At 43.6% G+C, this 288358-nt stretch overlaps 3 protein-coding genes across 5 annotated transcripts; 1 reads left to right on the plus strand and 2 right to left on the minus strand.

Moving 5' to 3' along the window:
* Window positions 1-9472: 9472 nt before the first annotated feature.
* FAM20B (FAM20B glycosaminoglycan xylosylkinase) lies at window positions 9473-29902 on the minus strand (the record flags this gene model as incomplete). The annotated part of the gene is made up of 7 exons (XM_080698250.1): window positions 9473-9704; window positions 11679-11738; window positions 12419-12610; window positions 15229-15400; window positions 17805-17914; window positions 22923-23009; window positions 29526-29902. 7 exons carry the CDS (start codon window positions 29900-29902, stop codon window positions 9473-9475), a joined length of 1230 nt encoding a protein of 409 aa, XP_080554376.1.
* A 92778-nt stretch (window positions 29903-122680) lies between these two features.
* On the minus strand, window positions 122681-237949 carry RALGPS2 (Ral GEF with PH domain and SH3 binding motif 2; the record flags this gene model as incomplete). Of its 3 annotated transcripts, XM_080699618.1 has the most annotated exons (19): window positions 122681-122710; window positions 127012-127103; window positions 129863-129968; window positions 134468-134560; window positions 135441-135546; window positions 137250-137327; window positions 139920-139974; window positions 143706-143857; window positions 145476-145611; window positions 147979-148046; window positions 152671-152761; window positions 154301-154438; window positions 199453-199579; window positions 207284-207376; window positions 210447-210536; window positions 214248-214331; window positions 230274-230324; window positions 232632-232736; window positions 237890-237949. In XM_080699618.1, 19 exons carry the CDS (start codon window positions 237947-237949, stop codon window positions 122681-122683), a joined length of 1755 nt encoding a protein of 584 aa, XP_080555744.1. The 3 variants fall into 3 exon arrangements, with proteins under 3 accessions (XP_080555744.1, XP_080555746.1, XP_080555745.1); XM_080699620.1 differs by lacking the exon at window positions 232632-232736; XM_080699619.1 differs by lacking the exon at window positions 137250-137327.
* On the plus strand, window positions 168899-189053 carry ANGPTL1 (angiopoietin like 1; the record flags this gene model as incomplete). Its single annotated transcript, XM_080698379.1, has 4 exons — window positions 168899-169730; window positions 184932-185125; window positions 186972-187242; window positions 188866-189053. Exons 1-4 carry the CDS (start codon window positions 168908-168910, stop codon window positions 189051-189053), a joined length of 1476 nt encoding a protein of 491 aa, XP_080554505.1. The 5' UTR covers window positions 168899-168907.
* Window positions 237950-288358: the final 50409 nt, after the last annotated feature.

Genomic DNA, 288358 nt, shown 5'->3' on the forward strand with positions numbered 1-288358 from the left:
ATAATGTCCAGTGTTCCTAAGCACGCGCGACAGTAGCATTCGACCTTTGGGGTACTTTCTTCTGAGATCAGGGTGGGTTAGATCAGATGTCTGCCTCTCCCAAATCCAAGTCTCCACCGCCATCTCGGCCACTGCTGCCGCCACCGCCTTCCTCCTAGGTCTCCGCTAGCCTCTCTCCTTACAGGTGATGTCCTGGATTCTTAACGATGTAGGGAATCGGCAGTCCTCCTTCGCGGGGAATTTTTCCAAAAGTTCCAATTCAGATGGAAATGTTTTGTCTGCATCTCCAATATTCTAGCTGCCGCTGTGGCCATCTTAACCCCTCTCAAATATTTTTCTTTTTTTGTTTCCCTTTTTTTTTTTTTTTTTTTTTGCCGGTCTGGGGATGGAACCCAGAGACATTTGACCTCCGAGCCATACCCCCTGCCCATTTTTTATTCTTTATTTTGAAACAGGGTCTCACTGAGTTGCAGAGGGCCTCACTAAGTACCTGAGGCTGTTCTAGAACCGCAATCCTCCAGTCTAGGCCTCCCAAATGCTGGGATTACAAGCGTGCCCACCACGCCCGGCTTTTTTTTTTTTTTTAGTAAGAGAAGAGGGTATGTGTGGTTTGGGGAGGATGTGGTATCAGGCACTCAGTAGCAATGAAAATTTTTTTTCTTTCCGGGTGGGAGGGGTGTCTCCTATGAGTGCCCCGCCCACGCCCACCCACCCTTCCGAGCGCCCGGACCTGCGAGGCCTTCCGGGTGTGTGTGTGGGTCGCCTAAGGGTGCCCCGCGCACGCCCGCCCACCGTCAACTTAGTTTTTTTTCAAAGCAAAATTTTTCAAAACAAAAATTTTGTATTGGACATGGTGGCACACATTTGTAATCCCAGCATTTGGAAGGCTAAGACAGGAGGATCCCAGTTCATGGACAGCCTCAGCTACTACTTAATGAGGCCCTGATTCAAAAATAAAGAGTAAGCCCGGAGTGGTGGCGCACCCTTGTAATCCTCGTGCTTGGGAGGCTGAAACAGGATGATTGCACGCGTTCGAAGCCAGCCTCAGCTACTTAGTGAGACCCTGTTTCTAAATAAAAATATAAAAAAGGTCTGGGAGAATAGCCTGGAGGTAGAAAGCCCCTGGGTTCCACCCCCAGTACCACACAAAAAAATAAATTAATAAATAAAAAATAAGACTGGGGGTGTAGCTTGGAGGTAGAATGCTCCTAGGTTCCATCCCCAGTACCACAAAATAAATAAATAAATAAATAAATACTGATGTTAACAGGTGATACAATTACCAGTAACAGCTGGGTGTATCTCAGTTGTAGAGTTACTGCTTGCCCATGGAGAATACTGGGTTCAATCCCTAGCACCCCCAAATTGCTAATAGTCATTTATAAAAAGCTATCTTGATTGAACCCAGGGGCATTCTACCTCCGAGATACAACCCCAGCCCATTTTTTTTTGGGGGGGGGCAGGGTCTCACTAAGTTGCAGAGAGCCTAAGTAGCTGAGGCTGGCCGTGAACCCTGATCCTCCTGTCTCAGCCTCCCAGGTACTGGGATTACAAGCATGCGCCACCATGCCCAGCTTTCTTTTTAATTTTTATTTACAAACAGGGTCTTGCTAAGTTGCTGAAACTGGCTTTGAATCTGTGATCCTCCTGTCTCAGCCTCCCAGGTACTGAGATTACAGGCATCCACCTGATATTTATTTATTTATTTATTTATTTATTTATTTATTTATTTGAGGTACTGGGGATGGAACCTAGGGGCATTCTATCTCCGAGCAACACCCCCAGCCCTATATTTTATTCCTTTTTTTTTTTGGAATTGATCCCAGGGGCATTAACCTCCGAGCTACACCCCTGTCCTATATTTTTATTATTTATTATTTTTTTATTTTTTGGTGGTACTAGGGGTGGAACCCAGAGGCTTTCTACCTCCGGGCTATACTCCCAGCCCTATTTTTATATTTTATTTGGAAACAGGGTCTCACTAAGTTGCTGAGAGCCTCACTAAGTAGCTGAGGCTGGCTTTGAACTTGTGCGATCCTCCTGTCTCAGCCTCCCAAGCGCGGGGATTACAAGCGTGCGCCACCACGCCCGGCCCTGCCCTATATTTTATTATTTTGAAACAGGGTCTCACTAAGTTGTGAAGGGCCTCACTAAGGAGCTGAGGTTGTCTGTGAACTGTGATCCTCCGGTCTCAGCCTACCAAATGCTGGGATTATAACCGTGCACCACCACGCAGGGTTTATTCCTTATTTTGAAACAGGGTCTCATTCAATTGCTAATGGCCTCCCTAAGTAACTGAGGCTGTCTGTGAACCAGGATCCTCCTGTCTCAGGCTCCCAGATGCTGGTATTACAAGTGTGCGCCCTCACACGGGCTCTTGAGTGTTTCAATAAAGCACTTACACTATTGTCAGCGTTTGGTGGGGACATCTAGCGGCCATAGTGAAGACTACAGGTAGCTGTGATCTCAGCATCACCCTCTGCTCCTGTGTCCAAGAACCCAGGCACAGCAGTGCCCAGGAGCTTGTCAGAAGCACAGTGCCCCAGGCCCTAGGCTTGCTGCATCAGAATATGCTTTGCTTTTTTTGTGGTGGTGGTGCTGGGGATAGAACTACACCCCCAGCCCTATTTTAGTTTTTGTTTTGAAAAAGGATCTTGCTAGGTTGCTGAGGCTGTCCTTGAACCTGTGATCCTCCTATATCAACCTCCCCAGTACTGGGATTGCAAGTGTGCGCCACCACACCTGGCTCAAAATGTGCATTTTAATAATCCCTTCTTTCCTTCCTTTTTTATGGTACTGGGAATTGAACCAGGGGCATTCTACCTCTGAGCTACACTCCATCCTGACTGTATTTTGAAATAGGATCTAAGTTTCAGAGGGCCTCGCTAAGTGGCTAAGTCTGGCCATGAACCTGCGGTCCTCCTGTCTCCGTCTCCCAAATAGTGGGATTACAAGTGTGTCTACCTCGCTTACTAAGATGGGCTCACAGTACTGTCGTCTGAACGGAGCCTTTACATAGGCTGTCTTCCAACCCTGCACTCTGCCTGCCTTGAAACCATCTTTGGGTGCAAACCAGCCTCAATCTCTCAAGAAAAGGGCCTCGCATATAAAAATACAAAAACGAACTCTATGAATAAATTATTCATTCAATAAATTGAATGTTTTCATTCAGTATTATTCATTCAATTATTCATTCAATAAATTGAATGTTTTCAGCTCCTCTACACGTCAGCGGTGGGTTAGCAAGGATGCACGGCGCATCACCCACCCCAGGACTCTGCTCTGCCCCTTGTCTCGGGGGCAGCCGAGCCTGCCTGGGGCTGGGCCTGTGTGCCCCGCCAGGATGAGGGTCTTCGAGGGCAGGACAGTCGCCGTCATCTCAAGTGTACTGGGACTTGGTGCCCCTGCTCGGAGGAAAACTGCAGCTCACCCTGCCAGACCCACGCGTGGCACCCAGTGGTTACGACCGTTCGTTTCTATTTTATGAAACGAGGCCGCTAGGAATCAGTTCCACAGGCACCACACGGGAAAACTGGCCGAATCCGAGCGCCGGCGCACTGCTCTACCTCCCGCAGCCCTGGCGCTGGGCTGCCATGGGAGGAGCGCGGGACCCCCAAGTCCCGCGCAACCGGGGCGGGGGCAGCCAGCGGGGATAGGCCTCCGCCTCCCCTGCATCACGGCGCAAATGACCAGAACTGGCACTAATATGGCGCAGAGAAAGTAAAACCTTCAAAACTGTCCGGCTGAGGTTTGCGATGCTGGGTTTTCATTTCAAAAGTTAAAAACCTTGCTGTCCAGCTGGGCGTGGTGGCGCACGCTTGTAATCCCAGCATTCGGGAGGCTGAGACCTGGAGGATCATGGTTCGCGGACAGCCTCAGCTTAGTGAGGCCCTCTGCAACTAGTGAGACCCGGTTTCAAAATAAAGAATAAAAAATAGGGCAGGGAGTGTAGCTCAGAGGTCGAATGCCCCTGGGTTCCATCCCAGACCCGCAAAACAACAACAACAACAACAAAAAAACAACAACAAAAACACCTTGGTGTCCTGGTTTTCTAGTCAGGGCAACTGGCCCCTCCCCTGCCTGTGTAGTACTGTTTCCAAGGTCTTCGGGGCTCATAACTGTTCACTTGTGGCACTGGAGATGGAACCCAGGGGGACTCTACCTCCGAACTGAACCCCAGCCTTTTTTATTACGTTCTGAAACAAGGTCTCGCTAGGTTGCTAAGTCTCAGGATGCTGAGGCTGTCCTCAAACCGAGGATCCTCCCGTACTCACAAGTACTGGGATTACAGGCATGCACCACCATCCCTGCTTTAGGAGTCATAATCCTTTACCTCTAAGAAGCTACATGAATAGTTAAGTACTAAATATAAAAAGCAATGAAGAAAGCCGGGTGTGGTGGTGCACACTTGTAATCCCAGCATTCGGGAGGGAGACCGGAGAATCACGGTTCGCAGACAGCCTCAGCTACTTAGTGAGGCCCTCTGCAACTCAGTGAGACCCGGTTTCAAAAATAGGGCAGGGAGTGGAGCTCGGAGGTCAAACGCCCCTGGGTTCCATCCTCAGACCCGCCAAAAAAAAAAAAAAAAAAAAAAGCAACGAAGAATGATGAAAACTCTTGTACAGTTAACCTGCTACAGGACCTTCTGAAAGGCCTCATCCATCAGGCACTGTGAAGCAATCCCTGTGGCAGGCAAGAGGGGGCAAAAGTTGAAATCTTCCTCTGTTTCCTACAAAACAAGTAGGAAGCTGGAATAGAAAACACTGGAACAAGAGCCAGACGTGGTGGCGCACACTTGTAATCCCAGCATTCGGGAGGCTGAGACAGGAGGATTCGGGTTCACGGACAGCCTCAGCTACTTAGCGAGGCTCTGTGCAACTTAGTGAGACCCTGTTTCAAAATAAGGAATAAAAAATAGGGCTGGGGGTGTTGCTTGGAGGTAGATGACCCTGGGTTCCATCCCCAGTACCGCAGAAACCAAAAACACACACTGGAACAATTTGTGAGGACAGAAAAAAAGGACAAATAGGACGTGATGATATATCAATATTTATTAAAATCTTTTTTTTTTTTCAGCATCGAAACCCATAGAACATTTTAAAAATTTGGGTGCGGTTCTGTTTGGTGTCTTACCAAGTACAATCTCCATTTGTGCAACAGCTCTGAGGAAATTGTTGGCAGATCAAACAAGAGGGTCGGGATGCCTATACCTCCCTTTAAGCAAATAAACTCGCTCCCGGCTCCCACACCGTGGCGCGCGGGGGACCTGCCAGGTGGGCTCCGGGCTGCTCGGCAGGTACGCGGAGCCGGTGCTAAGTGGTACTTAGGGTCCACATGTAGACCAAAAATTTTTTTTTTGGTGGTACTGGGGTGGAACCCAGGGGCTTTTTTACCTCCGGGATACACTCCCAGACCTCTTTTTTATGTTTTATTTGGAAACAGGGTCTCACTAAGTTTCCGAGGACCTAACTCAGCAGCTGAGGCTGGCTTCGAACCTGTGCGATCCTCCTGTCTCAGCCTCCCAAGCGCTGGGATTACAAGCGTGCGCCACCACGCCTGGTGACCCCAGAGAAACTTCTACTAGCTTCAGGTCCTTCTGCAAAGTCTGTTTCCCTGCGTCAAAATACGTTTTCCTTGCTAGCATCCACACCCAGCTCTACGATACTACAGCTGGCAGTGATCCCTGGAGTCCACGCTCACCCACAGCTGTGCTCACTTACTGCTCAAGGGCAGCAGGGAGGCTGGAGGCGGCGTGGGACAGGGAGGCCAGAGTTGTTGCCTTTAAAAAAAGGCAAGACAGATTTCCGTGGAGGACAGTGCTGCCTTCAGGTGACACTGAGCAAAACTGCCACGTTCCCCAAGTAATACACAAGTAAATGTTTTCTTTCCTTTGAGATATTAACTGAGTACCAACAGGGAGAAGAGCCTTGAAATATACTGGACGATACTCTGAGCAAATGAGGCCCTACTAGTTTGTTTTGCACAAAAAATTTTTTATACCCCTTCCTCTGAACCACAATTCAGCCTTAAAAGTTTTAAAAAGAAACTTATATACCTGAATTTCTGCCTTCAAACTTTGGAATAGACATTTTTACAAAGTGGGGGGAGAGAAGGGAGTGGCATTCGGCTTCTTAAGATGCAACGTACCCTCTCTCTGGAGGGCTTTGGCCTGCAGGCCAGACCCTCCTGTGGCCGCCTGCGGTGGCCTGTGATTCTGATAAACCACCCTAGGGCAGTGTTGCAGAACTGAAAAAGACAGCGATCTCTTTTTCTGAGTGGAATTTAGTGTTGGTGAACTCCAGGGCTACAGGCCCAGGGATGGTTCCTCCAGGAACCTCGACATCCTGTCCTACTTAAGCCACTCGTGCTTTGGACCATAAACCTACGTTCCCACAGCGCATGGCGCTCTGTTAGCTCAGCGCTAACTCTGACCCCTGTGGTCTGAATACCATGTGAGCTCAAGTTTGGAAATAGCTGGGAAAAGAATAAAATGGTGAGCCGGGCGTGGTGGCGCATGCTTATAATCCCAGCGCTTGGGAGGCTGAGACAGGAGGACCGCGCAGGTTCGAAACCAGCGTCAGCTACTTAGTGAGACCGTTTCCAAATAAAATATAAAATAGGTCTGGGATCATAGCCCGGAGGTAGAAAGCCTCTGGGTTCCTCCTCCAATACCACACACACAAAGAGTAAAATGGTAGTTTCTGCAAGTGTTCTGAAGAAGGAATGGGATGTTTCTTTTTCTTTTTTCCGGCACTAAGGATTGAACCCGAGGACTAATGGCCCCTGAGCTGCACCCCCAGTTCTTTTTAGTTTGAGAGAGTCTTGCTGAGTTGCACGGGCTAGCCTTGAACCTGTGTTCTTCCTGCCTTAGCCTCCCGAGTAGCTGGGATAACAGGTATGCGGCACCAGGCTGGCAGATGGGACACCTTTAAACATGGCTTCCTCTCCTGTCTTTCCCCTTAGGAGAACTGACAGTTGACATTCTGAGCTGCTGGTTTAAGCCATCTTACTCATGGCACAGGAAAGGCAACCCCCCCACAGCGTCGCCCAGGGACACACAGGAGGGCAGAGTCCCTGCCCTCGTCTCTTGCCACCTGGCTCCCCGCCGCTCCGGGGAAGATGGGCTGCGGCCTTCCCTGCACTCAGAGCCCGCGGTTGTAAAACTGGAAATGGTGCCTCCTTTTGTTCACACTATTTCATTGTTTTGCTAATGTTTGTCTTAATTCAAAATGTATATCAAAACTGTAAAAGTTGCCGGGCGTGGTGGCGCACACTTGACCCCAGCATATGGGAGGCTGCGACAGGAGGATCGCAGTTCGTGGCCGGCCTCAGCTACTTAGTGAGGCCCTTTGCGATGAAGTGAGCCCCTGTTTCAAAATAAAGAATAAAAAATAGGGCTGGGGGTGTCACTTGGAGGTAGAATGCTCCTGGGTTCCATCCCCAGTACCAAAAGACAAAACAAAACAAAAAACAAAAAACGTGTAAGTTTCTGCTAGGCGCGATGCAGGCTTGTAATCCCAGTACTTGGGAGGCTGAGACAGGATTGCAGGTTTGCAAGCCAGATTCAGCTACTGAGGTCTTCCGCAACTTAATGAAACCCTGTTTAAAAAAAAAGAATAAAAAATGAGACTGGGAGTGTAGCTCAGAAGTAGAATGCCCCTGGTCCATCCCCAGTTGTGAAAAAAAAAAAAACAAAACTATAAATTTCCTAATCTCGTGCCATTTTAAAGCAGTCACAAGTTACTTTGTTGTCTTTCAAGGCCAGAAAATTAGGGCACAAATTCAAAAATTGCTTATGAAAAGGTAGTTGCCTGGAACTAAGTCTCCAGTGACCAGTACTGAAATTTCTCGGCTCTACTATTTACATGTTAGTCTAGCCGGGCGTGGTGGCGCCCACTTGTAATCCCAGTACTTGGGAGGCTGAGACAGGAGGATCCGGGTTTGTGGCCAGCCTCAGCTACTTAGTGAGGCTCTCCACCAACTTAGTGAGACCCTTTTTCAAAATAAGGAATAAATCTTTTTTTTTTTTTTTTTTTTTGGTGGTACTGGGGGTGGAACCCAGAGGCTTTCTACCTCTGGGCTATACTCCAAGACCCATTTTATATTTTATTTGGAAACAGGGTCTAAGTTGCCGAGAGCCTCACTAAGTAGCTGAGGCTGGCTTCGAGCCTGTGCGATCCTCCTGTCTCAGCTTCCCAAGCGCGGGGATTACAAGTGTGCGCCACCACGCCCGGCTATAAGGAATAAATTTTTAAAATGGGGCTGGGGGTATAGCTCGGAGGTAGAATGCTCCTGGGTTCCATCCCCAGACCCGAAAAAAAAAAAAAAAAGTTAGTCTCTTCTTGTGGCAGTACCATGCAGGAGGGACGCGCATCCCCAGGGCGGGGCGAGAAGGCCCAGGCCTGCCCTTATGGCTCAGAAACTTACTGCAGCTGCTTGCACAGCAAACTGCTTAGCCAGAACACAGCGAAACCTATGCTTCAGCAACCCCAGGGAACTGCCACGTGGCGGACTCAGCACTCTGAAGGAGACTGGATGAAGTAAGGGCCTGCCGTGACTCAAACCTTGGGCGCTCTCTGCTGACCTCTGATTTCAGCCCAGTCCAGCCAGCAGCTCCTCGGCCTGGCTGCCTGGGGAGGCTCCTGGAAGAGCAGCTCCAGGCCGACGCCTAAGGCAATGGTGGGAGCTCATTTCGGAAGAGACTGAGGAGATCAGCCTCTGACGCTTACTCGGGTATCTGTTTGCTTTGTTCATTTGGAAAGGATTTGCCTGCTTTAGGCAAAAAGGGAAGAAAATTAGACTCCCTAAGGAATCATGCTTGGGTTGTAAAAGCATTTTCTCCAGAGACAATTTTCTGGTGAATTTGGACACGACTGTGAGAATGCAGACTGCACTTAAGTTTGAAGTCATGTTTGCTTTTTATATGCCCAAGAACCTAGCGCAGGGGGCCGCCTGGCAGAAGGGCGGCCATCCTCTGGGCTGGGCCCCCTCTCGGGCCTCCACCGCCCTCCGGGCATCAGAAGGCAGCACATGCGGCCTGAGGCCTCTGCCCTGCCCCCAGCTCTATTTTAAAGGCGCGTCCCCTCTGAGAGTGCACTATTCTGGCTCAAGGTGGTGCAAGGTTTATTTGCTGCCACTCCGTAGGAGGCAGTAAGCTTTCAAAAAAGACACGAGAGATTGTAAAGTGTGTCCACAAAATTCACAGGTGTTTTCAGAGAAAGGACCGCGCGGCCACCTTGATGCTCATTCTGGAACCAACGCAGCATTCGCCTTCGGTCCTTCGGTGAGGGAAAGACTGGCGCTGCGGCGGCCGCGGGCCGTCCTCAGCTCTGCGGCCATCACCAGCCACCGAGGCGCCCGCCCTCCCCACCACAGCTGGCTGCGACCACTCCGAGCTCTCTAGTGCCGCTGTGATTGATTGTGCTGCTCTCTAGCTTTGTAAAAATAAGTTTCACTTCTTCTGTGTTGAGGATTACAAGTGGGAAAGAGGCATCCTGTCTTCTACCAGCACAGTGTCCATCCCAAACTGGTCGGTGCACTGCTTCACGGTGGCCAGCACGCTCAGCAGCCGCTGGTCCAGCGCGTCCAGGTGGGGGCCAGACAGCACGGGCGCGATGGGGTCCTGGGCCATGGCCGACTGCAAGGCAGACTTCAGCACTCCGTTCTTCAGGTAGTTCAGTCTGTTCCAGGTGGAGACCCGAATGCTGGAAGGAAAAGTTCCAGGACAGGTTATAGAAAAACTCTCACCGACAGGCGGAGTTTAAGGCCTGCTTAGCAGACAAAAGAAAAAAAAACTGTGTAAAATATTTTAATTAAAAAAATAATTTCTGAGCCGGGCATGGTGGCGTACACTTGCAATCCCAGTACTTGGGAGGCTGAGACAGGATTATCGCAGGGTCACGGCTGGCCTCAGCAACTTAATGAGACCCTGTTTCAAAATAAAGAATAAAAAACAGGTCGGGGGGGGGGTATAGCTCGGAGGTCAAATGCCTCTGGATTCCATTTCCAGATTCAAGGGGGGGGGCTGGAGGAGTAGCTTGGAAGCAGAATGCCCCTGTGTTCAATCTCCAGTGCCATAAAAAAAGTGATAGTGATAATTTCTGTTTCAGAATGATCTCTACATGAGAGTCAGTCACATTAACACATTCTGCCATTCCCCTGGGTAACTGCAGGGACAGAGATTACGCGTTCCTAATAGGAAAAATAGGACCCATTCAAAATAAAGAGAATAAAAATAGGGCAGGGAATGTAGCTGGGAGGTCAAATGCCCCTGGGTTCCATACCTAGACCCACAAAATAGATAAATAAATAAATAAATAAATACATAAATAAATAAATATAAAGGGCAGTTGGGTGTGGTGGCGCACGCGTGTAATCCCAACACTCAGGAGGCTGAGACAGGAGGATCGCAGTTCGTAGACAGCCTCAGCTACTTAGTGAGGCACTCTGCAACTTAGTGAGACCTGTTTAAAAATAAATATAAAATAGGGCAGTGGTTGTGACTCAAAGGTGGAATGCCCCTGAGTTCCATCGTGAGGCCCGCAATAAATAAATAAATAAATAAATAAATAAATAAATAAATAAAATACAATGGCCTGGAGTGTAGCTCAGAAGGTAGAATACCTCTAGACTCCATCCCCAGTGCCACAGGGGAAAACAGAAGAGGAATAAGGAGGAGAGCGAGCAGCTGGGATCACCTTTAGGCCACACAGCACCGAAAAGCTGATCCAGGAGCGCTATTTAGCACTAACTCCCAGAGACTCCCAGAGCACAGAGACTGCTGCACGCACCACCATGCCCAACTATTTTATTTTATTGTGGTATTGGCATTCTACCTCTGAGCTACACCCCCAGCCTATTTTATGCTTTTTTAAAATTCTGAAACAGGGTCTCACTGAGTTGCAGAGGGGCTCACTAAGTAGCTGAGGCTGTCCGCAAACCGCCATCCTCTGGTCTCAGCCTCCCAAATGCTGGTATTACAAGCGTGTGCCACCACGCCCGGCTCTCTGATTTACTTTTTAAAAAATCAATTGTTAGAGCTGGGCATGGTGGCACACGCTTGTAATCCCCACGCTGGGAGGCTGAGACAGGAGGATGGCACAGGTTTGAAGTCAGCTTCAGCTACTTAGTGAGACCCTGTTTCCAAATAAAATAGAAAATAGTTCTGGGAGTATAGTCCGGAGGTAGAAAACCTCTAGGTTCCATCCCCAGTGCCACAAAAAAATAAAAATAAAAATCAATTGTTAAATAAATACTTGTGAAAAAAGTTACTTTGGGTTTAGACAATTTCAAACTGAGATATGCAAATCACAGGTGTGGCTATAATGGGTGAGAAGATCTGGAACCACAAGGTAGACCAGCCGCAGCAGCCAAGCAGGCAGGTTTCCCCGGATGCTTTCATTTGGCGGAGGGAGGGGGGGTGAGAAGGCTGATTATGTTCTGATATTAGATCAAACACCGATACATTTTGCTAAGTAGGCTGCACACTCCATTCAAAATGAGTTCTGAACTTGGGTTGCCTCCCTGCACCTCCACCTGTCCCTGCCCCCCATTCTCAGGATGTCAGGGCTCTGCACTGGACAAGCACGAGAGGCCCTGCTCAGGTATCAGCAACGCTTAAGCCAAGAAAACGACGTGCTGTTGCCTGAGCCCTTGCGGGAGGCAGTGTAGCAACTTACATGCAGCACTGATAGAGAGGGGCAAGGATGCTTCTCTCGTCCAGCGAGGGGTTCCCAAAGCTGAAAATCAAAGCGAAACTCAGTGAATGAGGCAGAAGTACCAGTTCCCTTCTTAGCATCAAAGAAACAGCAAATTCTACAAGAAACCCAAATGTGACACTAGGTAATTTCATGCTCCAGCAGCTCAAATCACTTAAATTAAAAACAAGCAGGGCATGACCAGTTAGACACAGCATCCCCAGCAGCCCGTACTGAAGGATCAAATAGCACATAAGCTCACAAGGATCTTTTCTCCTGCCCAAGATGCTGAGGGGCTGGAACGTTAACTATCCAGCACACTGAAGAGTCACAGACCAAAGGAGAATGTGGAAACCCTAAGTCTGAACGGTGTCTAAAGGGTGGGGAGACACAGGCCTACTCGTATTAGGTCCCCAAACAAGCTGACAGCTGTGAGGTTACACTGTCATGCGCCACCATCCCCAATCTTCTGCTCCCCACAGGCGGGCACACAGCCAGCCTCACGTGGGAGAAAGCACTCATGGAGGCTCAGAAAACGGATTTCAAGAGGCATAAAAATGGCATCTGCAGGAATTTAGGAAGGAAGGAGAGCCGACTGGAAACTGCCAACCTCCCACTCATTCCTACAAACTCACTTAAACAAATGGCGGGCCTAACATCGTACGCCAGAAAACATCCTTTCATGCATAGAAACTGACCAAAGGTGGCCCTGCTGGTCTTACCTTTTGGCATTATCAAGAAGGATGAGCATACTAGCGCCTTCGTCGTCTTGAAAGCTCTCGTAGTGATGGCGGTCGGCATTGCCGATCAGGTAGTCAAAGACAGCAGTGTCGATGATGTCCAGCAGGCGTGGGCCCGAGTCGTACGGGGGTGTCTTCTTGACAGCGTCGCAGTAGCTCTCGTCGTACTCCCACCTGGGCAGGCAGCGTCACAGGTTGCTGAGGGCCAGCAGTGCACTGGTTGCCATGGCCTGGAGCTCAGTGTGCCCCAAAGGCCGTGTGCTGAGGCCTGGGGCCAGCCTACGGCGACCTGGGAGGGGGACCAGGAGGCCACGGGGGCAGGGCTGTGGGGCTCTAGCTGGTCCCTCTCCTGCTTCCCAGCTACCCGAGGGGCAGCTCCACTCTGTGGCCCACTCTCCATGACGCACTGCTCAGCACAAGCCCAGAGCAATGGCGCCAGCCAGCCATCTTTACCCTCTAAGTTGTCTTGGGTATTCTGTCCCAGTGATGGAAAAGGAACTCACAGAAAATCAGGACTCAGTGGGGTAGCTGCTGGCTCCATCTGACGGTAAGGCTCACACGCCCGTGGAGCTGGTTTGTGGGAGGAATCTGGAGGAGCAGGCTTGGGAAAGGCTAGAAGGCCAGCAGCAGAGATGAGCGAGGGGTTCTGGTGGGAATTGGGGAGGCCAGAATGCTGGCAGGAACGTGGACAGTGAAGGCTGCGCTCCTGAGGTTTCAGAGCGTAAGGAGGACTACTGGGAACTGGACTAGAGACCACCGTGTTACACTGGCACAGAGCCTGGCGACATTTTGTCCATTTCCTGAGATTCGTGTGAGGCTGGGTTTAGAGGTGACAGACTGGCTTGTGTGGAGAGGAAACGTCAAGGCATCGCAGCAGCGGGGATGTACTACTGGATGCTTTTAGCCAAATTTACTGGAAAACCAGGAGCAAAGAGCAGAGCAGATTTGAAAAACTGGCCAGAAAAGAAACCTGTGCAAAGTGCAGGCAAACGATGGAACGGCTGCTGAAGAGTTTAGTGGCATTAAAAAGAAGACAAAGCCAGGCCCGTAATCCATGTACTTGGGAGACTGAGACAGGAGGATCGCAGGTTTAAGGCCAGCCCCAGCAATTTAATGAGCACCCTCAGCAATTCAGTGAGACCTGTTTCAAAATAATACATAAGAAAACAGAGCTGAGGGTGCAGCTCAGAGGTAGAATGCCCCTGGATTTAATAGCCAGTTAAAAAAAAAAAAAAAAAAAAAAACAAAACCTTGTACCTGGAAAATGGGAAAGATGTCTGAAGCATCTCAGGAAATCAGCAAGATCCCACTTACAGGGTCTGGGTACAAAATGTACCTTTCACGCAAGAAAGCCCTGGGGTTCCTGATCACAAAGGCCCTAAGGATCTGTTTCCCCAGGATCTGTTCCTGTCACTCAGCCATCAAGGAACCAGAGGAACCACTGCTGTCCAAGTGGGCTAGCTCCTGCCTGGCCGGGGACAGACTTGGAGTTACCTATATGATACGGTTTTGCAAGGATGCAGAATGTAAGAGACGCAGTCATGGAGGTTTCACCTGCAGGAACAGGCAGTGTGCAGTGGGCTAGGGCCCTGCGAGCAGCCTGGGGCAATGCATGAAGCCATGGGAGGGGAGCTGGAGCGCAGTGGAGACCCCAGGAAGCTAGAGATGCCAGGAATGTGGGATACTTGTTGAGGGAAGCCCCTCTATCCTGGTATGTTCCTTTTATTAAATTTTATTTTAAGCCAGGCGTGGTGGTGCACACTTGTAATCCCAGCATTTGGGAGGTTGAGACATGAAGATCATGGTTTGCAGACAGCCTCAGCTACTCAGTGAGGCCCTTTGAAACTCAGTGAGACTTTGTTTCAAAATAAAGAATAAACCAGGGGCAGGCTTGCAATCCCTGCGCTTGGGAGGCTGAGACAGGAAGATCATATAAGTTTGAAGCCAGCCTCAGCTACTTAGTGAGGCTCTCAGTAACTGTGAGACCCTGTTTCCAAATAAAATAGAAAATAGGCCTGGGAGTATAGCCCAGAGGTAGAAAAGCCCCTGGGTTCCATCCCTAGTACCACAAAAATAAATAAAAAGAATAAAAAATAGGGCTGGGGTGTAGCTTGGAGGTAGAATGTCCCTGGGTTCCTTTAAAATTTTTTTATTTTATTTTATGGGGATTCATAGCTAAGAGTTGCCTGGAGTCTCAGAGGAGACTTTAAACTTGAACTTCCTGGCAATGCTGAAGCTGTTAAGTCTTTGGGGGCTCCTGGAGACAGACTCAACACAATCTGCTTTGTCAGTGGACACAGCCTTTGAAGGCTAGAGGTAGTATGTTAGGGTCTGAATCTTGAATGGCCTCCACAGGCAGTGTTGAAAGTAGAGCTGCCAGGGTGTGGTAGATCCTCTAGGAAGTAGGCCCGGAGGAAGGAAGTCAGGTGATTGGGCGCATGCCTAGAAGAGCTCCTGGGACCCCGCTCCTCCCACCTTTGCTCCCTGTCTAACATGTGCGCAGCCTCCTCCGCCATGCACTTTTGCCCAGTGCCACCCCAGGCCCAAAGCCACGTGGCATGCAGCCATGGACCAAAGCTAAGTCTTCCCTCTTTTTAAGCTGACTTATCTCTGGTGCCTGTCACAGTGATAGGAAAGCAATGCACCAGAACTGCTATAAACAAGAAGACAGTCCCTGCCTAATGGGTTGGTCCTGACTTTTTTTTTGCTTTTGGACAGATGGCTGGCTCCTATATAGGATTGATACCTGTCCAAGCACAGGAAAGAATTCAGTGGCTCAGAAAAGCATATACCTGGCCAATTTGCCTTCTCGATAAGTCCTGCCCCAGGGGTGTCGGTGCTTTTGCAGAGGCCACACATCTGGAAGCCAAAGGGTGACAGATCCCTCCATTGTGTCTCCATCAGCACACGCTGGCTCTGTTTCTCGGCAGTAATAGCACTTCCCATAGAAGCAAGTATTGTTTCCTAAAAGACAGAAGGGAGCTACATACACTTACGGAAAAAACAAACTCTTAAGGGAAAAATGAAGGCTCCAAATCCTCCCCAAACCACGTGAGACTGCCGAGTAAACGGGCACCGAGGGGGCAAGGGTCCTGAACTGACTATTCACCACATTTATCCACTTTCCTGTGTATGTAACAAAAGCACACAGTGTCAAAAATCCACAAGAGCAGGTGTGGTGGCGCACGCTTGTTATCCTAGTACTTGGGAGGCTGAGACAGGAGGATCGCAGGTTCATGGCCAGCCTCAGCTACTTAGTGAGGCCCTCCACAACTTGGTGAGACCTTGTTTCAAAATAAAGAATAAAGAGCCGGGCGTGGGCGTGGTGGCGCACGCTTGTAATCCCAGCATTTGAGAGGCTGAGACTGGAGGATCACAGTTTGCTGCCAGCCTCAGATACTTAGTGAAGCCCTTTGCGACTCAGTGAGACCCTGTTTCAAAATAAAGAATGAAAAATAGGGCTGGGGGTGTAGCTCAGAGGTAGAATCCACCTGGGTTCCATCCCCAGTACCATAAAAAAAAAAAAAAAAAATAGGGCTAGGTCAGGTACTTTGGTCATAGTGACGAGAGCCCAACTAACACACACACACACACACATAGGAGATACATGTGTGTACATGTGCACATTACATACAGCTGTGCAAGCACATGCATACACACATTTGGTGCCTCTGTCCTTCAAGGGACCAAGAAACAGCGACACGAGACTTTCTGAAGGCTTTTTGTGTGTGTGTGTGTGTGTGTGTGTGTGTGTGTGTGTGGTACTGGGGGTGGAACCCAGGGCCAGGCTATACTCCCAGACCTATTTTATACTTTATTTGGAAATAGGGTCTCACTAAGTTGCTAAGAGCCTAAGTAGCTGAGGCTGGCTTTGAACCTGTGCAATCCTGTCTCAGCCTCCCAAGTGTTGGGATTACAAGTGTGCGCCACCACGCCCGGCACTTAACTTTTTTTGCAGGTCTGGAGATGGAACTCAGGGACATTCGACCTCCGAGCTACACCCCCAGCCCTATTTTTTATTCTTAATTTCGAAACAGGGCCTCACTGAGTTGTAGAGGGCCTAAGTAGCTGAGGTTGTCCACGAACCGTGATCCTCCGGTCTCAGCCTCCTGAATGCTGGGATTACAAGCGTGTGCCACCACGGCCGGCTACTTGCTGAAGTTTTAAGAAAACATTTTGAAGTAATTGGGCATTCATGCCACAGCCTATTCTTTAACTGTTAATGTGAGTGAGTTGAGCCTATTCTCTAATGTTAAGTGAGAGACCTGGGGGACTCTGTGACTATTTCTACAACTTTTATGCAAATGCAAAATTATTTCAAAAATAGAAAGCTTAAAGGATAAAAGGCAGCCGGGCATGGTGGCGCACGCTTGTAATCCCAGCATTCAGGAGGCTGAGACAGGAGGATTGTGGTTCGTGGACAGCCTCAGCTACTTAGTGAGGCCCTCCGTAACTTAATGAGACCTTGTTTCAAAATAGAGAATAAAAAATAGGGCAAAGGGTGTAGCATGGAGGTCAAATGCCCCTGGGCTCCATCCCCACCCACAATCAATCAATCAATCAATCAATAAATAAATAAATGGCAGTAGTGTTTCTTCTGGCCATCCCACATCCATGGAGTACAGCCATCAAATATGCCAAATTCTCTAAGCTCCAAAACCTCACATTCTCCTTTAATGACTGCTGACCTTCTCATAGGTGTGTATCCTTCAGGAGATCATTTTCAACCTCCAGCGCAGCACACTAAATAGAAACAAACCAACTACAAGCCCATCCATGAGCTGACTATATCAGATCCCTTTACCCTAAGAACTTTAGATAAAGAATATGTGAAATAATTGAAAATACAACATTTAGAATATTTGTAGTTATAAAACCACCAATCTATGAGTGTTATTTGGTGACATCAGAAACACCAGGAGATCTCGTTGGGTGCTGTGGCACATGTCTGTAACCCTAGCTGTTGGGAGGCTGAGGCAGAATACTTTCAAGGCCAGCCTGGGCTACTTAGGAATACCCTGCCTTGTTTTTTTTTTAATGGTGCTGGGTAGACTGAATCCAGGGGCATTCTACCTCTGAGCTATAGCCCCAGCCCTATTTTATTTTTTATTTGGAAATAGTGTCTTGCTAAGTTGCTGAGGCTGGCTTTGAACCTGCGATCCTCCTGTCTCAGCCTCCCAAGTACTGGAATTACAAGCGTGCGCCACCATGTCCAGCTGGAAAACCTTTCTCCCACTGACCTGAGGCCAGGATGCCTACTTGTTCCTGCACTCTCTTGGGTCCTAAAGGACACGAGCCACCTTGCTCAACGACGCCCCTTTAGCTTATTCACTATTTCTCCATTTAAAAGTCCTCTTAATCTTCTCACCTACAGTTAGGAAGGTGCTCAGCAGCTGCTCCGTAGCAACAGGCTTGATCTCTGTCCGCAGATTAACATGTCTGCCAACCACCAAGGGGGCTCGGCGGAAACCCAGAATCCTGGTTTGGAAAGTTGAAGAGAAAAATCGTTGGGAATGTATTTTAAAGATCAGCCTCAAAAATTATGGTTAATCACATTAGATGTGTAAAGGCACAGTAGGTAGGAAAATCTTGTTTTTTAGAGGTTATATACATTTAGGAGTTAAATTTTCTCCTTCCCTCCCCCCTTCCTCTTCTTCTCTGCATATCTATATATTTACATATACCTCTTATTATATATAATAATTTATATTACATATAAGTTAAATAGGTTTACTTATATTATAAAATATACAATTTATAAGCATGCATCACCACCCTCAACTAAAAGTAATTTTTCTTTTTCTTTTTGGTGGTACTGGGGGTGGAATCCAGAGGTTTTCTAACTCCAGGCTATACTCACAGACCTATTTTATACTTTTTTTGGAAACAGGGTCTAAGTTGCTGAGAGCCCTACTAAGTAGCTGAGGCTGGCTTCGAACCTGTGCGCTCCTCCTGTCTCAGCCTCCCAAGCGCGGGGATTGCAAGCGTGTGCCACCATGCCTGGCTAAAAGTAAATTTTAATAGAGCATTGGAAAAAACTGGGCCTAAGCTCGCTTATGATGGGTTAAAAACTCTGGAAAAAGCAGCAAATTGACAATACTATGCAGATTGATCCAAAAGCACAAATCCACAGAACTTAAATAAAGACATGATTGAAGCTTTCCTTCTGATGGTCTAAAAGCACTACTTTGTGTTTGAAAAAAAAATATATATATAGCGACACTGGGGACGGAACCCAGGGGTATTCTCCCTCCAGGGTACACTCCCAGTCCTATTTTTGATTCTTTATTCTGAAACAGGGGCCCATTGAGTTACAAAGGGCCTTACTAAGTAGTAGCTGAGGCTGGCTGCAAACCATTTTATAAATGAAATTTCTTGGCAAAAAAGTACATATTACATTCTCTGAAGTGAGAGATGCAGAATTTGGAACACACAGAAAATTGGTAATGAAGAAAAATAAAGATCATTCTACAATTCATAGAAACTGAAATTTTGTCATAGAGGCATTTTTTGCTCTATAAGTACATATAAACGCATGCACTTATGTATGCACATACATTGAGCTTATTCTGTATGCAGCTTTGCATCCTGCTTCTTACTCACCATTATGTCATGATTTTTTTTCTCAGGTCATAAAGACTTTAAAAATAACTATATAGCCGGGCGTGGTGGCGCACGCTTGTAATCCCCGCGCTTGGGAGGCTGAGACAGGAGGATCTTGCAGGTTCGAGGCCAGCCGCGCTGGCTTAAGAGACCCTGTTTCCAAATAAAAAAATATAAAATAGGTCTGGGAGTGTAGCTCTAAGCTAGAAGGGCTTCCAGGAACCCCAGTACCACAAACAAACAAACAAACAAACAAACAAACAAACTATATAGCCAGGTGTGGTGGCGCACGCTTGTAATCCCAGCATTTGGGGGACTGAGACCGGAGGATCGCAGTTCGCGGACAGCCTCAGCTCTTAGTGAGGCCCTCTGCGACTCAGTGAGACCCTGTTTCAAGATAAAGAATAAAAAATAAGGCTGGGGGTATAGCTTGGAGGTCAAATGCACCTGGGTTCCAATTTCAGTACTGAAAAAAAAAAAAAAAGAAAAAAGAAAAGAAAAAAAGTAAGCATTTCTGTAGGAAGAATACCTTATTCTACTGTACTTTCACTCTGTGAAAAGATAAACTTCCAGAAAGCGGGAAAATCTAAAATAAAATGAAAATAAGATACTAATCGGTACACACACACACACACACACACACACACACACACACTGGACAAAACTATATCAGGTCAGGTAACACAAAACATTGAGCCAGGTGTGGTGGTGCACACTTGTAATCCCAGTACTTGGGAGGCTGGACAGGAGAATCCCAGCTTCCCAGCCAGCCTCAGCCACTTGGTGAGGCCTCCACAACTTAGTGAGACCCACTTCAAAATAAAGAGTAAAAAGTCAGGCTGGGGGCGTGGCTTGGATGAAGAATGCCCTTGGGTTTAATCCCCTGCACCACACACACACACACACACACACGCACACGCACACGCACACGCACACGCACACACACACCCTAAGTGGGGAAATGATCGTCATGACCTGCTGGTGTCCACAATGGTCAAACAGGGAGGACCGGGAGTGGAGACAACAGGCAAAGGTCTCAGAGGGCTCGACTCTATGTGCCTTTAAGTGAGGAGTAGATTTACCCAACAGCCTCTGCCACTGGTCTTAAAAGAGGCAGCAAAATCATGGTTTTATAAATATTTATTTAATGTTTTCTATATCAGTTGATATCTAGTATACTTCCTACAAGTACCTTAGATATAGGTATTATCTATTAAGGTTATTATATATTAACATTATTATATATTATTATATATATTATATATTAACATTATTATTATATTAAGGTTATTATATATTAACATTAAGGTTTGGATATAAAATACCATAGTTCTTAATAGAAAAATTCAAACTAACAATTGCTATAAGCAGCATAAGGACCTCAGTCTATTCCTGCCAACAAAGTATTACCTTTTTAAAAGTTCTTTGCCATTTTCAGCAGGTAAAAATAGTAACTCATGGTTTCAACTGGGTTATTGAAAACTTCTAGTGAGGATGAAGTCCCATATTTATCAGCAATCAATACATCCAATTCATTTAACTTTTTTTCGTGACACTTTTTTTTTTTTTTTTTTTTTTTGGTGGTACTGGGGTTCCTGGAAACCCTTCTACCTCCGGGCTACACTCCCAGACCTATTTTTTTATATTTTTCTTAATTTGGGAACAGGGTCTCCTAAGCCAGCAAGGCTGGCTTCGAACCTGCATGATCCTCCTGTCTCCACCTCCCAAGTGCGGGGATTACAAGCGTGCGCCACCATGCCCAACTTTGTGACACTTTTTAAAATTTTAAATATATCTTATGCATGCATGGTGGGGTGCACACTTGTAATCCCCGCACTTGAGAAGCGGAGACAGGAGGATAGCACAGGTTTGAAACCAGCTGCACTTGCTTAAGAGACATTGTTTCCAAATAAAAAAGTATAAAAATAGGTCTGGGAGTGTAGCCCAGAGGTAGAAGGGTTTTCAGGAACCCCAGTACCACCCAAACCAAAATAAATCAAATAAATATATTTTTATGCTTGGCGCTATGGCACACATTTGTAATCCCAGCATTTGGTAGGCCGAGACAGGAGGATTGTGGTATGTGGACAGTGTTAGCTACTTAGTGAGATCCTTTTCCAACTTAATGAGACCGTTTGAAAATGAAGAATAAAAATTAGAGCCGGGTGTGGTAGCGCACACTTGTAATCCCAGAATTTGGGAGGCTGAGACTGGAGGATCACGGTTTGAGGTCAGCCTCAGCTACTCAGTGAGGCCCTCTGGAACTTAGTGAGACCCTGTCTCAAATAAAAAATAAAAAATAGGGGAGGGGATATAGTTCGGAGGTCAAATCCCTCTGGGTTCCACCCCTAGACCCACACACAAAAATAAATAAATAAAATAAAAAGAATAAAAAATAGGGCTTGGGGGTATAGCTCGGAGGTAGAATGCCCCTGGGTTCCATCCCTAGTACTGCAAAAAATGATAATAATAATAATAATAATAATAATAATAATAGATTTTTTTAATTTTTGCTTTTAGATACACTTCTCTTTTTAAATTTTTAATTGGTGCATCATGACACATTTTCTACTAGACTTTTAGTTACACATAGATTTATATAAACATGTAAAAAGTCCTTCCTAATAAAAAAAAGGGCAAAATTTACATTTTCTGGTTTTCTTATAATTTTTTAAATAAACATTGTAGGTAATTTCATTTAAAGCCTGTCAGTGAGCTGTGTCAGTACTTGGGAGACTGAGACAGGAGGATCGTTGAAGGTTTAAAGCCAGCCTCCAGTAACTTAGCAAGGCTCTCAGCAACCTGGTGAGACCTGTTTCCAAGTAAGAAATAAAAGTGGGGGTGTGACTTGGAGGCAGAATGTCCAGCATCTCTTGGAGGTTTAATCTCCAGGACCAAAAATAAAAGCGTATCTGTGAACATGCCACACTGAGAGCCGGCGAGAAGAGCAGGTGGGACTGTGGGCAACTGTGAGCCAGGATCCGAGCGGCTGGCTTGCTCCTGCTCAGAGATAAAGTAGAATTCCCATCTATTTTCCTTTGCGATTGTCCTGGTGTTTGAAGCTGTGCACGTTTGTATAAAGGCCAATGAAGCTCGTGTGTAGTTTTATGAGCGTATCTCGTGCTGCATCTCGCCGCGGGGTGAGTCGGCGTTACACCGGGACCAGAGCACAGCAACAGGGCCGCCAGGCCCATGCGGCCAACCCGCTTCAGGGCCTCACATTCCACTTGGTTTTCAGCCTGCCGTTGTGTTTACCGGAACAGATTCCCTGCTGAGAACGATGGTGGCACGCCAGGAATAGAGTGAAGCCAGAGTCCAGACTAAGAACCCACGAGCCATTCCTGGTCACCCCAACTCATTTTTTTTTTGGGTGGTACTGGGGGTGGAACCCAGGGGCTTTCCTACCTCCGGGCTGTACTCCCAGATCTATTTTATATTTTATTTGGAAACAGGGTCTCACTAAGTTGCTGAGAGCCTCACTAAGTAGCTGAGGCTGGCTTCCAACCTGTGCGATCCTCCTCTCAGCCTCCCAAGCGTGGGAATTACCACCACGCCCGGCCCAGGGCAACTCATTTGAATGTTCTGGAACCAGTCGATCAGGTATCCAAAAGAGCTGACAAGTCCAATGGGTTTGTGTGTGTCACTGAGCTACACCCCATTCCTTTTATTTTGAGAGAGTCTCATTAAGTCACCTAGGCTAGCCTCAAACTTGTGATCCTCCTCCTCTCAGCCTCCCTAGTCAACTGGGTTAACAGGCACATGTCACGTTGTCTGGCTAAACCCAAGTTAATACAGCGTGAAACACTTTTTAGAAAGAATGCGCAGTATTTCCAGGAGATTTTAAAAGGACACAGCGAGTATAAACTGCTGAGGCTGCACGCACCTGTCCAGGTGGAAGGCCGCCACCTCCGCGTTGTGCCTGTCGTAGCCGGCGTAGGGCTCCCCTTCCACCACGTAGTCCCGGCTATACCTGCAGAGGCAACGGGAGGCCAGGCGCCGTCAGCCCCGGTGGCGACAGTACAGACACAGAGTGCACACCTTAGCAAGCTCGTGTCACCAGACACTTTGCCAACCCTGAAAACAACTTTGGGTTAGCACCAACTGCTGGTAGATGGTATGAAGATCAGGTAGAAAAGAAATTGGAATTCTGCATCTGCTTCAGAATCCTTCCATGAACAAAACAGGCGAGATGTTATTTTTACTCCTCTAACAGGCTGTCACTGTACTTTTTGTGTGTGTGGTACTGGTGCCTATCCCAGGGACATTCTACCTCTGAGCTCTACCTCCAGCCCTATTTTTTATTCTTTATTTGAAACAGGGTCGCACTAAGTTGCAGAGGGCCTCACGAGTTGCGGCGGCTGACTGTGAACCTGAGATCCTCCTGCCTCAGCCTCCCAAGTACTAGGATTACAGGAGTGTGCCACCATGCCTGGCGGTCTCTTCCATCTTCAACTGCATTCTGTTGATTTTATACCACATACAGGACACAAAGGATAATTACAACTGGAAATTTCTTCCAACTAATCACCTAAAAAGATACAAGTTAACCTTATTTGGGGGAAGAAAAAAAGATTTAACTCACCTACTTACTACCTCTACTGCTCTCCTGCATTCCTGAATCAAAAGACCTTTACAAAGGAACCATGACACAGAAATAAACTGAGACTGAAGCGAAGAACAGCACTTCCACTAAGGACCCTGGGCTTCCAGTGCTGCAGCGGCTGCGGCACTGTGGGGCGCCCTCCTGCTTGCGTAATCACAGAACTCGACGGGAAACCACACACTCTCCAGGCCGCGACAAGCGAGGAGACAGCCACGCGTCGCCTTGCGGGGGGCACCAGGCTCTTAGCACAGTCCATATACCACGTACTTTTTATTTCTAGGACAAATGATCATTTGGGCAGTAAACAGACTACCCAGGTCCACATTGGCTGTCTCAGTTTTTAAATAGCACTGCAGCAAAAGCTGATACAAGAACTCTGCTCTCCTGCGCAGGCAGGCAGGTTGTCCATAAGCTGGGGACCAGCCCGTGAGCACTCTCCAGGACTTCCGTGGATACGGGGCGATGTGCAGAAGGTCCCACTTAGTGGGACAGCAGAGCTCTCCAAAGGCTGCGCAGAGTGAAGCCCAGCCTGGAAAGGAGTGGAGGAGCTCTGCTGGTGGACTGGAGGGAGGGGGAGGGAGGACCAGAATGGGGACTGCAGCCCAGTGTGGCGGCCCAAGACTGTGAGCCCGGTACCTGGGAGGCCGAGACAGGAAGATGACAGGTTCGAAGCCAGCCTCAGCAATGTATCAAGACTGTCTCAAAATAAAGATTAAAATTGGGCTGGGTGAAGCTCAAAGGTTGAATGCCCCTGTTCAATCCCCAGTACTATAAAATAATAAATACAAAATGAAATGAAAGAATTACATTGGAGTCAGAAAAGTCTGAATCCTTAGCTTACAATTTGACTGTGTGGAATATGGAAAGTCAGAATTATGAATCTCAGCTTTTTTTGATAGTGGGAGTTGAACCCATGGCCATTCTACCTTTGAGCCACATTCTCAGCCCTATTTTAGTTTTATTTTGAAACAAGGTCTTGCTAGGTTGATGAGTCTCACTACTTGCTGAGGCTGTCCTCGAACCTATAATCCTCCTGTCTCAGCCTCCCAAATACTGGGATTACAGGGATATATATATTACTGGGATATATACCACCATGCCTGAATCTTTTTTTTTTTTTTTTTTTTTTGCAGTACTAGAGATGGAAACCAGGGGCATTCTACCTCTGAGGTACACCCTTAGCCCCCCCCCTTTTTTTTTTTTTTTTGGTGGTACTGGGGATGAAACCCAGGGACCTTCTACCTCTGGGCTACATTCCCAGGCCTATTTTATATTTTATATGGAAACAGGGTCTCACTAAGTTGCTAAAAGCCTCACTGAGTAGCTAAGGCTGGCTTTGAACCTGCACAATCCTCCTGTCTCAGCCTCCCAAGTGTTGGGATTACAAGTGTGTGCCACCACGCCTGGCCCCCAGCCCTATTTTTTATTCTTTATTTTGAACAGGGTCTCACTGAGTTGCAAAGAGCCTCACAAATAGCTGAGGCTTGTCTGCGAACCATGATCCTCTGGTCTCAGACTCCCAAATGCTGGGATTACAAGCATGCTCCATCATACCCGGCTCTGAATCTCATTTTTTTAACCTGTAAAAGAGTTGGGATAGCTGATCTCTGAGGTCCCTTTTGGCATATTCCAAAGATCATTAATTTATCTACCTGGTCTTAGGCCTCTGCTGTCTGGTTCTTTTTCCATCATAAATGAAGCTTTTGCTTGTAAAAATCAATTTACTTCCAGAACGAGCAGGTCGTGGCTGAGCCGCAGGACATGAGCCTCCTCTCAGCAGTGACAGGACACAAGCCTCACAGAAGCTGCCATAAATCACTTCATCCATCTGCCGAAGGACAGCGGAGCCGGACCAAGAACACTAATTTGCACGTACAGCAGAATTAAATAGCTCATGAGGAGGCCCTGGGGGTCAGGAGAGTATTTTGGTGGGTGTTTAGGGACTGGAGTCAATTTCTACAAGAACTTAAAACTACACCCAGCTTCCCCGGCCCGTGATAGGGCCTGCATAAAGCAACAGTGGTCGCACCGCTTGGCTGGCTGGGCACGGAGACCGCCTGGGAGCTGGTAGTGGGCACGGTGGCTCAGGAGATGGTGGGGAGCGTGGGGGCCCCGTTGGACAGGAACAAAAAACAAAGGGAGGGTAAGGCTGAGTGTCGGAAAGGACCCGCCTGTGGGCTCTTGGTCATGGCTGTGGAGGCTGCATGCTATCTGGTGGGCAAAGGGAAGCCCTGGGCGTTTTAAAGCTGGGCAGCTGAGTGGTAACACGAGGTTTGGGGAAGAATGGAAGTGGTTTTCAGGATGATGTGGAAGAGGAAGGTGATGGGAAGGCACAGGAGTGCCAAGAGATGCGGCGTGTCGCAAGGAGTGACTGGAGCATGCCTTTCTCTGTTGCCGTCCCTACTCAGCAGCCTGGCCCCTCCTCCCACAGTCCACCCTGTCTGGACAGGCCAAGCCTGTCTGCAAGGCACCCACCCTGCATCACACACATTGGCTTGGAATCTCTCTTCTGACACCCCTTTCACACTTTATACTCCAGTGTACAAGCAGTAGGTGTGGAGAGGAACACCTTGTGTTTAAACACAAAATGCTCATAACTCATCTCTTTCTATACAAATCAAATTTTTGAAGCTGGGTGGGGTGACACATGCTTGAAATCCCAGGACTTGGGAGGCTGAGAAAGGAGGATGGCAGCTCAAGGACAGCCTTGGCAATTTAGCGAGGCTCTCAGCAACCTAGTGAGACCCTGTCTCCATATAATAAAACTGGGATGGCGGTACAGCTTGGAGGTAGAATGCCCTCAGGTTCAATTCCCAGTACCCCCAAAAAATAAGTTTAATTTTTATTCTGCCTTCTTTCCAACACTTCCTGTGATGATAGTTTTCAAGCTATAATCTAAGAGGTCAAGGACGGTCCTTCTAAACTCAGTGTGAGTCTTGGTGATGGCTGCGCCATATCATCACACTTACAGGAAGACACAAAGAAACTCAGAGCCTGCCACCTGTGTGGCAGAACACAGCAGCCTGCAATGCCAACAGACCCAGCTCCGTGGCGACAGTGAGCTGACCTGGTCGCTAGTTGCTTTCTCTCAGCCTAGGTTTCTTACCTAGAAATGAGGAACAAAGTGCGTGGAGGTTAAAACATTAAGAGATACAGTATGAAGTACTTGGTGCAGCGCCTGGCAGATAGTATTATTAAAGCTGGGTGCAGGCGGGCGTGTAATCCCAGTACTTGAGAGGCTGATAGGAAGATCACAGGTTCAAGAACAGTCTCAGCAACATAGTGAAACTCAGAAACCTAGTGAGACCCTGTTTCAAAACAAAAATGAAAAACGGGCTAGAAGCTGGGCGTGGTGGGCACGCTGTAATATCTGCATTCGGGAGGCTGAGACTGGAGGATCAGGGTTCACGGACAGCCTCAACTACTTAGTGAGGCTCTCTGCAACTCAGTGAGACCTGGTTTATTCAAAATAAAGAATAAAAAAAAAATAGGGCAGGGGGTGTAGCTCGGAGGTTCAATGCCCCTGGGTTCCATCCCCAGAACCACACACAAAATTAATTAATTAAAAAATGGGGTTGGAGCCGGGCGTGGTGGTGCACACTTATCATCCCCACGCTTTGGAGTCTGAGACAGGAAGATCACACAGGTTCGAAGCCAGCCTCAGCTACCTAGTGAGGCTCTTAGTAACTTAGTGAGACCCTGTTTCCAAATAAAATATAAAATAGGTTTGGGAGTATAGCCTGGAGGTAGAAAGCCTCTGGGTTCCATCCCCAGTACCACCCAAAACATAAAATAATAATAATAATAAATAAAATGGGGTTGGGGATGTAGATCGGAGGTAGAACGCCCCTGGATTCAATCCCCAATACTGGGGGGGGGGGGGTTGGGTGTAGCTCGGAGGCAAAATGCCCCTGGGTACAATCCCCAGTACCCCTCCCAAAGCTGAGCACAGTGACGCATCACTGTGAGCCCAGTGTTTCAGAGGGATAGTAAGAGTCCAAGTTCAAGGTCAGCCTGGACAACTTAGTGAGATTCTGTCTCAGAAAATAAAATAAAAAATGAAAAAATAAACAATGGATGCACTCTGATAATAATTTCAGTACTTGGAAGGCTGAGCCAGGAGGATCACAGGTTCATGGCCACCCTCAGCAACTTAGTGAGACCCTGTTTCAAAATAAAGAATAAAGCCGGGCATGGTGGCGCACGCTTGTAATCCCCACGCTTGGGAGGCAGAGACAGGAGGATCGCGCAGGTTTGAAGCCAGCTGTGCTGGCTTTAAGAGACCTTGTTTCCAAAAAGAAAAAAAAGTATAAAATAGGTCTGGGAGTGTAGCTCGGAGGTAGAAGGGCTTCCAGGAACCCCAGTACCACCAAAAAAACAAAAACAAAAACAAAAACAAAATAAAGAATAAAATAAGGGTATAGCTCAGAGGTAGATTGCTCCTGAGTTCAATCCTCAGTAACATACACACAGTGGTAGATTGCCTGTGAGTTCAATCCCCAGTACCCCTACCTTCACACATGGTGTATCTTCAACAGAAATTAGATTCCAAGGCCACATAATCATACTTTTTTTCATACTTTTTCCATATTCTAGTTATTTAGAACATTCTGCCTTTGAGCTACATCCTTATACCTATTTTATTTTACTTTATTTAAAAAAAAATTTTTTTTTGCAGTACTGGGGATGGAACCCAGGAGCATTCTACCTCCAAGCTACATGCCCCATCTCTTTTAATCTACACCCCCAGCTCTTTTAATCTTTATTTTATTTATTATTATTATTTTTTGTGGTTCTAAGGTGGAACCCAGGGGCTTTCTACCTCCGGGCTATACTCCCAGACCTATTTTATATTTTATTTGGAAACAGGGTCTCACTAAGTTGCTGAGAGCCTAAGTAGCTGAGGCTGGCTTTGAACCTGTGCAATCCTTCTTTCTCAGCCTCCCAAGCACCGGGATTACAGGATTACAAGCGTGTGCCACCACACCTGGCTTATTCTTTATTTTGAAACAGGGTCTCACTGAGTTGCAAAGGGCCTCACTATGTAGGAGCTGAAGCCAGGCGTGGTGGCACATGCTTGTAATCCCAGCATTTGGTAGGCTGAGACAGAAAGATCACGGTTCGTGGCCAACCTCAGCTACTTAGTGATGTCCTCTGCAACTGAGTGAGACCGTTTCAAGATAAAAAATAAAAAAATAGGACTGGGAGTATCTCTCGGAGGTAGAAGGAGGTATCCCCAATACCACAAAACAACAACAAAAACAAAAAAAAACCCTCCCCTTCCAAAAAAAAAAAAAACAACTTGGCAGAACATAAAGGATTTTTAGGACAGGGAAGTTATTCTACATGATACTATAATGGTGGACATTATCATTACACATCTGTGAAGCCCACAGACTGTATAACACAAAGAGTAAGCACTAACTCATACTACGAACTTCAGTTGATACCTAATGTACCATTATTGGCTCAACACTGTAACAAATAAATTATACTAATGGAAGATATGAATAATAGGAGAAAGTGGGTAGAGGGCTAATGAATGTGAATTCTCTGTGTTCTCCCCTCAATTTTTCTGTAAAGCTAAAACTACTAAGAAAACCAAAGCAAACTCTGTGAGAGCACCGTGCTTCTGCACTGAAGGAGTCTCTGGTCACCATCTAAGATCCGCTGCGACCTGGTGGCTGGCTTTCCAGTGGTCCGCTGAACAGTGTTTGGTGACAAGCTGCTTATTTCCACGCAGTTTATTGTGTAACTCTGAGACCTCCCTATGTACTTTCACTGTGCTGAGAATCCAGAGGACGGGAGAGGGAACACTCCTGTGTAAACCCCAGGCTAACCGAATCAACCTGCACAGGTGCGGCTTCTGAGGTGGAGACTCACCGCTTCGGTTTGAAGACAACTTTCTGTCCTCCGTCAAGGATCAGCAAGGCTTTCAGCTGCGTCCCTTTATAGCCCACGTCAGCTTTCATAATTCTCTTGGTGGCCATGGCATGCATGACTGCTCCCAGCTCTGGTGTCTCCTCGGGGTACACTTCCCGGGGAACCACCCACTGGGCCGCAATCTCCCAAGGAGACTGCAAGGTGTGGTCCAGCTTGGGTGCCAGCTCCACCCGCAAGCCAGTCATCATCCGGTGAAAAGCCCTCTGGTCCTCCCGGTTGGCAGCTGATGTGTCTAAATTGTCAATTAGGAAAACTTTGGTGAAGATGAAGATGACGAGGAGTATTGCTAAGAGCACAGCCCGCTGCTTTAGCTTCATGTTGGCCTCTCTCCCCTCTTCTGACCCACTCTCTCGCTCGTCAGGAGAGTAGGGCTGATGGTTAGCAAAGAGACTCCATGATTACGCACACTGGTCCATTTCTTCACTGAGGTGCCTCCACAGTTCCTGCAAGCCCAAGTACAAAACCAAATTCAATCAGGAATTCTGCTCTCCTCCTCCGAAACACTCCGCAAGCCTCTTACCCTTTTTCCCCCCGCATGTTACTTACCCTTTTAGCCTTACTAATCCTGAGCTTAAGAAGACACAATTTAAAATAAACTAGTCTGCAGAAGGATCTCATAAGCACTGGGTATGCTGAAAATTTTAAAGCAAATATTCCTGCTTAAATCAGGATACAGAGCCATCTAGGAGCCATTAGGCTGGCTATAGATGCCTAATAATTCCAAAAACAATTTAAAAACAATAAAAGCAAAACCAATATTCAAATAAGAATAAACTAAGGAAAAAAGTCTCCCTTTACTATCTGGCTATCAGTTGGATATGATCAGAAAACTAATGGAACCTGAAACTACAGCAACACTTATATTAAGTCTAGTACGGTCAGTCACAGAACAAAGAGATTAATGCCACAGGCCTAAACAAGTGCTGCTTCCGCGTGGGCCGACCACACCCTGGCCATTCTCAAGATAGAAGATTTCAAATACGAGGTTTCTGCAAGGATGTCAAGAACATACAACTCCATTTCACTGCATGCTGAGAGGTGGCGTTCCACTCCACAGGGCCATTTTAAAACAAGCTTGCTCTGCTAAATGCCTATAGACGGCCCAGCATTGGGGCGCGAAAGAGATGACAAGAAGGTAACAGCGTGCTGCTTCCTTCTCCAGTTCACTTAACGGAAACCATTAATCGAAGAAATAAAAACAATATAAGAGCTGGAGCACGGGACTGGGGCCGATACTCCTGTAACCTTGGAGCAGCTCCCTCCAGCAGCGGCTGCAGCTGAGCGCAGCAGGGTTCTAAGGCAGCACCTTTTCACCAGTGGCGTATGTGAAGCTTGTTCTGTGACCAACCACCCCTCCTATTCACTTTCATGAAGGAAGCAGGAAGTGGGAGTCAGTTCTAATGACCATGGCTACCTGTTTCGTCTAGTCTCCAGAAGTACATAACGCGATGAGCCGAAACAAAGGCAATCCAAGTGCACTGAAAACGAAATGTGGCTGGAACTCCATAAAGCAGTTCCTCTGCCTACTGCCAACAGCGGCGAGGACGGCAGGCTTCAGGTATTTTTGCTAGTATTTTTGCTAGTCATAACACAACCGAAGCCACACAGCTTTTTCAATGATCTGTTCAACCACACACATCCCAGGCTGCAAGGACACAAGGCAGCCTGGCTACCCAGCCGCACCAGCAATCGCCTCCTCGCCCCTCCAGATGCATGCACGAAGGGCTCAGCCAACAGGCTTCCTTCTCTACAGAACACCCCAGGACTAGCGTCAGGTCAGTGTGCGATCTCCTAATGCTGGTGTGCATTCCATGCAGAATAAAGAAAGCCCACCCTCAGGCGATAACATCATACCCAAACAGGAGCACACAGGGTAGGGCTGCTCTGTTTTGTTTGTGCTGCTGGGATTGAATTGAGGGCCTCATGCAGGCCAGTCACTCTACTGTGGAGCTATACTCTCAAGCCCTTTTTTTTTTTTTTTTTAAATCACCAATCCAATAGAAAGTTCTAGTAGCTTCAAAATTCATTAAAGACAAACGGTCCAATTCTTTAAGTTTGTTGCTTTTAAGCTTTGAAATCTCATTACCTTGTGAATCAGCCTCAACATACTCATCAATTCAAGGCTGCAAATAATTCATCCACTCAGCTAGGACAGAAATTTATATTGAGTTGAAGAATTCAACTATTAGAGTATAGCACTTTTACTCTAAAGACCCCTAAGAAGGCAGGTTAAGAAAGAAAAGGACTTCCGGGAAGATGGCGACCGAGAAAAGCGGGGCTTAAGAGCCCCGCTAACAACAAATCTCCATTACCACAAAATCAGCGCCTTTCATAGCCAGAAAACACCATTACCAGTGAAACAAAAAAATCACCAGGCTCCAGAGAGAAAGCGGACTGAGAACAGAGCCACAGACGCGGCAGCAGCGCTTTACTGCCGGCGGCAGCGGGGAGTTCACCGGGCGGCTACAGCAAGCCGAGGTGAGCCACTGCGGAACAGCTAGGCGGGATTTCTCTGCGCAGAGAGCATCTAAAGCTCCCAGTGGCCGAGCTCAGCACACGCTGCAGGGATTCAGAGTGGAAATCAAAATCAAGAAGAAAAACGCCAGCCCCGCAGCCGAGGGTGTAGCAACGGCGCCATATTGCTACCGGCGGCAGCAGCAGCGAATTCAGCGAGGCCAGTACAGCTACATCTGCGTATTCAAGAACAGTGAGTCAAACTGCGGGCCACAGAGGAGAAATCCCAGTACTGTCCTCCCTGGGACCTGACCCAGTGGGGGAGGGGCGGTGGCAGAGATATCACACCATAGGAGAATGTGCAACCTGGCACCCCCCACGGTCTAAAGCAGCCTCTATCGACTCTCTGGGTCGGAGACTCTGTGATAAAACCCAGTAAAGGAGTAGTGGGGTCTGAGATACTACTGACTCGAGATCCAGAACACCTTAAGGGAAGTCATAGTGACCCAAGGGAAGAACCCAGAGAAGGCACAAACATCCGAAATCATGGGAAAGAGGAATAATACTGGAGCAATAAATGCCCACAACACCACAACATCAGAACCCGATAAAACAGAAAATCAGAGATTTCTAGAAGATCAAATCAGGAAAATAACTGTAGAAATAATAGAGGTGCTTCGAAAAGAACTCAGAGAGAGCCAAAAAGAGATAAAGGATGCAATTAATGAAGTAAAGGCCTCAATTCAAAGCACAAACAACCGATTAGAACACATGGAGAACAGAATCTCGCTCTTAGAAGATGAGCAATCCAAAAATGAACTCATAGTTTCTAATCTAGAAAAAAATATCCGACAGCAGGAATCTGACATTGAAGAAATATGGGCCCATTTTAAGAGAGCTAACCTAAGAATAATTGGAATAGAGGAGGGAAAAGAAAGTGAAACCAAAGGGATCAACAATCTCTTCAAGGAAGTAATAGCAGAAAATTTTCCAAACATAGAGCAAGAGGTTGATACACAGGTCCAGGAAACTTATAGAACTCCCTTTAGACAGGATCGGAGAAGAGGATCCCCACGCCACATAATTGTCAAAATGACCAATGTGGAAGCCAAGCAGAGAATCTTAAAGGCAACAAAAGTAAAGGGCCAAGTGACATTCAAAGGCAAACCAATTAGAATCACTCCAGACTTCCCAAACCAAGTTATGAGAGCCAGAAGGGCTTGGAGTAACATATTCCCAATTCTGAAAGAAAACAACTTCCAGCCCAAAATTTCCTACCCAGCAAAACTTTCTATCAAATTAGATAGAGAAATAAGAAGCTTCCATGACAAACAGAAACTGAAGGAATTTATGTCCTCAAAACCAGCACTAGAGAAAATACTCAAAGAGATTAACTACAAAGAAGAAATAGGTAACACACTCCAGAACTAGAGAAACAAGATTTTCCATCCAACAGACAACTAAGATTGGTTATCTGTGGAGATTCATTATTTATGTTAGTCTTTTACCTATCTCTAAAGGGTATTGTTTGCCTTTATTGTTGTTAATTTTTAGGATTTCTAGTTGGAATATTAATATACCTTCAGATATAACAATTGGAAATATTTTATCCCATTCTATTAGTAACTGTTAACTCTGTTTACATTGTCTTTGGATATACAATATATTTTTTTTAATTTTTAGGGAGTTTTTTTTACCCTTCTGTTGCCTGTGCCATTGAAATCATATCCAAGAAATCACTGCCAATTTCAATGTTGTGAGGTTTTATGACCTAGATTTTCTCCTAAAAGTTTATAGTCTTAAGATTTATATTTAGGTCTTTTATCTATTTTGAGTTAATATTTGTATATGGGATTAGGTAAGGGTCCAATTTTATTCTTTTCCATGTAATTATTATTTTTTAACAATATTTAGTTAAAAGATTAATATTTCCATCACCAAATGTTTGTGGAAACCTTGTCAAAAATAACTTGACAATATATGGAAGAATTTAGCTCTAGGCTTTTATTTAACTCCAATGGTTTATATATCTGCCTTTAGAATAGTACTACACTGTTTCAATTATTGTAGCTTTATATGGTTTGAGGTCGGAAAATATATATCTTCTAGCTTTGTTCTTTTTCAAGATCGTTTTGGGTACCTAGAGTCCATATTCCATATTAGGATAGATTTTTTTCTGAAAAATAAATATATAAATATATGATAGTTTCACCTAAAAAATAGAAAAAAAATATTCTCTGTTAAGAAAGAAAGCAAAAAGAAATATTGAAATGTTATCTTTAAGTCATCAAAAGCTTGGTATCAGACAAATGAAACTGTTATGTGAGATTATCATTTTTAATTTTAGATAAATTGCCATAATACTAAATGTCAACTACTAAGCCAAGCATGGGAGGGAGGGATAGGGAGAGAATGGGGTGGGGATTGGGCGGGGGCTGACTGGGAAAAGTGTGCATGTATGTCTACAAAAGTATGTATCCTACTATGATGTATGAATACAGTGCACCAATAAAAAATATATATATATAAAAAAAAAAAAAAGAAAGAAAGAAAAGCAGCTGAGCGAGCTTTCACGCTTGGGACATCAGTCGGCGCGCCCTGGCAGGGCAGGCCGTGCGTTGGCAGTGTTCCTTAGCACTGCCTTCCACTCCCAGACACCGACTGTCGGCATCTGCCACCTCCTAGCAGGCCTCGGGCTCTGAGCCCAGCCTCACCGAGTGAGATGTGTCTAAGCACCCACCAGCGGTTCCACAGCCCTCCGCAAGGCCCCAGGGCCTGCCCTAAACCCTGGCCCCTGGCCAGGTGCCTTTCTCACTGGTCCTCTTCTCAGCTGGACCAAGTGACTGCGCTACGTGAACCTGTGTTTCACGGCTTTGCCCCTTGGCCTTGCCATTCCTCTCCCGAACATCCTCAAAAGCCCTCTTCCCCCAGGCGTGTGGTCCACGCCTGTAATCCCAGTATCTGGGGGCCAAGACAGGATGACTGCAGATTCAAGACCAGCCTAGCAAGACCCTGCTTCAAATTAAAAAGCAAAACATGCTTGCCCTCGCCTCCCCCCACTAATGCTTCTCACAGCACAGCACTGTCCAGTTCTACTGTGGTTATCTGCTTTAATGTTTCTGTTGTACGGACAAAGCACCTCAGAGAACAGGAGACTCAAGGTGATAACCTGAAAAATTACGTATAAAAAGGCAGGGGAAACGATCATTTGTAGGTCCTCTTCACACAGCAGCTGGCATACTCGTGGCCTGGAGTTCTGGAACGCAGACCTTATGAGGAGTTCTACTGAGCCCTGCTTTCGCTCAGCTCCGTCAGCTACAAGAGCTGGCAACGCAGGTTCGTTTACCTTCATTCTTCACGCACGTGCACCGCCGTCCTATGTGGGTGCAAATGTTTGATAAGGACACACTAAGACTAAAGCTGTTTCTGGAAAGGAGATAGATTCCACAGGAAAAAGTAAGAACTTGGTGTAAAGTCCTCAGTTCAAGAATCTGGCTGATGCTGAAGAAACGGATACAGAAAAATACATGTGTGTGGATATCTATTAATCGTGGTGAAATTCAATGGGTGTGGCTGCTAGGGACACAAGGACGCCTGGCAGGAACACTTACTGCCTCACCGGGGGTCCTAACAAGCCTCCTTGGTGGCACAGTCCTTTGAACTGCCTTCTGATACAGGTTGACAACTTTGCACTGATTTCTGAAGAAAAAGAAATCCAATCTTTGTTCAAAACAACTAAGAGTGACAGTTTCAGTAACAGTTTTACATTGTTTCCAATTCAATGGTCAAGTCAGATTACCACACAGTGGCATATACTTTGTGACCGTAAAGGACAAGACAAACAAACATTCAGTTAAACATTTCATACACAGAAGTAGGAGCAATGCCTTGTGGTGGCCCAGGCTCCTAACCCCAGTACTTGAGAGGCTGAGACAGGAGGATCCCAGGTTTGAGGCCAGGCCCAGCTACTTAGTGAGGCCCTCGGCAACTTAGTGAAATCCTGTTTCAAAATAAAGAACAGCCGGGCGTGGTGGCACATGCTCGTAATCCCCGCGCTTGGGAGGCTGAGACAGGAGGATCGCGCAGGTTCGAAGCCCACGTTAGCTGGCTTAAGAGACCCTGTTTCCAAATAAAAATATAAAATAGGTCTGGGAGTGTAGCCTGGAGGTAGAAGGGTTCCATCCCCAGTACCACACACACACACACACACACACAAACAAAACAAACCTAGGGCTAGGGTATATCTTAGACATAGAATGTCCCTGGCTCCAATCCCCAGTACCACACAACAAAATAAGTAAATAAATAAATGTTAATGCATTCTTTGTTTTTTTTATTGAGACCGGATCTGGGTTGCCCAAGCTGGCCTCAGACTCCCCAGTACCTGTGATTACAGGAACACACCTGGTACTGCCTTCTGGAGCAACATACTCCTTATGAAATACACATGCCATTTCAATTTCTCTTCTGCTATCATTGTAGATGCTTCAGAAGATAATTTTAAAAAGCTTTTAAAGGTAACATGAGAAGAAACTTGATTGTAAACTGGACTATTAAAATCCACAACCCTTTAGAACAGGAAAAAAGGGGCAAATTCACTTCCACCCTAGGACAAGTCTGATGTGCTGCCCTGCTGATTTAACTGGCAGCGACATCCAGGCACTGTGTACATCACTAGCAGCTGTTCTGAGTTCTCATCCCTTGCCTCTTAGAAGTAAACACAGCCTCTCCTGATGGTTAGCAGCAGTGATTATAAGTAAAATCAAGAGCATTCAGAAACCTCCCCACTTTATTGGGCACGGTGGCACAAGCCTCTAATCCCAATCATTGGGAGGCTGAGACAGGAGGATTGCAGGTTTGAGGCCACCTCAGCAACTTAGGAGACTCTGTTTCAAATTCCAATACTTAGAAGGCTGAGACAGGAGGAATGCGGGTTTGAGTCCAGTCTCAGCAATTTAGCAAGACCCTCAGCAACATCGTAAGACCATTTTTCAAACTACAAAGGGCTGGAGGTGTAGCTCAGAGACAGAAAGCCCTAAGGTTCAATCCCCAGTACACACAAAAATGTCATTAGGCCGGGCGTGGTGGCACACGCCTGTAATCCCAGTACTTGGGAGGCTGAGACAGGAGGATCGCAGGTTCAAAGCCAGCCTTGAAAACTCAGCGAGGCCCTCATAACTTAGAGAGATCATGAACCTGGTGAAGAAGCGATCCTCCTGTCTCAGCCTTCCAAGTGCTGGGATTACAGGCGTGCGCCACTACACCCGGCTTAATCTGTTTCTTTCAAAAACAGTAGAGCCTAAAATAACACTGCAAATGAGGGACGGTGGCTCCAGGCTTGACTGCATTATGCTAGGAATGCACACACACACATTTAGGCATACCTGTCTCCTATTTAGTGAATTCCTTGAGAATAGGGGGTGTTTTAGTCTCTCTGAACTTCTAAGAACATAACATATAGTTGGCATGGTAGTAGATGCCTGTAATCCCAGTAATTGGGAGGCTGAGACAAGAGGATCCTATTACATTCAAGGACAGCCTCGCCAACATAGTGAGGCTTTCAGCAACCTAGCAAGACCCTGTTTATAAACAAACAACAAAGAAAAAGCCAGGCGTGGTAGCACGCTTGTAATCTCAGCATTTGGGAGGCTGAGACGGGAGGATCGCAGTTCGTGGCCAGCCTCAGCTACTGAGTGAGGCTCTTAGCAACTCAGTGAGACCCTGTTTCAAAATAAAGAATAAAAAATAGGGTCCGGGGTGTAGCTGGGAGGCAGAATGCCCCTGAACTCAATCCCTAGTCACACACACACACACACACGAGCACAAAGTATACAAGATATACTTGCTAAGTGTCTATGATAACAAGTGAAATGCCAGAACGATGGATTTTCATGGAGATGGAATTTCAGAAGAAATTCAGAAGCATTTCTTCTGAATCGGCAATGCCATGCTTTGTTTTAAAGATGGCCTCTTGCCGGGCATGATGGAGCACGATTGTAATCCCTGCGCTTGGGAGGTGGAGACAGGAGGATCGTGCAGGTTTGAAGCCAGCCTCACTGGTTTAGGAGACCGTTTCCAAAAAAAAAAAAAAAGTGTAAAATAGGTCTGGGAGTGTAGCCCGGTGGTAGAAGGGTTTCCAGGAACCCCAGTATCACCAATAAATAAATAAATAAATAAATAAATAAATAAATATGACCTCTTTTACAGATATGGATAAATAAGGCTCATAATAAATTCAGATATACAGTCTAGTAAAAATACAGATATATCAGCTGAGCATGGTGGCACCTGCCTGTAATCCTAGTTCTTGGGAGACTTAAACAAAAGGATTGCAGGTCTGAGGCCAGCCTCAGCAACATAGCAGAACCCTCACAACTTAGGGAGATCCTATTTCAAAATAAATTAAAAAAATATTAAAAGGGCCAGGGATGTAGCTCAGAGGTAGACTGTTCCTTAGTTCTAAACCTAATACCACCTCCCCCAATACAGAAATACTGAACACATTTCCCAGATTTACACAGTCAATTAAAAATTGCTGTTAGCCGGGCGTGGTGGCGCACGCTTGTACTCCCAGCATTCAGGAGGCTGAGACTGGAGAATCGCGGTTCGTGGACAGCCTCAGCTACTTAGTGAGGCCCTCTGCGACTCAGTGAGACCCTGTTTCAAAATAAAGAATAAAAAATAGGGCAGAAGGTGTAGCTCAGAGGTCAAATGCCCCTGGGTTTCATCCCCAGACCCACCAAAAAAATAAATAAAATTGCTGGAGCTGTGCCTTCCTTACCCCTGTGCCCGCCTTCAGAGGCCGCTGCGGGTGCAGGCCTGGCTCCTGGAAGTGCCTAGAGGAAGGGCGGGTAAGCACAAGATGGAGGGCCAGCCCAGACCTTCCCTATTACCAACACTAGTACTGCCATATTATTTTCTTTCTTTCTTTTTTTTTTTTTTTTTTGTGGTACTGGGGTTCCTGGAAACCCTTCTACCTCCGGGCTACACTCCCAGACACACACACACACACACACACACACACACACTTTATTTGGAAACAGGGTCTCTTAAGCCAGCAAGGCTGGCTTACAACCTGTGCGAATCTCCTGTCTCTGCCTCCTAAGCACGGGGATTACAAGCATGTACCACCACCCCCAGCTTATTATTTTCTTTTTAATGCAGAAAGAACTAGACAAATTGTCTATACAGGTGTGCAAGGTAACTAAGCCAAGGATATGAGACAAGACATGAACAAAGAAGTTTTTGTTGTTGTTTTGGGCTTTGTTTGTTTTGTACCGTGGACTAAAACTATACCCCTTGCCCTTTTTCTTTTCTTTTTTTGCGGTACTAGGGATGGAACCCAGGGGCACTGTACCTCCGAGCTACACCCCCAGCCGCATTTTTAGTCTTTTTAGTTTTTGAAAACAGGGTCTCACTGAGTTGCGTAGGGCCTCGCTAAGTAGCTGTCCGTGAACCCGCGATCCTCCTGTCTCAGCCTCCCAAGTCCTGGAATTATAAGTGTGCGCCACCACACCCGGCTTGTTTTTTTCTTTTCTTTTCCTGGTACTGTGGATAGAACTCAGGAGCAATTTACTTCTGTGCTACCTCCCTCAGCCCCATTTTATTTTTTATTTTGAAACAGTTTCCTTAAGTTGCTGAAGCTGGCCTCTAACTCACAAATCCTCCTATCTCAGTCTCCCAAGTATTAGGATTACAGCCATGTGCCAACAAACCTGGCTGAAAAAAGTTCTTTCTGCAGCCAAACTAGTGGTTACAAAGCTCACATACTATAGGCAGGAAAGAGTGAGCAGAGCTCAACCAAGCCCACTTAGCTGCTTTACTCCCCAGAAGACAGGAAGATGTGCAGCTTTTGGATCCTTGAAAGAACCAACAGGCTTTTAAAAGTAGATTCAGCCAGGCGTGGTGGCGTATGCTTTGTAATCCCAGCATTCGGGAGGCTGAGACAAGAGGATCACGGTTCACAGACAGCCTCAGCTAGTGAGGTCCTTTGCAACTCACTGAGACCCTGTTTCAAAATAAAGAATAAAAAAAAAAATAGTGCTGAGGGTATAGCTCAGAGGTAGAATGTCCCTGGGTTCCATCCCCAGTACTGCAAAAAAAAAGTAGATTCAATAATTCAAAAAGCAAAGGGGCACAACCCACATTTCTCAATCACCATTTATTTATATATATATATATATATATATATATATATATATATATTTTTTTTTTTTTTTTTTAATTGTGGTACTGGGGAAAGAAACCAGGGGCATTCTACTTCTGCGCCACACCCCCAGCCCTATTTTTTATTCTTTATTTTGAAAAAAGGTCTAAGTTGCAAAGGGCCTCACAAAGTAGCTGAGGCTGTCTGCAAACCAGGAGCCTCCTGTCTCAGCCTCCAGAATGCTGGGATTACAAGCGTGCGCCACCACGCCCAGCTCTCGATCACCTTAAAGCCTTGCTCTAATACTGTTAGCAATGGATGCTAGTAATTATAACCTTTGAAATAAAAGGTTAAACCGTGTTGCTTAAAAGTAAGCAAAGTACATAAGATATTGGAAGATTTTCCCACAAAAAGTACAGCTACAATGAGAATTTCTGCACTTACTGCCGTTTCCCCATCGCAGAGTGGAGGCATTGCTATACACACCGAACGTCAACGCTGGGAGGGAATGAGACCTCCCTGCCTCGCCCTCACTCGGCTCTGTCCTCTTTACACATTTATAACTTCATATTCCTTGACTTCCTTTTATAATGTACCCAAATTAACACCTTCTCCTTGAAAGGGGTTGTTAGTGGCCCACAAAGCACACCCTCAAACACACGCCAAAGCGCACCGCCTCCCTCTGCACCAGCTTCCATTTCTTGTCCTATTGGGACAGCAGATGCACAGCAAGATGATTTAGGCCCACGGATGGGAACGTCTTCTGTTGGTTTTGGTAGAAAGACCAAATCGCAAGCGAGACGTTGGCATTACGATCTCTTCTAGGGAGCTCTAGCTGGCATGCTGATGTTTTAACTTGGTCAGAAGCTGCTTGCAGCAGCAAAGGCCTTCTGTCCTCCAGCCCAAACCCACACTAATTCATTAGGCTCGCAGACTGCAGAGGCAGCCTGGAGGAAGGAGAGGTGGGAGGGCCCAACAGCTGTGGGAGGAGGAGTGGCTGGAGAAGCACCCAGGGAGGGACAGCTCCCCTCTCCTGCTCCCAATACGGGGGGGTGAGAGGACAGTCAGCCCATGCTGCCGGCATAGCCACGACCAAATTCTGTGCGTGTGTGTTACTGGGGATCCAACCAGGGACATTCTACCTTTATGCTACACCCCCAGCTTTATTTTAATTTTGAAACAGGGTCTCATTAGGTTGATGAGAGTCTCATTACATGGTTGTAATCCTGAACTTGTAATCCTTCCTGTCTCAGCCTCCCAAGCACTGGGATTACAGGCATGGGCCACCATGCCAGGCTCTGAGTTCTTTAACACCATAACACTGACTATCAATCTGCCTGCTCAGTTACCCTAGTCAGAGCAGTCTGCGAAGCTGCACCTGCTGGGCCCTGGACAGGCCGCACGTGGCTAGAACACCACAGCCACAGGATTGGTTCTCAAGGCTGCTCCAGTAAATAGCATCCTCTATGGATATCCATCTCACAGCAGACTTTCCAAAAGTCTGACACACATCTTTTTTTTCTTTTAATAATAAAAAAAAAACCTGAATGGCTGAGGTGCAGCTCAGAGGCAGATGCTCCTGGGTTCAACCCCTGTACCAAAAAAAAAGGACATACAGAAGATTCAATCAAGCTGGGCATGGTGGTGCATGCTCGTAATCTCAGCACTGGAAGGCTGAGACAGGAGGATCATGGTTTGAGGTCAGCCTCAGCTACTTAGTGAGGTCCTTGGCAACTCAGTGAGATCCTGTTTCAAAAATAAAGAATAAACAATAGGGCTGGAGGTACAGCTCAGATATAATTCCCCTGGGTTCCAGCCCCAGTACTGCAAAAGAAAAAACAAAAAAAGATTCAATAAGTTTGCAACTGTGGGCACAATACAACAGAGCCTCCTGCTTCTATTATGAGAGTATAGCAATTACCAAGAGACAATCACTATGGTTAGCTATTTTAAAAAGTTATCAATTTAGCTGGGCGTGGTGGCACAGGCCTGTAATCCCAGTGCTTGGGAGGCTGAGATAGGTTTACAGGTTCAAGGACAGTCTCAGCAAGTAGTGAGACTCTCAGCACCTTAGCAAGACCCTGTTTCAAAAATAAAAGTAAAATAAGGCTGGGGGTGGTGGTGGTGTGTGGCGGTGCACGCTTGTAATCCCAGCATTCAGGAGGCCGAAACAGGAGGATCTGGGTTCGCAGACAGCCTCAGCTAGTACTTAGTGAGACCCTGTTTCAAAATAAAGAAAAATAAAGAATAAAAAATAGGGCAGGGGGTGTAGCTCGGTGGTTGAATGCCCCTGGGTTCCAGCCCCAGCCCCGCAAAAAAAAAAAAAAGGGGGCTGGGGTTGTAGCTCAGATGTAGAACACCCCTGGGTTCAATCCCCAGGGACGGACACACACACACGTTATCAATTTAAGAAATGAAGTATCTGACTTCAGGGTTTACACCACGAAAACAATGGTCACACAAAGTATAGGAAGCTGGCCCAGCTTGGAAGAGACTTTTTTTTTTAAAGCAGAAGTTTTAAGGCTGTGTTAAAGAGTATTTACAAACGGAAACCAGGAGAAGTGACTGAAAGTGAGGAATTACCCATTTAGCATAAAATTCTATGACATAAAGGATCATTAAAAGATGAAACAGTGCTTTATTCTCTAATTCAAAGTACCTAGAAGGAAAAGCTAGGCCTATGTTTTCATTCTTTCAACAAACATACTTATTTTATTACTAGTTCTAAAGAACCAAAGTAAATAAACCTCACATTTTCACAAGGAATGCTATAAACTCCCAGTTTTTTGTTTGTTTTCTGGTACTGGGGATTGAATCCAGGGGCATTCTACCTCTGAGCTACACTCCCAGCCCCATTTTTTAATTCTTTAATTTGAAACAGGGTCTCAATGAGTTACAAAGGGCCTCACATGGAGGGTGTCTGCAAACCCACGATCCTCCTGTCTCAACCTCCCAAGTGCTGGAATAAGCGTGCGCCACCACGCCCACCTTCCAGATTTCTCGAACAACTTTTACCTCCATCCTTTTTGTGTGTGTGGTGCTGAGTATTGAATGCAGAAGCATTTACCTCTGAACTCCACTCCCGGCCCTATTTTATTTATTTAGAAACAGGATCTAAGTTGTTGAGAGCCTTGCTAAGTTACTGAGGCCAGTCTTGAACCTGTGAGACAGGATCCTCCCAGCTCAGCCTTCCAAGTACAGGAACTACAGGCACCACACCCCATTTACCTAACTCATTTTTATCACTGTTCTTCACGAGTGAGACTGGAAGTCTGAATTACTTGCATATTTATCAATCTGATAAGCAACTTCAGATGTAGAAGGGCCTTGTGACTGACTCTGCTCTTTGGCTCTGGGGGCCAAAGTCCAACATGGGCACAAACTTTAAAGAAGTTATTAATTACATATATTAATTTTTTGTGTGGTGCTGGAGATTGAACCCAGGGCCTTGAACATGTTGGGTAAGCACTCTACCACTGACCTATACTTCCCTAGCCCCCAAATTTAGCTTTAAGTCTACTTTAGATTGGTTCTGATAATGATAATTTATCTTTCACACCTACACCATTTGCTCAAACATGTGTCTGGATAACTAATTTATGTGGAAGCGTCTAAGCTAAGTTCAAAGGTCCTGCATAAACTCAAGAAATGTAATACAGAAACACACTGAGGTCTCTAGCACAATTAGAAAAAGTCCAGCCGGGTGTGGCGGCGCCCGCTTGGGATCCCAGCATTCTGGAGGCGGAGACAGAGCGATCGCGGTTCGTGGACAGCTTCAGTTACTTGGCGAGGTCCCTTGCAACTCAGTGAGGCCGTCTCAAAATAAAGAATAAAAAATAGGGCTGAGGGTGTAGCTTGGAGGTGGAATGTCCCTGCGTTCTTTCCCCGTACCGTACCGCAAAAAAAAAAAGGTCCAAACGCAGTGAAATTTATGCACGAATTTACAAGTATAACAGGCACGGCCCATACACGGCATCCTGAACTTTACCTGATTATGGATTTTTTAAGCCCAGCCCTGAACACCTAAAAGGCCCCTCTCTCCTGCCACCCTCCAAGGTGAGAGGCCGGCCTCCAGGGGAGGCTGGGTGGCCCGCCTGGCGCCTCCTCCACCGGGTGAACTCCCCACGCGGCCCGCGGCGGCGCGGCCTCCAGCAGGACCCGCCGCGCGGCGCCTCCTCCTCCGCGGCCGCGGGGCCAGGCAGCTCGGCGCGGCGGTCAAGGACGGCGGCCGCTCGGCCGCACCGCGCCCCGGCTCGCCCGGCGCCGCCCGCCCCGGCCTGCAGGTCCCTCGCCCGGCCCCAGGCCCGGCGCCCGGGAGCCGCCCGCCGCCCGCGCTCACCTGCCGGCCTAGGCGCGCTCCAGGGCCGGCCGCCCCGCCGCCTCGGGCACGGGAGCCCGGCCGCCCTCACCGCGCCCAGCCGCCGCCGCGGCTCCCGCCCACCCGCCGCCGGCCATTCCGGGCCACCTCGCCCCGCGCGCCGGCGTCCCCGCGCGCCCGCCCCCCGGCGCGGCCGTTGGTACGCCCCGCGTCACGCCTCCCCGCGGCCAATCCCGGCGCGCCCTCGCCGACGCCCCGCCCCGTGGGCGGGCCCCGCCCCGGACCGCCCCCTTAACCCCTGCGGGCCCGGCCCGGCTGCTGTCACTCCCGGTCCCGCCCGTCCGGGTAGACCGGCCTCGCCCTCTCGGCGGCCTCCGTTTTTACTTTGGCGCTTTTCTGAGGCAGGCGGGCCGGGTCTGGGGAGTGGCGGGCCCCCATCTAAAGGCCTGCCGCTGAGCGCAGTCGCCCTTCCTTCGGGCCCCAGCAGAGCGCTCTCCTACACTTCCAGTGGCATTTGACAAAATCGTGAGCCGTTTACTGTCATTTTCGTTGTTTTCCACCTGTGCCCTGCAGTGGACTGGAACCTCCAGGAGGGCAAGCCAGGCGTGTCTGGGTCTCATGCCCGGCATCCAGGCTCTCGATAGAGTTTAAATGAATGATCCTTCCTCCCCTTAAGCTGCTCGCTTTCCACCGGCTTCATACAGTGAATCCACTGTCTGTCTGTCTTTGTTTTTCTCTGTTTTCTTCTCTCGCTATATGTTGATCTCGCCACTGTGCCTGACCCTGAAGCGTGTCATGCACATGGCTCCACAGGTACGGTTGTGTGTGTGGAGGGGAGGTACTGAGCTAGTACTTCTTGATGGGTGAGGGGTAAGCTAAATTTTTTTGCAGGTTGCATAGTTTTTTAACAAGCAAATTGAGCCAGGCAGGGTGGTTGCACACCTGTAATCCCAGCATGTGGGAGACTTAGGTGAGGGAGCCCAGGTTTTAGGACAGCCCTAACACCGTAGTAAGACTCTTACCAAGCAAGCGAGACACTCTTCCAAAATAAATAAATGAATCAATCAATAAATAAAGGGCTGGGGTAGCAGGGAGGTAGAAGCCCCTGGGTTCAATCCCCAGCACACACACACACACACACACACACACACACACACACACACGCAAATTGTATTGGAAAGAACTCTCCCTTATTGGCCAGATGATGTGGGTGTGCTGCTTACTGTGACTGAGCATTGGTTTTCTTTTCTGGAAAACAATGGGTACCTACTTCACAGGATGTTGTGAGGATTAAATCAGAAAACGCGCACAGAGAGTACGTACAATCTGTTGAATAAAGTTCGTTATTTATGTATTAAACAGTTTCTCTCATGAAATTCTAGACAGGTAATGGGTGGTCAACCGCCCCAGACCATCCAGGTGGGAAGCCGCATTACGTGCTGCCAGGAGTGGGCAGCCCCAGGCAGTGAGCACTGCATCAGCCCAGCCCTATTTTTTTTTTTTCTTTATTAGGAAACAGGGTCTCACTGAGTTGCTGGGAGCCTCAGTAAGTAGCCCAGCCTGGCTTCGAACCTACTCAGTCCTCCTGTCTCAGCCTCCCAAGTACTGGGATTAGGAGTGAATGCCGTCAGGCCCAGCTCTGCATCAGGCTTTTACTAGATGTAGGGGAAGAGGTCTGAGGGTCGTTATCTGACCGTGGAATCCATTCTTGGGGAAACGAGCTGGATGGTAATGAGAATCTACCTTACTTACTTAACACAGGAACAGGCTTGCCTGCAGCTGCTAATCCTGAACCTTGCTCACTGCACCAGAGCTCATAAAACAGAGGGGTACCCTGACATTCCCCAAATATCCCCAACCCAGCATTCCCCCAACCCAGCATTCCCCCAACCCAGCATTCCCCCAACCCAGCATTCCCTCAACCCAGCATCCCCCCACCCAGCATTCCCCTCACCCAGCATTCCCCCCACCCAGCATTCCCCTCACCCAGCATTCCCCCCACCCAGCATTCCCCTCACCCAGCATTCCCCCCACCCAGCATTCCCCCCAACCCAGCATTCCCCCCACCCAGCATTCCCTCAACCCAGCATTCCCCCCACCCAGCATTCCCTCAACCCAGCATTCCCCCCACCCAGCATTCCCCCCACCCAGCATTCCCCCCACCCAGCATTCCCCCCAACCCAGCATTCCCCCCACCCAGCATTCCCTCAACCCAGCATTCCCCCCACCCAGCATTCCCCCCACCCAGCATTCCCCCCACCCAGCATTCCCTCAACCCAGCATTCCCCCCACCCAGCATTCCCCCCACCCAGCATTCCCCCCAACCCAGCATTCCCCCCACCCAGCATTCCCTCAACCCAGCATTCCCCCCACCCAGCATTCCCTCAACCCAGCATTCCCCCCACCCAGTATTCCCTCAACCCAGCATTCCCCCCACCCAGCATTCCCCCCACCCAGCATTCCCCCCACCCAGCATTCCCTCAACCCAGCATTCCCCCCACCCAGCATTCCCCCCACCCAGCATTCCCCCCAACCCAGCATTCCCCCCACCCAGCATTCCCTCAACCCAGCATTCCCCCCACCCAGCATTCCCTCAACCCAGCATTCCCCCCACCCAGCATTCCCTCAACCCAGCATTCCCCCCACCCAGCATTCCCCCCAACCCAGCATTCCCCCCACCCAGCATTCCCTCAACCCAGCATTCCCCCCACCCAGCATTCCCTCAACCCAGCATTCCCCCCACCCAGCATTCCCCCCACCCAGCATTCCCCCCACCCAGCATTCCCCTAAGACACTTGGCTCCGGAGCCTCCTTTCTTCCATGTGTCTCTGAGAGGACGGTGGGTGGACTCTCCACCCGTCCCTGCTCAGGACAAGGCCAGCCAACCCTGCGGCCTCCGTTCCTGCATAGATGCTCCCTCTGACCTTAGGGGTTTCCAGGGAGGGGGACTCAAGGCCTCTGGTGTCAATCCAGACCAGGGCTTAAATCCACACCCCCCCCCCCAGGTGCTGCAGGACAGACACACAGGCTTCTTCCTCTGCTGTCCTTAGAGATGGAGGGAGAGCCATGGGTTCCGGGCCACCTCTGTGTGTCAGAGACTTTCAGACAGCAAACTTGTTCCATCTTCCGGTGTTCCCTTAAATAGGCTACATTCTCCAGGATCTTTGTGACTGTGTAGGGAACCAGCACCGCGCCTGAAGCTCCGTGGGGTCAGTTTCTGTCCCCTACTTGGGCAATGGCAGATAGTCATTCGTGTGTGTGTGTGTGTGTGTGTGTGTGTGTGTGTGTGTGTGGTACTGGGGATGGAACCCAGGGGTAATCTACCTCTGAGCTACACTGCCAGCCCTATTTTTTTTATTCTTTATTTTGAAACAGCATCTCACTAAATTGCAGAAGGCCTTACTAAGTAGCTGAGGCTGGCCACGAACTGCGATCCTCCTGTCTCAGCCTCCCGAGTACTGGAATTACAAGCGTGCGCCACCACGTTCAGCCAGTCATTACATTCTAAGTGCTGCACGAGATACACTCAAGGGATTGTTGAAGAGGAAAGTTGCGTGGCTGGCACACAGGAAGCAGCTGCAGGGAACAGAGGACACTTAAAATGTGCAGCACAGATCGTCACCACTGCGAGCTCAGAGTCCTGGGAGACCGTGGGCTGTACTGCAAGGGAGGGAGGACCAAGGGGAGCACAACAGGTGGAGGAGAGAGGAACAGTGGGAACCCAAGTTAGGCAATGCGATGTGAATAACGCCTGGCAGAGGTGTTGGTTCACTCACTCATTCATTCATTCATTCAATGAATGCAAAGTGCCAGGCACTGAGCTAGACTCAGGCCAGGCCTGGTCCCTATTTTTTTTTTCTCTTGGAGCTGGGGTTTGAATTCAGGGTCATTCCATCTGAAGCTGTTTTCAGCCCTTTCCTTGTTTTGTTTTGTTTTGAGTCTCGCTAAATTGCTGAGGCTGGTATTGAACCTGTCATCCTCCTGTCTCAGCCTCCCAAGTACTGGGATTACAGGTGTGCGCCACCACTCCCAGCTGGTCCCCCTCGAGAACCTTACAGGCCAGGAAGAGCCCCCATGAGGAGGACTGGAGCACTTTGGCAAGGTGCCTGTCCCTCCTCCTCCTCTTCCTCCTCCTCCTCCTCTTCCCCTCCTTCTCCTCCTCCTCCTCCTCCTCCTCCTCCTCCTCCTCCTCCTCCTCCTCCTCCTTCTTCTTCTTCTTCTTCTTCTTCTTCTTCTTCTTCTTCTTCTTTTGTGACATTGGGGATTGAACCCACCCCCAGCCCTATTTTATTGCGGTACTGGGGATGGAACCCAGGGGCATTCTACCTCTGAGTTACACACCCAGCCCTATTTTTTATTATTTATTTATTTATTTATTTATTGCGGGTTTGGGGATGGAACCCAGGGGCATTTGACCTCTGAGCTACACCCCCTGCCCTATTTTTTATTTTGAAACAGGGTCTCCCTAAGTTGCAGAGGGCCTCACTAAGTAGCTGAGGCTGTCCGTGAACCGCGATCCTCCTGTCTCAGCCTCCCACATGCTGGGATTACAAGCGTGCGCCACCACGTCTGGCTCCTATTTTATTTCTGATACAGGGTCCACTAGGTTGCAGAGGACCTTGCTAAGTTGCTGAGGCTGACACAGTTCTCCCGTCTCAGACTCCCGAGCCTGGGATTCCAGGTGTGTGCGCGCTGCCACGCCCAGCGTGTCGCTTTCAACACTCATCATGTGAGGGCCTGTGCCTCTCGATGCCCTCATCTAGCCCCTTTGCCTCTCTGTCTCTCCTGTCCCCAAACTGCAAGGCTCTTAAAGACACAGTCGGTGGCTTTTTTCATTTTGTTTTTCTGGCTAGCAGAGTACCTTCTCTGCCCGCTGTATCACAGGGCACTGGGTTGAAACCAGAGCAGGAGTTCAGCTGTGCCCCCGAGCTGATTTTTGGACAGCCTCAGCAGAGGAGCCTTGGCTCCCAGCCCTAGACCCGCGCCAGAGGCTTGTCACAGCCTGCGGAAGTCAAGGGGAGCTCCGCTCCTTGGTGTTTATTCCCAGCACCTTGCCAGTTCTACTTCCTGTGAATTCCTCATCCCCCATCCTAGAGGGCTCACAGGTGTGTCACACCGATTCTTCCTCCAGGACCCCCACTTCCTTCACCTGTAGAACCGTCACTATCTCTCGGTGCCCCTGGTTCATGAACCTTCCGTGGCCTTTCCAACAATGCTTTCCCCAACTTCTGACAGCCAGCCCCTCCTTAGTGCCCCGCTGGCGGTATGACTGGCGTGGAAGCCTTTGGGATCTGATGCTGTTCCCAGGAGGTATAAAGCCTTCGATGCAGCCAGGTGTGAAGGTGCACGCTGGTAATCCAGCATTCGGGAGGCTGAGACCGGAGGATCGCAGTTCGCGGACAGCATCAGCTACTTAGTGAGGCCCTCTGCAACTCAGTGAGATCCGGTTTCAAAATAAAGAATAAAAAATAGGGCTGGGGGTGTAAGCTCGGAGGTAGAATGCCCCTGGGTTCCATCCCAGAATCGTAAAAATAATAGATAAATAAATAAACAAATAAATATTTAAAAAAATAAAAATAAAGCCTTCGCTGCCAAGGGCAGCCCTGTGGTGACACCTGTCTTTGCAGAGTCAACGCTGCGTGTGGTGTGGCCATGGTAGCCGGCCACCGTGGAGAGAAGTTTGCAGAGAGCAGGTCTCACAGCTGCAGGCAACGGAGCCCTGAGGCTCATGGCTCGTTCCCATCATTCTGGTAAGAATTTTCTAAAAGTGGTTTCAGCATCAATTTGTCAAGCCCCCGCACGCCAGTAACAGCCCGGCAACCCCAAGGCAGAGGGGTGCCTGGACCAAGGTGCCGGGCATACGAGCACAGCACCCACGTTTCCTGCACTCGGGTGGAAGCCACAGTAACTGATTAAAAGTGTGTTAGGTCAAGGCAGCTGAAGGGAGGCGCGGGGCAGGCGGCAGGGTCCGGGGAGAGGCTCGGCCCTCTGTCCCTTGCCTGGAGCAGGGCTGCTCAGCCGCGCCCCAGCTCTGCACGGAGCTGTCTGCGGACTGAGGCGTCTGCAGTTGGTTCACAGAGAAGCAATGGCTTTCTTTCCTTCTGCCACCAGCTCCCAGCCTCCCCTTGCTTATGACAGTGGATGTTCCACTTAACCTCCGCGGCACCGCTGGGGTTGGGAAGTGAATCCAGGGCCCCTCTGCGGAACTCAGAGGGGCCCCGCTCCTCGGTGTTGAGTCCCAGCGCCTCGCCAGGCCTATTTCCTGTGAATTCTTCATCCCCCATCCTAGAGGGCTCGCGGGTGTGTCGCGCCGATTCTTCCACCCTCAGCCCTATTTTATTATTTCGTATTCTAGCGGTGTCTGGTTAAATTGCTGCAGCTGGCGTTGAACCTGCGATCCTCCTGCCTTGGCCTCCCAAGTCCTGGGATTACCGTGCTGCACCTCCACGCCCTGCTCACGAGCACACACAGTTCATGCCGTCTGACCAGCCACTCACGGCGCAGGGACAGACCACACACGTGCGTGAGCAGGCCCACAGCCAGCTCCTCAGCCAAGGCTCCCGCCAGTATTTCCAAAGTGGTGGGGTCCTTCATTCTCTCCACTCTAGTAATATCTTTTAAAGAGTGGCTCTGCTGGGCGTGGTGGCGCACACTTGTAATCCCAGCATTCAGGAGGCTGAGACCGGAGGATCGGTTAGTGGCCAGCCTCAGCAGCTTAGAGAGGCCTCTGGGACTCAGTGAGACCTTGTTCCAAAATCAAGAATAAAAAATAGGATGGGGGTGTAGCTCAGAGGTACAATGCCCCTGGGTTCCATCCCCAGTACCACCAAAAATAAATACATAAATAAATAAAAGAGAGGCTTTATTAAAATATGACTTATATACTGTTGCCGACTAATCTCAGTTGGGTCGTTATTGTCCGCTCCCGGTCAAATCCTCAGAAAGATGGGGCAAAAGGCAGGTGGAGTTCTGCAGAAACTTATCTGCAGCGATTCTTTCCCCTCTATGAATTCCTTAAGTTTTTAGGTACGACGCTTTGGAAAGAACCTGAGATGGACAAAGGCTTCTTGAGCCAATGACACTTTATTACAAAAAACCCAGAAATTTATACCCTTTACCAGTAAAGTTAATGATAAAGGGAAGAGGGGGTGAATGCAATCACTGTGAAATAATAATGAATGACATGTAAACAATGGTAATAAAACTAGTCCTTCAGCTGGCTGTTGATCTTTGAGAGATTAACTCCCAATCCTCTCCAAGGTCTTGCAGATAAGCAGTTTCAGGGGCCGATCTCCCAGGAAAAACAGGCATGCCCAAGGCTTGGGGGCTTCTCGGGGGATCTTCTTTTTTTTTTTTTTGTGGTACTGGGGTTCCTGGAAGCCCTTCTACCTCCGGGCTACACTCCCAGACCTATTTTTTACATTTTTATTTGGAAACAGGGTCTCCTAAGCCAGCGCGCATGGCTGGCTTCGAACCTGCGCGATCCTCCTGTCTCTGCCTCCCAAGCGCGGGGATTACAAGCGTGCGCCACCACGCCCGGCTCGGGGGATCTTCTTTAACTTTCTTGGAACTTTCCATCTTTTGGGCTCAGTTCATATAGCAAGTGTGGGGAGATGTGGTGATTCAGATGGATGCGATAGAGTTTCTTTAGGTGTTGGCATCTTATCTTCTAAATCTGAAAGCTTAAGCATACTCACAACACAGTTTGGCAGACAAAATACCACAAACAACACCACAAAGTTCTTGGTTTTAATTGTCAGATGTATTTCCTTAACTGCTGAACACTCTTCTTTAGACAACAAGCCTATTAAAAGCCTACTCATCTTTAATAATCCATTTCCCTGTCACAAACCCTCTGCAACCTGCTTCTAACTTTCTAATTCCTTTCTTTCCCAGTTGGGACTTTCTTATGATAAGCTCTTCTTCATGCAAAAATGCTTTTCTTACTCTTACACGGTATTTCCTTTTCTTCATACATATATATTTAGAACATCTGTCCTTTATTTTGTCATATCCATTTCTAACTATGCGGCCAGTCTCTCTGTCTCCAGGAATGCTCATACTGAGGTAAAAGTCAACAGTCTTTTTCCTTGGGTCTATTGTATTTGAGCAACTAAGTTGTTCATCAACTAAATTGCTTCGAAGTCACACACAAGGTTTTGTCTTCTCTGTCTCTAGGCAGGATCTCCAGGGTAAACAGTTACCTTGAACTGAGCTACCTTACCGGAGTTAATGGCTAAACCTAAGTTAGTAATTGGAGTGAGGGTCGGAGACTCTTTGTAATTGCTGCAGCTGGAATGCTTATCACAGTACCTGAATTCTGGCCAGTTTTTCATTATTGTTGAGCAGAGCCAAGGACGTTTAGACAAATTATTAGAGAGTTTATTTCCACGGACTCAGTTTCTTTTTATAGTCCTGATTTCACATCACTGGAGCAATTCGTGTAGAAAGTTAAAAGGAATAATAGTGAAGGGTATCTAAAAGTGTGGGGGGGTACTTTGGCCAGAGACGATACCTCCTTCTCGGGGCTTTTTTTTTTTTGCCGATTAACTATGTGGAGTGGGGTCTCAACACATAGATGCCGAGGCAGCAGGATGTCTTGGCAATATACCATAAAACTCACTTGTTTAAAGTATACAATTCAGCCTGGTGTAGTGGCGCAGGCTTGTAATCCCAGCGCTTGGGAGGCTGAGACAAGAGGATCACACAGGTCCGAAGCCAGCCTCAGCTACTTAGTGAGGCTCTCAGCAACTTATCGAGACCCTGTTTCCAAATAAAATATAAAATAGGTCGGGGGCATAGCCCAGAGGTAGAGGCCTCTGGGTTCCATCCCCAAGACAACACACACACACACACACAAAAGAAAAACTAAAAATAAAATTATACAATTCAAGCTGGTCATGGCGGCACCTTTAATTTTAGTAGTTGGGAGGCTGAGACAGGAGGATGGTAGGTTCAAGGCCAGCCCCAGCAACTGAGGACAATTTTCAGAACCTAGCAAGACTGCTTCAAAACAAAATAAATAAATAAATAAATAAATAAATAAATAAATAAATGGGGCTGGGGTAAGCCAGGTGTGGTGGTGTGTGCTTGTAATCCCAGCATTTGGGAGGCTGAGACAGGAGTATCACAGTTCGAGGACAGTTTCAGCTACTACTTAGTGAGTACCTTTGCAACTCACTGAGACCCTGTTTCAAAATAAAGAATAAAAATAGGGCTGGGGATGTAGCTTGGAGGTAGAATGCCCCTGGGTTCCATCCCCAGTACCGCAAAATAAATAAATAAAAATAAAAGGGGCTGGGGGTGTAGCCTGGTGAGCTACTCTGGGTTCAATTCTCAGTATGAATGAATGAATGAGTTCATTCATTCATTAGTAGTAAGCAAGCAAACAAGCATACAATTCAGTCTGGCGTGGTGGTGTACTTCTGCAATCCCAGTACTTGGGAGGCTGAGACAGGAGGATGGCAGGTTCAAGGCCAGCCTCAGCAACTTAGTAAGATCCTCTTTCAAAATAAAAAAAATAAAAAGGGCTGGAGGTAGCATGCCCCTGGGTTCTATTCCCAGTACAAAAAAAAAAAAAGATAAAAAATAAAGAGAAAGATTTAATACCCATCAGCCTGTTTACAGAACGGAGCAGCCATATCCAGAATCTACTTTAGGACATTTTGGCACCACCAAAAGTAACATAGGCTATTTTTTTCCCTTGTTCTGGAAAGAGATCTGTTTCATTCTGTTTTTAAAATCTGCTCATTAAAAGCAAAAAGAAAAATACAGCGAGGGGCGAGTTAGAGGCCTAGGATGAGTGAGAATTCAGGGCAGCTCTATCTCTGAACCCGGCTTCACTTACCTGCCATGTTCAGCCAAGTCCTTTTATCAACCACTGGACCGCACACGTTGTCGTAGTGTTGGGGTTTGTGCTTTTTTTTTATCCACTTGGTTTAGTGCTTGAAGTTACTGTGCCAGTTTCTGTAGGAAGTAACTGCAGTCCCATGGAAGTTCTGGGATCCTCAGACTTTACCTTAAGAACCTGTTCAGAAGACCAGCCGCGCAGGTGGTGCTTATAATCCCAGGAGGCTGAGACAGGAGGATCACAGGTTCAAGGACAGCCTCAGGAATTTAGTGAGGCCCTCTGCAACTTAGTGAGACCCTGTTTCAAAATAAAATAAAAAAGACTCTGGGAGTATAGCTTAGAGGTAGAATGCCCCTGAGTTCATCCCTTACTACAAAGGAGGGAGGGGGAAAGGAAGGAAGAAAGGAGGGAGGGAAGGGTGTTACCAGGCACAGGTGATGTGGCCTGGAGCCTGTCCCAGCGATGCGCTGGAACTTGGCTGCGGCTCTTAAGTTGGCTACAGAGGAGAAGTGTTTACGTATGCTTATGCTTGCCACTGTCTTCAGAGATTTAAATTTAGTTGCTGTGGTCTGGGGTTCTAGCAAGGGTAATTTTATTTTATTTGGGGCGTAGATACTGCAGATTGAACCCAGGGACATTCTGCTTTTCAGCTACGCCCCTAGCCCTATTTTGTTTTTGATATTGAAATCAGTCTAAATTGCAGAGGGCCTTGCTGGGCTGCTAAGGCTGCCCGCCAAGCGGCCATCCTCCTGTCTCAGCTCCCAAGTCCCGGGATTCCAGGCGGCACCACCACGCGCCGCTCGGGGATTTTTCATTTATCATTTTGTTTTTGAGATTTATCTATGTTGCATACCTTTACAGACCATTTTTATTGCTGAATACGATTCCATGAGAATATGTTATAATTTACCCACTTTACTTTTTTTGTGTGTGAGTGGTACTGGGGATGGAACCCAGGGGCACTGAACTTCTGAGCTACACCCCTAGCCCTATTTTTTAGTTTATTTATTTATTTATTTAGTGGTACTAGGGGGTGGAACTTAGGAGATTTCTACCTCCGGGCTACGCCCCCAGCCCTATTTTATAATTTATTTGGAAAAAGTTTTCATTAAATTGCTGAGAGCCTCACTCAGTAGCTGAGACTGGCTTGGAACCTGTGCGATCCTCCTGTCTCAGCCTCCCAAGCGCTGGGATTACAAGAGTGTGCCACCACGCCCGGCTTAGTCTTTTTATTTTTTTGAAACACAGTCTCACTGAGTTGGGAAGGGCCTCGCTAAGTAGCTGAGGCTGTCGGCGAACCACGATCATCCAGTCTTGGCCTCCTGAATGCTGGGATTACAAGCATGGCCCACCACGCCCGGCACTTGCGCTCAGGGCTAAGCAGCTGCTACTCAGGCTGTTATGTGCGGCCCAAAGCTTCCAAAGTAAGAACTCTGAGGGCAGATCAGATCAGATCAGGGAGCTTTGTTCTGCGAGACTGCTTCCTTTAAAGGCCGGCTCCTTCCTGCCCTGGGGAGTCGCCCCGTCATGGCCTCAGCGACCAAGGCTGGTGGTACAATCCCGAGTGTTTTCTTTGCGAGTGGCACGTAGGTTTGCTCATTTTCATGACCACACCAATTTCTCAATTCTCTCCTAGATATTGCAATCCTCTGCTAATGGGTATTCTCGCCCACCTCTCTCCTTCAGACCACCCACACTATGAACTACCATGTAGGTATCATAACCGAACTCCTGTAAGCCGGGTGTGGTGGTGTATGCTTGTAATTCCAGCATTCGGGAGGCTGAGACCGGAGGATCACGGTTCGCGGACAGCCTCAGTTACCCAGTGAGGCCCTCCGCAACTTAGTGAGACCCTATTTCTTTTCTTCTTCTTCTTCTTCTTCTTCTTCTTCTTCTTCTTCTTCTTCTTCTTCTTCTTCTTCTTCTTCTTCTTTTGTGGTACTGGGTTCCTGGAAAACCTTCTACCTCCAGGCTATACTCTCAGACCTATTTTTTATATTTTTTATTTGGAAACAGGGTCTCCTAAGCCAACACAGCTGGCTTCGAACCTGTGCGATCCTCCTGTCTCCACCTCCCAAGCGCAGGGATTACAAGCGTGCGCCACCACGCCCGGCTTGAGACCCTGTTTCTAAATAAAGAATAAAAAATAGGGCAGGGGGTGTAGCTCGGAAGTAGAATGCCCCTGGGTTCCATCCCCAGAGCTGCAAAATAAATAAGTAAATGAAAAATAACTGAACTCCTGAGATCTTTCAGACAATCTAAAATCAACTGAAACTGTCTTCTTTGATAACCCATTTAGCTGCCCAAGAAGACATCAAAAGACCTTTGTTCACAACTGGTTAACTCAGAGTCTGCCAGTGAGGGCTCATTTGGGGGCCAAGTACATCAGATATGCATAATATCTCATTTTATGTCCTAAAAGATCTTTGCACCAGCCATCAATTTATAGCCTCCCAGCTCCAAACCTACCTTTGTTACCTGCTCTATAAAAATGACTTTGGAGCTGGGCGTGGTGGCACACACCAGTAACCCCAGTACTTGAAAGGCTGAGATAGGAGGATGCAGGTTCAAGGACAGTCTCAGCAAGTAGTGCGACTCTCAGGAACCTAGTGAGACCCTGTTTCAAAAGAGAAATAAAAAATAGGGCCGGGATATGGCTCGGAGGTAGAGTACCCCTGGGTTCAATCCTTAGTCTCACACACACACACACACACACACACACACACACACACACACACTGGACCATGGAAATACAGTCATCGCTGGGTGCCCCAGAGAATTACTCCAGGACCCCTGACCCCCACTTTGCCCCGTTTCAGCCCAGGGTACCAAAATCTGCAGTCGCTCAAGTCTCTCCTGTAAAGGATGCTGCGTTTGCATACCATCGACGCTATCCTCCACGTCACCCCTGATGACATCCGTAATTCTCTGCAGTGCCGAGCGATGGCTATGTAGATAGCCTGTGTTGTACAGGGAATAATGACAAGGATGTCTGTCCTGCTCCGCGCTCTCACGATCGTTTCCTGAAAGTCTCTGCTCCATGGCTGGCTGAATCTGCCAAGGTGAAGCCGGGAGGCAGGGGGCGGTTTTTCCTCTTAGGCAGCGCCATGTTACGCTTCGGCAGTAGAGGGCGCTGGAGAGCCCCCAGGCCCCGGCTTCCCTCCTGGGTCCGCGCAGCCGACCGGCTCCCGCCCTGCGGGTTGGTCCACGGCTTTCCCCAGCATCCGAGAAAGTGGGTTGTGAGCACGTTGGAGACTGCCGCGAGCCCGGGCTTGACAGCACCTCCGCCTCCCGCCAGGCAGCGAGCCAGGACTGGATCCAGCCTTAAGAGCTGGAGGCTGCTCTCAAATTCTGTCGGGTTCTGTTTACTTTTTACTAGTTAATTTCTCCTCGCTCCAAACCAAGAAATTTTTTTTTTTCCTTTTTGCTGTACTGGGGATGAACCCAGGGGCATTCTACCTCTGAGCTAGACCACCAGCCCTATTTTTTTTTTTAATCCTTCCTCTCTTTTTTCTTTATTTTTTTCTTCTTTATTTTTGGTAGTACTAGGGGTGGAACTCAGAGGCTTTCTACCTCCGGGCTATACTCTCAGACCTATTTTATATTTTATTTAAAAACAGGGTCTCACTAAGTTGCTGAGAGCCTCACTAAGTAGCTGAGGCTGGCCTTGAACCTGTGCGATCCTCCTGTCTCAGCCTCCCAAGCGCTGAGATTACAAGTGGGCGCCACCAAGCCCGGCTGTCATTTTTTCTTTTCTATTCTTTCTTTCTTTCTTTCTTTCTTTCTTCTTTCTTTCTTTACTTTTTCTTTTTGTGGTACTGGGGATAAAACCCAAGGGCTTTCTACCTCTGGGTACACTCCAGACCTATTTTATATTTTATTTAGAAACAGGGTCTCACTAAGTTGCTGAGAGCCTCACTCAGTAGCTGAGGCTGACTTCGAACCTGTGCGATCCTCCTGTCTCAGCCTCCCAAGTGCTGGGATTACAAGCGTGCGCCACCACGCCTGGCTGTTACTATGTCATTTTCAAATTACTATATTTTTGTTGTTGTTGTTGTTTTGGGTGGGTTAATAATTATTTTTCTTTTTTCTGTGGTAATGGGGATGGAACCCAGGGGCATTCTATTTCCAAGGTACACTCCCAGCCCTCGTTTTTATCTTTATTTTGAAGTAGGGTCTGAGTTGCAGAGGGCCTAGGTAGCTGAAGCTGTCAGCGAACCGCAATCCATCTGTCTCATGCTCCCAAATGCTGGGATTACAAGCATGTGCCATCACAGCTGGGTCTTATTTTTCTATTTCATTTGGGTTATTTTCTGTTATTATTATTTCAAGCCAAAAATCTTTGCCATTTGACTCCAGTCCCCCCTATAACCCGAAGCTCGCGAGTGAGTCCTTGGGGGGGGGGACTTTGGCCTCGCCCACGCGGCTGCCCTTCCTTCTACCTTCAAGGTCATGCTGTTCTTGAGCTCTTTCCTGTGTGCTCACTCACTCGTGTGCACCACATGGTATGTGTGTGTGTGTGTGTGTGTGTGTGCACGTGTGCACGTGTGTGTGTACACATGTGTATGTGTGGTACTGGAGGTTGAACTCTGAGGCATTCCACCTCTAAGCTATACCCCCAATCCGTTTTTTTATTTCTTGTTTTAAAACAGAGTCTTGCTAGGTTGTTGAGGGTCTCATAAGTTGCCAGGGCTGATCTTGGAACCTGCCATCCTCCTGCCTCAGCCTCCCAAGTACTGTGAGCACAGGCGGGCGAGTCCACGCCGGCTCCTGTCCCCGCATCCCATCATTTTGTCTCTTCTTTGCTCCTGTCTTTGCAGGTAGCTGCCTTTGGCTGAGCTAGGATGATCGCAGGTCTGAGACCAGTGTATGGTGGTGTACTGAGACCCTGTCTCAAAGTAAAATTAAAAGAAGGCCCGGGGGGATAGAGCTCAGAAGTAGAATGCCCCTCACTTCAATCCCCAGGACCACCACCACAAATCAAAACCACCACCACCAAACCCTTTAGAGGTCCTAGTTACAGGCCCAGGTTTATGTTTTTTTTTATTCTTGATTTCAAGTGGGCTTTTATTTACTTGTTAGGCCTTATAGATAATCACCTTTTATTAATGTCACTGCTAACTTTCTCCTCCTCCTCCTCCTCCTCCTCCTCCTCCTCCTCCTTCTCCTTCTTCTCCTCCTCCTCCTTCTCCTTCTTCTCCTTCTTCTGCTTCTCCTTCTCCTTCTCCTTCTCCTTCTCCTTCTCCTTCTCCTTCTCCTTCTCCTTCTCCTTCTCCTTCTTCTTCTTCTTCTTCTTCTTCTTCTTCTTCTTCTTCTTCTTCTTTTCTCCTTTTTGTAGTACTGGGGATGGAACACAGGGGCATTCTACCTCCAAGCTACACCCCCAGCCCTATTTTTTATTCTTTACTTTGAAACAAGGTCTCAGTGAGTTGCAGAGGGCCTCACTAATAGCTGAGGCTGCCTGCAAACTGTGATCCTCTTGTCTCAGCCTCCCGAATATTGGGATTACAAGTGTGCGCCACCACGCCCGGCCACTGCTAACCTTCTAACAAAGAACTTACTGAGTTAAAGAATATGTTCATTAGTGTGGTAGTGCATGCTATAATTCCAGTACTTAGGAGGCTGAGACAGGAGGATCACGTTAGAGGACAGCCTCAGCAACTTAGCAAGACTCCTAGCAAACTAGTGAGACCCTATTTCAAAACAAAACATAAAATAGGGCTGGGGTCTAGTTCAGAGGTAGATTGCCTCTTGGGTTCAGTGTCTAATCCTGGAGGTATTTCTTTGGAGCTTAGAACCAAAAGTACACAGAGTGTTCATTCTGCCATCTTTTATTAGGGCTCCCTGTACATATTCTTTTGAAATCTTTTTTACTTTTATTTTTTTTCTTTTGCAGTGCTGGGAATCGAACCCAGGGCCTCACACCTGGTGGGCAGTTACTTTACCCCTGAGCCGTCTCCCCAGCCCTAAAACCTACTTTAGATTTTAAGCTAACCGTATGCTGGGAACCACGCGCCACATTATCACATATTCTTCTACGGCAGCCTCTTCTTAAAGTGCGACAAGCCCTCAAAGGTCTTCGGTCTTCTCCGCTGGGGTCGGGCTGTGGTCCCTTTACCCGTGTCCTTCTGTTAGATGTCCAGGCTCTTTGGCGTGGGAGTTCTTATAAAGGTTACGGGGCAGGCGCTCCCGGCACCCGACAGCCAGGGCACAGGCGCAGCCTGCCACACCCGGCACAGACAGGCTCCCAGGGGTTTCTGAAAAATTCATCAACAACTGGAATTGTCTGCCTTGATCCATCCAGCTGCCGAGGGCAGAACAACCGGCCTCCTCAGCCAGGAAAGGCCACGAGCCTTACTTACAGCTAAGCCATTTTGTCCTTCTCTCTCATGTCTTTCTTGCATTGGACTTCTAATTTTTCTTTCTTTCTTCTTCTTTTTTTTTTTTTTTCTGGTACTGGGGATGGAATTCAGACATTCTACCTTTGAGCTACACCCCAGCCCTATTTTTTATTTTTTATTTTGAAACAGGGTCTCACTGAGTTGTAAAGGGCCTCACTAAGTAGCTGAGGCTGTCTGCGAACCATGATCCTCCTGTCTTAGCCTCCCGAAACCTGGGATCACAAGTGTGCACCACCACACCCGGCTCTACTTCTAATTTTTCTAATTTTTGCTTTTTTTTTTTTTTTTTTTTTTTTTTTTTTTTTTTTGCGGGTCTGGGGATGGAACCCAGGGGCATTCAACCTCCAAGCTACATTCCCTGCCCTATTTTTTATTCTTTATTTTGAAACCGGGTCTCACTGAGTTGCAGAGGGCCACACTAAGTAGCTGAGACTGTCCGCGAATCACGATCCTCCGGTCTCAGCCTCTCGAATGCTGAGATTACAAGCGTGTGTCACCACGCCTGACACTTTTTTTTTTTTTTTTAGTGGCACTGGATTGGTTATACCTCTGAGCTAAACCCCCATCCGTTTAAAAATGTTTTGTCTTGAAACAGGGTCTCACTAGGTTGCGGAGTGTCTCACTAAGTTGCGGAGGCTGGTCTGGAACTTACGATCTTCCTGTCTCAGCCTCTCAAGTGCTGGGATTATAGGTGTGCACCACCATACCTGGTTAAATTTTGCCTTTGATATGTGAAATAAACCTATTATGGGTTTCCCTGGCATTCAAGTCAGTTGTGCGCTAATGGTGAATTGCACGCCTTTGATCCACCTGGGACTGCACGGGAGGCGGTGTTGCGGTGCTCCTTGTCCTGGCTCAGCCAGCGCTCGCTCGCCCAGGAACCTGTGCTGCCGACCCACGGGGACCGTGTGGTGCCCGGGCCCATCTGGCTCCAGCACACACGTCACGCTATAGAACGACCAAAGAATGACGTCATGACGCAGGCATAGATACAGGATGCTCGGCGGAAAGCTGAGTCCTGGAGAAACTTACACAGAAAACGAAAACAGTTTGGACCCTTGGAGTATTTACCCTCCTCCACACAGCAGCACAGACGGGCGATTCACAAGTAAATGCAAGGTTTTCAACATCCAATCGTTTGTAGACATGGAAAAAAAGTCAAAAGTAGAACACTTCACACAGTGCTTTCCCTTGTCCTTTTTAAAACCTAAAAGAGGACCTGCAACAACACTCTCCTGTGGGGCTGAAACTGGGAGAGGCCACGGCCGCCCCGGGACAGTGCTCCTTTGTGAAGGCCCCAGAGGCCGGCCTTATTCAGCCGGGCCCTGCCTGTCGGCCCTCTGGCCTCGCCCGGATCGCTGACCTCCGAGGGCTAAGTTGCAGTGGGCCCTGCAGAGTTGCTGAGGCCGTCCGCGGCCCTGCGATCCTCCTGTCTCAGCTGCCCACATGCAGTGATTCCAAGTGTCCCCCCAGGCCTGGCTTGCCCTGTCGCCAACTTGCATTTCCTGAGCGACTGCCCCACCCCCGCGGGGCCTGGGGACAGGCAGGCTACCCTGCTGGCCCGCGGAGGAGCCCAGTCCAGCACGGAGATGGACATGGAGGGCCAGGACCACAGGGCAGTCTTTTCCTGCCGCTCCCACAAGGAGCACACCCTCCTGCCAGCTCTTTGTGGCAACTGCAGGATCCCAACACGGAGGGGTTTCGGAGCGCTCGCCTGGCTGGTTAGGAAGGGTTAGCCAGGGAAGCAGGGTTTTTTAGCATGTACACAACAGACTATAAATATGGCAGAGTTTTCCAAAGATGCTTTTATGTATGCACTGTACACAAGATTGAAAAAATGTCGGGGTTTCATATTATTATATATTTCACCACATTAATTTTTTTGCTATTTTGTTATTATTTGGGGTAAGGGCACTGATTGAGACTGTAGGAGACAGCTAAGCCCTCTCCAAGTCACCCCGCAGGCTGCCCATAGCTGGGCCCGGTGTTAGGCACAAAGGGTTGCTTCCAGCACAGTCCACACTACAGTCAGGTGTACCAAGCGCTGCTCACGGTCCGTGTGGCAGACTCTTCATTCAGTGTTTAGCGAGTAACTACTGCTGGCTGGCCGTGGAGCTGGACCCTGGGTACTTGTTCTCTGAGCGCACAGAAGTGAGGTCTTGGGAGTAGGTTTCTTGATAAAACACAAGATGTTCCCATTAACTTGAATTTCAAACAAAGAATTATTTAGAATAAGAACATCTCATGCAATCTATATATCGATATCTCTCTATTTATTTATTTGCAGTACTGAGGATGAAACCCAGGGTCATTCTACCTCCAAGGCACACCCCCCAGCCCTATTTTTTATTCTTTATTTTGAAACACGGTCTCGCCGAGTCGCCAAGGGCCTCACTAAGTAGCAGCTGAGGCTGTCTTTGACCTGCCATCCTCCTGTCTCAGCCTCCCAAGTGTTGAGATTACAAGCATGCAACACCATGCCCAGCTTCTTCTTGCTTTTGCCAGTTTCCAAATATCGGTCATTTTGAAGGGAAGTGTTGCTTTATTTTTGTGTTTATATTTTATTTTATTTGGGGTCCTGGGGCTTGAACCCAAGGGCATCCTACCTCCAAGCTACTACAGCCCCAGCCCTATTTTTTATTCTTTTGTTTTGAAACAGGGTCTCACTAAGTTGCAGAGGCCCCCGCTAAGTAATTGAGGCTGTCTGAGAACCTGTGATCCTCCTGCCTCAGCCTCCCGAGTACTGGGATTACAAATGGGTGCCACCACGCCTGGCTTTAAAATTTTTTCTGTTTTAAAACAGGGTCTTACGAGGTTGCTAAGACCTGCTACGTTGCTGAGGTTGTCCTTGAATCTGCAATCCTCCCGTTTCAGCCTCCCAAGTACCAGGATCAAAGCTGTGTACCACCAAGCCCCGCCGGCAGATTCTCTTGAACATTTTAAAAGTCAGATTGGCCTTTCCCCAAAGCAAAATATACAGTTCATATTTCAACAAGCCCAGCACAGTGACCAAGACACAGTAGATGCCCGGTTTCCTTTAGTGAAAACAACATTCTAGATCAGCCTAGACCTAGATTCTGAAGAGGGCGGCTTCACTGGCGCCGTCCTATGGCCGTGCCTGCCAGACAGTTAGCTTAGTACCCTTCTCCCTTCTCAACACCAGGAGCAAACACACACACACGGTTTAAGAAGAAGGGGAGTCAGTCCTCTGGCCCCTCCTCGTCCCCCACGGATCTCCCCTAAAAATCAGCTTGACATATTCTCTCTCTCTCTCTCTCCCTCCCTCCCTCTCTCTCTTTTATGGGACCCAGGGCATTTGAACTCTGAGCTACAGCCCCTGCCCTATTTTTTATTCTTATTTTGAAACAGGGTCTCACCAAGTTGCAGAGAGCCTCACTAAGTAGCTGAGGCTGTCCGTGAACCATGATCCTCCAGTCTCAGCCTCCCGAATGCTGGGATTACAAGCGCGCGCCACCACGCCACGCCCGGTGACATGTTATCTCTCGATGGGCTGGCTTCCCTTCTCTGTCCCTGGGATATGCAGCAGCAGAACCAAGTCCCCGGGGCCGTCCCCAGATGTGTGGGGGCCCATCCCAGCTCTGCAAAGCACAGCTGTGTGAGCCCGGCCACGTTATTAGGTGTCTTACCTGCCTCCTCGTCTGCAGAGTGGTCTCATGCTAGGGACTAGTCCACAGGGACCTGAGGACTCCGCGTGGTCGTGCCTGGACTGATGGGCAGCCCAGAAGCGCCCCCGATGTGTTAGGGTAGCTCACACGCTTAGGGCTTTGGCTGAGCAAAACTTTTGGAGAGTGAGGCAGGTCGAGTCGAGGATCCTCTCGTAGCTGTGGGTCCTCGGGAGGCACGTTCTGGAAGTTCTGGGCATGCTAATTTTTTTTAGCAATAACTTAGCATCCTTCCCCATTGCAGTCTAAGCCATGCGACAATGCTGTGTCCCTCGTGCCTAGACCGGTGCTAGATACATCCTGGGGTCTGAGAACTGTTTCTTGATTGATGACTGGCGTGGAGGGCCCCCGTGTATCACTGCTTATAAATTTGCAGCGGTTGGACCTGGGTGTGCAGGGGAAGGCAGGTGGCTGGGGGCGAGAGGAGCCAGAGCAGAGAGAGCCAGAGAGAAGGGGACTGGAGGGCCGGAGCCCTCGGGAGGCAGCAGGAAGGGAGGCTGGAGCGGCCGGCCAGGAGCTCCGCGCACATCTGACAGGCCCCGCGCCGGCCAGGTCGGTGGGCAAAGCTTACTAGCCACCGTTCTCCCCTCTAGCCGGGCTCCCCAGACAACGGGGCCTCTCACGGCTCTGCCTATTTTGCTAAGGTCCACCTTGCCCACCTAAAGCCAGGCCCTGCCAGCCGGCTTCTAGTGAGACTAAACGTCCTCTTACTGGGAAGATGGGAAGGCCTGCTTCTCTATGGTGTGGGTTCAACAGAAAGGAAACACACACACACACACACACACACACACACACACACACACACTCCTATTAGTGACAAGGAATTTCTGGAGGCCGCCAAATCGGGGCCGTGATTTACTTGTCATTGAAAACAAAGAGAAACCTCCCTCCATCACCGAAGAATCAATTTCCCCAAAGCCTGGGAGGACAAGGGAGTTCTTCGTGCTATGTGAGGTGTGTGGGCACACGCACGCGGAAAGTAATAACACCGTGTGCTACGGGGGCTCAGCTATCCGTTCTAGCTGGGAGGTACTGCAAAAATCAACACTGTTCCAAGCGCATTAGTCTCAGTCATCGATCCCCCGAATGGTGACTCAGCATCTACTAAGAATGAGACGCTGCTGGGGACTTGGCATATACAAATGGGCAAGACGTCTGACCCAGCCGCAAACATTTTTCTGGTTTAACGGAAGCCGGCCAGCCTCAGAACACAAAACTGTACATGTAGAAGTGTCGCCATGCTCGGGGTCAAGGATGTGCCGTCGGACATCTCCATCATCTTTTTTTTTTTTTTTGGCGGGGGGGAAATACTGGGGAGGAAACCCAGGGTCTTTCTACCTCTGAGCTACACCTCCAGTCCTAATTTTTAGTCTTTATTTTGAAACAAGGTCTCACTGAGGGCCTCACTAAGTAGCTGAGGCTGGCCGTGAGCTGAATGCTGGGATTGCAAGGGTGCGCCACCACCCCGGCCCTCCATCGTCTTTCTGAGTGTCACCCTCTGAAGCTGGGCAACCTGGTTCTCCATACCTCTGCCTCTCCTGACACTTAACCCCACCTTGGTTTTGTACATCTGTTTGTATTTCTTGCGTCTCGGGGAACAAGGTTAGAGAAGGCAGGTGAGCCCCTTCTGTGGTTTCCCCAAGCCTCTCCCCCGCATACTAAGGGGTCTCCATGGGTGAACTCACCACGCCGGCTTCCAGATCGTTCTCGTATTTCTCGTGCCTTTGACGCCCCATCGTTCAAGCCAGAAAACCCCAGCGACTGTCCTCTCCTGCTGCCCCCGCTGTTGTGGACTCTGGGGGACACCTCAGAGCCGGCGGGGGGGCACTGGAGGGGAGAGGTTTCATCCTCCAATCCTGGGCCCCTGCCTTCATTCCCACAGTCCCTGCTCCTCGAGGCGGCCTGGGAGCCTCCGGCAGTAGCCTCCCCTTTGGTCCAGCTGGGGTGGGGCCCAGATAGCAGACGTCTCTTCCACTGCCCGGTTTCCTCCTCTTTCTTTTTGAAGATCCCTGCAGAAAACAAAGCACCCACTTGGAAAAAAGAAAAAACCCACCTCTATCTATCCCTCCCTCCCTCCCCCTCTTTCTTTCTTTCTTTCTCTCTGTCTCTTTCTTTCTTTCACTTTCTTTCTTTCATGTTCCTGGAGATAAATCCAAGGGCATTCTACGTGGAAGCTATACTCCTAGTCCTATTTTACATTATATATATATATATATATATATATATATATATATATATATATATATATATATCTGGGGGTGGAACCCAGGGGCATTTGACCTCCTGCCCTATTTTTTTATATACTTTATTTTATACTTTATTTTGAAACCGGGTCTCACTGAGTTGGGGAGGGCCTCACTAAGTAGCTTAGGCTGGCCATGAACGGCGATCCTCCCATCTCACCCTCCCGAATGCTGGGATTACAAGCATGCACCACTGTGCCCGGCTTACTTGTTTTATTTATTTATTTATTTATTTATTTATTTATTTATTTATTTTTGTTTTGTTTTTGGTGGTACTGGGGTTCCTGGAAGCCCTTCTACCTCCGGGCTACACTCCCAGACCTATTTTTTTTTAACATTTTTATTTTGAAACAGGGTCTCCTAAGCCAGCGCGCGCGGCTGGCTTCGAACCTCCGCGATCCTCCTGTCTCTGCCTCCCAAGCGCGGGGATTACAAGCGTGCGCCACCACGCCCGGCCATTACTTGTTTTATTTTGAAACAGGACCTTGCTAACTTGCAGAGGGCCTCTCTAAATTACTGAGGCAGGCCGTGACCCTGCAATCCTCCTGACTCAGCCTCCCAAGTACAGGGATGACGGGCATGTGCCACCAACTGTGCCCACCTCCGCCTCTTTGGCCACCACGAGCTCCCATGACTATAACTCATGTGAATACCTGCCTTGGGGAAGAGGCGTCTCCAACATGGTAGACACATCTGAAGCTCAGACACGGAGCTGATACTGGGTGGTGGAGTGAATGGCTCTCTACTCTACCTTCCGACGGCTTTGAACCACACACCCATTCACTCTTTGCACGTGGAAGAGGCCCGGTGTCTCAATTTGCTTTCTTCTTAACCATTTACACAGATCCTGCCAAGTGACAGAAGTCTTTGCTGGGACACAGAGACCGCCCCAGAGGCTTCTGGGAGCTCACACAGCTTGGCTCTGCACAAGGCAGAACAATTCGCACTGTTTTGTTTCAGCGCGTGTGTGTGTGTGTGTGTGTGTGTGTGTGTGTGTGTGTGTGTGTGTTACTGGGGACTGAGCTCAGGGGTGTTCTACTTCTGAGCTACACCTGAGCCAGGTTTTATTTTTGTGGTACTGGACATTCTACTTCTGAGCCATCCCCCCCAAGCCCTATTTTTATTCTTTATTTTGAAACAGGGTCTCACTGAGTTCACAAAGGGCCTCACTAAGTAGTTGAGGCCCTTTGTTTCAGCCTCCCAAATGCTGGGATTACAAGTGTGTGCCACCATGCCTAGCTTTATTTTTTATTTTTATTTTTTGTGGTACCAAGGGTGGAACCCAGGGGCTTTTCTACCTTCGGGCTATCCTCCCAGACTTATTTTATACTTTATTTGGAAACAGGGTCTCACTAAGTTGCTGAGAGCCTCGCTAAGTAGCTGAGGCTGGCTTCGAACCTACGCGATCCTCCTGTCTCAGCCTCCCAAGTACCGGGATTACATGCATGCGCCACCACGCCGGGCTCTATTTTTTATTTTATTTTATTTTATTTTATTTTTTTTTTCTTTTTTTTTTTTTAATTTTATTTTATTGGTGCACTGTATTCATATATCATAGTGGGATACATACTTTTGTAGACATACATGCACACATCGCCCAGTCAGCCCCCACCTGATCCCCACCCCATTCTCTCCCCATCCCTCCTTCCCATGCTTGGCTTAGTGGTTGACATCTAGTATTATAGCAATTTATCCAAAATTAAAAATGATAATCTCACATAACAGTTTCATTTGTCTGATACCAAGCGTTTGATGATTTAAAGATAGCATTTCAATATTTCTTTTTGCTTTCTTTCTTACTAGAGCATATTTTTTTCTGTTTTTTTAGGTGAAACTATCATATATTTATATATTTATTTTTCAGAAAAAAATCTTTCCTAATATGGAATATGAATTCTAGATACCCAAAACGATCTTGAAAAAGAACAAAGCTAGCAGATATATATTTTCTGATTTCAAACCATATAAAGCTACAATAATTGAAACAGTGTAGTACTGTTCTAAAGGCAGATATATAGACCATTGGAGTTAAATACAAGCCTAGAGCTAAATTCTTCCCTATATTGTCAAGTTATTTTTGACAAGGTTTCCACGAATATTTGGTGGTGGAAATAATAATCTTTTAACTAAATATTGTTGAAAAATAATAATTACATGGAAAAGAATAAAATTGGACATTTACCTAATCCCATATACAAGTATTAACTCAAAATAGATAAAAGACCTAAATATAAATCTTAAGACTATAAACTTTTAGGAGAAAATCTGGGTCATAAAACCTCACAACATTGAAATTGGCAGTGATTTCTTGGATATGATTTCAATGGCACAGGCAACAGAAGAATATACAAACTCCCTAAAAAATAAAAGAAAATATTGTATATCCAAAGACAATGTAAACAGAGTTAAAAGTTACTAATAGAATTGGATAAAATATTTCCAAATGCTATATCTGAAGGTATATTAATATTCCAACTAGAAATCCTAAAAATTAACAACAATAAAGGCAAACAATACAACTTAGAGATAGGTAAAAGACTAACATAAATAATGAATCTCCACAGATAACCAATCTTAGTTGTCTGTTAGATGGAAACTCTTGTTTCTCTGGTTCTGGTGAGTGTTACCTATTTCTTCTTTGTAGTTAATCTCTTTGAGTATTTTCTCTAGCGCTGGTTTTGAAGACATAAATTCCTTCAGTTTCTGTTTGTCATGGAAGCTTCTTATTTCTCCATCTAATTTGATAGAAAGTTTTGCTGGATAGGAAATTTTTGGCTGGAAGTTGTTTTCTTTCAGAGTTTGGAATATGTTACTCCAAGCCCTTCTGGCTCTCATGACTTGGTTTGGGAAGTCTGGAGTGATTCTAATTGGTTTGCCTCTGAATGTCACTTGGCCCTTTGTTTTTGTTGCCTTTAAGATTCTCTGCTTGGCTTCCACATTGGTCATTTTGACAATTATATGGCGTGGGGATCCTCTTCTCCGATCCTGTCTAAAGGGAGTTCTATAAGTTTCCTGGATCTGTGTATCAACCTCTTGCTCTATATTTGGAAAATTTTCTGCTATTACTTCCTTGAAGAGATTGTTGATCCCTTTGGTATCACTTTCTTTTCCCTCCTCTATTCCAATTATTCTTAGGTTAGCTCTCTTAAGATGGGCCCATATTTCTTCAATGTCAGCTTCCTGCTGTTGGATATTTTTTTCTAGATTAGAAACTATGCATTCATTTTTGGATTGCTCATCTTCTAAGAGCGAGATTCTGTTCCCCATGTGGTCTAATCGGTTGTTTGTGCTTTGAATTGAGGCCTTTACTTCATTAATTGCATCCTTTATCTCTTTTTGGCTCTCTCTGAGTTCTTTTCGAAGCACCTCTATTATTTCTACAGTTATTTTCCTGATTTGATCTTCTAGAAATCTCTGATTTTCTGTTTTATCAGGTTCTGATGTTGTGGGGTTGTGCACATTCATTACTCCAGTGTTATTCCTCTTTCCCATGATTTCGGAGGTTTGTGCCTTCTCTGGGTTCTTCCCTTGGGTCACTATGGCTTCACTTAAGGTGCTCTGGATCTCGAGTCTGTATTATCTCAGACCTCACTACTCCTTTACTGGGTTGTATCACAGAGTCTCCGACCCAGGGAGTCGATAGAGGCTGCTTTAAACTATGGGGGGTGCCAGGTTGCACGTTCTCCTATGGTGTGATATCTCTGCCACCACCACTCCCTCACTGGGTCAAGTCCCAGGAGGCCCAATACTGCGATTTCTCCTCTGTGGCCCGCAATTTGACTCACTGTTCTTGAGTACGCAGATGTAGCTGTACTGGACTCGGTGAATTCACTCCTGCTGCCGCCGCCGGTGGCAATATGGCGCCTCTGCCACGCCCTCAGCCATGAGGCTGGCGTATTTTTTCTTCTCTGGTTTTGATTTCCACTCTGAATCCCTGCAGCGTGTGCTGAGCTCAGCCACTGGGAGCTTTAAATGCTGTCTGCGCCGAAAGATCCCGCCTGGCTGTTCCGCAGCGGCTCACCTCGGCTTGCTGTAGCCGTCCGTTGAGTTCGCCGCTGCCGCCGGCAGTATGGCGCTGCTGCCGCGTCCTCGGGCGCGTGTGTCTCCTCTGTGGCCCTGAGCTCTGTTCTCAGTCCGCTTTCTCTCTGGAGCCTGGTGGTTTTTTTTTTGTTTTTCTGGTGATGGTGCTTTCTGGCTATGAAAGGCGCTCTTTTTGTGGTAATGGATATTGGTTGTTAGCGGGACTCTTAAGCCCCGCTTTTCTCGGTCGCCATCTTCTGGAAACAGGCTCTATTTTTTATTTTTAAAACAGCCTCTCACTAAGCTACTGAGGGCCTCACAGTTGATAAGGCTGACCTTGAACCTGCGATCTTCCTGTCTCAGTCTCCCAAATCCTGGGGTTAGAAGCATGTGGCACTGTGCCTGGCTTCAGCATCTATTTCCCTAATTGGCTTCTTTTCTTTTGGTACTGGGGATTGAACCCAAGGGTGTTCTACCTCTGAGCTACACCTGTAGCCCTTTTAATTTTGAAACAGGTCTCCTAAGTTGTTGAGGCTGGCCTCCAACCTGTTGCTCCTCCTGTCTCAGTCTCCCGAGCACTGGGGTTGCAGGCTGCACCGCTGCCCTTGGCTTATTCCACAACGTCATGGAGGGGAGGCGGGAGGAGCAGTGAAGAACAGACCTGTCCGCCCCCAGCCTGTCCACGTCCATTGTGTCTCTGGTCTCTCACACTGTAGCCACTGCCGCCGCCTCCTCCCTGTCCTTGCCCCCTCCTCCTCCCTCTTCTTCCCCTCCTCCCTCCTGCAGCCTCCTCCTCCCCCACTCCTCCTCCCTCTCCTCTTTCCCTTCCTCCTCCCCTCCTCGCCCACTCCTCCCTCACTCCTCCCCTCCTCCCTACCTCCTCCCACTCCTCCTCCACTCCTCCTTCCTCTTCCTCCTCCTCCTCCTCCATCCTCCCTCCTGCAGCCACCTTCTTCTTCCTCCTCCCCTCCTCCCCTCCTCCCCCTCCTTTCCCCCCTCCTCCTTCTCTCCCTCTCCCCTCCTCCCTCCTCCTTCCTCCCTCCTCCCTCCTCCTCCGTGGCTCCCCTCCTGTGGACTCAAAAGGCCTGAGAAGCTGTAGCCCAACAGTAAGGCTGAGCTGAGCATGCCGGGTGGGGACCTCTGGTCGGAGGAGGGCGAGTCACCGGCCCTGATGGGGCCAGGCCCGGGCTCTGTGCGGCCATCAGGAAAGGCCTGGGGCCCTCTGGCCGGGTCGAAGGGCCTAAGGGCTTCCTCCCGGCTCCTTCCTCTCGCTGGTGCTGCACCTCCGCGGCCGCACGGGGTCAGTGTCCGCTCAGGCCTGATCCCGCGGGGAGGCTGGCGACCGCAGCTCTCTCGAGTTGGAGCAAAGGGGCCGGGCGGTGAGGGAGGAGAGCCCCCGGGGGCCAGATGTGCCGCTGGCGCCGCAGGGTGGGTTAGGAACCGCAAGCGTATGTGGACCTACTGGGCGCAGGACGGTCCACACAGGGAGTCTCCGCGGGGCGACTGCACGCGCCTCAGGACGCCCGGGACCCAGGCCCGCAGCCCAGCCTGCTCATGCTGGGCTTTGTTTATTTTGTTTCTGGTACTGGGGATTGAACCAGGGGCATTCTGCCTCTGAGCTACACTCCCAGGTGCCCCTTTTTCTTTTTTCTTTTGAGACAGGGCCTCACTAAGTTGCCGAAGTCTTACTAAGTTGCTAAGGCTGATATCAAACCTACAGGTAGTACTTGAGCCTCCCAAGTACTGGGATCACAGCCATGCACCAGCACACATGGCTGGGCCTGGTTTTTTTGTTTTGTTTTGTTTTTTGCAGTACTGAGATGGAACCCAGGGCATTCTACTTCTGAGCTACACCCCCAGCCCTGTCTCTTAGTCTTTATTTTGAAACAGGGTCTCACTGAGATGCGAAAGGCTTCACTAAGTACTTGAGGCTGTCCGTGAACCACGCTCCTCCTGTCTCAGCCTCCCAAATGCTGGTATTACAAATGTGCACCACCATGCCTGGCTCCCAGCCCTATTTTTTATCTTTATTTTGAAACAGGATCTCACTAAGTTGCAAAGGGCCTCACTAAGTAGGTGAGGCTGGCCTCAAACCTATAATCCTCCTGTCTCAGCCTCCCAAGTACTGGGATTACAAGTGTGCGCTACCACACCTGGCCTTGTCCTGGTGTGTGTGTGTGTGTGTGTGTGTGTGTGGTATTGGAGATTGAATTCAAGGGGCAGTCTTCTGAGCTAAACCCTCAGTCCTTTTTTTATATTTTGTTTTGAAACAGGGTCTCACTAGATTGCTGAGAGCCTCGCTATTTGCTGAGCTTAGTTTCCCAAATACTGGGATTCCAGCTATGCGCCATCACAGCCACTGGTCCTGTTTTTTTTCCCCCAGTACTAGGGATGGAAGCTACACCCCCAGCCCAATTTTTATTCTTTATTTTGAAACAGAGTCTCACTGAGTTGCAAAGGGCCTCACTAAGTATCTGAGGCTGTCTGGGAACTGCGGACTCCTGTCTCAGCCTCCCTAATGCTGGAGTTGCAAGCGTGCCCACCACACCTGGCTGGTCCTGGTTTTAATGGCTGCAGGAGACTGAGCTCCAGCACTAGGGGCGGCATAGCTACGGGGCAGGGTGACACTGCACCAGCAAGGTGGTGGGTGCTGACCCAGTGGCCAACCTCCCTGCCAGCGAGCGCTGACACTCTTGACTGGCTGCTGACGTAAGCCCATACCTGGGCCCAGCCGTAGATATAGATTTTGTGGGGTCTAAAGCTTATACAACTTGGAGATCTCTTTAAGAAAAATAATATAAAATTAAAAGTACAGCTGGCTGTGGTGGAGCAGTCTTGTAATCCCTGTACTTGGGAGGCTGAGACAGGAGGATTGTGGGGTCATGGACAGGCTCAGCTACTTAGTGAGGCCCTCCTCAACTTAGCAAGACCCTGTTTCAAAATAAAGAATAAAAAATAGGGCTGGGGTTGTAGCTCGGAGGTAGAATGCCCCTGGGTTCATTTCCCAACACCACACACATACACAAAAAATTACAAGTACAAAATTAGGTGTGAAAGTAAATACTTATTTAAAGGGAGAAAATAGATCACATCAAATTATAAACTTTTTTTTTTTTTGCGGTATTGGGGATGGAACCCAGGGGCATTCTACCTTCAAGCTACACCCTCAGCCCTCTTTTTTATTCTTTATTTTGAAACAGGGTGTTACTGAGTTCACAAAGGGCCTGTCTCAGCCTCTTGAATGCTGGGATTACAAGCGTGCGCCACCATGCCCGGCCAAATTATAAATTTTTAAGCCACACACGGTGGTGCATGCCTGTGGTCCCAGTACTTGAAAGGCTGAGACAGGAGGATTGCAGGTTCAAGAATCGTGGTAACTTAGTGAGAAACCTTTTCAAAATTAATATATAAGAAAAAAGGGCTGGAGGTATATAGCTCAGAGGTAGAATGCATGGGTTTCATCCCCGGTACTAAATACACACACAAAGGAAAAAGAATTTTTAAAGGCAGACAAACAGCACAAATATCATGCAGTCCTGTCTGACACACCCCTATTATATTTCCTCTGTTTCTGGCTGTATCCTCTTCGCTGACCATTTCATATGCCAGCAATTTTGCAAAATTTTGTAATATCACTTTTTATAGAAAGGTGAAAAAGATAATCCAGTCATTCCCCCAGTGTGGTTTATCAAAGTTTTAGGTAATACCATTGTAGGTTTATGCCTCCCCACTCTGACAGAGGAAAAGCATATGGTATACGTATACTTGTATATGCTGCTTGATTAGGTATATTCCTGACAAGAAAATAGGACATCTCAGGAGAAGAAAACTGACTAGTCATCGATAAAAACGAATCTTGCCTTTACTTCGGGGATGGCTGGTAGAACTGTCCACACGTTAGCTTCTGACTGCGCAAGAGCTACGTTTCTCTCACGAGTCCCACCTGCTCCCAGCACCAGGTGTCCCAGGTCACATTCACCGTGTTCACATCTCACTGCTGCGATCCAAGCACCTGACCTCAAAACTTAGAGGAAGAAGAGTTTTATTTCCTTACAGTGCTGAAGATTTCAGTCCACATTAGACCAGCTTCCAAGAGGAGCTGGGGCTGCAGGTCCTCAGGGAATCATGGCTGGGTAAAGAGGGAGAGAGAGAGAGAGAGAGAGAGAGAGAGAGAGAGAAAGAAGAAGAAGAAGAAGAAGAAGGAGGAGGAGGAGGAGGAGGAGGAGGAGGAGGAGGAGGAGGAGGAGGAGGAGCTGCTTGCATCAGTTAATGGTGACAGGGGACAGAAAGAGAAGGAACCTGTAGTGGCCAGCTGGGAAAATTGTCCCCAGCCACACCCCCAGAGACCGTTCCCCGGCCACCAAGACCCATCTCTGAACATGGCCGCTTTGCCTAACACACGAGGTGTTGGAGCTATTTTAAATCCAAAGCCTAACACACCACACATGACCCATGTCTCAAGTCAGTAGCGTGGCCAGCAGGGGTCATCCTAGCAGCCGTTTCTACGCTGAACTCTTAAACTATACCAGGAAGTGTCAAAAGACGAAATCACGACAAATTTAAAGCTCTTAACTGACCTTTGCTTGTGATTCTAACCTTGGGCAGACCTCAGAATCAGAATGGGGTCAAAGAATCCTGGGGCTACAACACTCTCAGATGACATTTGTGAGCAAAAAACCAAGGTGATGAGCAGAGACCTCTCGACTGATCACAGCTAGGTGTTTTGCCTAACTTGAATCCACTGGCCATTTATGGTTGTGCAAAGCTAGGTGTCTGTGAGCAGCCAGGACTCAGGCTCAGCTATTTGTGACAAGAATATACTCTTTTTGTGTGTGTGGTGCTGGGGATTGAATCTAGGGACACTCTACCTTCGAGCTACACACCCAGCCCTGTTTTTTATTCTTTTATTTTTTATTTTTATTTTTGGTGGTACTGGGGTTCCTGGAAGCCCTTCTCCCTCCAGGCTACACTCCCAGACCTATTTTTATTTTTGGAAACAGGGTCTCTTAAGCCAGCACGGCTGGCTTTGAACCTGCGCGATCCTCCTGTCTCCGCCTCCCAAGCGCGGGGATTCCAAGCTTGCGCCACCACGCCCGGCTTATTCTTTATTTTGAAACAGGGTCTAACTAAGTCGGGGAGGGCCTCGCTAAGTAGCTGAGGCTGGCTGCGAACCCACATCCTCCGTCTCAGCCTCCCAATACTGGGATTCCCAGCGTGCCCACCACGCCCGGCGTCCAGTGTGCTCTTCAGTGAGGCTTTCAGCTAGCCTGCGGACCAAGTCAGTGTTACATAGGGCTTTAAGTACCAAGTCATCCTCAGGCCTAATTTCAACTTAATTTAACAGAAGCGACTGCAAATTACTTAAATAAATGTACTCAACTCAATTTCCCCTTAACCAGGCGCCACAAATGCCCACAGCCACTCCAAACAGCATCTAACGGGAGGGAAGTGTGCCCGAAAGGGGCCAGAGTGGGCTGCAGCCTGAAGTTATTGTGGCGAATAAACCACACTTTCCCAAATGTCAAACCAGTTGCTAGCACCTTGGAAGGGTGCTTGCAAGAGAGGATCCTAAGTCTAAGCTTGATTAGCCCCCCCCCCCCCCCAGGAAATGGCTTTCTCCTCGCTGGGCGCCCGCTGCTTCTCGGGGGTGCGTTTCCTCCGCTTCCAGAAGGAAGGCAGAGCAGGTCCCCGGGAACTGAACGGCTCCCGCCTGCCCTTACCACCGTCTTCCTACTCGGGTGCCACGGAGTGACAGAGTTGCAGAGGTGCGTGCCCACCGTTAGCTGTGGCCACAGGTTAGGGTGAAGCCCCTCCTCAGAGTTCACAGGAAAACAGACTCTGGTCACAGGAGCTACCCCTGGTGGCCTCGTCACGGCCACCACCTCGCTGGCCCCACCGGGCCTGTCCTAGGTTGTTCCTGGATAGGACAAGGTCTCCAAGGGCAGCAGGTAGGGTGTGTGTGTGTGTGTGTGTGTGTGTGTGTGTGTGTGTGTGTGTGTGTTACTGGGGAATGAACCCAAGGGCATGCTGCCTCTGAGCTGTATCCTAGCCCAATTTATTTATTTGTTTTTATGCTACTGGGGATTGAATCCAAGGGCATTCTACCTCTGAGCTACACCCCCAGTCTCATTTGATTATTTATTTTTCATTTATTTTTGCAGTACAGGGGATGGAACCCAGGAGCATTCTACCTCCAATCTACACCCCCATCCCTATCTTTCTTCTTTCTTTCTTTCTTTTTTTCTTTCTTTCCGTCTTTCTTTTTTTGGTGGTACTTGGGTTCCTGGAAACTCTTCTACCTCTGGGCTACACTCCCAGTACCTATTTTTATACTTTTTTATTTGGAAACAGGGTCTCTTAAACCAGCGCAGCTGGCTTCGAACCTGCGTGATCCTCCTGTCTCCGCCTCCCAAGCGCGGGGATTACAAGCATGCACCGCCACACCTGGCTTATTCTTTATTTTGAAACAGAGTCTTACTGAGTTGCAAAAGCCCTAAGTAGCTGAGGCTGTCCAAGAATCCGGATCCTGCTGTCTTGTCTCAGCCTCCCAAATGCTGGGATTACAAGCGTGCGCCACCGCGCCCGGCCTCTTCTGGGCATTTTTAAGGAATGTTTTCCCAAATCTTAAGAAAGACCCATTGGGAAAACAGGAAGAATGTTGTACCCCCCCCCCCAGCATGGACGATTAACAATCCCCAGAGAAGCCCCGCTGGGTTGAAGGACTCTGGCCCTCACTGGGGGCTGGGGCACCCACTCCAAGCTGAAGGTAACGCTAAGGAACAGGGGCGGGGGCACATGGAAGGGACGGGGGCACATGGAAGAGATGGGCACCGCCGAGGCCCTGTTGGGTCCGCCCTTGCAGGATTACGAGCATCTGTCTGTGGTCCTGTCTACCGCTGTGAGTTATTGTTGCAAATAAAATAAGTAGTGGTGGGCTCAAGTGCAGAGCGCACACTTCTCACAGACCTAGAGTGGAGTCCAAGCAACTCGTCTGGAGGCCAAAGCCGGTCCCTGAATCCACCCACCATCCCAGCGTCCCAAACCACGATTCTGTGCGGTGCTGTGGCCTTTGCTGGACGTGACGTCATCCAAATACTTCCCGAGGGGTTTGCTAGCGTTTCCCAGTGTCCAGCTCTCTCTAAGCAGCTTTAAAAAAACAATAAAATAAATGCCACTCAACTTAATATCTCTTTATTTCGTAAACAAAATTAAGATGTGCATAAGGTGTGAAGAGTGTGAAGAATATTGGAAATATTTTAAGAATAACTTAGGATTGAGGGGGAATTTCTGAGAATTCCCAGGAATTTTTTCCTACCCCCTTCTACTTGCACATTTTGGACACTATTTTGTTTAACGGGGTCTTTCTTTTGTAGTTAGGCAAAGTTCAACTCCAGCCTAGCATTTCCCATGCAGGTGTGTGTGTGTGTGTGTGTGTGTGTGTGTGTGTGTGTGTACACCCAGGGGCATTCTACCTCTGAGCTACACCCCCAGCCCTGTTTGCAGAGGGCCTCCCTGAGTAACTGAGGCTGGCCTCAGAAATGACCCTGTGATCCTGTCTCAGCCTCTGGAGAACCAGGATTACAAGCGTGGCCTGGCTAGGAATGTGGCTTTTTAACTTGATTTTTTATCTTGGAAAGAGCTCTGGGCCAGATTAAAAGACTCAGCTTTGAGTCCCAGATCTGCCAGTGACAAGCCTTATCAGGCTGGACTCTAAGAGGAGTGTTTACAAGGGAGTCTACAGGCCTGGGAGGCCAGGGTGGGGCTCCAAAGAAATACCCACTAAACAAACAAACCCGAGGGGTGGGGATGGAGCTTAAGACTCAGGGAATCTCGCGCATCTTTGAAAAAAACAAACGAGAGCTTCTGGTCCATAGCGGATGGATTGAAAACATGTGTGTGCCTCTCCTCCCTCCCCCGACTCCATCTGAGGCGCTTTCTTGAGAAATAAGAAAGGTGGGAATATCTTGAGAAATAAGAAAGGGGTAAATTCTCAAGGACAAAACAAGAGACCTTGACAGCTGTTCGGAAGAGGAAGCAGAGTGGGCAAGAACTGGTGAGGGGGAGGAAGGCAGAGGAAGCCAGCTCGGGGAGAGGAGAGGGCGAAGTCTGGGTGCAAAGCCCCGGAGCCCCGCTCTCTCCCCACCCCTAGTAGGAGAGACAAGAAGTTCATTCTCCAAATAGGCCAGACAGAGCTGGCTTCAGGGGTACAGAGGAAGACTTGCGCTGAAATCAGAGCAGCTGAGTAGCCCCCCTGCCACCTTCCAGGGTGGAGACTGGAGCATTCTCCAGAAAAACTCGAGATCCAGAGAAAACATTTGCAACTGCTGAAATTTGGGTCCCCCCAGCAAAATATGCAGGTCTCAGGGCTGGTCACTCTTTAGAGACAGCTGGTGGCATCTGAGTGTGTTTCCAGAGCGGAGCTATTCCACCTCCCCGAGCACCCAGGACAGCGGGGTGCAGAAAATCAGCAAACACACAGTAAAAATAGGCACCACTTTGTATTCAGGCTTTAGAGAACATGTTCAGAAAATGCTTTCTGTGAAACAACTGCCAGCTAGGAGAGGCAGCATGTGCCTGCAATCCTAGTTAGTACTCAGGAGGCTGAGACAGGAGGATCGTAGGTTTGAGGCTAGCCTTAGCGATTTAGAGAGGCTCTCAGCAACTTGTGAGGCTCTGTTTTACAATATAAAATAAAAAAAAGGACCGAGGGTGTAGCTTGGAGGTAGACTGCCCCTGCGATCCATCCCCAGTAATACACACACACACACACCCACTCCGCTTCAGCCTGAGAGAACAAGAAGAACTATTCTCCTGCACTAGGGGTAGGCACTGGGTTTGGAAAACTATGCTTTTTATGAAAAAAAAGGCTTACATCAACTTTGAGTTATTAATATTAGTACATAGTTGTGGGTTTATGATGAATGTAATTATCCGAATAAGTTCAGGGGCATTTACTCTGTATTTGTTATGTTAAAATCAAGTTTTATTCTTTGGTGTCAGGAGTTTCTAGAATATAGTTCAGAAAATACAGGGCATAGCAAAGTGCAATCTGAGAGCTTTAGTTTTATGTTAATAAATTTACCTAGCAAAGCATTTTACTGACAACTCCCCTTACAAAATCCTGTTTTATTTTTAAATGAGAAGCTTATATACTTTTTATTTTTTCTAGGGAGAGTCCTTTTCTATTTTGTTGACTTTAAAATAAAAATTTAGCCCGGCGTGGTGGCGCACGCTTGTAATCCCCGTGCTTGGGAGGCGGAGACGGGAGGATTGTGCAGGTTCGAAACTGGCTCAAGAGACCCTGTTTCCAAATTTAAAAAAATGCAAAAATAGGTCTGGGAGAGTAGTCTGAGGTAGAAGGGTTTCCAGGAACCCCAGTACCACCAAAAAAAAAAAAAAATTTAGCTCATATATTTTTTATTCACACCGGACAACCCTTAATGTTAAAGACAGAGACAAAAATAAACAGACAAGCCGGGCATGGTGGCGCACGCTTGTAATCCCCACGCTTGGGAGGCGGAGACAGGAGGACGTGCGCTGGCTTAGGAGACCCTGCTTCAAATAAAAATGTAAATATAGGTCTGGGAGTGTAGCCCGGAGGTAGAAGGGCTTCCAGGAACCCCAGTACCACCAAAATAAATAAATAAATAAATAAATGACAAAAAAAAGCAGAAAAAAGGAATCAAAGATAATGTAAGATGCAGGAGAAAACTTTTGTGTGTGTTGTGTTTGTGGTACTAGTGATCGAATCCAGGTATGCTTTCCCTCTGATCTACACCCTCAGCCTTTTGTGTGTGTGTGCGGTACTAGGGCTGGAACCCAGGGGCATTCTACCTCCGAGCTACACCCCCAGCCCGATTTTTTATTCTTTATTTTGAAACAGGGCCTCACTAAGTAGCTGAGGCTGTCTGCGAATCGTGATCCTCCTATCAGCCTCCTGAACGCTGAGATTACAAGTGTGTGCCACCACATTCGGCTACCCTCAGCCCTTCTTATTTTTTATTTTGAAAGAGGGTCTTACTAAGTTACTATACACTGGCCTTGAACCTGCAATCCTCCTGTCTCAGTCTCCTAAATACTGGATTAGAGGCATGGGCCACCATGCTCAGCTTGAGGATTTATTTATTTATTTATTTATTTATTTATTTATTTATTTATTGGTACTGGGGATGGATTCCAGGGGCATCCTACCTCCAAGCTACACCCCCAGCCCTATTTTATTTTATTCTTTATTATAAAACAGGGTTTTATTAAGTTGCAAAGACTGTCCACGAACCATTATCCTCCTGTCTCAGCCTCCCAAATGCTGGGATTACAAGTGTGTGCCACCATGCCCGGCTGAGGATGCTCTGTTTTTAAAAGGGAGGAAAGCTGGGCATAGTGGTGCATGTTTGTAATCTCAGTGCTTGGGAGGCTGAGACAGGAGGATTGCTGGTCTGAAGACAGCCTCAGAAACTTAGGCCCTCTGCAGCTTAGTGAGACCTTGTTTCAAAATAAAGAATAAAAATCCAGGGATGGTGACACACGCATGTAATCCCCGCACTTGGGAGGCTGAGACAGGAGGATTGTGCAAGTTTAACGCCAGCCTCAGCTACTTAGTGAGGCCCTCAGCAACTTAGTGAGACCCTGTTACCAAAAAACAATAATAATAATAATAATAATAATAATAGTAATAATAAATAGGTCTGGGAAAGTAGCCTAGAGGTAGAAGGCCCCTGGGGTTCCACCCCCAGTTCCACAATAAATAAATAAATAAATAAATAAACAAACAAACAAATAAAAGAGCTGAGGGTGTAGCTCGGAGGTAGAATGCCCTGCGTCTCAATCCCCAGTATAAAACAGACAGATACACACACAGCCGCTGCTGAGTGGAGGGGACACTCCCCACAGCCCAGCGCTGTGGATGGACCCTGCTTCTCCCCAGTCAGGCAGGGAGCCAGAGGGCGGGGGAACAAGACCTTAAAGTCACAGGGCAAATGTCTGCGGGTCTTGAATTGGATTCCCAGCCAGCCCAGAGTTAGGAGAGGACAGAAGTCATTTTCAGGTGGAAGACTTAGAACCGTTTCCTCCACACACCCCTTTCTCAGGACTCTTACTGGACCAGAAGGCCACCGCCATGGGGAGGAAACCAAGACAGAGAACGATGGGCAGGTCAGGGGCACGGGGATCCCCAGAGTGAGGCGGAAGGGGAGCCCGGGAGGCTGAGGGCTGGGACCGAGGAGGTCAGGAGGGAAACCAGAAACCCCGCCCCGCCCGGTCAGTTCTTATCCACACAGAGAGAGTGAGGCAAACCAGAGACAAGTCTGCGTGTGTGTCTGGGGATGGAACCCAGGGGCAATCCATCTCTGAGCTACACCTCCAGCCCTATTTTTTATTTTTCATTTTGAAACAGGGTCTCACTAAGTTGTGGAGGGCCTCACTAAGAAGCTGAGGCTGTCCATGTACCTGCGATCTTCCTGTCTCAGCCTCCCAAGTACAGGGATTACAAGTGTGCACCACCATGCCTGGCTAAAAGAAGGCCTTTCTTTCCTTTTTTTTTTCTTGCGGGTTTGGGCATGGAACCCAGGGTCATTCTACCTCCAAGCTACACCTCCCCCCTATTTTTTTATCCTTTATTTTGAAACAAGGTCTCACTGAGTTGCACAGGGCCTCACAACGTAGCTGAGGCTGTCTGCGAACTGTGATCCTCCAGTCTCATCCTCCTGAATGCTGGGATTACAAGCGTGCGCCACCACGCCCGGCTTAGAAGGCCAGTTTTTTTTTTTTTTTTTTGGTGGCACTGGGGTTCCTGGAAACCTTTCTACCTCTGGGCTACACTCCCAGACACCTATATTTTATATTTTTATTTGAAAACAGGGTCTCTTAAGCCAGCATGGCTGGCTCTGAACGTGTGCGATCCTCCTATCTCCGCCTCCCAAGCGCGGGGATTACAAGCGTGCACCCCCAGGGTCCGGCAAGGCCATTCTTAAAGTGCAGAGGATCTTAATGTGGCTGAGGACTCTGCAGGAATAGAAAACGAATGTGGCATTGCAAGACTCAGCTGGGAAGAGCATTTCTATAATAAAGTAGTACAAAAAGTGAATATTGAATTTTATCGGTATCTTAATATATAATAATTGTACATAGTTATGAGGTTTAGTGTGATTTGTACCACAAAAAAATAGCAAAAGGAAATAAAGGGGACCGCCCCTCATTTGGGGGCTCAGAGGTGGACAGGAGCAGCAGAGGGCTGCTGTGTTTGTTCTAAGCCTCCTGAACTAATATTTGACTTTGGCAACTCTGCATACCTGTATGCTAATGCTAAAAAATTCATAAATGGTGATCATTCACGACTCGGCCCCCTCCGGTTTCAGAGGGCACTCCCGCCAGGCCCTCAGTTCATCAGGCAGCTAAGGAAGTCTCAAGTCCCCCAAGTCCCCACACCGGAGAGCAGAGGCCTGCCTGCCCCTGCCCGCGCCCGTCAGCCCCCACCTTGCCTCTAAGCAGCGGAGCTCCTGCTGGACTGAGTTGTTTAGCAAATGCAGGCGGCAAACCCTAAATCTCCCACTCCCGCTTTGCGCGCCACCCAGATCCAGCCAGACCGACTTTGAACTGGACTGCACCTCCAGATCATTAAACTGGAGAAAACCAGGGAGAGCGAGGACCCCCCCAGCCAGGAGGCACCCCCTGCGCGCTCCCCCGGACACAGCGTAATGGATGGGCTGCCCCAGGAGACCCAGCAGATGGGAAACTCATTACAGATGTGATTCGGACACCCGTGCCTTGCAGGACTTTGGGGGTATTCGAGTGTTGCCTGGAAACCAGAGACCAAATAGGAAACAGCAAACCTCAGGAGGGGAGAGAGACTGGAATATCTCAGCATCCCTTCCAGAGGTGAAGGCCGCCTGCCAAGGCCTCGGCCGCCTGCGCCTCCTTGCTCCTCCAGTCTCAGCTCAGCAGCCCCCGCGCCCCATCTCACTCTGCACCCCTGAGAGGTAGAGGCAGGATTCTGATGGGTGTGGGAGCCCAGGTCCACACAGGCAAGAGCGCACACACGCTCGCACACACACGCTCGCACACACACGCTCGCACACACACGCTCGCACACACGCACAGGTAAAGCCCTTTCCGGCGCTGATTCCTGATGGATCTGGCTGTTTGACAAGACGGTCACCTCCGGGCCATGCAGGCGCCCACTTGCCACCTCTGGTCCTGAGGCCCTGGGCGAGGCTGGGTCTGTCTGTGCCCGGCCCGGCATCTGTGGCTGGAGCTGAGCAGGCCAAGCTTAGAGAAGTCCTGGGGTACCAGAGAACCCCCCAACCCTGCTGACACGCCGGGTCCTTCTCTGCCGCAGACACAGGCCTGACCAAACGTGCCCCCTTCCATGTGCCGGCTGTGCCCGGCCCTCTTAAGTCTCATGTCACTCCAAACCCCGTGCAGATCCATCTCCCTTCCCACCTGAAGACCGCTGGGACTCCAGCGCGTGCGCGCACGTGTGTGTGTGTGTGTGTGTGTGTGCACGCGTGCGCTCACCCCCCTCTGCCACATCATGTAGCTCTTTTGTTGCTGTACTGGGGATTGAACTCAGGTTCACCCCGCCTCTTGAGTTTTGCACCCCGCCCCCCACGCTACTTTTTAAATTTTGGAACGGGGTCTCACTAAGCGCCTGAGCGCCTTGGTAAATTGCCGAGGCTGCTCTCAAAACTGCAATCTTCTTGCACTGGGATTCCAGGCGTGCACCACCACACCTGGCTCACATTCTGTAGCTCCTTGCAATTCTCATTTGGCTCTAGCATTGGAAGTGTGTGTGTGTGTGTGTGTGTGTGTGTGTGTGTGTGTGTGTGTGTGTGTATGCGTGTGTGTGTGTGTAGGGGGAATGAGCTTCAGTGCAGAAACTTGTTCCTTCTCATCCCCCGTCGGAGCTGGCAATTCCCGCGTCTCTCAGCCTCCGCTCCGTCAACTAGAAAGACACGACGAATGCTATTTTCTGTTTTTTTATTTTTTTGCAGTACTGGGGCTGGAACCCAGGGGCATTCTACCTCCTAGCTACACCCCCAGCCCTATTTTCTATTCTTTATTTTGAAACAAGTTTTCGCTGAGTTGCAAAGGGCCTCACTAAGTAGTAGCTGATGTTGTCCTCGAACCGCGACCCTCCTCTCTCAGCCTCCTGCAGGCTGGGATTTCAAGCGCGGCCACGCGCCGGCCGAATGTTATTTTCTCGTGGCATTTCTCCTTACGGCTCTCTCCGCTCCCCCCACCTTCCCCTCTTGCTGCTTCCTCCGTGTATTTCCCAAGCACAGATTCTCAGCTTTTCTTTTTCCTTAGGTTGAACGTTTATGGAATTGCTGATACTTGAAATGTTTGTAGGTCTAAAAGAAAGGCGATTTCTGTGGTTCCACCCAATGGCTGATGAGCAGCTGTGCCCCGCAGCCCTGGGCACCTGGCCCCGGGTTTTAGTCACATGCACTCTGCCTTTGGAGAGGATTCTGGAAAGTCCAGAGAAAGCCAACACGACCCGAGGGATGTGGAATGGAAATCTGACGTAAGAGAGACTGGAGGCTCTCGGACTCCTCCTTGACCCCAGAGAAGAGGTGAGGTGAGAGAGAAGAAATGCGATAGGTGGAGACGGGATGGGCTGGGAGGGAAAGAAATAGTTTTAAACTCTGGAAAGCGCATGAATCTCTAATTCCATCCTACAGGGTGGGTTCTGTCAAGCCCACAAGGTCAGATACCACCCAGCACCTCCATCCTGGGAGCAGAAAGTCCAGACTCCACCCCAGCATGCACCCCAAGTCACCCCGCGCTCTCGGACCCTATAAAGAAAGGCTCCCAACCCCCGGGGCGTCTCGTGCTCTCTCCCTTTTTTTACTAAACCTCTGCAGTGGTCTCTGACTGACATATGCTGAAATTTGTTTTGCAACAAAAGCCAAGGACCCCGCGCGGGCCCTGGGGCGAGCACCCCCCCCAACCCGCAGGACTATGCCGCCAGCCAGAGGGACAGGCGTGATGCTCGTTTGTAATCACCGCAAAAAACACCAGTGAGCCCTGGACCAGGGCAGAGGGACCAAGGGGACTCAGAAGGGCCACACCTTCAGGCAGTGTTGGGAAGCCAAGCCCGGCTTTGCAAACACAGGTGTTTGTTTGTTTATTTTTTTGCGGTACTGGGGATGGAACCCAGGGGCATTCTACCTCTGAACAACATCCCCAGCCCTATTTTTTATTCTTTATTTTGAAACAGGGTCTCACTGAGTTGCACAGGGCCTAAGTAGCTGAGGCTGTCCGCGAACCACAATCCTCCAGACTCAGCCTCCTGAATGCTGAGATTATAAGCGTGCGCCACCACCCCTGGCTAGTAGGAATCACAGTTTATTTGACTTTGTGTGTGTGTGGTACTGGGGATGGAACCCAGGGGCTTTCTACCTCTGAGTGACATCCCCAGCCCTATTTTTTTATTCTTTATTTGGAAACAGCATCTCACTGAGTTGCAAAGGGTCTCACTAAGTAGCTGAGGCTGGCTTCGAACCTGCGCGATCCTCCTGTCTCAGCCTCCCAAATGCTGGGATTACAAGCGTGTGCCACCACGCCCAGCTCCTTTTTATTTTTTATTTGAAACAAAGTCATGCTAAATTGCTGAGGCTGGCCTCTAACCTGTAACCCTCCTGACTCAGCCTCCCAAGTACTGGGATTATAGGCATGTGCCACCACGCCCGGCTCGACTGGCCTCATTTTGCAGATGAGGCCCACAGGGTTCCGGAGCTGGTGCAGGGGCTCCCAGAGCCACGCTATCATGGCTATGGCTGACATCTTTCTTGTCCAGGCCCAGAGTGGTCCCTTGAAGAGTCACTCGGTTTACATGCCACGTGTGAGGTGTGGAATTGTCGCTGAGCTGGGGCACCCCGGTGCCCATTCCCTGTCCCCAGGCGCCCGCAGCGTCTTCCACCTCCTCGGCTCAGCCTGGTCTTGGCTCAGATAGATATCTTTTTTCTTTTTCTTTTTTTGTCTCTGGGATTTGTGTCTTTTACTCTTCAGCTGCTACTAAAAATAGTTACAATCTCTCCAGCTAATGCTAGAAATAGCCAGCCAGGTGGGTGCTTCTCTTCTCCTGGCCTCCTGCACACAGCCAGGGGACACAGAGGGCCCCGGGCCAGGCCCAGCTCCGGCCCCCGGGGGCAGAACGCGCACAGCAGCGCACAGCAGCGGTCCCAGAAATCGCCCTGCCCCAGGAAGGGCGGGCCCTGCACCCCGGACCCAGCTCCGAGGCTCACACAGCGTGGGGAACCACTGGGGCCAAGTCGCAGGCGAGCACTGGAGACCGGCGAGTGTGGACCAACCTTTTAAAAATGGAAAAAGAGCGAGATTCCAAAAGCAGCTGACTCGCGCCTTGGCAACACCTTTTGACCAAATTATTAAACAAACAATTTGTAAGCTCTTAGCCGAGGAAATGGTCTCATTTCCTTTAATAACGGAGTCACCAGACTCGGGATCAAGGGCATGTGCTACTCAGAGAGACTGGATGGAAAGGAGACCTTGGCGGAGACTCTGGTCCATCGTCCGGGTCGCGGTGGTTTATTCTAGTTAGACGGCGAGTAGCGGGTCCGCAGAGGGTTCAGACACCGTCAAGGGAGCTGGGTTGCTGGGGCGGGCTGGGATCAGGCAGACTGTGGGGAAGGATTCAGGATGGATATGGCCTGGTCAGGCCACATTTCACATCTGAATTAATAACTTGCTTGATGACAGAGAGGTGGGCTTATAAAAGTGGAGGCCGTGCTGCTGAGGTGGGGGCGCCCGGGGTCTGCTGCTCCTGGCTACAGCCTGGCTCCGAGGGGCACAATGGACGGACCCTCCATCCTGCCCTGGGGTTTTCTGGTTTTTATGTCTTTGAACTCACTCTTTCCTCTCCCTGGAACAGTGGATGAAACTGACACGTGCTACTTCCTGAAGAGGAAGTATTCAGGAACCTGGGAGGCTGAGAAAGGAGGATTGAAGGTTTGAGGCCAGCCTCAGCAATTTGGCAAGGCTTAGTTTGAAAATCAATCAATCAATCAATCAATAATAGGGCTGGGGGTATAGTTCAGAGGTAGATTGCTCCTGGGTTTGATCCCCAGTAACACACACACACACACACACACACACACACACACACACACACACACAGACACACTTCCCAAAATGTGTTTTTTTTGAAAAACAACAAATCATTTTTAAAAAGCCACCTTTGCTCTAAACCATTAGATCCATGTGTATTCTTTGGGAAAATTCAATCCACATGTTCGTCAGCCTGTCGTGCCCTGGCAGGTTTCCTGGGGGGCCCCTGGCTTCCACAGATCTCGAGCCCTTCCCCTGCCCTCCTCGCTATCTCTGGGCCCCTCATCTCCCCCCACGTTCAGAAGTTCTCACAGCCGGGCGTGGTGGTGCAGGCTTGTAATCCCCGTGCTTGGGAGGCGGAGACAGGAGGATCGCGCAGGTTCGAAGCCAGCCGCGCTGGCGTAAGAGACCCTGTTTCCAAATAGAAAGTATAAAAAAAATAGGCCTGGGAGTGTAACCCAGAGGTAGAAGGGTTTGCAGGAACCCCAGTACTACCAAAAAAAAAAAAAAAAAGAAGTGGGGACTCATGGTGCCAAGGTCCAGCCTGGGGCTGTGCCCCGGGAAGCCTGACCGGCGGGAGCCACTGGGGGTCAAGGGCCGCCACCGCCAGCCTCCCAGCGGGTGACTGTGCACCCCGCTTTGGGAGCAGTAATGGCGGCTCAGGGACCCCATGGTCTCTTTACATGCTGGAGTCAGGACAGCCAGAGGGGGGACCGGAGCACACTCACAATTTGCTGGAGGCCCAGGAGGCCCAGGAGGGCAGGCCGAGGCAGGACGGCGCGCATCACCATCAGCAGCAGGTTGGAAGTCAGGCTGCGCCAGGGTGGGCCAGGCCCCGGCGGGGGAGTAGTAAGAATTCTGAATGCCCGACACCTGTGTATACGCAGAGTTTTAGAAATGCTGTCAGCAGCTGGATGGAGCCAGCGCTTTTCTGGAGCCAGAGAACGTGGATTCGGATTCTTTGAGCCCGACCTTTGACTTGGGCAAATGGTCTGGTGTCGCTGAGGCTCGGTCTGTGGGTGTGTGAAATGCGGGCAGGGAGGGCCTCCTGCCTCGCAGGCTCGTCCCGGGTCTCCTCAAGGCGAGGATGGACGGCCGGTGCGGGGCTAGGAGTCGCTGACCGGGCTGCGGTGGCCACGACGCTGCGTAACGATATATATATTTTTTATATTGTGGTCCTGGGGTTACGCCTAGGAGCACTCTAGCACTGAGCTGAGGGGTTGTAATTCACTTATCCTGCGGTGGGATCCTCTCCATTGGCTGGGTCTGTGGCCGGGCGGGCGCTCCATCCACTGAAACAAACGGCCTCTTAAAACTTTATTTGAAGCAGCTGGTGCACACGGCCTCTCTCGTCGCTCACCTCATGGGTGAGGTGTCATCTTGGCACATTTAATCAAGAGAGGTCGCAAAAGCACCCTTGTCCCTCCATCCCTCCTCCCCCTCTTTTTCTGGGCTCTTTCCTTGGCTCCGGGTCCCAGGGGTCGAAAGGCGGGTGAGGCAGTGCCAGCCCCTGCGGCCCCATCCTGAGCCGCAGACAGGCAGACCGGCTGCCTGGAGCCAGGCTGTGGTGAGCGTCACCGGCACTGGTCGGGACCGTGCAGCAGGGACCTCGTTCCACTCTGCCGACCCAAGGCTTTCTCCTCCCTTTGAGGTCTCCAGCCCAGGAGATGTCTCTCAGATCCAATTATACATGCTGGGAGACTAACTGCGGCCATGATATTCTCTGTGTGTGGCGCTGGGGATGGAGACCAGGGGCATTCTACCTCCACCCCTATTTTTAACTCTTTACTTTGAAACAGGGTCTCACTGAGTTGCAGAGGGCCTCACTAAGTAGCTGAGGCTGACCACAAACTGCGATCCTCCTGTCTCAGCCTCCCAAGTGATGGGATTACAAGTGTGCACCGCCAGGCCTGGCTGCCATGATACTTTTTTTTTTTTTTTTTGTGGTACTAGGGATGAAACCCAGGGCCTTTCTACCTCTCGGCTATACTCCCAACCTGTTTTATACATTATTTGGAAACAGGGTGTCACTGAATTGCTGAGAGCCTCACTCAGTAGCTGAGGCTGGCTTCGAACCTGTGCGATCCTCCTGTCTCAGCCTCCCAAACGCGGGGATTACAAGCGTGTGCCACCATGCCCGGCTTTGCCATGATACTTTATTTTTTTAATTTTTTAATTTTTTTGGTGGTACTGGAGTTCCTGGAAGCCCTTTTACCTCCGGGCTACACTCCCAGACCTATTTTTACATTTTTATTTGGAAACAGGGTCTCCTAAGCCAGTGTGCGTGGCTGGCTTCAAACCTGCGCGATCCTCCTGTCTCTGCCTCCCAAGCGCGGGGATTACAAGCGTGCGCCACCATGCCCGGCACCCGGGCCCTATTTCATTTTTAATTTTGGAACAGGGTCTCACTAAGTTGTTGAGGGCCTCGCTAAGTTGCTGAGGCTGGCTTCGAACCTGCGATCCTCCTGTCTCTGCCTCCCAAATCCTGGAATTAGAGGCGTGCACCACCACCCCTGGCTAGCCATGATCCCCTTGACAGGCACCCTCTTGGAATGGGGCGGTGGACTGGCGCTTTTAGTTTTATATGACATTTTTATTATTAACATAACTTCACAATAACAGTACATGGGTTTAAAGCAGAAGAAGCCAGCATGTAATCCTGGCTCCTTTTCCACGGTCCTCATCTTTAGAGTCCCTCTGTCATCTTTAGCCAGAGAAATACAGGTTTTTTAACTTAGTTCTAATCACAGTGTTTATAAGTAATTTTGTGTTCTGCTTATTTTACTTCAAACTAGCTTATAAACATATTTCCACACTCTTGTCTTCACGCTGAGCCTTCGGACATCTGGATTCTTTTTCTTTCCCACATCTTTTGCATCATAAATTGTTCCTAATAGTTGAAGATCGAGGTTTATCTTATAAATAATTGTGTGAGGAACGTCTCTGCACACTCTTCCTCCTTCCTTCCTTTTTCCTTCCTTTCTTCATTTTTTTTCTTTTTGGTGCTAGGGATTGAACCCAGGGGAATTCTACCGCTAAGCCACACCCCCAGCCCTATTTTTTTTTTTTTATTATGGAAACGGCCTAAGTTGCTGAGACTAGTCTCAAACCTGCGATCCTCCTGTCTCAGCCACAGGCGTGCGCCACCCACCCAACTCCTACAGACTTTTTGGGGGGAATTATTTCTTCGGGTACGTCTTAGAGGGGCGAGGGGCCAGGGCTGGGGACAGGCGGAGGGAGAGGGATGGGGAAAAGGAGGCGGAGGAGGACCAATGTTGGCCTTCCTCAGTTTACCTTCATGAGCTGGGCTCACACAGCCGGCTCCCAGCCGCCACCTGGTGGACCTGCAAGCCACCGGCAGCAGGAGGAAGTCCTGCAGTGGCTCTAGCTCCCCAAACACTGGCTTCTTTCTTTGCCCGAATCTATGGAAAGACCTCACTCCAGAGCCCCAGTTATTTGGAGCTCGTGGGTGCAGAACAGTGTACCTGTCTGCTCGGACTTGAAGAGGAGAGGAGCAGGCCGGGCGCGGGGCGCACGCTGCGATCCCAGTGCTCGGGAGGCTGACACGGGAGGATCGCTGGTTCGAAGCCGGCCTCGGCGACCGTGTGAGGCCCTCTGCATCTTAGTGAGACCCTGTTTCAAAATAAACAATAAAATAGGGCTGGGGTCTACCTTGCAACTATAATGCCTCTGAGTTTAATCCTCGGGACCACACCAGAAAAGAAAAAAAAAGGAGGGAGAAAGAAGAGAGAATGAATGGATATGGGACACGACTCACTTATTTCCCTATAAGAGTCGGGAGATGAATGGAATAAATACAGCAACGCCAGCCGAGCCCTATTCACTAAGGCCACGGGCCCCGCACTGGTTGAGTTGCGGAAACCCTCCCGCGCGGTGAGCCGTGTTCTGCAGACGAGGAGGCGGCTCGGGAAGGCTGTGCAGCTCTTGGGGTGCTAGCAGGCCGTGACCGCAAGCTTAGATCCCTGTAGGTCCGACTCCGCACACCTCCAAACCCAGGCCGGTGGACGCACGGCTGGGAGGCGGGCTGGTGGCAGAACCGAGGAAGGCGAAGTCCCCCTGAAGAGTTCCTCCATGTGCTCGTGGGCGATTCCATTCCCCTTCCACTTGAAGTTGCAGTTTTAGTTTTAACGGATACACAAAATTTGTACACACTTGCCGGGACCTGGGGGGCATGCCTATACTACCAATACCGGGGAGGCTAAGACAGGAGAACCGCGGTTTGGAGGCCAGCCTCAGCAACTTAGCGAAATTCTGTTTCAAGAGAAAAAGTAAAAAGGGCTGGGCACGTAGCTCAGAGGTAGAATGCCCTTGGGTTTGGTACCACAACAAAACACATGTGTGTACATTACATGGTGCTCTAATCAGGGCAAACCTGGGCATCTCAAACTAGTTGCCAGGTTTTTTTGTTTTGTTGTGGTACTGGGGATGGAACCCAGGGGCACTGTACCTCCGAGCTACACCTCCAGCTCTATTTTTTAGTCTTTTTATTTTGTTTTTTATTTTTTGGTGGTACTGGGGTTCCTGGAAGCCCTTCTTCCTCCGGGCTACACTCCCAGACCTATTTTTTATATTTTTATTTGGAAACAGGGTCTCCTAAGCCAGCGCGCGTGGCTGGCTTCGAACCTGCGCGATCCTCCTGTCTCTGCCTCCCAAGCGTGGGGATTACAAGTGTGCGCCACCACGCCCGGCTTAGTCTTTTTATTTTTTAAACAGAGTCTCATTGAGTTGCAGAGGGCCTCACTAAGTCGCTGAAGCTGTCTACGAACCGCGATCCTCTGGTCTCAGTCTCCCGAATGCTGGGATCACAAGCGTGCGCCACCACGCCTGGCCCAGCTGTGTGTTCTGCCTGCATGTGTGTGGGAAGCCTTCAGAAGGCAGGCCCAGAGCCCATTCTCGGACCCAGCACTCTGGGCTGAGCTTTGAGAGATGGGAGCCATCCCTGTCAGTACTGAAGAAATGGGGAGGGCGTCCCAGGCGGGGAGATGGTACCCACGGGGCTGGGAGGTGGGACTGAGCAGGGACTTGTTGGGCAGAGGAGACCAGACTCGGTCTGTGGGTCCCTGTGGGAGAAGGCGAACCCTGAGGCACCAGGCGGGGTCTAGCTTTGCCAGGACGAGTCGTTCCCTAGGTCCACGTTCTCTGGTCCAGAGCAGAGCTCGGCGGTGGGGCAGTGGGCGCTGATTACATTTGGCACTTTGCCTGCAATTAAGGAAGCAGAAAAAATGACCTCACGCTAAGCTGGGTTAGCAACCAAGATGTGAGATGCAGTGGCGGGCCAGAGTCTGAGTGCAAACTGGCGTCCCCTCCCTCTGTGTCCCCCTCCACGCTCCCCTGGGCTCCCAGGAGAGGGCGGCGCTGCTGCAGGGGCAGGTGACGCTCTGGCCTGGCTCCTCCTGCTGCACCGTCAGATGGCTGCGGGGACGTGGCAGAGGGTCTTTTTCTCTGCAAACCCCATCTTTTCCTCACCTCCATTGTCTGCCCAGAGGCTCCAGATCCCACCAGGAAAACCTGGGAGGAAGAGACCCCCTTCTGGAGCAGCAGGACTCACCCCCAAAGCCTCTGTGGGCTCGGTTCCTGGGTCTCCAGGCTTGGCCTCCTGGGCTGTTTGCTAATTTTGGTTGGAACTCTGGTGTTAAATAAAAACATCAGGGATCCCTGGCACCGACTTAGACAACACGAGAATCAGGAAAGCAGAAGAGTCTTCAAGTTTTCCCGAGCGGTGTAAGCCAACACCCGAGCCGAGCCGGCAAAGCCCCCGGGACCTTGCCTTGGCAGCTGACGGCCTGACCACCTGCCTCGGGCTGGGAGGAATCCTCTGCCTGTGGTTCGAGTTAGAAACGCTAAGGGATACATCTAACTGCCTGCCGGGTGTTTCCATCTGAAAGGAAACACCGCCAACTCCACAGGCAAAGCCCAGCTCATCCCAGGCTCCCCCGTGTCTGTCTCTCAGTACTGACGCGCACGACTCCAGAACCAGCCTCGGGGGAGGCCCCTCGGCCCCTCTACACCGTCGCCCAGGGCCCAGCGCCCTCCTCTCCGCCTCTGCTTCTTTCTAGGTTTGAAGTTCTTGTCCTGAACGGGAGGCACAACCGACCCCGAGGTCCTTCCGCCTGCCCTTCTCAAAAGCAGCCTTTGCATATGAACGTGTCACCAGCTCTCCTAACGGGCTGGGATGCTGAGTGAAATACGCGAGTGTCCCTCTGAACCTCACCAAGAGGCGTAAGTACAGTGCACCAGTGAACGTGCTTTGTACAAAGTGAGGCTCCGTGATACATTTGCAAGCACTTTTATCCAAGGTACTTTTTTTTTGGTGCTGGGAATTGAATCCAGAGGCATTCTACCTCCGAGCTACACCCCCAGCCCTATTTTATTTTTTATTTTGAGACCAGGTTTCACTAAGTTGCGGAGGGCCTCGCTAACTTGCTGAGGCTGGGCTCATACCTGTAATCTTTCTGTCTCAGCCTCCAAAGTATTGGGATTACAGGCATGCGTCCCTGTGCCTGGCTTAAAATTACTTTTATTGGTACATTGTAATTATATATCAATAGAGGTATATGTGTGTACATATATATCACATACACACATTCATACTTTCACACACACACTCACCCGTCACCCAGGGAATCACCCAAAGGCCACACTGCTCGTGACCTCCTCCACTCCCCGAGCGTGTACACGGAGAAAACATTGAAACGCTCAAGCCATGTTGGCGCGTGGGCTCCCGAGGCGCAGGTGGCGGCGCGGCCTGTGGGCGAGGGAGTCCCTGCCCGCCAGCTCCCTCCCCTAGAAGGAGCGGGCGGGGAGAATCTTCCAGAGCTGAGTCTATGGCTTATCGTTTAGGTCTGTGTAGAGAGGCTTAGGGGTCCAGGAAGGCTCACACCACAAGAAATGTGGTGGGACGTACAGCATGTTAAGCTGGAGAGGGAGCATGAGACAACCGCAGAGCAGCAGCTTCCGACTCCACCACCAGCCTCGCACCCCACCTCCCCGGGCTCGCACGCACCCCGATACCCGACTGGGCACTTCGCTATCCCTCTACGCTGAAGAAACGAGGGGCATCCCTTGAAGGACAGCTGGTCCGGTGTCTGGAGGGAGGGAAAGTTGAAGGCTCAGTACCCCCAAACAAAACAAACAAGATATTTCATATTTCTCTCTGTGTAAGCAGAAAAGAATACTCAGGGAACTTGGGGTCAACTGACTTGGGAAGAGGTTGGCGCTGTCCCAACACAGAGCTTCTCAGTCCTAGAGATTAAGCACGATGGCTGAGTAAGGAGGGTCCATGTGTCCCCACGTGTCCCTGTGACCTCAAGAGGAGCCCAGACCACAGACTCGACACCTCCTTCCCTAGGTCATAAAACTGCAGGCAGTCCTGCAAGTTGGAGGGCAAGACCCGGAAGGCACACTGTTCTGTGCTGCTGTGGGTGTTTGGTACTGGAGGTTGAGTCCAGGGGCATTCTACTTCTGAGCTACAATCACAGTCCTCTTTTCACTTAAAAACAGGGTCTCGCCAAGTTACCGCACAATGCTGACCTCAAACCTACAATCCTCCTATTGGTTTTCCCATTTGCCACAAGTCCTGAGAGTCCTGACACTCTCAAGTCCTGAGAGTACAGGCATGCACACCTCGCCTGATTCTCACAAGGGTTTAAAGATGCTAACAGCAGGTCAGCGCCTAACCAAGACCGGGCGGGCCAAGTAAGATAGGAATTCATCTCATCTCAGGGAGGAAATTCCGTGTTGCAAAGCCAAGGCCTTCCCCCAAAGTAACAGACACAGTCTGATCGTGTACAGGAAGTTCCCGGCTTTGAATCCCCTTGGACTTTGCAAACCAGCCTCCTGTTCTGACCCAGAACCCAGCGCTCAACCGCCCAGACTGTGCAGCTCCAGCGTCTTGAGTTGGCTTTTTTTTTTCTCCTTCCTGGGGTCTGGTAAGTTTGTTAAAAACCCTAGGAAAGCCGGGCGTGGTGGCACACGCTTGTAATCCCAGCATTCGGGAGGCTGAGACCTAGAGGATCGCGGTTCGCGGACAGCCTCAGCTACTTAGTGAGGCCCTCTGCAACTCAGTGAGACCCGGTTTCAAAATAAAGAATAAAAAATAGGGCAGGGGGTGTAGCTCGGAGGTAGGATGCCTCTGGGTTCCATCCCAGACCTGCAAAAAAAAAAAAAAAAAAACCAAAAAACCCTAGGAAAGTAAAAATAGTCTTTGGTAAAGTCACTGAAATCCTAGGAAGGTGTCAAAATTGGCACCTCAGGAAGGTGTGAAATTTAGAATAAGCAATGCACTGGAATCTGCCTTCTTAGCACCTCTAACAGGTTTTGCTGTGAGGGTTTTAAGTGGCTTAGGGTTCATGGTATTTTTTGCTTGTGTACTTAAAATGTTTGGAGTATTTAAGAGAGACTGCTATTTATGAATTTAATTAAATGGAAGTGTTTGTTCACGTTTGCAATCTGTGGCAAATGGGAAAACCCAATTTGCTGAATTCATGCATTTCTAAACATACTTTTACTGGTGCACGGCAGCCCCACATCATAGTGTTCAGAGTGATAGCGTCAGACCACATGCACACAAGACGCGCACGAGGACCCTGGTGGGGCCCCCGGCGGGCTTCCCGCTGCCCCGCCTTTTTTAAAATACTTTTTTTGAGCTGGGCGTGGTGGTGCACACTTGTAATCCCAGCATTTGGGAGGCTGAGACAGGAGGATCGCGGTCCACGGCCAGTTTCAGCTACTTAGGGAGGTCCTTTGCAACTTATTTATTTATTTACTTGTTTAAAAAATAAAGAACAAAAAATAGGGCTGGGGGTATAGCTCTGGGGTAGAATGGCCCTGAGTTCCATCCCCAGTACCACACACACACACACACACACACACACACACACACACACACACAAAAGTAAATAATTTTGAGTGTGTGGGCTTGAATTCAGGGGCATTTTACTTCTGAGCTATACCCTCAGCCTATTTTATTTTTTAATTTTTGAAACAAGGTTTCACTAGGTTGCAGAGGGCCTCACTAAGTTTCCGAGGCTGGCTGCAAACCTATGATCCTCTGGTCTCAGCCTTCCAACTACTGGGAATACAAATGTGCACCGCCATACCTGGCTTAATACTTTATGTTTTTATTTTTGCAGTACTGGGGATGGAACGCAGGGGCATTCTCCTTCCAAGCTATACCCCCAGTCCTATTTTTTATTCTTTATTTTGAAACAGGGTCTCACTAAATTGAGGAGGGCCTCACTAAGTAGCTGAGGCTGGCCATGAACCACAATCCTCCTGTCTTAGCCTCCCAAGTACTGGAATCACAATTGTGCACACTATACCTGGCTTAATACTTTATTATTTATTTACTTGTTTATTTATTTATTTATTGTGGTACTGGGGCTAGAACGCAGGGGCATTGTACCTCTGAGCTGCACCCCCAGCCCTATATTTTTTAGTGTTTTTTTGTTTTTGTTTTTGTCTTTTTTTGCGGGACCAGGGATGGAACCCACGGGTATTCTACCTCTGAACTATACTCCCAGCCCTATTATTATTATTATTATTATTATTATTATTATTATTATCGTTAGTCTTTTTATTTTTTGAAACAGGGTCTCAGTTGCGAAGGGCCTTACTAGGTAGCTGAAGCTGTTCGCGAACCATGATCCTCCAGTCTCCGCCTCCCAAATGCTGGGATCACAAGCATGCGCGCCACTACGCCCAGCTACTTTATTTATTTTATTTTTTAGAGGACTTTTAGGTTTACAGCAAAATTAAGCAGAAGTACAGAGAGTTCTTATGTACACCCTGCCCTCACACCCTCACGCTCTTCCACTCTCCGCTTCCCAAACCACAGCGAGACCTAGACTAAAACGCTCCTATCTCCCAGGGTCCAGAGTCTGCATTAGTTGTGCATCCTGTGGGCTTGGGAAAACATGTAAGGACGTCCATCCACCAGGGGAGTGTCATCCAGAAGGGTTTCTTGGTCCTAGAGAGCCTCTGCGCTCCACCTGCCCCCACCCCACGCCCGCTGCCAACCACTGACCATTTCCGTCTCAGGGCCTCGTTTATCCCAGGTCATCTAATTGGAAGGCAGATCATTGCCTTTTCAGATGGCTCCTTCCTTCCTTCCTTCCTTCCTTCCTTCCTTCCTTCCTTCCTTCCTTCCTTCCTTCCTCCTTCCTTCCTTCAGCACTGGTGATGGCACCCAGGGCCATTCTGCCTCCAAGCTACACCCCCAGCCCTATTTTTAACTATTTGGAAACAGGGTCTCACTGAGTTGCAAGGGCCTCACTAAGTAGCTGAGGCTGTCCACGCACCGCGATCCTCCTGCCTCAGCCTCCCAAATGCTGGGATTCCAAGCGTGCGCCACCACGCCTGGCTGACTGGCATCTTTCATTTAGGATCACGCGTTTAAGTTTCTTCCACGTCCTTTCATAGTGCAACTATATATATATTTTTTAGCACTGAATAACATTCTGTGTCCCCCCCAGCAAGGGACGTCTCGGTTGCTCCTTCATTTTGACAGTCAGTAACAATGCTGCTGTACACATCCGCGCGCACGCTCTGCACAGACACAAGTTCTCGATTGATTTGAGTAAACACCGAGCAGTGTGGTCACTGGCTCTTTTGCTAAGAGTGTGTTTAGTTTTGGGAGAGACTGCCAGGACGTGTTCCAGCTCGGTGGTGCCATTTTTCATTTCCATCAGCCATGAATGAAAGTTCCAGTTGCTCCGTGTCCTCGCCAGCACTTGGTGTTTTGGGTTTGGGCCATCTAAGTGTGCAGTGGTATCTGACTGCTATAAATGAACTGTGCGTGCACGGGTGGGTCCTGGGGATTGAACCCAGGGGCAGTTGCCTCAGTGAAGATACTTGAAGCTGCAGTGACCATGTTTAGGTCAAGCGGCACGAAACTGCTGATATTTGGCTCGTTTTGTAATACAGGACAAAATCGCTACAAAGGGTGTGAACTTGCAATCGGACTGAAGGGTCGGCCTCCAGGATCACAGGCAGGCAGGATCACACCTGAGTCAGGAAGGGTTGAGTTTAAGACTTGGTCGCTGTGTCCACCTGCTGCTTCAGAGCATCCCAGGCCTCACACCTCTGACTTGAAAAGTGGTCAAAATCAGGTGTGGGGGCGCACACCTGTGATCCCAGGCTGAGATAGGAGGGTCACAGGTTCGAGGACAGCCTCAGCAACGTAATGAGACTCTCAGCAATCTAGTGAGAACTTTAGGAATTTTGCTTCAAAACAGAACATTTTAAAAAAGGGCTGGGGGTGTGGCTTGGAGGTAGAAATGCCCTGGGGTTCAATCTCTAGTGCCCTCCACCAAGGGAAAAAACGTAGGATTAGGGTGATACTTTCTCCATACCTAGTCCGTAACTTCAACAACTTAGTGAGACTCAGTAGCCTACTGAGATGCAATTAAAAAAATACCCAGGAGCTATTTGCAGGGCTGTAACTCCGTCCACAGGCGTGACAAGGGCCCCGGAACGGCCACGTCCTCAAGTCATCAAGGGAGCCCACTTTTTGCCTTGGAGCGTGGCTTGCTTAGACAGAGGTGGCGGGATTGCGACCTAATATTTTAGGGCTTATTTAGTGATCAGTAGGAAGTGGGGAGAGACCCAGAAAATATGCCATGCTTAGGTTTCTTGGGCCAGGATGACCAGAGCCCCAGGCAGCCTGGTGGGTCCTTTAGGAAACCCTTTATCAACACAAACCTGCTAAGGTGTTTCCCACGCAGGCTCAGGCCTCTCCTGGCAGGTGCGCCCAGCTCCGGGCCGGATTCCTGTCTGCTAATGGGCTTCTGCTACCAAGCCAACCATCGTGGAGTGGTTCCCAGAAAAGCAGGAGTCACATCGGCCATGGACACCAGACTTCAGGAAGCCCAGGTGCTGGGCTTTCCAGGGAAAGAAATGTTGGCCATTCTGAGGAAAATTGGGAAACAGAGGTCAGGCCACCAAAGCCTCCATCCTCTCCATCCTGGCCTCGAGGCCCAACGGCAGGACAGGCAGGGGAAGGGCCTCTTCCAGCTCCCAGGGTGTGGGGGCTTAGCGCTTCCTCATCACTCTGCGGCAAGCTCCAGATGGGGACAGAGACCAAGTCCTACCACCTTCAGGAAGACAAATAATTGTCAGTAAGAATGTTTAAACCGCCAGGTGTGGTGGCCCATGTCATCCCAGCACTTGGGAAGCAGAGACAGGAGGATCGCAGGTTTCAGGATAGGTTCAGCAACTTAGTGACACTCTCAGCAACCTAGCAAGACCCCTTTTCTAAAACAAAATAAACAAGGTTCAGGAGTATAGCTTGCAGGTAGAATGCCCCTAGATTCTATATTCAATATCAAGTAACCCAGTAACACACACACACACACACACACACACACACACACACACACACACACCCCGTTTAAAAGACTCAAAATTCTCAAGTAAATGGGTTTGTAATGGGCACTGCTTTGAATAAGAAACAGCTTCCCTACGGCGTGGTGGCGCATGCTTGTAATCCCCATGTTTGGGAGGCTGAGACAGCAGGTTCGAAGCCAGCCTCAGCTACTTAGTGAGGTTCTCAGCAACTTAGTGAGACCCTGTTTCCAAATAAAGTATAAAATAGGCCTGGGAGTATAGCCCGGAGGTAGAAAAGCCCCTGGTTTCCACCCCCAGTACCACCAAACCAAACCAAACCAAAACCAGCTTCCAGAACCTTTCCCGGCAGCCCTACCCTACTCTTCTGCTGCCCAACCAGCAACCCCGTCCAAATCTTCCTCTTCCTTAGACTCATCTGACATACTGCCGGGTTGGCAACACTCTTTCCTGACCTCCCAGGGCACCCTGTTTTTACTCTTGCCGCCATCTCCCGACTTTGTGGGTACTGATGTGGTGCGCGGGCTTCTGTCTGACGAGAGCCAGCTCTTAGCCCGGCATCCTGCATGGCTTGGACGAGGAGGTATGCGCGGGACGTGACTCCCTGTGGCTGCCCAGGGCCTCCTGCCCCAGCTTGTAGGACAGTCTGGGAGGACAGGGTGAGGTGGCGCTCCCCCAGCCCCGCCTGCCCCTGCAGGCTCCGGGAGGGTGAGGACCACCTCTGGCCTGCTTGCGTGGCCAGGGGCCCTGGAGTCCTCTTCACCGAAGGCTGAGGCGAGGCTTGCCATGCAAGCGAGGAACCGGGCCCGCCTGACGGCGTCTGCCCCGGAGACCGTCTCTGCGTCTGGCCTGATCAGCAGAAGCAGGAGCCACGGGCTGGTCAGGTCCTGCTGGTGGCCCAGGGCAGCTGGCCTTGCTTCTCCCCACTGATTGCTTCTGGAAGGGACTCCACAGCCCTCCCCTCCCAGGCTTGATGAGAGCGAAGGGATTAGTGAATTTACATTTCCTGAGAGCAGGAATCCGCGCATGGGGTTGGCTTTCCCTGCAGAAGCAGCTGATTGCCTGGGACGGCAGCTTCCTCTGTAGGCAGCGATGTGGTTTCCACGGGTGCCTCCTGCTTTAAAAGCCTGTCTGCACAATGGGAGAAGACACCTCCGTTCCTCTGCGGGAAACTGCCTGGCCTGGGCTCTGATCTAGCTCAGTAGAGCTAGTGCGTGGAGAAACCAGGCCGGGGCTTAGAACTCAGGCAGAGACTGGGGCTGCTGGGTGTCTTCCTGCACTGTGAAGGGCCTTGGGCAGCAGGGTCCTCCTCCCCGAGCCCTCAATTCCCCAACCTTTCCTGCCCACCCCCAGCCCGTGTGTGTGTGTGTGTGTGTGTGTGTGTGTGTGTGTGTGTGTGTGTTTTACTGGGGACTGAATTACTGGGGATTGAATCCAGGAAATTCTACCTCCGAGCTACACCCCAGACCCAAAAAAGGGTCGAGGTTACTGAGAATCTCACCACGTAGCTGAGACTGCCCTTCAACCTGCGTGTGACCTTCCTGCCTCAGCCCCCCAAGTACTGAAATTACAGGCACCCGCCACCTCGCCTGCTGGTTTAGGTCTTTCCTTTTATGTGAGAAGTAGCTCCCCCTACCCCTAATACCAATAATTTGTTTGATTGCAAAGAAAAGTGTGTAAGTAAATAACAATTCCCATTATTTCTGTTACTTGGAGATAGTCAACTGACAGCTTGGGGAATGACCTTCCTGATCTTTTTCTAAGCGTATAGAACCTTGAAAACTACCAGTAGGAAACAAACTCCGACGTCCAGCCGTACCCCCGTCGCTCTAGCACAGGCAGGACTGAGAACCAGCACCCCAGAGACGAGACAGTGCCAGCGGGCAAGCGCAGGCAGCCTCTGGGGTAGCTCCGCGCCGGTCCTGAGATTCCAGGAGGAATCCCAGGTCTCAGTACTAACAGGACTCACTGACCAGCGGCGCTGCAGACTTGTACCCAGTCAGGACGCGAGGGCCGCCGAAGGGCAGCGTTTTCAGATGTCCCGCTGAGGCCGGGGCGCATCCTGACATGGCCGGCTGGGCTTTGTGGAGCACGTGGCTGGTCACTTAGCAAGAACAGGGATTATTAACTCGAAATCGCCTTTAACTTGTAAGAGAAGAGGGAAAAGAGACGAGAGCTTCGGGTCCAAGAACTGTAAACAGGTCGCGGCTGCCAAATCTCGCTCTAAATATATCCCAGTGAGCTCATGTTTTCATATGCACTGGAAGAGAAGAGGCACTTTTATTCTTCTTGGATGGCAGCGGCTTCGCCTTCATGGGAGTGCTGCAGGAGTCCGAGTTTGACCGAGAGCCACGGTGGGCGCCTCGGGGGTACCTGGACGGAGTACACGGAATGGCAGTTATCTTGTCCTGGCGACTGGAGCTCAGATGTGCTCCCGAATCTCGCGGCGGCCCCCAGCCCCTCGGGTGAAGGTCTCCAGTCAAAGGCCCTCGGAGGAGCAGAGCGAGGCGGGGGCGCCAAGCGGGCTTTGGAGGGAGCGGTGCATATTTCGTAGTGATTAACGTCCAGGATTTGGCCTCTGCAATGCTAGGGTTTCATCTGTTCCTCGTTTTCTCTTTGGCCAAAAAGACCACATCCAGCACCCTCCAGGAGAAGCTGGAATTTTTTGGAGGGAAGGCCTTTTAGGTGAAGGCCAGGGCAAGGGCAGACAGAGCTTCGTTCCTTTTATGGGCAGATCTTGCAATGAGAGAGGAGAGAGAGGAGAGGGGAGAGAGAGGAGAGAGAGGAGAGAGAGGAGAGAGAGAGAAAGAGAGAGAGAGGGAAGGAGGGAGGGAGGGGGAGAGAGAGATCTTCATCTATCCATTTGTCCATGGGCTGTGGTGAACACATGCTCCTGGTCCCTGAGCTGAATAAACATCTGACCTAAAACCAGGGCCTGGTCCTGTGATGCTCCTCTCCCCTGGGATCACCCTTCAGCCCCTCTCGAGCGTCGCCCGTGCTCTGTGTGTGCATAAATCAAGCCGGAGGGTAATTCAAAAATATGACGAGTACCTTGGCTGGCTTCTGGGAGAGGGAAGAGAGGATTCTGAAGTAACGCGGCCTTGTCTGGAAGCACACCCAGAATTTATTGTCCCTGGAGCGGGCCCAGCTGCTCTGCGAGCTGCGCGGGAGGCTTCCCTGGGGGCAGCCCGGCTCTCCACACTCAGGATGAGAGAACGCTTTGGTGTCTGTCAAAAGCATTATTCAAAAAATCTTGGACACTTCTAAGCCCTCGCTGCGACTTAGAGATGGGGGTTGGGTCTGCCTGGCCGAGCTGCCCCGGGCAAAGCCCCAGGTTTGAATGCTTTTGCCTTATTTATTTTTTAATTTTTCGGTGCTAGGGATGAAACCCCGGGCCGTTCTACCTTTGGGTTTCACTCACCAGCTCTTTTTATTTTTCATTTTTATTTTTTTGGCGGTATCAGGGATGGAACCCAGGGGCATTCTACCTCTGAGCCATACCCCCAGCTATTTTTTATTCTTTATTTTGAAACAGGGTCTCACTGAGTTGCAAAGGGCCTAAGTAGCTGAGGCTGTCTGCAAATAGTGATCCTCCTATCAGCCTCCTGAACGCTGGGATTACAAGTGTGTGCCACCACATTCGGCTACCCTCAGCCCTTTTTATTTTTTATTTTGAAAGAGGGTCTCACTAAGTTACTATACACTGGCCTTGAACCTGCAATCCTCCTGTCTCAGTCTCCTAAATACTGGATTAGAGGCATGGGCCACCATGCTCAGCTTGAGGATTTATTTATTTATTTATTTATTTATTTATTTATTTATTGGTACTGGGGATGGATCCCAGGGGCATCCTACCTCCAAGCTACACCCCCAGCCCTATTTTATTTTATTCTTTATTATAAACCAGGGTTTTACTAAGTTGCAAAGACTGTCCACGAACCATTATCCTCCTGTCTCAGCCTCCCAAATGCTGGGATTACAAGTGTGTGCCACCAAGCCTGGCTGACTGCTACTGTTTTCCAGGCAAGCTCTCCCGAGGTTTGGGGGCGATGGGCGTGTGCACGTGTCCGCGCATATGCCTGTACGAGAGCCCCTCTGAGGACAGCCTCGCATGGGCCTCCGGGTTGAGGCTCAGTGTTGGAGTCCAAGCTGCCTCCCTGTCTCCTGGTTTACTCCGTGTCTCGGGCCACACCGGCAGGACTGTCAAGGAGCCTCACGCAGTCGGCCCGCGCAACTTCAGTACATTTCTTCTTGTTTGGTTTTTGAGAACCCAGAGGAGATCACTACAATTGCGGCAGACGGGGTGTGTGTGTGTGTGTGGGTGGGGGGCAGGTACAGCAGAGCCGAGGGCAGAGCTCTGGGGATTGGGCCTCAGATCCAACAAGCCCCCCCCAACACACACACAGTGTGTATGTGTGTTCAAGGCCAGAAATCCTGTGTAACTCCGGGCATGGTAGCACACACTTTTTTTTTTTTTTTTTTTTTTTGGTGATACTGGGTGTGGAACCCAGAGGCTTTTTACCTCCGGGCTATACTCCCAGACCTTTTTAAAAATTTTATTTGGAAACAGGGTCTCACTAAGTTGCTGAGAGCCTCACTAAGTAGGTGAGGCTGGCTTCGAACCTGTGCGATTCTTCTGTCTCAGCCTCCCAAGCGCGGGGATTACAAGCATGCGCCACCACACCCAGCATTGGTAGCACACACTTTTAATCCCAGTACTTGTTTGGGAGGCTGAGGCAGGAGGATGGCAGATTTGAGGCCAGCCTCAGCAACTTAGGGAGATGCTCAGCTCCTTAGTGACACCCTGTTTTGTAATAACAATTTTTTAAAAAGGGCTGGAGGTGTAGCTCAGAGGTAGGATGCCTCTGGGTTCAATCCCTAGTACTATAACACACACACACACACACACACACACACACCAAACAAACAAACAAACAACACAAAAATCTCCCTGAAAAATGCTAATTGCTCAGTGTGGGATTGGCATGGTGGTGCATGCTGGTAATTCCAGTATTTGGGAGGCTGAGACAGGAGGATCACAGATTTGAGGACAGCCTCAGTAAGTAGTGATAGTACCAGTAACCCAGTGAGGCCTGTTTCAAAAATAAAAAATAAAATAGGGCTGGGGGTATAACTCAGAGATAGAATGCCCCCGGGTTCAATACTCAGTATCACACACACGTAAATAATGCTAATCATTGTTAGTGTTCTCTCCCCTGTCCAAGACGTCCCCCGGACTCAAGCATCGCTCCCGTACTTGTTTTCTATGGGCGGAGGCAGTGTGGGATTGTGGGATTGTCTTTGCAGACAGAGCGTCATCTCCCGGCCTCCGTCTCCGTGTCCCCTCCTGACCGCGGTGTCACTCCTCCAAGCTGGTCGGTAGGACAGTCAGCTTCCCTCTTCTGGGGAGGCCAGGTCACCAAGGCAGGCCTCTGCCCAGCGCCTTCCTGTCACCGAAGCCACACTGATGCAAATCCATTTTTCATTAGGAGAAAATAAAACTCACAAGTGCCATCAAGAGCAAAGCTCTTTTTGAGAGCAAGTTATTTCCATTTGCTGCGAAGCACATGACAGCTGGTGACTTCTAACGGAAAGTAACATTTGTTGGGCTGAGTTACTTGAGACCACTTGAGAATTTGTGTTTTTAATTTTCTCTTCTGGAGAAAGGCCGTGCTTCAGAGTCCAGCTGCGTCGAGGAGGAATGGAAAGGTCTGGTCCTGCCTCTCTTCGTGGCCTCAGAAGACCCTGGGAGATGATCAGGGAAGCCATTCCCTGGCGTCTAGGCCCGCTGATCTCATTTGCCCTTGAACTGAATGAACTGGGTACAAACTCTGCCCCACCATTTGATTGGGCTGGGTTTTTTGTTTGTTTGTTTTTTGGTATTAGGGATTGAACTCAGGGGTGTTTTATCTCTAAGTAATACAGCTTTCCATTTTTGTTTTGCAACAGGGGCTCGCTAAATTGAAGGGACAGACTTAGAACCTGCGATCTTGCTGTCTCAGCCTCCTAAGTACTGGGATTATAGGCATGCGCCACCACGCCCGGCTCACAGATGCCTTTGAGGCTCGGCTTGACCTGACAGTGGGCTGGCCGGGTAGCGTCGCAGCCGGCCGGGTAGCGTCAGAGACGGCCGGGTACCATCACAGCTGGGGGACCCCACACAACCACGTCAGGCTCCCCCCGCCCCACCCCGGGCTCATAAGTCACTTTGTATATACTTTTTCTTACACAACTGCTTTGCTCAGATCATGAGACTGGCTGCAGCGGGGCGCTCCCCCAACCCCCATGCATTAAATGTGTGAGATTGCAACACAGACACACTCAGTAAATCAAATGACTTTGTGAGAAAAAAAAAGATATTTGAAAGGGGAGAAGTAAACACAATTTATCTATCTTCTTTGGAATTCAGCTTTCCAAACGTAAAGCAGAAGCTAAACGTGCTGCTGCTTGACCTTGTTTCTGTCTGAATGGCTCTCCAACCCGTCCTGCTATCTTTAGAGACAAGTAAGAAAGTCCGTTTACCACACCTTTCTGCACTCAGCTCTGGCTCCGTGGCTTCTGTTTTCATCTAAGCGTCCTATACTTGTGATTAAATAAGAGGCTATTTGGGACTGATTAGAGCTTGTGGCGTTTAAATTTAATCCCAATTATATAGTTATAGGTAATTATTATAGCCAATCACCACTATGGAATTATACACCTCTCAATCTTATAGCAAAAAAAGGAAAAGAAATTGCCGACCTTGAGAGTCCTTGCAGCAGCGGCTGTGGGCTCCCAGGAGGCAAGGGGTTCTCAGGAAACATGCGTCTCAGTCAGATGTGCAGGAGGCAGATGTGCAGTTACAACACTGGCTGGATGCTTTAGCTGGGAAAAGATTTAGGCCAAGACTCTACCTTCTCACTATTTACTTATTTACTTATTTTGGTACTGGAAATGGAACCCAGGAGCATTCTGCCTCTGAGCTCCACCCCAGCCCTATTTCATTTATCTTGAAACGGGGTCTCACTAAGTTGCAGAGGGCCTCACGAAGCTGCTGAGGCTGGCTGTGAGCCCGAGTTCCTCTTGTCCCAGCCTCCCGAGTCCTGGGATTCCAGGTGTGCGCCGCTGCACCTGGTTCTTTTTTCTCACCTACGATGATATGGTGACCAGTCCAACCTCGTGGGACTGTGTGGACGTGGGTAACATGTCGTATGTCAAATGCGTGACGCGCTGGCAGACGGAGAAAGGGGTAAACGCTTTTTTCTCTTTCTATGCCCAGGGCACAGGAGGACGGAACAATGGACATCTTAGATGAAGGGCTTTTCTAGTATTTCCAGGATTTGAGCTCCACAAAGGGAATCCCAGCACATCCCCAATTCCCATCCAGGGGCCCTGTTACAGCAGGGCTGCAGGGCATTATAGCATAAGCTCAAAGCGGGCAGAAACCCTCCAGGTACTAGATTTAAAAAGTCTCAGGCTTCGCCGTCATATAACTTTGGGTCTTTTGGTGAGAAAGTTGTATTCCCAGCACGTGGGCGTTCTTCCAGGGGCATCACAGGTTTGAGGCCAGTGCACAGCGACTTAGTAAGGCCCTGCTTACAAATGAAAAAGTAAAAAGGACTGGGGTGTGTGGCTCAGTGGTAGAATGCCCCTGGGTCTAATCCCCAGTGCTACAAAACACATAGGAAGCAGAGGAGTGCAGGGCCCCGGGGGGCGCGGGGCTGGGGTCCGCTCCTCTCTAGACAGGGCAGCTCGGCAGGAGGAAGAGCGCACCCTGCCAACAGCTCGGCCCGCCCGCCCAGTGAGGGCCCGGCACAGGGCACGTTCCCCGGCCCGCCTCCCTCCCTGCCCCCTTGCCCTCGCTCCGCGCCCGGCCCCCGCCCGGTCTCCAGCTCCCTCATCCTGGCTGTGGGTGTTCTGGGCGCTCTGGCTTCCGTCCCTACCCAGCTTCATATCCTGCAGCATCGCAGGGTGAACTTTCCTCCTTGACTACATACTTCCCATTCTTTTTGTTTGTTCTTTTTCTTTTTTGGCACTGGGGATTAAACCCTGAGGCTTTCTACCTCTGAGCTACACCTCCAGTCCTTTCAATGTTTTGTTTTGAAACAGGGTCTCGCTAGATTACCCAGTCGGGCTATGTTGCTGACGTTGGCCTCAAACTTGGGATCCTCCTTTCTCAGCCTCTCAAGGACTGAGATTACAGGTGTGCACCGCCACGCCCGGCCTACGTCCCCGTTCTTGTCCTCCGGCTCTAAATCCTACCTTCCACGTGCAGGATCTCCCCACCCAGCCAGCCCTCCTGACTCGGTGGGCCAGGGCTCTCGAGGATACAGAGCGCTCCTGGTCCGGCGCGGGCAGACAGCTGGCTCAAGTCGTTTGCAATTGTTTGTGCTAGCCACTCGTGTTTGTATTTGGAGTGAGGATCTGACTCCAGGGACCAGATGGAGCTCAACCTGAGGCCCACTAGGGGCTCTGCCCCAGCGCAGACTCTAAAAAAGTCACATTTACATGTTGACAGCACACAGATTTTTTCAGTTAGAAAACATCATTAGCAAGAATCTGTAAAGCAGGACGTGGCTGAGTTGGTCTTTCTCTGAGTTACATAATTAGTCTCAAAAGCATTTGTGCTACTGGCTCTGGTCACCAAATGGCCAGGGATGGCCTCAAAGACCACAGGCGAGGGGTTGAGTCCTGCTGCTGGGTGACTCGGAACCCAGCAAACCTAAACCTGAGTTTTAGAGGACTATGTCTTCCAAAGTTACTACAGAAAACAATACTTACAGGGTTGTTGTAAGGAATAAAGGAGGCGCTGTGTGAAATGAGCAGGACTAGAGCCGCCCCAGAGCCATGTGTGGCATCAGCCTGGCTGTCTCACCAGATACATTAAGAACTTAGATGGCCCATGCCCGTAACCCCGGTTCTTGGGAGGCTGAGACAGGGAAACCACAGGTTCGAGGACAGCCTCAGCAACTAAGTAAGACCGTCTGCAACTGAGGGAGGATCCAAAGCAAAAAAGGGCTGGGAATGAGCTCCGAGACCGAATGCCAGTGGGTTCAATCCTCAGGACCAACAAACAAACAAACGCCACGCCTTAAGTGGTGTCTATGGGGACCCAGGAGACTCGTGGGGGGTGGAGGTGGGCAGGAGGCTGCTGCGGAGTCACCTGGACCCCAGGCCGCTCGAGCCCCAGGCGTAGGACTGGGCGATGAGCAGGTGGCAGCCACCAGACAGGGAAGGCGTCGTTCCTTTCCAGCCACCTCTGGGGTCCCCCGGCCACAGTCAGCACCAGGCGTGCGGCCACTGCTGCCTGCCTATGGCGGCCGCTCCTCCTTCCTCTCCTTGGACTGTGGGATGCTGAGTGGAACCTGGCTTTGAGCAGCAGCTGAGGGCATTTTTACTGGTTTTTACTGGCCATTCCCAAGTGCAAACTTTCCAAGAGTAAGAGAAGCGGGGCTTCTTTCTAGATGGCCTGGCTCACCACTGCACGGTAATGAAGCTGTGGTGAAGGCACACCAGGCACAGGCTCGGGGGCTGCTTTTCCTAAGCCCTCCAGGGAGGTGCGGGGGTCACATTTCTTTGACAGCACCCACAGAGCTCAGTGTGGATGGAAGAACAACAAGTGTGAACCCGAGCCCCAGCCGAGCAGGCCTCTTGGCCGTGTTTGGCCGCTGTTTACTGGATACCATAGTAGCACGCCTGGCCGGGTGTGCTGGGCCAGCGGCGGAGGCTGGAGATGCTTGAGGGGAAAAAGCCTAATTATTTTAAGACACATCAAAACAAATGCGGAGAGGGGAACAATCTGGCTTTAACTGTTTATAAGAAGCCGCATCTCTGAAGCAGCTGTGAGCATTGTTCACAAACAGGCTCCAGGGGAGGAGATGGGTGGCTGCTGCCCCGGGGCTCTGGCTGGGTAAGCGACTGCATGGCAGTGTGCCCCTTCCCGGCCCCCGGGGCACATGCAGGGCCCTGGGTCTGGCTTACCAGTCAACAAACAAAATGCTCCCTTCCTAGCAGTGCTGACATGGATGGGGCTGAGAGTGGCTCAGGGTGTCCTCAGGCTGGTGAAGGCCACGGCCTGGCTAGGGCCGCAGTGCTTTGCTGGTATTCTTGGATTTGGAGAATTTTATCTTTGTGGCCTGTGGGGGTCTAACTTCATTGTTGTTGTTGTTGTTGTTATTATTATTTACTGTATTGAATCCAGGGGCATTTGTGTGTGTGTGTGTGTGTGTGTTACTGAATTGAATTCAGGGGCATTCTACTTCTGAGTTATATCCCCAGCCCTTTTTATTTTTAAAATTTGAAGCAGGGTCTCACTAAGTTGCTGAGAATCTCACTAAACTTCTGAGGCTGACCTTGAACCTGCAATCCTTCTGTCTCAGGCTCCCAAGTGTTGGGATTACAAGTGCATGCCCACATACTCAGCCCAAAATGATTTTTCCCCTCCCTATTGCTGCAAAATGTTTTGTTATTCTTGGAGATGGCAAAGGAAGTCATGGATGTTCTCAGATAATAACTTTGTAACTATGCTGTTATAAGAAACTGAACACTGTTATTATTCCAAAGCTTGTGCTCCAGAGGGCCCAGCCACAAGGCGAGGCTGTCCTGGGGGCTGCCCAGCTGTGAGCTAGCCCTCTGCAGCACAGGCCCTGGCTTCTGAGAGTGCGATTCCCATTCCCTCTCACAGGGCACGGCGAGGATGGCCACTTACGGCTTGAGATGAACAAATGTCTAATTTCCAGCGGTTCTCAAAATGTGGCCCTCAGACCAGCAGCATCGGCGTCTCCTGGGTCACTGTAAGGAAAGTCAATTTTTATCCCCCCAGACCTCAGGGGTCAGCAACTGGGTAAATGATTAAGTGGAAACCCAAAAGTGAGACAGATACACACTGACAGAGAACGAAAAGGGCTAAAAAAATTACACTCTAAAGGTAGAGGTACAAGTGGCAACTTTTGGGTTGGGCACTACGGGAACTCTCTCATTCCTACACTTTCTTCAGGCTGGAATCTCATTCCCTCCTTGGGAACAGGTCTACACGGATGGCTTCTAAATTGCTGTGGGTTAGTGTTACTGGAAAAACTCTCTTTACCGCTTCAAAACACAGCTCACTAGGTAATGCCATGGTCTTCTCATTGCATATGTCCCCTCAACTGCCTCTTCCTTTTTCTTGAGTTCAGATAGAGGGAGTAGGTCCTGTGCGCATGGGCTGTAACAGGACCAGGGCCACCCTCGGACAGGAGGAGCCAAGGTCCCTGAAATGAGAAGGGTCCCCAGGGCCATTTTAAACAAGGTCAAAACAAAATACAAGCCTGTGTGTGTGTGTGTGTGTGGTACTGGGGATTGACCCCAAGGGCATTCTACTTCCAAGCTACAACCCCAGCCCCATTCTTTAAGTCTTTATTTTGAAACAGGGTCTCACTAAGTTGCAGAGGGCCTCAGCCTCCCAAATGCTGGGTTTACAAGTGTACGCCACCCACGCCTGGCTCAGCCTGCCTGCCTCCCTCTCTCCCTCCGCCCCCCCCTCCCTCTTTCTCAAGGAGTAACATGAAAACAGAGGGAAGCAGGAATCACAGAGGACGTGCACTGCCCGTTGGTGGAGCAGTGACACTAGAGCTGAGGAGACATCCATTAGCTGTACCCAGCAAGCAGGCTAGAATCCCAGGTCTCAACCCAAGCAGCAGTGGACAGCCTCTGGGCTCCCCTTAAGTTGTCTAACTCAAGTTTCAGGGATATATACACTTAAGAAGTACTGTCATCTCTCTTCCTCTTGTGGCGCTGGGGAGTGAGCCCGGGAATAACCTACCTCTGAGGACACCCGTAGCCCTGGTTCCTTTCATTTTGAAATAGGGGGGCCTAAGTTGCGGAGGCTGGCGGTGCGCCTGTGAGCCTCCTGCCTCGGCCTCCTCAGTACTGAGACGACAAGTGTGCCACGCCTGTTCCACTTATTTTAAAATGAAAATCAATGTGTTAAAACATGACTGAGGCGGCAAAGTGTCAAGAGTCACAACTACTGGGGGACCTGATGGCCGGCAGTTTACTGATCGCACCTGTAGTCCTTGTGAGTGTTCTCCCACATCTAAGGAAGTGTCCTGTTTTCACATGAAAACCTGGGGATGGGCTCTGACAACAAAAACAGCAGCCCGCTTGTTTTTCTTCAGAAGCAGCTTGATATAGATGCTAAGCTTCTGAAACCAAACTGGATGACAAGCTTGGCTTTGGCGATGCACGACAGAGCTAATCCAGGCACTGCTCAAAGCCAATTCAACTTCTGGCTGAGTTTGGGCTGAGGGTAGATTGGAGCCAGCCAGCCATCCATCCATCCATCCATCCATCCATCCATCCATCCATCCATCCCCCACCCACCAGTACTCGGGATGGAATCCAGGGGCATTCTACCTCTGAGCTACACCCCCAGTCCTATTTTTAAAAAAGGTCTCACGAGGTTGATGAGTCTCACTACTTGCCAAGGCTGTCCTCAAACCTGTGATCCTCCTGTTCCAGCCTCCACGTACTGGGATTACAAGCATGTGCTTTCATGTCTGGCTCCCTATTAAAGATTTTATTTTTTTGTTCTTGTGGTGCTGGGAATGGAGCTACACTACCAGCCCTACTTTATTCTTTATCTATGCTGTTACAAAGCAGCGTCTGTAAGTGCCCAGGCTTTGTCTTTACTGAGAACTTCACTTCCGTGTGCAGCCAAGAGTTCTTACAAAGCAGCCCCTCGTCCCATCCCGTAGGATCCGTGGGCATTTCTCGTATGGTGCAGGTCTGATAGTAGCAAGCTCTCCCAGCTTTTGTTTGTGATGCCGTAGTCTCTAATTTTTGAAGGCCAGCTTGGCAGGATGTAGGGTTCCCAGGTGGCAATGTTTCATGTTCTGACTCCGGGTCTACCAAGTTTCTGGGGAGAGCTCTGGGGACGACCTGGGGAGGACCGAGGACCAGCGTGGGCGCCACTCCTGCTGCTTGTGAGTCTGCTCTTCAGGCTGCCACGGGCGCGTCTCACTTGGAGCCGCTGAGCTTCCTGGATGTTCAGTCACGTCTCTCATGGAATTTGGGAAGCTTCTGGCCTTCTCCTTGTCCATTTCCCTTCTCTTCCGGAGGTGGTGCTAACACTCAGTGGCGTCCCCAGTGTCCGTGAAACTGTTTACTTTCCTTTAATCTTTGACTCAGTAATTTTCATCATCCTATCTTATCTTTCTTCTGTCAGCTTAAGATTGCCTTTGAATCCCTGTAGTAAATTATTATTATTATTTTTTGGCAGGTCTGGGGGTGGAACCCAGAGGCATTCGACCTCCGAGCTACACCTCCTGCCCCCTACTTTTTATTCTTTATTTTGAAACTGAGTCTGAGTTGCGAAGGGCCTAAGTAGCTGAGGCTGTCCGTGAACTGCGATCCTCCGGTCTCAGCCTCCCAAATGCTGGGATTACAAGTGTGCGCCACCACGCCCGGCTCCCTGTAGTATATTTAAACCTGGGAGTGGGGAGGAGCCTGTGTGCTGTGTGCACGCCTGTCACTCCCCACTCAATGATGTGAGACTATGATGTATCGTAACAGTCTAAGAATAAAACGATGTGGATGAAGTATGCATATAAACGTTTTGGTCACTGCTGTTTTTGTCAGCTCCAGAACCTTTTCAGCTTTCTCTTTGACATTTTCGTCCACCCATTTTCCTTGACTTTCTCCCACTGTTGTGGTCTCTGAGGAGCAGATCTGCCAGGTCGCTCTCAGTGGGGTTAGTGTTCCCGTCCCTTTCCAGGTGCCACAGTGCTGTGTGCATGCGGTGTGTGGCTGGGAGCAATGCAGTCACATCTCTGGAGAAACTTCTTTGACTGCTGTGGGCTGCGTGCCAAGTGTCAGCTGAGGTATCAGTCTTTATTTCTGAACCCGGAGCTCTGCCTCACATGCAGTCACTCTTTAGCTTTCCCCATAGATCAGATGTTTTTGAACAACCCCGTCTTTAATGTCTGGCTGGCAAAGGAGGTAGGGTGGGGAGGGGAAGGAGTGCCCTGTCCGTCCCCGCAGGCAGAGCGGAAGGCACTGCGAGCACGGGAGGCGGCACACAGTGGCCCCAGCCTTCCGCACCTCTGTGGTCAGAAGTAGCGATTGGAGTGCAGACCTCTGATACTTCTGCTGACTCTTGATCGCTGTGTGCAGAGTGCTCCAGGAAGGTATGTGCTGCTGCCTGGGGGAGGAGGAGTTGTTACTGTCCTAAAGGCTAAAAGTGACCCAAATTAACTGCACTTTATTGTTCAAGCATTCCTCCTAGAAATTTTAAGCCTTTGATAGACCTTACTGTTACAGAGGGAGAGAGGGAAAGAGGAAGAGAGGGAGAGAGAGGGAGGGGAGGGGAGAGAGAGAGAGAGAGAGAGAAAGAGAAAGGGGGGAACAAAAGAACGAATTGAACCTTGTATCCACAGATCCCTCAGCACACAAGGCCAACGCCCTCTCCATCTTAATTAAGCACTTATTATGCACCCTAACACCTGCAGCCTGAGTCTGCAGCAAAGCTAGCACACATCTCTTTTTCCTTCTTCACAACTGCATGGATTTGTTGTCAGTCTCTGCGTGATTTTTTCCTTCCTCATTCAGTGGGTAACTTTCACCTTTTCAATTACAGGAAGCACTTTTTGGTGTCTCTGGCATTTCTGATCCCCAGCACCACTGCTCCTGTGTGTTTGGGACCACGATTGTACAATAAGACAGCTACGTATGGGTGGGTATTGTACACAGCATGGATACACTGGACAAAGGGTGGAACAGAGAGAGAGGGTGCGAGACTTCAGCCTGCTGTTCAAGAAAAGCATGCAATTTAAAACTTGAGGGTTGTTTAAATTGGAATCTTCTACCTAATGTTCTTTGGATTGGGGTTGATTACAAGTAAGAAATGAAAGTAGTAAAGAGGAAAAGTGAGAAAAACTGAACATCTTAAAACAAAAACTCAGGTAAGACATCTTTTGTTCCTGGTAATAAGCCAAAATAAGCACAGTAAAAACTCTACCATCATGAGAAAAAAAATATTTCCCTCTTTTCAAATTTGGAAGTCTGCATTTATTGTAATCAAACTTTTCTGTTTTTTATAAACCTGAAATAAATTATAAGTGATTTGTGACTTGGCCCTCTAAGGAAAATATTAAGATGAAATCACATGAAATCGCTATTTTGTAAGTCAAAAGCAGTTAAATACTGACAATTTCACATGGCTCATCTAGAACTCTGACATCTGGAGCTACTTGTCTGTTAAGGGGAAGCCGGAAATGCCAGCTAGCTTGCTCAGAAGTCAGAGATGCTCTTTGATTCTTTATGGAACCTGTTTTATGCAATAAGCCTTTCAAGATGCAGATGTTTTATGATATTACATTTAATTCCATGAAAATAACCAATGTATCACGAATCTATTTATGACTGGCTTTATTCTTTTAGCTATGACCCTATGCGAGATCCTTAAGTTGGACAAAACGTCAAAGAGGTGAAAAATCAAGTCTTCAGAGAAGTGAGGCTGGGCTCACAGGCCTTGAGCCGCGGAGGTGAAACCCGGAGGGAGTTTAGCAAGTGTGAAGGGCAGCTTCACACTACAGCCTTTTGTACTGCTCGGACATTTTGCAGTGAAGATAACAATGAGGAAATATGACGAGTCATATAATAAACCCAAAATACATTTACTGAGATATAAGCTAAAAAAAGAGCTGGGCGTGGTGGTGCACACTTGTAATCCCAGCATTTGGGAGGCTGAGATAGGAGGACTGAAGGTTTGTGGCCAGTCGGATATTTATTTAGTGAGATTCTTTGCAACTTAGTGAGACCCTGTTTCAAAATAAAGAAAAAAATAGGGCTGGGGGTGTAGCTTGGAGGTCAAATGCCCCTGGGTTTCATACCCAGTATCGCATTAAAAAAAAAAAAAAAAGCTGGGCGTGTAGGCGCACACTTGTAATCACTGTGCTTGGGAGGTGGAGACAGGAGGATCGCACAGGTTTGAAGCTAGCCTTGCTGGCTTAAAAGAACCGGTTTCCAAATTAAAAAAAAAAAATACGAGCCGGGTGTGATGGCGCACGCTTGTAATCCCAGCATTTGGGAGGCTGAGACCTGAGGATCGCAGTGCGCGGACAGTCTCAGCTACTTAGTGAGGCCCTCTGCAACTCAGTGAGACCCTGTTTCAAAAATAAAGAATAAAAAATTGGGCAGGGGGTGTAGCTCGGAGGTCAAATGCCTCTGGGTTCCATCCCCAGACCTGCAAAAATAAAACAGGTCTGGGAGTATAGTCTGGAGGTAGAAGGGTTTCCAGGAACCCCAGTGCCACACACACACACACACACACAAAAAAAAAAAAAAAAAAAAAAGAGAGAGAGAGAGAGAGAGAGAGAGAGAAAGAAAATGTATAAGACCACAAGGGGGAAAAGATATAAAATGTTATTTAAGACCTTAAAAGCCCTTAATTAAGTGGAGAAACAATCCATATTTACAGATGAAAGAAATAAACTCCAAAACTGTCCATTTTCAAGTTAACCTGTAGGTCAAATCAAAGCAGTTTCAATAAAAGTAGCACTACTTTCTCTACAAATTGACCTTAGAATTCTATTTTCAAACTGAGCTTAGAATTCACAGGGAAGATGAAAGAGTCAAGAACAACTAAGGCGATTCTGAAGAACATTCAATGACTCCACCCGATCCCGAGCGATACCCTAAGGAAGACAACACGGCCCTGGATCGGCGAGGAACAACTAAGGACAGCAGGCGGGGCCCAGAAGCTGACGCGAATGCGGAAAACTGTTGCGCGAGGGTGCCGTGGGGCAAGGGCAGGCCGACCCCACCGGAGAAGGCACTCTTGGTCTCTTCAAAGGAACAATGAGAATTTTCAGAGTCACGTGCGAAGGCTGAGCTGAGGCTGCACTGTAGGTTCAGTCAAACCACTTAGAGGCTGAGCGCACGTGGGATTCTTAGCGAGGCGTAACACTCCAATCACTTGCGGGAGCTGCAACCCAGTGCGTCTATACTTCTATTCATGTATTCAGTATTTTGTAACAAACAGGCCTTTTGGGGGGACTGCTCATATCATATGTCACAATGGGAAGAGAGAGGTGGGATATTATATATGCCTTCTTTCTATTCCCTAGGGCCTTGTTGGTCCACACCCCAGGGCACATCAGTCCCAGTCTGCGCTAGAGACCAACAGTCTACTCAGACCAAGAGTCTACTGTTGATTCCCCCGAATCAACAATTCTTGTCTGCTACTTTTTAAATTCTATTTGCACTTTAAAAGTTAATGATAAAGATGCAAATATGATAACAAAACACAATCTATAATTTTAAGTGATTTATTTCAATAGAAATGTTTCAGAAAACGGTTCTTAAATTCATCTTAAGTTAGCGTATGCAGACACACTGAAGATCGCACACGCACTTGCATATTAAAAAGAGACAAAGAGAGAGGAACCGAGCTGCACCTCGCTCGGGGAGGTCATAGTGCATCGGGCTTCGGCATTAGAGAACAAGTTCACGGGGTGAAGAGGAGTAAAAATGGCTTGTGTCTTCCTGCATATCACCACTGGGTATTAACCCCGACAGACCTGTGATCTCCTTTAGACTATGCTGTGCACCTGCTCCCTGCCCTTCCCCACACACTTACTTCAGTAGGCTGTCAAGCGATGGAGGTTAATAATTAAAGTGTAGGAATACTTGACTTTGGTGACTTACTGCAAGCTATTTTATAATTATATCTAATAAATCAACAATTACTGGACTGTATTTGTGAGTCATTTCTAGTAAGTGGTATCTTCATGGGAAACAGTATTTGTTACTTGGTATCTAAAGCACAGCTATATTTATGTTTTCTATTAAGAAGTTCCATCTCAGAGCACTCTATATAATACTCTTTTAAGCCCATCACCGTTTTGCAGTCCAAAGAGCTAGAATTTAAATTCTGCTGGTAATCCCATTTCATTTCAGTTTAAAGACCAAAATGCGCCGACTTGCCTACTCTGGAACATAGTAGGCCTGTAAAAAACATGGCAATGACGCTCTGCCACAGAAACCACAACAGTAGTGCAAGTCTTCCAGTAATCGCTGAGACAAGATCTTTCCAAACTTTGTTTCCACTGAGAAAGCTCGTCTCCTAACTGCCCTTGATACGCTGGAATTTTCCCTGCTGTGTCGCAGAATATTTCCAAGTAAACAGTAACAGTCAAGTGACTGTTTGCTCATTCTGAGTCTTATTTAAATATAAGAATGAACTAAAATCTCATTTCCCATCAAAAGGGCTGTAATTACAAAATTCCAGTAGCTAATTTTATAATAAAACTCAAACTGTCCTTTCTGGATGAGTCTTATTCTTTTAGGGACTTCCCCAAATCCACACGCTCCCCCTCAGAATGGAATGAAAGGAACCCAGCTTGGGTAGATGTTCTTCAAAGTTGTTTGTTATGAGTGCTATCAAAAATTGATTTAAGAGAATTTTTTTTAGTCTTCTACTTGCAAAGGAGAGAAGCAAGGAGGGAGCTCACAGGCCTAGGAGGGTTGTGACGAGCCCTGGAGGATGCGCGGAGCCTCGGACCTGCTGTGAGATGAGGCTGGTGGAGGGCTGCACGCCCGCGGAGAGGCTGAGCAGCAAGGACCAGCGGCTGCCGCCTCTCAAGCCTAGAACTGGTCTCAAACTGATAAGGCACCGACCAAGTTCTCCCACACTCCAACCTGAGATATACTGGTAATTAAATTGCTTTCAATAAGCGTAATAGTCTAATGCATAATTCCTTCACTTGAATCCCATAGACAGAAAAAAAAGTCATGTTAGACACAAGCCATTTTTAGAAAAGCAACACCAAAAGGTACTTAAATCATCTGGAGAAGGTTCACATGAAATGTACTTATCAATGTGACTTAATAGCAAACTCCGTATCTAAAATGCTTAGAAAAAACAAGACCACTCTGGCTGTAAAATTATAAATTTACTAAGCTTGAAAGAAGTAACACAGAAGAAAAGAGCAAGAAAATAAAAGCCAAAGCAAACCCTAAAAGGTCACTAACGGAAGTCACACAGCCTCATCGCTCGCTCCCTGTCACCTGTCTGGGTAGCGCAGGGCTGCTGTTCTACCCGGCACGGCTGAACGCATCTTCATGTCAAAAACGGATCCGCGCACTTCCAAAGCCTTTCGGACAGAGGATTTTTTTCCTTTAAAGATTATCTTCTGTTAAGCACCATGGGCACCCCTTGTTCTCAGAAGAAGATAATATGGTGGTTTAAAAAACAGTTGTAAAGGAAAGCACCTCAAGAACAGGAAGGCCGGCCACAGTGCTATGTCCTCTTGGAGCTAAAGCCCAAACTATCTGCGTTCATCTCGAACAGCCTGCAGCTTTGTTTGCAGTAATAAATGTAGAGGGTACAGATTTAATTCTAGGACATTTCAAAAGACCTACGCTTGAATCATAATAATTTGGCCAGGTAAAGTCTAGTAATCCCAAGGGATCAACAGTTTGCTCTTGGAGGCCCCGGTTTCAACTAACGAAATTGCTAGAGACTGTAAACACCTTTTTTCCCTTCTTTTCCCCCCCTTCTTTAACATTAATGTTTCTTGGGCTCCTTTATACATTTTCTAAAAGAGGAAAAAAGCCACCTGTAAAAACTCTGCAGCTACAAACACTGACTAAGTATCAGAAAGAACTAATACAAAGAGTCTGTACAGAAGGCAGTGCAACGGCTTATGGCATTTTCCACATGGGAAAAACATCTGTCATCGAAGCGCATGCGCAGGGAGAAAACACTCGCGTGACCTGGATCCCTTTTTGTGATGTGTACACAGATAATATTCACACAGCGAGGACAATGGAATGGGAGGTGAGTTTGATCAGCTCTCTTTCAATTCTTACTGTTTACAGGTTACAGTAAAACAACATCGTGACAAACAGGCGGAGCCTGACACAGAAGGGCGTGAGCCACGCACAGTGCGCAGAGGGCCGGGGCGAGGACGCTGTCAGAGCTGCACTGCGGAACGACAGGTTACCTCTGCACGGAAATAAGCCTGTCCACACTGGCTGTTAAACGAGATGTGTCTCAGAGTGGGGTTTGGCCATGTGATATACCCATCGTCACTATGCTTATAAACCAGACAAATCTAAATTAGAACTGAACTTGTAAAGAGCTTTGGCTAAGGGAGGAACAAGTGAGCTCAATACTGATGGAAAACTTGAGCTTCCGAGTCACTAATGTACAACTGAGGGCAAGTCAAAGATTGCTCATTCCACTAATAAAATGCCCAAATGTTGAATAGTTTGGTGACTTTGCTTGAATTATAAACACCTACACTACAATTCATTTCTGATTTGAATTTACCTCAAATGCTAAAATAATCCTAAAAAGTAATGATTACTCTTTTGAATAGATAAATGTGAAGATAAGTGAGTGCTAATTCCTACCGTACTGTTGGGGTAGGAATCCCAGACCGTCAGCGGCCACCGTTCTACCTATGGACTTAATGAAATCTGAGCACGATTCTTACTCCATACACACATCCATTAACGTGTAGAGCTGAAGAATCAAACGCATTCCCCATCCTAGCCTTCCCTCTCTGGCAAACGATGTGGTGTCGGGCTCTGACTTCTAGTTCCCTACCTTCACAGACTGACTACTTTAGCTTATTTATGATAAACAAAACAATAAAAAAAATCCACAGGGTTTTCATTTACAAATTTTTTGAACAGCACATATGCTTAAAAAAGTTATTTCTGAAGACAAATAAACAAATTAAGTTTTTAAAAAAAATGAAAAACAAAATTAAGATGTGCAAGGTCTACACAGTAAGTAATACTGCTTGGCTACGCAGATGGTGTTTTCCATGCGCCCAACATGGGTTAAGCTTGGATTATTAAACTGAAAATTGTTCAGCACAAGCCAACTTTCCACCCCCCCCCAGCCTCTGTCACAGAAACCCAGAAATAAGGTATTTCTAACTGTTAGGTGGGAAACACATTTGAACCCTTAACATCTTTCCCAAACAAACAAAATTAAAAACTTAACACTCAAAAAAAACAAAAAAAAAAACAAAAAAAACTCTTTTACTTTCCTTTGGATAGATTTTAAGCTAATTATTGTATAAACAATATTTTCTATGTGTTTAATGGACTCGAGGGTGAAATACAATAAAAAAGCATACAAAGTATTCTCTAAGAATGTTGAGTGGAAGAAGTTTTATGTGAGGCTCAAAGTAATAGAAGTCCATTAGTAGCTACCAGTCAAAAAGCATTTCTTACTCTGGACCACTGCTAACACTTATGATGCTCATGAGTTTATAAAACCCAACACAAAGTCTTGTGCTGCAACTTTCTGTTAAAATTCTGAGGTATCTCACCAAATTTTTTTTCTTATGGTCAACATATTTTAGAAATTAAATGCACTATTGCATAGAAGAGCAGTCTCAAAACTGCTTGGTCAACTACTGACAAAATATGGTTTTATATTAGGGACTTAGGAGTAATTTTCAGAAAAATGTCTTGGTATCCTAGAACCTCAAAATTTCTTTGATCCTCTTAAAATTATTCTGTCTTATGATAAAATACATATATATGCATGAGGAATGTTTTAAACAAATACAGTCTTGAATTTCATACTGAACAAAAAATGAAGAATAATAAAATCCTCTGGCATTATGCACATTAAACACTGTAAAAGAAATTATTCTGGCAAAATATCACTATTACCTCTCTTGATAAAAAAAAAAAAACACACACACACCTATGGCTGCTATAAGGCTACTTACTCTAAGGAACTTGAAAAAAAAAAACTTAAAAGCTTCTCAGGAAAATGTAGCTTGGGATGACAGGTCTCTCCTAAGAGCTATGGTCCAACAGTGAATTCAAACAAAAGCTAAACCTGAACCCCAGTTAGAAACAACCAAGTTTTCTGACTTACTTTTAAACACTGGTATAAGAACACTCAGCCTTTGTGAGGGTCTCGTGGAGGAAAGATGTCCCCTATACAGTACTAAATTCACAAGTTTAGTGTCTAAAAACTCCTCTCATCCAAAACCAAACAAAACCCCAAACCCCAACGACCGACACGTTCACATCTCTAGCCCTGCACCCTGGCCGCGAGCGAGAACGAGCCGCGGGGCGCTGCTGCGCCTCCCCCAGCTGAAGCAGCTCTTCACCACAGCTCAAGACCAGCTTCTGACGTAGCCATACGAAACTGGTTTTTCCTTTTTAGAGTGTATCTAAAAAAAGGCGATTCCCCCTCCAAAATTAGTACAAAGTTAAAAGAAATGCGAATTAGCTACGATCTATGCCGAGCACAGCACCGCCAGAAGATTCACACACACGATTTGGTGTTCACGATGGTTTTCCTTTCACTCCTTAAGGCAGTGGTTTCCACAGGTCAGTTCAGAGAGAAGCACGGTTCGTGGCAGTTTGTTTCACAACTCCAATTTGTTCTCTGAGAATATCTCACTTCATTCCCTGAAATGAGTGCTTTTTGGTTCAGAGCCCCAAAGGCCGGGCGGGGCCTCTGGGCTCTGCTGGCACGGGATGGTGCAGCTGGCGCGCTTCCGTAGGTCCGCCTCCGCGCAGGGGCAGTGGTGCACCTCTTCTTTCTCAGGCTTTTACTCAAAAGTCATTAAGTTTGTAGGAACCTAAAAAATAGAAGCATTACAAACAGATTGTTTCAAAGTTGTTTTCTAAACTAGGATTTGTTATTTTTTCCATGTTGTTTAAGCCACCCAAATCTTTCTGACCTAAATATCTTTAAAAAAGAATCAGATAGGCCGGGACTGGTGGTGCATTCCGTAATCCTAGTACCTGGGAGACTGAGACAGGAGGATCTCAGGTTTGAGGACAGCCTTAGCAAGTAGTGAGACTCTCATCAACCTGTTTCCAAATAAGAAGTAAAACCAGGTTGGGGGTGTAGTTCAAAGGTAGAATGCTCCTGGGTTCAATCCCCAGTCCCACACAAGAAAAAGAAACTGACAAAAGATACTTTCATAATTTAAGGGTAATGAAAATAACAAACTGGAACATTTTAGAGAGAAAAGTCACTCATTCAAGTAAATTAATATCTGGACAAGAGGAAAGGACAGAGGACACTACCCTCTGCCTAAAGAGGAAGCGCAAGAGATGTTTACTGAATGAATGTAAGTATGGCTCTTGTAGGGTAAACTTCCAGGGAAGCAAGCCCGACAACATCACTTACCATTTATGTGTCACAATGAATTCCTACATGCTCATTTAAAAAACCAGCACACACAATTATAACAATTATTAGAAATTTCTTTGTGAAATTCTCATGAATGTCTTTGTAAAACTAAAGTTCATCATTAGATAATTCTGATCTGACATTTTATAAGTGAAAAATCAATAGGTTATATTTCACTGCATACAGATCGATCACATTATACTTGATTTCTTATAAGTCTTGAGATTCAATAACAATTCTCGGTAATACTTCTCTCTATGTGGCACTGGGGATTGAGCTGTACCAACATCCCTATTTTATTTTTTGCTTTGAAACAGGGTCTTGCTGGGTTGCTGAGTCTTGAGGCTGTTCTAGAACCAGATCCTCCTGCCTCCGCCTCCCAAGCACTAGGACTACAGGCATGAGCCACCATGCCTGGTTGCCACTGTATCTAGCTCTGAAATGTTTTTCATTTTTAAAATTTAATGAGAGCTGGGTGTGGTGGTACACCTTGTAATCCCAGCATTCGGGAGGCTGAGACCAGAGGATCGCAGTTCACAGACAGCCTCAGCTACTTAGTGAGGCCCTCCGCAACTCAGTGAGACCTGGTTTCAAAATAAAGAATAAAAAATAGGGCAGGGGGTGTAGCTCAGAGGTCAAATGCCCCTGGGTTCCATCCCCAGACCCGAAAAAAAAAAAAAAAAAAAAGAGAGAGAGAGAGCTGGGCGTGGTGGCACACGCTTGTAATCCCAGTATTTGGGAGGCTGAGGAGGAGGATCGAGGTTTGCTGACAGTCTTAGCTACACAGTGAGGCCCTCTGCAACTCAGTGAGACCCTGTTTCAAAATAAAGAATAAAATATAGGGCTGGGGGTATAGCTCGGAGGTAGAATGTCCCTGGGTTCCATCCCCAGTAAAAACACACACACACACACACACACACACACACACACACACACACACGAATCCAATATTTAAAGGACTAATGAGAGTTTTACCATGTTAAAAGAAAACTCTCTTCTTTTTCTTTTTTGAGGTACTGGGGATGGAACCCAGAGGCATTCTAACTCTAAGCTACACCCTCAGTCCTATTTTTTATTCTTTATTTTGAAACAGGGTCTCACTGAGTTGCAAAGGGCCTAAGTAGCTGAGGCTGTCTGCAAACCGTGATCCTCCTAGCTCAGACTCCCAAATGCTGAGATTACAAGCCAGTGTGCCACCATGCCCTGCTCAGCACTCTTATTTTTTTTTTTTTTTTTTTTTTGCGGGTCTGCGGATGGAACCCAGGGGCATCTGACCTCCAAGCTACACCCCCAGCCCTATTTTTTATTCTTTATTTTAAAACAGGGTCTCACTAAGTTGCGGAGGGCTTAAGTAGCTGAGGCTGTCCTCGAACTGTGATCCTCCGGTCTCAGCCTCCGGAATGCTGGGATTACAAGCGTGTGCCACCACGCCTGGCAGCCCTCTTATTCTTGAAAAAAGTTTTCCAAGTGCTGGCAGAGCTGTCTGCAACTTTAGCAGTCTCTTCCTTGTCCTTGATTCACAGCTGAACAGCTGCACACATTAGCACCTTTCTCTGAAAACTGTTAACTCACCAGTGTCTCATGATGTCAGGCTCTGCATGAAAACCCCTATCAGGCAATATAAGCCATAATTGAATTAAAAATAAAATACAATCAAATGCTCCTATGCCTAAAGTATAAATCCTCAGGTCTGGCTATAAGAAATATATATTTAAACATAGAAAAAGTTTCATTTCTTCCTAAATTGCCTGAATGGGGCTTTAGGTATACTGTATTTGAGTCAGTCTTATAAAAATTTCAAATCTTTTAGGTCTTATTTATATATCTGTTACCACTCTGACTGTTGCAAATACAGAAACAAATAACAAAATTCTATTTATGTATATCTTGTTGACTTGTTTAGCAGAAAGAAACTGAACCTCTATGATGGCATACATGTACTGTCTAGCTTAATTTGGAATCTGAGAATTAAAAAAAAATGAGACTTAGTGCACTAAGCTACACTGAAAGAAAATGTATCACATGGAAATGAATTCTGAAAGGCTTTACTTCTTCTTAGGCAAAAGGAGCTTTGCTTCTTTCATTTTGCTCCAGACGCTAACTTGACACAGGTAAGAAATTAACTTTTGCATTTCATGTCCTTTATGGATGCTGCTTAAAAAAGGGGACCACATGTTGCTATCAGTATTTCATATATAACTGAAATAAAAATTATGAGTGGACAAAGCTTACTTCAACAATTCTTAAAAAGAAAAGGCTGAAAGGATGAAAACAGAGTTTTCAGGTCCACACCACGTTTTACTTGATTATTCTATGCAAGTCACTCCTGCATTTCTGGGCCTTAATTTCTTATTTTATCAAAAAAGGGAGCCGGGCACAGTGGCGTACATCTGTAATCCCAGTACTAAGGAGGCTGAATGAGGACAATTGCAGGTTTAAGGACAGCTTCAGCAAGTAGTGAGCCCAATTAAAAAAAAAAAAAAAAAAGGATCTAATAACTTGAGTCAGGAGACTGCAAGATAAAAATATAAGTTTTCTCAACATTTATAGTGTATTATATGATTCAACAGCAGCTATTGATAACATTTACTGTGTACTTATTATTAATACCCTTAAGGGTTTCAATGATTTTTTTTTTGGTGGTACTAGGGTTCCTGGAAGCCCTTCTACCTCCAGGCTACACTCCCAGACCTATTTTATATTTTTGAAACAGGGTCTCTTAAGCCAGCACGGCTGGCTTCGAACCTGTGTGATCTTCCTGTCTCCGCCTCCCAAGTGCGGGGATTACAAGCGTGCACCACCACGCCCGGCTTACTCAATGATTTTTAAATATACTTAACTAGAACTTGGTTCTAAAAGTCTTAGAAAATTTCATAATTACAGTTATGTTTACTTTAAGTTTATCAATTTGTGGTTCAATTAACTGCAACAGGGCATGGGGAAATCAATGTATTCTTTCTTTGTTGCAGCAAAAAGCCTTTCCTTTAGACCATGGTTGTTTCAGTAAAATAAAAATATACAATAAAAACCAAATGGTTTTGAGTTTCACTGCAACAACAGGAACCAACCTCAAGTTGTTGATCAAACAAATTGAAGATAAATCAAAGTAGATTTTATTCAGCTGTCATTTAGTTTTTAACCGTTCTAGAGTTCTACTTTTTTTTTTTCTGGTGGTGGTATTGAGGATTGAACCCAGGGCATTCTACCTCTAAGCTACACTCTCAGCCCTGTTTTATTTTTTATTTCGAAACACGGTCTAAGTTGTAGAGGGCCTTGCTAAATTGCTGAGGTTGTCCTCAGACCTGGAACCCATCTGTCTTAGCCTCTTATGTCCTGAGATTACAGGCAGGCACCACCATGCCCAGCCTAGAGACAAACTGTGCTGGACGCCGCCAACTCTGGCCGTGTTGGTCTACTGTGCACACTGTACGCCGGCTTGGGCTCCTCTGCACCTCGTTCCCTTTTCCAGCTCTGCTACCCCACCCACGTGGCCGCTGCTCCTCTGTCCTGTGTCAGGCCCTCACCTCCAGCTCCCTGCTGCTGCCCTGTCTACCTTCACCACATGGCACCACATCATCCTATTGTGTTTTCTTCATATGGTTTTACAATGTAAAGTTTTGTTATGCTTACTTGTTTATTATCTAGCTACTCACTAAAGTATTGACTTCACATCTCCTTGACTACCGTCTACTCACTCCTCTTCTCCGAGCCATGGGCTATTCTCTGAAGAGCAGCACTCACCTGTTGCTTGTTACTTTGGCAGGCTGCACTCAGATGCTTAAACCACAGCATTGCGTTCATCCTACTGCCAGCTTGAAACTTGTATGAATTGCCTACAATTATAAAACGGAGAAAATAGTAATGATTTAAGGATTATAGCACATGATTTTTCTGCCCAATAATAAAGAGTGAACTAAACATTACTAGTTGTTTCAGAATTCTATTAACTTCTGATTTTCCAATGTAAATAGAATTCTGTGCAACACATTTACCTGCTATCCTTTTATTCAGAAAGGCACGGTTTTGCTGCTTATAAATTGGAAGAAAAAACTGTGGCTCCATGAGTGTTTTTTTTTTTTTTTTTTTTCAGGTCTGGAGATGAAACTCAGGGGCATTTGACCTCCGAGCTACACCTCCTGCCCTGTTTTTTATTCTTTACTTTGAAACAGGGTCTCACTAGGTTGCGGAGGGCCTCACTAAGTAGCTGAGGCTGTCCGCGAACCTCGATCCTCCGGTCTCAGCCTCCTGAATGCTGGGATGACAAGCATGCGCCACCACGCCCAGCTTGTAAGTGTTTTTCAAATAACATTTAGATAAAGATGGCTTCTCCAGATTTGCCTATGTGGATAAGATTACAGAATATTAGTTATTAATACTACTAATAGGTGATCTAAGTATCAGATGCTAATAGTAAGTTTTCACTTTCCTAAATGCTTCAAAATGTGGTGTTTAAAGTATGAAAACCAGGTATTTAGCACGATCAATTAGATAACATTACAACTGGTTATGCTTTAGCCTTTAGTTATGAAACAAGTGTAACTGAAGATTACTGCACATTTCCAGTTCTGCTGAGGGCTCTCTGGGAAATGTAAGGAGAGACCACCTTTTTCTCTTCTGAAAAATGCGTGATCGCCTTTGTTGTGTGCATTCAGGAGCTCCTTTGTTGACTGCCACAAACAAGGAAGTCTCCTGGGGCTGTGCACAGGAGGCAAGCAGGGGTAACAAGGCTTCCTGTACTGCAGGCTGCTCAAGGCCGAGCTTCCTTCGCTTTCATTAATCTCTACTCTTGTTATTTCATAACTCTTACTGAATTCTACTCTTTTATACTGCATTTAACGTTTCAATAGCCCCCCCCCCTTTGAGGCTATAAACAAAAGAACCACTTCACTTTCAGAAGCAACTGCTTCTTCATCAAATGTTTAACAGGTCGGGCAATACTGTTTTGCTGGCTGAATTCAGATGCAGGCATTAGGTCAATCTGAAGAGCGCATGTCTACAGTAAGCTGGTCACAGCTACAGTTTACTCCCTTTCTCTCTCCCCAAAGATAATAGACTTCATGAAAACCTTGGCTACTCTGAAAAAGTTTTTTCTATTCAGTGTGCTAAGGAAAACCAAAAGAAAACAAAGAATTTGTTAGCAAAATGCAATGACACTGATCTCATTCTAAAATGTAATTTTATAAATAATGCTTTTAGGATTTTGAGGGGTTAGCCTTGAACCTGAGAGCCTCCTGTCTTAGCCTCCCAGTACTTGGATGGCAGGTGTGTGTTACTGGGGCTTTTAGTTCAGAATTTTGAATAGGAAGACCTTATTCTGTCAATCAATCTATTTACCTTAAAAAAGACATTTTGGTATGCTTATTTTTTTTCTCTGCCTCCAACATAAGGGACTTTACATAAAACACTATAGTCTAAAAATCAGACTGTTTATACACAATAGCATCTGAAAAAACAGGTCAATACACAGTTGTGAAGTCAATGAAAGGCTATATACAGTCTTTCAGCTGTGAACTCAATAGAGAACCCATTTGAGGTGCAGTTGCCAAGTAGCTGATTCCGGGCCGCAGCATGAATAGAGAACCCATTTGAGGTGCAGTTGCCAAGTAGCTGATTCCGGGCCGCAGCATGGGGTGGGGTCGGCTGGCTGGGCGCAACGCAGGAGTTTTCTGGCGGCCACACCTTGTCTACTGAAGATGTGGGCAGAGTCAGAAGGTTTGATGGGATTCTGTACAGTCCACCCTCCAATTTCTCTTCTCTGCTGGGCATGGTATCTTGTGCTATTTGGGAGGCTACAGTGGAAGGTTCGTGGTTTTGAAGCCAATCTGGGTAATTTAGCAAGACCTTATCTCAAAAAACAAAACTCTATCACCCCCACCACTGGCAAAAAAAAAAAAAAAAAAAAAAAAGCAGCAACCAATTTCTCTCATCCACTCTATAAATTCCAATGGTTAATAGCCAATTATTGTATTTACACATTTCTATATAGTATTTTAATTAATTTAGACAGGGATTTGAGCCAAATAGCCAATTAATTTAAAGTAACAGGAAAAAACTTACTTAAAGGAAAACTGTTACATTTGGAATTTAGATTAACAATCAAGACTCGAGATGCCTGTATGGCCAATCTCCAAAACTCTAAAGTGTTAGTAGGCTATATATTCTCATGTTCCTTCCCTCCCTGGTTCTCTCTCTAGGGGTTACTTGGGCTTTTAAATTTTCAAGTTTATGCTCACGTAGTAATGAAAATAAGCTCTAAAAATATTGGCTCATTATATTTCTTCCCAACAGATAAACCTACACAGTCACCTGCCCTGTGGTAAATTCAGTTAAGCCAGGTTCTAACTCACTGAAGAGACACAAACGGTACCTCACACCCTACTCATTCTTTTTCTTTGTGACATCCTGGGGATTGAGCCCAGGGACGCTGTACCCTTGAGCTACACCCCCAGCCCTACTTTTTATCCTTAGTGGAGGCCTCACTAAGTGGCTGAGGCTGGCCGCAACTGTGCTCCTCCTGTGTCAGCCTCCCACGTCCTGGGATACAAGCATGCGCCACCACGCCAGCGGCACCCTACGTATTCTAACAGCTCACCTTTCTCCGAGTCTGTCAGCAAGAAGAGGTCTGGATGCTCGGGGTCATCAGCCATCATCACCATCCATCCTACCACAGACACATTCTTATTTGATGTTGATTTGAACTGAGATAAAAAGATAATTAGTGAAAACAGTGATCATAGAAAGGTGACTGGTGAGTTTTCCGGGTCATTTTAGGCTAAAAGCAAGCAGGGGAGCGTGTTTTCAGGTTCTCCTGGTGAGTTTAGCTTTGTGACTTCCTGCTGGTCCAGGTCCCCTCAGGCACCTCTCACTACTGTAATGCATCTCAGCATGCCCTTAGATATCCCCTACCCTAGGTGTATTCCAGCTTCAACTTCCCATCAAACCCTGGCCGCCCTATTCTCCATTCCAAAAAGGCCTGATGTTAGTGAATTTGATACATTCCTCCAGGTAGTCTGTCCCAGTTACTGTGCTACTGCTTATAGGAAATACACTTGCAGTTTAATAGCTGTGTTTTCTGAAACCGAATGATTTAATGAACAGTATAGTGCTATCAGACAATTCTTTTTTTCTCTTTTGGTGGTACTGGGGATGGAACCCTTCTATCTTCGGGCTACACTCGCAGACCTATTTTATATTTTTTATTTGGAAACAGGGTCTCTTAAGCCAGCGAGGCTGGCTCTGAACCTGCGCGATCCTCCTGTCTCCATCTCCCAAGTGTGGAGATTACAAGCATGTGCCACCACACCTGGCAGAGACAATTCTTAATGATAACATTCTTACTTATATTTCTCAAAAACACAAAACAATAAAGCATAAAAAACCTGGGTATTTTTAGCATGCCTGCTATTTTATTTATTTATTTTTTGAGGGTCTGGGGATGGAACCCAGGGTCATCCTACCTCTGAGCTACACCCCTGCCCTAATTTTTATTCTTTATTTTGAAACCGGGTCTCATTAAGTTGTGAAGGGCCTCACTAAGTAGCTGAGGCTGTCCGTGAACCATGATCCGCCAGTCTCAGCCTCCCGAATGCTGGGATTACAAGCGTGCACCACCATGCCCGGCTTGTTATTTTATTTTACTTATTTTTTTGTGGTGCTGAGGGTGGAACCCAAGGGACCTTTCTACCTCCGGGCTATACTCCCAGACCTATTTTATACTTATTTGGAAACAGGGTTTCACTAAGTTGCTGAGAGCCTCACTAAGTAGCTGAGGCTGGGTTTGAACCTGTGTGATCCTCCTGTCTCAGCCTCCCAAGTGCTGGGATTACAAGCATAATCTATCCACCATATCTAGCCATGCCTGTTATTTTTGTAGTTAATTATTTTACTGCAATTACACTTCTTTTTGTAACCCCGAGAAAAGGTTGTTATACAAGAAGAACTGAAAATTAGGCTAATCCATTCATGAACATAAATGAAAAAAAATTAAATAAAATATTGACATATTGACTCTAGCAGTGTGTAAAAAAGGCTGCTAAAATACCATAAAGAAAAAAAGATAAGTCATACAAACTGGAAGAAAACATGTCAACATATAACTGCTAATAGATTTGTATCTGGGATCTATAAAGAAGTTTATCAATTAAAATAATAAGCAAAATATTCACTTAGGCATTTCACTGAGCAAGAAACATCAATGACCAACATACAAAACGTCAAGTTCATTAAACAACCATATTTCTACAAATTAAAACCACGAGGTAGCACTTTACATTTACTGGACTAGCCAAGACTTAAAAGCCTGAGTATACTGAGCATGGTAGTGACAGGAACCTCGTCCTGCTGCTGCTGACTGAAACTTAATGCTGTTTTCTCATGCAGTGGAAGAGTTGCATTCCTCAGTACACAACTGGTAATCTGTGTGCAAAAATATTCACAGCAGCATTGGTAGAGACAGCCAAGAGATGAAAACCAAATATTCACTAATGGTAGAATGATGAACGAATTATGATAAACTCATAAATGGAAGACTATTCAGTTGTGAGAAGGATTAAATAACAGTAATCTGCGTCAACAATCTAAACAATAGACTAAACAATAATCTAAGCAACACTTTTTATGTTAAAATGTGCATGTGATCCATTCAGCTACAGTTCAAAAACAAAACTACTTATTGTGTAAGGGAGCATGTACAAGTAAGCTCTGAAGGAAACCGACGGGAGAATCCAGAGGGATCACATCGACACGTGCAAACGGAATGAGGGCTGGATCAGAGAATAAATAAAGGAAGAAATTAAAAAATTCCCAGAGTCAAACAAAACTAGAGAGACAACTTATCAAAATCTCTGGAATACTTTTTCTGTGGTCTTAAGAGGAAAATTTATAGCACTGTGCATCCTCATAATAAAAACATAAAGATTCCAAATAAACTAATGATGCATATCTCCAGGCCCTGGAACCACAGAACAAACAATACACATCTAGTAGAAGGCAAAAAGTATTTAAAATCAGAGTATAAATCAAAGAAATAGAGAATAAGAAAAATCAACAAATCAGGAAGCTGGCTTTTTGAGAGATAAAGATTGAAAAACCCTTAGCCAACCTAACCCAAAGAAAGGCCAAATTGACCCAAATTACTAAAATAAGAAATGAAAAGAGATTATTATCATAGTGTGAAAACCCATTAGAAATTATTTTTAAGACCTATACTACAATACACTAGAAATCTTAGGAAACAAAAATCAACATTTCTAGACACATACAACCTACCTAAATTGAACCAACAGGATATAAAAAACCAACCAATAGCAAGTAAAGAAATTAAAACAGCAATAAAGAGCCTTCCATCAAGGAAAAAGTCCAGGATCAGGTGGATTCCCAGGTGAATTCTACAGGACTTTTATAAAAGAACCAAGTCCAATGCTTCTCCAATTATCCCATGAAACAGAAAGAGATGGAATGGTTCCAAACTAATTCTATGAAATCAGTATCACCTTAATAACAATTGCATAAAAATAGCTCAAGAAAAGAAAATTATAGACCAACATCCTTGATGGATACAGATGCAGAAATTCTTAAAAAATACAAGTAATTTACATTCAAAACTACATTAAGAAAATTGTACACTATGACCAAGATGGTTTCATTCCAGGGATGCAAGCCTGGTTCCACAGATGCAAATCAGTAAGTGTAATTCATCAGATAAATAGAACTGAGGACAAAACCTATTCATCTGAATAGACACAGAAATAGAAAAAACCCAATACCCATTCATGTTAAAAACAATGAAGAAATTAGGGATAAAAGGAATTTAACTCAGCATCATAAAAGCATTTTTTTTTTTTTTTGAGGTGGTACTGGGGATTGACTGAACCCATGGGCATTCTACCTCTGAGCTAGACCTCCAGCCCTATTTTTTATTCTTTATTTTGAAACAGGGTTTCACTAAGTAGCTGGCCCAAACCCTGTGATCTCCTGTCTCAGCCTCCCAATTACTGGGATTACAAGCATGTGCCACCACACCCAGCTATGAAAGCAAAATTTGATAAATCCAAAGCCAACACCATTCTGAATGGAAAAAACCCGAATTCCCTTTAAAATCAGGAATAAGAAAAGGATGCCCACCATCCCCCCCATGGCACTTCCTACACTCACTGGGACCCAAAGCGTCCTCTTCCATGCCTTTGGTTTGACTAAAGAAGAGCACTCTGGAATCATGCAGCGTCATTTGTACATTTTTCAAAAGTAGAAGAAAGACGTAACTGTCCTTAGTGGTTGCCTTTTTCTCAGTGTGGTAAACCATTTCATTTCTCCTCTCCCTCCAAATACATGATTTAGAAAATTTCTTTCAAAGATATTTTTATTAATGCAACATGAAAAATTGTTCTTCCAATTTAAAGACACTATCAATGGCATATAAAAACAAGACAATATGCAAAAAAGATTTTTTTTGGTACTGAAGATTAAACCCAAGGGCATTCTGTCTTCAAGCTATATTATCGCCGCTCTATTTTTATCCTTTATTTCGAAACAGGGTCTAAGTTGCTGAGGCTAGCTGTGAACCTATAATCCTCCTGTCTCAGCCTCCCAAGTCCTGGCATTACAATTGCGCACCACCACTCCTAGCCAAAAGAGGTTCATAGGGAGATTCTACAGTGGTAAAAGGCCACTGAGAGGTTTCTGCCTAGGAACAGGAAGTGCAGGGAGCAGGATGGAGCAGGGTTGTGGGCACCATTTCTTCACTGTTGGGAAAGTCACTGTATCAGAGACTGAGGTGGCGAGGTTTCAGACACTGGACCCTGATCTTCACGTATTAGGAACTGAGACCATAAGCAAGAGTTGGAACCATGTTCTGCACCAGAAACTCAGGACTGAGAAAGCTTTGATGCCAAGATAAGATATTTGTAATGTTCAGTTTTGGTATTTGCAATGGAAAAACGGCACTCAAAAAAAAAAAAAAAAAAAAAAAAACCACACACAACAACTTCAAATTATGGAAGTTATTCCAAGATTTTCCTTAAGTCTTACTAAATAAAAATAATTCCATTACAGTGTTCATACCAAAAGTAAGTATAAGAACTTCTGGATTAGAACATAGGAAAAACAAACACTCTTACAACTTATTAAGACTATTTTTTTTTTAAACAATCATGAAGAGACTTGTAAAACAATGCTAAAAAGTCAGAGGAGGGATACTCACATGCTTTCTCTCTGTAGCCTTCAGAGACTTGGCGGCGTAGTAGAAGAGCTGTGTTCCACATAAGGCCGCCCAGTACTTTGTCCACGAGGCTACCTGGAGGGAATAAGCACGTGAATGTACCACCGAAAGGCTACTGGCTTGTCAGGGTCTTTTGTGGCACTGGCCATTCTACCTCCGAGCTACATCCCTAGCCTTTTATTTTGAAACAGGGTCTTGCTAAAGGGCTGGGGCTGGACTTGAACTTATGATCCTCCTGATTCAGCTCCCCAGTACTGGGATTACAAGTGTGCGTCACCATACCCAGGTTGGTGTCTCAGTTTCTTGAGACAAACGGAAAGACAGAGAGAGCACGCATGCGAGTGTGCACCTGCTAAGCCTCCCACCATTACAGTTAGTATTTGGAGGATATTTAATACCTGAGTTCTATTTTTTAAGAAAACAAACTAAATTGCAGATATTTAAATAAACAAAACATAAATGGTTGGTTTCCATTTTTCGAAACATATTACTACAGTACTATTATTTTTTTTTTGGCACTGAGGATTGAATCCAGGGGTATTTACCTCTAAGCTATATCCTCATCCCTATTTTGTTTTTAGTTTTTGAAATAGGGCCTTGAACCTGTAATCCTCCTATCTCAGCTTCCCACATACTGGGATTAAGGTGTACACACCCCTGTGTCCAGCTCTATTTCTTAATGATGTTTTTTGTAGGGTTCTCTAAGAAACTTTTGTATAGGAACTATATTAGGGGGTTAAAATAAAAGCACAGGAGTACCTTTATTTAATTACCCTTAATATATGACTTAGCTAAATTCTACAAGGCAGGTGTTAAGAGACATGGTGAGAAAAATGTGTATTTTAAATTATTTCAAAGTCCACCACTTCTCTGGTTCTTTTCCAATTGTTTAGTACTTTAGAGTCTGACTAACTTACATACTTTAAAGGTGTTTTATAATATAACAAAATCTTACAGTAGGCTTTTTGCCTTCTTTTAACAAAGTTTTCCTCCTGAGAACACCTTGAATAGTAACAGCTCCTGGATATAAATGTACTGCCAAATCTTCTGACTCTGCAGAACTATAACAATGAAATAAAAAAAAAAGTTAAAAAAAGGACAAGTAAGGCTTCTACCTATGGTAGTACTTAAATAAACATAATTATTAACTTTAAAACTTTGCTACTTTATTCAGAGTCAAGAATACAGTGAAAATTTTAAAGATTTACTGATCTGAAATTTATAAGCTTCCATAAAAGTTATTAAATCAGCAAATGGTTAAAACACACTATGACTTTGAATAAGTATGATTTATAAAGGAAGCAGAAATTTGCTTTAATAAAGATTAAGAACTTAGAATTTTTTTTCTTAACATGCCACACTGTATCACTGTTTTAACTTTATTTTCCTTTATTAGAAACTTTAAGTCCTGGTAGGAGAGAAGAGGATTTCATTTGTTAAGAGTTTTTAAGTATACAAAACTGAAAATAACAGAAGCTCAAAAAGAAAAAAAAGAAAGAGAAAACACATGCTGAATTTAATTCTAAAACAGGTGAAAGAAGCAATAAAGGCAATAACGTATCATTAAAAGCTGGAATTTTGCAATAAATTGTAATGACACTTGTTTATTTACTTGTGGTACTAAGAATTGAACCTCGTGGTGCTCTACAACTGAGCTACATCCCCAGACCTTTTTATAGTTTGTTAAGGGACAGGGTCTTGCTAAGTTGCCAGGGCTGGGCTCAAACTTGCCGTCTTCCTGCCTCCACCCACTGTAGCTGGCATGCCTGGCATTTAAAGACCCTGAAATGTTGCCAAAGCTCAACTGTTTAATTATGGCCAGGAAGCTCTCCAAGCAAGAAAGAACCCCTAAAGATGTCCTTTTCATGTATCTTTTATAAAAAATGGTCACAAAATAATCAAACACTTTAATATTTTTCCCCATCTGACTAAGGATCATTTTAATCAAGAATGCTTTCTACATGTACCAATTAAAATGTATACACTGATAAAACCGCCATCCTCTGGTGATTTGATTTTAGATGCAGAACTACTAAAATCACAAAGAAAACAGAAGTTTTCCAATATATTCCTTTATGATTATTTAGGTATCTTCAAAGTGACTTAAAAACTAGAAACTAGTAAAAAATACATGCTAGAGATAATTATATTTAGGGGTGTATATATAAGGAAATATGCCATCCAATCTAAAGTTTGCTATTTTGCTGCATTCTGAATTGGCTGACTACCTGTAACCAATAACCCCAGGTTCCCCAAACCATGTACCATCCTTAGTTGCTTCCATAGCTAACAAGTGCAGAAAGAGATCTAGTGTAATAAAGAGTTGAATTAATGAGATGAAATATACATATGTTATTTAATGAAATTCTCTAAGTTCAGTTTCTGTGGTTTATCTGGAAAAAATTATTAAAGATAAATTAAATGTAAACTTATTAGCAAAGTAAAAATTTTGATTGCAGCTTAAGAATAAACAGCAGATTTTATATTGATCATACAATAGAAAGATCTGTGCAGTTAAAAGGCTATTAAATTGGAAGCAATTTTAAAATGTGAAATAAAAGATGCAAGTTTCAAGCAATTAGCTCTGGGGATCAGAAAGAATACTTCAAATTTAGCTCTTCAATCTCGGAAAGAACATTTTTGTGGGCAATTTGCTTGGTTGTAAATCCAGTTAGTTGAGAGAGAGCAGAAATGACGTCAGCCCACACCCATGGAAGCCAATCACCAACACCGGGAGGTCTGCGAGCCTGGCACCGGCTTGTACCTGCTGGCCTTCATGTGGCTTCGACAGCCATTGCGTGCCACTCTTGTCACGGAGCCCAGAGAATGGTATAATCTGTTCCTGTTGGATTCCATTATAAATTGTATATATTACATATACTTTTACTTATACAATCATCAACACCTAGAACAGTATAATAGTCTCTTCTTGGAATATAGCCTTCTAAATCTTACAAAAGGACAGTACATGATTGTTCCTCTTCCTTTTTTCTAAAGGCATACAGTGTAATATTTAAAAAATTGTTCACCTTTAAAAATTTTTTTCTATCGACTCTAGAAATACTTACAGGTGTTTATATTATGCATTTATATGCACATTTGCTTTTACAAAACAGCCAAAAGAATTAAAAAGCTATTTATAGTCAAGTAATATAAAAACATGAAAAATGTTCCAAAAAAACCCCTCTTTCTAATTCAATTTCTTGGATTCCAGTATAAATATGATGCCTGGATTTAAGTAAATAAGTCCTATCTACTATGTCTCTATGAAGACACCTAAAGCCATGTGGCTTGTAAACTAAGAGGAAAACCGTTTAATCCTTTATAGTAAATAAAAAAAAAAACTAATAAAGGAGACAAACTGAGTAACAAATATAGACACTATTTTATTCCTATATCAACTGACAAAGTAAATAAATGAAAACAGTGGCATTAGTTAATATTTACTCCAAATGGCACATCATGCTTGACAAAGGAAATAAACAGAAACACACAGAAACACTGACAACTTCTTTGCCTGGGAAAAGCTAAAGTAACACTGTTGACAAATGATCCTTAAAACAAAAAGCATTATCTTAGTAACTTATGCAGCAACATATCTGATGTCTCTCTAGAAAATAAGAACATAAAATGATGTACTAGAATTCAGAGTACTATTCTCAAGCTCACTATCCACACACAGCTTTTTAAATCCTGGTTCTATGTTCACTTTTTTATTATTCACGTCTTAATTTTGCTGGGCAGCATTCATTAACTAGCCTCAATTTAAAACTGTCACAATCACAGTAGATTTTTTTTTGCTGCAATATTTGGAAAGCAAAACATCTGTTATAAAATAAAAATGTTTTGCGTTGTGATGAATAAGAGCATTAAATACTGTCTTCATAGGCAACCTGCAGGGACGAGAACAGATGAACACAATGCCACTCAGGATCACTCGTAATGTCAGCAACCTAAGGAGCAATTCTGTTAATCAATGCTTTGTCTCTAAAAATTGCAATATACTCCATAATCAGGTCTGATGCTATTAAGCTCTTTTTAGACTGAAAGGCAATCTGTACAGATTTAGAGAGCATGCTAAGACAACTCTCGTGTTTTTCCCATTTCAGACAAACCCAAATTTAGAAAATGAACGTAAAGGTTAGAAGAGAGATGACATGTAAGAACCAATTGTTAAGAATCCCCCAAACAAGCCAGGCATGGAGGCGCACGCTTGTCATCCCCGCACTTGGGAGGCTGAGACAGGAGGACCGCACAGGTTCAAAGCCAGCCTCAGCTACTGAGTGAGGCTCTCAGCAACTTAGTGAGACCCTGTTTCCAAATAAAGTATAAAATAGGTCTGGGAGTATAGCCCGGAGGTAGAAAGCCCCTAGGTTCCACCCCCAGAACCACACACACACATAAAAGAATCCCCCAAATAAAGAGAACAAAATTCAGGAACACTAATAATTAGAGAAGAAAGAATCAGAAAGTATTTTAAAATATAAGGCTTTTAAGTAACCGAGGTAAAATCTTAATCATGTGATAGTGAGAAATCATTATGAAGTTTCATCAGGAACTAGGACTTAATTTTCCAATTAAATAGTTTAAAATTAAATAATTCAAATATAATTTAATTTGGAATTATTTTCCATTTAGTGAATGCAAGTAATTTAAACTCAATATAAATGCAGTTTAGAAATTTAGTTGTTTAGTTTATATATAAAATGAAGTGTTTTTTTTTTTTGTCAAGAGTCAGTATCTTATGAGTTTCAGAATGGTACAACTGAAGTAGTCAGAGATGTTATAAGAATCCTAAGAGGCATTTAGTAAATAAACTATTTGAATTGTTTGGCTACATTCTCAAAGGGATGATCTCAGTTGAGATCAAGGTCCACACTGTCCACACAGATGACAGTTTTTATGATGTAAAGCAACAGAGGAGGAGGAGGAGTGCAACCTACATATCAAACACTCTGTGTACTCCGCACACTTAGAATCCACGGCTGTTTAACTAACGTCAAGCTGCTTTACTGACAATACAATTTAAAATTTACTAAGTCATTTTGCTCTTGAAAAAGCAGCAGAAAATGAACTTGACTCTACCATTAAATGTCTTAATGTTACTTAAATTACCAAACCTAAGAAAATAATTTTATTTTTGAATATACAAGCAGGTAGGTTAACTGTCAACTACTGTTAAAAACCTTTATTTTAAATGTACATAAGATTCAAATGCATGTGTAAAAACACCAAATAACATATATGATGATCGGTAGCCAATCATTCTACTTACTTATAATTCTTAACATTAATTTCTAATTTCTTTCCCCAGCAGGAAACTTACACAATCCTTTAGAGATGCATAATAAATACCTCTTCAAGTTCATACTGTAATAGTCTTTAAGACAGATAAAATAAATTCATAGCAGTTCAAATGGACAACTCCTTTTACCTTTCAAAAGCAGGCCACGAGGTCTCTTCACTTAGTTCAGAACCATCACTACTACCTAAAATCAAAAGTTATTCTAATTATTTAAACATCAAAATTACCTTTCCAGTTTGAATTTTATATTTTAAAAACAAATTCTTTGTGCTTATAAATGATAATCACATTCTTTATTCTAATATTATTGCTGCTAGGTTTATTCTATATGATATTAGAATACATTTGACAAGACTACCTAAAACCACAAAATAGCACAAAACCTTCCTGCATAACTTACAGCTCAAATTCATTAGAATCAACTTTTCTATCATCATCTTAATACGTTTGTCATAACTGAGGACCAACATAATTATAAAATTCTAAAAGATTCATAGCATACTTATTTCTTTTTGTTTTGAAACCCATTTGCAATAGGCAACTTAAGAATGAAACTCTTTGTTTTTTTTGTTTTTGTTTTTGGTGGTACTGGGGATGGAACCCAGAGGCTTTTCTACCTCTAGACTATACTCCCAGACCCATTTTATATTTTATTTGGAAACAGGGTCTCACTAAGTTGCTGAGAGCCTCACTAAGTAGCTGAGGCTGGCTTCGAACATGCACGATCCTCCTGTCTCAACCTCCCAAGCGCGGGGATTACAAGTGTGCGCCACCACGCCTGGCAAGAATGAAACTCTTAATGAAATTTCTTTGCTTTTAGAAACAAGGCTGGGATTTCAGGGAAGATGGTGACCAAGAAAAGCAGGGTTTACAAGTCCTGCTAACACTCAATCTCTATTGCCACAAAATCAGTGCTTTTCATAGCCAGAAAACACTATCAGCAGAGAAATAAAAACTGTAAATACAAGGGACAGAGAAAAAGAAGACGAGAGGAACAACCAGAGAACAGAAAAGAAACCAGCCCGTATTCCACCAGCACCATCTTGCATCACAGCACCAGGGTCCAGAGAGGAAAGGTAAACAAGGAGCTAAAGTGAGCAGCTGTGGATCATTCTGGTGTAATTCGGCAGTTCTTTCAGCGTAAAGAACATCTAAAACTCCCAGTGGCCAAGCTCATCACACCCTCCAGGGACTCAGAAAGGAGCTCAAAACCAGAAAAGAAATATGACAGACTCATGGCTGAGGGCATGGCCAGCGGTGCCATATTGCCAGCAGCAGTAGAGAGTTCACCGCGCCCGCAACAGCTCCAGACCAGCACGCACAAAAGTCCTAAGTGAAATTGCGGCCCCTAAAGGAGAAATCCCAGCACTGCACCCCAGGGACTTGCGCAGCTTTGATAATCTCCCTGGGTCTGAGACTTTGCAGTCCAGCCCAGTGAAGTAATAGCAGTGGTAGAGATACCACACCCTAGTCACAGCTTCCCGTGGGAAAATGCCCAGCCCGGCACTTGCCCATTTTTTGACTGGATGATTTATTTTTTTCATCTTGAGTTTCTTGAGTTCTCTATATATTCTAGATACTAGTCCTCTATCGGAGGGGTATAAATATCCTAATGACACACCTCAAAGCCCTTGAAAAACAGGAACAATCTAATCTCAAAGCCAGTAGAAGATAGGAAATTATTAAATCAGAGCAGAAATTAACGAAGTAGAGAATAAAAAAAAACATTACAGAAAATCAACAAAACCAACTTGGATGCAAAAATATTAAAATACTAGCAACACTCATTCAAAACCACATAAAGAAAATATACACTATGACCAGATAGGGATGGGAGGGGTAAGAAGGAAATTCTCTAAAACACACACTGTACTTAAACATATAGAAGTCAACCACTAAGCCGAGCATGGGAAGGAGGATAGGGAGGGAAAAGGGTGGGAACTGGGTAGGGGCTAAATGGGTGATGTGTACATGTATGTCCACACAAGTTTTTACCCCAATATGATGTATGAATATAATACACTAATAAAAAATAAAAAAAGAAACAGGGCTGAAGAAAATATAATCTCTAAATTAAAAGGGAAAACTTGGTACCTATTAACCTAACAATTTTCCTCTTTAGCTAGGATATCAGCTAAAATGATCTCCAAATAGAAACTTTAAATTTAGCTGGAAAAAACACTGAGGGGAATGAATTATTATTATTTTTTTGGGTGGTACTGGGGTTCCTGGAAGCCCTTTTACCTCCGGCTACACTCCTACAGGCTACACTCCCAGACCTATTTTTATACTTCGAACCTGTGCGATCCTCCTGTCTCTGCCTCCCAAGCGCGGGGATTACAAGCGTGCGCCACCACGTCTGGCCCTGAGGGGAATGAATTTTTAAGAATCCAAAATATCTTAGATTGATTTATAAGTTATCTTGAAGATAATTCTGGCTCCCAATAAAATAAGATGATTAATATGTCAAATTGAATTGTCTGTGTGACTTTTTCAAGCAGGGCTCCATGAAAGACTCCAGTGCTGAAGATCCCATTACATGTGCCTGAGTAAAGGCACTCCCGTGTATCTGGAATGGTGTCAGTCATTTACCATCTTCAGATGACTTGATGTAATAGTCACTGGACAAACTTCTATACTGTGTGGTTCAAATGAACTAGAGGCAACCTGGTAGTAACATATTATGGATGTACTTTCTAATTATGAAAAGAGATAATCCTCCTTCAGATAGTTCAGAAAATAAAAAAGTGTTTAGAAAGCAGAGACAAAGCCCTCTCTCATCTCACACCCCCTTTCGCTGTGGTCCTATCTCCTGTCTCTTCACCTCTCATTTTCAGGTCTGCTCTAATCAGGTTTTGCCCCATGGTTCTATGGAGCCATTCTTGTCAAGGTTACCAATGACTTGATCTTGCTAGATCCCATGGCTAACTTTCCATTCTCATCTGCTGTACTGACTCTGAAATGTGCCCAAAGTCCATGTGTTAAGTCTTGGTCTCAGGTCTGGCATTACTGGAGCCTTTAGGAGATGAGACCTAGTGGGCAACTGTCAGGTCATTGGGAGACATGTCCTCGAGGGGACTGGGGCCCTTTTCTCTTTCTCTTTTTGTCCACAAGGTGAATGGTTTTGCTCTGCCATTATGTCCACCATGGGGCCTATTGATCATGGACTGGAACCACCAAAACTATGAGCCAAAACAAATCTTTTCTCTTTAGAAGTGGATTTATCTTAGGTATTTGTTATAGTGATGGAATCTGACTACCACATCATCTTGGTTCTCATTTTTGCATTTGATGGTGATGCATTTAGCACTTCCCTTGAGACACGGCTTTTTAAAATCCTATTCTGCCCCCCATTCATTGGTCTCTCCTTCATTGTTTCCGTTGGGAATCCATCTTCTTTTTAAAACATAATTAAACATAAGTAAATCTCTAAATGTGAGAATGTTCTTCCCTCCTCTCTCTCTGGGCGACTTCAGCCAGCTCCATGGCTGGATACTATAAATATGCTAACCCTCATACCCCTCTCTCCAGACTCTCCAAACTCTCCCACCCTTCGCAAACACCTCACTGCCTGCAAGTGACTGTTCTTTTAGCCCTCTCTGTCTTGGTAATGGTATTTCCATCTAGCTAGTGTTGCTTAATTTACATAGCTTGGAATCACACTCGACCTCACCCTTTCCTCCATTCCCACATCCAAACTGCATGCAGCCAACCAATTCAATCAGCCTAGCGTTCTCTTCCCTCCGAGTCAAACAACCATCATAAGTTATTACTTTCATCCTATATTTGATTGTGACTCTCTTATCAAGCATTCTCTATTTGTGGTAATGTTAAGAAAAATAATATTCCCAGCTGAGTTTTGTTTAAATTCTCTTTTTACACAAGGTGGAATCTTCTCAGAAAAACACTTCTCACCTATTGATATTCCACTGGAAAGGGTAGAACTTTCAGCTTGGCCTCGAGATGGTGCATGGGGCTCCATGACGCTGTCATCTAACAGGTGTCTTGGTCCTGCATTTGGGAACGTTGCACTCTTAAATTCTGCTGTGTTCATTTTATGAATGAAGCTAGAAACAAAGAAAAATATTTTCACAACTTTTACTAGGTTAATAATTCAATATAAAAAATTAGCTGGTATGGTAGTGCACGCTTGCAATCCCCGCACTTGGGAGGTGGAGACAGAAGGATCGCGCAAGTTCAAAGCCATCTTTGCTGGCTTAAGAGACCCTGTTTCCAAATAAAATATAAAAATAGGTTTGGGAGTGTAGCCTGGAATGAGAAGGGTTTCCAGGAACCCCAGTACCACCACCACCAAAAAAAAAAAAAAAAAAAAAAAAAAAGAATTCACTTATATAAAGCTTCAGGATATGAAAGATTTACCTGCTATCCTGAACTTTACTTCAGAATTCTCACAGTAATGAAGACACAGATTTTACCATAAAAGCCTCAAAACTAACAGTTCAGAAAAATTCTTTTAGGAAGCCTGGCAATATGTACCTGTGATCATATTTTAAGTACATTTTATCTTAAGCCTCAAGTACATTTTTTTTTTTTTTTTTTTGGTACTGGTGATTGAACCCAGAGGAATTCTAACTGCAAGTGATACCCCCAGTCCTCTTTTTTATTTTTGAAATGGTCTTGCTAAGTTGAGAGTATCTCACTACTTGCTGAGGCTGTCCTCCAACCTGCGATCCTCCTGTTTCAGCCTCCCAAGTACTGGGATTTCAGGTGTGTGCTACAATGCCTGGCTGGCCTCAGGTACACTAGAATTGTTTTCACATTCAATTTGGAGACTACTCATTAAATTTTTATAAAACTTTGGAAAAGGTAGACATGGGACCCCCCCTTTTTTTTTTAGAAAACAATATTGCAAACCTAATAAAGTTGAGCAACAACAACAAAAAATCAGTTTCCCATTTTGTATATTTAGGAACACAGTAACTTTTTATACTTTAAGGCATTACTTATTTTGGTTAAGATGAACAAGGACTGTCCTGATATAAAGATTATGATCTATAGCAAATTTTGAGGCCCTCCACAACTTAGTGAGACCCTGCTTCAAAATAAAGAATGAAACAGGACTGGGGATGCAGCTCGGAGGTGGAATGACCCCAGTTTCAATCCCTAGTACCACACACAGAAAAAGGTCATGATATAAAAGGAAGAGTATACTGCTACCCCAATTTTATTTAAGATGGCTCTTTGCAATGTTCATTTGTTTCCCTTAAATATGAAGGTACTGTTGAGAATGGCCCTCTTCTAAATTGAGGTAAAGGAAGAAATAAATGCTTTTTCTTTTCTTTTCTTTCTTTCTTTTTTTTTTTTTGGTGATACTGAGGATTGAACCCAGGAACATTCTACCTGTGAGCTACACTCCCAGCCTTACTTTTTAGTCTATTCTGAAACAAGGTCTTCTCACTAAGCTGCAGAGGGCTTCATTAAGAAGCTGAGGCTGACTGCGAACCTGTGATCCTCCTATCTCAGCCTCCCAAGTACTGGGATTACAAGTGTGTGCTACCACACCCAGCTGAAATACATGCTTTTTAAGTAGACAAGTGTAATATAAAAAAGAAAGACCAAACCCAAAACTATGCAAGATAGTCTTTTCTGTTCAATTAATAAACAGAAAATAAATGCAACTACAAACAATTAAAAAAATGGAAAGGTGAAGTACAAAACACTGACTTGTAACCCAAGCTGTGGCACTTCCTGTGCCCATGTGGCACCAGGTTCCGGGGGGAGGGGGGGGCCTGCGGCAGCAGGGCTCCTTCAGCTGCTGCGCTCTTTCTTCCACTCTGTGGTGATGCTCCCACTTCAGGACCTGAGGTTTCATTAAAAAAGCAAGGCAGAGAGGGTGAAAAAATTTCCAGTGGTTTCAAAGGATTACTTTATTTTTGATACCTTGATGTAAAATATAAAAACTGATTTAAATTTAAATTTTCTTTGGGGGGAGTACTGGGGATTGAACCCAGGAGCATTCTATCTCTGAGCTACATCCCCAGCCACTTAAAAAAATTGTTTATTGTGAAACAGGATCTTGCTAACTTGCTGAAGCTGGACTCAAACAAAACCTGTGATATTCTTGTGTAAGCCTCCGAAGTACTGGGATTACAGGGGTGTGCCACCACACCTGGCTAGTTTTAACATGTTAGTTCTATTTATTCACTTGGATATGAGAAAAACGTATTTTCTAAGACCTAAAGCACTAACTTGCAAGCAATACAAAATGCAGTAATTTCCATCTTACTTGCACCAAGTAGAGGCGACATAAATACTTTCTCCGTTTGAACAGGAGCAGAAGCGGCAGAGTTCAGTCAGCTCGGGTCTCACCTCCCAGACTTGGAGCTAAGAGCTCAGGTCTGAGTGTTGGGCGCAGGGCTTTCTAGTGCATTTGCTGCTGCTTTGCTCCTGGTGCAGTCCAGGCTCCTTTTAGAATGTGTGGGGCAGGCCACATACTCCAGCTAAAAATGATTTCTACATGGACACTTTTCAAGCTTATGGGAATAAAAATATATCAAAATACACAGATTTGCAAAATATTGCTTTAAGAATGACAAGAAAAGCAATTTAAGAGATTGAGCTCAATTTTTTCTATCTGGAATGCTCTTCCCCTGGATACTGTCATGGCTTTTCTCTCACTTCTTTGTATCTTCTTAGACAGAACTTCAAATAGTCTCAGAACACACACTGGAAAGCTCAGGGTGAAGGTCTACAGTGGTCATTTAAAAGCCTGTCAGAGGTCTGGGGTGCAGCTCAGGGGTACAGCACTTGCCTCGCAAATGTGAGGCCCTAGATTCAAACCCCAGTAAAAAGCACACACACGTTCCTAAGAATTAGTTTTAAAATAGTAAGTAATCTTGGCTTTAAAATTATTTTTGGTAGCAAGGAGTGGTGGCACATGCTTGTAATCCCAGCATTCGGGAGGCTGAAACTGGAGGATCGCAGTTCATGGCCGGCCTCAGCTACTTAGTGAGGCCATCTGCAACTTAGTGAGACCCTGTTTCAAAATAAAGAATAAAAAATTAGGGCAGGGGATGTGGCTCGGAGGTCAAATGCCCCTGGGTTCCATCCCAAGACCTGAAAAAAAAAAAAAATATATATATATATATATATTGTATAGCTGGGCATGGTGGTGCACACTTGTAATCCCAGCATTCGGAAGGTTGAGTCAGGAGGATTGCAGTTTGCGGACAGCTTCAGCTACTTAGTGAGGCCCTTTGCAACTCAGTGAGACCCTGTTCCAAAATAAAGAATAAAAACACAAACAAACCAGGGCTGGGGGTGTAGCTTAAAGGTAGAATGCCCCTGGGTTCCGTCCCCAGTACCATAAAAAAGAAAATTATTTTGGTATAAGTAAAATAATCATAATACAACAGGTAGAGACTAAGGTTTTTATGTATTTTAAGTACTTGGAACAATATTGAAGTAAATGTTAAAAGAATTTAAGTCACTAAGACTTAAATTAGTAGAATTTTCCACTTAGACATAGAAAATTTTAATGTAATTAACATTTATTACCTAGGACATTGCATTCTTAATTTAAAAATTAATATATTCAGCCGGGCATGGTGGTGCACGCTTGTAATCCCTGCGCTTGGGAGGCGCAATGGTTAGAAGCCAGCCTTGCTGGCTTAAGAGACCCTGTTTCCAAATTAAAAAAAAAAAAAAAAAAAATATATATATATATATATATAATTGGTCTGTACCACAAAAATTAATATATTCATAAACTCTTATTATTTTTGTTCATATTTTCCTAGATTATGTAATGCACTTATTAGTATATGACTGACAAACTACAAGCAACTTTTTTTTTTTTTTTGTGGGACTGGGATGGAACCCAGGGGCATTCAACCTCTGAGCTACACCCCTTGCCCGATTTTTTTATTCTTTATTTTTTGAAATTGGGTCTCACTGAGTTGCAAAGGGCCTCACTAAGTACCTGAGGCTGTCCGCGAACTGTGATCCTCTGGTCTCAGTCTCCCAAATGCTGGGATTACAAGTGTGTGCCACCACACCCGGCTGTAACTTTTTAATTAAAAAACAAAAAACCTCAAATTTTTGGATACCAAAAAAAAAAATGTTTGTATGCAATACAAACATGCTAAGTACTTATTTACTTTGGGGTATATTTTTCCTATTAGGTTATCAGATTTATTATTTGGTAATAAGAACACTACACACTAACCCACTAAGTCCTCTCTGGAAGCAGCAGAGCGTGGTGTGCTTGTCCCTGGTTCTATCTTTAATGAGAGCCTGAATTTTAAAAAGACAAAACATACAGAATAACATTAGACAAATAATATTAAAATCATGTATTTTCTCACAAAAAACCAAAAGAATTTTTAGAAAACAATCTGAGCTACATATTCTTCTTCCAGAGCAACCTGTAATTAAGATGTTAAGTCTCCTATTTATTTCATCCAAAGTGATCATATGGTTATTCTAGGAAATATCAGGGAAGAGGCAAACATCAAATGTTATATTTAAAGACACAAACATCCCCCAACCCTCCCAAAGGTTCCCCCTAAATTCAGAAGCATTCATACATATTATTTTATGTATTAAGTAAATTATTTCTAGAATCCTTACTGTGACTATAACACGGAACATTTCAAAAAACCTGATTCAAAACTAACCACCCAGCTAGGCATGGTGGCGCACGCTTGTAATCCCCACGCTTGGGAGGCTGAGGCAGGAGGATCACACAGGTTCAAAGCCAGCCTCAGCTACTTAGTGAGGCTCTTAGCAACTTAGAGAGACCCTGTACCCTGTTTCCAAATAAAGTATAAAATAGGTCTGGGAGTATAGCCTGGAGGTAGAAAGCCACTGGGTTCCACTCTCAGTACCACCAAAACAAAAAACCCAACAAACAGAAAACTAACCATCCAACAAACCAACTAACACAATTTATCAAGAAAGGTTTATACAAATAACATTGCTTTTTTAAGATTTCTAGTAAATCCATGTCTTAAATAAATGTTTCTTGTCATTGAAGTGCTATTTAGGATAATATATCCAGTTTTGAGTTTCACAGTCAGAGAGACCATGATTTCTATCAGGAGAAGTGATTGTGAGAAACAAAATTCTAAAGCTGCAGTAGAAAATGCTTTGATATGTGAAGCCAGCATTACTGAGAATTTAAAAATTAATAAAATTCGCTCAGCATTCTATTAGCTGAAGTTTTTAGTCAAATTTATAAAATACAGTAGTCTTCATAATGATATACAAGGTGGTAACTACATATGATTAAGTTCTAATCACCTGACAATGTAAAACATGCACTAACTAGATGAATGGCTAACCAGAACCCTGCTCCTCTCCTAGGGGAGCTGAAAGATCAGGCTGTAGACTGTACTGCATGCACTCATTAATATTTGCTGTGCATCTGCTTCATAGTATACTCTGTACACTGGAGAATAAGGCAGAAGCAGTGTCCCTTCCCTTTTGTAGTTTATAGCATAGTGGGCAGAAGACAAAGAAGTAAAAAAAGAACCACAATTTTCTCTTTTATTTTTTCTTTGTGATACTGAGGGTGGAACCCAGGGCCTTTTCTACCTCTGGGCTATACTCCCCAAATATTTATACTTTATTTTGAAACAAGGTCTCACTAAGTTGCTGAGAGCCTCACTAAGTAGCTGAGGCTGGCTTCGAACCTGTGCGATCCTCCTGTCTCCGCCTCCCAAGCGTAGGGATTACAAGCGTGGGTCACCACGCATGGCTATCCTAAAATTCTTTAACTTTTACCAACATTTAGTGACTGATGCAACTCAGCTCAGCTGCATTTTTAGTAAGCAACCTACCTTCCCCAGCCTCTCCTGTGATGCCCTAACCTTTTCTTAAGCCCTGCTTTCTGCCCCACTGCTCTGGACTTGGCCTCGCCTTTCACACGGGTGCTACCACCTGTTCAGACGAGGACGCAGCCTCAGGTGACACTGTCTCCTGCAGCCGGTCCTGTTTCTCTTTACTTTTCCCCCTTACAGCTTGGTTAAGTCTCCCCTTACCTATGTTTCCACAGCACATTGGCCACATCTCTACTATAGGACTGTCTGAATGCTCTGGATTAATCTATTTTATTATTTATTATTTTTTTATTGCAGTACTAGGTATGGAATCCAGGGGTACTGTACCTCTGAGCTACATCTCTAGCCCTATTTTTTCAGTCTTTTCAGTTTTGACAGAGTCCCACTGAGTTGTGAAGGGCCTTGCTAAGTTGTCCTGATAAGTGAGTCGTCCTCACTAAGTAGTTGGCCTAGCTGAGGTTGTCCACGAACCATGATCCTCAATCTCCACCTCCCAAATGCTGGGATTATAAGCGTGTGCCACTACGCCCAGCTGGAATCATCTATTTTATTTTATTTTTTGTGGATCTGGGGATGGAACCCAGGGGAATTTGACCTCCGAGCTACACCTCCTGCCCTGTTTTTTATTCTTTATTGAAACAGGGTCTCACTAAGTTGTGGAGGGCCTCACTGAGTAGCTAAGGCTGTCTGTGAACCGCGATCCTCCAGTCTCAGCCTCCCGAATGCTGGGACTACAAGTGTGTGCCACCATGTCCGGCTTGGAATCATCTATTTTAGATGCACTAGACTGAGCTTCTTGAGGATAAGAACAGTATCATACTTATTTTTGTAATTCCAGGAACTAGCACATTAACAAGTTTTTAGCAGAATACTTGTTAAATGAATATACTGTGAAGGCTATTCGGGTTCTGACCACTCCTAACAACAAAACCTATATAATAGCACCATTTTCTTCCTATAAAAATGAAGGTATTATTATGCACCAGTTTATGGACAGTTAGAACTACTTTATTGGTTTCAATGGCTAAGTCTATACACAATAAAAATTAGTGTCCATTGCCAGGCGTGGTGGCGCACGCTTGCAATCCCCACGCTTGGGAGGCGGAGACAGGAGGATCGCGCAGGTTTGAAGCCAGCTGCACTGGCTTAAGAGACCCTGTTTCCAAAAATAAAAAAATAGGTCTGGGAGTGTAGCCCGGATATAGAAGGACTTCTAGGAACCCCAGTACCACACACACACACACACAATTAGTGTCCATAAATATTAACTTTTAATATGTCAGTAAAATATACCATTCTTTATAATTGTGCTAAACTTTATTCTAAGACTTCACTTCTACTTAACAAACCTTAAGTTCTTTTAAATCCATTAAGTTTCTTAAGCCAGATGAAGAAATTTTTAATAGAAACGCTCATACTTAGAGTTCTAAGATAGCTATTCTATAGCTCACTGGACAAAATAAGTGTTTGTTAGCCATAAGTTCTACATTAGTAACTAGAGATAGGAAAATAGTGGTAAATATAAGACACAGACCATCAACCTAGAGACATTTACAACCTACGGCAATATATTTGTGAATTAACTCTGCCCTTAAAAAGCTGATCCACTGACCGTATGTATTTTCAAATGAGTTACTATGTAAAATCCTTTGTAAAGTAAACTTGGTTTAATATTGTAGGATGTGGGAAAAGACGGCAATAAAGGTGTTTTTAATAGATACACTCAAACATATGCATAGAGCTTCTTGGTCTGAGCAACAGAGATGGATCCTGTCTCTATTATAAAAATAGAATGTTAGCCAGGTGTAGTGGACGCACTTTTAATCCCATTTCTTGGGAGGCTGAGGCAGGAGATTGTGGGTTCTTGTGAGAACCTATTTAAAAATAAAGAGTTAAAAATAGGGCCGGGGGTATAACTCAGAGGTAGAATGTCTCTGGGTTCTACCCCCACCCCCCCCGGGGGGGGCGGAGAATGATTTTAGTTTCTTTGCCTAGTTTAAAAATATTTTTTAAAAAAATTCTTGTGAGGCTGAGATAGGAGGACTGGAAGTTCTAGACCAGCCTCGGCAACTCAGTGAGACCTCCAGCAACTTAGAAACACCCTGCTTGAAAATACAAACAGGCTCGGGGCACAGCTCAGAGGCAGAATGCTCCTGGGTTCAAATTCTAGTACCACAACAACGAAAACAGCACGATGCTAATCCTGAAGATAAGCAAGCTCTTTGTTTTCTCTGCCTTTGGAAAAAACCCAACCAGCAGTACTATGAAAGAGAAAAATAAAATTGAAAAATCCCCATCTTTAGGAAATATTGTGATGCTAAGGAGAATTAGATACATATCAGCTACTTGAAAAGTGATTTTAAAAATCTTTTTTTTGTGTGTGTGTGATACTGGGGTTCCTGGAAACCCTTCTACCTCTGGGCTACATTCCCAGACCCATTTTATATTTTTATTTGGAAACAGGGTCTCTTAAGCCAGCGAGGCTGGCTTCAAACCTGCGCAATCCTCCTGTCTCCGCCTCCCAAATGCGGGGATTACAAGCGTGTGCCACCACGCCTGGCCGATTTTAAAAATCTTTAAAAAGGACTTGCTATAAAAAAAAAAAAAGGACTTGCTATAATATAGAGAAAAGAATAAATATGGTAGCATATTAGAGGAATGTGTTAATAATTTAGAAGCAAGAAAGTTCAATATTCTCTTAATCCATGAAAACAAACTCAAAGATTCGTTTAAAAATAACCATTATGGAGCAATTTTTCTATTTTGTAGACTGTTACTGAGCTTTCTTTTTTTAAAAATAAATTTCTGTAAAGATTTAATGACTGACTATATGGGAAAACAAAGAAATATTCATTTGAATTGTAAAACTTTACTCTCTATAACTTGAGAAAGGTCTTTATATATTGGTGCAATCATACAAGTGAGTAAAAAGAAAATATGTAAGCACCCTTACAAGTAGCAACACGCCACTGGGTTAGGTATTTATATACAATGTACAATTTCAGATGTTTAAATACAGAGGGTAGAAGAACGGAGAATAGGACAAAATACAAACCAATCATGAAGGTCCAACCTACTTGTAATTGTCATCTTCCACAAACTTTTGTAGTTCCTCTATATACTGAACAGAGTTCAGATATTTTTGGACATGAGGCAACATTGGAATATCTAGGTAAAAGGTAAGAAATAATTATTGAATAAAGTATATATATATTTCTTTTTAGTAGTGGAGATTGAAGCCAGGGGCATTCTACCTTCAAGCTACACCCCCAGCCCTATTTTTTAGTCTTTATTTTGAAATATGGTCTCACTGAATTGCAAAGGGCCTCCCTAAGTAGTAGCTAAGACTGGCCCCAAACTGCAATCCTTCTGTCTCAAGCCTCCCAAATCCTGGGATTACAAGCATGCGCTGGGACGTATGGCAACCTCCAGCCCTTTTTAGTTCTTATTTTGAAAAGACTTCCAAATACTGGGATTACAGGTATGCCTCCCTACACCTGGCTAACTACAGTTTGCTTTTTAAAATTTTTGTTGTGGGGATTGAATCCAGGAGAGTTTTTAGCTCTGAGCTGCACCACTGGCCTTTTTTTTAATGGTGGTACTGGGGTTCCTGGAAACCCTTCTCACCTCCGGGCTACACTCTCAGACCTATTTTATATTTTTATTTGGAAACAGGGTCTCTTAAGCCAGAAAGGCTGGCTTTGAAAGGCGCGATCCTCCGGTCTCTGCCTCCCAAGCGTGCGCGCCACCACGCCTGGCTTTTTTTTTTTTTTTTTTTTAATTTTTAAACAGGGTCTTGCTAAGCTTTCAAGACTGGCCTTGAACCTGTGATCTTCTCTTAGCCTTCCAAGTACTGGGATCACAGGCGTGTATAGCTATGCCAGGCTAAAGTAAAAGAGATCTTTTTGTGTGTGTGTGTGTGTGTGTGTGTGTGTGTGTGGTACTGGGGTTCCTGGAAGCCCTTCTACCTCGGGGTTACACTCCCAGACCTATTTTTACATTTTTATTTGGAAACAGGGTCTCCCAAGCCAGCACGCGCGGCTGGCTTCGAACCTGTGTGATCCTCCTGTCTCTGCCTCCCAAGCGCGGGGATTACAAGCGTGTGCCGCCACACCCGGCTAAAGTAAAAGAGATCTTAGCCAGAACCCTAAAGTTAAGTTGAAGCCAGGTGCAGTGACACATTTGATTTAGGAAAGCTAGTCAATATTTTTTAAGAACAAGAGGTCTCAACTACTTTCCTCATTGAAAAATATAAATATTACTTACATAATAGATTGGAGAGATCAAATGAGATGAAGATAACAAAATAATTTTGTAAACTTTTATAAAGGGCTAATTAACTATTAAGTGATAATATTAAATGCTTCTTGTGTGTTGTAAGCAGAGTTACTAAAAATAGTAGGAAAGTAAAAGATAAAAACAAAAAGTTTAAAGGTAAATACTTTAATTCTTAAAAAACAATCTTTAAAAGGATGCTGAGCCAGGTCAGTGATGTAAGCACCTATCTCCTAGTGATCCTAGCTATTCAGGAGGCTGAGGCAGAAGGACTGCAAACGCCCAGGTGTTTGAAGCCAACAAAGTGAGAGTGTGACCCTGTACCTGTACACACACACACACACACACACACACACACACACACACACACACACACACACGATGGGGGGTCACAGCATGGTAATGGCGTGGCATTGCCCCCCAGGAACTTACCATATTCACAGGACTGCTGTAAATCAGAAATTATTCGAAGGATGTTATTCATTAAATTTGATCTCTGCTCATTTTCTAGAATGCTGCCAGTTGACGGATATGCTGAATCAATGTATGTTAAATCTGACAAATAGATACCTAAAATGAAATTACATGCATCACCGTTTTCTACTTGCAGTGTGGAAGAACACGACAAAGTGAAAGGGGAGAAGCCCCCTCACAGGCACAGGGCAGGACGTTCACAGCAGGATCCCTCGGGCCTCAGTGTCCACAAAGCTGAGGTCAGGCATGCGAGCAACGAGTGTCCTTTGTGAATTGTCTTATTAGGACACTGCTTCTTCAAGTATGGTTTAAGGTTGCAACTGGAAACTCTAGTGTGTATGAGATTTAATACAAAAATGCTAAGCTCTTGAACTGACTAGTTGTAAGTGAAAACTGAGATTCAGTTTTTACATATATACACAACCATTACCAGTTTCTTAAGTTTTATTATACTTTGAAGAAGTTACCCTGGCCAGCCTAGTCAGTGCCTTGCATGGGGAAGTTATTTAATATTAGTCTTACATGCCTACCTTTAATTGACAACTATTATTATTTGAATCTTAAGAACTTAGAAAATTATCTCAATCTGATAGAGACACTTGTGTTTCAAAGATACACAGCTGGAATTCTAAAATTATATGACTACAAATTTAATTTTCCCTCTCTTCCATGTATCGATAAAATAGATGCTCTAAAATAATTTGGTTATACTAGTCCTGAACACGGAAGGTCACTCGTTAAAAATATCCTGAGAGTTTACTATACCCATGAAAAATGTATAAGAAAACTACAGTTGGAGGGAAAAATACATATTTTCCCACTCTTACCTTATTATTCTAATTTTACAAACTCTGAGCCTATGTGATCAAAATCACATGCCTGCTGCCTTCTAAATGAGCCCCAGACTTTTAAATACACCGTTTTCTTCCACTTTGAATGTTGCTTAGCTACATTTCTGCCTGTTCAAAATTATATAGTCCAGTTCATTGCCAACTCTTCTCTAGTTTTGTCAAATTTCAGGAAATGAATTTATAATCTGTCTAGTGAACTCTTCTTTTTACAGATACAGAACCTGACATCTACAGATACTAAAATAATGTGTCTAATGCCATACAACCTGTAAGTGATAAGAGCTGGATCTCAGAGGTTTCACTTGTAGCCTAGGTTTAAAAAAACTCTATTCAGAATGTGGGGAGGTGGTGCACGCCTATAATCCTAGCTACTTGGGAGGCTGAGGCAGGAAAATTGCAGGTTTGAACCTGGGTTACTTATGGAAACACTGTTTCAAAAATAAAATAAAAAAGGCTGGGGATGTAGCTCAGAGATAGAGTGCTTGTCTAGCACGGGCAGTATCCTGGGTTACATCTCCAGTACCTCAAAAGGAACAAAAAACTATATTCTGTTATAAACTTCATCACCTAGAAACCTTTTTGATTGCATAAACTCTATTATTTAATGTTTCTCAGCTGGTCAAGACTGTAAAACTCATTAAGGCAGCTACTATCTTGCACCCCCAAAATTCTTGTGCACTGTTTCGACAACAGGTGGGTTAATAAACATAAGCAGTTGGCACGGCAATACTTTTGCTCACCCCAATACTGTTCATTTCCATGGATGTGTTCTTAGAGTATTTAAGTCACCCGCCCTAAACACTTTCTGTGTCTTGAAACGAACCTAAAGCTTTGGCCTTTCTGACTTTCTCAGGTCTCGGAGACTTCCTCCCTCCTTTCAGAGTCTAAACCAGATTTTGAATATTTGTAAAGTACTGCCTCTACCAGCATTCATCTGCCTTGGCACCTTTTCCAGAGCCAATACACACATTTAATTTCTCCTACTTAAGAAAACGGAGTCAAAGCAATCCTCCCTTCAAATCTGATACCTTTCCTACTTCTCTTCAACAAACTCCTTGAAAGAAAAACAGAATAATATATGTAACTATTTTATCCTTTATTTTATGTATTACAAATTTTAATGTTACATATTTAACTACATATATACATATACACATATATAGACATATATACATATAGATAATTTTAATTTCTTATGCCTTTGGGGTTTTGCTGAGAAAGTTTTTATCTGTGCTTATGTGTTAGAAGTGTCTGACCTATATCCTCTTCAAGGAGCTGTAAGGTCTCTGTTCTGATTTCCAAATTTTTGATCCAACTTGAACTGATTCTCGTGAAGGGTGAGAAAGTAGGGTTTATTTCCACTTTTCTGCATATGGTTAACCAGTTTTGACAACATCATTTGTTGAAGAGGCTATTGATTGGCTGTAAGTGTGAGGATTTGCTTCTGAGTATTCTACTCTCCAGTTCCATCTATTTCCTTGTAAGTGACACAATTATACTGGTCTATGTGTCTGCTTCTGCGCCAGTAACATGCTGTTTTTATTATTGTGGCTCTGGAACATAGCTTGAAATCACGTATTGTGATGCTTCCTGCATGGTTCTTGCTGTTGCAAACTACTTTGGCTATTCTGGTTTTTTTTTTTTGTTGTTGTTGTTGTTGCTTCAAATTTACTTCAAATGTAGTATCTGCTGTTATCAATATTTATAAAACAATCAACATAAGCATTATAGCATCCCTAAGAAGAGCTAACGGTTCAAGAATACGACAAACGTTTACTAATGCAGGCACATCAATAATAGCAATACAAGTTCTGTTAAAAGTAACACAAGGGAGGCATTGGTTGGGTTCCGGAGGGCGGGGGTACCAGCGCCCGGAGTACCAGCAGCGTACCATGGCTACGGAGCCCCCAGCCGCAGAGCTCGCGGTGCCATAGCTCGTGGATCGTTACTTCACTCGCTGGTACAAGGCAGATGTGAAAGGAAAGCCCTGTGAAGACCACTGTATACTACAGCACTCTAACCGCCATCTACTGAAGGCTACACTGCAGCTGTGTTACCCAAGCGTGAAGAAAGCAAGCATAACAGGAGGGTTACTGACACAAAAACAATATGAAGAAGCCGTGGGGAAGGAAGCGCATTAACACCGCAGCAGCTACATCCTGAGGCTCAAGATGGAGCCCTGTGGGCTCATACCTGGGCCCAAACACCAGTGCACTAAAGGAGAGGCGGCAGTAAATGTGAAGCGTGCCCGCCACCCAGCCGTCGGCAGGGGAGGCCTGATCTCACGCTGCCTGGTTTGCCCGTGTCTTAGGAAACAAGCCTGGGCTCCCGTCTGCCTTCACCGTTCTGCTCTGCCCTAGTACTAGCTCTGTGCTCTTCTTCTGACAACTGGCAGCGAGTACTGTCTTTCCTTTGGGAACTGGGACTGAACCTGAGTAGCTTCTATCTCCAGACTACACCCCCAGCCCTTTTTACTTTTTATTTTGAAACAGAGTCTTACAAAGTTGTTAAAAGTCTTGTTAAATTTTTGAGGCAGGCTTTGAACATAGAATCATCCTGTCCCAGCCACCCAAATAGAATTATAGGCGTGTGCCACCACACCTAGCCTCAGAAAACGTTTTTCTGGAGCCGGGCGCGGTGGCGCACGCTTGTCATCCCAGCATTCAGGAGGCTGAGACCGGAGGATCGTGGTTCTCAGCCAGCCTCAGCTACTCAGTGAGGCCTCTGCAACTCAGTGAGACCCTGTTTCAAAATAAGGAATAAAAATAGGGAAGGGGGGTGTAGCTCGGAGGTCAAATGCCCCTTGGTTCCATCCCCAGACCCGCAAAAAAAAAAAAAAAAAAAAGAAAGAAAGAAAGAAAGAAAGAAAATGTTTTTCTGATTAAAAACAAAACTCTTTAAGGAGAAATGAGAAAACAGAAAAGTTTTAAGTAGTAAAAATAATTTACCTATTGTACCTATAATCCAGAAGAAAATATTATAGTTTGATAATACTTCTGTTTACATGTTATGACATGCGTAGTGGTTTTCCTCAGCTTTCTATAAGTTCAATAGAAGGCCTGCTAACTGGCCTTCAGCGTGACACTACCAAAAGGTCAAGTCCCTTCTGCCTCAGCTGCTCTCTGGGTAACATGGAAGAAACAGGAGTGTAACGTGTATCGTCTTAGCTCCATATGCAGATGAAACGGCCTTTCCCTCTAAAACAAAGTAGAACTGTAACTGATTTCTTAGAGATACACGGAAAGGCTGAAAAATACAAAGGGCTTTCCAAGCAAATGGAAGAAATACAATGCAGCGTTCAGCAGGTTCTTGCAATACCCATGTTGTAGTCACTCAGTCTCACATGTTTTAGTCACAGTTATGTTTAGTTACTTCTAGCAAAAAAGCAACGGAGAACAGGTTATTTAAAGGCAGAGCTGCCTTTGAGCAGGAGAGATGTTTTCACATCATTTAAACTAGGGAAAAAAGACACATGATTTTATCATTTAAGATGAGACACTTGGGCTGGGGAGATCACCCAGCATGAGAAGGCCATGGTTTTAATCCAGCGCCACCAAAAAAAGTTAAGTTACATTGAATTTCAGGATTTTAAGTATTATTTTTTTCTTAAGGGCTGCAACACATAAATTGAAACGCCCCAGTTTTAAATAAAATATCTTTATACAGAAGAAATTGCGTGATGTGTAAAGTCCGCGTTCTCCATCTTCTGTTGCTGAACTCTTGTATCCCTTATATACCTTTCTTGTGCTTTGATTTAGAGAACATTCTCAGGTAAGTAAGAGTTTTTGTAAATGAAACAAAATTATTTTTAATTCACACACAAAAACTCTTTTTAACCTGAGTGGCAACATGATCATCCTTTAAGTACACCCACCAGCCTGGGATGGGCTGGTAGCTCTAGGAACATCTACAGTGATGGTGCTGAGTGAGAGTGGAGGTGTCAGTCAGACTGCAGTGATTCTTCAAGAATTCATGTGACAGTGATAAAAGTGTAGCTCAGAGGCAGAATGCCCCTGGGTTCAATCCCCAGAACCACAAAATAAATAAAGTATGTATATGATGTAGCTATTTTACATAATAAAATATTCTACCACAATTTTATTGTCCCCCCCCCCCCGGGGTCTGGGGATGGAACCCAGAGGCATTTGACCTCTGAGTTACACCCCCTGCCCAATTTTTTATTCTTGATTTTGAAACCGGTCTCACTGAGTTGCGGAGGGCCTCACTAAGTAGCTGAGGCTGTCCGCGAACCGCGATCCTCAGGTCTCAGCCTCCCAAATGCTGGGATTACAAGCGTGCGCCACCACACCTGGCAATTTTATTGTATTTTAAAAGAATATTTTGGTTTTACACAAAATTCATGCTTGGAGATTTGAACTGTAAAAAGTAGTATATAATAAAGGTAATTAACAACAACAAAAAAGCAACACAGAAAAGATTAAAGGGAAGTTTTTTTTTTTTTTTTTTTTTTTTTTTTTTACAAAAGTTCTCTGCAAAAAAAAGTCATTCCCTGATGAGCTCAGAGCCAGCTTTGAGGTAGATGTGGGATTTGAGCTTGGAGTTTCACTGGCTAGTTCTTGCCATTCTCCATTTTATCATTAAATCCAGATGATTATAGTCCCCATAACTATGCTGTCCAACATCACAGACACTGCCACATGTTAAGGACTGAGTATTTCAGATATGTTTATTCTAAATATGTCTATTTATGTTTAAACAAAATATGACTTAAAAACAGATCTATAACATCAATATTTGAATCTACTGTTCCTTCTAGAAGTAACCAATATTGTGAATTCCAAGATTATTCATCACCCCGAAGGCATGCCTATATCTCTACCCAGTTTACTATTTACTATCACTTATTTTTAAGTAAAAAAAAAAAAAATCACATTTTATATATCATGGTTAAATTTAATAACTGCAAAGACAGAAAAATTTCTGGTATATTTTAAGTGACTTATAAAATAATTTTTTGAAAATATGGTCTTCTGCTGGGTGCGGTGGCACATGCTTGTAATCCCAGTACTTGGGAGGCTGGCAAAGGAGAATCAGGGCCAGCTACTTAGTGAGGCCCTCCACAACTTAGTGAGACCCTGTTTCAAAAAAAAAATAGGGCTGGGGTGTAACGTGGTGGCAGAATGCCCCGGTTCCATCCCCAGCACTATATATATATATACATACATACACATATACATATACATATACATGGTCTTCAGCGTGGTGGCAGAATACCCCGGGTTCCATCCCCAGCACCATATATATATATATATATATATATTCTTCAGCGTGGTGGCAGAATGCCCCGGTTCCATCCCCAGCACCATATATATATATACACATGGTCTTCAGCGTGGTGGCAGAATGCACGGGTTCCATCCCCAGCAATATATATATATATATATATATATATATATATATATATACATACACACACACACACACACACACACACACACACATATATATATACATGGTCTTCAGTGTGGTGGCAGAATGCCCCGGTTCCATCCCCAGCACCATATATATATATATATACACATGGTCTTCAGCGTGGTGGCAGAATGCCCCAGTTCCATCCCCAGCCATACACACACACACACACACACACACACACACGGTCTTCAGCGTGGTGGCAGAATGCCCTGGTTCCATCCCCAGCACCACTTATATATATATATACACACATACATGATCTTCAGCATGGTGGCAGAATGCCCTGGGTTCCATCCCCAGCACCATATATATATATATATATATATATATATATATATATATATACACACACACACACACACATACATATATGTGGTCCTCTGTGATTGCTCTGTCTCACTGTATTTTACTATTTTGTTTCTGCTGTTAAATGTACCTGTAATTCAACTAGGAATGAACGAATGTATGACTATATCGCAATTTACTTATCATTATATTCATAGATTCTGAGTTACTTCCCTCATTCCATTTTGCTCTAGACATTTTTGTACATATATCCCAGTGCACATGTACAGAATTTCTCTCTCTCTCCACACACACACACACACACACACACACACACACACACACACACACACCCTGGGACAAACTGCTAAGGTTCTAAGGTCTATTCATATTTAACTTTATAAAATGGTGCCAGCATAGTTTCTACTGATCTGCATTTGTATTAAAAGTTGGTGTTTTTAACCTTAATTTCTGCCAATCTTCTAGTATAAAATGGTATTTCTTGGTATATTACATTTCATTTCTTTGATCAGTAATGCTTTCTGCCCATATTTTAGTCTTTTTTCTTATAGGTTTCTAATTTTTTTTAATGCCTGTGGAGACAATGATCCATTTGTTAGATTTTTACCCAGTCACGTTAACACACAAGTAGCCTGCCCTCTGCATAACATTGTTGAAACTTATTTTGGCCACGGTGTTAATGGCTTCCTCATTATAAATCTTTAAACATTTCTCTTGGCCTGCCCTCCAGCCTAATCTCTCTGCCGTGTTTTAACCATTCTCTTCTCTTTGGTTTTCCCAGCCTGAAGTTTCCTAGCCCTTTCCCCTTGATTCCTTTTTCCTCCTGTTCCTGGAAGCTGGTACTCCCCGTGGCCTGTCACTGCATCTTCTCATTTTACATGTACTTTCTCTGGAGCATCTGAGTTCTGAAGCTTCAGCTCCCACTTCATTGCTCATGACTCTTAGGTCTCTGTTCAAAACTGGGCTCCTAATCTTCATTTTAATTTAACAAGCCAAACCAGCCATTATTTGTTCCTAAACATCTGCTGCTTCAATTTCCTGTGTGGGCTAGTGACAGTACTCATTGCTAAATCAGAAAGCTGAAAATTGCTCAAATTAAAAGCTTAGGAGAAATCTACTATCTCATATTTTACCCAAATTAAACTACCAGAGAAAAAAACATAATCACTGAATGATCAAGTAATATATTGTATAACATAAACCTGAGGCTAGAAGTTGGCAGCCCATCTGCCCCAATATTTTAAAAATCAGAATAGAACATAGGAAAATTAAATGACTATCTTTTCCTGAAAAATGGGAACACCTGGCAGCATCATCTCAAAATGCGTCATGGCCACAATGAGGTACTCCTGAGATGGTCCAGATTCCTTTAAATTAACTCTGAGGATGCCAGTTCATTAGAACCTTTATTTTCTTCTGCTGTCTTACTTCTGGTTTACATCATTTTTATAAATAACCTGCTCCATTCTTGTTTTGAGCAGGAACCCCTGGTATACATATAAACCTATGACACAGGTATCTAAAGAAACAATTCTGTGAAAGAGGTAGAAATTAAACTCAGCCTTTATTTTCTTTCCTTCTTTGTTTCATTTATTTTTAGTGCTGGAGATAGAACCTATGCTCTGGCGCACACTTGGCAAGCGGCTTCACCACAGAGCCACACAGATGGCCCTCAGCTCAGACTTTAGATAAGGGTATGGACGCACAGGGCCTATGAGCAAGAACAACAGGACAGCGCGGAGGGGAGGGGCACGCATGGCAGGCCGAGCACGCAGGAGTCCACAAGTTTCATCCGAAAGTGGCCCTCAGCAACTAGGTGATCCAGTGAGCCACTGTGGCAAAATGCCTTGGTGTGAGGTTCACCACTCAGTAAGTAACTACTAAGCCAAGTACTTAAGATGTCAAAATCTGTTTCATCAGCTATTGAGTTAATTAATACTTCTTGCCTTAATGAAATACAATAGCACAGCGGATACTCAACACTTATTAATTCCCAGTTCCCTACTCTTATCATGGGAGAGCCTGGGCCAGAGGGGGAAGCGATTTGTTGGCATTCACACAGTCAGTGGGGAAGTCAGGGCTCCCATGTTTTTAATTTGTTTCAGGTCTGGCTTTGTTTTTAAAAGGCAACCCATCAACCAACAACAGAACAACTTTATTTAGACAAGAGGAGTCATTTGTAGGAGAATGTGATATTATATAACACAAGAATTTAGGATAAAAAGTACTAGGCTTCTGAAAGAATTTCACTTAGTTTTATCTTAAGAGACATTATCATAGGAAGTTATATTACAACATCAAGTTTCTTATAAGTTTAAAATCTTCTCAAATAGCAACTTGGTAAGTTCAATGCTTAAAAACTCTTTGGGCTATAAAGAATATTGTATTATTTGAGGGGCTGCCTCCTGACAAGTCTAGCTCTTGTTCCTTGTAACATAAAACAAACTCATCAGCTTACAACTACTTCTGAAGTGAAGCTGAGCGTTATTTTCTCAGCCTTCAACTTAAAAGCTCTCTGGCCAGCAGACTAAAATGCGTGTTCTAAAACTGCCTGCTGAACTGTGATAGCCTGTTTCCAGACGGTCCCTTCCTTCAACCTGCCCACAATCTCCCCTTGTTCAGAACTATTCAACCTCCCGCTGATCCCGCTACCCCCACCCCATGTAAGGCGACACAGAGGAAATCCTAAGGAGGAGATTTTCCCTACTAGTCTCCAGCAATTCTTGGTGACGTAACATGTGGGCTGAACTTGAGCCTACAGAGAAAGAGGGACTCACTATTAAGGCTGCTGTGTCTACAGCCGGTGGCAGCTGCAGCTGGTTACCGCACTTCTCCATGTGGCAGACAGCAAAGCCACAAAGCTTTCTCTGCTGGCTCAGACACAGCCACAGACCAGAACTTCCACTACACTACTAAAAATTACATAGGTGGCTTGTCAAATTCAATCAATTAGTACTGTGAAAAGAAAAAGAAGTTTCTTATTACAGCTTGGATTCAACGATCCAAAAAAAAAAAAATGCAGTTGCCATTAAAGTCACAGATGAACAAACTTCTGCACTGATTTTTAAAAACCAAGAATAAGGGCAGCAAGTTTCTGGATTCGCTTTATCAACAGACACAAAAAGGTATTTTAACATTTCTTTTATTTTTAATCAAAATACTATCTATTAAAATGCATAATTACTTTATACTTGTAATTTCAAAATCTATTAAAGAACTTTGAAATATACTATAATTTCTCATCCGTAAAAGGTTTTGTTTTGCTGTATGTAAATGCTAGTCAACTTATCTCGTCTGAGGAAGATTTTGTTTTGCAACTTTATGTAGAAACTCATTACTTTATGATGGTTAAAGAATTATTTGAGATTCGACTTAATGATAGTATATATGACTAGAGACTAAAGCATACATGCCGATTTCTAAAAATAATGCATTAATGTGACACTAGAAAGGAATTTACATAAAGAACTCATTAAACATTTAAGTTTTATAGCACAATAAAACAACAATAAAGAGATAAACTAAAGATATAGCTGTAAACACGATTAGTTTCTCTTCTTACAGCTATGGTGTATACGTGCTAAAAATATGCATGAACTGTTGGATTTCTCAACATATAGCTACAAAACAAAGCTAAGATATAAAAAACTCAAAAAGCTGTGCAACAAGACCTTAATTATAGCATAACCAGAAATTAAGCAAAAATTTTAAGATAAATCTACACTATTTTCTTGCTATAATTCACATTTTTATATCATTTTCCAGGTTTACATGTAATAGTAATTAACAAAACTGCTACAACTGGAATTATTTACAAAAACCAAGTTGTTGATACACACAAAAAACTCCTTAACCTTTTTATAGTTAGGATTGGGGAGAAGTATTAGGTAAGTAGCCAGCATTAAACAAGAGAAAATGTAAACAATGAAGATGTAATTACTTAAACATAAGACTAAACGGCCAAAAGTATGTACTATTTCTAAACAGAAATAATTTTGGTAATCACACAAAAGAGGTATCCTCCAGTATTCTACCAGGGACACTGTCTTATAAGAATTATTAAAAATAAAATTACTAGTTACCAATATTAAGCTTCTAATTTTCATTAAAAATGAAAAGGTCTTATACCAAAGACACTTAAATTTGGTATCCTCTGACCTTTGTGTTTTTAATAGTAAGAATTCTCAACAAGCAAATGGTGGTAAAGCTCAGATTTTTTTCAACTTTTCTTTTTATGTCCTTTCCTTAAAGATACAAAACTAAATCCTGGGAAGATCTCCCTTAAGCACATATTTTATAAGTGATTCTAAAAGGATTCCAAGCAATGCTGGATCTGAGGTGCTGTTACCCCTCTGCTGCTGCCTGCTGTGGGAAGTGCAGGACCTCGCTCAGCCTCAGATCTTACGAGTTCCTCCTCGACACGCGTTTATCTGAAATCTAAATCACACAGATCACTTTCTGAAACTGAGCTGAGGTGAGGCCGCTCTTCAGCACCTTCCTAGAACGCATCCCACAGCCGTGCAGCGCTTTACCCAACGTGCCCTCGGCTTCATAAACGGACTCCACGGCTTCAGGCCATTTTCAGAGCAAGACACAGTCAATTAAACGCTTCCATGACTTTACCATCTGAAAGGAAGCGGATCCTGGCTTTTAGTTCTTCCTAACAGCTAGCAATGGAGCAACTATGAAAAGAAACAGTACCAGTAAAATTAACCCATAAGCATAGAAGACTTTTTTCTTTTCTAAAAACAACCAAAGACACAGATTTAGACTTAAGTATACTGTAACTAATTTATAGTATTCTCGTGGGGCCTCGGAAAAATTTAACATATACAGAAAGGTTTTATGAGGTAACACAGATTTATAGATCTTTTACTCTTAAAAGTTAACATATGTGGGAAAATATTAAATAAGAGAATATTTTTAGAAAAGGTCACAGTAAATGTGCTTTTAAAGCCAGTTCTTATGACGTACCTAGTCTGCTACTTAATGTGCTCTGCTCTAAGTGACGATGAAGTCACACTTTCGTAAGAATTAGGGAATTATGTTTATTTTTTAAAAACACGTTTAGTTCCCCCCATTGAATACTGCCTTAAGTCTTAGGACTTATTTTATTTGACTCATCATAACAAGGTAGAACACACAAAAGGAAGTATTTTGATTTTTTTTCTTAGTGCCTTAGTGACAATACTGATGCAAAGTCTTGGATAAGACACACTAGCTGTTTTATAAAGTCTGGTATTCATACAAGCTGTCCAATCCGAATATTATTTATAAAATTCCCTTTGTTTTGAAGCTTCATAACACCTTCTGAATCTTGTTTTGGTAGCTTGTATCATAGTAGGAATTATTTAAACAAAATAATTTGGTGACTTATGAATTTCCAATCTATTAGTAAAATGACACAAGTGGATTTTAGCACCAGGTGGATTTGGTATGAAGGAGAAATGACACGTATTTATACAGGAGGCTGATGGCTTACATTTGAGTTTTTACTATCCCCAGCTTTTTAATATTATAAAGTTTATGAATCTGGAAATCAAACAAGAACTCTTTTGTTATTGTATAGTACAAGTCTTTTTTAAAATAACAACTGTCAGGTCTAAATTTTCTTCTAGTGTCAGAAAGCAAGGTATAAACCATACAAAACTACAAGAACTCATTCCTGCGCACTTCTGGTTATCAGTCAACAACAGAAGGCTCTGGCATAATATAGCCCGATGCTCATGCTCCCTGTCTTAAAAAGAAGTTAGCAAAAGGGAGATACTCTATGCCCATTGTTTGCTCTACCTTCATTACTGGTCCATTTTGAACACGCTAGTCACAGCACCAAAGCCAAGATGCCATGCTCTGAGTGAGCAGAGCACCCCAGCAGTCTTCCCAACTACAGCTTAAGAGTCCCTCCTGAGTTGACTGTCTTTGTGAGGGGCACAACTGAGTCAGTTACATAAACACCAACTGACAGAATACATATGGGGGAAGGAATGACAGGAAGAGAGTTGGGGATGTAAAAATGATAGAAACAATTCTAAGAAAAATAATTCAGTGTACTGTTGTCCATGAAGACAGATACAAGCCAGGAAAAGACTATGAAAAACAAGAAACATACACCAAGACACCGCTGTAGTTATGACTAGGGAAAAACAGCAGGTCTAGAAAAGCCACACGTAGAAATCTGAATCTCATCTGAGTGTTCTAGCTTCTCCAGGATCTTACTCCTTTGTGAAATGATGGAGCGTTTACTTCCCAGTGCTGCGAATGTCAACAGTTAACATGTATAAGCAAAAGACTAGAGGGATTGTCAGTGTTGTTCACAAGAAATAGCGGAACATGGTGCCATGTAATGGGGTGGCTAACTAAAAATGTGGAATCTGGAGTGTTCTGCCGAGTTAGAATTGTCTTTACCTCTTAAAAGGTATATGACTACTGAAAAGGTACTTAACTTCTGGATGAGAACCTCATCTGAAAATGGGGATCACAACAGTTGGCCTCAGAGTGAAGTAAATGACTTAATACATGTAAAGGCCTTAAAGCAGTGCTAGCATAAAAAGCACCCAGTGGGGACTGATTACTGTTCCTGTTTTGTTGTTACCGTTAATAGCTGGCATAAGCAACTTGGGACCCAACTTCTCAAATCAAGAAATAAGTACTCAGGTAGAAAAGCAAACAGGAAAGTTCTTAGGGTACCAGTGCCACCCATAACAGCAGCAGACAGAATTACGTTTCCAAGAGTGGGAAGGTGGGCTGATTCCAGCAGCTGGCCAAGAGAAGGGAAGAAGTCTTGGCTCTGGGAACTAGCTTCAGTGTTTCCTTAGAAGAACTGTACTAGGAAGTATTTATGCCTATACTTTATAAATACTGTATTTCTCAGTTGTAAAAGGAACAAGAAACATTTCAAGTACACATTCTGGCATATGTACTGCTGCTATCAATGCTGGCTGAGGGCCAGGGAGGCTGAGTTCAAAGGCTGATTCTGATGTCAGTGTGGCCTTTGGGCCCAAAGATGTTCTTCATAATCATTTATAGGCAATTTCTTTCCTCTGCTGAATCATCAATAAGCTTGGAGCATATATATGATTGTGGCTTGGGAAACACAATTAATTACCCAGAATAATGACTGTGGGTATTCTATGACTGTGTCACCAATCCCAAAAGTAGATGCTACCAAAGCAAAAACAGCATATGAGGATAAATGGCTGATTTTTAGATTTGTCTAAACTGTTTCTTTAATAGGTAAAAAGAGATATAATATTTATGGCAGGGACCAATTTCATTGAAATCATGTAGAATAAATCTAAAATACTGATCAGGAAAGCCGCCTGGTAGCTGCGGCACTAGTTAGGCAAAAAAGTTTTAGTTAGTATCTTATAAACACTATGGCATTTTCGTATTCTTTTTCTTTTTGTGGTACTGGGGGTTGAACCTAGGGGCATCTACCTCTGAGATAAACCCCAGCCCCACTTTATTTTTATTTTGAAACAAGGTCGCACCAGGTTGATGAGTCTCACTACTTGCTGAGGCTGTCCTTGAGCCTGCACTCCTCTCTCAACCTCCCAAGTCCTGGGATTACGGGCATGCACCACCATGCCTGGTTCATTTTCATACTCTTAAGAGATGGCTTTCTAAAGGTAAGAAAGGTGCCCTATTAGGGTTTCAAAAGTCTTATAGCACCTAGTGGTGTGCTTCTGCACATGGTAGGCACTGATCAAAATCTGCTCAGTGAGCCTGGGAACAGAAAACATTACTGTACAGCGGCACTGGAAGGAGCCAACTTCTGAAATCTAATCATAAAGAAACATCAAAGCACTTAATACTGAATTTCAGAAAGCTATTTCTAATGTATTAACACCAAGAGCTCATCTTTCTCCTGATGCTCTTTACACCCTAGGCTTTACATGTAGACTGATAGGAGTTCTTTTAACTGTTTCCCTTTGCTGATTTTTTTCAAGAGACGTCACAACCTCATTTCAAAATGAAGGCTTTCACTTGGACTCTAGGTGTGCTGCTCTTCCTGCTAATGGGTACTGGACACTGCAGAGGTGGGCACTTGAAAATAAAAAAAACAACCCAGAGGAGATATCCTCGTGCCACCGAAGGTAAAGAGGAAGCAAAGAAGTGTGCATACACATTCCTGGTACCTGAACAAAAGATCACAGGGCCAGTCTGTGTCAACACCAAAGGACAAGAGGCGGGTACCGTCAGAGACATGATCACCAGGATGGACCTGGAGAACCTCAGGGATGTGCTGTCCAGGCAGAAGCGAGAGATAGATGTCCTACAGCTGGTGGTGGATGTGGATGGGAACATTGTGAATGAGGTGAAGCTGCTCAGGAAAGAGAGCCGAAACATGAACTCTCGTGTGACTCAGCTCTACATGCAGCTACTACACGAGATCATCCGTAAGAGGGACAACTCGCTTGAACTTTCCCACTTGGAAAACAAGATTCTCAATGTCACTACAGAAATGCTGAAGATGGCGACAAGGTACAGAGAATTAGAGGTGAAATATGCGTCCCTGACAGATCTCGTCAATAACCAGTCTGTGACGATCGCTTTACTGGAGGAGCAGTGCTTGAGGATATTTTCCCGACAGGACACCCATGTGTCGCCCCCCCTCGTCCAGGTGGTGCCACAGCACATTCCCAACAGTCACCAGTACACTCCTGGTCTGCTTGGAGGCAATGAGATACAGAGGGACCCCGGTTACCCCAGAGACTTAATACCACCCCCTGACCTGGCAACCTCTCCCACCAAAAGCCCTTTCAAGATACCACCAGTAACTTTCATCAATGAAGGTGAGTTATCTCTTACTGGCTGATTTAAAATAAAATAAAAAATAGGGCAAGAGCATGGTCTCGCCCTATTTTTTATTCTTTTTCTTTGTGGTACTGGGGATGGAACCCAGGGGCATTCTACCTCTTAGCAACACCCCCAGCCCTATTTTTTTTATTATTTATTTTAAAACAGGGGCTCACTGAGTTGCAAAGGACCACCAAGTAGGAGCCGAGGCTTTCTTCAAACCACGATCCTCCTGCCTCGGCCTCCCAAATGCTGGGATTACAATCAGGCGCCACAACTGGCTCTTTTTTTCTTTATTTTGAAACAGGGTCTTACTAAGTAGCTGAGGTTGTCCACAAACCGTGATCCTTCTGTCTCAGCCTCCCAAGTACTGGGATCACAAGTGTGCGCCACCATGCCTGGCCTAAAATGTTTATTCTTCATTTTGTTGATGTTATTATACATGTAAATAAAAATTTCTATTTTTTATGAATATCATCAAGAGTGGAACTTAACTCTTGCAATTACATGTCATTACCTCCACTCTCAGGAACGCTCTCATCTCTTCCCTTACTAAGGTTAAGTCCAATAGCTCCTGGCTTCTTTGTTCCTATCCACCCTGAAAGCACCTATACAGGACCCAGCCTTTGTGTCCTCAGCCTAAAGAGAAAAAGGGATCCTCCTACTTTTCAAGGCTAAACAAATAATAACTCTCTCTTGTATCTAAATCAATGAAAGTATGTGTTCATTACCATAAAAGCCCTGGCACGGATCCCAAGAATCCCTCAATTTCTTCATTCCATCCTCTTTCAATCATTCAATGTCAAAGTCTTGAATCTGGATGCCTAGAAAACTAAGCTGAGTAATTCTTCTGTTTCATTTTGGTAAGCTCACAGCTAACTTTATTTTACACTTGCATCCATGTTCTCTGAAGTCATCCTCCCGAATCTCTTATAAGCTGATTTGCTTCTTTAGAAAGGAAGAGGAAACCCAAATGCCAAAAAGCAAAACTATAAGTAAGTAAATCACATCTATTCGCCTACTAAAAAGGCTAGGCAAAACTGTACATAGACTATGAAATAACTTTCAACAACAGAAAACACAAAATAAAAACGGGGAAAATATGCACCACAGAGGGCCTGTCTCTGTAGCGGGACACTGCTGCCCCACACAGCTCTGTCTTCCTGAGCTTCCACTTCCTCCCTAGGCCCTGCACTCGCGTCTTTCCTTCTGTGACAGTCTTCTCACAACATTCTCCTATGGAGGTCTCACACACTGCCTGTCAATTACCTCCACCGCTCAAAGGACTCCCGAACGGAGCTTTCCTTCCTGATTCTAACCAATGCTGGATGTTTGCACTTGAATTTGCTGCCATTACCTTCCATGCTACGCTTCCTCCACTGAAAGCCGCCTTTCAGTTTATCTGTCAATTTAGCAGGTTACGCTTAACACAAGGATTTAAGGGTTAATGTTGTACCTTTTCAGATCCAAACAAACATGCCCAGATGAGTCTCCCCAAACCGCGTGCGGTTCCTTGAATCTCTTTCCTGTATCACATTGCACTGAGTCCCGGATCTATCTGCCTGCTGGTCTGAAGGCTTTAGCGAGGTAGTCGGCTTTCTCTGCCTTATTCTATGAGAGCTTCTAGCCAGGACCAGGTCTGGCATGCTGTGCTCATCATACTGAAGTATTTGAAGAGCAAATTCGTACATTGGTAACTAAATTCTAACATTATCCTCTTCCCAAACTACTGTTCTTCCTTTAACAAATAATGATCATTATAGAGGTGATACATATTTACTGAAGGAAATCTAGAAAATACCAGTAAATATCTTTTTAAAAAGCCTCACCGAATTGTAAAACACTATAAACACAGTTAACAGTTTGATAATAACCTTTAAATTTTTCTTCTTCTTCTTCTTCTTCTTTTTTTTTTTTTCGAGTTTGGGGATGGAACCCTGGGGCATTCAGCCTCTGAGCTACACCCCCTGCCCTATTTTTTATTCTTTATTTTGAATCTGGGTCTCACTGAGTTGCAGAGGGCCTCCCTAAGTAGCTGAGGCTGTCCGCGAACCGCGATCCTCCAGGTCTCAGCTTCCTGAACAGTTCTTTTCCTCTCAAAAACATAGTAATTCTTAGTCTTGAAGCTTTAAAATATTTTTTCTTCCTTTTGTTTCTCAGTGATTATATACTTATGATAAATTTAATTAAAATCGATAAATCAAATGACTTTGATTTGTTACTTTTTATTTCTGAATTCTCTTCACTCATCTTTGACACTTCCCACCGGGCCTATCACACACACAGCTCACTGAATTCTGTTCATGTCCCTCGTTTCTATCTGAGGCCAGAACTATTAGATTGAAGTCATCCACGGCAGTAGCTAGAAGACAGAGCCTTCCTAGGTCACTAGGACGGACTCTCTGTGTCTCAACATCTATAAAATGGTGATTCTTAGTACTAGTGCTGTGTCTCACAGAATCGAACTTTTAGAAAGTGCTTACAGCCATGCTTGTTTCTACTAAGAATTGTGTAACATCTTGCCACCTGTTCTGTTTTTTCTCCATCAAAATATATTCTACTTTGTCTTCTTCAACTACCGATACATCATAATTCTGGCCCAGAAGTTCCCCACAGCAAACAGGAAAAGTCCAGTCGGCTTAGTCTGGCTGAGAATAATGTCCTCCCCTAAAGAACCAAGCCTATTCTGCTAGCTTTCCTCCATTAGTTTCCTTCATAAAAACCATGTGATCCAGCTGGGCGTGGTGGAATACAGTTGTAATCCCAGCACTTGGGAGGCGGAGACAGGAGGATCGAAGTTCACAGACAGCCTCAGCTACTATTTAGTGAAGTCCCTTGCAAGCACGCTTGGAATCCCCGCACTTGGGAGGCGGAGACAGGAGGATTGCGCAGGTTCGAAGCCAGCCGCGCTGGCCTAAGAGACCCTGTTTCCAAATAAAAAAAATAAAAAAATAAAAAATAGGTGTCTGGGAGTGTAGCCTGGAGGTAGAAGGGTTTCCAGGAACCCCAATACCACACACAAAAAAAGAAAAACCATGTGATCCAATAAAAGTCATCTATTCATTCTCTTCTAAATATTTTCCATGAGTTCTGTGCTTATTCAAATTATAAGGCTGAAACCAAGTGAATGAATGAATGAAACTGCAGCTCCTCCCTTCAGGGAGCCCTTGTTGACTTTCACGGGCTTGAAGCAATAGTTCTACTCCTTGAATACCTCTACTCTCTTTAACACACATATGGTATTTCACATTTCCCTCTTGAATGACCAGTTACCTTTACATGTACATACAGTGCAACTAAGTAAAATGTCTTCCAACTAAATCATACGCTCTTTCCTTGTAGATATATATTACATTTCATTTGCAGCTGCTAAATAAATGTTAACTGATTTGATGACATTTTATAGAGCCTCTTAATCATTCCAAAGACCTTCATCAAAGATTTAATACATTACACTGGAGGAGCCATTCAGTATCAACTGTTCTGACAGCAGCAACAGGCTAAAGTACCATTAAATGAGATAAATGATGATTATTGTTAATATCTTTAAACACTCTGATTTCTAAAAGTAAGATGCATACAAAGTGATCCACTGGACATAGAAAGAGAAAACATATCCTTTTAATTTCCTTTAAAAAAACTTATGTCAAGTCAGTCATGGTGGTGCACGCTTGTAATCCCAGCATTCGGGAGGCTGAGGCCAGAGGATCACAGTTCGCAGACACCCTCAGCTACTAAGTGAGGCCCTCCGCAACTCAGTGAGACCCTGTTTCAAAATAAAGAATAAAAAGTTGGGTAGGGGGTGTAGCTCGGAGGTCGAATGCCTGTGAGTTCCATCCCCAGACCCGCAAAAAACCCAAAAAACCAACAAACAAAAAAACCTTATGTCTGGAGTAAGCTTTTAAGATGTATGATTTACCATGGTAATAGTTTGCATGTATATTTTATAAATACACTTAATGGAGGTATGTGAATTTTCTTGAACTGATAGAGTGTATAATTATGTAAGTATGGAGAAGACTACCATGGCACACTCTTATATAAGCCCTGAATTGTAAGTGGATGGATGTCACCAATTCTAGCAGAAATGATCACTCACATATTCACACACTGACAAGACAATAGTTATAACAGTGAAAAATTTCAGTTCTAGGCTTTATTATATATTGAACTTGAGTACAAAAAACTCTTAATGTTACAGAATTAAATCCCATCTAGAGATTATATCCAAAGTTCCCTTAAATGTATTTTGTTTTAATAAAACAATGATGTGTATATCCCCAATAAGCCAATTTTCTTTTTCTTTTTGTGGTACTGGGGTTCCTGGAAACCCTTCTACCTCCGGGCTACACTCCCAGACACCTATTTTATACATTCTTATTTGGAAACAGGGTCTCTTAAGCCAGAGAGGCTGGCTTTGAACCTGCACTATCTTCCTGTCTCCACCTCCCAAGCATGGGGATTACAAGCGTGCGCCACCACGCCTGGCAATAAGCCAATTTTTAAAATGTAAAACACTTAGGACAGATATATTTTTCTTTTATTCATCACTTAGTTACTGCTTTTCATAAACTCTACCTTCATATTTATCTATAAATGTAGTCTCAAGAGTATAATTATCTATACCATAAGAATTATCACACTAATCAGTAAACTAATAAACACTGGGAAGATCACAGAATGTAGACAACTTGGTTGCACCATTACCTGAGTAAGTCATTTTGCCTGTCCTATTCTGTTTTTTCATTATATAAAGATAGTGCTAACTGGAATACATAATTTTTAATTCTTTTTTTCTTTTTGGTGCTACTGGGGATTGAATCCAGAGGTATTCTACCTCCAAGGTACATTCCCAGCCCTATTTTTAATTCTTTATTTTGAAATAGGGTCTTGCTAAGTTGTGGAGGGCCTTAGAAGTTGCTGAGGCTGGCCACAAAACATGCGATCCTCCTGTCTTGGCCTCCCAAGTACTGGGATTACAAGTGTGTGCCACCATGCCTGGCTAGACTAGATTATATATATATATATATATATATATATATATATATATATATATATTTTTTTTTTTTTTTTTTTTTTGGTGGTATTAGGGGTGGAACCCAGGGGCTTTCTGTCTCCAGGCTATACTCCCAGACCAATTTTTATATTTTATTTGGAAACAGGGTCTCACTAAGTTGCTGAAAGCCTCACCATGTAGCTGAGGCTGGCTTAGAACCTGTGTGATTCTCCTGTCTCAGCCTCCCAAGTGCGGGAATTACAAGCGTGTGCCACCACACACCGGCTAGACTAGATAATTTTAATATGCGTTTTCAGTTCTGATAGATTCTCACCAAATCTAAATTACTATAAACAACATTACATAGGCTTGATGATTTCTGTTCTTTAGATAATGTGCTAAATTCTTTGCTAATATTATTTTTACATCTCTTAGGAAATAAAAATAATGTTTAAAGATATTTGGGCACTTTGTGCACGCACGCACACACACACACACACACACACACACACACACACACACCACCAACAACAACAAAACAAAAACAAAAATAAAGATGGATGTCTTTTTTTTTGTCCTGGAGATTGAACCCAGGGGAATTCTACCTTTGAGATATATCGCTAGCCCTTTTCATTTTTTATTCTGAAACAAGGCCTCACTGAATTGCTGAAGAGCTTGCTAAATTGCTGGGGTTGGCCTCCAACCTGAGAGCCTTCTGTATCAGCCTCTCAAGTACTAGGATTCCAGGTGTGTTTGGCTTCAAAGATAGATGTCTGTTGTGGTACTTATCCACACTTCTGGCACCAAGAAATTCCCATTATGGTACTCTACATGTATGTACATGATTATGTCTCTAAATGTATGATATGAAAATATGTGACAATCTGTGCTATTTAAAAAGGTGTTCAGCCAGAATTAAATTAATAATTAAATTGTTACAGAATTAAATCCCATGCCAGAGAATATATCCAAAGACAAAGATTATATGGATCTACTTATACGAGGTACTCAGAGTAATCGAATTCATACAGAAAGCAGAATGACAGTTGTAGGCTCTGGAAACAGGAGTAAATGGGGACACTACAAGTTTTTAAAAAGGTATTATAACAAAAAATTTCCTTTTCAAATGGTTATAAGAATTAATGAATTTGAAAAACTCCCACAAACTTATAGAAAATAAAAATGTATTTCAGAGCCGGGTGTGGTGATGCACACTTAATAGTCCCAGTGCTTGGGAGGCTGAAACAGGAGGATCGCACAGGTTCGAAGTCAGCCTCAGCTACTGAGTGAAGCTCTCAGCAACTTAGTGGAACCCTGTTTCCAAATAAAGTATAAAAAACAGGTCTGGGAGTATAGCCCGGAGGTAGAAAAGCCCCTGGATTCCACCCCCAATAACACACACACACACACACACACACACACACACACACACACACACACACACGAATTGTGCATGTTCTGACCATCATGGATTTTTACATTTTTTTTATCTACTTCTGTTTATGTGCTTTGCCATGTTAGGGGCATAATAGAAATAGGTAAATAGGGACATAATAGAAAAGCTCAAAAAGTTAAACTTCAAGAGCAGGCATTAGAAATTTAAAATGTGCTTTTTAGCAGTAGGCTTATTTTAAAATCAGAATATTTATGTTTTTGAAATTATTTTAATGCTTCTTATTAGTAAATATTTTTAGGTTCAACTAGTTTCAGTGGAATGCTTAATATTTAAAACAGAAACATTAAACTAAAAAAACTGAACTGGTTAAGCAAAGGAATTATTGGAGTATGATTGCATTAATCAGTTATTAAAAATTCTTTAGTAGTGTAATACATAAAGGCTTTAGTTGTCAACTAGAGTTTAAACATATAGATTAATAAGTAATTCATACAGTCTTATGGAAGACTCTTAATTACTTTATAAAATATTTGCCTCAGCCGGGCGTGGTGGCGCACACTTGTAATCCCCGTGCTTGGGAGGTGGAGAAAAGGAGGATTGCGCAGGTTCGAAGTCAACGCGCTGGCTTAAGAGACCCTGTTTCCAAATATGAAAAAAAAAGCATAAAATAGGTCTGGGAGAGTAGCCTGGAGGTAGAAGGGCTTCCAGGAACCCCAGTACAACCAAAAAAAAAAAAAAAAAAAAAAAAAAAAAAGCCTCAAATTTCCTACTCTAGAAATGTTGAGTGTGTGTATATTTTTTTAATTAAAAAATTTAAAGTTTATTTTTCCAGTGGTGCTGGGATTGAACTCAGGGGCATTCTACTTCTGACCTACACCTTCAGCACCAATAGGTTTTAAAACAAGAGTACTGCTCCTCAGATATCCTTTACCTCCCTAAATTGACAACCTGGAAAAAATTTTGGCTTACTTTGAAAATAACTAGGGTGACTGTACTTTTAAACAACAGAAGCAATCAAGAAAGCAACTGCGGCAGGCTCTTTAGTCTACCTGAAAAGCTAATTATCATTATCATCCTCAGTCCTTTGTTTCAGACATAAAAGTTGTACCTGCTTCATTAAGGCCAAGCTCTCTTCTGTCTCCATTCCTAAGCACATGTCATCCTTGTCAGGTCTTGATCAGACCTCCGGCCTCTAAAAGCCTCTTACTCGATCTTCGAAACTCAGCTCAGTCACAGGTGGGCTCCAATCTCTGCCCTCAAATGTTAGTCTGCTATTTCTCAGACATTGTTACCGTGTGTCTGCACAACTCCATCAAAGTACCTGCCACACTATACAGAATGACCCTCTGTCACCCTTCCCATCTCCTCAATTCACTCTTAAGGTTGTTTCTCTATCCCTTCAGCCTAAAAAGGAACATCCCTTTTCCTTCCATTTTACTCCCTCCCAGGAAATGACTACTCTGTAAATTTCATCCTACCTGAAATATACCCTTCTCTGCCTTGACTACAATGTGTAAATTGACAGATGCCAGACACAGAAATTTCTTAGAAGAATACTGTAGGACTGAGGGAATTCTGGAAACCATGCCACCTACAGGAAATCACTTAATTCAGCAAAGCTCTTCATGCCTAAGTGAACTCCAATTGTGGATCCAGGACAAAAGAGAAATCCCTGCCTATGAGTAACAAACACTACTGGACACCACAGAATCGCCCAAATGCGCACCCTGCAGGCATACTCCCTTCTCCTTCCTCTTACTGTGAAATGAAAGCTCCCAGGAATGAGAACTCTGTAAATCTCATCCTACCTGAAATACACCCTTCTCTGCCTTGATTACAATGTGTAATTTGGCAATGTGAAACAGCTTGTATGTGACTGGATAAAAATATCAGTAAAAGAATGAGATCATCTTGGTTTACTTTTTTCAAGAATACTATTTTGTGCCACAAGTAAAGTCAGCTGAATACAAAGAATGTTAACAGCTAAAATCAGCTGTTATTTTTAGTTAATGAATTTGGAGAATATAAGGTTTTCCAGGTGTATTACTTCTTGCAGTAGAAATGACTATATATTAGGTTTTACTTACCCATATTGTTTATTAATTAAATAATCATATATTTATTTTCTTGTGGTAATGGGGATTGAACCCAAGGGTGTTCTACCTCTAAGCTATACCCCCAGTCTATTTTTTATTCTTTATTTTGAAACAGGGTTTCACTAAGTTGCAGAGGGCCTAAGGAACTGAGGCTGGTTGCAAACCTGTGATCCTCCTGGCTCACCCTCCCAAGTACTGGGACTACAAGTGTGAGTCACTATGCCCAACTTAAATAATCATATACTTACTAAATAAGCTGCTTTAAGTTATTAAGTGAGCAACTACTATGTGTCAAGCTCAGGAATGAAAAAGAAGGGACTAACAATGATAATGATGAAATATTTTGTTAAGGACTCTGAGGAGTGTGATCAAGAGGATGCCATCACAGGAATACAAAATTGACTTAACATTCAAAATATAATTGGCATATTTATTAACAATCAACAACAAAAAAGAAAAACCTCATCATTTCAGTAGACACATAAGAAGATTTTGAAAAAACTCCAAACATCATTGACTTAAACAAAAACCCTCTCAGCAAACTATGAGTATAAAGAACAAGAATGATAAAAGTAGTTATTACAGCTGTCTCAAGATGCTCATAATGAATTTAAAGGTAAGGGAATCTCAGGAGAGAACAAATGACACTGAAACTCCATTATCAAAAAATGCAATACCTAGCTGGGCGTGGTGGCGCACGCTTGTAATCCCCGCGCTTGGGAGGCAGAGACAGGAGGATCGCTTGGGAGGCAGAGACAGGAGGATCGCGCAGGTTCGAAGCCAGCCGCGCTGGCTTAAGAGACCCTGTTTCCAAATAAAAATATAAAATAGGTCTGGGAGTGTAGCCCGGAGGTAGAAGGGCTTCCAGGAAGCCCAGTACCACACACACATAAAAAAGCAATACCTAAAATAATATAACCCAAGAAGAATTCTGTAAGATCTTTCCACTTTCTTCAATTTTTATTAGCAATGGATAGCTTATGAATATTATGTGATAATTTCTGAAAATCTGAAACAGTGAACTATGAGCTGTGAGCTAGAGAACTGATGTTCTTAGTTTTTGTGTATAAAGTTCCCTTATATTCAAAATGAGAGCAAATCAAATCATTTGACAAAAAAATCACTGATGATCTACAAAGAGTTAAAACAGACATAAAATCCAAACAAAAACAGTGAGTAATAGTAATGAGATCAATCCTACCCCAAGGCACAAAAGAGGCCCTGTATTTTTAGCTATGTATTATACCTTTCTCAATTTTTCAACAATCCTATAATCCTTATCGAAATTCTTTTAAGACCTTTACTTGACTATTTTCACATAATTTCTAAAAATTATGCATTTCAGAATTAAAAAATTTCTAGTAAAACAAAATTGGACAAGTGAGAATTTTATGCCTTTAGTTTGTTATAATCAGTCTTTAGAATAATTTTGATTTCTAAAACCATAATACTTTCTGCATGCTTATAAAAAAGGCTCAAAATACTGGTGAAAGATGAAACTGAACATTGTTTAGTAAAACTGGAAGCTATTTTTCTCTAGATCTCAAAATGTGGAAATCACAAGTTCAAGAATCAGAGTCTCTATGTATGTCTTTACAAAATACTCTGTAGAGCTTCCGGGAAGATGGCGACCGAGAAAAACAGTGTTTACGAGTCCTGCTAACACTCGATCTCTATTGCCACAAAATCAGCACTTTTCATAGCCAGAAAACACTATTAGAAGAGAAATAAAAAAAATGTAAACACAAGGGACAGCGAAAAAGAAGTCTAGAAGAACAACCAGAGACCAGAAAAGAAACCAGCCTACAATGCGGTGGCGGAGTCACATTGGCGCCATCTTCCCTCACAGCACCAGGCTCCAGAGAAAAAAGTAAATAAGGGGCTGAAGTGAGCAAGTGCAGAACATTCAGGTGTAATTCAGCAGTTCTTCCAGCGCAAAGAATGTCTAAAACTCCCAGCGGACAAGATCATCAGGCCTTCCAGGGACTCAGAACGGAGCTCAAAACCAGAAAAGAAATATGCCAGACTCATGGCCGAGGGCGTGGCAGTGGTTCCATATTGCCAGGAGTGGCGGCAAGTTCACCAGGCCTGCAACAGCTCCAGATCGGCGCACACAATAACCGTAAGTGAAATTGTGGCCCCTACAGGAGAAATCCCAGCACTGCATGCCCAGGGACTTGCGCAGTTTTGATAATCTCCCTGGGTCTGAAATTTTACAGACCAACCCAGTGAAGGAGTAGTAGTGGCAGAGATATCAAGCCCTAGTTGCAACTCCCTGTGGGAAAACACCCAGACTGGCACCCGCACGGTCTCGTGCAGCCTCGATTAACTCCCTGGGTCTGAGACTTTACAATACAACCCAGTAAAGGAGTAGTGGTGGCTGAGATTACCACAAACTCCAGATTCAGAGCACCCTAAGTGAAGTTGTGGTGACCCGGTGAAGAACCCAGAGAAGGCACAAACTTCTAATATCATGGGAAAGAGGAACAACAATAGAGCAATGAATGTCCACAACCCCATAATATCAAAACCTGATAACAGAAATTCAGAGATCTCCAGAAGATTAAATCATGAATATAACTGTAGAAATAATACAAGACTTTAGAAAAGAATTTAGAGAGAGTCTAAAAGAAATAAAGGAAGCAATCATTGAAGTAAAGGCATCAATTCAAACTATAAACAATCGATTAGACTACATTGAGAACAGAATCTCGCTCCTAGATGATCAATCCAATAACAAACGCATAATTTATAACTTAGAATAAAAAAACAGACAGCAGGAATCTGACATTGAAAAAATATGGGACCATTTTAAGAGAGCTAACCTAAGAATAATCAGAATAGAGGAGGGAAAAGAAGGTCAAACCAAAGGGATCAATAATATCCTTAAAGAAATAATAGCAGAAAATTTTCCAAACATAGAGCAAGAGGTTGATACACAGGTCCAGGAAACTTATAGAACTCCCTTTAGACAGGATCAGAGAAAAGGTTCTCCACACCACATAATTGTCAAAATGACCAATGTAGAAGCCAAGCAGAGAGTCTTAAAGGCAACAAAAACAAAAGGCAAAGTGACATTCAGAGGCAAACCAATTAGAACCACTCCAGACTTCCTAAACCAAGTCATGAAAGCCAGAAGGGCTTGGAGTAACATATTCCTAACTCTGAAAGAAAACAACTTCCAGCCAAAAATTTCCTACCCAGTAAAACTTTCTATCAAATTAGATGGGGAAATAAGAAGCTTCCATGACAAACAGAAACTGAAGGAATTTATGTCTTCAAAACCAGCACTAGAGAAAATACTCAAAGAGATTAACTACAAAGAAGAAATAGGTAACACACACCAGAACCAGAGAAACAAGATTTTCCATCCAGCAGACAACTAAGCAAAGAAGAATAAACAGTATTTCAAGCAGAAATAAAATCTTAACATGTTAGGAATTAAAAGTTATCTCTCAATAATCACACTGAATGTAAATGGCCTCAATTCCCCAATAAAAAGACATAAAGTGTCAAAATGGATTAAAAACCAGAATCCATCTATCTGCTGCTTACAAGAAACATACTTTACAAGTAAAGATAGTAACAAACTCAAGGTAAAGGGCTGGAGCAAGGTAGTTCATGTTAAGTAGCCATCCTAATAAATGTGAAGTAGTATTTCACTATAGTTTTTATTTGTATTTCCTTAATGATTAGTTATATTATGATAATGATGAGTGATATTCATGTGTTTATTGGTCATATAAAAATCTTTGGAGATTTATTACCTATTTTAATCTTTTACCTAATTCTAAATTGTATTGTTTGCTTTTATTGTTGCTAATTTCTATGATTTCTATTTGGAATATTAATATACCTTCAGATATAGCATTTAGAAATATTTTATCCCATTCTATCAGTAAATCTTAATTGTCTTTGCATTGTCTTTGGATGTACAATATTTTTTAAAATTTTTTTATAAAGTTTGTTTATTCTTTTGTTGCCTGTGCCTTTGGAATCATATCTAAGAAATCACTGCCAATTTCAATGTTGTGAAGTTTTATGACCCAGGTTTTCTTCTAAAAGTTTATAGTCTCAAGATTTACATTTAGGTCTTTTATCTATTTTGAGTTAATATTTGTATATGGTGTTAGGTAAGGGTACAATTTTATGCCTTTTCATGTAATTGTTATTTTTGAAGAATATTTAGAGAAAAGATTATTTCTTTCACCAAATGTTCTTGGAAACCTTGTCAAAAATAACTTGACCATATATGGAAAAATTTATTTCTAGGCTTTTTATTTTACTCCACTGGTTTATATATTTGCCTTTATAGCAGTACTACACTGTTTTGATTATTGTTGCTTTATAAGGTTTGAAATTGTACATCTTCTAGCTGTGTTCTTTTTTGAGATTGTTTTGGGTGTTTAGAGTTCATATTTCATGTTAGGATATATATATATATTTTGAAAATAAATAAGTAAATGTATAAAAAATAAAAATAAAGTAAAAAAAAAGAAAGTTGGAATTGAACACCAAAAAAAAAAAAAATAATAATAATGCAATCACTTTGGAAAACAGTATGGAAGATCCTCAGAAGAAGAAAAACAAACTTACCATATGACCCAGCAATACCACCTCAGGGTATCTATCAAAAAGAATGAAAACCAAAATACCAAACTAATGCATGAGCAACCATGTTTCATAGATGCACAATTCACCACTGCCAAACTGTGGAACCAGCCAAGATGTCCTTCAACAGATGAGTCGATTACAAAACTCTGGGATGTGTACACAATGGAATTTGCCCAGCCATAAAGGAAACAAAATTATTGCAGTGAAATGTCACAAAAAATAAGAAATCAGATGCTTTCCCTAATGTGCAAAAACTAGGGAGAAATGGGTAACAGGAGGAACTCTAGATGAAGAAGAGATCCTATAGAGGAGAATTAAAGTGAACTATCTTGAGGGGATGGGAGGGGGGAAGAGGGAAATTCTTTAAAGCAAATGATGTACTTAAACAAACATATCAAAGTTAATCAGGAAACCAAGCAGGGGAAGGAGTGAGGGGTAGGGTAGGGGTTAGGGATTGGGTAAGGGTTGACTGGGTGATGTGTATATGTATATCTCAAGGTTTTTTATCCTATTAAGAAGTATGACTACAATGCACCAATAAAAATTTATTAAAAAAAATAAAAAAAATAGAGGAAACAAAAAACAAAAAAAACCCCAAAATATTCTGTCCTTTACAAAAATTGAAGAATTTATTAGCTGATTAAAAATAGGGAGAATCTCTTAACTATGAAACAACAAAGGGGGAAATCCAGCACCACAGTCCAGGCCATGGATTGTGGGACCAGAAAGAAACGGGTTTCAGTCTGGGGCTTACTTCCATTTGAGACACACAGCCTCAGCGCAGTGTTCTCTCTGCAGAGCACTTGAAACCGTCCACAGGATTATTGTCGAGCTTTGGCAAGAACATCAGCTACACGTTGATGCAATACTTCAGGAAGGCATTTAGGCCGATATCTTAACATGTGTTCTTTATGGGGTGTTAATAGATGTTCTGTGTGTGCGTGGGGGGGAATCTAAGAGTCTGTACGCTTAGAAAACTGGTTAATTTGTGAGTTTCCAAAAAAGAAATAAGATATTTAACATTTCTAAAACTTTTTGACTGTGGTACACCATTTTTTACTGAGTATCTCAAAAGACGAGTGTGTCCAACTGAAATTAAACTTCAGAAGTTGCAAACTAGGCATATGAATAAATGTGTGCTTACACCCATCTTGTCGATAAAGTTTATAGAATTTTTTCTTTTTTTGTGGTGCTGGGGATGGGCTTTCTACCTCTGGTCTACGCTCCCAGACCTATTTTTATATTTTATTGGAAACTAAGTACCTGAGGCTGGTTTTGAACCTGTGCGATCCTCTTGTCTCTGCCTCCCAAGTAGTGGGATTACAAGTGTGCACCACCACACTCGGCTTAAGTCTATAGAATTTTTATAAATAAATATGAAGCCAATAAAAATGAAGACACTGAGCAGTATCAATAATAAAAACAAATATCAGATGAAAATTTCAATGTCCAATTCTATCACTGGACACTGATAGAGGAACACTGATATAAAGCACTACTATCAAGCTATTACAAGTGCTACAGTGGAGACTGCAGTTCCATGGAGATGTTTGTAAAGTAAAAAAGACAGAATCCAATTTTCTACTTGTTTTAGTGCATGTGCAATGTATGTGTGTGTGTGTGTGTGTGTGTGCATGCATTCTGAGGATTGAAACCAAGGGTATTCTATCTCCAAGCTGTACCCTTCCCCCTTCTTTTATATTTTATTTGGAAAGAGGTCTTGCTAAGTTGTTGAGAACCTCACGAGATTGCTGAGGCTGGCTTTAAATCTGCAATCCTCCTGTCTCAGCCTCCCAAGTACAGGGGTTACAGATGTGTATCACCATGCCTGATTTGTTTTATTTCAGATTAGAACAATATAAAATATACATATCTGGACAAAGCAGAGTGGAAAATAGAGAGTATAAAATAAAAACAAATTTATGTACTAAATAGATGGGACTGGAGTTATTCCTTTTAACTTTCGTAGTATTGTTTACACAATAGACAAAAAGTGGTATTTGTAAAGAAAAACATAAGAGTAAAAATCTCGACTGAGACTATTTTAATATTTTTCTTTTCTTATTAAGTTTCCTGGTAATCAATGTTATTACAGGACCATTCAAAGACTGTCAGCAAGCAAAAGAAGCTGGGCACTCAGTCAGTGGGATTTACATGATTAAGCCTGGCAACAGCAATGGACCAGTGCAGCTATGGTGTGAGCACAGTTTGGACCCTGGAGGTTGGACTGTCATACAGAAGAGAACAGATGGCTCTGTCAACTTCTTCAGAAACTGGGAAAGTTATAAGGTAAAATAGCGTGTTCAGACCTAAGAGCCAGGACAAGGGAGCAGGAATAGCCAGACCGCACAATAAACAAGATACACAGCGACTCCTGGGGTTTCATCATCTACATTAATCTACAAAAATATTATTCTCATTTCCAAATTTAAAGCTAAGATTCTAAAATTAATTTAATTTCAAAATTATGATGTAAAAGGACACTGAACATACACTTCAAAATGCCCCTCCTTTCAGCCTTTTACTTAGTCAAGGTTACTCAATTCAATTTTCATTTTTCTGTTTTTGATCATATTTGTAACATCAAATTTATTTAAGCAATAACAAAGTATAGAGTTAAAAAAAATGACCCAATCTTGGGTCAACTGCTTCTGATAAATAAATTTTAAGTTGAGACCCAATGTGTTTTGTTAAAAGTGTGACCTCCACCCACATTTTCATGAACCAGAATCATGTGATAACAATTTTGGGAAAGGGTAAACAACTGGTTTCTGCTAATAATTCTGATGTTCATAATGTTAATTCTATGATTTATGCTCATATCCCTTCAGTTTAAAGATGACATAGGAAAGACTTTATTTTCTAGATGGCTAATTCCATTTAAAACTAAAGTAATATGTAATTACTCACTCTCGGGTGAAATTATACTGGCAGCTAAGAATGACATGTTAATACATTCATGTCAGAATTTCTAAGCAAGTACCTTGCACAAATAAAAGGGGGAAATCCTCCAACACAATCTTTTGAAGATACAAAGTGTTATGATCAGGCTTGCTAAATCTATTTTTGCTGGATACCTACGATGTCAAATGCTTTTAAGTAGAAGCTAATCTATTTTTCAAACATTAATTTATAATTTTTCAAAGGAGGAACTCTGAAGATTACTACAGTACTTTATATTTACTAATTTTACTTACAAGAGAACCAAAGAAGATAAAGTGTTCTAAAATACATGCTATTGTTTTCACTGGATGATCTTAATATTAAATACTCTCTTTGTTTGCCAAAGGTGGGGACAGAATCCATATACTTTAGGAAAAAAAATGGCTCTTTGGATGATTATGAGAATAATCTAGAATGCTTTTTTTTTTTTTTTTGGTGGTGGTATTAGGGGTGGAACCCAGAGGCTTTCTACTTCCAGGCTATACTCCTAGACCTATTTTATACTTTATTTGGAAACAGGGTCTCACTAAGTTGCTGAGAACCTCACTAAGTAGCTGAGGCTGGCTTTGAACCTGCGCGATCCTCCTGTCTCCGCCTCCTAAGCATGGGGATTACAAGCATGCGCCACCACACTCGGCTTTTCAAGAACACTTTTAAAAGGTCTAGGTAGGTAGTTTATCAGTTGGCGTTTTTTTTTTGTTTTTTTTTGTTTTTTTTGTTTTTTTTTTTTTGGTGGTACTGGGGTTCCTGGAAGCCCTTTTACCTCCGGGCTACACTCCCAGACCTATTTTTACATTTTTATTTGGAAACAGGGTCTCCTAAGCCAGCGCGCGTGGCTGGCTTTGAACCTGCGTGATCCTCCTGTCTCTGCCTTTCAAGCGCGGGGATTACAAGCGTGCGCCACCATGCCCAGCTTCAGTTGGCGGTTTTTTTTTAGCAGTTCTGAATAAATTTTATCTTTTTGCCTTTGACTTATTTGTATGGTTTAAAGCCAGTTATACAAAACAAAACTGACATCTTAAGAGAAAGCAAATAAAGTGACAATGAGGAGCTTAAAACTCATGTGACTGAGTAGACAGTTCACATTACCACTCGGGTGACCAGTATCTTTATGCTGTTGGACTGTTTAAAGCTTATCTAAGACAATGTTTATTATTTCTACACTTATATACTCATGTCTGTTTATTGACAGAAAGGGTTTGGAAACACTGATGGAGAATACTGGCTTGGATTGGAAAATATCTACATGCTGAGCAATCAAGATAATTATAAGTTGTTAATTGAATTAGAAGACTGGAGTGACAAGAAAGTCTATGCAGAATATAGCAGCTTTCGTCTGGAACCTGAAAGTGAATTCTACAGACTACGCCTGGGAACGTACCAGGGCAATGCAGGAGATTCTCTGATGTGGCACAATGGAAAACAGTTCACCACACTGGACAGAGACAGAGACATGTATGCAGGTGAGTAAGAAGGAATATCTTGGCAGAATCACACTACCTTCTACACACTAAATAGAATCAAGTTGTTAAAGAATATGTTAATGAATCTTTTCAGAAATGTCTTGGGCATGGTTAAAGGGAATATAACCAATCAAAATAAAGAGTTCTTAGGATCTCTTCTATAAGGCAATCCCAAAGTGCAATCTTTGTGAAGAACAAGTTCTGGAGAAAACTGAACCCAAACAAAAACATGGTTATGGTGGGTGGGGGAGCTTGCTTCAAATTCATACACTAACCACACATTGCTGTAGGTGTTGGAGATAGGGCAGCGAACAAAATTTCTGCCCTTTAGCATTTTGTCTTGGAGGAAAAATGTTTATTAGGTGATGATACATACTCTTAAGAAAAATATAACCAAATAAGGGAACAGAATGCAGCAGGCGGCAGGCCCAGGGCACACGCTCTTCCTGGGTGCTGCCGGTGTCTGACTGAAGACCCCAGGAAGGGAAGGAGGCAAGCGACTGCGTTGTGAGCTGGAGGGCGCTGGAGAGCAGGCGTGGCGGACAGCCGCAGGCACATTCACAGGGAAACTGGCATTTGATAAAAACAAGTGAGACATCTGTATAACTTTTAATTGAATTCTCATATACTTCACTACTTTTTTTTTTTTTTTGCGGTACTGGGATGGAACCCAGGGTATTTTACCTCCGAGTGATACCCCAGCCCTATTTTTTTTTAAAATTCTTTTTAATTTCAAAACAGAGTCTCACTCAGTTGCAAAGGGCCTCACTTAGTAGCTGAGGATATCCGCAAACCACACTTCACTTCTTAAACCCACGTTTCTGGCACTGATAAAGAGATATCCAGCCTGAAAAATTGTTTATTTTTCTCTTCAGTTGTGATCTTAGGAAGGAGCATATACATCTCTGTTTTAACCTATTTCACACTGTCAAGAAAGGAAAGGAGAGATAGGACCCCAACATGTGTTTAGTTTACAAAAAGCTACTAACTTGCTGGTAGAACTGTTTTTTATTATTTTTACTTTTGTGCTTCATTTTGAGAATTCATTTTTTCCCAAACTTTACCCTCTTCTTTAGCCAACTCTTTATCTTTCCTTTCCCAGTCTTTCTCTCTATAACTTTCTCACATATAAACAGTTTACCTGGCAGATGACGACGACGACGACGACGAAGATGATGATGATGAGGAGGAGGAGGAGGAGACTGGGGGTAGAGCCAAGGGCTTTCTACCTCCGGATACTTTATTTGGCACCAGGGTCTCACTAAGTTGCTGAGCCTCACTGTAGCTGAGGCTGGCTTCAAACCTGCCTGATCCTCCTGTCTCAGCCTCCCAAGTACTGGGATTGCAAGCATGTGCTACCACGCCTGGCAAATTATTATTTTTAAAAAAGCACATAGTAAGCAAGAAAAAAGCAAAGTAGAAACAGTAATTAGAAAGAGCTTTCAAGTAGAGGATACAACAGCAACAAAATAAATGGAAACAAACAAAACAGCAAGATAAAGGTCACTAAAATCAGTAAGGGGTGCTCAGTTTATGCTGTTCCAAAGGTAGAGTTTTTGACAGCTTGCAAAGTACCACACTTAGAAGGAATTTTAATTTGATATCTGTACTTTTTCCTCAAAGGAAACTGCGCTCACTTTCATAAAGGAGGCTGGTGGTACAATGCCTGTGCACATTCTAATCTAAATGGAGTATGGTACAGAGGAGGCCATTACAGAAGCAAGCACCAAGACGGAATTTTTTGGGCTGAATACAGAGGTGGATCGTACTCCTTGAGAGCTGTTCAGATGATGATCAAGCCCATTGACTGAAGACAGACCGTTCCCAGTTTAAATGACACAGAACTCTATTCTTCAGTTCCCCCAAATGTAAATGTTATATGTATATTTCTTTGCACAATTTATTTCTACAGGTATAATTTGTAAAATGAACTCTTTCATAGCTATAAAAAGGGATCTATGAATGTAGCTTCATCTTCCTTCAAAAACTACAGAATTTTATTTGCATCCATATCCAATTTTTCAAACATGATACTGACAAATACAGGCAGTTTCTAAACTGTAAATATTTGCTACAATGTAGAACAAATTTTAGCTTGATTTTAAATCAAAACTGAATCCATGTTCAAGATACTGAGCAATTTATTTAAAAACTATAAGACTGCTCTATTTTCCAATGAAAAATAATTTTATGATATCAGACAATGCATTTTATTTATAAAAAATACAGACTGGAAACTAGAGAGAAATCTCTAGTTTTGTCAAAAAGAAATATATTTTTTCCCCTGAATAAAAGTTATCTCAAATTAAATTTATGGTTTTAATGTGTAATGATTATATCTGAACTCGACAAGATACTCTATAAGGACTTGCTCAGTTAAATGATCCATAGTATGAAATATGTATTTTTAAAAGAAAAAGTGCACAAATAGTACATGTATTACTTAAATGGGAAATTCATAAAAATATACAAGTGAGTTTCTCAATATTATCTTCATATAATATACGGAACACGTTCCCTCCTCCCTAACTTTTTGATCTTAAGTGCTTAAAAAACCCCAAACTGTCTACTTATTATTTAGTGGTACTGGGGGTGGAACCCAGAGGCTTTCTACCTCCAGGCTATACTCCCAGACCTTTTATTTTATTTTATTTGTAAACAGGGTCTCATTAAGTTGCTGAAAGCCTCACTAAGTAGCTGAGGCTGGCTTTGAACCCATACGATCCTCCTGTCTCAGCCTCCCAAGAGAGGGGATTACAAGCGTGCGCCACCACGCCCAGCTCAAACTGTCTGCTTATTAAAGTCGGAAATCTTGGACAGGTTTACAAGTATTAATGTGTATTTACAGGTGGTACTAAAAGAATTGATGTTAGATATTTTCCCATTATTAAGAATTCAACAGATGTTTTCCTACTACTAAGGACCCAGTAGCAAAAGAGTAGAATCCACAGGGATTGGCTAGTCAGAACTGCTAATTACACTCCATAGAGTAGATGACCTTACGATGCCTTGAACTTGTCTTTGCAATCGACTTTATTAGGAACCTTTTGGAAGAACTTCCTTTCAGAAATATATTCCCTCTTCAGAGCTGACCTTCCTTACTTCATTTATGAAGGTAAAAGTTTAAAGAAATGACCTAAGACTTTTGATAGGCAAAAAGAAACTTCAGCCAGAACAAAAAGGTCTGCGGTAAACTTCACAAAAATGTGTGAGGTAAACTGCTCACAAAAATAGTTTAATTTCAAGACAACCATTTGAACTAGTTAATCCATTAACTACCAATTCTTTTGCTTAGTCACATCTCAAAATAAAATTTCTGGTGGATAACTGCATTATTCTTTGTTTCACTGATGGTTACCTTAAAATACTTTTTTTTTTTTTTTTTTGGAAACAGGGTCTCTTAAGCCAGCGCAGTTGGCTTCGAACCTGCGCGATCCTCCTGTCTCTGCCTCCCAAACGCAGGGATTACAAGCGTGCGCCACCACGCCCGGGGCACCTTAAAATACTTCTGAGGTACCTTCCCGCCACCCACAGAATAACAAAAATCGGCTGCAAGGTTTCTGGGACAATTTGTGTACCCAATTGTGCTAAATCTTAACCGAATAAGACTTTACCAAGGCATCTCATGTACTGACAGAACTATAACTACAAGTACCATTCCACTTGAGCACCCAAAACCTCGTCACACAAATCTTGCAGTAGACTCTGGTCAGAACCATTTGAATTTGTGGCTCAGCTCTAGCTCTGCCAGCTAGCTCTTTTACTCTGGACAGTTTATGTACTCTTGCCTCGGGTGTCTTATTTATAAAATGGTGATAACAGTACCTAGTTCATGTGGGTACTGTGAGAATCAAATGAGGTCATACATATAAAGGATAGAAAAATGCCTGCCGTTCTTAAATATTCAGCAGACTTTAGCTATCATAGTATTACTAGTCACCTATGTATGTTCTGTAGAGTCAATGATACTTTGCATAGAGTAGGTGATCAATAAATGTCCAAGTTTTCAGGAAAGAAATTACATTGATCTATGAGCTCTTCACTTGCCAGGCTAATAGAGATGTGCTAGCTGGTAGAGCAGGTAACTAATTTTAAAACAAAAATGAAAAATTAAGGCAATCGCCACAGTGGAAATTTTAGCCTAAAGAGTCTGGTAAGAGAAAAGGTTAGGTCACTTGTCTGGTAAGGTGTAAGAGCTACCTATGAATATAGATGTGGTTGGCTTACCTGTAGTAATATTAAACTCATAATTGTGCTTTGGAACTAGTTTATAGAAGGGTTCTTTATTTTCAGTTATTTCTAATAAATAAATAACTAAATAAATAAAAGTCTTAGATTCTATTCTGTACTCAAAAGGAGGCCATCAATGTCTAGAATGCTTGGCCTCTCTGATTTTTAAAAACTTGAGATTTAGGTAATGCCAAAATTTGTACCTTGAAAATTTTTTAGATAACTACAAATAAACTTATTCTCAGGTTCTAATTCTTACAGAGTATAAATTTTCAGTTTAATCTTTACTTAACTGTGAAGTCATGATATAAGAATGTTAATTCTTTTAGCATTATATTTCTTAGGATTCCTAGTAATAATATTTCAAGTCTGTAAAGGCTTTTGTAATCACAAAAATTTTTAACTTACTTATAAATCTGTATTGCTATATTATTTATATACAGTATATTTAAATTAATCTTAATAATAAACTAAAGATTATTATATTCTAACAGTTTTCTAGTCTTTTCTTTTAGTGCCTATGAAAGATAACAAAGTATAAAAATAACTCCACTTATAATGTCATGATCTCGACCTGAATAAAAATAAGCTCACATTCCAATTTTATAGGTGAGGTTAACAGTTTTTAATCTGTAATCTGCAGGAAATTACAGGAAAGACTGATAAATAAAGTCAAAATTACAAATTTTGTTTCAATAATGCTTTCTTTAAACTAGAAAGACAAGTTGCAATGTGTCTTTATTGTAATCCAACTTAATCTTCTTTGCCTAAGTTTTTTTGCCTATAAAGTATGAATAATATCACATACTTTATAAAATTGTTATATAATTTATGTAAGTACACAGCCTTAGGAATATATGAGTGTTAGTTATTTAACTTTTTTATTCTGTTGAGATTTGCTCAAAAATTGTAAAACAATGTTTAGAAGTACCAAGAGCTAGAAACATCCCTGACAAAGCTGTTAAAACTGGGAGAATCTGATATTTATGACTAGCATTCAGATCTGCACAGATGGTACGTTTAAAAGATATAGAAGCTCTTAAAAAACTATAAACATAAGAATTAAATTAATGCAACTCTATTCTCAGCTCTGTTATATTACACATCTTTGTTCTGAAGCAAATTTCAAAAAATATTCCAAAAAAGAAAACAGAAGAATTTTAAGTATATAAAATAGAAAGGGTAAAAAGCACAGAAGTGAGGTAATGGAAAATGGGAATATGATTCTGGCTGAAGTGAAGACTAGGCTGGCTGCCATTTGCACAGAACTCATTTTCCACATCCAAAAGAAAAGGACTGAACATGCTGTTGCTTAGAACACAATATGGAATAATATATAATAAAAACAAGACGGCAATGTAATTCATGGTGCATATTATCTACACATCAAACCAAAGCAATAAAAATGGGATAAAACTCTTAACATATTGAAAGGAAACATTAAAAGCCAACTTTTCACCAATAGGCATTTTTTAGATCAGTGAGTTTTAAGTAAAATCCTATCAAAGGAAAAGTATTCCATTAATTCCTATAGAAATGTGGGAAGCCTTGAACTTGGTTGAAGTTTTCTGAACAGAAATGAAAATATTTGTACATGGGTTAGTAGAAATTTCTAAAATTAAAGAACTGTATTTACCGAAAGATCAGTATCCTACAAGTCAGTATATATAAAAACTACTGAAACAAAAAAAGATAAACGTGTTTCTTTGCTAGGCGTGGTGGCACACGCTTGCAATCCCAGCATTCAGGAGGCTGAGACAGGAGGACCCAGGTTCGAAGCCAGCCTCAGCTACTTAGTGAGGCCCTCCACAACTTAGTGAGCCCATTTCAAAAATAATGAAAAATAGGGCAGAGGGTGTAGCTCAGAGGTAGAATGCCTCTGGGTTCCATCTCCAAACCTGCAAAAAAACAAAACAAAGCAAAACAAAAAACTTGTTTCTTCTAAGTTTAGGCATGTTATAAAAATTTCATTTACTGGGGTGAGGACACCACTAAAAATGCAATGGAATAGCAGTGACACCCTCTTCTAAGACACAGAACAAAGGCAATGGCATCCACCTCAACTTTCGTATAAAGCCATGTTAAGCCAGGCGTGGTGGCCCACGCCTGTAATCCCAGTACTTGGGAAGCTGAGACAAGAGGATCACAAGTTCGAGGACAGCCTCAGCAAGTAGTGAGACTCTCATTAATCCAATGAGACCCTGTTTCAAAATAAAAATAAAACAGTGCTGGGGATAAAGCTTGGAGGTAGAATGTCCTTGGGCGCATCAAACTTAGCGCAATACACTCTGATGGTAAACTCCAGAAAGGCAGGAACAAAGTCCATGGCATGCCAGGCGCAGTGGCACGTGTGTGATCCCAGTACTTGGCTTAAAAGCTAAGACAGGTGGATCTCTGGTTCAGGATCAGCCTCAGCAATGTAGAAGACTGAGCAAACCAAGTGAAACCCTGTTTCAAAACAACAAAAAAAAAGAGGGGGGCATTGTAGGCAAGAGGTAGAATGCTCCTGGGTTCAATCTCCAGTGCCACACACACACAAAGTCCGTTTTATTCCCTGCTATAATTAGCCTCAAACACCGTGCTAAGCAAAAGCTGCTTGCTAGGTAAACACCCAGAGAAACTCAGAGTGAGTTAAGAGTTGAGTCATATAACTATGTCCCACAAATACATTCATAGTATTTAACAAAGTTAAACAAAGGTGCTCAAACAAGGGACTGTTTATTAGTTGAAGAAATGTTTATTAAATGCTTATTATTCCGTAAGGATAAAGCTTTGAACTAAGACAAACAGGGCTTTGTTGGGGTTGAGACTAATTAATGAGATAGATTATAGAAATAAAATGGTGTTTTCCAGAGAGTAGGGGTTGGGGGAGAGGGTTGTAAGGAAAGCCTTCCTGACACTTTAAATAGGAGAGTGTATGAGCGAGGAGGCTGTTACACCTACACATCATAAGTGTGCACCAGCACCCTACAGAAGGCTGGGTTTACAAAAACTTCTCTACCATTCTGTTTCTACTTAATAGAAAGCAATATATAGTACTAAGACAATTTACTTATTTCCATAACTTAAAAAACATGCCCCTTTCTCAGAAAGCATCCTAACTAATCTGGTGAAGAGATAGTATCTTCTTAGTGTGTAAATGAAACAGAAAGGAAATTTAAAAATATACTTTACTTTGTTTCATACAACTAAAATGGTTTTTATATGATGTTCATTTTCTCTGTGAGCAGGACAGCAAAACATTCCATGCTAAATTTTTCAACAAACCCCTTTAAGATTGCTCTCCAATGACAAGAACAAATGAGTACGGTTAATGACTTTCAGATTTAAAGCAATAATTCTCACATAAAACATTTTTTCCTTGAGATTTGCCAAACTCTTCCTCTTTAGACAAATTTCATCCTTGTTCTAAAGAATGTTTCACTACAGTGTCCAAGCTGACTAAATTTTTACTTTGAATGCAAACCAACAAGGAGAGACCAATTTTCAAGGGATGGAGAGTGAAGAGCCAGGAAAACATCTATTCCTTCAATTCAATACACACCGAATTATACTCAATTCAATACACACTGACAGGGAGGAAAGAGGAGTTTTATAAACCCCGCCCTGTTTTTTAAGTTTCACAAAGAATGGCTGGTTTTGATTACTACTTTCAGCAGAGAAAACAGTATCAGTTTAGAACACCTCTCTCATGTTAAGAAACAGATGATTAATCATTTCTTTCTCTATTTTTTCTCTTTGCACTATAGCTTCTTCTGGTTGATAAATTCTTTCCCTAAGAATCTCCATACACATAATAAATAAAGGGTAGTTTTATGTAAATTCTGTATAACTTAAGAAGGTTAAAAGAAACCACCAAATTGCATAAGGAGTTTTATCTTTCAAATGCTGCAGAATAAGTTCTGTCCATCAAAATTACAGTATCTATAAATGGTTATAGGTTTTTGGCACTGTACTGGGATTATTTTTTATGAATGGGAAAGGATTCTGAAACCAAGGCAAATTAAAAATTTAAAAGAACCTAACTTTAAATTAGAATAAATTATGAAAAAGTAAATATTATCAGGAAAGAAACAAGCATTAAATCTACATTCTTCAACACACTTTGGTACTGAAGATCAGGAAGAAAAAAAAAGTGCTGTCTGTAATGTAAATAAGCAACCAAAAATTTTTAAGAGTTTTCTTTCCTATTTTCTTTAGAAATGCAATTATACTTTGATAGAATGAATAAACTGTCACTACATGGAAAGATGATTTCCATGCTGGAAGCTAAGTAAACGGAGTCATAGCTACTTACCTGACAAATGCTTCACCTCTCAAGTCTACCGTATGTCCCACAATCATCTCGTAATCTATCACAGGACAGCACAGGGATGAACTATGAAGACTACCAATAGGTAAAATTATGGAGATAGTGGATAGCAAAGTGATTTTTGAGAAAGGAGCCAATAATGTATGCTGAAGAAAAGATAGCTCTTTCAAGAAATAGTTCTGGGAAAACTGAATATCCATATATACAAGAATGAAATTAGATCCCAATCTCTCACCCTGCATAAGATCAACTAAAGATAGATCAAAGACCTAGAAATCAGACCAGATACTCTGCAGTTACTAGAACAAAACAGTGGGCCAACTGTCCAGCATATAGGCACTGATAGAGACTTCTTCAATAAGACCCCCAAACTCAGGAAATAAAATGAGAATCAATAAATGAAATAGCAGTGAATTTTGTGCAACAAAGGAAACAAGAGTCTGAAGAAAGAACCTACAGAACTGGAGACATTTTTTTGCCAGCTACTCCTCTGATAGAGGACTAATATCCAGAAAATATAAAGAACTTAAAAAAATAACACTAGAATAAAATTATGTCATTTGCAGAAAACTGGACAGACCTACAGAATGCTACACTGGCCACCCGGAAAGTCAAGAGTCAGGATTTTTTATATGTGGATGGTAGAGGAAAAAAATAGGAGACAAAGGGACTCCAGAAAAATGAGGAGAAAGAGTAGTAGAAGAGCAGAAGGGGACTGGGGGAGGGAGGAGAAAAAGGAGATTAATATGAAGAAAACAGTTCAAATAATGCTGTGTCCATATATGAAGGTATCACGACCAATCTCGTTACCTGCGGTGGGGTCTGGAGAGAAATACAATGTAAGTGTTTTGTGCATTTTTTTTTTTTTTTGGTGGTACTGGGGTTCCTGGAAGCCCTTATACCTCCAGGCCACAATCCCAGACCTATTTCATACTTTTTATTTGGAAACAGGGTCTCTTAAGCCAGCGCAGTTGGCTTTGAACCTGTCTCTGCCTCCCAAGCGCGGGGATTACAAGCGTGCGCCCCCACGCCCGGCTGTTTGTGCTTTTTTAAAAATCACATTGACTGTCACTATGATGCATAACTACCATGCGCTAATAAAAGTATATTTAAAAAGCTATGCAAGTACTAATGTGTATGTCCCTTATTTCATCATCTTCAGGAGGTTCTTCACCAGTTTTCCCCTTCTGGTTAGTTTGGGGAAACCCCCAGACACATGCATCTTATATATGTACACCAGAGAAGGACCACAAGAAGTATTCATTCTTTGTGTATTCAAGAGGAGGAAGAAAATGCAGGAATGCAGTCAACTCTACATTTGTAGTAAAGATGCATAAAGGCAGAGACAAACCCATTTCATTCCCTGTTATACATCTAGCACCAAACACAGTGCTGAGCAAAAGCTGGCTGCCAGCTCAAGTACCCCAAGAACACTGGGATAGGTAAAGAGTTGATGCATATAAGTAAGTTACACAAATATACTTATTGTATTTAAACAGAAATTAAAATTGCTCAAACAATGGGAAGAGCCAGAAAGGAATCGTGTGTGTGTGTGTGTGTGTGTGTGTGTGTGTGTGTGTGTGGTACTGGGGAACCCAGGGGCATTCGATCTCTGAGCGACACCCCCAGCACTAATTTTTTATTCTTTATTTTTGAAACAGGGTCTTACTGAGCTGCAAGGGGCCTTACTAAGTAGCTGAGGCTGTCCTCGAACCACGATCCTCTGGTCTCTGCCTCCTGAATGCTGGGATTAGAAGTGTGCAACACCACGCCCGGCTAGAATCATTTAACTAATTGGTTGAACCAACAAGTATTCATCAAGTGCTCACTTTTGTAGCATCGGATGCTGCTGCTCTGCTGTGATCACTGGTAGGCTAAGCTAGGCGATAAGATGGGGATCAGGTTTGAAGGAACAGGGAAAAGATAATGAGATCACTAAACAATCTTAATTTTTAGAAGATATAAAATCATGAAATTTACTGTGAGAAAAACAGATTCAATGAGGAAAACAAAATGCAATCACAGGATCAGTAAATTTTAGTACGCATCTGATAGGTGTAATTGAAGCATGCCAAATCAAGATTGTTAAGTTGCAGATTTATCATCCACTAGGTCTTCACAGCCTTTGGCCAGGGAATTTACCTTTTGGTGAAATAAGTGTATTAAAAGGCATCAATATACTTGGGGGGGCTGAGATAGGAGGATTTCAGGTTCAAGCCAGTGCAGGGTAATTTAGTGAGACCCTGTTTTGCTCAGTGGTAAAACAGTCCTGGGTTCAATCCCCAGTATCACAAAAAAGAAAAAAAACAGCATCAATATGGCCCCAGCCAGCCTTATGAAGACTCCGACTCTGACCCTCTGCATACTGTTTCTAGATAAAGGGAACAAGGCTCAAGAAAGACAATTCAGTGACTTAAGAGCTAAGTACTATACAAGGCACACGGAACTAAGGACTACCGGTTCGCAGTCTACTGTTCTTTAAGCTACAAAGCCTGTGTTCTGTGGATTATGCAGGTATAAGATCTTCTATCTTTCCAAATTTCATTTTCAAGTATGAGCACATCCAATGCTATGGTTAAAAAGTAGAATATAACTGTGTAGCAGTTATTACCTGTGTTTACATGTATTCTGCCTTCAGCAGGCATGTAAAGCACGCCCCATTCCCACTGGACTAGGATGTCCACAAGGTCAACAGTTCAGTTAAGGCGAGTGCCGTGCAGCAGCTGGATGACTGCCTATCCTGGTTTTGTTCCTACTTTGTCATGCAGTCACTAGCAAAGACTTTAAAGGTCACACTGTGGGGCTCTTAAACAATGGACTTTCCAGTAATTAGCAGAAATAGCTTTCTTAACATCCATATGTCCAGTAACATCAAAGACAAAGTAGAGAAGGGGAGCACGGCTATTAGAAGGAAAGCAATGCTTAGCATTTGATTGCTCTCTACACAGGATCAAACTGACTTCCTTTAATGTGTGCTATGTGTATACCATCTATAGTAGTTTCCATATATTACATTTAAAAGAACAGTTTATTTGGGATTTCTATTCATTAAAATACCTAATAAAACATTATTTGTATTTTGTTAGAAGCAATATTATAATATCATTGGCTAAATAGTTCTTGGAATTTATAAACACTAAGTAATACAGTAAAGAGATAAATTCTAAGTCATATGATATATAAAATACAGAATCCTAAGAGTACTAAGCTAAATTTTGATACTTAAACAACTCATTTTTCCAGGAAACAATAATACCAATATACACTGAGACTATCCTTCATAATTCACACTGAAATATCTGCCAAGTATATAAACTTTGATCAATATTATTAGCTAATGTATTAAACTTCATTAAAAGATGTTTAAAATGAAACATCATAAAGCAAATAACACTTTAAAAGCATTATTACTAAAGTAGCTAAAACATATTATTTAACCATTTGTACCATTTCTAAGAAAACATTATACAAAATCTTAAGGGCAAAAGGCTAATTTAATATGAAAGTACATTACAAGTAATAACTTCCTTTAGTCAACTTTTTTCAGTTTAGCAATTGTACAGTATTTTAAGATACATATATTTTTAAAAATGCCTTGAATCTAATATAAGTTACCGGTTAAAGAAGAGCAACAACAGGAAATCACGGACACAGCGGATGTGACTCACCCAGGTAGGGGATGCACGGCGTCATCTTTAAGCTGCTTATATAGTCTCTGAGCCTTTTGTAGTTATCTTCTTTACTCATTACATATTCTAATTTTTCAAAGGTAGTTTTGTCTTTTCGACTTAATAACTAAAGAGCAAACAGAAAAGCCTATATTACAAGTCCCATTTTATTGTGGCAAAGATCTAAAGAATTGCTAAAAATTCAAATCTTAATTTCAAAGTTATATGATCCTTAACTATATTTTGGTAGTATGTAATTAAAACATAATCAGACATGTCTATTAGTACAACCAAAATTATATGCAAAACATCCTTTGTATATACATAAATTATATTACTAAGTTGTAAGTTAATAGCACATTATTTCTCATCTTTACTATTTTAAGGAATTTTTGATAATTTTTCTAATTTAAAATCATATATTCACATTTACCTCAAATGCCCAAATATGTCACTTGACTACCTCCTCAAAGATAAGATCATGACATAAGTAACAATTTTCTTTGACAAATCTAATGATGTAGGTAGTCCTAAATAATAGCGATAAAACCTGCAGTTCCCTTCCTTTCGGATTTCTCAACACATTTTTGTCTTGGATCAGTGCCTTGCATATAGCGTAACTAAAAGTTCTAAGAGGCTTGAGGAATAAATCTGTATTGAATGCTGCTTGAGATTAATGAAGATAACCCTAAAGGAGTAAGAGGTCAGTCACCCACATGCTGTTAACTAAAAGGTTCAGGAAATATATTTTTTAATCATTTCAAACACTGTGGAGAATTTTTTTTTCCTGTAAACACACGAACTTGTGAGCTAGATGTGATGGTGCATGTTTGTAATCCCAGTACTTGGGAGGCTGAGACAAGAGGATCACAGGTTTGAGGACAGCATCAGCAAGTAGTGAGACTTTCATCAACCTAGTGAGACCTTGTTTTGAAATTAAAATAAAAAAAATAGGGTTGGGGGTGGAAACACCACACCACATGAAGTTGCTATTTCATTGCTATGTAATAAGAGTTTGCTTTATTTCATGTCAAAATATTGGTGTTAGCTGGGTGGTGGTGGCGCACCCTTGTAATCCCAGCATCCGGGAGGCTGAGACCGGAGGATCGTGGTTCACGAACAGCCTCAGCTATTTAGGAGGCCCCCCGCAACTTAGAGACTCTGTTTAAAAAAAATAAAGAATAAAAAATAGGGCTAGGGGTGCAGCTCAGAGGTTGAATTCCCCTGGGTTCCATCCCCAGTACCGCCAAAAAAAAAAAAAAAAAGTGTTATTTTACAGCAAGCAAAACACTTGCATGTATACAATTCTCATACAATTTTCCTGTAAGGTTAACAGAAGAGTTCTGAGTATCACAGATGATGAGACTGAGTTTCAAAGACTATCACAGGGTTAGCAAGTAGCAAAGTATATTAATGCTCTCAGTCATTGACTCACATCTTGATTTTCAGGGTCTCAAAGTCTGCTTCTGGATACAGAGTACTCTGACACATAATCTACTTAATCTTTCTAGTCTTACAAATAATATAGTTGGGGCCTATTTCTTTTAATAGGCTCAAAGGTGGAAATTCACCTCAGATGATCTCTACCAGGAAAATGAAAAGCTTTCTGCTTTCTCTAAAATGACTTCAGAGAGTCCTTTGCTTTAATGTTTTAGACAGACACTCCACGGTCTAAAACGTCCTGTACAATCCTCCTCTGGGTCCACTTCAACACCCTCTTTCAGCCTTCCCCAGATTAGGCGCAAACCTGTTTGCTACCATCACTTTCTCTTCCATGTAAGAAAGCGCTCAGAGATGCACACCGGGAATGGCAATGCTGGAGACGTGACAATTAACCTGCCTTCATTTTCCTAAGTCAATCATTCAAAAACTTTGGTAAAGTATCAGGAGAAACAAATCACTGGGAACTCTTACCTAATCTCACCACATCTGAAACAAAACTGTGGTAATTTTCTTAACATGAGTGACCAGATTAAAAGGATTCAATGTGAGCTGTGGTAGGATTATGTTGAGAAAGAATTAGGTATAAAAACCTCATCTAGGGAGAGAAAGAGGAGACGTGGGAGAAGAGACCAAATAATGCTGCGTGGACACATGAGTTGAGCACTCCAAACCTACGAGTGCAAGTATAATGTGCAAGTATAATGTGCAAGTATAATGTGCAAGTATAATGTGCAAGTATAACGTGCAAGTATAACGTACAAGTATAACGTACAAGTATAATGTACAAGTATAATGCGCCAATGAAAATGTTTTAAAGAAACTGATATAAACACAAGTTTTATACTTCCAAAACCAGTGCTCTTTCTCTGAGCATTAAGCTGGGTTTTAGTGCCATCTTTATTATTGACTACCTGTGTACTTTTGGACAAATTGCTTATTTAAGACAGGATCTGTAAGGATAAACTCCATAAGGAAAGAGACTGATTCTGGATTTTGATTTAAAAGAGTTTGAAGAGTGGGAAAATATCATTGTTCATAATGAAGCCTGAGAAACATCTATTCCTAGGTAATGATCTAATGCCTAAGAGTTAGGGTAGAGAAGCCACCTCAGCAAAGTTGAAGCACAGAAACCTTTGCTAGGAGCAACCAGCATTAGGCCAGACGTGGGAGAAAAAATTATTTTAATTTAAAAAATTAATCTGATCAGAAACCGGGGTAAAGAAATTGCCTACATTTTCCTTTTTATAATCCAAGTTAAGTTTATAGAAAAATAAGTACAGAAAAGTGAATAGAAATATTATCTCAAAGATCAACTGTGTTTACCACAAAATGGCACACTCCAGAATTCAAAAGAATATGTTAGGAATTTGTCATACTATAAAGCAGAATATTTGGTTTTTACAAAGGGCAAACAAAAGTTCCAAGGTATTTGCTCTAAAACTGTATGTAATGTTAAATATCTATGATAAGGTAAAAATTGCACATCAAATATACTAACTTAATACAATTGAGAAAAGTTTGAAAATAAAAATACAATCTAGCCCCAGTATGAGTAAAATGTAAAAACTAAAAATTAGATGTTAATATAGATATTTCCCTAGTGATAGCTCAGAAACTTGGTATCACTATCAAGTCTTTTTATTTCCTTCAAATCGTTTTCTGATTTTGTAATTTTATTTTTTGTCAGTGCGTGTGGTTCGGGGTGATAAGACACCCATGCACACAGCACTCTGTGCCCTCCCCAGGCTCCACCCTACCTTCCCACGCTCAGCACAGCACTGGCTGTGATGAGCTTCTAAGTGCGCATCGACCACCAGTGTGTCTCCTTATCCCAGTCTTCCTCCCTCACCACCTCCATCAATGTGTCTCCTTATCCCAGTCTTCCTCCCTCACCCATCTCCATCAATGTGTGTCCTTATCCCAGTCTTCCTCCCTCACCCACCTCCCTCAGTTACGTCTCTGCCTTCATTGACTAAGATCTAGAATATACAAAGAATGCAGGAAACTCACTGCCAAAAACCAAATAACCCAAATCAAAAAATGGGTAAGTGAATAAATACTTCACAAAAGAAGAAATACAAATGTCCAATAATACATGAAAAAATGTTCAAAATCTTTAGCAATCAGAGATATATGTATATATAAATGATTATCAAACTAATTAACATACTCATTCCCTCATGTAGTTAGCCTTTTATTTATACACAGTAAGAACACTTAAGATCTATTTTCTTAGCAAACTTATGTTAGGAATTCATCATACTCTAAAGCAGAATATTTGGTTTTTACAAAGGGCAAACAAAAGTTCCAAGGTATATGCTCTAAAACTGTATGTAATGTTAAATATCTATGATAAGGTAAAAATTGCACATCAAATATACTAACTCAATACAATAAAAATTACTAACTACAGTTACCATATTGTTATTTTATCTGTTGTCACTTAAGTTGTTTTTTAGGTTTTTTTTTTTGTGTGTGTGTGTGTGTCTGGGGATGGAACCCAGAGGCATTTGACCTCCGAGCTACAACCCCTGCCCAATTTTTTTATTATTTATTTTGAAACAGGGCCTCACTAAGTGGCTGAGCTGTCCGTGAACCGCGATCCTCCGGTCTCAGCCTCCCGAATGCGGGGATTACAAGCGTGCCCACCACGCCGGCTCTTGAGTTGGTTTTGTATCTTGGCTAAAATGAAAAACGCTGCGATGAATGTGAGAAGTGCAGATGTCTCTGGTGACACACCGATTTCAATCCCTTCAGATATATACACAGAAGCAGAACTTTTGGATGATATAGTAGATTTTTAATTTTTCGAGGCACCTCCATACTGTTTTCCCTAATGGCTGCGTCAGCTTCCATTACCACCACATCCTCACCAACATCTGTTACTGCATGTCTTTGGTAAGAGCTACTCTACCGAGCATGGGGTGGTGTTTCATATTGTGTGTGTGTGTGTGTGTGTGTGTGTGTGTGTGTGTGTGTGTGTGTTTTTCGGTCCTGGGGATGGAACCCAGGGGCATTCTATCTCTGAGCTATACCCTCAGCCCTATTTTTTATTCTTTATTTTTGAAACAGGGTCTGAGTTGCAAAGGGCCTTACTAAGTAGCTGAGGCTGTCCGTGAATCACGATCCTCATGTCTCAGCCTGCTAAATGCTGGATTACAGCGTGCGCCACCATGCCTGGCTTGTGCTTTTTAGCTTTTTCATTGGTGCATTGTGGTCATACATCTTAATGGAGTACAAGACAGTAGAGGCACACATGTACACATCACTCATTTAGCACACTTATTTTCACCTAATCAAGACTGTCATTAGAGTGCCAGCTATCTTTCTTAGCATCCCCATTCTACTAGATCATTTTCACCAGCATGAAACATACTGTCCTGGGTCCCACCTCTTAAATGCCACCATGCCACAAATCATTGGTCTTATTTTTCTCCAGCTACCGCCAGGTTTCTCTACAGCGCTCCACACCACCCCTTTATAGAAAAATTCCTCCGAGCTGTCCCACTTCTTCACCACCGTTCCCTCAAGTCCAATCAACTTCCTACTCACCGCCCTGAAGCCAATCCTGCCAAGATCGCTGACCCTCAGTAATTCAGACTCGATGTTCAGCTCCAAGCTCTCACTTTATTCAGCTTATTAGGAGCATTTGGCAAAGGTGGTCAACATTGCTTTGCCTGGCTGTGGAGCACCTCTCCTTCCGGTTTTCTCAGGATCTAGGCTGTGGAGGGTGTCCTGTCCTGGGGCTCTGTCCCTGTGCTCTCCCCCAGGCAACCCCACCCAGCTCCACACCCCTCCTGCGGCCTCTCAGCCCCAGCACTCCCTTAAACTGCTGTGCACCTAACTCTGACTTGATAGCTCACATGGATGTGTGCCAGCCAACTCAAACACAGTGTGTGTAAAGCCGTACGAGCCCCCTGCATGCTCCTCTCCTACATCTTTCTGCCTAGGAGGGAACAGCATCTCTGCTATCTCAGTCAGTGCCGTCACGCTGAACTCATCTCCTGCCAAGCACATTCCCAGGCTTACTGCACTTTGTGGACAATGATCACCCTACTCTTCTTTGAACTTATCTTGGCCTTTCAACTTGCTATGGATTCTCTACTTGGAATTCTCTACCCCCAGTTATCCACAGAAATGGTTCCCCTAATTCCTGTAGGACTCAACCGACTGTATACTGGATCTTGATTGTGTCTCAAAGGCCCATGTGTCGAAGCCTTGGTCCCCAGCCTTTGGTGTTACATGGAAGGAAGGCGGGTCACTGGGGGTGTGTCCGGAAAGGGAATGTTGGGGCCCCAGCCCCCTTCTCTCTCTTTGCTCCTGGGCCATCTTGAGAGGAGCAGCGTGCTTGACGATGGGCTGCACCAGTGATAGACCGCCTCTCCACAGGCCAGTGACAGGGTGGACTGAAACTCCTGAAAACTGTGAGCCAAATAAACCTTTAGTCCTGTGATTACCTCAGGCATTTTGTTACAGTGATGGAAAGGTGACTAACACATCATCCACCTGTCACTTATAATAGATTCTCTTTTCACATTATATAAAAGAGCATTGCTCTCCTCTCCTTTCAATCTGATTTATACTACTTTTCTTCAGAGGACTTATCACTATGATATATCATTTATTTATTTTCAGTTTATCTTTCTCCAATAGAATGTAAACTGTAAGAATGGACTTTATATCATTCATTGCTATATGTAAGCAATCAGTGGCTCATGCAATATTAAATATTTAAAAATTCTATACAAACACAAACATTATTTCAGATTATTGAAGCTGTAACAAAATATTCTTTCCCATGTAAATATATGAACAATAAGTATCAACCAGATCACAATACTTTCCCTAAAATTAAAAAGGTGAAATGCATAGACGTTTATTTATAATTTCCATTTCCCTCTGAAATTCAAAGTGTAAGAGAATAAAGGCCATAATTATAAAAGAACATTTTAAAGCAGGAAAGCTTTTCACCCAGGTATTCTATAAAGAGGATCACAAGCTCTTCCAAACTGTTTCTCTAGTATAGATATCTACCCTGGTTTTCATAAGAATCATCTGTTTCTTCAGATGCAGAGAAAATAGAAAGCAGCACTTAGCTAATTAAAAACAAAGTCATATTTTAGTGATAAATGTTTTTTGAGGGTACTGGGGGTGGAAACAAGGGGCTTTTCTACCTCCAGGCTATATTCCCAGACCTATTTTATACTTTTATTTGGAAACAAGGTCTCACTAAGTTGCTGAGAGCCTCATTAAGTAGCTGAGGCTGGCTTTGAACCTGTGCGATTCTCCTGTCTCTGCTTCCCAAGCGCGGGGATTACAAGTGTGCGCCACCATGCCCGGCATGATAAAATTTTTAAAAAGTCATTTATTTTAAAGAACCTGGGTAAGTAAGTAAGTAAATAAATAAATAAATGACTTTAAAATAAATCCTTTGTAAAAAATATAATAGACTAACCTAAGTCACTGCTCTTTAACATTAACGCAAATAAATAAAAACAAATTTAATTCAATCTAAAATTTGACTTGTATAAATTCTAAATTAAAACTACCTGGAAAGATAGGGTACAGGATTATGTCACTCAAAGATGAACATACACACATTTGTAGACATCAAAATTCATGCCCTAATGAATATCTGGTTCTGTCAATGGACAGAACCAAATATGACTGGCACAATATCAGAATGTACAACAATATCACAGAATTCAATATTTTCCATCACATTTCCCATTATTAAAGAAAAACATCTCTAAGATTTCTGAGTAAAAAGTAATGGAAGTTGAAATCAATACTTTTTTTTTGTTACTGGGGATTGAACCCAGGCACATTCTACCTCTGAACTACATTCCCAGCATTAATTTTTATTCTTTATTTTGAAACAGGGTCTAAGGTGTGGAGGGCTTCATTCAGTAAGTAGCTGAGGCTGGCTGCGAACCTGTGATCCTCCTGTCTCAGCCTCCCAAGTACTGAGATTACGAGTGTGTTCCATCAAGCCCAGTAAAATCAAAACATTTTTTTTGAAATTTAAGATTTGGGTTTTTCCCACCAAAATCATAACCTTTACATTTGATTAAATGCATTTTTATGCATTCATTCTTTCCCATCAGGAAAATGTAAAACAATGTTTTTCAAAGATGCTTAAAAAGGTTACAAAAATGATTCTCTAAAGAACAAAAACCAAGCACCAAACTGTAATTTATCCACAAATTACTTAACAAACCTGGTGAAACACTTAAGGAAAGAAATGTGTAGGCTTCAAAACAAAGTAATTTAAAAATTCTTACCTATTATCATAATATTAATCTTACCAAGAACAATAAAAGAAACTAATATAACTTTACTTTTCATAGGAAAACTAACTTTTCATTAACTAAGAAAGATGACTTACCGCCCATGTTTTAGTCAACCTGAATATTGGGGCACTCTGTAAACCAGAAACCACTGCCATAAGTGCATGAAGGTTATTCAGCTCATACAGCTTCTGAAGATTTAAGAAAAAGGAGAGAATGGATAACAAAACCCCTTGAAATGAGTAAAAGAAAACTATAAATTAACTAGTACAGTTTAGATGACTGATAGTGTTCCAGGATTTATTAGCTCCATTACTGAAAGAAAATTTGTGTGTGGGGGGGACTAGGGGTTGAATATCCAGGGGCCTTCTACCTCTAGATGACACCCCTAGCCCTTAATATACTTAACTTTTTAAAAATTGTTTTTATTGGTGCACTATAGTCGTACATCTTAACGGGGTACAAGGTGGTGGAGGCATGCATGCACACATCACTCATTTAGCCCTTCCCCAGTTCCCTCCCCTCTTCCTCTTCCTCATGCTTGGCTTAGTGACTGACTTTGATATGTTTCTGAATGTACATCATGTACAGTGTCTCACTAAGTTGCTAAAGCCTCACTAATTTGCTGAGGCTGGCTTCTCACCTGCAATCCCCCTGTCTCAACCTCCCAAGTACTGGAATTACAGGCCTGCACCACCATGCCTGGCTGCATTGTTAAAATTTGTATTTAGAGTATCCACTATGTTTATAGTAAGTTGCTTTTAGCTCACAAAGTTACTTCCACCTTCTACCTTGGCACTAACCTGAAGCTTTGGGAATAAATCTCCCCTAAACTGGGTAATATACTTAAAAAAAAAGTTATGAGCTTGGTATCAAGTTTACCTGGTATGATCACATACGCTGATTCTAGTACATACTATCTTATACTGTCCTTTATGTTCCAGGTTCCAAGAGAGGCCCACCCAGGCCTCACACGGTTCAATGCCCAATATTCCCGTTTCTCCAGGGCTGGGCTTCAACCTGCCTTCCACGGTCCTCCCACTTTCTGCTGCCTTCTCTGCCTGGAACCCAGACCCTCAGTGTCTCCTTCATGCTGGGGCATTCCTTTACAGTCCATATAAAGCTTTCCCAACACCTGGTTCTATCAATTTGCCAAGAAATCTATTTGACATTTAAGGCTAATTTCCGTGTGTGTGTGTGTGTGTGTGTGTGTGTGTGTGTGTGTGTGTGTGTGTGTGAGAGTGTGTGTGTGTGTGTGTGTATTTTTTTACTGGGGAATGAATCCAGAGACATTTTACCTCTTAGCTACACCCCCAGCTCTGTTTTTCTTTTATTATTTTCAAACAGGGTCTCACTAAGTTGCAGAGGGCTTCCCTAAGTAGCTGAGGCTAGCTGATCCTCCTGTCTCAGCCTTCCCAGTATTGGAAATACAAGCATGTGCCACCATGCCTGGCCCTGGTTAGTATTTTATCATACTTCTTAATACAATTCCAAAGGTCCTTTCAAACACTTTAGAACTGCTTTAACCCTGCGACCAAGTCTAAAAAATGCTGAGGGGGGGGCAGTAATTAAAAACACAAAGAAAACAAAAACAAAATAATAAATACTAAATAGAAAATAAACCTTCACATAGAAAGAATACATAACCTAGTTGGGAAACTATTCACTCAGAAAATGTATGCTGACCATGCGCTCTGGATGAGGCACCACGTTAGAATCTATAATGCAAAATAAAAACGATATAAAGAAGAAAAAGTCCTCAAGACGGCTGCCTCAACCTCTGCTTGAGCTTCCAATTTACTGGCAGGCAGCAGCCCACCGCCCCAAGCCAATCCCTCAAATCTCTTCAGTATTTTTTTACATTAGAATCTCTTTATACATGCTTACACAAAGTGCTGTTCATTGTCTCTTGGAGAACACCCGCTGACAGTCTACTAAAAAAAGTGACAGAACAGACCTGCTAGTTGGTTTTTTTTTTGGTGGTACTGGGGTTCCTGGAAACCCTTCTACCTCTGGGCTACAGTCCCAGACCTATTTTTTATATTTTTATTTGGAAACAGGGTCTCTTAAACCAGTGCGGCTGGCTTCGAACCTGCACGATCCTCCTGTCTCCGCCTCCCAAGCACAGGGATTGCAAGCGTGTGCCACCACGCCCGGCTGTTTTTTAAAATTTATTTTAATTTTTATTATTTTTATTTTTTTCGGGTCTGAGGATGGAACCCAGGGGCATTCGACCTCCATCCTACACTCCCCGTACTATTTTTTATTCTTTATTTTGAAACAGGGTCTTCACTAAGTTGCGGAGGGCCTCACTAAGTAGCTGAGGCTATCTGCGAACCGCGATCCTTCTTTCTCAGCCTCCTAAATGCTGGGATTACTTACAAGCATGTGCCACCACGCCCGGCTCTGCTAGTTGTTAACAAATTAAATATAGAAGGCAGGAAGTACAAATAGGATTTAAGAGACAATTATGAGGGAAAAAAAACCCCATGATATTAGGGCATGAGATAAAGGCTATCAAATATAACTCAAAGTCTAAGAGTCCGAATAGGAATTGAGTAATTACTTGATGAGAAATGGTTTGTTTGATGGGCAAATTAGGTGATTTTGAGTGGACTATATAACTAAAGAATTATGATGAAAATTCAGGATTTACAAGAAAAGGCATTAATTTGTATTAGCTAAATCCGATATTTAACTTACTACAAAAATATTTTTTAAAATTTTATGACATTTCTGCAAAATATATTTGTAGAACGCTAGAGATCTGCCATCTAGTGCTACAGAAAGTGTTAGAATACAACTGTTTATACATACTCAAGGAAAATTTGGGGAGAGGCATGCCTTACAATAATATAGTATCCTCACAATTCTACATCTTTGATTCACAGGTGAGATAAGCATTTATCATAATCTGGGCGTGGTGGCACATGCTTGTAATCCCTGCATTTGGGAGGCTGAGACAAGAGGGCTGTGGTTTGTGGACAGCCTTAGCTACTTAGCAGCTAACCGTTGCAACTCAGTGAGATCCTGTTACAAAATAAAGACCAAAAAAAAAAAAAAAAAAAGGGCTGGGGGTGTAGCTCCGAGGTAGAATGACTCCAGGTTCCATCCCTAGTACAGCAAAATAAAGAAACAAACAAATAAATAACAAAAATAGGGCTCGGATGTAGCTTGAAGGTATAATGCCCCTGGGTTCCATCCCTAGTACTGGAAAAGAAAAATCTAAACAGTTGAATTAAAAAGTCAAGTTTTTCTTACCTTAGCAGTTTTAATATAGTGGCTCAAAACTTCTGCTCTAATTTTTAATGTTTGAGCATGAAGAATCTCTCTTACAACCCAAAAGCTTACCTGAAAATAAAAATTAAAAACAGTTGGATAGATTCTTTACTTGCTAGGATCAAATTAATAAAAACTTACTTGATGAATTTCCCATAATTAATTAAAAAACAATGCTTTCTCTTCCTTGACCTATCACCATGACATAATTAATTTTCAAATATTGCTTATTCCATATAAAGATAAATACAGATATGTATGTGTGTATACACATAAAAACACCATTATTATTATTTTTGTGTGTGTGGTACTGGGGATGGAACCCTTCTACCTCCAGGCTATACTCCCAGACCTATTTTATATTTTTGAAACAGGGTCTCTTAAGCCAGCGCGGCTGGCTTCGAACCTGCGTGATCCTCCTGTCTCCGCCTCCCAAGCGCGGGGATTACAAGTGTGCGCCACCAGGCCTGGCCTACATCATTAATTTGAAAAAGGTAAAATAAAATTTTTTTAGGGAAAGCTTTCTAAGACTGTAACACATTCAGAGGATGCGACATGAACATTACAAAAATACTAATGGGATTCTTTTTGGCTGTATTTTGAAACATTTTGGCAGAAACAGGCAAGTTCTAAAATCAGAAGTTGTAAGAGATACTATTTCTGCATGCTTCTCTGTAACTGTGTGATCCTCCACTGCCATGTGTTTACACTGAGCTGGATTTTAAGGCTGAAGAATCCCAAGTAGTTATATTTTGACTAAAATACAATACTATATTATGGAAAACACACACATATGTATTTTCAATTTATCATTCTCAAATTAAGATTACATTTCAGAAATTTTGTTTTCCAATTCAATGAAACTCATCTTTTTGATTCTTAAAAAACATTAAAATCATTCATCAGAAAGCAGACTAAATGTGTAACATTATTAAATATTCTGGTGAAAACAGTTTGCTTATGATGTAACATGTATGTAATACACTATAATTCATGTACTATGAAAATAAAATCAAAGCACTATAAGTTGGTTTGTACTTAAACAAATCTAAAAACAAGATGTGGTTAGAAACCTCAGTGTAGAGGCCGGGCATGCTTGTAACCCCAGGTCATGGGAGGCTGGGACAGGAGGACTGCACAGGTTCGAAGCCAGCCTCAGCTACTTAGTGAGACTCTCAGCAACTCAGTGACACCCTGTTTCCAAATAAAATGTAAAAAATAGGTCTCAGAGCGTAGCCTAGCGGTAGAAAGCCCCTAGATTCCATCCCAGTATGACCACCCCCCCCAAAAAAAAAATAAAGAATGAATGAAACATTAGTGTAGAAGATAGTGCCATAGCCTATATAGGTCTTCACTTTTTAAAATGAGAAATATTTCAGATTTTTCTTGCAATTTTCATTTATAAACAACTATCAACATGTACAAGCTGGGCATGGTGGCACATGTTTGTAATCCTAGTACTTAGGAGGCCGAGACAGGAGGATTGCAGGTTTGAACCCAGCCTTAACAACTTAGTGAGACGGTTTCCAAAATAAATAAAAAATAAAATCGGGTTGAGGGTTTAAGAGGTAGAATGCCTCTGGGGTTCAATCTTCAGTACCCAAACAAAAACAAAGCATATATTTTACATAAACTTTACAAATGACATTACAATGCTTTGCATAATATATAATTTTACATCTGCATAAACATTTGTCAAGAGCGATGTCATAAGAGACCATGCATCACCTGCTATGATTTCTGGAACATTTTCTCTGGGAGTCCTGAGCTATGACTTAAGAAATCCAACCACCCAAGATCACCACGCTAGACAGGCTCAGTCTAGGCGTCCCCAATGACGGTCCCTGTTAAAGCCAACCACAGCCAAAGTACTGGCCCACGATAACCAACACCACGACACAGCTTCATGAAATTACTAGACTTTTAAACACTACTGTGATCAACTAGAGAAAATGACTTTTAAAGAAAATAAATTTAAGTATGGTTGGACTTTTCTAAAGCAATACTCTGCTGGAAAAACAAATGGAGTAACACCAAAAATAATCAAGGAAAGAAAATTAAGAAATTTTTAATTCAGTAAAACTTTCACCTATAAAGAGCACAAGCATTATTTATCAACATGTTAACAACTCAGGAATTATTATTCCAACAAGTCCTTCCGAAGTAATCTACTTGAGAGCAAGCTTCTGACAACAAAAATGACTAGGTTTCAACATGAAATTGACCTGTTTCATACAAACTTTATAATCACATGAGGTCCCCCTCTAGTATCACATCGGTTACTCAGAAAGTTTTGGATTTTGGAGCATTTCAGGTTTGGGTTTTCAGATTAGGAAGACTCAATCTGTATTATTATTCTGAGAGTGCTGTTTTTCACAAAGGATAAAGCAAATGAATATATTACATGACACTGTATCGTGTTCTGTGTTCCTAAAAAAATAGGATTCAGGAAATCGAAGAAAGGACATGAAGATAAAACATAAAAGAGTTAAAAACACTACTTCTGAGACCGGTATGGTAGCACACACCTGTGACCCCAGTACTTGGGAGTCTGAGACAGGAGGACTGCAGGTCCAAAGACAGTCCAAGCAATGCAGTGAGACCTATATCAAAATACAAAATAAAACAGGGCTAGAGTGCTGCGCATGGTGGCACACACTTGTAAGCCCAGTACTTGGGAGGCTGAGACAGGAGGATCACAGGTTCTTGGCCAGCCTCAGCTACTTAGTGACGTCCTCTACAACTTAGTGAGAAACAGTTTCAAAAAAAATATCGGGAGCTGGGCGTGGTGTCGCACGCTTGTAATCCCAGCATTTGGGAGGCTGAGACAGGAGGATCCCGGTTTGCGGATAGCCTCAGCTTCTTAGTGAGGCCCTTTGCAAATCAGTGAGATCCTATTTCAAAATGAAGAATAAAAAATAGGGCTGGGGGTAAAACCTGGGTCCCATCCCCAAAACATTCCAAAATCCTAACAATCTGAAATCCAAACATGTCTGATTCCAAGCATTTGGGCAAGGACACTTAGACCACCACCACCAGGACCAGGGAGAAGAGGCAGAGGCACAGAGTTTGCAGACGTGCTTTATGCCCCTTGCCCATCTCACAGTTGGACCATCTGTTGTCTAAGCACACTGGTGTTGTCTAATACACTCCTTCAACCCTCGTCTAGTCAGACCTCCAAGTACACATTTAGTACTCACTTACAGAGAAATACAGATATTCCAACCAAAACACTGAACATACAAAACAGTGCTAGGTCTGTGATAGCCCTGTGTACCAGCAAAAGAAAGCAGCCTCCTCCAGAAGGAATTTATCCTCAATGTAAACAGCAGCAAATTCCCACAGACAACCTTACACAAACATAGGCTTCCAATCCAGTTATAAAACTCGGAAGAAAAACAAACCTTTGTAAGGATCGGCAGATAGAACAGAAATAGTACCCCAAGAACTTTAGATAGTAACACAGAAACTATAAAATGCTGTATGAAAATTATTTGACAAAAAGATCACTACAATACAGACCTGAGGAAACCACTCAGAACAGAACATAAGAGACAGATGGAAAAGAGGGAAGCGGAAGAGAAAGCACGTTAATCAACTTTCAACAACGCTCGGAACAAAGCACAGAGGAAAAAAACAAGTATGGCAGAGAGAGGTGGTATCTGATACTGGCTGAAAATGTCCCAGAACTGATGTGAACAGATAAACTATTTCTCATAAAAATTATGTATCGAAGAACTGGATATCATAAGCTAAGTATCAAGATTTTAAAAAACAACTCACATGATTAAATCTTCTTGTGAAGGCAACTGCATTTGGGGCAGAACTATATTTTTCTTTTTTATTCCATCCACAACTTGAAAGCTCCTGGAAAATAAAGGTGAAAAATTAAATGTAAATTAAAGAAATAGTCTAGTTTTCTTGTCATATTAAGGATTTTAGAACATTAAGGACAATTTGTAGACAGGTGTGGTGGTGCACGCTTGTAATCCCCACACTTGGGAGGCGGAGACAGGAGGATCGCGCAGATCTGAAGCCAGCCTCTCTGGCTTAAGAGACCCTGTTTCCAAATAAAATATAAAATAGGTCTTGGAGTGTAGTCCGGAGGTAATAGGGTTCCATCCCCAGCACCACCAAAAAAAAAAAAAAAAAAAAAAAAAAAAACAAATAAAAAGACAATTTGTATTCTTCTCTAGAAGTACTATTTAATATCCATCAGTCAGGCATAGTAACGCATGTCTGTAATCCCAATACTTGTGAAGCAAGACAGGAAGATGGCAAGTTTGAGGCCAACCTCAGCAACTTAGTGAGATCCTTTTACTTTCTTTTTGTGGTACTGATGATTGAACCTGGGGTTGTTCTACCTCTAAGCCACACCCTAGCCCAATTTTAAAATTTTATTTATTTATTTATTTATTTATTTATTTATTTATTTATTTATTTGTGGTACTGGGGTTCCTGGAAACCCTTCTACCTCAGGGCTACACTCCCAGACCTATTTTATAATTTTTATTTGGAAACAGGGTCTCTTAAGCCAGCACGGCTGGCTTCGAACCTGTGCAATCCTCCTGTCTTTGCCTTCCAAGCGTGGGGATTACAAGCGTGCGCCATCATGCCTGGCCAAAATTTATTTTGTTTTATATTTATTTGCTGAGGCTGGTCTCAAACCTGTGACCCTACTGTCTAAGCCTCCCAAAGTACTGGGATTACTTACAAGCATGTACCACCAAGCCCAGCTGTGAGACCCTTTTTCAAAATAAAAAAGGGCTGAGGTGTAGCTCATGGTAGAATGCCCTTGGATTCAATTCCAGTAAACACACACACACACACACACACACACACACACACACACACACACTCTCTCTCTCTCTCTCTCTCTCTCTCTCTCTCTCTCTCATAACCATTCAGCAAAATCACAAAGGCAAATTTTATTAGTAGAATATAAGAACAAACTTCCTTGTCTAAATGAACATAGGTAAACTTATATTGCATAGGCAGAATACTGATGGATTCTTCTTGGAAGAGCTCTGAATCCTGAGAGGAGAGGTCAGAGGTGGTGGAGGTGAAGAGCCCAGCAGGGCCACGCTCCTCGGTCTCTAGAACACCCACCACTGGCTCTTTAATGTCTCACTCTGACCTCACAGTTGACCCCAGAGATTTGAAGATTCCTCTAAAAAATAAAGTGGTTCTTGATCCCCCAAAGCACTGATCAACAAAAAGGCTTTCAAAACCGGGATGTTTAAAAAAAATTAATTTTTAGCCAGGTGTGGTGGTACATGCTTGGAATCGCAGTACTTGTGAGGCTGAGACAGGAGGATCACAGGTTTGAGGACAGCCTCAGCAACTAGTGAGACTCATCAACCTAGAGAGACCCTGTTTCTAAGTAAAAATAAAATAGGGCTTGATGTGTGCCTTGGAGGTAGAATGCCCCTGGGCTCAATGCCCAGTACAATACAAAAACTAATTTTTAATTTACACTAACTACTCCATAAGTCATCTCTTTATAAAAATGCAGGCTACACATTACAGTGCTCCTGGCCAATTAAAGTCACAGAGCTTTCATATCACATTAGTGGTGAGGATTATCTTAAAAACCATTCATACTCATTCATTATTACTTCCAAATTATGGTGGTTCCTAGACCCAGCTCTGTATTTTACTAAATACACTGATAAAGAAGCACATGTGTTCATGTGCAGTAGTTTTTAAAAGCCATTTTGGTAAGTGTATTTTCCTAGAACTGGTTTGCTTTGATTTTAAAGAAGAGTTTCTGTCCACAGGCTTCAGTCTTACAAAAGGAGACCAGGTCCCAGTTGGGTTAGTAATTCTATAAAATAGCAACTATTACCAGGCAGAGTGAGAATCCATATGGGGATGGGGGAACAACAAACTCTCGAGTTAGGTCAGGGAGTGGAAGTAAACTAAGAAAAGAAAAAGAAGAGCATATAATCTTTTCAAGGCTTTGATACTCGGCAAATTTCCCTCCTGAAATAATGAACCATTTAGCATTTACCCTATCATCAGTAATGAGCATCAATTTCACCAAAACGAGGTACATTTCTTTATTTTTATATATTTTTGTCATGTTTTCCAAAACAATAAAATGAATTTTGTTTACTATAAAATACAGAGAAAACGAGGGTGGGCGGAAGCGGTGAACCACCCACAGGATCACCGTGCTCAGAAAACCTGCGCAGAGCTGCCCATCCTCTGCGTGTGTGCATGTGGGCCTGAGTATTCCTTTAAAGTAGCCAACCTACCTGTCTGTCCTGCATGACTTAATCTACTGATTGTCTTAATAAAGCAATAAAAGTAATAGTTAACACTAATACTTAGATTACTATGTGTCTGTCATGATACACAAAAAAACCTAAAATAAAGTACTGGTAAGTTATGCCTTCATTTTTATGCTAAAATAAGTCTTTTATGCTTTTCTCCTCAATTTTTTCCTTCACATTGTGGAATTGAACCCAGGGACTCATTCGTGGCAGGCAAGTGTCCTACCAGCCACTTTAATGCCCTCCTTCCTTCCTTCCGTAGTACTGGGATTGAACTCAGGGACATTCTACCTCCAAGTGACACACACACCCCCCTTTTTATTTAATTTTGAAACAGTGTCTTGCTACACTGCTGAGGCTGTCCTCAAACCTGAGATCCTCCTGTTTCAGCCTCCCAAGTACTGGGATTACAGGCATGCACCACTGCCAAGTTTTTGGAAAATCCATCCAATTTATAGAACATTTCAACATCATTAATTTAATGGAAAATGTTTTTCAACTAATAAAACCCTAGTGGCGTTCACACTCTTGCCAGCAGTGTGCTGAATGTGGTGGTTATTATTATGGATAAATATAGAAGTCCCCCTTTTAAAGAAAGCCTACCCTTTCACCCCGAGCCAGCCTGCTGATGCAGCGGAGGTGTTGGAAGAGCAGGTGGGGAGGGTGACAGCACTATGCCCGTCCCAGGGGCCGGCTGCTTCCCACAACAACACGAGCCATCACTGTAGAGGGGCACCCAAGCAGCCAGCGCCTTCGCACGTCAAACCCCTGGCCTCTGCTTTTCTCTGCATAACCCTGGGCCCAGCTCCGGTCTGGGGAGTGGGGAAGACACAGAGGGAGAGGGCAGGGCGCTGAGGGCCAGGGGTGGCCCTGAGCATCAATAGCAGGTTACTAAAGGCAGAGGTGGAGGCCTGAGACTGGCAGAAAATGTGGAGAGATTCAAGTCCAGTGCCTTGGAACAGAACACACGTGGCGCAGTTCCTGGAAAGGACCCCAGCTCTATTTTTATTCTTTATTTTGAAACAGGGTCTAAGTTGCAGGCCTAAGTAAGTAGCTGAGGCTGACTGTGAACCTGAGATCCTCCTGTCTCAGCCTCCTAAGTACTGGACTTACAAGTATGCGCCATGATGCCTGGCTCAGGTTCTTTCTTTAAACCTCATAAAGTGACTTCCGGGAAGATGGCGACCAAGAAAAGAGGGGCTTAAGAGCCCCGCTAACAACCAATCTCCATTACCACAAAATCAGCGCCTTTCATAGCCAGAAAACACCATCACCAGAGAAACAAAAAAATCACCAGGCTCCAGAGAGAAAGCGGACTGAGAACAGAGCTCAGAGACACAGAGGAGATACACTGGCCTCACGCCCGAGGACATGGCAGCAGTGCCATACTGCCAGCGGCAGCGGCGAATTCACTGGACGGCTAGAGCAAGCTGAGGTGAGCCGCTGCGGAACAGCCAGGCGGGATCTTTCAGCGCAGGGAGCATCTAAAGCTCCCAGTGGCTGAGCTCAGCACACGCTACAGGGACTCAGAGTGGAACTCAAAACCAAGAAGAAATAAGCCAGCCTCACGGCCGAGGACGTGGCAGCGGCGCCATATTGCCACTGGCGGCAGCAGCAGCGAATTCACCGAGTCCAGTACAGCTACATCTGCGAACTCAAGACAAGTGAGTCAAATTGCGGGCCACAGAGGAGAAATCCCAGTACTGTACTTCCTGGAACTTGACCCAGTGGGGGAGTGGCGGTGGCAGAGATATCACACCATAGGAGAACGTGCAACCCGGCACCCCCCCTCAAGTCTAAAGCAGCCTCTATCGACTCCCTGGGTTGGAGACTCTGTGATACAACCCAGTAAAGAAGTAGTGGGGTCTGAGATACTACTGACTCGAGATCCAGAACACCTTAAGTGAAGTCATAGTGACCCAAGGGAAGAACCAAGAGAAGGCACAAACTTCCGAAATCATGGGAAAGAGGAATAATACTGGAGCAATGAATGCCCACAACCCCACAACATCAGAACCCAATAAAACAGAAAATCAGAGATTTCTAGAAGATCAAATCAGGAAAATAACTGTAGAAATAATAGAGGTGCTTCGAAAAGAACTCAGAGAGCGCCAAAAAGAGATAAAGGATGCAATTAATGAAGTAAAGGCCTCAATTCAAAGCACAAACAACCGATTAGAACACATGGAGAACAGAATCTCGCTCTTAGAAGATGAGCAATCCAAAAATGAACGTGCTTGGGAGGCGGAGACAGGAGGATCGCGCAGGTTCGAAGCCAGCCGTGCGCGCTGGCTTAGGAGACCCTGTTTCCAAATATAAAATGTAAAAATAGGTCTGGGAGTGTAGCCCGGAGGTAGAAGGGCTTCCAGGAACCCCAGTACCACTAAAAAAAAAAAAAAAAAAAAAAAAAAAAACCAAAAATGAACACATAGTTTCTAATCTAGAAAAAAATATCCGACAGCAGGAATCTGATATTGAAGAAATATGGGCCCATTTTAAGAGAGCTAACCTAAGAATAATTGGAACAGAGGAGGGAAAAGAAAGTGAAACCAAAGGGATCAACAAGCTCTTCAAGGAAGTAATAGCAGAAAATTTTCCAGACATAGAGCAAGAGGTTGATACACAGGTCCAGGAAACTTATAGAACTCCCTTTAGACAGGATCGGAGAAGAGGATCCCCACGCCACATAATTGTCAAAATGACCAATGTGGAAGCCAAGCAGAGAATCTTAAAGGCAACAAAAACAAAGGGCCAAGTGACATTCAGAGGCAAACCAATTAGAATCACTCCAGACTTCCCAAACCAAGTCATGAGAGCCAGAAGGGCTTGGAGTAACATATTCCAAACTCTGAAAGAAAACAACTTCCAGCCAAAAATTTCCTACCCAGCAAAACTTTCTATCAAATTAGATGGAGAAATAAGCTTCCATGACAAACAGAAACTGAAGGAATTTATGTCTTCAAAACCAGTACTAGAGAAAATACTCAAAGAGATTAACTACAAAGAAGAAATAGGTAACACACACCAGAACCAGAGAAACAAGATTTTCCATCCAACAGACAACTAAGATTGGTTATCCGTGGAGATTCATTATTTATGTTAGTCTTTTACCTATCTCTAAATGGTATTGTTTGCCTTTATTGTTGTTAATTTTTAGGATTTCCAGTTGGAATATTAATATACCTTCAGATATAGCATTTGGAAATATTTTATCCCATTCCATTAGTAACTTTTAATTCTGTTTACATTGTCTGTGGATATACATTATTTTTTTTTTTTATTTTTTAGGGAGTTTGTATACTCTTCTGTTGCCTGTGCCATTGAAATCATATCCATGAAATCACTGCCAATTTCAATGTTGTGAGGTTTTATGACCCAGATTTTCTCCTAAAAGTTTATAGTCTTAAGATTTATATTTAGGTCTTTTATCTATTTTGAGTTAATATTTGTATATGGGATTAGGTAAGGGTCCAATTTTATTGTTTTTCATGTAATTATTATTTTTCAACAATATTTAGTTAAAAGATTATTATTTCTACCACCAAATGTTTGTGGAAACCTTGTCAAAAATAACTTGACAATATAGGGAAGAATTTAGCTCTAGGCTTTTATTTAACTCCAATGGTTTATATATCTGCCTTTAGAATAGTACTACACTGTTTCAATTATTGTAGCTTTATATGGTTTGAAATCAGAAAATATATATCTTCTAGCTTTGTTCTTTTTCAAGATCGTTTTGGGTATCTAGAGTCCATATTCCATATTAGGATAGATTTTTCTTTCTGAAAAATAAATATATAAATATATGATAGTTTCACCTAAAAAAATAGAAAAAAATATTCTCTGGTAAGAAAGAAAGTAGAAAGAAATATTGAAATGTTATCTTTAAGTCATCAAAAGCTTGGTATCAGACAAATGAAACTGTTATGTGAGATTATCATTCTTAATTTTGGATAAATTGCTATAATACTAGATGTCAATCACTAAGCCAAGCATGGGAGGGAGGGATGGGGAGAGAATGGGGTGGGGATCGGGTGGGGGCTGACTGGGCGATGTGTGCATGTATGTCTACAAACGTTTGTATCCCACTATGATGTATGAATACAGTGCACCAATTTAAAAAAAAAATATATATATATAATAAAAATAAAGTTAAAAAAAATAAACCTCCTAAAGTTATAGTTCCTGCTTTAGAAAACATTTCCCCCTTTTATATCATTAGCTTATCTAATATAACAAACAAAACCATAGAGATGCAGAACCGTAGGGGTGGCCAGGTTAAGGATGGAGGTAGGGAGAAGCGCAGTGCGGGGTGTCACACACAGGGGGTACAGGGAGAGCTCCGTGGGAAGACAGGTGGACACATCTCGACATAGATGTACTGCACACTCTGGCTCTTGGTTTTAATAGCATATACTTAAGTATGATGTAACTGCTGGGTAAAGAATAAATGGAACTCGTCTGCAATATTTTTTAAACTTTCTATAAATCTCTACTAAATTTTTACAATTTCCTATGAATCTATAATGATCTCAAAATGAATAAAAAAATCTAATGAATTATAAAACTAATTTTATGTCAGAATTGCAGGAACGCAATACTTTCTTCTTAAACCCTGATACGCATTTTTGTTTATCTGGCCCTAATGGAATTCTGCTCTGCCCCACCTCAACATCCGAACAGCCACAGTTTCTATGTCAGAAAACAATTGCGAGCCGGGCGTGGTGGCGAACGCTTGTAATCCCTGCGCTTGGGAGGCTGCAACAGGAGGATCGCACAGGTTCGAAGCCAGCCTCAGCTACTTAGTGAGGCTTTCAGCAACTTAGTGAGACCCTGTTTCCAAATAAAATATAAAAAAGGTCTGGGAGTATAGCCTGGAGGTAGAAAGCCTCTGGGTTCCACCCCCAGTAACACACACACACACACACACACACACACACACACACACACACACAAAGAAAACAATTGCGTTTCTCTTGTCTTAAGGGAGATCAAAATAGGCCATCCCAAATATTCTTTGGTATTTTTTGAATTGGTAATTCAAAGAAACTGCAGGCCTCTGAAGTCATTGAATGGCCTTGAAAAGCTAAACTTATTCACAAATTTTTTTGGGGGGGCAGTACTGGGGATGGAACCCAGTGCATTTTACCTCTTAGCTACACCCCCAGCCCTATTTTTTATTCTTTATTTGGAAACAGGGTCTCACTGAATTGCAAAGGGCCTCAATAAGTAGCTGAGGCTGTCCATGAACCATGATCCTCCTGTCTCAGCCTCCCAAATGCTGGGATTACAAGCATGTACCACCGTGCCTGGCTTTATTCACAAAAATTTTAAAAATTTAAATCCATCTACCTTAGTAAGCAGCGTATAGGCAGACATGTTAATATTCCTTTTCTCTGACTTTGAGAAATTTTTTCACTGGAAGAAGAGGTTGGGGTCTGATCTGTGGCAAAGACAGATTAACACAATGGTCTTCTGAAGGCTGCTCCCTGGAAAGCCCTGCCTGCACAGTAAGATTGGCTCTGATGGCCACAGAATTCCTCTCTGAAACCTCCCACCTCCCACAGCGTGCCGGGGTCTCCCCCAGCCCAACACTCGCCCGGCCCTTTCCTTGCGCTGCATACACTGTGCATGGCTCCTGTGCCTTTGCACATAATACAGACCCCCATTCCGTTCATCTAACCACAGCTGGCTCATTTCATAGACACTAAGCCCCTTTTAGAGAGAAAAGAGAAAAATCAAAACTTCCCTACAGTCTCTCTCTTCATCTCAGACTTGGGTCTTTCTCCATATCACACTAGAATACAATCTAAGAAGTAAATTCAGCCAAAAGTATTTTTATACTCACAGCTACCAACCTGGACAAGAAGTATTTTATACTAAAACATCTCACATGAACATCACAAAGTTGAAGTAAATTTAGTAAATCAAAGAGTCCGCCCATCCTTCCTTCCTCCTTTCTCTTAAGAGTTTGAAGAATAGGGTTATTTGGAGTATAATATGTAGATAACCCTCCATTTAGCCAAAGCAATACAGTGGCCTTGACAACCCTTCAAATTTGTTCTGATGGACTTAACTTGCTTTTCTTTTTTGTGGTGCTGGGGATCCTTCCCCACACCTGTGGATGCAAGGCAAGGGTGCTACCACTAAGTACATCTTGGCCCCTAACTTCCAATTTTAAACTCAGGAAGTAGAGAGAATCTTTGATTAATAATTGATACTTAAAGGCAATTTCTTAATGGTCGCTGAAAGTATATTCGAAAGAATATTCATGAATTCATTTTGAATCATGATACTATTAAGCCCGATTCTCAGCTGCATTTCTTTTGGAAGGCAAAACCCACAACTGATGACCACCTACCCTATGAAAGATTTACTGAATTCACAGGAGCCACGGCTTCTCTTACGTCTTTCTTGGAAGTGTGATCTGTAAAGGGAAATTCTGGATCTAAATTTCATCTTGTAGATTCCGACACTCTTAAAAGGACTGCTCTAAGGGTGGTGATGGAGGGATACCTATAGACAGAAGAAGAGAGAAGGCCAATATACAGACCAGCATGTTGACAGAGACTGAAAGAAGCAAAGAAAAGCCATGGGATCTAAGAGGCCTTGGGGTGCCGCGGACAGAAATCCTCAAGAGAAGACAGGCTGCCGAGGTCTTTATGCTCAAAGTTGAAGGCTTAAAAAAAAAAAAAAGGTATATCCCTTAGTACTCAGCTTATATGGCTATGCAGGGATAAGTCTCTGCTACAAATGAAGAGCTCACACTACCCTATATTTTTAATCCACAGAATAAACTTCGAAACTATGCAACTCCAATGTAACAGGATAAATTAAAACTAGCCCTCTTTCCTAACATATGCTCTTTTCCCTCCTCCCAACATGTTAAAGCCGCCTCTATAATGAGATCAAAGACAAACAGCTACACCTTCCTTCTAGTAGAACAATTAGTTTATTCCAGTATACAAGAAAATTTTAAGTCTATGTGTGTCTGCTATCTTCAAATTTCTCATTATACTTCTTACATTTTTTCCCTTCAGTATTAGGAATTGAACCCAGAGGCATTCTACCTCTGAGCTACACCCTCCAGCCCTTTTTACTTTTTATTTATTTTATTTTTTTTATTTTGGTGGTACTGGGGTTCCTGGAAGCCCTTCTACCTCCGGGCTACACTCCCAGACCTATTTTTACATTTTTATTTGGAAACAGGGTCTCCTAAGCCAGCGCGCGTGGCTGGCTTCGAACCTGCGCGATCCTCCTGTCTCTGCCTCCCAAGTGCGGGGATTACAAGCGTGCGCCACCACGCCCGGCTTTACTTTTTATTTTTGAAACAGGGTCTCACTATGTTGCAGAGGACCTCACTAAGTTGCTGAGGCTGGCCGAGGACCTGGGATCCTCCTGTCTCAGCCTCCCAAGTGACTGGGATTACAAGCGTGTGTCACCATACCTCACTTTGCTTACATTACATTTTAATTTAGTACAAATAATAACTTTCATCAAAACAAGAACAGAATTAAATCCAGGCATGGTGGTGCATGCTTGTAATGCCAGTAATTGGGAGGCTAAGACAGGAGAATCGCAGGTTCACAGCCAGCCTCAGCTACTTAGGCCCTCTGCAATTTAGCGAGACCCTGTTTCAAAAAAAGAATAAAAATAGGGCTGGAGGTGTAGCTCAGAGGTACAGTGCCCATGGGTTCGATCCCCAGTACCGGAGAAAAAAAGGGAACAGAATTGATATTCCTGATGTTAGAGCTCTGGATGTTTCCAGGGTTATATATGGTATTTTAGCAGAAGCAAAAAGCTTGCACTGAGAAAGCTCTTAATACATATTGTCAGAAAAACTGTAATTGTAAATATTTCACAAATTTTTTAAAGATGCAAAATATGTACTTTCCCTAATTTTACCAGTATTCTTCCTCAACTTCTAGTATATCCTAGTTGCAAAAGAAGGGTCTTACTCTTTTACTTAAGTTCTGTTTATTGCTATCATCTTCTTTCAGTATCAACTGAGTGTCTGGTAGCAGAACACCCCCACCAAAATCTGCAGATGCTCAAGACTCTTTTATATGATGGTATAATATTTGCACATGCACATAAACTATGTTTATCTTCCTATACATCTTAAAGTATCTCTACATCGCTCATTATATCTAACACAATGCAAATACTATGTAAATGCAGGTTGAATATCTCTTGTCTAATGTGTCTGGAATGATAAATATTACTAGATCCACTCTTTGAAATTTATAATCTCATCAACTGTAAAGTGCTATTATCCAATCATGTTTTAATTTATACAGGCTGAGTATTCCTTATTTGAAATGCTTAGGACCAAAAGTATTTCCTATCTTGAAATATTTACATAAATTTTGCTGAAATTTTGAAATCTCAAAGTCTCCAAAATCTTTTCCTTCCTTCCTTCCTTCCTTCCTCCCTTCCTTCCTTCCTTCCTTCCTTCCTTCCTTCCTTCCTTTCTTTCTTTTTTTTTTATGGTACTGAGGGTGGAACCCAGAAGCTTTCTACCACCAGGCTATACTCCCAGCCCTATTTTACACTTTATTTGTAAGCAGGGTCTCACTCCGTAGCTGAGGCTGGCTGGGAACCCGCGCACTCCTCCTGTCTCCGCCTCCAAGTGCGGGGATTGCAGGCGTGCCCACCACGCCCGGCTCTTCAAAATCTTCTCTCTTTTCATATGGGGATGATCAGCTTGTAAATGCTGTACTGTACTGTTTAGGGGATAATGACGAGGGGAAACGCCCCACACATGTTTAATACAGGAACAAGAAAACTGCAGACTAAGATCCTTGACGAATATAGATACAAAAGTTCCTAATAAAATATTAGCAATTCATATTCCAAACCACATCAAGAAAACTGTACACCATGACCAAGTTGGTTTTATACCAGATTTGCAAGGCTGGTTTAACATAAATCAATAAATGAAATGCATCATATAAACAGAACCACCAACAAAAATGGCATGATCATCTCAAAAGATGCAGAAAAAGCATTTGACAAAATCCAACACCCACTCATGTTAAGGACACTGAAGAGCCGGGCGTGGTGGCCACGCTTGTAATCCCCGCGCTTGGGAGACAGAGACAGGAGGATCGCGCAGGTTTGAAGTCAGCCGCACTGGCGTAAGAGACCCTGTTTCCAAATAAAAATATAAAAAAAAAAATAGGTCTGGGAGTGTAGCCGGAGATAGAAGGGCTTCCAGGAACCCCAGTACCACCAAAAAAAAAAACCAAAACAACAACAACAACAAAACACGCACACACACAAAAAAAAAACACTGAAGAAATTAGAAATGGAAGACACTTGCCAACATCATAAAGGCAATATGTGACAAACTCCAAAAGCCAAAATCATACTGAATAGGGAAAAACTGAAAGAATTACATTTAAAATCAGGGGCAAGACAAGTATGCCCACTATCACCACTCCTTTTCAATATAGTACTTAAAACTGTCTGCAGATGACATGATCCTCTCTCTACTTAGAAGATCCTGAAAACTCAACCAGAACTAGAATTGATCAATTCAGCAAGGAAGCCAGATACAAAATTAACATATCTATACAGTAATCATGAATCCACCAAAACAAAAAAATCTGGAAAACAATTCTATTCACAATAGCCTCTAAAAAAAAAAAAAAAAACACTTAGGAATAAATATAACCAAGGAGGTAAGAGACATCCACTGTGTTATAGAACAATAAAGAAGGAAACTGAAGATTTAAGAAGATAGAAAAGCCTCCCATGTTCCGGAGAGGCAGAATAAACATTATCAAAATGGCCAGACTATCAAAAGCAATCTACATAGTCAATGCAAACCCTATTAAAATACCAATGCCATTCTTCACGGATCTAGAAAAAACAGTTCTAAAATTCATACGGAAAAACAAAAGACCCAAAACAGGCAAAACAATTTTGAGCAATAAGAATGACACTAGAGGCATCACAATATCTGATTTCAAATGACATTGCAAACGTACAGTAATAAAAACAGCATGGTATTGGCATACAGACAGACAGACAGACAGACAGACACACACACACACACACACACACACACACACACACACCAGTGGAACAGAAGATAAAGATACAAATCCTTACACTTATAGCCAGCTGATTTTTTAAAAAGGTGCCAAAAACATAAAAAACAACTTTTTAAAGAAATGGTGCTGGGAAAAAACTAGATATCCATATATAAGAATGGAATTAGATTCCAATCTTAAAAGACCTAAAAATTAGACCAGATATTTTGCAATTACTATAAGACAGAAAGGACCAAGTCTCCAACATATAGACATTGGTAAAGACTTCCTCAATAAGATCCCTAAAGCTCAAGAAATAAAAACAAGAATCAATATATGAGATGGGATTAAGTTAAAAAGCTTCTGTGCAGCAAAGAAAACAATCCAGAGTCTGAAGAAGCTGAGTGTGGTGGTTTATGCCAGTAATCCCAGAATTTGGGGGAGGGGAAGCTGGGACAGGAGGATCACAGGTTTGAGACCAGCCTCAACAACATAGCAAGACTCTTACCCTATTTAAAAAAAAAAAAAAAAAAAAGGAGCTAGGGCTGTAGCTGGGAAGTAGAATGCCTATGGGTTCAATAATTCTGAAAAGAGAACATACAGAAATGGAAAAAATCTTTTCCAGCTATTCTTCTAATAGAGAATTTTTTAATATCTTAGAATATACAAAAACCTGTAACTTAACACTAAAAAGAAAAAAAAAAAAAAACAAAATAGGCAATTGTAACTGAATAGATACTTCTCCAAAGAAGAAATACAAATGGCCAATAGATACATGGGAAAATGTCAACATCATTTGTAATCGGAGAGATGCAAATCAAAACTACATCAAGATCCATTCTAACTCCATTTTTAAAAATGGGAATCATTAAGAATGTAAACAGCAATAAATGCTAGTGAGGATGTGGGGAAATAGGAACCCTTATCTATGCTGGTGGGGTTGCAAACTATTCAGCCACCATGTATTTCAGTGTGGAGTTCCTCAGAAGACTGAGGCTGGACCCAGCATGTGACCCAGCACCACCATCCCGGGCATCTTCCACTGGGACCGAGTCGGTGTCAGAGTGATATATGCACAGCAGTGTTTGCAGCAGCGTGAGTCCCAAGAGCCAACCATGAACTCAGCCTATGAAGTCAGAACGGGTTACAAGAAACTGGGTATACGCAAACAATGAAATTTTATTCAGCCATAAAGAACAAAATTATGTCATTTGTAAGATTTTGGGATGGACTAGAGAATATTATGCTAAGTGTAGCTCATCCAAAACAAGTGAAGAATGGTGTTTTCTCTCAGATGCAAAAAAGCTAGAGAGAAGCTGGGAAACCACAGGGACTTCAGATAAACGAGGAGATTCCAGGAGAATAGTAGGGGACTTGGGGAGGGCAAAAAGGACTTGATGAAGGAAAGATTTCAAATATGCTATGTACATATATAAAGTTATCAATCCCAATCCCAATCATATGTAGGAAGGAGGAAGACAGCACACCAAGTAATGTGTCTGTGCATGTTTCTACCACTCTTAACCTCATTATGATGTACAAGTACAATGCACCAATCAAAGGATATTAAGAAGATTCCCTTACAAGTCTGTATCTTCAAGTAATATAATCTAGATCTTTAATGTCCAAGCCTCTAGCTACAAATGGTACTGAGCACCTGAAATGTGGGTACTCAAAAGATGTGCAGTAATTGAAAATATATACTGAGTTTTGAATGCTTATCAGAGAAAACAATGTAAAATATCACAATAAATTTGATACTGATTATAAGTTGAAATGGCAATATTTTGGATAAATAAAATCATTGGATTTCACCTATTTCCTTTTACTTATAATGTGGCTACTAGAATATGTCAAGTTATATAAATGACATTCTATTTCAATTATGCTTATGTAAAATAGCAAGATAAATGCTGTAGTTTATTCATGGGAAAAATATGTCTAAGGTGAAGATCACTGAATTCTAGGGCACAAAACAGTAATTCTGGTAAAGAATTCCTTTCTTGTCTTTTGTTGAGGGAGGTGAAAAATAAATGCTTCAGTTTCTTGCCATTTGATTACAAAAACCATTTTCTATTTGTGCATTATTTACAGACTACAGTGCTCCTCTTTGTCTGCTAACTCAGTGGTTCTATGGAATGGGAGAAAAGTTGGGAAAACATGGGCTTATGGAAATGACAAGAGCTCAAATATCATTCGGGCCTACCTTCATTTTACAGATGACAAACTTGAGATACAAGCATATTAAGTGACTTACCTGGAAAATTAAGAGGACTAATACCATTTATACCACATAAGATGTAAGTGGATACTCACTTAAGTCATTACAGTGTTCAGGATAACTACAGATTTGTATATATCATAACAAACACATTTTGTTCCCAAAAGAACTAAAAAGGTTATTTTCTATGGTACTGAATTTCAGGATTATCAATAACTGTTTTGGGGTACAAAATCATATTTATATTCTTATCTGATAAGAGTGGGAAAAGCATCGCATTTTAGAATCTGAAACCCAGTTCCAACTCTTGGTTGTTGCTATGGTTGGGATATGGTTTGAGTATGTCCCCCAAAGGCTCATGTGTTCTCCAGTATTGTGGTACTGGGAGGTAGTAGAAGCTTTAAGAGGTGAAGCCTTGTAAAGGTGGTCAGGTCATGGGAGCACCACCCTAGAAATGAATGCTGGTCTTAAGGACCAAGGCATCTCTTCAAGGAGTGGGCTGTTAGTGTTAGGAACCACACACTTGGTTCCTGCTGCACATGGTTGTTTCCCTTACCACTTTTCTGCAATGCTGGGAGGCAGCTGTAAGGGCCCTCAACAGAGGCAGAACAGATAGGGCCTTTCTTAGATTCCTGGCCTCCAAACTGTAAACTAAGTAAGTCTCTCTTCTTTAATGTACCCAGTATCAGGCATTTTGTTATAGTAACACAAAATTGACTAAGCCAGTTTGGTATCAATGACAACCGTCACTGTTTCCTCACCAGTAAAATGGAGATATAACCGAACCCAGGTTGTGAAAATGACAGGACTACTGCACACAGAGACTGCTTATAGTTATGGAAAATAAGAAAATGTATTCTTTGATACTCTCTTTTCTCACCAAAGTCATAACAGTTTCTGCCCCCTTTTTTGGTGCCAGGTATTGAATTCAGAGGTATTCTACCTCCGAGCTCATCCCAGCCCTTTTTATTTTGAAACAGGGTCTGGCTAAGTTGCTGAGGCTGGCTTTGAACCTGCAATTCTCCTATCTTGCCCTTCCAGGTACTGGGATTACAGGCATGCACCACCACATTCAGCTAACACGGTCCCATTTATGACTCAATGGTGTACAGTTATGGATGCCATGTTTTTGAGGCCTGAATATTAGAGAGAAGTCATAGCAAATGCTTTAAACACTTTAGAATTAAATATAAAATATAACTTGACATTTTAAACTTTAGGATATTGTAATCATTTCTTATTTAAAACAAATATTCTTAAAGCTACTTACATCTGGTTGAATAGCTTTAAATACTGGGATATCCATTAGCGTTATCTGACCCTGAAATAAAAAGGAAAAATTAATTTCTTTGGAATTCCATGATGTAATATATATTCTAAAATAAATTATGTTCTATACTTAAATATTACTCAATATTCAATTTTAAAGGACATATAGGAAAGCGAAAATTTAGCTCCTGTATCATTAAATATAATTATTCCTAATTATTTCATGACTATTAGTATTTTCTTGAAATGAAAAGCTAGAAAATTAGAAAAAAATCATATCCAAAAAAATTCTTTGTTATGATGATCAAATAGTGATATAAAATTTAGTATGAACAAAAAGGGTTTTAACTTATAAAAATAAAGCACAGTGTATCCAATGGAATGCAAGAATGGCTTAATACCATAAAATCAGTATCTTGTATAACATATTATAGGATAAATAAATGAGCATTTGTGTCAGTTAAGAAACGAAACACAACAGCCAAAATATGGAACCAACCTAGGTCTCCATCAATTAATGAATGGATTACAAAGTTATGGGAAATACACACAATGAAATTTTACTCAGCAATAAAGAAGAACAAAATTATGTCATTTGTAAGAAATGGAAAGACCTGAAGAACATTATGTTAAGTGAGATTAGCCAAATACAGAAAGAGAATGGACATATGTTTTCTCTAATATGCTCAAGCTAGGGAGTATTAGAGATACCAGAGGGACTCCAGATAATGGAAGGGAAATCTCAGCAAAACCGGAAGGAAGGGTATAGGAAGAAGGCGGCTGAGGTTCATTAATGGAAAAGCTCCATGCAACTATGTGATGTGACTATAACATTGTTAACCTGGACACTCAGTACTGTGAGGGAGGGAAATGGGGAAGCAGGGATTAGGGGGAGGGCAAGCACATTATGATGTAGGACTGTAGTGCACCAATGAAAATTTAAAAAACAAAAAAGTTACTTAATTTTGAAAAGACTAAAATAATTATTGTTTTTAATTGTTGGAGGTTCTCTATGCTATTTTTCATCCTAGAAAAAAGCTTATGTTCATAACTTGTTTTCCTGACAATTCTTAATTTTTCCATTTTCAAATTTAAGGCCAGGCATGGTGGCGCACGCTTGTAATCCCTGTGCTTGGGAGGCAGAGACAGGAGGATCGCTCATGTTTGAAGCCAGCCTTGCTGGCTTGAGACCCTGTTTCCAAAAATAAAAATATAAAAATAGGTCTGGGAGTGTAGCCCGGAGGTAGAAGGGTTCCATCCCCAGTACCACCAAAAAAAAAAAAAAAGTTCCAAATGCAGAATAACAAAATGTGTTATATTTTATGCATAAAACTCTTTTTTTGTTTGCTAGAATGTCCAAGAGGCAACTCAAAGGTCTATATCTGCAAATAATTAAAGAAGGATAATTTAAACAAAATTGACCCTAAAAACAAAGCAAAGGTTAGTGAAGTAGAAAGAAAAGTGAGCTTTGACCACAGGAATACAATTTGTACCATCAGCAGGCTTGGCCTGAGGGATCGGCTCAGACTTGCTATATAATGGCCCCAGTGCTCATCTCCAAAATGGTGTGTGCACACAGCTATCGCTCCAGACGAAGGGACATTTAAATCTGCTCATCAGGGAACTGCCTCCCCCACCTTTCTGCAAGGCAGACTGGGACTCTGGCACCTACTTCTACCTCCTCTTCCTTAGATGATCACTTTCAATACATTTTTTAAATTGTCTTGTTCATGAGTATTCCTCAGATCTAATTTATGTCCATGTTAACTATTACCATTGAAATTTGGGCCTTATCATATTAATGCTAGTTCATGACCACAATTACCTAATTGTTGTTGTATTTTTATATATATAAAAGTAAATACATATTGAAAAAAAAAAAAGAAACATTTTCTAAGCCGAGCATGGTGGTCCGCACTTGTAACCCCATTACTTGGGAGGCTAAGACAGAAAGATCGCAGGTTTGAGACCAGCTTCAGCAACATGGGGTGTGTCTGTCTGTCTGTCTCTTTCTTTCTCTCTCTCTCTCTCTCTCTCTCTCTCTCTCTCTCTCTCTCTCTCTCTCTCACACACACACACACACACACACACACACACACACACACACACACGTTTTCTAAATACCTTTCATGATATTCAATTGTGCTTTCTTATTTCATTTCTAATTTTTACATTTGCCCTAAAACACCACAGTCTTACTTTCCTCACCGCCCCTCTCTGCACCAGTCATACTACTCTTACCAACAATTCCCATATACTGCTTTTTGTAAAACATCTTCTCTGCTGAGGCTAAGAATTCGAATTCAGGCATCAATATGTAAATTATGTGCAAAAAGTAAAGAAGAGGCAAGGAGCTTACCGCATATTCTTCTGGCGTAACCTTAAGAACATCAAATACCACAGCATCAAAGCTTTTCTTCAGTTCCGAACCTTTGTCACTTAATGATTCAGAACTGCTACTTTTCTGTTAAAAGAAAATACAACTGTTTTAATATTGCCTCAGTCATAGAAACTAGCCGGGCCTTAAAAAACAAGGAAAGCAAGAAGAGTTCACAACTTCTTACTCAGCCGCAGCAAAGCTGAGCAGAACACCCCACTCAACCAGGAGCGGGCTGAGGGCCAAGGCTACCCGAGACACATGCAAGCTTAGGTTTTGCAGTTCTTGAGTTCCTGACACACATTTTGTGTGTCGGAAGTTCCTTCATTCAGACAGCCTATCACTTCCTAGAGAAATAAAATATTTTAACTAGCTCAGTGATTCTCAAATGGGGTAATGGAAAGTTGGGAGGAGGAAGAGATGTATATATACATTCACAGTCACAAGTCAGATACATGCTGGGGCATGTGTTGTTAAACAATTATGGCATTGTGAGGACATCACAAAGTGTATTTACACAAACTGAAATGGCTACCACATTGCAAGGTGACATAATCTTATGGGACCACTGTCACATGTATAGTTGACTATTAAACCAAAATGTTGTTATGCACGGCATAGCTATTTTTAATTTTTAAAAACTTTTATCAAGAAAAAAGGTTGTAACACAAACTACAAGAAAACATTGATAACTCTATGAGTTAAATAGTTATACAGCACATTTGTATTTGTTAAGTGACATTTACCTTTGATAGTACTACTGATACTGCTCTTCCTATTATATTAAAAATTAATATTTTCTGAGCCGGGCGTGGAGTGTAGCCTGGAGGTAGAAGGTCTTCCAGGAACCCCAGTACCATCAAAAAAAAAAAAAAATTAATGTTTTCTGCTTTAAGGTTACTATTTTCAAGTTTGAGTATGTTGCTGCTATATGTAGAATAAAAGGTAGTTTGAGGCCCGGGAAATTTTATTACTATTAAATGTCCTATTCATCGGTGCCATGATATAAAAATATATTCTGCCTCAGAACTCAGAAGATCATCAGTATAAGAACATTAAGACAGACTCTATTAAATGTTGGTAGGATATCAGGCTATAGTTAAAAAAAAAAAAAGACTCAATCATGAGAATATATGTCAACTTACCAGCTGTTATACTAGTTCTAAGCATTTGTCATTATACCTCATTTTTACTCTACCCCTCTTTCAGCTAAACATCAAGTGTGGAAACAATCATTACAATAAAAAGTAACTCATTAATTTTGGAAAATTATCAGTTCTCATGACCTCAACCCCTCCCGCTCCCGCTCCCGCCTCCCCCTCTGGCCTCCATGTGCTCACACTGCCGAGACGTGTGCCCCGTCGCACCTCTTGCTACCGCCCACACCCGGGTATGCTTCCTTCTGCTCACGCTATGCTCTCCTTGCAATTCTGCTTGGGAAGTTTCTGCTGGCATGTTTTCAAGCCTGCGGAGACTCTTTCTTTGGCATCCACTGGCGAGTTCATCACAGGCATTCTGCACCTGTCCCAAGGCTTTTGAATTTGAGGGGTTTTATCTTAAGAGTTTCAGTATCCTTTGCATATTACCCATCCATTCTTGCTGTTGTCTACTTTTTGCTTTAGTGCTTAGCGTATTAATGATGGCTTTTTAAATCCCCAGGATGATACTCATATCTGAGTGATTTTCTTGCTTGCTTTGGCCCTTCTAATTGTGACTTCTCTTCTTTTTCAGCATGCCTTGTAATTTTCTGCTAGAAGCCAGACATGTGTATGTATATACTGAACTGAGGTTAAACAGGACCTTAATATAAAGACTTTTACCTGCTGTGTGTATAGTCTGGTGCTGCTATAAATGTTTAGGCCTTCAATTTCTTCGAGTAGCCTTGAGTTTTTTCTCCCCAACTATCTTTGAGTTTCCCTTGTAGTTCTTTTAGCTATACGAGCCTCCTGAGGTGTTGGTAAACTGTAGGGAGAGGAGAAGTACTCCATGGTTCTGTGGTCAGATTTCACTATTTTAGCAAGCATGTGTCCTGGACTCTGACCTTTACAAATGCTTCTCTGTCTCCCTTATTCGAGGGACAGGAAAATTTAAGGGACCTGAACTTGAGTCTCTTCATCCAAATACCTTAGTCTCTGTCAAAGTGTCCCTTGAGGGCAACTGGAGAGCACAATGCTCTAGGCATATATTTTCAAAGTTAATTTCTTTCTAGCTATATTTCAGAATAGTGACTCTCCCCATCTCCCTGTTAGAAGCAGAAGGGGATTTTTCGCTAGTCTTCACTGACAACTGGCAGGCACCCTAGCTGAAGAAAGTCACTAAAAAGGCAACGCGTGAGCCGGGCGTGGTGGCGCACGCTTGTAATCCCCGCGCTTGGGAGGCAGAGACAGGAGGATCGCGCAGGTTTGAAGCCAGCCGTGCTGGCGTAAGAGACCCTGTTTCAAAAATATAAAACAGGTCTGGGAGTATAGCCCAGAGGTAGAAGGGCTTCCAGGAACCCCAGTACCACCAAAAAAAAAAAAAAAAAAAACAACAACCTGGCAACGCATGGTCTCCGGCGCAGCCCTCTGGGTCCAGCCCAGGAGCACGCAGCCAGTAGTCTGTTGGGGCGGTTCACGTCTACCTCCCGCTCCACTGGCTCCTGCTCTGCCTGTCGTCCTGTCCCTCCAACTTCTAGGGCATTCTGTCAGCTTGATCTGTGACATCAGCTCTCGGATAAAGCTGAGGAGTTACTGACTTCCAGTTTGTTCAGCTTTTTTCCTATTTTAAGAACAGGAAGGAGGAATTCTAAGCTCTTTACAAATTCAAGTAGACACTTGAAATCCTGTAAATGAATCCAAACAAACCAGAAACCCTCTAAATGAGTATTTTATGCGTTTAATCTAGCTCAGTAAGTATGACCTAGTGCTTACAGCACGGCAATAATATTGTTTAATGTCCCAAGACCAATATGAAGATTTATTCGAAATGTTAAGTATTCAAGTAGATGTTAGTTAAGCAGCATACACAAATCCAGTAACTGATCACATACCTATAGACATCCTGTTAGGTATGGAGATTCTTAAATATAAATTGGTATTTTCCTTTAAGTGTTTAACTCATTCAAGACAAGTTATTAAAAAGAGCAAAAAGATTGACATTCAAATGTCTGCAAGTAAGCTCATTGCAATTCTCTTATTAACATCGGAAGCTCTAAGTACCGATTAAGCACAAGAGGTATTAAGAAGAAATCAACTGACACAGATCAAGTGTTTTATCCATTTGGTAAACTTATCTAACCTTTATGAGAAAATGCACTTTGTTATGTTAATCGGTATCTTCAAAGAAAATAAAAAATACATGTTTTAAATTTTATTTTCTTGCCACAATAGGACTATTCAAAAGGCAGACCTGTATTGCTTTGTGCCTCACTGTGTTGTATAATTACAATGCATCAATAAAAGTATAAAAATAAAAAACTAAAAATAAAGTCCATACCTTTTTTATATTTCTCACTTCCTTATTTATTATCACTCTGAAGTCTGATATAATTCATTCACTTCCAGGAAAGTCAACAGAATTTTTTATACAAACAAAATGATATACAATTTGTATATAACTTCCTCTAACAAGAGAAGAGATACTTCTGGATAGATAGCTCAAGTTTACTACGCACATATGCGGGTGTGACATATAGAATATAGATGCCCCTGCCTCCAGGAAGAAAAGCTATGCAGACATTTGTGGGAAAACGTATTTTTCATAACATCAGTGGTTGTTTAGACAAAATGAACCAAACAACAGAGAATAGTAGTACAAAACCAAACTAAAAGGCTGTTGCACTAACCTAGAAAAGAAATAATAAATGACCAAATTAGAACAGTGGTAATCAAACTGAAGGGACAAAGCCCAAGATCAAGTATGGAGGGGCTAGGCAGGACCTGTGACTTGTTTCTGATCAATGAAAAATGCAAAAGGCAGTAAGATGCCTCCTTTGTGATTAAACTACACAGATTTATAGTTTTTGTCTTGCTCGTGGATAAAAATATTGGAAGGGCTATCTTATCTCCACTATGATGAAAAAACAGTTGTGGTGAAAGAAGAGGAAGGAAGGAAGCAAACAATCTAAAGACTAAATACAGACGGCTACACAGATGTGGCGCTACTAACAGAACTGAGAAAAGGCTGGACTATTAAAGGCAAGTGAAGAACCTTGAAGTCAAGGGGTGTGTGTGTGTGTGTGTGTGTGTTACTGGCTTTCTACCTCTGGGCTATACTCCCAGACCTATTTTATACTTTATTTGGAAACAGGGTCTCACTAAGTAGCTGAGGCTGGCTTTGAACCTGTGTCATCCTCCTGTCTCAGCCTATGAAGCACAGGGATTACAAGCGTGCACCACCACGCCCGGCAGGTATTAAAATTTATAAATGTTATTCTCTTCCAAAATAGGAAAGGAGAGACAAAGGAGAAATGTAGGGATCAGATGCTAAAATTATGAAGGAAAGTATCCCAGATTTGTAGCAAGGCAGAAAAGAGAAAGGTGAGACAGAAACAGCACCAAATTACTTGAACTAGAGAGGGGGCACATAGCCCAGTCTTCATCTCCACCTGAAACTCTGACCACACCAGCAGGCTAAAGCCTTTCAATTTTCCAGCCTGAAAGTTCTTAGATCTCTTTTAATAGGTTTGAAATCGAGTGCTCTAGAGTGTCCACGATGTAGGTACTCCAAATAAAAGAATTTTCTTCGCCTCACTTGTTCTATTGCCCTCAAGGTTCATATGAAAAATTGCCTACCTAAAAGTTTGTTTCCTTTAAAACTAAACCCAAGAAAAGGTTTTAAATAGTCATCACTTATCATTATTTTCCAAATATCTTAAGTAGATAAAAATTAACTGTTTCTAAACTGCACCGTGAGCATATGAGTGATAAAAATAAACATGAAAAAAGGACTTGAATGTTTTGCCCTTTACTTCATGCTCTGATTTTAAAATATGATCAACCATGCTTGAAAAACTAGAGAGCAGCGTACAAAGTCAGGCTCAGTGGCTCACACCTGTGACCATACCTGGGAGGCTGAGATGGAGGACGGCAGGCGTGAAGCCAGAACACTGACTCAGCAACACCCTGCTTTGAAATAAGTAAAAAGGGCTGGGGGAGTGACTCCATGGCAGAATACCTTTGGATTCAGCCTCCAGAGACAGACAGACAGACAGACAGACAGACACACACACACACACACACACACACTCACAAGCGCCTCACCTCAGAGGCGGCAGCGGCGGCGATGTTGACACTGCTTGTCTGCCCGTTCATCAGGTCCATGCTTCCCTCATCCGCCCGCTCCTATGCTGACAGCAAGAGGACTCACTACTTCATGTCCAAGGCCACAAATGCATTATTCCTGTAAAAAGAAAATAGAGAAGAGTTAAATACTTGTCTTCCTTGAAATACATCTATTCCTACCACCACGCAAAGAAACACAATCCTTCAACTTTGCAGAACTTTGTTTTTTTAATAGTACTGGGGCTTGAACACATATGCATTCTACTTCAGAGTTACTCCCTCAGCCCTTTTAAAGTCTTATTTTTTATTTTGGAACAGATCTTACTAGGTTGCTGAGAGTCTCACTAAAGTTGCTGAGGCTGGCCTTGAACCTGGATTCTCCTGTCTCTGGTTCCCAAGTACTGGGATTACAGGTGTGTGCCACCATGCCTAGCTTGAAGCCTATTTTTTATTATTATTTTATTTGAGCCACTGAATCCAGATTGAGGACAAGCTGGTATGCGATCTTCAAAAGATGAGAGACACCAAATGGGCAACATTCAATGACTGTCATTCTTATGTTCTTCATACTTTTTACTGATTAAGTGGTATCATGAGGAAAAAGATCAAATTGAATAACTTTTTTTTTTAGTTTTAAGTAAATAACAAGTATAAAAACCATGTGGCAATCTGGGTGTGATGGAACACCTCTATAATTCCAGTGTTTGGGAGACTGAGAGAGGAGGATCGTAGGATGGAGTCCAGCCTCAGAGAGAGACCCTATTTCCAAATGAAGAATAAAAAGGGCTGTGGATGTAGCTCAGAGGTAGAACACCACTGGGTTCAACCTCCAGCAGTCCGCACCCAAAAAAACATTTAGCAAAGCAACACAGGCCATAAATAATAAATTTGGGGGGATCAAAAAATAAGCCTCTAAATCAACAATACTGAGCAACCTTACCACTGTCTGTGATCAAGTTTACCAAGATATCATAAATACTGTTGCAAAAATACCACAATGTTATGATAGTTTGGGCTTAGAACACGGGGCATGACTGAGGTGCGTCCAGGACGCTGTGTATGTGCCAAGCCCCTCCTGCCCCTCTCTGCTCCTGGCCCCCCAAGAGTGCTCTTCCTCAGTCGTGACTAAACCCCAGTCAAATGTCTTCCCACTGCACCATTTCTGTCCACTTTATCAGACTATTTTTTGAGGTTCTAATACCTTTCCATAAATTATTTGCCATACAGCCCTGAGTATGTAGTAACTTCACTTCTCTTGGACAAAATTTCTTCCTCTCAGTAAAATGCAAGAAGGGAATGGTCTTTAAATCCTTTAAATCTACAATGTTTTTCACAAGAGAAATACTAAGTACCTACAAATTTGGCATTACATTCTGTACTCTTTAAAAGCTGAGTTTGAAATGTCAATATTAATTCCTTCAATGCTAAGTGTCCTTTCTCTGGAAAAGCAATACAAGATAGTAATTTAAAAGCACAAGGCTATCTACACTTGAACCTGCAGAACCTAACTTTTCTGTGTTGTTTCCTTATCTATAAAACAGGGATAGCTTTTCACTATAGACGAGTTTTACTTTTACTTCCTTGGTTAATGTTTTTCTTTGTTGAGGCTACTCTGAATGTGAGTGGAACTGCTTTTAGATTTCTTTTTCAGAGATTCAGGATTGGTGTAAAGAAATCCTGGTAATGAACTGGGTGTGGTGGCCTATGCTTGTCACCCCAGTACTTGGGAGGCTGAGACAGGAGAAACACAGGTTCCGTCCGGGCAGCCTCAGCTACTTAGCGAGGCCCTCCACAACTTAGCGAGACCGTGTTTCAAAAATGAAAAATAAGCCGGGCGTGGTGGCGCACGCTTGTAATCACCGCGCTTGGGAGGCGGAGACAGGAGGATCGCGCTGGTTCGGAGCCAGCCGCGCTGGCTTAAGAGACCCTGTTTCCAAATAAAAAATATAAAATAGGTCTGGGAGTGTAGCCCGTGGGAGTGTATCCCGGAGGTAGAAGGGCTTCCAGGAACCCCAGTACCACAAAAAATAAAAAATAAAAAATAAAAGAGGGCTGGGGATGTAGCTCAGAGGTAAAATGACGCTGAGTTTAATCCCCAGTACCACAAGAAGAAAAAAAAAGCTTATTGATTTTTTTTTGGGGGGGGGTCTTCTTAGTATCATGTTATCAACAAATAGAGATAATTTCAATTCTTCTTTTCCTATTTGTATTCTTTTAATTCCTTTCTCCTGTTTTATTGTTATGGCTAGAGTTTCAAGTACTATATTCAACAGGAGTGGTACTGTGGGCATTCCTATCTTGTTCCTGATCTTTAGGGAAATCCAGTTTTTTCCTCATTCATTATGAACGCTGGGTTTGGTTTTACCATTTACAGTTTTGATGCTATTGAGGTAGGGTCAGCATTTTCATCGTGAAAGGTGCTGGATTTTGCATAGGTACTAGTAGAAGCTTCCTCAATAAGACTAATAAGTTAAGGAAATTAAAATGAGAATAAATGGTATGGCATTTAAAAGCTCTGTGCAGCCAGGCATGGTGGTGGATGCTTGTATTCAGGAGGCTGAGACAGGAGGATCGCGGTTCACAGACAGCCTCAGGTACTTAGTGAAGCCCTGTGCAACTCAGTGAGACCCTGTTTCAAAATAAAGAATAAAAAATAGCCAGTCATGGTGGCGCACGCTTGTAATCCCCACCCTTGGGAGGCGGAGACAGGAGGATTGCACAGGTTCAAAGTCAGCCTTGCTGGCTTAAGAGACCCTGTTTCCAAATAAAAAATAAAAAAAAGAATAAAAAATAGAGCTGGGGGTATAGCTCGGAGGTAGAATGCCCCTGGGTTCCATCCCCAGTATGGCAAATAAATAAATAAATAAATAGAATAAATAAAGAATGCCTAAAATTTGTTTCCTGGATGGAACAAAACATGTTTCAGGCTTTCAAATGCTTACAAATTATTGCTAATGATAGGAATCTTTAGACACGTCTTAAATTTACCCTCATTTCTTCAGATTAACCTTAGCGTCTCCTCAGAGAAGAACACTATGCTAGTATTAATTTATTTTTGTGGTACTAGAGATCAAATCCAGAGACATTCTACCTCTGAGTTACACCTCCAGCCCTGTTTTATTTTTATTTTGAAACTGAGTCCTGGGATTATAAGTATGCCCTACCACACCCCATTGGAATTCTTAAAATAATAAATAAGCTTGAAATAATGAGGTTTTTAAAACCATTTAGAGCCAGAGATTTAGCTCAGTGGGGAATGGCTTGCCTAACATGTGTAAGGCCCTGGGTTCTAATCCTAGTACTGGGGCAAAAACAAAAGTAGAGCCATTTAGAACCCATACAGAAACTTTATGTAAAAATAAGACAAAAATAGTATAATTCCCTCCAATGTATACTATTTTATTCTATAAGCATCATTATTCTTATGACATTTCAATTAAGAATCAACATAGACACACTACTATACAAATTTGATTCTCTTGACAGTAACACTTGGTTTGCAATGAAATGTTTTCAAATCATTTCATTTCATTTCATACTCTATGCATGAATTAAGTATGACATGCATTCATAAAACAAGAGTGCCCTCTAGTGCTAAGAAAAATATTTTTAATTTAATTATTAAAGGTGCTATATCTATAACCTACTTTCTATATCAAATATTTTTTATTATTTATGGAAAATAACATATTTATGTAAACTATCACCATAAAGAATCAAGGCAAATTGCTTATATAACAAAATACGTTTGTAATCCAGATCACACAGGTTTGAAGCCAGCCTCAGCTACCTAGTAAAGCTCTCAGCAACTGAGTAAGACCCTGCTTCCAAATAAAGTATAAAATAGGACTGGGAGTATAGCCCGGAGGTAGAAAAGCCCCTGGGTTCCATCCCCAGTACCACAAAAAACAAAAAGAAGAAATTACATTCTCAAATAAATAAATATACCACAAAATTTGTCTATAGATGAGCAAAGCAGAAAAATCTGTCCTGGCCAGGCTAGTTCATGCTTGTAATCCCAGCATTTGGGAGGCTGAGATAGGAGGATCACAGTTAGAGGACAGCCCCGGCTACTTAGCAAGGCCCATGGCAACTCAGTGAGACCCTGTTTCAAAAATAAAAAGGCTAAAAAATAGGGCTCGGGTGTAGCTTGGAGGTACAATGCCTCTGAGTTCCATCCCTAGTACTGAAAAAAAAAAAAAAAAGAAGAAGAAAAAAAGAAAAGAAAAATCTGTCCTGGTTTCTGCTTGATGCAGGAAGTAAAATTAGGAGTAGAAATAATTATCTTGGCCAGGATTTGTTAAGATGATTATATTTGTGGATCACTGCCAAAATGCTTTAAAGTTCAAATTAAGTCAAGTGTGGAGCACATGCTTGCAATCCTAGTACTTGTGAAGCTAAGACAGGAGGATGAAAGGTCTGAGGCAATTTAGCCAGGCCTAGCAAGTTAGCGCTTGGAGGTGTATCTCAGAGGTAGACTGTCCCTAAATTCAACCTCCAGTACTACAGGTTAAAGAAACAAAAGATCAAAATTAACTTCTATTTTTTGCAATAAAAAATTATGCTTTTTCAAAAAAAAGACAAACTATTGCTCTTTCACAGAAAATGTGATCATTTGCTTTCAGCATCGGAGTATAATACAGCACGCTAACAAAGCTCCCCTGACAGGGTTCTTTTTACTAGAAGGCCACTCACTAAGGTACCGTTCCTTAAAAACATACTCAACTATTCAACCTATGTGGTAGTAACTTCAGAGTCAGAGGACAGGCAACGTGCCCGAGCTTAGACAGTAGAGACTGAGCTTGGAAGAGAGGAGATGCAAAGGGAACAAAAAGCGCCCAACGCCCCTTTCCTAACGGGTTGTTACTCCTACTCTGATCAAGTCTGAAATATGGTTAAGGATGGGGAAGGAACGGGAAGCGAAACCTCTGGAGACCACACCTCCTCACTCTGTGGTCCAGCTCCGAGTCTGCAGTTCTACAGGAGCAAATGCTCAGGAGTACAAAGGAAGACAAGCTGCAGAGTGAGAAGAAAGGAGAAGTCAAAGCAACACAGTGAAGTAGAGGCACAGATCTAAAGTAAGGGTGGGTGGAGCAGGCGCCAGAGCTCAGAGCAGCAGAGGACCGGCGTGTGTGGGCGCCACTGCCGCGCGGGGTCCAGGAGGGCACTCGGAGTCCTTAGGGTTCTGAGTGGGAAAATGACACTGGAACCTTAAAGCCTGCACTTAAAGCTTTAACATTCGGGAATCAGGGAGGGTTACAGTAAACAACACTTCCCACACGCTGCCAAGTATCCACGGTGATCTGCCAGTCCCGTCTCACCCCGACTTCTCCAATGTTCTCTCTTCAGGAAACTCTTCTAGCCTTTTAAGTAAACTCTTCTCATGTTCACCTTTTAACCTCTACCTTCAATCACCTGGTTACTATTTCAAAATCCTTAACCACCAGAAAATGCTAATCTCTGATAAATAATATCAAAAAAATTAATATTATTCACATTAACTCATGAACCCTCAACTGCCCTGAGACATTGAAAACCGACTTCAAGACTGGCCAAGTGTGTTATCTGGGTAAAGCAGAATGAAAAGGAGATGAACTTAACAAAATTATTTTGTGTGTGTGTGTGGGTGGAACCTCTGGGCTACACCCCAGACTTTATTTGGAAACAGGGTCTCACTAAGTTGCTGAGGCTGGCTTTGAACCTGAGATCCTCTTGTCTCAGCCTCCCAAGTACTGGGATTACAAGCGTGCACCACCATGCCCAGCTCGAACTTCCAAATGTTAAACACTAAATCATGGGGTTTAATGATGAGAAGTCCTTAAAAGAGCCAACATACTACATCTGCTGACTGGTAACTTCTAGGTACAGGCTAAGTATAGCTTATTTGAAATGTTGGGACAAAAAGTGGCTCAGATCCTCAAGTTGTTCAGTTTTTGGAATATTCGCATAGACTTTATAGGTTAAACAGCTTAAAAGTTTCAGATTGTGGAGCATTTCATACTTTCTAATTAAGGATGCTTAACCTACATTATGTTACTTTGTTAACTTATTCAGAGGTATGCAACTTGAAATTAGTTCTTTAAAACTAGAGGATGATTAATTTTTAGTATAGAACTAAAATATGTCCTAAAAAAAACCTTTCCTTTTTGTTTTTGCGGTACTAGAGATTGAAACCAGAGGCATTCTACCTCCAGCTCTATTTTTTATTCTTTATATTAAAACAGAGTCTCACTAAGTTGCTGGGACTGGCCTTGAGCCTGTGATCCTCCTGTCTCAACCTTCCAAATACTGACATTACAGGCATGTGCCACTATACCCAGTTAATACTTAATTCTTCATCAGAAGACAATAAGAAATTTTCAAATAGCAATTCATGTGGATAAGAACACACCCTGAAACTCTAAGAGAGACAAGTTCTGAAGAAACTTATATCACTATAAGCCAACCATAAGAGGGCTAGCAATTTTATACACCACTCAAGCTACAAAAGAAAAAGAAGAGTTGGTAATGTTTAAATTAACCTAGACATTTAGAATAAATAAATCACTTCCCAGCAAGCTTTGCTAGGTCACTTACCAAATTATTTAACTGAAACAATTATTTTTGCAAACAATGTGCTTTATATTTACTTCTATATATTTTAGGCACATATTCAAGATGCGTGAAAAAGATGATTTTCAAAAGAAATGTGTGTGTGTGTGTGTGATGCTTGGGATTGAACCAAGGGACATCCTACCTTTGAGCTACAATCCCAGCCTGATTTTTTCTATTCTTTATTTTGAAATAGGGTCTCACTAAGTTGTAGAGTGCCTAAGCAGCTGAGGCTGGCCATGAACCTGGATCCTCCTGTCTCAGCCTCCCAAGTACTAGGATTACAAAGTAGGCCACTGCACCCTGCTACAAACTAACATCTTAAATTAAAGGAAAGATAATAAAGACAGCAGAAAAAAAATTCACTTATCATATAAACACTTTACATTTTGATGCCTACTTAAAATAGGGTATTTTAAGGTATTTTTATTGCTAAAAAACAACCGGGTCCATTTAAAATGTACCTCATGGGTGGGGGTACAGCTCAATGGTAGAGCACTTGCCTCCCATTCACAAGGCTCTGAGTTGGATCCCCAGAATTACAAAAAACAAATAAAAATAAATAAAACATATCCCCCATCTTTAAAATAGCATGCTATTTCTTCAAAGTGTAAAGAAAAGCTTAAAAACAATGAAGATACCTTATTCATTGAAACTAAAATTGTTCTAAGGAAAATATGATTCTGTGTGTAAGTGCAGGTAGTTTTGCTGCGTTTGCACTACGCTGTGGAACGGGCTGCCCTTCGTAAACTGGCCCACGGCTCTGAAGCAGCACTCGAGTCCACAGGCCCAGTGGCCTGCAAGTGAGCAAGCTGCACAGGAAGCCTTCCAAATGACTGCGCGTAAAAGAGGGGGATCTTCACCAATGTGCTTCATCACTTATATAAAAGTTTAGAGCAGATAATTTGCTAAGTAATTCTAATACAAATGAGAGCTCTGAAATCCTAATACATAAAAGCTCTGAGATCTCCTATGTCACCTAACCCAAAATATGAATATAGGTTAACTAGAAACTCAGATAACAGGAATAAGTAATAAGTAACAAGATAAACCATATTCCAAACACTTTGTGTGTTTTCATTTGGGGCAGGTTTGTGCATTCAGTCAAAAGACTGGCTCTTAAGATCCACTTAATCATAAAATTATGTATTTAAAATAAAACAAAAAACCCAACATACTAACACATTAGCAATTAAAACAAAAATATTTTAAGCTAATCAGAAAGATTTAAATATTTTGCTCGAGTGTGCCACTATGGACCTGCGAAATCAGACATCAAATCAACTACCAGCTTCTCCAGGATGCCAACTGTGGGTCCTGGGACTTGTCGGCCTATGTGATTATATAAGCCTTATTTAAACAAATTCCTTAATTACTTACTTATACATGTATATGTATAAAGCATGTATGTGTATATATAAGAAATAGAATTTCTGATACACATAAGAATTATACACTCAAGTTAATAATTATATAATTTTATAAAGAGAATTCATATATATAAAATATATATGCACAAACATTCCTGTTGGTTATTTCCGTGGAGAACCCTAATACACTAGTTTATTATCAGTTCGAAATTATTACAGTACAGGGGAAGAGTAGAATTATTCTGAATTAAGCCGGGTGTGGTGGCGCACGCTTGTAATCCCCGCGCTTGGGAGGCTGAGACAGGAGGATCATGCAAATTTGAAGCCAGCCTCAGCTACTTAGTGAGGCTCTCAGCAACTTGATGAGACCCTGTCTCCAAATAAAATATAAAATAGGTCTGGGAGTATAGCCCGGAGGTAGAAAGCCTCTGGGTTCCACCCCCAGTACCACCAAAAATAAAAAATAAAAAAAAAATAGAATTGTCCTGAATTATACAGAAGCTCTTCAACTTGCAATACAATTCAACAAAAAGCACAATGTAGCGGAGCATGGTAGTGCATGCCTGTAATCCCAGCACTGGGGATGCTAAAACAGAAGGATCACAATTTCAAGGCCAGTCCGGGCAACTCAGCAAGATAATGTTTCAAAATAAAAAAATTAAAAGGGTTGGGGTGTAGCTCCACAGTTGACTGCCCCTAGGTTCATTCCCCAGAGCCCTCCCACACACACACAAAGAGTACAATTCTTACCACCAACAGATGGCGCTAGTGGTCACTAGTTTAGTAACACTTTGAACTTAAAAGCCAAAAGGGCCCGTAAACGTTTTATAACCAAGCTATACATATACAAATATTTTTACCTGGTACTAATGAAAGAATAATATAGAGAAATATTATTTAAGAGATGGAAGGCACTTTAGCTGTCTCAACTTGGGATGCACTTCAAATCCTCAGGTCTTCAGACCTTCATTTTGATCCTCACCCCTCTGGGTTCCAGGGCATCCTTCCCCCCACTCCCAGAATCATGGCTGTAGGAATTTACCATAAAGTGATGAGAAAAAAAGATTTAAAAAGTAGAAGAAAGAAAATGGAAAGGAATGGAAAGAAAGGATTGAAAAGCAAGTTTGTTAACCCACTGCAATCATTCCAATTTTCTAATTCTACATAAGGAAAGCCAGCCCAGAGCTGAGGTCATGTGATCTGGCCAAGCTCACATAGCCAGTTAATGGCAAAGACAGGTCTTAATTGCAGGCCTTCTGTTTGCTAATCCTTGGCATATTCTGCAAAGCCAGCTGTCTTTCTCTAATGTTTAAATACTGTGGAAATGAAGGCGTGGCAGGAGGTGAAACATCTAGTTTCTTTCTCTTTCTACTTTAATAGTAGTTCATTAGATGAGTGAGCACTTACAGAGACTAGCACTGGGAACACCCTCTCACATCCAGGAACTGCCAAGAGGGCAGCATGGAGGGCAAACTGAGATTAACAGAGCAAAGGGCAATGTCTTTCCTGTAAAGGAAAAGCCTGGATTTTATTCTGAGTCCAGGGAAAGTCTAGTTCTTATAAATGAGCTACTAAATCACACGGAGCCGAAAACTTCATCTAGAAGGGTACACAGAAAGAATGGGACAAGACAGAAAAACCAACTGCAACCTTATCACTCGTTCCTCAAAGTTGCAGATGGCCTAAGTAGCTGAGGCTAGCCGCGAACCGCAATCCTCCAGTCTCAGCCTCCCGAATGCTGGGATTACAAGCATGTGCCACCACGCCCGGCAAGTATAATTAATTTTCTTAATGACTAGGAAATCTCAAATAATTCATACTTACATTACTATATCCATTATTAAGTAGACTCATCTGCATCATAAATTTAAGTCATCACAGAATCCTACCTTTAACTCTAAAACTTGGCCCAAATTCCTCCTTCTAAGATCTACTGCAATTTCCTTCTCTTTGGCCACTAGGAATTAGCTTCTGAGCAGGGACTCAGTGTTGGCGACAAAGTTAAAATATAAAATAGAAGAGACTGCAGGGCGGGCGTGGTGGCCCACACTTGTGAGCCCAGTACCTGGGAGGCTGGGACAAGAGATCATTTGCTTGCATATAAATATCCATTGAGCTAACATTGAAAGACTTTCTTTTCTTCAATGAACTGTCTTTGCACCTTGTCAAAATTCAGTTGCCCACCTAAGTACTGGCTTATGTCTGGACTCTGTTCTATTTCATTTGTCTACTTCTCCATTTTTACACCAATACTGTTTTGATTACTTTAGCTCCTTAACAAAATAAACTGTGATATCAAATAATAACTCTCCAACTCTGTTCTTTTTCAAAGTTATTTTGGCTATTCTAGGTCCACAGAATTCTAAAATTAGCTTATTTGTCTCTACAAAAAAAAATGCCTGCTAGGAATTTGATTGAAATGGAATTGAATCAGCAGATAAATGTGGGGATAATGGTCACCTTAGCAACAATTAGTCTTCTGACCCATGAATAAAGAACACTCCCCCATTTGTCAGCCTTTGGTTTCTTTCTGCAATTCTGTGTAGTTTTTATTACTTCATATCTGTTGCTATTATCAACAAATGACACTGGTTTTATTAAATTTCAATTTAACCAAAACCATTATTGATAAAGAAATGTGACTGATACTTATATATAAACCACTAAATTTATTAGTGCTAGAAATGTTGATACTTATATACAAACCACTAAATTTATTAGTGCTAGAAATTTTTTAAGTTTCATGAGATTTTTTACACAAATAATCATGTCACCTGCAAAATGACACTTTATATCTTTGTTTCCAATCTGGATATCTTTCATTTCTATTTCTTGCTTGACTGACTTGGCTAGAACTCCAGTAGAACTGTGGAACAGAAGTGGTGAGATTAGACATCCTTCTCTTAGTCTTGGTTTTAGGGAGAATGAATGTAGGCTTTCACCATTAAATATGATCCTACTCACAGCTCTTACACTTTTAAAGATATCCTTTTCTGGCCTGAAGAAGTTCCTTTCTAACTCTCGTCTGCTCAGTTGGGTTCTGGAATGGACTGCCAAATACTACTGTCTCATTTACTACAATGTGGTGGTGGTGGTGGTGGTGGTGAATTTTTTAAAAAGTTGGTTAACAGAGTGAATCATAATGACTGCTTTTTCAAGGCTAAATCACCCTTATCCTCTTGATGGATAATGAGATATTCTCTTTTTAAGAAATTAGTGTTCAACTTGCTAAAACATGTGTAGAGATTTCACATTTATGCTCATGTGGATTATTTCTGTGTAGTGTTCTGGTCACGTCTTTACCTAATTTTGAGTATCAGGGTGATGCTGACTTAACATTCTCTCCTCTGCAACTTTCTGAAAATATTTGATTAGAATTGAAGTTAGGTCCGGGCCTCTGGCCCCGACCCTGGGCAGGCGCTGGCAGGACACCCCTAGGCGACCCCCTCTCCACCCAGAAAGACCCTGTGGTCTGGGCCTCTGGCCCCGACCCTGGGAGGGTGGGCAGGCACTGGCGGGGCACCCCTAGGCGACCCCCTCCCCACCTGGAAGGACCCTGTGGTCTGGGTCTCTGGCCCCGACCCTGTGCAGGTGGGCAGGCACTGGTGGGGCACCCCTAGGCAACCCCCTTTCCACCCGGAAGGACCCTATAAAAAAGGAAAAGAAAAAGGAAAATATTGGAGAGGGGTCAAGGAGGCCGTGGCGGATGCCAGGATACTGGAGATGCAGACAAAACTTATCCAAATGAACTGGAATTATTGGAAAAATTCCCCGCTAAGGAGGACTGCTTCTTTTCTACATTGTTAGGAATCTTGGACATCACCTGTAAAGAGAGAGACTTTAGCGGAGACCAAGGAGAAAGGCGGTGCTGAAAGCGGTCTCCGCGTTGGCAATAGAGACTTGTATTTAAGAGAAGCAGAAATCGGAGCCTACCAACCTTATTTTTTATTTTTATTTTTTTGGAGAAATTACACCAAAGGTCGAATGCTACCGTCGCGCATGCTTAGAACACTGGACAACATTCAGAGTAGAAAAAGAGCTTGGGAAAGATTTGAAATGGTAGAGACAGTGGCAATGGCAGTGGCCAGTACTCAGGGGAGGCAGAGATCTGATGCATTACACCTGGAACCTTTGAAGTAATGACACCAGAGGCAGAATGCTACCACCACGCACCCTCGAGAACGTGGAACAAATGGTTGGGCGAAGAGGGTGCTCGAATTAGAGCCTGCCAAGGGGTGAGGATGGCAACGGACACAGCAAAGCTGGGATTGGAGCCTGTCGTGAGGCAAGGCCGGTGCTGGAGCCTCCGAGGCCGGGATCGGAGCCTGCCAAGTGGTTAGGCCGGTGCTGGGGCCAGTGAAGCCAACATTGGGGCCTGCCGTGAGGCAAGGTCAGTGCTGGGGCCTTCAAGGCTGGGATCAGAGCCTGTTGAGGGGTTAGGCCAGTGCCGGGGCCAACAAGACCGGGATTGGAGCCTGCCGTGAGGCAAGGCCAGTACTGGGGCCTCCGAGGCCGGGATTGGAGCCTGCTGAGGGGTTAGGCCGGTACCGGGGCCAATGGCCGACATTGGGGCCTGCCGTGAGGCCAGGCTGCTACTGGGGCCTTCGAAGCTGGGATCGGAGCCTGCTGAAAGGTTAGGCCGGTGCTGGGGCCAGTGAGGCCGGAATTGGAGCCTCCCATGAGGCAAGGCCAGTGCTGGGGCCTTAGAGGCCAGGATCGGAGCCTGCCGAGGGGTTATGCTGGTGCTGGGGCCAGCAAGGCCGGGATTGGAACCTGCTGAGGGGTCAGGCCGGTGCCCGGGCCAGCGTGGCCGGGATCAAAGCCTGCCGCAAGGCAAGGCTGGTGCTGGGGCCTCCGAGGCCGGGATCAGAGCCTGCTGAGGGGTTAGGCCGGTGCCAGGGCCAGCGGCCGGCATCGGAGGCTTCCATGAGGCAAGGCCGCTACTGAGGCCTCTGAGGCCGGGATCGGAGCCTACCAAGGGGTCAGGCGGGTGCTGGGGCCAGCGTGGCCGGGATCGGAGCCTGCCGTGAGGCAAGGCCGGTGCTGGGGCCTTAGAGGCCGGGATCAGAGCCTGCTGAGGGGTTAGGCCAGTGCCGGGGCCAGCGGCCGGCATCGGAGCCTTCCGTGAGGCAAAGCCACTATTGAGGCCTCCGAGGCCGGGTTCGGAGCCTGCCGAGGGGTCAGGCCGGTGCTGGGGCCAGCGTGGCTGGGATCGGAGCCTGCTATGAGGCATGGCCGTTATTGAGGCCTCCGAGGCCGGGACTGGAGCCTGCCGAGGGGCTAGGCTAGTGCCGGGGCCAGTGGCTGGCATCAGAGCCTTCCGTGAGGCAAGGCCGCTATTGAGGCCTCCGAGGCCGGGATCTGAGCCTGCCGAGGGGTTAGGCTGATGCCGGGGCCATCGGCTAGCATCGGAGCCTGCCGTGAGGAAGGCTGGTGCTGGGGCCTCCGAGGCCGGGATCAGAGCCAGCTGAGGGGTTAGGCCGGTGTCGGGGCCAGCGAAACCAGAATCAGGGCCTCCCATGGGCAAGGCCTCTGCTTGAGCCAGGGAGGTCTGGATCAGTCCACCGGGTAGCCAGGCCACTACTGGGGCCGTCAAGAGTGGGATCGGTATTTTCAACGTGGCATGCACAGAGAAATATCGCAGAAAATTAAAACCAGATGCTTCCCCTAATCAGCAATAACTAGGAGGAGAGGGGCAACAGGAAGAGGTCGAGCTATAGAAAGGGCCCTATAGTGAAGCAACTAAGGTGACCAATCAGAGGGTATGGAATAGGGGAGGATGGAGCCTCTTTAAAAAGCAGGAGGTACATAAACATTTGTATCAAAGTTAATCACCAAACAAGCATGGAATCGAGGGAGGGGGAGGGAATGGGATGGGGACTGGATGAGGGCTAATTGGATGATGTGTGCTTGTATATCCTCTCAAGTCTTGTATTCCAATGTGATGTATGATTACAATGCACCAATAAAAATAAATTTAAAAAAAGAATTGAAATTAATGTGTACATGTATGTACACACAAGTTTTTTTTACCCCAATATGATGTATGAATATAATGCACCAATAAAAAATTTAAAAAAAAGAACTGAAATTAATTCTTCCTTAAATGTTTAGCAGAATTTACTTCTGAAGTCACCTACGCTTGAAGTGAATTTTGTTCTTGTTTAGAAATATTTTAATCATAAATTCAATCTTTTTACAGCTTACCTACTTCTTGAATGATTACTAGTATGTACCTTTCAAATAATGTTCCAATTTATCTCTACTAAAAAATTTACAGGCATAAAGTTGTTCATAATAGTCCTGATATCTTTTAGTATCTGTAGCCCCTATAGTAGTGTCACCTGGATTCCTGCTTTCAATCATTTGGACGAGAGCTTTATCTTCAGATCTCCCTCCACCCCAAACTTTTGGTTCCACTAATTTGTCCAATGACTAGAAGAATAATTTCCATATTGATATTTATCATTCCCTTCCTTGTAACTGTTAAACTCTTCAACTAATTTTTGTTGTTGTGGTGGTGGTACTGGGGGTGGAACCCAGGGGCTTTTCTACCTCCGGGCTATCCTCCCAGACTTATTTTATACTTTATTTGGAAACAGGGTCTCACTAAGTTGCTGAGAGCCTCACTAAGTAGCTGAGGCTGGCTTCAAACCTGTGCGATTCTCCTGTCTCACCCTCCCAAGCGCGGGGATTACAAGCGCACACCACCATGCCTGGCTCATCTCCCACTAATTCTTAAGGTGGAAGTAAAAATGACTGATTTAGAATCTTCGGTCTTTTCTAATTCAGGCATTCAGAGTTATAAATATCTTCTGCAAATACTGTTCTATTGGCAACCACAAATTCTGATATCCTGTATTTTCATTTTTCATTCAAAATACTTTCTAATTTCCCCTTTGATCTCTCCCTTGAACCGTAATTAGAACTGTGTTAGCATAAGAATGTTCTTAATGACTTATACACTAACTTTGCTTAACAGCCCACATGTAGGGTTATACTAATCTAAGTGAATCTGCATTATATACATAACTGGTGCTCTTTCTTGAACATGTGTTATGGACCCAGCATTTGTTCTGAAAGCTGACACGTATCCTCAATACTCACGTCGCCTCTATAAAGGTACTGTTGTGACACTCACTCTACAGATGAGCCATGAGACAGATGAGTTAACGTGCTCACTGTCATATCAACAGGGACAGGTCAGAAATCTAATGCCAGAAGTCTAACACCAAAGCCTGAGCTCTTTCCTGGGGTCTGAATGGGGTCTCAAGAAAAGCAGAAGCCAAAGTACTGTTAGAGTAGGGAAGAAAGTGTCTACAAAGTCAGAAACCAGTGTCTTCAGCCTCGGGAGCACAGGTCCTCTCTTAGAATTTTGTGCATGTCTTTTCTAGTTACCAAATGGCTGCCTATCTTTAGTGTTTCTGCACCTCAGGGCGTCTGCTTACAGCTACTTCCATTCATTGAGACAAGATTTACAGGATTCTACACCAACGCCTCTTTCTAGCTTCATTTCCTGTGCCTCAATGGCAGATTAACCATGTTTCCTGTAAGTTGCTAAACTTTTTTAACTTTTTGGATGACTCTGGAATTGGCAGCCATTAGGGCAAATGCCAACTGATGGACCAATCCATTACAATACATTTTATATAGTATAAAACACAGTTCTTCAGGTCTCTTCTTCAACAATGTACTGTTGAAAAGAGGATTTATTTTAAAGGAACTGTTGGCAGGCCAGAATCATAAACGATATACCTAGGACCCTGAGTCAGATAAATCACCACTAATCTGGGCTCAAAAGTTCTGCCAGTATTTCTAACCTATTTTAGAGTATTAAGCAGTTATACATACAAATTCTTGTTACTAAGCAGACCACAAAATTTGCAGCATTACACATGTAATATATAGATCACGGGTCCAACTATCATTAAGTCCAGGGTTGCCCGATTATAGCAAGAATACTGACTTACAGAAGAAAAACCTACTGTCATCTACCATTTCCAGTTCCAGTCAGAGATAGCAGTAGTATCAAATGACCTATATCATTTCTATCCATATCTGTAGATCTGTGTAGATAGATCAGATAACCCATATACCTATACATACTTCATTCCCATACATTTTTTATCTGCTGGGCCACACTGGATTGGTGCAGATGAAAGAGCTGAACTTGTTATTTAATTTTAAGGCCACAGTCAGTTCACAGTCCCCCACACTGATAAACAAGTGCAGCACAGAAGGCTTGAACGGTACAGCGAGTACCCTCGTGTTCAAATCTCCAGGAGGTATCTAGCAACCTTTGGAGGATGAGTTCTACCCTCCACCTTATACTCTCCTAACTTTGAATTTAAAACTTTACTGCTATAAAAGTAGCTAAGACTAAGTAATAGAAATGGAAAAGGTCAACATAAAATTTGAGTGCTATTTCCTATACTGTTTACCCTCTCAAAGGTAACTATATTCCTAAGACCATCCCAAATAATGCCTTCCATTCAAAGCAGGCCAAAAGGATTCTCATTGCCCTCTCTCCTCCCCACCAGTATTACTATCCCCAATACTTAGTGTATTCTTTCTGTATCAATGAAACATCCCTCAAGATCCCTCCTGTCCTCACTGCACCTCCACTCCTGTGAAATGCTAAAGCTCTTCAATGACACATAATTACACAGTCTTGTTATTTAACATAGTTTCACATAGATTGTGTCTTTCACCAAGCTGTGGACAGTGATACTTGAATGACAACTTTGTCAAAGTACAGTGCTCAAAGAAAATATTCAAAACCACAAGAAGTCAAAGGGGTAGCGTCTCATTCGTAAAATTCTCAAAAATTTTTTTTCTTTTAGTACTTATTCCTGTCCCCTTAGCTTTTCAGAGAGAAAATATAAACCATGCAAACCTACAAAAACGTATCCACAAGTCAAAATTGTCAGAGAAAAGCAGAAGTAACCCTAATGACAATTTATAGGAAAAAACCATGTCAATCAAATCTAAAATACACACTCATCTCATCTACAAACCCCTAAACTGTCTATAAAGGTTTTAGCACATACACAGAAGCACAGCAGAAAACATAAGACATTTATCATGTAAGCTAACTGTAGAAGGCCAGAAAAGTTCTGGTCGACTCTTAGGAGTCCAAATCAAGACTGGAAGAGGCCTAACAAATAATTTACTCCAGTAACAGTAGAGACGTAGAGCAACCCCAGATACAAGAGACGCTGGACTGTGATTACACTTGACTTCAGAGTCCTCAAGGAGAAAGTGTGAAGGATTCTCTCAGTGAAGCAGGTTACTTAGACTTTCTCATTATCCTTATGTTTTATAGGTTTGTGTGGCTTAGATCCCACCTCTTAAAAGCTAGGGGGACAGGAATAAATCTAACAATAGAAACACTTTGAGGTTTATGAATAAGACACTCCCCCTTTGGCCTTTTATAGTCAATAGCACCCCCCCCCCTTTTCTTTGCAGGTCTGGGGATAGAACCCAGGGGCATTTGACCTCCAAGCTACATTCCCTGCCCAATTTTTTATTCTTTATTTTGAAACAGGGTCTAACTGAGTTGCAGAGGGCCTCACTAAGCAGCTGAGGCTGGCCGTGAACCGTGATCCTCTGGTCTCAGCCTCCCAAATGCTGGGATTACAAGCACGTGCCACCACGCCCAGCTTCAATAGCACTTTTTAATATTTTCTGTGAGCACAGTACTTGACGTGTTATCATACAAAGGTATCCCATTATTTTGTGTCTAGACTTGATTTGTTGATATGATTCTATGGAGTTGGTACTATTGTGACCTTTTTACAAAAAAGGGAGCTGGGGCTGGGATGCAGCTGAGTGGTGGAGCTCTTACCAAGCATGAGCACGCTCTGGGTCAACTAGCACTGCAAAGACAGAACAGAAAACAAAAGAAGAAGCCGCATGTTAAGTAACTTGCTCAGATTCATTCAGACTTTCATCAAAGGCATAAAACTACTGTATATGTTGAAAAAAATTAATTTGACTTTGTAAATTAACTGATTCTGCCGGGCGTGGTGGCACACACTTATAATCCCTGCGCTTGGGAGGCTGAGACAGGAGGATTGCGCAGGTTTGAAGCCAGCCTCAGCTACTTAGTGAGGCTCTCAGCAACTTAGTGAGACCCTGTTTCCAAATAAAATATAAAATATAGCCTGGAGGTAGAAAGCCTCTGGGGTCCACCCCCAGTACCACCACCACCAAAAAAAAAAAACCCAAAAAACAAAAACAAACAACTGATTCTAAGAACATTCAGATGTGAGCCGGGCGTGGTGGCACATGCTTGTAATCCCAGCATTCGGGAGGCTGAAACCAGAGGATCAGCTACTACTTAGTGAGGCCCTCCACAACTCAGTGAGACCCTGTTTCAAAAAAATAAAGAATAAGAAATAGGGCAGGGGGTATAGCTTGGAGGTAAATGCCCCATTCCATCCCCGGACCCGCAAAAAAAAAAAAAAAAAAAAAGAACATCCAGATGCTTATCAGAAATTTAAGGCAACTCCAAACAGATATTTAATTCTGACATTCACAACTGATTATAAGAATATCCAGATGCTTATCAGAAATTTAAGGCAACATCAAACTGAGATTTCGTTCTGACATTCACATTCCTTTCAATGCAAAAATAATGTAAAAATTTCTACTATTGTTTATATATATATATATATATATATATATATATATATATATATATATTAGAAAATACAACTGGTAGCTCTTAGGCTAGACCCCACCAAAACCCACAGACATATATTAATATTAATGTTTCTCTAAAAGAACATCTGAACATAGCATTTCTTATTCAAAAGCCACTAATGTCGTTCAATTTTATGGCCTTTGGTCAACTATTTGAATAAAAAGATAAAAATTAAACCATACATTAAAATAGTATAAATTAAAGGTGAAAAACATTTAAGCCATAATAATACTAGGTGAATTTTTAAGTGTATTTTGACATAGGAAAGTCTATGACTAACACTAGAAACAGAAAGAAAAGAAATTGATAATTATCACTAAATTAAATGTAAGAGCACAGTAACATGTATTTCACCAGTCCTAAGATACACATTTTCTCACCTCTTAACATTACTGAAATCAAGATGCCTCTGAAGATAGTCTATTTTTGTTCTTAGATGTACATAATAGTATATTCTCTGTGAAACCATCACAGTCAATAAAATACAGTAAGTTAGGTGACAAAAGATAAAATAGGGAAATTGTCTAAAACAAGTGACAGGAGCTAGTATCTTTAATACACAGAGTTCGCACACATGTATGTGAGCTAGCAGTACACTCCAACTGCATCAGTGGCTTCATTTCTTAGGCTGGGAGTCAATTGCATTATTCTTTATCTACTCTGGTGTGCCCGCGCACACATGCAGGAGCGCGCACACACACTTCATTAAAAGACTAGAAAGACTGAGCAAAAAGAAAACAGGTAAAGGGTGTGAAGAGAAAATTCAAAAAATAAGCACTAATGTCAACCATTAAAACACCAATTTTATTGAAAATGTTTAAAAATGCAAATCATCACCATGATCAAGATGATTTACCCCAAGAATGGAGGGATAGTTCAACATACACAAACTAATGAATATAATACAGCATATCAAGAAGTAAAAATCATTGCCGGGCGTGGTGGCGCACGCACGCTTGTAATCCCCGCGCTTGGGAGGCAGAGACAGGAGGATCGCGCAGGTTCCAAGCCAGCCGCGCGCACTGGCTTAGGAGACCCTGTTTCCAAATAAAAATGTAAAAATAGGTCTGGGAGTGTAGCCCGGAGGTAGAAGGGCTTCCAGGAACCCCAGTACCACCAAAAAAAAAAAAAAAATTAGAAGTAAAAATCATAACCATCTTAATATGAAGTGTTAGATAAAATTTAACATTTCATCATAAAAACCCTGAATTAATTAGATATTGAAAAATTATACCTCAACATAATAAAGGCTATATATGACAAATCCATAGCCAAGATCATACTTAATGAGAAAAAGATGAAAGTGTTTCTAGTATCATCTGAAACAATACAAGGGTATCCACTCTCACTTCTATTATTTAGTACAATACTAGAAGTTTTAGAGCATTTAGGCAAGAGAAAGAAATAAAAGGCATAGAAACAGGAGGGAAAGACAAATTATCCCCATTTGCAGATGAGATCGTACTATATAAAAAAATGGGCTGGGATGTAGCTAAGAGGCAAAGTGAGAGCTTAGCATCTGTAAGGCTCTGAGTTCAGTTCCTATTAAACAACAACAACAACAACACCCAAAACTCTGAAGACCCCACCAAAAGACAATTGGAATCGATAAATTCAGAGGTGTTGCAGGGCAGAAAATCAACAAATAAAAGTCAGTAGTGGGAGGGTAGTTATGAACCAAATACATTTATGCACATATGAAATTGTCACAATGAATCCCATTACTTTGTAAAAACTAGTATGCATTAATAAATAAAAATAAAAGAAAGTAAAATGCCTAGGAATAAACTTACCAAGGAAGTGAAAGACTTCTATAATGAAAAATATAAAATGCAAGCAGGGCATGGTGCAACACGCCTATAAGTACTTGGGAGTACTTGGGAGCCTGATCATAGGTTCAAGGCCAGTCTTACCAATGTAGTGAGATCGTGTTTTAAATTAAAAAATAACTAGGACTGGGGGTCTAGCTCATAGTTAGAATGTCCCTAGGTTCAATCTCCAGTACCAAGAAAATAAAATTGCAAAACACAGCCAGACGCAGTGTCACAACCCGTAATCCCAAAATTTAGGAGGTTAAGACAGACAGGAGTTAGAGAAGTTCAAGGGGCGCAGGGGAACTCAGCAAGACTCTTACAAAATAACAGAAGTGGGGGTGCATCTCAGAGATATAATGCCCCTGTGTTCAATCCCCAGGACTTAAATAAAAATAAAATTAAAAACACTGATGAAGAGCCAGGCATGGTGGCACATGCTTGTAATCCTAGCCATTTGGGAGGCTGAGACAGGAGAATCCCAGTTCGCAGACAGCCTCAGCTACTTAGTGAGGCTCTTTGCAACTCAGTGAGACCTTGTTTCAAAATAAAGAATAAACTATAGGACTGGGGGCGTAGCTCAGAGGTAGATGCCCCTGGGCTCCTTCCCAGTACTACAAATATATATACACACACCCACTGATGAAGGAAAGTGAAGGGGAGACAACACAAGGAAATAGAGACTTCCCAAGTTCATGGTTTAAGAGACTACTGCTAAAATGTTGATACTACCTAGTCATTTTCAGATTTAACGCAATCCTCATCAAAATCTCAATGACATTCTTTGCACAACTAGAAAAATAAAGCAATCCTAAATTTCAGATAGAAGCAGGAAGGATCCCAAAGAGCCACAGCAATCTGGGCCAAGAGAACAGAGCTGGAGGCGTCACAACACCGGTGCCCAGACCTGGCTTCAGGGCCACAGGAGCCGGGACAGCTTGACACTGGTATAAAAACAGACACAGCCAATGGCAAAGGACAGAATCCCAGAAACAGACTTGCACAGCTACAGACAACGCGGGATCTACACAGGAGTCAGAGAGACACAGTGGAGAAAGGAGTGCCTCTTCACTAAATGGTGCTGGAGCCAGGCAAGGTTGCACACCCCGGCCAAATCCCAGTATTTGGGAAGCTGAGACAGAAGGATCACAGGTTCCAGGCCAGTCTCAGCAACTTAGTAGGACCCTGTTTCAAAATTAAAAAATAGGGCTTGGGGTAGAGCAATCAATAAAGAGATAAGCTACAGGATGGAACAAAGTATGTGCCAGCTATTCACCTGACAAAGGACTAATGTCCAGAGTCCATCAGGAACTAAAAAAAACTTTATAAATAAAAGAAAATCCAATTTAAAAATGGGCAAGTGATATGAGTAGATGCTTCTCAAAAGAATAGTAATAGCCACCAAATATATATAAAAAATGCTCAATATCATCAGACATCTGGAAAATGCAAATCCAAACTACAATGAAGTATCTCACCCTAGTTAGAATAGATACTATCAAAACAAAAGCAAAAAATAACAAACGCTGTGAGGATGTGGGGAAAAAGGAATCCTGATATACTTCTGATGGAAATCTAAATTAGCATAACCGTTAAAGAACAATATGGATGTTCTTCAAAAAACTAAAAATAGATCTATCAGCTGGGTGTGGTGGTGCACGCTTGTAATCCCCATGCTTGGGAGGCGGAGACAGGAGGATTGCGCAGGTTCGAAGCCAGACTTGCTGGCTTAAGAGACCCTGTTTCCAAATTTAAAAAAAAAAAAATAGGTCTGGGAGTGTAGCCCAAAGGTAGAAGGGTTCCATCCCCAGTATCACACACACAAAAAATAGATCAGATGATCTAGCTACCCTACTTGTGGGGATACATCCAGAGTAAATTAAATCAGCATACCAAAGATACCTATACACCTACATTTAACATGGCACTATTCACAATAACTAAAATAGGGGCCGGGAGTGGTGGGCACACTTGTAATCCCAGCATTCAGGAGGCTGAGCCCAGAGGATCGCTGTTGCAGACAGCCTCAGCTACTTAGTGAGGCCCTCTGCAACTCAGTGAGACCCTGTTTCAAAATAAAGAATAAAATCTAGGGCAGGGGGTGTAGCTTGGAGGTTGAATGCCACTGGGTTCCATCCCTAAACCCGCAAAATAAATAAATAAATAAATAAATAAATAAATAAATAAAATATGGAATCAACTTTAGGTTCCCCACAACAGATAAATGGATAAAAAATGTAGTTATACAGAAACAATGAAATACTATTAAGCCATAAACAAATCCTGTCACAGTAAAGTAGGTAGATATGGAAGATATTATGTTAAATAAAATAAGCCAACACATAGAAAACCAAGAACAGCATGTTCTCACTCATATGTTGAAGTTTAAAAAAATAAAACAAGCTGAGTGTGGTGGCACACGCTTGTAATCCCAGTACCTGGGAGGCTGAGACAGGAAGATCGCATAGATTCGAAGCCAGCCTCAGCTACTTACTGAGGCTGTCAGCAACCTAGTGAGACCCTGTTTCCAAATTAAAAAAAAAAAAAATTTATACATATATATATGTATAAATAGGTCTGGGAGGGTAGCCCAGAGGTAAAAAGCCCTTGGGTTCCATCTCCAGTACCACAAAAAAAAAAAAAAAAAAAAAGAAAAAGAAAAAAGAAAAGAAAAGAAAAGAAAAGAAAGAAAACAAAAGGCCAACCTCACTATAGAATAGTAATTAATTATTAGAGGTTGAAGAGGTGGATAATGGGAGGCTGAATCTGGTCAGTGCACAATGACGCATATACTGAAATACCACACCGAATCCCACTAATATGTGCAATCAAATGTTAATTAAAAAAAAAAACCGAAAAACATAGAATAAGAAATATTCTTCCCTAGCCAGGCGTGGTGGCGCACGCTTGTAATCCCAGCATTCGGGAGGCTGAGACCTGGAGGATCGCGGTTCGCGGACAGCCTCAGCTGCTTAGTGAGGCCCTCTGCAACTCAGTGAGACACGGTTTCAAACTAAAGAAAAATTAGGGCAGGGGGCGTAGCTCGGAGGTCAAATGTCCCTGGGTTCCAGACCCGCAAAAAAAAAAAAAAAAAAAAAGGAAATATTCTTCCCTAAAAAAAAATCAAATTTTTAAAAATGCAAATTAAACGCTAAAAGAACACTTGTTACCTAGCAGATTAATACACGTTTTCAAAGCTAATCACTAATTAAGGGTAGAGAGAAACAAAGGCTTATAACCACAAGTGAGTATGTAAATGTTCTTAACCTCCACAGCATGCACCTTCCCTTTAGGAATTCATCCAAAAGAGCATGAAGAAAACAGTAGAGGGAGACCTGCATGAAGGTATGAGCTCTGTCACTAGTTATATACGTAGGAGAAACAACCTGAACGTCCAACATCGCTTGTTTATGATACGTGCACATAATATGACACAATGCGACCAGTAAAATGACCGAGAAACAGTCTTTGAATGCAGTAAGTAGCCTTGTATACAGATATTTGTCATGAGCACTACAGTTGTTTTTTCCAGTTTGATGTTTACTTTTTAACTGATATCCAATGTGCATATAACTAAAGTATACTGTCCAATGGCTTTTTACTGGTTAGACACCCAGGTAACCATAAATCAAATAATATAGAATATTTCCAACACTCCAGGCCCCTCTTGCTCCTCTTGTCTCAGCCCCTGAACACAATCCACACAACTATCACATGGATGGATCTGACCTTTTCCTGAACTCCACATAAATGGATTCATAGTTATATACTCTCATATGATTGATTCCTTCTGCTTAACATTTTCCTGTGATGTTTGCCTACTTGCTGAGTACAGCTGCAGTTCAGTTTTTACTGCTGTAGTGTTCCACCGTAAGACTGTACCACAAGTGGTTATCTACTTTTTGTTGTTGTTGAACATGTGAGTTGTTTCTAGCTGGTGGTAATAATGACATTATACCACCATTATAGACAATCTTATGTATCCCTGGCTTTTTGAGTTTTCAAATGTATTTTATTTTCATTGTCTCAATTTAGTTTCTGATGTTTTATTAATAAAAGGGAGCAAAGAATCATAAAATTATAAAAAAAGAAAAAAGCCTGCTACCCCATCACATAAATACTACTAACCTTTTCACTATAGCATATTTTATATAACTCTGTTAAGCTGAGCGTGGTGGCGCATGCTTGTAATCCCAGTACTTGGGAGGCTGGGATGGGAGGATCACAGGTTCACAACCAGCCTCAACTATTTAGTGAGGCCTTCTGCAACTTAGTGAGACCTTGTTTCAAAATAAAGAAAAAGGCCTGGGGGTGTAGCTTGGATGTAGAATATCCCTGGGTTCCATCCCCAGTACTGAAAAAAAAAAAAAAAAAATGTGTGTGTGTGTGTGTGTGTGTGTGTATTTGTTATACAGTACCCTCTCCATACCTGTGGGTTCTGCATCTACAGATTCAACAAAGTATCGCTTGTAATCCCCATGCTTGGGAGGTGGAGACAGGAGGATAGTGCAGGTTCGAGCCTCACTGGCTTAAGAGACCCTGTTTCCAAATTTAAAAAATATATAAAAATAGGTCTGGGAGTGTAGCCTGGAGGTAGAAGGGCTTCCAGGAACCCCAGTACCACAAAAAAAAAAAAAAAAAAAAAAAAAATTCTAGAAGAGCCGGGCGTGGTGGCGCACACTTGTAATTCCAGCATTTGGGAGGCTGAGACAGGAGGACCCAGGTTCGCAGCCAGCCTCAGCTATTTAGTGAGGTCCTTTGCAACTCAGAGAGACCCTGTTTCACAACAAAGAATAAAAAATAGGGCTGGGGGTATAGCTCTGAGGGAGAATGCCCCTGGGTTCCATCCCCAGTACCACAAAAAAAAAAAAAAAGAAAAAAAAAAGAGTGTAACACTGAATCCACATAAATGAAGTAAGGTAGTGGCGTACACTGTTGCTGCTTCCTGCATCTCGCAGATCCCCAGTCTCTCCGGCACTTTTTACTTGAGAATTGTTCAGTTCCTGGCTTGCTTGTGTACTAAACTGCTAGGCCTATCCTGGTTGTACTTGTACTAAAAATCTAGATTTTTATCATTCCCTAAACAATAAATATTTACATACCATTTACACTGTTAGGTATTATAAATAATCTAGACATCATTTACACAGGAGGATGTGCATAGGTATATGCAAATACTACACCATTTTATATAAAAAGCCTCCAATTCTGTTATTCACAAGGTTTGGATGGGTAAGTCCTAAAACCAGTTGCCTGTGGATTCAAAACTGAATCAACTTTGTCTTTTAGGTATTTTCTTTCTCTCTCCTTCCCGTCTTAGTTCAACAAAGTGCTGAGATTACAGGCATACACCACCACATCTGGCTTAGTGAACCCAGGGGCCTTCTTCCTCCAGGCTACATTCCCAGACCTATTTTATATTTTATTTGGAAACAGGGTCTCTTAAGCAAGCTGAGGCTGGCTTCGAACCTGCACGATCCTCCTGTCTCCGCCTCCCAAGCCCGGGGATTACAAGCATGCGCCACCACGCCCGGCATTGCTGTTCTTAAGTACAAGTTTTGGTAGGAGAACTGCTGAGCCATATGGCAACTCAATGTGTGATCATTTGAAGCAGCACCAGACCATATTCCAAAGAAGACACATCACTGTACATTCCCACCAGCGCATGAGGGTTCAGCTCTCAACATCCTTGTCTTATTACTACTTTTTGAGTCGTCCTAGTGGTATAAAGTGGTATGTCACTGTCGTTTTGATGTCACTTCCTTGACAGCTAATAATGTCAATCCAATTTTCATGTATTTGTTGGCTATTTGCATATTTTCTTTGCAGAAATGACTATTCAGATCCTCTGCTTGCTTTCAAGTTGGGTTGTCTTTTGTTACTGAGTCTTGAGTTTTTATATATTCTGATAATCTCTATGACTTGCAAATATTTTCTCCATTTTCCTCCCTCTTTTTGATGGCATCCTTTCAAAGATAAATGGTTTTAGTTTTGATGAAGTTCAATGTATTTGTTGCTTTTTCTTTTTGCTTTTGGTGTCACATCTAAGAACCTTTTTTCCTAAAAGTCATGAAGATTTACCCGTTTTCTTCTAATGGAGATGTATTCAGAATCCTGTCAATTTCTACTGGGTTTATACCCAGAAGTGAAACCACTGGACTGTGGTGCATATACACATAGAGCTTTGGTAGGTGCTTAGCAAAAAAATCTTCCCAAAGTCATTGTTAGCAATTTTCAAATCGACCAGAAATGTATGAATGTCCCAAAGGTATGAGTGTTCTTGTCCACACACTGCATTTCAGATGTTTTCATTAACACCATCCTGGTGGGCATGTATCACATCATAATTGTAACTTGCACTTCTCTTAAATTATGTGTGGACACTTTTTTATCTTGGCCATCTGGACAATTCACTATGCTAATGTTGATGTTCAGATCTTTCCCTAATTCCTTTTAAAATTGAGTTGCTTTTATATTTTTTTAGAATTGTAAATTTTTAAAATATACTCTGGAAGTCAGGTATGCTGGCACATGCTTGTAATTCCAGTACTTGGGAGGCTGAGACAGAAGGGTCACAGTGAGGTCCTTTGCAACTTAGTTGGACCTTGTTTCAAAATAAAAAATAAAATAAGGCAGAGGGTATACCTCAGAGGTAGAAAGCCAAAAGAAAAACAAATGAATAAATAAAATATACTCTGGATACAAGTCCTCTTTAGATATAAGTACTGCAGACATTTTTTTCAATTTGTCATTTACCTTTTTTGTTCCTTTACTAGTATCCATTGATAGATACTTTAGTGAAGTACAATGTACAATTTATTGGTCCTGACTTTTCTACTTAGTACTTTTTGTGCCTAACTTTTTTAAAATACTGGCTACAAAAGAGTCATGTAGTTTTCTAGAAACTTTTTTTTGGGGGGGCCACCACTGGGACCTGAATCCAGAGCTTTGCACATACCAGGGAAGTGCTGTACTACTGAGCATTTCTTGCAGCCCTAAATACCATTTTACCTTTCATATTTTATCTTTAAGTTCCTGTAAGGAATATATAATCCCTGTTTCAAAACTGCTCCAAAGAACAAAAGAAAAAGAGAGGGAGAACTTCATAATTATTTTATGAAATTAGCAAAACTCTGAAACCGAAATACAAACACTTATACAGATTTTTAAAAACTCTAAGACACTAGCAAATCAAATGCAGCAGTGTGGAGAAAAAGAAGATGAATCATAGCTAAGAGGTCTCAAGGATACAAAGATGATCCAAGAGGAGATAATCTATTCATGCAATAGCTTCTATTAGCAGATTAATGGAGAAAATACAATCATCTCTACCTGTACAGAAAAAGCCCCCATGAACACTTTTATATTAAAAAAAAAAAAAGTCTCATGACGGGCGTGGTGGCACACACATGTAATCCCCACGCTTGGGAGGCGGAGACAGGAGGATCGCGCAGGTTTGAAGCCAGCCGCACTGGCTTAAGAGACCCTGTTTCGAAATAAAAATATAAAAAATAGGTCTGGGAGTGTAGCCCGGAGGTAGAAGGGCTTCCAGAAACCCCAGTACCACACACACAAAAAAGTCTCAAAAAACTTAAGACTAGAAAGTGTTTCTTAGAACCAGGCGTGGTGGTGCATGCTTGTAATCCCAGCATCTGGGAGGCTGAGATAGGAGGATCATGGTTCGCAGAGAGCCTCAGGTGCTTAGTGAGGCTCTTTGCAACTCAGTGAGACCCTGTTTCAAAATGAAGAATAAAAAATAGGGCTGTGAGTGTAGCTCAGAAGTAGAATGCCCCTGGGTTCCATCCCCAGTACTGAAAAAAAAAAAAAAAAGTTTCTTAATCTTCTCTAAAATCTTAGATTAAGCCAGGCATGGTGGCGCATGTTTATAATCCCAATACTGAGAGGCTGAGACAGGAAGATTACAGGTTCATGGCCAGCCTCAGCAATTTGTGAGACCTTGCACAACTTTGTAAGACCCTATTTCAAAATAAAGAATAATATAGAACTAAGAGGCTTAGTTCAGAAATAGAATGCCCCTGGACTCAATCCTCAGAATCATAAAAAAAAAAAACCTTAGGTTGTCTTATCTGTAAAATAAATAAGACATGATAACTCATGAAATTTTAGAGGTAATCCTATTAAAATCAGAACCATGAAATTCAGAATCATGTCTCCCACGTGATCCCATAATGCTACTTAGTATTCACACTATAATCTCTTCTTTTTTCTCCTTTTCCTCCTTCTTCTTTTGTAGTACTGGGGATAGAACCCATGGGCCTTCTACCTCTGGGTCACACACCCCAGCCCTATTTTTATTTGGAAATAGGGTCTCCTGGAGTTGCTGAGAGCCTCACTAAGTTGCTGAGACTGGCTTTGAACCTGTGATTCTCCTGTCTTAGCCTCCCAAATACTGAGATTACAAGCATGCACCATCACATCTGGCTATTCATTTTTTGATAACTGACTGTCACATATGTGCTTTTTTTCTCAGACCTCCGTTCCATATTTCCATCATTCTTTACTCTCAACTGATGATCTTGGTTCCCATACACCAAACAGCAGTGCTCAGATAAGAACTGCCTCAAGCTGCCCCCATTGTCTCTGTCCACGGAGCCTGTCCTGTCTCCCATTTCATTCAGCAGTGACTCTCACTACTCTCAGTAAGCAAGGCCTGATCCTTCCACCTGTTACGTGGTCAGCAAACCACAGCCTGTCCTGCCTGCGGCTGCCTTCATACTACAACAGCAAACTGAGTGTTAGTAAACAGACTCCACTGCCTACCCTGCCTAAAATATTTATCATCTAGCTTTAAAGAAAACTGTTTGCCAAGGCCCACTAAGTTCCATGCATAAGAAATAAAGATTCACACAAGACACATAAAGTATCAGGAATGTATCAGAAATATGAGTGACAAAGAAAAGATCTTAAGGCCAAGTCACATATGAAGGATGAAGACTTTGGATGACTTTTTAAGACTTTTCAACAACTACTTGAAGCTAGAAAATTAAAGAGCAATTCCTTGTGCTTTAGGGGAAAAAATGACTTTCACCTTGGAATTCTGAATCTAGCCTAAATTATCATCCAAGTGTCAAGGCAGAAGAAAAAATGTTTTCAGCAATACTAACATTTCAAAAAGTTCACCTTTCCATATACTTTTTCTCTAATGTTGTCTAAAGATGCAACTCACTAAAACAAAGGAGTAAACTGAAAAAGAAAAGGATGCAGAAAAAGCAAAGAATGTGGGTTTGGGTTCATTGCTTGCTTACCATCTCCAAACTTTGGTTTACTGATGTAAAATGGAGATGAAAATTCCCACAGAGGGTCGAAGTTAATTACTGACAACCCTGCTGATAAGTAACAACATATTTAAGTATAAATAATACACAAAATCAGCTTTCAAATCTGCAAAGAACTACACCAATGTTTGTCATATTTTAATCACAATGGTAACCAAACACTTCTGGTAAAACTTTTCTGATTGTAAGATGGGCACACCTGTAATCCTAGTACTTGGGAGGCAGAGACAAGAGGATCACAAGGTTGAGGCCAGCCTGGGCAACTTAGCGAGACTCTATTTCAAAGTAAAAAAAAAAACAAATAGGGTTGGGGGTATGGCTCAGTGGTAGAGCACCCCTGAGTTCAATCCCAAGTACATAAAAAAAAAAAACCCTGATTTTAGCCAACAATGGTTATCTGATTCTGTGAGAACAAAGGGGCACTGGTTCACTAAGGGAATAAAAAGGTGGTAACAGTGATATTTTAAAAACTTAAAACTAAAAAAAAAGACTCCTTATAAACAAGCACCAAGATAGAATATTCCCAGCAAGCATTTAACTATATAAACCAAGAGAATAAAGCTGTTTAGCCACATGTAAACTACATATTGTCTGACTTCAGGTTCAATGTGTATCCTTGATATACTTAGAAACCAGACACCCAATGTGTATAAACATAGTTTTTTAAAACAGCTGTCTTAATGCTTTTGTTCACAAATAACTCTCTACATTCTCAAAAAGAAAAACACAAATGATACCCTTAATCAAAAAGACATCAGTTTTTACTTTTTTTTTTTTTTTTTTTTTTTGCAGTACTAGGGATTGAACTCAGGGGCATTCTACCTCTGAGCTACACCCCCAGCCCTTTATTCTCTATTGTGAAACAGAGTCTAAGTTGCACAGGGTCTCACAAGTTGCTGAGGCTGGCCTCGAACCTGTGATGCACCTGTCTCAGCCTCCCAAGTACTAGGATTGCAAGCATGTGCCACCACCCAGTTACTTCTGAAACTTTTAAGCTAACACATTTCCACTTACCATTTAGGCTCCAGCAGGGCAAAGACCGCCTTTTTTCCCTGTTGTATCCCCAACATCTGTGGAATAACCAAGTAGGCGCTAACTAAATGTATGTAGAATAAATTGAGCAAATAAATAAACTACTGGAAATAAGCTTAAGGATTTCAACCTGCAATATATTTTCAACTATTTATCATTCACTATATGCAACTACTCTCTCAAGTGTAATGACAATGTAAACTATAAAGACGTACTAGTATTTAAATATACCCAAATACATCATTCACATGTGTATCTAATTCACCAGGCCAGTTCTCTAGTCTTATCTTCTCTAAGATAATTTTGATGTATTCTTCCTGATATTACAAATGTCAGAAAAGTATACTGCAATTAGATATGCGAGCTCCTCTAAATTTCTGTTACAATCTGGTGTTATTAGGCAACGTTAGTATTTCCAGAGCCCCCCCAAAAGAATTCAGAAAAAGTCAAATTCCTTAATTCAATGAAAAGTGAAATACAATGGGGAAAAGGTCTAATCATTTCAAAACTATGCTAAAGTTTAAAAAGAGAAAATTAAGTTTATATTAATTTCGTTAAATGTTATTTATTCAAAATGGCATGACATTTGATCTATATAGCCCTGGCCTAAGACAAGTTATTTTCCAAATCTCAGAAGGTAGATAAATGTCATGCTTACAAAAGCTTAGAGGTGATTTTTATTAAAAAAAAAAAAATACTGCGTGAATATCAGAATATCAGTTCCTTCCTAACTCAAGTCTAGACTAAGCCATTCGGCAGTAACACTGATAAACTTATTTATGATTCTACAGCCCGTACAAGCTTAACTATCTGGATAGAACAGGCTTTATGGCTTGCGAGCTATACTGTCACTGAACGGATTGTAAACTTCCCCCAAATCCCAATGGTTATCTTCAAAGAGACTTGAACACAAATCGATCTGATGGCAAATATTTAAAAAGCCCCAAAGTCAACATGTAAACACCGGTACGAAAACAAAGCTCTTTATAGCAACTAAAATGTTGGGGGGGGGGGGGATCCAGGGCACATATAAAGCTCCATCGTGCGTCCACTTCCTCTTAAATACTGGACACTGGATACCTGTGTTTGACGCTTCCTAAACAGAAATTGAGTGCTTCGCGCGCCCTTCCTCCACGGCCAACATCAGCGCCCTTCTTTCTCCCTCCCAGCTCAAACAAATTAACATTCGTACTGAGATACCTCCTATCAGCTCGCCGCTTCTTCCCAAACACGCCCACGTACACTGAAACTGGCCGCGTCTACACCACCACGGCTCCAGGAAAAGAGCTCCGAGGGGGGCAGGTGGGGTGGGGGGCTGGGGGCTCCGCTCGCTCCGCTCAGGTTTAGGCGAATTTCCAGATCCCAGCTCCTCGCTCGCAGCTCGAGTTCCCCAAATCACCTCCAAAGCCCGGCGTCGAGGCGCCTCACCCGAATCCGACACTGCAGTGGAATTCGGGGTATGTGCCGCCAGCCGGCGGCTCTGCAAGCGTCGGGCCGGGGGCCGGGCCGGGGTCGGGGTCGGCCCGCAACAGGTCCCCGCGGGCGGGCGGGCGGGCGGGCGGGCCGAGGGGGTGTGGCGCCGGCGTCCCGCGCTCACCTGCGCCCGCAGGCCTCGGGCCGGCCGGCCTCGGGACGCGCCCCGCCGCCGCCGCCCCCCGCCCCGCGCGGCGAGACCGAGGACGAGGACGGGGACGAGGACAAGGCGGCGCCGCGCCCCCGCCCGCAGCCCCGCGCCCCGCCGCCAGCCCCGCACGCCGGGCCCGCGCCCCTCCCGCCCGCACCGACCTGCGCCGGGCCTCGGGGATGGCGGGCCACGCCGCCTCACGCGCCGCCGCCGCCGCCGCCGCCGAGGAGCGCTGGCCGAGCGCGGCCGCCCGCGTCCCTCATTCAGCGCCGCCGCCGCCGGTGCTCGGGGGAGGGCGGCGAGCGGGATCCGCCCCGTCCGCGCCGGGAGGGGCCGCGGGGCCAGCGAGCCGAGCCGGGCGGCGGGGAGCCGAGCCGAGCCGAGCCGAGCCGAAAGGAGCCGAGCGCCGAGGAGCCGAGCGGAGCCGAAAGGAGCCGAGCGCCGAGGAGCCGAGCGGAGCCGGGCTGCGGGGAGCTGAGCGCCGAGGAGCCGAGCGGAGCCGAAAGGAGCCGAGCGGCGGGGAGCCGAGCGCTGGGGAGCCGAGCGCCGAGGAGCCGAGCGGAGCCGAAAGGAGCCGAGCGCCGAGAAGCCGAGCCGAAAGGAGCCGAGCGCCGAGAAGCCGAGCCGAAAGGAGCCAAGCGCTGGGGAGCCGAGGAGCCGAGCGGGGGCGCGCGGGCGGGGGCGGGGCGGGGCGCGCGCACTCGGCAGCCCGGCGCGCGCCCGCGGGTCTCCGCGCGCCCCCGCCCCGGAGCCCAACCGCCGCCGGGGGCGGGTGGCCGCCGCGTCCGCGCCGCGAGCTGCCCGAGGGGCCGGGCCGCGGGCGGGGCCGCCGCAGCCGCCGCCGCAGCCCCCCGCCGCACCTGGCAGGCGGCGCCCCGTCTCCGGCCGCCCCGCGTTCGAGCCCGGCCCCCGCGGGCTGAGGCGCGGCCTGGGCGCGGGCCCCGTGGCGGGGCTTTGGCACCCCGCTCCCACCTCGATGCGTTCCAGGTGAACTGTACTTCACGCCGCCGCGGGAACGCGACTGTGAAATGTTAAATATTCCCTGTGCATGGGAAAGGACGGGTTGGTAGGAAGGACGGGAGGGGACCCTGGTGCAGGGCGACTCTGCGCGCAGGGCGTCGCTGCCTGACCGCGTGGAAGGGCCTTCCTGATGGTCTGCGGCCCCTGCGCCCAGCGCTGCGCCAGGGTGGAAGGAACACTGCCCCGCCTGAGTGCGGGAAGGAGCGAAGGTGTCCTGTTTGCTTCTTTCCTCCCTTTCTTTTCTTTCTTTTTTTCTTTCTTTTTCTTTCTTTTTTGCGGTACTGGAGATGGAACCCAGGGGCATTCGACCTCCAAGCTACACCCCCTGCCCTAGTTTTTATTCTTTATTTTGAAACAGAGTCTCACTAAATTGCAGAGGGCCTCACTAAGCAGCTGAGGCTGTCTGCGAACCGCGATCCTCCTGTCTCAGCCTCCCGAATGCTGGGATGACAAGCGTGCGCCACCACGCCGGCTCTTTCCTCCCTTTAATAACCACTGAATAGAAGGATAATCTTAGACGGGGACGAATACTAATTATTTTCTCCTTTACCTCCTAGCTTTTAACAGTGATTGGGGAAGCTAGAATTCCTTTCCACTCCATCTCTCAAAAAGGGTTACTTTTTAAAAACACCTCCTCCCAAAGGTAAACTAAAATAAATATAGCCTGGCCCAGCTTGTAATCCCACTACTTGAGAGGCTGGACGATTGCAGGTTCGAGGCCAGCCTCAGCAATGTAGGCTCTGGCAATGTAGGCTCTCCACAACTTAGTGAGACCCTATTTCAAAATAAAAACTAAAACAGGGCTGGAGGTGTAGCTCAAAGGTACAATATCCCTGGATTCAATCCCCAGAACCACACACACACACACACACACACACACACACACACACACACACAAATATACATACATAGATATCACTCTCAACTACATTATGATGTGAGATTACAATGTACCAATAAAAGTATACTAAAAATAAGTAGAAAACAAAAGAATAGGCAACCACATTCACAGTGTCTGGCTTAGGAGACCCTGTTTCCAAATAAAAATGTAAAAAGGTGGAAATGCATTGTGTGTACAGGCAGTTTTCTCATACATGTTAATTGCTTCAGGTCCCAAACAAATAACAGGCAAACTGAATTAGCACTGAGAAGAAAAGCACCTTCCAGTTATTGATTGGGCAAATGTTGGTCTTTTTCAGCGTTAATAAGAAATTAAGGAAAAGGTGGCTAGCTGTGTGCCAACAATAATAAAACAACTTGCCGGGCGTGGTAGCACACGCTTGTAATCCCAGCATTTGGGAGGCTGAGACAGGAGGATTGGGCAGAGGTTTGATGACAGCCTCAGCTACTTAGGCTCTTTGCAACTCAGTGAGACCCTGTTTCAAAATAAAGAATTAAAAAATAGGCTAGGGGTGTAGCTCAGAGGTAGAATGCCCCTGGGTTCCATCTCAAGTACTGCAAACAAATGAACAAACAACTTACATGCATGTGTATCATTTACATATATAATCTACAAATAATAATAATGTATAATCTACAAATAATCTTTTAAAATAGGAAAACTCTGGAACATCAAATAACTTTTTTTTTTTTTTTGGTGGTACTGGGGTTCCTCCTGGAAGCCCTGCTACCTCCGGGCTACACTCCCAGACCTATTTTATACTTTTTATTTGGAAACAGGGTCTCTTAAGCCAGCGCGGCTGGCCTGGAATCGGTGCGATCCTCCTGTCTCCGCCTCCCAAGCACGGGGATTACAAGCCTGCGCCACTATGCCCGGCCTTATTTTTTAAGTCTCAAAAACAAATGAGCCAGTGTTTTTATATTTGCCAATACTTTTCACATTTTACTGTAAAAGTTAAGTTTTCATTCAGACTTTGATGAGAGAAAGCCCTCAGATTCACTAGCTGCGCCACAGATATACTAAATCCTCGTGCCTGCTGTATTTCTGAGTTCAGCATATGCACCCAGAGTCTGTTTCTCATGTTGATAACCTTCATTTTTATTAAACTAAGAGTTAAGTTCAAAGCTTGGTGTGGTGGCACACACTTGTAATCCCAGCATTTGGGAGGCTGAGATGAGAGGATCGCAGTTCAGGAACAGCTTCTGCTACTTAGTGAGGCCCTATGCAACTCAGTGAGACCCTGTTGGAAAATAAAGAAAAAAATAAATAGGGCAGAGGGTGTAGCTCGGAGGTCGAATTCCCCTGATTTCCATCCCCAGATCTGCCAATAAAAAGAGTTAAATTAAAGTTTCTGAACTTGGTAAGATTGGTACTTTGTGTACATAAATCCAGAAAAATATTTCATTTTCTTTCAATGAGCGTGGCCACCCAAGCATGTAATTTCAGTACTTGGGAGGCTAAATAAGAGGATGAAGGTTCAAGGCCAGCCTCAGCAATTTAGCATGGGTGTAGCTCAGAGTTAGAGTGCCGCTGGTTTCCATCCCCTGTACCACATCAAAAACAGTTCATTTTCAATGTCATTTCTTTCCATTTGGCTGGCATTTTGGTATGGGTCTTTTTGTTGTTATATTTGGAGAATGATTGTACAAAGCCAGTGTCCCTTCTCATCCATTGATATGTAAATGAATGAATGACTTTACACCCAAGTTCTTTACCAAAGCTGTGTGTGTGTGTGTGTGTGTGTGTGTGTGTGTGTGTGTGTGTGTGTTACTAGGGACAGAAAGCAGGAGCATTTATTCTTTTTATTTTGAAACAGTATGTCACTAAGTTGAGGACTCACTAACTTACTGAGGCTGGCCTTGAACCTTGATCCTCCTGTCTCAGCCTCACAAGTACTGGGATTACGCTGTACCACTACACTGGGCAACCAGAGCACCCTCATTTATCACAGATAATTTCTATAGTTTGCTTTGTGGATTCAACTTACTTTTGCAGAGAGACAAAAATGCACGGCCTTAGTGTAACAGAAAGTGCTAATGTATAAAATAGAAATGCCACCATATAAAATAGAAATCAATAAGAATTCAGCATGCTTAAAAGTCATTTCAGAGGAATGACCATTACCTACCAGTTTTATTACTATCCATCAAAATGATTTTCGAGGTATAAGCCAAGGGACTAATTTAGTTCAAACACATCATTTTTAAGACAAGAGACTACCACTGCAAGAAACAACAAGCACCTCATTATAGCTATCAGAACAAAATCCAGCTGTCATTGTATGAAGATTATTTCAATAAGACCTAATTCTATTACAATAGGATTTTAGGAAAAACATACTCTTGTCATTTCTCTTATCTTTGATTCCTTTTTCAAAGACGTAGAAAGTAGCTAGGTATTTGAAGGATGTGTTAGTTATGATTTCATACCCAAAATTCACGTTGAGAGAAGGAGGTATTAAGTGGAGATGGAAGAGACAGACATTCCCCAGAAAAGTGCCTTGAACGTGCAAGGAGAGTCTGACGGGAACCCTGGTAAACAGGTATTGAGATGCCAAGCATGAAGACAATAAACACATTGGAACACCATTTTAGTTTTACAGTTTACACTTAGGTTTACAATGAAGCTGCTTTTCCCGGGGCAGCTCGTGTGGCGTGTGGATCAACAAGGAATTATTTACTTAATGGTGATTAATGTCGCCCTGAAACAACTGGGGAGGAGGCCAGTTAGTGTTAAATAAATGTTTGCATGCACTAGTAATTTTCAATATTAACTTAAAAATAGTTTCTGAGCAGGGCATGGGGTTGCAAACCTATAAGCCCAGCCACTCAGGAGGCTGAGATAAGAGGCGCTCAGGTTCTAGGCCAGCTTGGGCAACTTAACAAGACCCTGTCTCAAAAAAAAAAAAAAAAAGATCTGGGGGTATACTCAGTGGCAGAGTGCCCCTGGACTCCATCCCCAGTAAGGGCAGGAGGATGGAGTTTCAGTAATCAGGAAGGCCTCGCTTATTAGGAAAGGGGCCATTGAGGGGTTAAATATACTTAGACATTCTAGATACGCCAGGTTTTTGTCTTGAAGCCCTATTGATTTTTTTCCCCTGAAATATCACCTCTTCTGCCTTAAGCTAATAGAATATGATATAGCTGAATCTATTCCTGATGACCCAGAGATATTTTGAAAAAATAAAGAAGCTGTGATCCCTTGACATCCCCATAAGCTTTGGGGCTCTAGCACCCTTCCCACTCAGTAGCGGCCGCGGCGGGCTCAGTGCTCAGTGCGCTCAGGGATCTCAGGGGCACAATTGCTCCTCCTGCTGTCCCCTCCTTTATTGCTCAGCCGCCCTCCACCAATATTCACAAGTGCTCACACTTCTCCTTCATGTCCTATTATGTTAGCCGTGGCATGGAAAACCAAATAACCAATATTTTGGTTTTTGGTTTTTATATATCTCTCTCTCTCTCTGTGTGTGTGTGTGTGTGTGTGTGTGTGTGTGTGTGTGTGTGTGTGTGTGTACTGGGGATAGAACCCAGGGGCATTCTTCCTCTAAGCTACACCCCAGCCTATTTTTTTATTCTTTTTTTAAATTTTTTTCGAAACATGGTCCCATTGAGTGGCAAAGGGCCTCACTAAGTAGCTGAGGCTGTCCTCAAACCGCGATCGTCCTGTCTCAGCCTCCCGAATGCTGGGATTACAAGTGTACCACCACGCCTTGAGGGGCTCTCACACATCTCTTTAATTAGTTCAAGGAAGCAGTAATCATACACGGCAGACACCGGACACAACACTGAGCAGGTAGACAACACTGGCAGCATACACCAGGAACAAATGGTCATTGTTTACCTTCAGCCGTGACTCCGGAAGGCACCGCATCTAAAGGAGGAAACGAGGAAGGTAAGGAGGAAATATCAGATCAATCCCACGTGAGGACTCTTCTGTTTTGTTTCTTAAAGCAGGGGGTCAATAGCCAGGTGTGGTGGCACATGCCTGTAATCCCGCTATTTAGGAGGGTGAGACAAGAGGATCGTCTTGGCAACTTAGGGAGAACGTGTTTCAAAAAAAAAAAAAAAAAAAAGGCTGGGGATATAGCTCATTGATAGAGTTCAACCCCCAGGACCACAAAAAAGCCGGGGTGTGGGGGTGGCTATAGAAGTCTATATCATAATAGACAAAGGCTATGAAAATATTCCAGCTAAAAAGTCATGATATCTAAATGTAATATGAAATATTAGACTGGATGGGGGAAAATACTATAAGGACTTTATTGGGTTAAGAGAAAAACTAATGGTTGATTGATTATAGTATTGCATCAATATTAAAATTCACTGAAATTGATAACTGCTGTTATGTTGCTATTCTTAGAAAACACACACTGAATTCCTTAGGAGTAAAGGGCCAGGATGTATTCAGAAAATATACACACATATTTGTAATACGACAGATCTAAATTATATATGTGAAGCATATATATATATATTTTTTTTTTCAGAGGAAAGATAAAATGATAAGATGTTAGCAGTAGGTAACTCTGGGTAGAGTCTGGGTGTTTCTTGTGATCTTTCTATAAATTTGAAATTATTTCCAAATAAAATTATTCTGGAAAAGTCAAAATTTTAGCTGGACATGGTCGTGCACACCTCTAATCCCAGCTAGTGAGCAAGCCGAATCACAAGGATTCAAGTGTGAGGCCACCCTAGGCTACGTAGACCCTTCCTCAAAATAAGTGCTGGTGGTCTAGCTCAGTGGTAGAGCACGTGCATATTATACTCAGGCCCTGGAGTCTATCCCTGGTGTGTTTGGGGACAGAGGAGTAGATTCTCTTTAAGTAAAAAATCATAGACTATAATATCATAATTATTTTCTTATCTGTTTATTTTTGGCAGTGCTGGAGATCAAACCCAGGCCCTTGTGTGGCAAACGTGTACTCGAGCACTGAGCTCATCCCCAGCCCCCGTGATGACATTAAGTGACCACCTTACTAACAGGTCCCACATACTTCCTGGAACTGTCAACTGCATCCATGAAATTGTGTCACCGCTAGGGTTAAATGGATGGGAACAAGGAATTTTACAGCTGAAGAGTCCTTTAACTTTTCATTGTGCAAATGAGGAAACTGCTAGTTTGGAGCTTCAAGAGTGGCTTACCTAGTTCTCGAGAGTCGCTTACCTAGTTCTCAGGACAGAGAACAATCTCCACAGTCTAAGCCGGGGCTGCTCAGTTCCCGTCACTCTCTCCCTGCTCCCTACTCGCCCCGAGTTTCCTCAGGCTTTGTTCTCTCCTTTCTAGGATCTGCCAGGGGATGTAGCTTACTCTGTCAACTCCGACTGCTCTACTGCTAATTCTTGCCTGTCATTGTCTCCAAAAGGCCTGCGTTAGGACATTCCATCACTGGTGCCACCTCTACAAGTTCAAACCAAACTAACTCTAGGAGAAAAAATTTAAATGACAAAAAATAAATTAATTAATTAAAAAAAATATATATATATAGCCATCCTCAATGATAATCAAAGAGATGCACGTTAATAGAAGATGCATCTTGCCCAATGATTGCTCACTTAATAAGATTTGTAGTATTCTCTTTTAGCAAGAGCATGGGCAACAGACTCTCATGCCCTGGGGGTACAAATGAGCGGTTTTCCAGAGCGCTCTTGACTTCGCGTGCTGGTATAATAAACTTCCTTTTTTCCACCCTAATTGGTGTTTAATAATGTGATATTTCTTGCCAGGCATGGTGGCGCACGCTTTTAATCCCCACGCTTGGGAGGTAGAGACAGGAGGATGGCGCAGGTTCAAAGCCAGCCTCTCTGGCTTAAGAGACCCTGTTTGGGGAGGTGGAGACAGGAGAATCATGCAGGTTCGAAGCCAGCTGTGCTGGCTTAAGAGACCCTGTTTCCAAATTTAAAAAGTATAAGAATAAGTCTGGGAGTGTAGCCCGGAGGTAGAAGGGTTTCCAGGAACCCCAGTACCACCAAAAAACAAACAAACAAACAAATAAATAAAGTGATATTTCTTTTTTTTTTTTTTTTTTTTGGTGGTACTGGGGTTCCTGGAAGCCCTTCTACCTCCGGGCTACACTCCCAGACCTATTTTATTTTTGGGAACAGGGTCTCTTATGCCAGCGCGGCTGGCTTCGAACCTGCATGATCCTCCTGTCTCTGCCTCCCTAGCGCGGGGATTACAAGCGTGCGCCACCACGCCCGGCAAGTGATAGTTCTTAAATCCCTCAAAAAAATGTAAGATGGTCTCCATCCCTCTCTGTGAATTCATTTTAGCAAGCATGTACCATAGTCAGACATTGCAGTAAATGCCTTACCCATGTCATCTCATCTAGTTCTCAGACCAACCCTCAAAGGTAGGTTACTATTAACTCATTTTGATATTGGGGTTTAGAGAGAACAAGAGACTCGCTCCAGGTCCTGCTACAGGAAATGGCAAAGTCAGGAACCAAGTCCAGCCAGCCTCCGTGCTCTGCGGCCTCCCCCCAGCACTGATTTCTGTGTCAACTAACAGCTAAATGTCACATACATCAATGGGGCTTGGCACATACTTCTTGAATATAATATACTTCATGTCAACAGTGAGCAGTCTAACATGTGATACCAAATATATCTTTAATTTGAATATAATAACTTCCATAATTCAGTTCTGTTGTGGGAGTCTAGTTGAGTTAGAAAAAAACTGGCTGTGGTGGTGCAGGCCTATAATCCCAGTACTTGAGAGGCTGAGACAGGAGGATTGCAGGTTCAGGGTCAGCCTCAGTAATTTAAAGAGCTCATCAGCCATTTAATGAGAACCTGTTCAAAAATAAATAAATAAATAAAATAGGACTGAGGGTGTAGCTCAGAAATAGAATGCCCCTGGGTTCAATCCCCATTATCATACATAAATGCACAAAAAGAGTTCCAAAGAGCAAAATTGCTTTCAGAATCTAAACACTTTTAGAATAATGGAAAAGTAAAATTGGGGGGAAAATGACATTAGGTCTAATTTCTCATTTTGTCCACCCAAGTGTATTAAGAAATATATTGCAGGAGATAATTTTCTACCGAAATAACCCCGTAATAAAGTTGGTTATCACATTACAGATGGGAAAGGCTGAGTGTATAACCACTAAGCCCATTCCCTAGAGAGATGTAATTCTAACTGTGGTTTCACATTCCAGAAAGAAGTATTCTTAATCCTTCTGGAAATTAGTAACATAAGCATTTTAAAGTCCTTCTGTTAAATCAACCAATAAATTGCATGTGATATTTGCTGTATTTAGCTGAGACTTCATTTAGCAAGAGACTTTCTTAATTATGATTTAATCCTGCATACAGATTCCATGCTCATTGTTGAGTACCAGCAATTATATTTGCCCTTAAAGGCCAATGCATCTATAACATAGTAGTTATTATTTGAGAGTCTTCAATTAAGGAAAGCATAAGTAGTAGTAAAATTAGTCACAAATTGACTTTCAAACTGACTCCAGTTAGGAAATGGCTTCAGAAATAAAAGCAGCCTGCTACAGTGGTTCTTCCTGTCACATTAGAAATTTTCCAAAAATGCTTGGTGGTTCTTTTATTCTTTTTCAACTAGGGATTGAACCTGGGGGCATTCTACCTCTGAGCTAGGCCTTCAACCCTATTTTATTGTGCATTTTGTAACAGGGTCTCACTAAGTTGTTGAGGCTGTTCTCAAACCTGCAATTCTCCTGTCTCGGCCTCCCAAGTATTAGGATTACAGGTGTATGCCACTCTGCCCAGCTTGGTAGTACTTAACTGATAGTTCATATTTAAGAACTCCTAAAGTGGTAGACAGAATCTCCTCCCTTCTACTTCTTACCCACCTCTAATCCCCCCTCCTCCAAAAAAATCCAGGAACAAGGGGAAATTTTAAAAGTTTAGTATCTGTAGAAAGACATAATATTGCTTTCATTAAATAAGAGTAGGATGCTACGAAGAAGTTACAAAGAACAGAAAAAAAGGCTCTTATGAATTAAAAAATAACAGCCAGCATACAGCTAGAAATTGGGAAATGAAATTGAAGAAGTGTTAGCCAGGCATGGTGGCACATGCTTGTAATCCCAGCATTCTGGAGGCTGAGACCAGAGGATCACGGTTTGCAGACAGACTCAGCTACTACTTAGTGAGGCCCTTTGCAATTCAGTGAGACCCTGTTTCAAAATAAAGAATAAAAAATAGGGCTGGGGGGTGTAGCTCAGAGGTATAATGCCCTGGGTTCCCGTCCCAGGATCACACACACACAAAAATAAGTAAAGGAAAGAAAGAAAGAAAGAAAAAGAAAAGAAAGAAAGAAAGAAAGAAAGAGAGAAAGAAAGAAAGAAAGACTCTTGACCTACCCATATTGGAACTCTAAACTGAGATAAATGTGTAGGCAAACTAGTGCTATTTTGAATCACGGATTGAAAAGACATTGGTAAAATTTCTACTAAGGGAAGTTTGGCAATTTCCTTAAAAATAAAACATCTTGGGGGGTCAGACGGGGCACGCCAGACCCTGGAAAAGCAGGGGCCCGGGTCGCAGGACTCTGGGCCCCGGGCCGGACCGCGCAGATCATGCCAGACCCCTGGAGAAACCGGGGCCCGGTCGCAGGGCCCTGGGCCCTGGGCGGGGGTCAGGCGGAGCACGCCGGACCTCTGGAAGAGCCAGGGCCCATGTTGCAGGACTCTGGGCCCCAGGCATAGTCGTGCAGAGTACTCTGAGGGCTTCACTAAGTTACTGAGGGTTGGCCTCAAACCTGTGATTCTCCTGTATCAGCCTCCCAAGTACTGGTATTACAGGCATAAGCCACCATGCCTGGCTTCTATCTAGTTAAAGAAGAATTTTTAGCTTATTTTTTTAAAGGGGTACTTTTTTTTTTTTGTCTTTTTGGAACTGGGGATCAAACCTGCAGGGGCTCTGCACCTGCAAAGCAGGCGCTTTGCCACTGAGCTACATCTCTGCCTAAAGAACATTTTTAAAAATCTATTCAGTTAATGCCTTCATCATCTTTATTTACGAAGTTTGAATTTCCAGCCAGGATTGCTTGTAACTCTACTCTGAACCATTCCTAATACCATTAAGATTTTACGTGCATGCATGCCTCTACCATCTTGTGCCCCATTAAGACGTATGACTACAATGCACCAACAAAAAAAAGTTAAAAAAAGATTTTTTTGTTTGATATGCCTAAAATCAAACAAAGGCTCTTAAATTAAAGATGGTATTCTATTATAATCAACAAAGACATAGCATCCCCTTTTTCAGTTATTAATTGTAGAAACAATATTGATAGCTCACAACCATATGTTTTGTCCCATTTCTCCCACCTCCTGTACCCCAGCTACAGTGAACCTGTAAACATTCCTCTCTTAACCCCCAGGGTGATGCCCTAGGCCCCACTCAACCTTTATGCTCTTCCCAGGAATTTGGAATAGAATAATAAGGAAGTTTTGGGAGCTGAGCCTCTCAGTGTGTGGGTAGATAAGGTAAGGAAACTGGGACAGAAGGCCCATCTCCAGAGAGGAGTACGAGACCGCGCAGGGACAGGAGTCACAGCAGAGATGATTCTTGGCTTCCTATTCCAGGCCCCCGGGCCTTCCTTGGGTGTAGACCCTGGTTGTCCACCATGCCTGTCTCTTAAGCTGGGGAGAACAGTTTTGTATTCCAAATGCCAAACCATTTCCTACCTAGAACATCAGTCATGATGCATCAACGATTTCCATGCTTCTTTATTAACAACTGATCCTTTATTTATTACGACATCCATTATTTATCCCAGTAGGAATAATATTATGGTGGGAGCATGGTGGTCTGGGAGTTAGTCATCATTCTCCCAGTAAACCACAATAAACAGTTCAACCTCCTTCTTTTACTTTAAAATTGGGATAACAAAATATTCCCTTTCTTAGCTACACACACACACACACACACACACTTCCTTTTTTAGTACTGGGGATCAAACCCAAGGGTGCTCTACCACTGAACTACATCCCCAGCCCTCTTTATGTTTTATTTTGAAACAGGGTCTCACTGAATTGCCCAGGCTGGCCTTGAAGTGGTGATCCTCCTATAGGCGTGTGCCATCATGCACACATGGTGAAGCCTCACTTTCCTGGCACGTCTCTGCAGTATGGTAAGGAAAGAGTCACCTGAGGATATCAGAAAAAAAGATCATCTGTTGACATCCATCCCCCTTTAGGAAGGACGACTCTCTTGTCCCAGCCTTCTTACAGATATGAGCTCATCCCTGACTTCTTTGATATTGACTTCAATTCAATGTTACCTGAATGTTGTCTTCCACAGAATATGACTATTTCCCACTAGGCAGGACACCAGCCTGATCTTTTCAGTTTTCATACAACCCCCTAAGGATGGCCAAATGGGTGCTGAGCTACAAATGAGTTAGGTTTCAAATGAGATGTGAACCCTGTTCAATTAACCATACAAAACTTGTTATATAATCAGCAAACAGAAATCTCGGTCTAAAAATAGCAGTCAAGATCTAGGGCAAGAAATGGAGACAGAAAGTCAGGACGAAGATGGAATCTTCAGGAAAAGAAGTAATTCAACTACTGGGACAGTGTTTGTTTTCTACAGAAAGCCTTTTAGCAGATCCGATCCTATAGGGAGATTTATAACAGACTGATGATAATAAATTAAATTTCCTCCCTGAATGACTTCAGGAAGAAAGTAAAATGTAGCCTATGTAGAAAGAACTAGAGGGGGGAGTGGTGGCACATACCTATAACCCCCTGTACTTGGGAGGCTGAGACAGGAGGATCCTAGGTTCGAGGGCCGCCTCAGCAAGGAGTGAGACTCCCATCAACCAACAAGACCATGTTTCAAAATAAAAACTAAGCAGGGTGTGGTGCCGCAGGCTTATAATCCTAGTACTTGGGAGGCTGAGACAGGAAGATTGTGGTTCACAGCCAGCCTCAGCTACTTAGTAAGGCCCTCCACAAGTTAGTGAGACCCTGTTTCAAAATAAAAAATAAAAATAGGTTTGGGGGTGTAGCTTGGAGGTCAAGTACCACTGGGGGGTTCAATCCCAGTCCCGAGAGAGAGAGAGAATATGAATTAGAAAGTTAGAAATTGTAACACGCAAAACAATCTTTTATCAAATGAACCGAGAATGTGTCATAATAGAAAGTATAAAAAGAGAAGTAGAGATGCAGTTGTCTGGAAACAAAAGTTGGTCATGTTAAAACAAATATTCTTAGAGTGGAAAGTCACTGTAGATGACGCACGCCGGACAGTCTGGTGGTGTATAATTTATTACCCAATGAGCCTATCTGCTGGAAACTGGAGGGCGCGATGGAGAGCCGACGCTCAGAGGTCGTGTAGGTGATCGGGCCCGTTGTTTGGTCGGGAAATCTAATAAATTCTCATGCTGATTCTTCTCTTGTTCATCTAATGGATCTCAGCTGCCTCTGAGCCTCCTGATTAAATTTCCCGCCCTGCAAAGCCAAGGCAGGACTAGCTCTAACACCTGTCACCCCCTCCCCAAAGAACGACATCCGCTGTCTGTTATTACATTGTCCAATAATTGTCCCATGTGTCCATTATTATACTGGACATCTGGGTTCCTCTGTGTGTCAAAGACTATCCCACTTTTTTATGGGCTTAATAGAATTTTGGGAAGCCATGGTGTTGCCAGCGGGGTCTCCTCTCCAGGACGCAGCCTTCCTAGCATATGGTTTCTGTATAATTTCTCACTACAGACCACAAGCCCCTTGAGGATCAGGGTGCCTTCGCATATAGAGTCCTTTATTATCATAATCCCCGTGCTGTGCCCTGGAATGGATCTGCTGGGCGTGGCGGTGCACACTGTAAATCCCAGCACTTGGGAGGCGGACAGGAGGACGGCAACACCAATAATAGTAATGGCACATCACTTTACCAAAGTCCTGGCATTAAATCTTCAAAGCCTAGGTCATAGCTCCCTGGCTCCATGAGAGTTCTGGTTCTCTTTGGTCTTTTCTATCCTTCATGATTATTTCCCTAGTTTTTATTAGGGAGACGGTGCTGTATGTTTTGACTAAAGGAGGCATTTTCAGTGTCTTACCTGTTCCTAAGACACAAGCAGTCTTTTTCTAGCCAGTGTCTAAATTCCTTGAAAGCAGGCAACCATTCCTTTATTCCTTCAGCCACCCACCCTCTTTTCTTTATTTCTTCCCTCCTTCCTTCTCCCTCTCTCTTTCTCCCTCTCTCCCCTCCCTTCCTCCTTTCCTTCCTTCCTTCCTTCCTTTGTGCTAGGAATGAACCCAGGAGTGTTCTACCTCTGAGCCAAACTCACACCCCTATTTTTATTTTTGAAACAGGGTCTCGCTGAGTTCCTGAGGACCCGGCTAAGTTGCTGAGGCTGGCCTTGAACCTGCGATCTTCTTGTTTCAGCTTCCCAAGTACTGGGATGACAGGTGTGTGCCACGGTGCCTAGCCCCATACCTTCAATTTTGTCACGTAATTTATACACTGTTCTGCACAGTGATAAGCTGTATTTGTCAAGTGCTTGCCCCGTCCTGGCGCTTTTTGAACATTTCATATGGATCTAATTATTTGAGCTTCCTGGCAACCCTTTAGGGTAGCTGTAGATATAAGTACCTCGCTCAGACTTACACTGCCATGAAGTGGCGGTATCAGGATTGAACCGAGGCAGTTTTGCTCCAGACCCAGTGGTCTCCAGACATAATGCATTAAAACATCTAATGCAGGAGGGTGTGCTGGTGCACACCTGTAATCCCAGGACTTGAGATGCTGAGACAGGAGGATCACAGTTCCAGGGCAGGCTTGGCAATTTAGCGAGACCCTCAGTAACCTAGTAAGACTTTGTTTCACAAAGCAAAAACAAAACAAACAAACAAAAAAAACCTAAAAAGGATTGAGGATGTAGCTTGAAGGTAGAATAACCCTGGGTTCAGTCCTCAGTACCAAATATTGCTATCCCAGTACCAATACTGGTTTATTGCCTCATAGGCAGAAACGATTGTAGTGGCTTCCTGAACAACTAGTTTAATCTGAGATGTTTATAAAAGTCATAATTTGGGGTAAACATCAGTTTGTACTATAGTCAGGTCAAAGAGGGTCTTTTTCCTGCTCTACTTGTTGTATTAGTATTATTAATATTCCTAAAATATCTTCCTTACTACTATAAAGTGATTCTATTTCTCATAGAAACCTTACACCGCCACCCAGTTGTCCCTGACACTCGTGAACGCCCCTGAATGCCAATCTCACAACCCGTGCTCCTGCTCCTGCCTCGCCCGGGGCAAAGGCAACAGGTTTTCTGGAGGGTTGGTCTCAATTCTGCTTCTTACCAGCCACGGAACTTTGAGCAAGTCACTGACATTTTGTCAGCCTCAGTTCTTCGTAAAAGACAGGGACAATAAAAACCTTGGTCAGAACCTTGCTGCGGCGAGGTTCAGAGATGATGCAGATAAGGCGATTGGCCAACTGTTGGCGCAGAGGTAGCGAAGTAACAGTAGCTGTTATTATTCTCTGGGTGATCCGCGTAATCATTGCTGTGACACAGGTGTTCTTAGAGGTCTGTCCTGTCACTGAGCTTACTGGGACATTGTTTTCTTGTGCTCCTGTTATTGGTCAGATTGTTAATCGCACCGATGCTTGCGCCCATTAACCAGTGAAGCTGGTTCCCTGATGGGACGGCACATCATTGCTTTATCTTCCAACCTCTTCAGAGAATTTGCGGTGAGGTGGCTGGTCATTTCACCTTTTTCTTGGTTAGCCCCATAGCTGTCCAGTACAGAAAACAACAACAATGTTGATCTTCGGACATTTCTTGCAAACAAAGAATAAATGAAGCCGGGTGTGGTGATGCACACTTATAAACTCAGTACTTGGGAGGCTGAGACAGGATCGCAGGTTCGAGGCCAGCCTCAGCAACTTAGCAAGCCCCTCAGCCACGTGGCGAGAGCCTGTTTCAGAATAAAAGGACTGGGGGTGTAGCTCAGAGGTTGAATGTTTCTGAGTTCAATACCCAGTACCAAAAGAAAGAAGAGAAAGAAAGAGAAAAGGAAAAGAACAGTGAAAATTTCCTTATCACTCTCCTAATGTAAAGATATTTATAACTGTGTCTCAGAGATTCTGTGTATGCTTAAGAAATCAGGGCAGATTGGGAAAATTGATCTCTGTCAACAAGAAATTACCATCGCCCAGGTGGTTGCTGTACTCAAAGGAAAAAGACAAGTGATTGGTGTTCACTAAGGTCTATTCTAAAATTAGGCAGTGTAGAATAAAGGGATCTGTGTTTGAAGGAGACTCCAGAGACTCCCCATTTCCCCTTCCTTCTACTTCCTTTTAGTGGATATTTGGATTTCCCTACAAAGAGTGGTAAAACACCACCAGCCTCTGCCTCACCCCTCCTGCGTGGCTTGTGTGAAGAAAGTTAGGACCACTCCCAATTTCCAATCCCGGGCTGGCCAACACTGTTCATAAATTCAGATCCTGTTGCCTTTTTTAAAAAAGGATGCACCTTAGTGGCATATTGTGCTGTATGGCACATTAAATTCATGTCACTATTCTTATTTTTTTTTTTTTAGAAAGCCTTGGTTATGGAGGCAAAACCACTCAACTGGAAATGTTGGGATCCAGAGACCTGGCTGCAATTCTAGCTCTGGGCGCTCCGACTGCTTTGATTGCAACACACCAGCTCTTTATCTGACCTGCCCAGCTGCAACCTGCCCCTTAGCACACAGGCCGGCCCCACGACTGATGACTCCCATTCCGAAAGACCACTGAAGCCTATTATTTGGAACCCAGAAAATATTTCCTGTGGAACAACGTTGTAAATGATGGTTGGGATCTCAGGTCTGTCCACAGACCAGCCTGTTTCATTTATAATGTAGCAAAATTATGCTTCCAGTCCAAGAGTACAAGGGTGGAAAAAGAACGTCTTCTCCTCTTCTGGATGCAAGCCAACAGGAGACGGGTTTGAGATTCGTGCTGGGTACTCTGGCGCTCTCCAACTTCCGGTCCATTTCCCCAACTCCATCTTCTAAAAGTCCTTGACTCCAGGGCCCAGAGTCCAGCTGTGGCACTCCAGGCAAGCCTGCTTCCTGCTGTCCGTGCTCCGCTTTTCCATCCTTCCCACTTCCACCCACCCTCCCCCTCGTCCTCTCCCACCCCATCTCTATTCCTTCTACCCCACTCCACCTCGTCCTCCCATCAAACCTCCTCTCCTCCAGAGAAGCTGTCCTCAGCCAGATTAGGGAGAAGGAAATCTGATTTGAATGGTATGTAATCGCCTAAGCTTACTACGAGCTGACCCTTGGAGCTTCCTGCACGCCCGGCACTAATGTCAGCTCACACCACCTCTTCAGATCCTCACTGCCCCGGGAGGGAGGTGTGGCTATCATCTGCCCCCCCACAGAGGAGGACACTGAGGCAGGGGGTGACCACTCCCACGGCATTATGCTGTTGGCAGTGATGGATTTGAATCCAAGCCGTCTGAGACTGAAGCCCATGCTCTTATCCTACCCTTCCCAGAGGGATTTGTATCCTTCTTTTTTTTTTCTTTTTTCTGTTTTTGGTACTGGGGATGGAATCCAGGGGCATTCTACCTTTGAGCCACACCCCCAGCCCTGTTTTTTTATTCTTTATTTTGAAACAGGGTCTCACTGAATTGCAAAGGGCCTCACTAAGTAGCTGAGGCTGTCCATAAACCGAGATCCTCCTATCTCAGCCTCCCAAATGCTAGGATTACAAGTGTGCACCACCACGCCTGGCTGATTTGTATCTTTCAAATAGAAGGCATCTTAACCCAAACAAGTCTCTTCATTTTAGGTAGCACCCAGAGAAATAAAAGCCACCCATTCAAGGAGTATCAGAAAAGATAGGCCCGGATGAGCAGCCACTAGGCCTGGGTAGAAAATGTAAACGCGTCCCAGGGTCCCAGCAGGTGGTTGGAATGAATGACGTGGTAGCTTCGCCCGGTGGCTTACACTCTCTTCACAGACACAACCTGTAAGAGTGTTCTTCCCAACTACAGAAGAAAAAGGCTCTCTCTCGGTTTTCTTGATTCTCTCATTCGACCTTTCTCTTCCTGCATTGGTCAGATATAGACACAGAGCTGGCTGATGCTTCTTAGAAGATACCTGTA

This window comes from Muscardinus avellanarius, assembly GCF_963383645.1.
Source record: "Muscardinus avellanarius genome assembly, chromosome: 7".
In the NCBI taxonomy this organism is placed as follows: Eukaryota; Metazoa; Chordata; class Mammalia; order Rodentia; family Gliridae; genus Muscardinus; species Muscardinus avellanarius.